At 40.9% G+C, this 288,358-nt stretch overlaps 2 protein-coding genes and 1 long non-coding RNA gene across 5 annotated transcripts; 2 read left to right on the forward strand and 1 right to left on the reverse strand.

Moving 5' to 3' along the window:
- Positions 1-445: 445 nt before the first annotated feature.
- Positions 446-34,514, reverse strand: LOC137162364 (uncharacterized). Of its 2 annotated transcripts, none has more exons than XR_010922354.1 (3): positions 34,388-34,514; positions 11,192-11,570; positions 446-870 (listed from the first exon to the last, which is right to left on the reverse strand). It is a non-coding gene; the product is annotated as an uncharacterized lncRNA (long non-coding RNA). The 2 variants fall into 2 exon arrangements; XR_010922355.1 differs by lacking the exon at positions 34,388-34,514 and adding an exon at positions 20,052-20,273.
- SOSTDC1 (sclerostin domain containing 1) lies at positions 10,150-14,188 on the forward strand. Its single transcript, XM_067562114.1, has 2 exons — positions 10,150-10,507; positions 12,890-14,188. Exons 1-2 carry the CDS (start codon positions 10,186-10,188, stop codon positions 13,303-13,305), a joined length of 738 nt encoding a protein of 245 aa, XP_067418215.1. The 5' UTR covers positions 10,150-10,185; the 3' UTR covers positions 13,306-14,188.
- Positions 34,067-219,206, forward strand: CRPPA (CDP-L-ribitol pyrophosphorylase A). 2 transcript variants are annotated; one of them, XM_067562113.1, is made up of 10 exons: positions 34,067-34,524; positions 45,577-45,856; positions 71,092-71,241; positions 103,252-103,356; positions 109,893-109,938; positions 126,496-126,593; positions 133,386-133,475; positions 134,331-134,384; positions 140,910-141,041; positions 215,202-219,206. In XM_067562113.1, exons 1-10 carry the CDS (start codon positions 34,331-34,333, stop codon positions 215,304-215,306), a joined length of 1,254 nt encoding a protein of 417 aa, XP_067418214.1. In that variant the 5' UTR covers positions 34,067-34,330; the 3' UTR covers positions 215,307-219,206. The 2 variants fall into 2 exon arrangements, with proteins under 2 accessions (XP_067418214.1, XP_067418213.1); XM_067562112.1 differs by having other exon boundaries at positions 134,331-134,423; positions 215,202-219,200.
- Positions 219,207-288,358: the final 69,152 nt, after the last annotated feature.

Below are 288,358 nucleotides of genomic sequence, written 5' to 3' on the forward strand. Positions count from 1 at the left end.
AATATTGCCATGTAAGGCATACTCTTTGCTATTGTTTTACATCACTGAGAACCTGATCCTAAACCCCTTGAAGTCTATGGAAAGGCTCCTATTGATTTCAATAGGCTTGGGATCAGATCCATAGGTACCAAAGTGGTGACTGTCTTAGAAAAAACACAGATAGATAGATTGTCGATTTATCCCATTGTGACATAAGGCATTTACCTTACATATTTCATCACTGAACACTAAAACATTCTAATGAACCTTTTTGACAATGTGGATTTTCCAGCATATAGAAAGAAAACCTACGTTCTCACATTCACATACTCCTTCTGTTCTGTGTACAGTATGTAAGCAACATGTTCATTCATGGTTGTTTATGCTTGTTGACTAGATGATGAACAATAATAAAATAATTAAGAACAAAAAAAGTAATTAAAATGCTCGAGTAAATTAATTCCAGTAGCTCATTTTAATATTTTAATACATCATGATGGTAATGACATGAATTACATGCTCGTCTGCTAAAAACAAAATAATTTGTTTTATGTGGATACTGAGGACATTTCTATTTGATGCTGTCCACTTCCTTTTCAGAAGGAGCAGAACACACATGTCTAATGGGGTTTCTAATTTCTATTACATAATCCATGTAAATTTCTAATACAATTCCAAATACATATTTCTAATACATAACCCATGTAAATACTGTACAGTGCATGTAAAAAGCAGATGCAAGTCTGTGTCAGAGACCAGGATGTGGGCAATCATGCCTGGTGGTTGGAGCAGGAGTCATGCTAGTGGTTAGAGCAGAAGTAAGTAGCCAGAAATCCCAGGGTCAGAGCTGGAGTCAGAAGTCTCTAGAGTGGAAGATCGGAGCTGGGATACCTGGAATGAAGCAAGGAAGGAGTTGGGTTTAGAACAAGGCAGGAGCAGGGGCTAACCCAGTCACGGGCAAATGCTTTTGAACAGCTGCTGCACTGCTATTGCTGATAATGCTGCTGAGTTTAAGAGCCAGTCTGCTGACTCTTCCAACCAATCAGGAAGGGTAGCCAATCAGGCAGCCCACTATAGGCCAGCAACGCTCATTAAGTTGCCCAAAGACAGGCTCTGCTGCACACCCTGATTCCACATAGTCTGGGTGTATGTCCAATGGGCACACTTAAAAAGTTCTTGTGGGTCTCTCAGAGATATTCCTTATTCTTAGAACAGGAATAATGCTAGACCTGGTGATATCTCAAGAAACGGAATGGCTTTTTTAGTGTGCTTGCCATGTGTGCCTTCAAGATAAATGGTATCTCAGAAATGATTATATGTAATAGTAAATACTGTGATGAGCATACTGTTGTAATCATATAGCTACTAAGATCCTTGATCTAACTAGGACCAGGGTTCCATAATCCCATCCCAGGTATTCACAGCCTTGCAAGTATCTCAGCTGCTTAGTTTGAGTAGATTTTTCCTCCGTAGTGTTAGTCTTCCATGAGGAAAATACACTAAAACAATGGGCTAGAAGGAAGGAATCTTCAGCCTCAACATAAACTTCAGGGCCGTAACATCCAGACAAATCACCTGAAACCAGTTACTGCAGTGTAAAGGTTTGGGGTCAGGGGAACTAGCAAACATGCCTCTTGCTCCCCTCCTTAGGAGGATCTGAGCCATGTGGACCAAACTCATTGGCGATGTCACACGTGCTGATGACATGCATACACGCCCTTCTCTATGTTCCTCTATGGAGGCCATCTCAGGTGCCACTGATCTTCTTTCTACCCTGCTGCATTATCTTGCGCTACGTTCTCCTGGGACAACCGAGCAATACAGTGGCTCTCCAGATGGGGTAAATGGTATGACAATTTACACCTAGCAAGGATCTTCCCCATAGTTTGTGCTGTGCTTGTACATGGCTCACCAGGGCAAGCCAGGAGATGTTTCATCCTATGACAAGAGCAAGAACATGATTTGTCATATTTGTGGTATGGTACAAAGCACATAGCCCACTGAAGCTTAGTAATTTCCCATTTGTTACAATGGTGCCTACATGGAAATGTAAGAAAGCAAGTGGAGGTACTCTGCAAGACTGTTTAGGACCCACATATCTGTTTGTTAATTTACAGTACATACACACACTCATTTGTTATGAAATAATTAAGCTACTTCTAGATATAAAGTAAAATGTTGTGCATAAGGAGAGCTGCTGTTATAACAGAGCTTGAGAGACTTGAAGATGGATGATCTTGTATTTAGCTGTGACACTCTGAGTAAGTTTTCCAGACCTCTAGAAGGGCTCTATGTAAGCTCAAAAGCTTGTCTCTCTCACCAACAGAAGTTAGTCCAATAAAAGATTTTACCTCACCTATCGTGTCTCTCTTTCATCCAAAATGTCTGGTGTGGTTGAGTGCCTCTCTCATTGAGTAAAAGAGATTAGGGGTTGGATGAAAGCAAGTTGATTGAGAGTAAATCCAGATAAGAATGAAATAAGGTTAATTGGACATGGGAGTGATGGGAAGAAATGGCGGAGATTATTTCAGCACCCTGGAGTGACAGATGTACATCCATTTTTACTCAGGTTCCCAATGTGGGAGTTTATTGGATCCCAGCTGTTCCAGGTTGTCTAAACAGCAAAGGTTGTCAAGAGTTCTCTTTCTCATTTGTGCTTGGCAAGTGGCTGCAAACTCTTCTTTAAAATGTGGTCCTCACCACATTAGCGATGCTTTCATCACTTATAGACTCTGCTGCATCTGAGACTAAAACCTTGTGGATAATGGAGCAACCTGCTTAGTAACAGTACTTCATGAAGAGAGCACATTACTTCAGTGGTCCACAATTTGCCCTGGCTGCCATTTCATTTTCAGGTGAATTTTAAGACATTGGTTTTGACCTATACATTCCTAAATGATTGGTGTACAGACTATTTGCAAAACTCTCTCTTTCAGACCATGTCTATTCTGGGACAATCAGGAAAGTTATGGTAAGCCAATGCACATAAAACAAAGTGCATTAATCCCCGTGTTGGATGCTCTCCTTCAGGAAAAAGTGGCTTTGGTTCACAGTAACTTAATTCTTTGAGGATTTTACTCAGAATCCCCTGACATAGCCACCCTTCCATTTAAACCAGGGGACTGGTAATTCCAGAGTTGAGGACCTTTCATTAAAAAGCCCTGAGACATTCCAGTCCATTTAAACCACCTTCCTAGAAAATTTGAGCTGGCCAGAAAGAGCTTGGTGAAAGAGCCTGAGAGAAAATGTATGTCTTGAAGCATGACCTGTGGTATAGGTTGGGGGAGTGCATTCCAGAGTTGAGGACGGTTCACTAGGAAGTGTCAGCTTTTTCTATTTAAACCAAGGGACTGGTAGCTTGGAAACTGCAGGTGATCACAATTGCCATGATATCATACAGTGAAGACTTGTCTACATGGAGGCTTGTTCTCCTCAGAGGATTAAGTTACAGCAAACTAAGGCCATTTTACTTCTAAATGAGAGCATCCACGTAGTTGTGGGGCTTAATGTGCTTTAACTTATGTGCACTGACTTCATACCTTTAGTTGATTCACCTTAACTTTCCTGCATGTCCTCATGTAGACAAGCCTTCACTGTATGATACTGTGGCAATTGTAATCAGCTGAGGTTTCCAAGCTACCAGTTTAAATGGAAATGTCAAGACTTTCTTAGTAAAAGGTCCTCAACTCTGGAGTGCACTTCTCCAACCTACCAGAAGGGAGAGTTCAATGGACTGGAATGTTCATAGATTTAGTAAAGTCAATTCTGAGTTTAGGGAGTTTTGAAGGGTCTTTTTGGTTTTGGACATTGGTCCAGTTACAGGAAGGTGTAAAGGAAAGAATGTTGAGTATGATGAGGGCTTTTAATTATTTGATAATGAACCATTGTGTATGTATTTCTTTGTTAACATTGTATACATGCACCCTGCATTTTGGATAGGTGCATTTTAATTAAACATAACAAAATTAATTTTGTATTAGGTTTTTTTCCCATGAGTCTGACTCTGTTCTGGCACACACATCATGGGCCAAATTGGTAACTAATTTCTGATTGCCCAATCCTTATTACTGATGATGATGCATGGGCCAGAAAGAACGCAACTAGACTTTCAGATCCAAGGCTATATTTGCAGTGCAGGTAATTAGGAAAATATAAAGCTTTTTTTTTTCACTTTTCTTTTTGTCAGCTGAGCAAATTTTACCTGCAAGTTACTGTAATGAATGAATGAATAAATAAATAAATACATACAGACCCTTACAATACCAGTTTTAGGCCCTCTCTCCAAATAGAATTCCAGTTTAAGAAGCTAGGGATTGCTACTGGCGGATTGTGTTGCCCCAGATTTGGCTTCAGAGAATTAAAAACGTATCATTTCCCAAGACCCAGATACTGAATTTGTCTCTGTATGTCTCCAGAGAAAGGCTTCTAAAAAGAAGAGATTATTATACCTGAATAAAAGTTAGTGCATTCTAAGACAAAGGATAGCAAATGTCTTGCTCTGGAACGCTGTAATTTTCAATTATATTACAATTATTAAAATTCTAGTTTGGGGACACTCCCTGCCTTCAGATACTTCCTTAACCTCAGTGGGAATAGTGCATATGTATCTGATTGAAGAATTTGGCCCTTAAGGTCCTGCATTCTTTGTGTGGACATCTTCCTTTCTTTAACAAAGGACACACGTGCACTAGCAGAGAAACACCAGGTAGTAACTTTTTTTTGGTTCTGATGTGGTAAAGTGGTTTCCCTGTAGGGATAAGGGGTGGGAGGAGGTGGAAGGAGGGAAGGATTTCATTCCAGATTCCTTGTAGGCCTTGTTTTTAAATTAAAACTATATTGCTGGATCAAAGAACAGGTTTGGCAAGTGCTTGTTTAGGAAACCCTACAACTATGCCAGATTTTCTTAGCTGATTTGTTGTAAAGTGTGTATTTCTTTAAATGCACTTCAAACAACCACTTAAATAATTAGAAATGCTAAATAATGTACTGAGACACAATTAATGAGATATTATATTAAGAGTTCAATTAATAACATGTAAACTAATAGGAATAGACTTTATAGTCCTCACTTAGTTTCTACCAGATCTTTCATCAGGACAAGTTCCATTGAACTTGATGGTAGTTTGTCTGATAAAAGAATGAGTAGGAAATTCAGGATTTGACCCTAGGTGTAAAATTTTCAGAAGCAACTAAATGACTCATTGAAAATCAATGGGACTTAGTCTCCTAAATATTTTTGAAAATGTTCTTAGGTGCTTTTGCAAATTTTACCCTAAATAAATGAAAAGTTATTCTGAATGTTGTGTAATTTCTCACTCATAAGATCTCTTACTATTTCTTCTATTTTTTCTTATGCATGCAGAAAGTATAGGAGATTGTATAATATGTTTTGAATTATGAGGATGTATAAAGTACATGATTGACTGAAAACAAGAACATTTCAACTCATCTTCAGTTATGGCTCCAAAAGCCCATTGTGATAGCTGAGGTAAAGGTGATAATCATAGTTCATGCAAGGAGCGCTTCATTGTTCAGTAAATGTTCCCAGGATTTCTAAATAAATAATTTCACTTTTACAGTCAACATTTAATGTCTTCTTCAGTAAAAGTGGTAAACTGATTCCTTAAGAATATGAACCTACAGCTAAAGCCTAACCTAATTTAGTCTACGTTATGTATAAAAGAAAATAGAATGAAATAAAATTCCATATGCAAAAATGTTAGGGAAAGCAAGGAAACATAAATCAGAACTTATTATTCATTCTCAGTAATGAAAATGTATGCTCCTGTTTTCTATTAAATCCTCAAAATGTTTGGAATAGATTAAATGTACCCAGGAAAATGAAAGTGCTATTTTATTTAGAAATGCCTCTTCAGTTTGATTTTTTGTTTTGCATCTCTGTTTTCTTTATAAGCTTTCAAACCATGCATACTTGTTGCACAACAACTCTTTTAAGTTCTCAACAGTTTTACATTTATTACAATTCTGTGTTGCTTTTGGACTAGTTCTCTTATCATGCTCCAAATCACATTTTATGCTGCTTTGAAGTACATTACTAATATGATTATTGCTTAACAGAAAATAGCATGATGTTCACTGCTGTTTTAAGGTGCAAACCTTTGTTTTGTTCAGTCACTTGTCTGAACTTTTATTTTAAAACAAGTTAAAGGTGTAATACAGTATTTTTTTTATTCATTCCTAATCATGTAGACAATTAGTGTATGTGTTCCTGGGTGTCTTCATTTCAACTCACACCTTTAATTATAAACATTGCTTTTCCTGTCAGTACAATAATTAGATGGGCTCTCTTCTACTGTGAACTTATTTTAAAATGCTTCCCAAGTTATCCTAAAAATTTGGGATTACTCATTACTTTTTAAATGTACATTCAATGTGACGGTTGCAAAGCGAGGGCTCTGGTCTACTCATTTATCCTTGTCTATGCATATCCACCTTTTCTCTGTGGATGTTCTGTGCTGCTAGACAGATACGTGCTCTACACCAAATTTTGCCCTTTTGACATCATCATAACACCTGGGACAAATGTGGAATAGGATCTCGACAGATATAAATGACCATAAAATCATATACTATCAAGGGAATTCTCTTTTATGAGGTTTACAAAATGTACACATTGTATTATTCTGCACACAGTGAGAAGAAAGAGTGAATATTTTTCTATCCCAGAAGGTGCAGAAATCAAGATTTAATGTGTGAATAACTATGACCACCCTTCTCTGGAAGAACATATATGTATGATGAATGATATTATCAGCAAATTGTGATATCATTTAGAAGTATGACTATTCAGATGCAGAAAGTAGTCAGGCAGTAAAAAGCATGTATCTGTAGGTTCCAACAGTGCTTTGATTTAATTACTTTGAGATTTATGTAATGTACCTATCACACGATCTATGGGCATATGTACAAACATTTAAAACAAACCACCTAATAGACTCACACCTTGCCCCAAGGTAAAGCTTTGTACTTTCCCCACAATTAGCCCTTTCAAGGAAAAGTCTGAGTAAATAGATGGGCCTTACATCATTCCCTGATGTCAATGGATTCAGGATCTGATGAACTAATGGGAGAAGTGGAGTCCAGAGCCAATGTCCCTCAACCTCACGTCCCCAGACATTCAAATCTGTGTGTCGTGGCAGATCTCAATTCTCACAACGGCACATGAAGAGGACTCAAAATAGATAGGGCTTTATAGATCAGTAGGAATATCTTGAATCCTACCTGGAGGGAAATAGGAAGCCAATATAGCCTTCAAAGATCTTCTGTAATAGACTTATGACCAACACTGTTAATTAAGCAGGGAGTAATGTTTTATATGAGCCATAGCTGCTGATTGGGAGAAGGGCAGACAGGGCAGGTCACAAAGGTCCTTCCGTCCTAACTTTATCTACATCCACATGAAAAAGAAATGGTCACAATCACCCGATCAAAGATGGCAAGAGATATTCAATTCTGGGACTCTATGAAGAGTTGGGCATCAAGCACCACCTCCAGACTGTGAACTTATTTTACAAAGTGGGAGCAAATCTCCTGATGTACCATCATCATTTCCATCTTGTCTTGACTAAGTTTCATAAAACTGAGTCTTATACATGCCGCTATCTCATTCAAGCAGTAAAAATGCAGAGAGACTGCATCCTCTGGGTGTGATGAAAGACAGATAATCATCCACATACTTACAACATTGTAACCCAAATTATCTAACCATCTCCTGGAAACCCTAAAATCCATGTTGAACAGGAGGGCTGAATGAATCAAATCCTGTGGAACAACACAGGAGAGAATTCTTGGGGCAATTTTTCATGAAATATTTTGAACATATGGTAAATCAAAGTGCAAAGATGGACTTAAAATAATAAAAAGAGAACAAACTATCTACAACCAACTGACACATGGGAGAGAAGGATATTGGGTGCTTTTCCCATCTCCACTAAGTTCAAGAGTGAACTGAACTACTGCTCCTTAAAGCTTTCAAGAGGCCAGTCTTAGGTCTGTCTTCATTAAGCCCAGAAGAAAGTTTTGGGCAATTCTAGGAGGTTTCATATAACGCAGTCTTGCGAGGTGCTGAGTGAGCACCCTCAGCTTCCATTGAAGTGAGCCGGAGTTGAGAGTGCCTACCACTTTACAGGATCACCCCATAGTCAATAGACAAAAAATTCCCAGCATTTCTCCTATAAAAAGGGTCATTATCAGAGAAAATAACCCCCCAATCAAAACAGTTCTCTGCCCAACCCAAGGAAGCACAATCTTCTTTCTAGAGAGAGGTGCCCTGTTCTCAGTACCAGGGATAACTGTATAATAATAACAACAGTACTTTAAAAAAATTGTATTGTAATGTTTGGGCCATACAAGTCCAGAAAATATATTATGGGAGAAGGGCGTGCGTCTCTGCATAATCTATAGCTGGGGAGAAAAATTAAGATAAAATTTATAAGACACAAAAAGTATATATTTGGTTTCCCACAATTACAGAAAAATTCTTTACTAATATTACTAATTTCATAATGTAAATACTTTCCTGAACAGCTTAATTAAAGGAAGGTGGATTTAATCATGTCTGTATTTTTGTGGGTGAATTTAATGTTCAGTAAAATAAGAAGCCTTGACTGAGACTAGTCATAATAGAGCAAAGTACTCATTAAGCTTCTTCACACATAGGTCTGCTAATAGACCTCTATTCTGCCTTGCAACATTCCTGTTATTCCAGAATTGGGTGGGTCTAGTCATAATACAGGCAGATACTAATCAAGCTTCCCCACAGACAGCTCTGCCAATACATCTCAATTCTGCCTTGCAACACTCCTGTTATTTCTCTGTCTCTCAGGCAGAGGCTGTCAGCTGAGTGGTGATTTTGGACCTGCTCCAGTTATTGAAGTCAATCAACGGTAAAGTTCACATTGATTTCAATGGTGCAGGATCAAGGTCTGGGAGATGTAGATAAATGTCCACTGGGGATTAGGATGAGATTAATTGTTTTGTGAGTTACTGAGGTTTTAAAACAGGTCTTTAAAGGTAATTCTTTGTGGCCCAGTTCTGCTCTCACTATAGTCAGCAGTGTCAAGCCAGAGTAACTCTATTGATTTCAATTGAGTTACACCAGTATAAGATAAGAATCTGACCATTAATGTGTTAACATTTTTTGTGATCTGACTTCCTGCAGGGCTTTTGTATTATTTCCCCCTAGAAAAAGTTTACTAGTAAAATATTGTAGGTTTTAAATATCAATATTTCTAGTTGTATTTATAGTATAATTCCAAATTCACCACTGATGTAAACAGGAATTGGTTTCATTGGAATTACCCCAGTTTATACTAGCAGTTGAGCTTGGTCCATAGCTTTGTGTTCAGAATTTTATGGAATATTGAATAAGTACAAGATACAAGCAAAAAATGCTATATGTCAAAATAAGGATTATTCTTTTCTCTGTAATAATTTATTATTACATGAAAAATATATTTGCATTTAAAAAAATGTTTTATTCTCCTAGGCAGTGCACTAAACTAAAAAAAAAGGTTAGTTTGATGACTAAGTATAATGCAGATCAATGAATATGGATGATTGTACTGAGAAGCCTGGAGGAAATGCTTATTACCAGTGGCGACACAGAACTACATGTAACTTTCTGCACCTGGAGAGGCGAATACTTCCCTATTACAAGTAGTTTCTCTAGCAATGTTCTATGTTGATCAAAACTGCATTATTTAAATCTATCTGGAGGGAACTTTACATTTTCCACAGTATATTTTTTGAAAAGTCTTAGTCTTAATAGCTAAAATGTGTGTAACTTGCATTTTTTCTCTGTAACATTTTCATTCTTTACATAACTGGCAAATTCTCCCAAAGGCACGTTCTAGGAGAGGGAACAGCAACTTTGTCTAAGAGAAGCAAGACAGACACCCAGTTCTACATTTTGTTTCAGTCGCATCACACAAAAATCCCATACGTGCAGGGAACTTGGAATGTCAGAACAGAGGCTGCAATCTCTACCTCAGGCTGTCTGCTGCCATACAGTTCAGAGTTTTCTGACACCCTCAAAAGCCTCAACGAGGAATCCTGCAATTAGTGCAAGCTCCTCCTTTACTACAGTCGTCTTTTCTATTGGTAAAATGTCTTTGTAGGCTCATGTAGGGATCCCACCTCTTCTCTGTGTTTTCATTCTGAATCTATCCACAACTTTACACCTGCATGAGTGCCAAGCCTCCGTGGATATATAAGGGAAACCTTCAAGAGGCATTTCAGAGTTACAGGGAAGAAGCTGAAGAAAAGGACTTCACCCAGCTCTGTCAGACAGAGCCGGAACCAACCATGATTCTCCCTGCCATTCACTTCTCTGGCTTTCTCCTAACCTGCGTCTTCATGAAAAGCTGTTTGGCTTTCAAGAACGATGCCACAGAGATCCTTTATACACATGTGGTTAAACCTGTTCCAGCGAACCCTAGCAGCAACAGCACACTGAATCAAGCCAGAAACGGAGGCAGGCATTACAGCACTGGATTAGATCGTAACAGTAAGTATTTTACTTGTAGCATTTCCCATCCCTGGCTACAGCTGTCGTATGATGGGTTTATTCCTAACCAACGTAACCAGACTTTTCATGTCCAGTTTGCAGAGAGAACATTGCATTTCTCAATGAGCGCATTTTCCCAGGTAGTGAGCCCTTGAGAGCTGATTTGAGGGGCAATTTGTATTTAACAAAAATCTGCTGGATTTGTTACTACCCAGAGCTACATGCTCAGCATGGTATTCTGGCTTTGCCTTAACAAGTTTAATTCCTGCAGGTTCCATCACCCTGATACGTTAAAGGAAAATTAAATCTAGGGAAGGAAACTCTGATCTGTCTTTCCTCCCTCTAAACACGCACGGATCAACTTCACTCTCAACTTGTATGGGCCATACCCTGATTAAGTGTCTCAGATCAAGTCATTTAATCTGGGAATTCAGGTGCTGCAGCAGAAAAGAGGAAGATAAAGAAAATAGGTAAAATGAGGACACTTTAAATGTGCTCGCTTTCTTAGCTCACTTGCTGTATGTAGTATGTCGGTGCAGCATCCTGTCTGGGCTATTTCAGAACTGTAACTCTGCTAGACACAAAGCTTTGATTTTGTTCCAGTGTTCTGTTTTTCACTTCCCGGTTGAGCACTTACCCGTTTAACTCCTCCAGCTAAAGTAAACAAACAGGTTCACAACCTACCTGTGATCTCTGCTCCAACGTGCTTTTTTTTTTCTTAAATACGATGCGATTTTCTCCTCCCTGCCGAATTTTACGTAGAAAGAGTCCGATAGATACACTGCGGATCTGGAAACCTTTTCCTGGCTTGATCCGTTCTCTCCCGTTCCCGCCTCATTAAGCTAAAATGAAAAACCGACCCACATTCATTGAGTACGAACAGCGTCATGGCTGGGAAGTACAGACAAAAACTGATGGCAATATCCTTCAGCAAAGCCAGGGCGTGTCAGCTTTTATGAATACGGGTGGTTTAACTGTACAGGAAATGTCTCGTCTTTCTGAGATTACTGGAGCAGCCTAGGTATTCATTGTCAATGAACTGTCACTGCGGAAAAAGCTGAACCTGTAGATACATAAAAAACAGAAGGCAAGACAAATCAAAGCGGTGATCAGCTGCTTCCAGGTGCATTCCAGAGCACAGCTGCAAGGGAGGTAGGCAAGCTTGATCATTCAGGCGAGTCAAGCAGTCCTTTTGTAAATCATCTATCCAGAACAGTCTTCAGATTCCTGTCCCCCCCGGACTGTGCACCTTGCAAGCCCCTGACTGGCAGAAGGGACAAGGAGAGGTTGTTATCTTAACTCAATGTCTCTGGTGAAAGTTTGATTTAAAAACCAAACAAAACCAGCAGCATCTTGTAACTCTGATAAAGGGGTGAGGCACCTTCAAACCCTTTTATTTGCACTCTAACATATTTTCCTAATGATTACTCCTATTTTAAAAGCATTGCGCAGGAGCCCTCTTGTAAATATGTGTACAATCTCCACTGTAAATTTCCTTGAGAAAGAGGGAGAGGCCAGCTAGTGAAGGATTGCATATTACCTTCATGTCTAATTGTAATTACTGAACTAAACAGTTGTGTTTATTGCAGTGTGCAGAGCTGCACATACAAGCAGGTACCAACATGTCTATATTAGCAGCTCTGCACCTTTATATGATGTCAATTTACCTACAGAATTAACTAACCTTCCTTCAGGATTTGCAATAATCCCTCTATTCCGTATAGGAAAGTATAAGGAATACTGCACATATTAAGAAGTTATCCTTAAGGCAAAATGACCAGTGAGCCTGGTTACAAATTTAAACATCATGTGCAGAACGTAATTTTCAAACACCTACCATTTTTCTTTGCTTTTCTTCAAAGCATTAGTGGAGACTAAAGCCATAGCTTCACTGGAGACTAAATCCACAGCAAGCACGAAGTTTTAAGATAAAATGATTCTCTATTTATTCAAATGCATTAAAATAATTTCCAAAATCCTCAAAACACTATTTTTCACACTAACGTCAAACACCAAAGATCCCAGAGCAAATTTCCACTAAGAATAAGCAAGAGACATTTCAGATCCAGGGCATTTTTTACCCTCCATATACCTGAACATGAAATTGCCTTCTCTACTGAGACTCTATAGCTCCTGCAGTGCTATGACATAAAATATCATTATTTGTATTGTGATAGCACCTGGAGGACTCCATTAGGGATCAAGGCCCTATTGTGCCAGGCACTGTATACATATACAATTAAAAGATCTTCCCCAAAAGCTTATAGTCTAAGCCTGTGTCACCCATTGCTATGCATACTGTGATCATTTGAAAATGACTTGAAGTCTGAAAATTGGTTTTCTTTATGCGTCTCAGTGTTCATTGTTCTGTACATTCTGCAGATCGCGTTCAAGTTGGCTGCCGGGAACTGAGATCCACCAAGTACATTTCAGATGGCCAGTGTACCAGCATAAATCCTTTGAAAGAGCTTGTGTGTGCTGGTGAATGCCTCCCTTTGCCAGTGCTCCCCAACTGGATTGGAGGAGGTTACGGAACCAAGTACTGGAGCAGAAGGAGTTCCCAAGAGTGGAGATGTGTCAATGACAAAACTCGCACCCAGAGGATCCAGCTCCAGTGTCAAGACGGAAGTACAAGAACCTACAAAATAACAGTAGTCACGGCCTGCAAATGCAAGAGATACACCAGGCAGCACAATGAATCCAGCCACAATTTTGAGGGAACCTCTCAGGCAAAGCCCACCCAGCATCACAAAGAGAGAAAAAGAGCCAGTAAATCCAGCAAGCACAGCTTGAGTTAGAAGTCAGACAACCCCTTTCCTCAAAACTGAACTCATCTGTAACCATCTGCTTTACAGATCTGACTGCTTAAAAGACAAATCTGCCATTGTTGTGTTCTAACTTGATGGCACATTGCTTTGACCAAACTCAGAGCGACATTCTGTGCATATAGACCTTTTCGGTGATTTTCCAAATGCTCCAGATAGGCAGTACCACAAGCCTTCTGACTTCACACAATGAAATCTTACATGTTTTTGAGGTGTGGAGGCAAAGAATTGTTCCAATGAACATTCACTTAAATTTTATTTTTTAGAAAGGTGCTTTGTTGTGAATTTTCACGGGAACAGTTGATTAGCAGACATCTGTTGCCTTTCAAATAATATTCTATAAACTTTTGACACATACGCTTAAAAGCAGCAATCAGTAACTGTTTTCAGTTTCATTCTAAGAAAACAATGCCTTGCATGCTGATCTTTCCCTTCTATCTCAATATACCAAAAATTAAAATATGCATGGCAGCAATTGAAAAGTAAAGCTGAATAAACTATTTATTTGTCACTGTAAATATTTAATGAGCTTTACATGTGATTCTTTTTTCAAAATGTTCATCTTATGTTTTATAGCTTTTTTCATGTATCAGAGTATTTTCCTATGATTTGTGACTGGATTAGAATATGCATTTTGTAGATTATGTAAAATAGATGTTTTAGCATTCTTGGTATATATATATCATTTTGAACATTAATAGTTTTGGGTTTTATTTTGCAAGTAACATTTTAAAAACTGTTTGGTACATCATAAGTTCTGTATTATTTTTGTTTAAAGTGTGCAATCGAAAGTAGATATGACTTCCTTTCAAATTCACCCGTTTCTTTTTTACAAAAATAAACTGCTATAAAGATGTATTGTCTTTGGGCTCTAATATGTAGGAAAATACATACATTTTGACCAATCATGACATGCAATTTAATAAAGTGGGATGGTTTACACTATATGATTTAAAGCAAGTGCCATAAAAAATCTGGCAGCAATATTTATCACAAAAATAACTTTTCAATGGATTCCTTTGGTTTGTAGAAGTCTTATGTGACTATCTAACAGCTGGTGCCTATTAGTGGTCCAAACCAGGTTGCTGTTTAACAATTCTCAATGTGTACATTGTAGAAAACAAATATATATTTGGGAGGTTTTACAAGCTAATAAAACCAACCCCAATTTATTTGTTTTTCCATTAATGATTATCAAGTTACAGACTTACAATAAAAATAATAATCAGTATAATCTTTCTTCTAGGCACAATTAGTCCTGGACATTATTCACTGAATGTTATTGTGAAATATGTAATAAGCAGTCAACTTTACAACAGAGACTGAGAATCATCTGTTGTTCATCATTCAGACTATATTAAGATTGAGATGATTTTCATCAATATTTGTACTCAATGGTTAATCTATAGTGGGGTAAATAGTAAGGGCTAGATTCCCCAATATGTTGCATCATTTTTAACTGGTATCATTTTACACCCTCTTAGCACTGGTGTAAATGGCTATCCAAGGAACAGGGCAATGAAAAATCTGGCCCTAATAAAGTGTGCTGTGCACAATTTCTCTTTGAACAGAATATTTCTATCAGTCTATCTACCTTACATTTTAAATTAAGAGGGCCCAAGGATATCATTGTGCCATCATTTTTTAAGCAGAACGCCTCCCTGATTATTAATGAGGTGCTCTTTTTAAAAATGCATGCCACAGAATGGCTCCCATGATCCCAAATTTTAATGACACATAGCAAAAATCTTTCTAATTACAGTTGCTTACCCTTAATCAAATGTTTTAAGAACACATTTGAAAGTGACATTATGTATGAGAAAATGTTCTTGTAGTTGTGCTTTTCTTCCTTTGGCATTATCACCTTAACTTTGGAAATGGAAAGAGAAAAGGTGACCATCCTATAGAACGTACACAGTTATATATTTAAGGAAAGATACATAAGTTAATAACTGTGACAGGGCCAGACCTAATGGCTACAGGAGAGTAGAGTAGAGTATCTATATTAGCCCCAGGATCAACAAATCCGTTCCCTGGGTGATCCAGCTGGGGCTACTCCAGGGCAATTAGACCAATTAGGCCAGCTGAGGCCAATCAAGGAGCTTGCCCCAGCAGTTAAAAGCCTCCCTGTCAGGCAGACAGAGGCAGCTGGAAGGGAGTTAAGAGAAGGAGTAGAGCTGCTACAGGGCTGGTAGCAAACACAGTTGCTACTACAACCCCCTAGGCATACTGCTCCCACCTAGGCATATTGCTGGTAGAAAGGGCATAACAGGCTGCCTCATCACAAAACCCAAATTGTTTTCTTTAAATTAACTTCAGTGATCATGAAAAAGCCAGACTGAGAAGCCTGGAGAATGAGGACCTGAATCTCATTTATACCAAAACCTCTGTACACCACTCTGGCAGCTTAAAGGATCTTTCATTTACATCCAATTTAAGGCCTCTTCATGCTACAAGGGGTTTTAGAGAAAATGGTTTTCCACAGAACACATATAGCCTGGCCAGCAGCATATCATGCTTCACGATGCCCTCCAGCTAAGGGGTCTCAACCTGATTAGGAGGGACCAGCTGTAGCATTAAAAGAGTAGTTCAGTCTCCATTCCAATTCAGTCTGTCTTCTTCGCCATGTCTACACAAGGATAATGACCCTTTGAAGACAGTGTTGTCAGTGCCTGATCTCTCTTGGATCCTACTCAATTGATGTTTAAAACATGGAAAAACCATACCCAGCACTGTTACTGAAAGTGTCTGGCATTATGTTCTATCAAGTTTCTATCACCCTTTTTGTAATGATGTTGAAAATAATTTTATTCTCGCCATATTAGCAGCTAAACTATCTTCAGCACCAGTTTAAAGGCGATATGGCGGTCTTGGGTCAACAGGACCAAAATATTAGTAGTGTTTTTTGTTATTGGACAGTTTCTGGTCATGTGGAGACTAGGAACTAACTAAGACCATCAACACATTTCACAGGGGCCACAATCACTACATGTGGCCAACACAAATTCTATTCCCTATTCCCTGATCAAATGAATTACCAATCCATTAAATGGAACAATGGTCTTGTGGTTGAAACTGGACTAGGATTCTAAAAATCTAGGTCCAATTCCTGGTTTTGTCACAGAATCTGGTGTGATTTAGATGGTCTAGACAGTACTTAGTCCTGCCATGAGTGCAGGGGACTGGACTAGATGACCTCTCAAGGTCCCTTCTAGCCCTACAATTCTATGACATAGGGCAATTCTGCCACTTTCATTCAGATTGAATAGTACTGTACTCATCACTTAAGTCAATGGGACTACTCAAGCAGTAAATTGCTACTCAACATGAGTGGAGGTGGGAAAATCTGGACCTTGATCTCTCACCTTCTGTAAACTGGGAATGTTGTATGACAAATCCATAAATACTCAGAAGGTGCTCACATCGATTGCAACTCCACAGATAGCTACATTGAATCGATGTCTTTAACATAATACAGAATTTATCTTCTCATTCTTTCATTTTTAGGAATAAGGCTGTTCCAAATTCCAACAAATGTATCCGTTTTTCACTTTAATCTTTAGACATTTAGGGCTTGTCTACGTGGCACGGCAATCCTCATTAGAAAGGTGTGAATTCTAAAGCACGATGTGTTGTGCATTAACTGGCCTGTGTAAACCCTGAACTTTTAGTTCACACAAGTAAGGTCTATATGGGTCAGTTAGTGTATGACATATTGGTGTAATTTAGAACTCACATTCCTCTAGTGAGCACTGCAGTGTCATGTAGACAAGCCCTCACTCAAGGTGACAGAGCATTGACGATTAAGATAATGAACTAACTTCAACAGTTGTATAAACTGGCACAACTCTTTTGAACTCAGTTGAAGTCTGGAGTTACAGAAGCCAATGGAAGTGTCTGAGTGAGTTTGACCCTAAAGTGGTGGAGTACAATGCCCATAGTAAAAAAAAGAAGGGAATGACGATCATGTCCTATTCTTAGCTTCCCTTTAATCACAGTGAGTTTTAGTTGCAAAAATAAAAGAGAAATTTAATAATGACTCTACTCTTAAGAATACGATTAGTCACTTTGTACCAGATCATCTGTTCTTGCAGTATAACGTGTTGGGGGCTTAGAGGGAGGGAAGATTCAGAAGAGAGAAATTTCTATGAGGATCCTTGCTGGAGAAATGTTGTTGGCCACCACCCCCATAAAAAGACAATGAGGTCCACCCTCAAATCTCAAGGGACCAGAGGGAGGCCCTGTGTATTAGCAGTGGCTCTGGCTCTGCAGAGCCTTCCCTGCTCCCTACACGGTATGTCCCTTAGCCATGACTGTTTACAAGGGAGTTCTGTGCAAAGAATAACCAGAGACCTGAGCTGTATTAACTTTTCTGTGGAATCACCATTCATTGGGCTATAGAGGGCAATGCGTGTTATTGCCACCCACCTCTAGGCTCCAGCCTCTCTGCATTTCCCTCTGACCTGTACATGCTCTACTCCTTCTCCTCATGCTGAACTTGAATCCACAGAGCCCTCTCCATCGGTTTTAGAGGCAGGGGAAACAATGATGCAGAGTCAGTTGACTTTACTCTTCCAAATGTGGAGATTCCCCTCACTGTGAGGATACAGCGGGTATGATTTGGGCCTCTGTGTTGATAATTAGCTCATGGAGCCATGCTGTTATAGTTAAATGAAATGAATACTAACATTCAAAAACAGAACTAAAATAATTTAATATATGATATATATTATATTAGGTAAGGTTCATTCAGCCTCTGTTGAAAAGCACAGAGCTTTAGGCCAGACTTTTACTTAGTTTTCAATTAAAATATTCATGTAAGCAGACAAAAGAAGCTTGTAAATATATTGAATAAATAAAATGTAGCGGTAGATTAGGTCATTGTTACATGAACAAATAGTGAATTTTCTTGTACAGAACGTATAGAAGCTGTCTATATAATATGCTCCTCAATGGGTGGGATGGTGAGGCCTGCGGCTTTTGAAAATAGTGCTTCTCTGTAGTTATTGTAACATCAGCCAACAGTGTAAAGTGATATCTTTTATCCCAATGCCTCCTTTTCAATGCGTAAATAAATATTTGTCTGTCCTCCTGATTGATGGACAACCAGTCACAAGACAAAGGAAGATATCTCCACGCTGACAAAATGTGGGTCCTCTGCAATTCAATGTCTAGAAAAAGCAAGTTTAGCTTTACATTTAAAATTTAGTTTTTAAAAAAAAAAAATAATAAAAAAGATAAGCCTGCATATTTGCATATTTTGAGAATTAAAGGTGAACAAGTTCAGTGATCATTATTTCATTACTTTCCTGTTGATGACAGTAGCCCACAGCAAAGGGGTAAATTGGTTTATAATGAATGAAAATCAATTTTCCACAGACAGATGTTGATTGTTTTGATAGCTACTCAGAGGAAAAGGAATATTGTGGAGTTGCAGAGGTGGGTTGGGGGTGTCATTAGAACATTCTGTTTTGGAGGTCAGAAGTGTATGGTTCTTATAAGACAAAGACTAGAAAGGCCTTTAAGAGGTTTATTTATTCACTTTTTAGTAAAAGTCACATACCCATAGTTTCTTCCTTACCAGCAGCCTTGAAATCAGAAGTGCCAAATCCAAGTTCAGTCATTTATTTGGAAATAAAGCAGTCTTTTGAATAATACCCTTGGAAATACCTACCAGATTTCTGTTAGTAAATCACTGTTGTCCTCCTAAACTTGACCTTTACAGCCTTCTTGAACAGGTATGGCATTAATTACAAAGGGACTGTTTAACACATTCCACTGTGGGATTCTTGTTGCTACAGTATTAACCTGGAGGTGTTCAGTGGAAAATTATAAGGAACCTTCAGTGCTGAAAAGCATTCTCTTCTCATGATGCATTTCCTTTCCCGTAGGCCAAGCAAGGGGCTTTGATTTTAATTTCATTGACATACATGTAAATATAGCTCCAGGTTAAAACTGAAATTTGTCTACAGATTTATGAGTCAAGCAGACATTCTGTCACTAGATTCGTTCATTTTATTTGCACATCACCCCACAACAAGAAACCTGCCTGAGCATCTTTCTGAAAGACATCCAACCTTTCAGATCATTTCACATCTGAGCTGTATACGTGGATTGTCTTGACACATTAGTCCCTCCCTCCCTGCTCTTACCGTTTTTGTAAGTTATATTGCCAACCACCTGGAAAATCTCTAGGCTAACGCCTTCTTCCAGACTTCCAATTACAAGTAATTATTCTACTTTCCATTCCTAATTAATGCTGGCCATACAATACAGCACAAATAATTACCTGAACTACTTCTAAATTTGTTCTTACCAAATTTCTGAGAGAGTCTGCATAAACATGTAAACATAAAACTCGTTTTTAAAAACACACTATAGTTGTCACACATATAAAACTGAAACAGGTAATGTTACACTGCATACATGTAACAATGGGTAAATATAATTTATGCCCTCTTTAAGGCTTCTTTAAATTGCCAGAGCAGTGTAACTGAGAATCAGTTCTATTGATTTCCATGGAGCTGTTTGTGGAATAAATCACTATACATATAGGCATCAAAATCTGCTTCTCTGTAAGAAAGGGTTATACCAGAATATTCTATAAAGTTGCTGCACTTACTAGGCATTAAGAAAGCCACTTGCTGTCACAATGTCACCAAAATCACTTATTAAGGAATAATATTACATAAAATAAAATTATAATTTTATGTTATTACCTTGTCTATATATTTTTTTCTTGTTCCATTTTGAATTCTTTTGCTGTTTCAGTAATCCTACAGTACCAGTATTATTGCCTTTCAAATAAACACACTTGTTTCTCCCATGGCTAAAGCACTTAGCTGTTTTGAGCCATACTGACTAAATCCCCCGGGTTTGTATTTTTCTGCATGGAGATATGTTCATCCTTCTTTTTGGGGGAGTGATTGAATAAATTATTTTTTTTTAATTATGGTAACTGAGACGAGAATTCATTATCTAGTTTAGCCTAAAAGCTCCACATTTGATTTATGTTAGTGAGAATGATTTGGGGGGCAGGTGTTAGGGAAATTACAAAGGTATATAATAAAAACATAAGCCAATTTATGCTATCCTATGCTAGGTAGGCAAAAAAGGGGCAAACTAGAGATTCACTGAAGTAGTTTTATGGATAGGAAACTGTGGAAAGTTGTAGGAAGAGGACTAAAGAGATTAAGCTATTTGTTGTGGTTTTTTTTCTGGACAAGATGAAGAAAGCCCCTGTTCAGACACTGAGGGCATTAAGCTGGGATGGAGAAATGCTCTGAACTATGGCAACTGTTTCTAAAATGGCAAAATGCATTGTTATTTGTTTTGGCAGGGCGAGGAATTACTTCTTTTCCCCCTTTTCTTCTCCCCCCTCGACCCTACGCTTATCTGTTACCTATAACTCCCCACATTTATACATAGTATTCCCTCATGTAACACACTTGGTTTAAAATTGTTTTAAATATTTATAAATATAAATGGACATGCTACAGACTCCAGGCAAACATTTCTGCTTTTGACCCTTGCACACACATTTTGCAAATTTTAGAGAGCAATTTGGTATAAATTGGATGGAGTCATAGGAAGTGATGAACGATTATATAGCGCCAGGGAACAGGTTGAATCTCTTCACTGTTTTCAGGTATTGTCATGTTTGATTTTAAGAGAAGTAGGATTTTTGTACGGAAAGTAATATTGCTTTGGAGTGTCAGCTGAATTTCATTGCAACAGTTTCAATCTTAACTCTTTATCAGTAATCTGTTATTTTTGTTTTGAAATAACAATAAAAGTTTAAAGCCTCTTCGAAATGCTACATTCTCAAATGCTGTGATTTCCAAGATTAGTGCAGCAACACACTCACATTTGGTGCTGTTGCTATTTCCATTGAGCAAGAATTTTCAGCTGCAGTCACAAATCTTAAGAACCAGTGTCTCATGAGAACAGGAGTTACTTTACCCACTGGATCAGTCTACCATCACAATTTAAGATGAAAATGACTCATATAACACTAACTCATTTCAAAGTGTACATACCATTAGGCACTTCCAATCACATGCACCAAAGGACTTCTTGCATTTCCAACACTGATGTGAGGATGTCACTTTCAGTATTTGGAACCACCAAATGTTCACTCTACAGAATTTTGAAAACAGGCATGCGGAGATATTTTGAACATTCTTGCATATAAATACCTGTTTTGAAGTTGGATTTTCAATCCACTTTTGTGCTCTCAAAGCACCTTCCGATGACTCATTATGACTTTCTTATATATGTACCAGCTGTTTGGTCAACAGATACTAGTGTTGGAGGAGCTTTAACAAGGTTTAAAGGCCATTTACATTAACACCACAGTGTTTTAAGTTTAAAAACTTGACTTGGGGCTAGATGTTTCTCCATTGGCATGTTGCAGAGGAGAGAGAGTGAAAATTATTCCAGGAGCGGCCCAAGCACAATACATGGAAGAGAGCAGGAGCTATACTGTATGTTCCTTCCCTTTTTTAAAACCATCAGAACTCCTTCACGTGAACACTAGGAAACTGGGGCCCCACTGGATTTTGAGTGCTGTGACCAGCGGATGGCAGAACCAGAGCACAGACAGTGGTATGCTCTCCTCAGGACCCTATGGATTTTCAGATGGAAATCCACACCGGAATTAATCCTGCTCCTAAGCCCATCTTCACAACTTCTAGCCCCATGCACCTTGACATGGAGGGCAATGAGCAGCCCAGCATGTACGCCAAGCATGGATTCCAACTCAGCCATGCTACATTGCTTTGGAGAAAACCAAGGAACCATTCAGATTTGATATATCCACAGATCTTCATGTTCCACCCTGTTGCAAAGACACACACCCCTGCCTCCTCCATATGGTCATACACCTCTCTCCCTAAGGGGAGAACGTAGCAGAAACTCTGCAAGTTCATACTCAGAGTTCTTAGAACCCACCGCACACCCAGGTTTTTCCCATGAGAGAATTTAGCCCATACTCTTCCACTGAGTGCTCTTTTTTTCCCAGCATTTTGTATCTGTACTCATAAATCTTGACACCCCATCCCACGGAAACAAAATGTGTTTGCAAGATCCTCTGCCAAGATTAGGGCAAGTGTTAATTATAACATTCCAGTTTTTATTTACTTAATCAAATAATTCTCTGGCTGTTCTTTACAAAAAAAGCCTTAATTATACAATCTATTGACATAGGTGTCTGGAATGTCCCTTAATATTTTCACATTTGTTAGGATTTTATCTATTCAGTTACTGCAGACATTCTCCTAACCTGACCACCTCCACATTTTTACAAGTGTCTGCTGATGACAAAACTTCCCTCTTCTTCCTTGACAGATGTCCCCCTCATTGGTTCTCCATTTGGACTCTTGTTCACTGAAGTGAAAAATTTACACATTCCTTTAACAAAAATGTACACATTTCTCCCCCCTAAACTTCCTGGCTAAACAGATTAAGAAGTTTCTAAATTGTATTGAAAAAAACTGGATATTGTATTCTCAAGTTGTTTAATGTTGCAAAAGTCAAAACTTAAATGGAAGCAGGAGTAGACACATAGATATGTCTGAAAAAATATTTTTAAAGTGCATAAAATGGAAGAGTAGGGGACTGGATAGCCCAGAAAACTGGTAACAGGGTACAGAGCATTTTTCCCTAAGTCACTGGTTTGATTCTAGCCAGATCAATAGTGAATACAAGTAATTATCTGATGCTCAGTGGGGTCTATGTTAAATAAATTCATAGGCCCAGATCCTGAAAGGTACTTAGGTTCCTAACTTCCACAGATTTCAATGGAAGTTAAGAGCCTAAATGCCTTCCAGGATTTGGGCCAGTCTTTGTACAACTGCTAGGGACAGGTAGCCACATTACACCACTGCAATTAGGAGAAACGGGTAACTTGTTGAAACCCTTGGCAGACAAGGGCTGAAAAGGATTGAACTCCCCCTTTCACCACTAGAGGTGGACCATCCAGAAAGGGCTGAAACCCAGTGGTTGGGTAGAGCACAGCTGCTGTCTATGCTGTATCTATCAGTCTTTAGGATTGTCATTGTGGCACTTTGTTAGTTCTAAAATAATATTTTTAAAAGATAAAAAGGTTCACAAATCAATGATGTACAAGGCAGGCATGATGCCAATGCACTTTGCCCAATACTCCTGTTAAAAGGGTTACAGTGTAAAAGAAAAAAAGCATTTTACACCTTTTGTGTAAAGCATCTATGACTGATGAATACAGCCTCAATTTGCTTCTGCTTGTAATCTTCACCTGATGCCATTTTAGATCCCTGACAATTTAGTTTTGACCAGAATGTTTGTTGGGTAGTAATTTTATACATCAATGTAATCTCTTCTCTGTCTCTTGGCCAATCAAGTGTGGCCATGAAGCTCAGATGAACATTTCTGGCACTCTAAGGATGAGTAAGGAACACTATTAATATAACAAGAGACACAGAAGCAATATTGTCAGTGTAATAATAAATACTAATATTTCCCACTTCTATGGGGTCTTTCATCCAACAATCTACAATATTTTACAGATTGAGTCCCACAATGACTTTATAGGTTAGGTAATTAACAGCATCCTCAATCATAAGCATTTTGGTACTTCTGTGAAGAGATGACTCACAGGACGTTATGGTGCCATGCATAAAAGCAAACTTTTATTAACTACAGAAAAAGAAGGCAAACAAGAATTAGAGCTTTCAAAATCCCGAGTACATCCAAAATCTCTGACTTCAGCTCCTGAAATTTAACTGGAACCGTGTCTCTTCATTGTCCTATGTCAGTGCAGTTCATGGCTCAAGTGACACTTGTCGGACCAGTGCTAGAGATCATTTATATAGCACTGTTATTCCAAGAGAATGGTTATTGTTGTGCCTGTGACTCTATAAATGCATCTTCACTGGACTGGCTGTTACCTCCCAAATCCTGCCAGCCTTCTTCAGGAGTCTGGCTGATTGCTCTTAACAAACCCATTCTCTCTGTGGATGAATTTAGGGAAAGGCAATCCCTATTGTTTTCTCATCAGAGGTGGTTGCTCATGAGCTGAAAGGAGAATTGGAAAAGATTTAAATTTAAAACAGGCTTTCTCCTTTTATCAAGAGACAACAGGGCCAGATCCTAAAGAATGGCTGTTTGGAACCTGATTCTGTTTGTGGGGTAGAGCTATGGTGGTGGCTCAAAGCTACATATAGGGATCCCTTATCTTGTAGCTACTGGTCCAATTCTAAGAAGCAATTCAGGGAAACCTTAAGGCTGCTCTAAATCAACGCAAGAGCCCCCAAAAAGCATAGGGGCTGCAAAAAGTATAATGTATAGCCAAGTGTGCCAGCTCTACACCATTTCAGCTAGCTTTGAACTTGTTTTGCGCTGTTGGAATGGATGTACTGGGACCAAGGATCTGGCCAGTTTGACTCTTCTCCCATCTTTAACTGAGCTGTAATCACACTACAGCATGCAGTCATCAATTTAACCCCATAATGAGGGACAAACACCAAAATCATTTCCCAGAACATCAGGGAAAGGCGTGGGAAGACAGAATGTTGCAATTATTTAAAAGAAAGGAAAGACAGGGAGTGGGAAATAAATGTAGTTCCCATAAATAACATGCATACAGATGTGTGCACAAACAAAAGAAAAGTCTTAGTACAAAGAAAAGGGACTAGAAGCTGAAGAAGACTATCCCCAGTGCCATGAAGGGGGGAAAGAATGGAGCTTTTATCCTCCTCTTCCAGAAGGGCTTCTCTAAAAGCTCCACAAAAAATAAAAACAAGGTGAAGGTGAGAGACCTTCTCTTCGCCATGAAGATTCCCTAAGAGCTCTTCCTTGCCAAACCCAATGTTACCAAATACAGGGAAGGAAATATTATCTAAAAAGGACAGATCAATCCCCATGTGACAGACTACAAAACTGAGGAAGAGAGAGAGAGAGGATTTTGCAAGATTTCTTTGAGATCTGCTCTGCACAGAAGAGAAGGATCATCAGGACACCTTAAAAATGATTATCTATCTTTCGTAACTGTTGTCCTGTGAGATGTGTTGCTCCTGTCCATTCCAAGTAGGTGTATGTGTACCACGTGCAGTTGTCAGAAGGTTTTTCCCCTAGCAGTACTCGTTGGGTCGGTGCAGGTGTTCTCTGGAGTCGCGTCTTCATGGCACCATATATAGGGCCCTGCCAACTCGCCACCTCTTTGGTTCCTTCTTGCTGGCTGGCTCCAACAGAAGGGAAGGTGGGTGGGTCTTGGAATGGACATGAGCAACACATCTCAAAGGAAAACAATTATGAAAAGGCAGGTTACCGTTTTTTCTTCTTCGAGTGCTTGCTCATGTTGATTCCAAGCAGATGACTCCCAAGCTGACCATAGAAGGAGAGGTTGGAACTCACAGAATCGCTGATTGAAGCACAGCCCTGCCGAATGCTGCATCGTCCCTGGGTTGTTTGGTGATGGCATAATGCGAGGTGAACATGTGGATCGATGACCATATTGCAGCCCTGTAGATCTCCTGCATATGGACAAGCATTAGGAACGCTGATGAGGAGGTCTGCGCCCTCATGGAGTGCGCTGTCAGTGCCGGGGCTGGCACCTTTGCTAGGTCACAGCTAGTCCTAATGCAGGGCGTGATCCACAAGGAAATCTTCTGGGACGACACTGGGAAACCCTTCATCCTGCCCGCTACTGCAACAAGGAGTTGGTTTGATTTAAGAAATGGTCTTGTCCTTTTGATGTAGAAAGCTAGTGCCTGCCTGATATCCAGGGAATGAAGTTTTCGTTCCCTGCTATTGGCATGCAGCTTAGGGAAGAATAGAGGAGAAAGATGTCCTGGCTCATTTGAAACTGGGATACCACCTTAGAGAGGAAGGCCAGATGTGGTCACAACTGGACCTTGTCCTTATGGAACACCGTGTACGGAGGTTTGGATGTCATGGCTTTGAGCTCAGACACCCTCCTAGCTGAGGTTATTGCAATCAGGAATGCCATCTTCCATGAGAGGTAGAGGAGCAAACATGTTGCTAAGGGATCAAAAGGAGGCCCCATTAGCCTGGATAACACCACGTTAAGGTCCCATGCCAATACTGGACAGCAAACTTGGGGGTGTAGCCTATTCAAGTCCTTGAGAAAATGGGTCACCATCAGATTAGCAAAGACTGATCAACCATCCACCCCAGGATGGAACACAGAGATTGCCACTAGATGCACCTTTATGGATGGTACTGCCAGACCTAGCTGCTTCAAGTGCAGCAGATAGTCCAAAATGAAGGGTAACACTGCTTGCGTTGGAGGGATGCCCTTCTGCATTGCCCAAATGGAAAACCTCTTCCACTTGGCCAAGCATGTAGCTCTGGTGGATGATTTACTGCTGCTGAGGACCACCTTTCTGACAGGCCCTGAGCATGCGGACTCCGTGGGATTTAACCATGAAGCTTCCACACTGTGAGGTAGAGAGACTCGAGGGCTGGATGTTGGAGGCTGTGTGATTAGGTCTGGCACCAAAGGCAGGATGATTGGAGTGACTACCGACAGTTCCAGTAGCGTCATATACCAATGCTGTCGGGGCCAGGCTGGGTCTGTCAGTATGACAGACACTCTATCCCTCCTGATCTTGAGTAGGACATAGTGAACAAGCAGGAAAGGCGGGAAGGTGGACCTTCCAAGGAAGGAGGAACGCATCCGCAATCAATCCTGGGCTATGGTTCAGGAATAAACAAAACTGTTGACACTTCCTGTTGAGTCTTGTTGCGAACAGATCAACTTGCGGAACTCCCCACTGCTGGAAGATGCTGTTCACAACATCTGGGTGAATTGACCACTTGTGGCAGCAGAAGGATCTGCTGAGATGGTCCCCCAGCTTGTTCTGGGATCCAGGGAGGTAAGATGCCTCTAGGTGTATGGAGTGACCTATGCAGAAATCCCACTGCTTCAGGGCTTCTTGACCCTGTCTGTTTATATAAAACATTGCTGTTGTATTGTCCATCTGATATGCATCTGCCTTGTAGATGGAACTGGAAGGTTTGGCACACTAGACAAACTGCTTTCAGCTCCCTGCTCTTGATGTGCAGCAACAACTCTGCTTGAGACCAGAGGCCTTGAGTCCTGAGGGTTTCTAAATGCGCTCTCCACTCCAGTGCTGACTAGACACAATGACGGCTGGAGTCTGGAAAAGGGCACTCCCACGCATACCGACTGAGGCTTGAGCCACCAAGGAAGAGACTTGACGACCTGAGGAGGAAGTGAAACTACCCTGTCTAATTTGTTTCTGCGTGGCTGGTACGCTGATGTCAGCCAAGCCTGGAGAGGTCTGAGCCGTAGCCTTGCATGGTGGACCATATACATGCAAAAGGCCACGTGATCTAGGAGCTTCAAGCAGCTCGGTGCTGTCGTGGTGGGAAAGTGTCTGAAGTCCTCTATGATGGAGCAAATGATTTGGAAGTGAGATTCTGGCAGAAGTGTCCAGGCCCGAACCGAGTCTTGGACTGCTCCTATAAAAGCTATTTTTTGGGTAGGGGACAAGGTTGACTTGGGTACATTTAGCTGCAGACCCAGTCTATTGAAGGTTGACATGTGCCTCTACCTGCTCCCTGGAGTGGCCCTTGACAAGCCAGTCATCTAGATACAGGAACACTTGGACCTGTTGTCTCCTCAGGAAGGCAGCGACAACTGCCAAAGACTTGGTGAACACTTCAGGGGCTGCTGATAGGCTGAAGGGGAGCACCGTAAATTGATAGAATGTGGTTTATTACGAACCTGAGGACCTTCTGTGGGATGGGACTATTTATATATGAAAATAAATGTCCTTCAAGTCGAGGGTGGCATTCAGTTTCTCCATGAAACTGTTGAGGTTTTGCAGGTCGAGAATGGGTCTGAGACCCCGTTTAGGATTAACAAATATTGGGAGTAAAACCCCTTTTCCCATAGTTCCTGAGGAACCTTCTACTGCTCCAGCTCTTAGGAGCCTTTGCACCTCCTGCAAAAGAAGTTGCTCATGAGAGGGGTCCCTGAAGAGGGATTGGAGGGAGAAGAGGAACAGAACTGGAGAGAATACCCCAATTCTATCCTGTGCAGCACTCATCTGTCCAAGGTTATCTGAGCCCATGCATGACAGAAATGGGACAGACAGTTCAGGAAGAGGGAGAAGGATCTGGTCTGGTATGCCAGCCTCAGGCACCCTCTAAATCAGGGGTGGCCAACCCGCAGCTCTTTGCTTCTCTGAATGCAGCTCGTGAAATTGACAAGCAGCCAGGCAGGAGAAAGTGAAATTGACAATCTGCCCCCGAAATTGACTGATCAGTGGCAATTGTCTGCTGCCACCAAAATTGATCGATTACTGCAAATTGTCCCCAGAGGGTAAGAGAGGAGGGGAGGTTGTCAATTGAGAAGTGAAATTGACAAGCTGCCGCGGAAAATGAGGGATCAGCGCAAATTGTCGGTGGAGGGTAAGGAAAATGTGGCTCTTAGCGTTATCAACAGCTATTTCTTGACTCTTTGTCTCTGACTGGTTGTCCACCCATGCTCTAAATGCTTGCTTGGAGCCGGAGAACTGCCTCGCCAAGCACTGGTTGGCAGCGGCTGAGGTATCCTACACCTGTTATTTCTGCCCCGCTTCCTAGAATAGTCCTGCCTAGGCTCCACAGGATAAAACTGCTGAGCAGAATGTGCCTTAAAATGCTTCCTTTGGGTGGATCGTATATGAAGCCTGAAGGATTTCGGTGTTGCCCTTGAATCCTTCAGGCTGTAGAGTTCAGAGTCCATGTGCTCTGAAAACAACCCTGAACCTTCAAATAGCAAGTCCTGAATTGTTTGCTGGACCTCTGGGGGGAGGCCCCACACCTGCAGCTAAGAGCTCCTTATCACGGCAACTGCAGCTGACATAGTTCGTGTGGTCAAGTCTGCCACATCCAGGGCAGCATGCAACAAGGTTCTTGCCAGTGCCTTGTCTTCTTCCACAACTGCTCTCAATTCCGATCTGGAGATGGCCAGGAGCAGCTCTTTGAACCTTGACTTCATCTCCCATGAATTAAAATTATATTGGCTCAATATTGCTTGTTGGTTGTGATGCAAAGCTGGAGCCCCCAGGTGGGGTACACCTTCCTACCAAAGAGATCCAGCTTCGAGTCCTTGGACTTGGGTGTTGGGCCTTGCAGTCCCCGCTTCTCTTTCTTGTTTACTACTGTTACCACTAGTGACCCTGGCTGTGGATGGGTAAAGAGGAACTCATGCCACCCTGGAAGAGCCCTCTGGTGCTAAGATATCCACCATATGATCCACTGACTCCTTCACTTCCTTTGCTTGGAGTGCTAGGTTATGGGCCACTCTTTGCAATAGATCCTGGTGAGCCCTGATGTCCACTGGGGGTGGCACGGTCTAAGTCCCTGCCACCACCTCATTGGGGGAGGATTGATGAGGATGTCCTGGGTGGTACGGGGCCTTCCTGACCCTCCGAGTCACAGGTTTCACCCTGTGTCAGGTTGACATGCTTGGTGCTGAACCCCGCATCATACTCTGTGCCAGCCTTGGGGTTGATCTCGACGTCTCCCTTGGTGCCGGGCAGTGTCAAGTGTTCCTTGTGTGGCTGGGGAGCCTGTTCATCAGAGGCAACTGAATAAAAAGGCTTACAGTAAGACCCCTGGGCCTGGTGGTATGCCCATGGAGTCCAAAAGGGCCATTGTGTGGGCATCTGCCATTGCATTGGTGTGTTCAGAACACCCCTCTTCAGCTGTCAAGTGGCCAGGAGACTAAACAAGCAGGACACAGTCCTATTCATAACCATCCATGTACTGCACTTGTAACACTGCCAGAGGTGGAAGGCCAAAGGCGGCTTCACACCACCTTTGTGGTTCCATTATCCTAAAACCAATGAGGGAGAGAACAGGATCCTGTGGCTAGGGAGCAAGCCTGGCACTTAGGAAATCCATGTTCATTTTCCTGCCACAGCCTTCTTGTGTGACCTTGGCCAAGTCACTCAGTCTTTCTGGGCCTCATCTGGGTTCCCCATGTCTAAAATGGGGATTTTTAAATTCTTTCCTACCTCAGAGGAGTGCTGAGAAGACAAAAGAATTACAGATAATGAGATGTTCAGGTATTACTTAAGTACCTAAGATAGACAGGGGCCAGTCTGGTTCAAGTGCAACATAAAGCAACCTCAGGGCATTGGTTGGCTGGATCGGAAAATCTGGGCCTAAATATAAAGTGTATTAATAGCTGACATGCCAACTTTTAAGTCAGAGTTAAAGTTGCCTTAGCTATTTCTTTTCCTGCAAGATGCAACCTCATCCATCTGAAATTATGATAAAGTTGGGGCATGAGCTGCAAAATAAAAGCAAATGATTTAGTGGTTACATCATTTAGCATGTATTTCTTTAGTTCCAGTAGGATTTTAAGGAAAACACTGGGGTTTGTAGCCCTCATGGAAGAACTGAGTTTTCAGGAGGGAAGTGGAGGAGGAAAGAGTGGAGGCATGGTGGACTGCATTGGGGAAGAGATTCTAGGCATAGTGTACTGCATGGAAAAAGAGAGAGAAACAAAAGGGAAAGAAGAACACACGGGAACAATTAGTCCTGTGGTTTGGATAATCAAAGGGATTGAAGGGAGAGTGCAAAAAACCCACCAAACCCAGAGAGCAGAGGGGTATGCAGGAGCAATGAAGGGAGGAAAAGGAGCTTTAGTTTGCTACAAAGAACAAGGAAAACTAGTGAAAAGATCAGAAGAGCATATGGACATGATGGCATGGTGGGCGAGAGACTCTTTTTACAATTGCTTTGTTCCCTCTTCAGTCTGTCCAAAATGCAAGAGTCACAAAGTCAGAGAGAGAGACTGCTGTAGATAATTAGGGCATAGGTGAGGGTTTTGGTAGTGGAAACAAAAAGAATGGATGCATTTGAGGATTCTTCAGAAAAAAAGATCAGCAGATTTACAAGTACAGCACTGATGGAGGGAGAGGAGAGAATAAAGTAAAAAAAAAAAGTGGCCTACAAGCTTTAGGGTCAGAGAGGATAGTGAGTTGGCTATTTTAATAAAAAGAAGAGGAAAAATGAGGACTTTGGGTTTTTGTCAGCTTGAGTTGGCAGCTGACCTCCAGGAAGAGATGTTGGACAGACAGTCAGAAACACTAATCTACATGTAGGGTGGAAAGTCAGGCTGGAAAGGTAGATATGAAAGTCACAGCATAAAGACAGCAAACAAAGCTGTTGGACCTACTGAAGTCACTCAGGAATAAAATGTAGAGGAAGAAGACACAACACAAAGGGACTCTTACAGAAAGTGGGAGAAGGCAAGATATATTCAAAAGACAAAGAACCAGGTGAGCATAATATCTGAATCCAATGAGGAAGGAAGTTTCTGAAAAGAGGAAGTAAAATCAACAGTTCTGAAAACAGTGAACAGATTGAGAAGTATGAAAATACCAAAGAGATCTCGAGACTTACCTAGAAAGAGGGCATTCCTATTCCTAGCAAGAAAATTTATTTTCAGGGCTTTTTGGTGTCAAGGTGTGACTATCAGTTCCACAGACTCTGGAGCAATCTGAGTTTCTTGTACCACATTCCTCACATTCTTATACTCTTCTTCCTCACACCCAGTTTAGCCTGTTTTGTAATTGTATGTAACAATCCCAACAGCCCTCTTTGTATCCTGTAGTTGGTTGTCAGTGTGTTCTTCTCTTAAGACTGTTCCACAAGCAAAGACCACAGTCTCTCATTTCTTCTTTAAAATCTCTTCCTTAGTTTCCCAACACTTCTTCCTGTTGTCTTCCATTGCTTGGCACCTGTTGGTGTGGTTTCTGTTCACTGCCCTAGCTGTGGGAGCCTCTCTGCATTTTAGGGTCCTCTGTCCTCATTATGGCTACTGGTTCACTGTGGTTTTGTACCTGTGGTTTCCTAAGACCTTCCTGGCTCCATTGTTACCAGACTCTTCTGCTTGTTAGAACTGTTCTCATTTTTATCTTACGGAAACATTAGTGCTATACACATTTTCTGCCTGCCACCTTATCCTGTCTGTGCATTCTTGTAAGTGCACTCTACTCTTTTCAGGGGTGGAGAAAATTTGGTTGAATGTTACTGATGAACATCTCTATTTTTTAATGAATCTATAGAGCAGCCTCATTTCAACACAGCACCTTTGTTGAGCTTCCCTTCACTTGTGGCCAGAGGTCACACAGGCTGCTCAGAGGAGAAACTGACTCAATTTGCAGTTTACCTAGTGCCATCAACAGAAGCCTAGGAGGCTCCTACAAAACCAGAAATTGGTCGGGGGTTCTTAAAAACAAAAACAAAAATCAGACTCAAGGGCTCCAAAGTCTCTGGGTCACTGTAGGGCACACCATAAATAAGAATTGTTTAGGAAAAAATCACCATAAAAAGCTTACAATCATAGCCTCTCTTTGCAATGAAATGTACTCAAAACTTTAAAATGAAGCCAAATATTAGCACTGACATTTAAAGCCACCCAGACTGCAGGGTAAGTGAGTGAGTGAAGAAAATATGTACATTAATTTATACCACATTTTGTCTATTATTTAGATGCAACTTTTATATGTGGCCCAGCTTCCCTTTACGTCATTCATTTTTCCTCACGTACCCTTATGGAAGCCAGAACATGTTCCTATAAATTCATAAGAACAAACTGTATCAACTACTGTATGTAACACTGCATATCATAACATGAACCAATACATCTGAACTTCTTCCATTTGATGGTTGCTATTTTAACATTTCTCTTTTGGGATCAAATGAACCAACACTTTTGTGGACTAGACAAAAAGGGGTACTAAAAAGTGGTATTGTTTCTCCCACTGTAGTAAGTCTCCGTTCACATTAGGATGCAGTGCTGCCAACTTCAGTCTGTTCTCCCAGGGCTTGATCCTTCTCCTATTGAAGTCAGTGGTAAGACTCCCATTGGCTTGAATGGGCCACAACTGAAAAAAAACATATTGGGGACTAATGGCTGACTTTCCAGTTAGCAGGGCAGTTTTAAGTCCTTCCTTCTTCTCCATTTATGCAGGGAAATTTGGATCTAAAATGACAGGCCTCAAAGACCCAGGTTTCACCTTTTAACAAACAGTAAATTACTTATCTCATAAATGCTGAATCACACACCGAAGGTATAAGAGTGTATCAAATAAAGAAACCCCACCTTTTACCATGTGAATGCTGTGAAGACTATGGTTAAAAAGTGCGTGAAGATGAGGAAAGGTCCTAAGCACTGGGGCATGCTTTTCTAGGGCACCTGTCATCCCCGCAGGCTAGTACCAGCTACCCGGGGCTAGTTCTCCACTCCCTTCTACTTGTGGGCTATGTATCCTGCTCCCCAGCTGCAAAACCAGGGCTGGCAGCCTGCAGGCGCTAGGCACTGCTGGCAAATTGTCCTCCTCTGGCCCTAGCCCAGTGCTGTGGGGCTACACCAGCCCTGGGGCTGGGCTACGTTACACGCAGGCCCAGGCCCGCACAGATCTCCCAGGCTAGGGAGCTGCAAGGAGCTGCTCTGGGACGGGGTGGGCAGCGGTGCGGGCGCTGGGGCCACGCCGCCAGCCCCTCCCTGCCAGCTTCACCCCACAGGCCACACGTGAGGACTGTGGAGAGGGAGACCGACCGCAGGCGGGCTGCGCACGCGCACTGCGGAAACCATCCCGGCCGTTCCCCGCCCCCCAGCAGGAATTTAAAGGGCCAGCAGCGCCCCCAGCCTCCCTCCCAGACAGTCCCTCCTGCCCGGCTCATTGCGGGGGCAGCGGCGGGAGTGACGCGCCTGATGCGGTGTATCTAAGTGTGAGGGCAGCGAGCGCCCCCTCAGGCTGGGCGAGGCGCAGCAGGGCCAGTCCCCGACTCCCGGTGGAGGGGGGCAGGGCGCGCGGCGCGAGGGGGAGTCTCGGGTTCGCGCCGGCCGGACATTCAAGGGGCGCTAAGCGAGGCGGGCCGGCGAGGGAACCGGCCGCGCGCCCTGCTGCGCGCGACAAGGGCCCGTCCCCGAGCGCCCCGACCGGGATCGCGCGGTGCCCCGCGGTCCATGGAGCTCGGTAGCGGAGGCACCAGCGCTAGGCCCGCCGCGGAGCCAGGGAGTCACCTGAGCGCCGGCCTCTCGGTGGCCGCGGTGCTGCCGGCGGGCGGCAGAGGGGAGCGGCTGGGGGGCGCCACCCCGAAGCAGTTCTGCACCCTGCTGGGCAGGCCGCTCATCAGCTACACGGTGCGGGCGCTGGAGAGGTAACGACTCATGCAAGCAGCTCAGGCCCGCCCCGCCTCCCCCCCCCCTTCCTCTTCCTCCTCCTCCTCCCTACCCACGGCCCGCCTACAGCCTCACCTACCCCCCCCAGGACACAGCCTAGCCGCAACCTCCTCTCTCCCGCCCTCCTCACTGCTCAGACACCTGCCTGTCGCACGCTGCCCTGCGCAGCCTCGGGGTTCTGTCCCTTTCGCCCCCAGAGCCCAGCTGCCACCCTCTTTCCCTGGGGTTTCTGCCGCCTCCTGCCTCATCGCCTGCTGAGTCCCCTCTCGCCCCACCCCTGCAGCTCTTGCAAGCCCAGCTCATTTGTTGCTTCCTTGTGTAATCCCCTCTCTGCTGGGCTTTTCTGTCCTCTGCTTCATATCTCTCGAGCCGATGTCACTTGTTGCATGCCCGCTCCCAAATATACTTGTTTGCAAGCAAAATTGGGACCCCACCCCCCATCTGTACTCCGAACCCTAACCAGTTGTATTTCTGCTCCTGAAAAACCCCCATGGGTTTTACTGAGGATTGGAGCAGGCAAGTGCAGCTCCTGATGCGGTGAGCATGGGCTGTGTTCACTTACATGATGGCTGAATTTGGCCCTGTGTCTACACATGTATAGGCCGGGGTGGCCAAACTTACTGACCCTCTGAGCCTCATGCAACAATCTTCAGAAGTCTGAGAGCCGGGGCGTGCCTGCTGGGCTTCAGCCCTGAGCCCCAACCGGCAGGGCTCACGGAGGTGAAGCTCCGAGCCCTGGCAGGTGTGCCTTGTGGGCCTGAAGCCCTGAGACTCGCCTCTCTGCTGGGCAGAAGCCTCTTCTAGCTCTACCATCCCACTGCTCTTTATCCCTGTCTGGTAGGCGGAGAATGGAGGTGGGAGGGAAAGGAAGGGAAGCATAGGTGCTCCGCAAGCTGTCCTTTAATTGTAAAAGAGCTGCATGCAGCTTGTGAGCAATGGGTTGGGCACCCCTGGTATAGGCTATTGTTAGTATTACACACTTGGGAAGAGCAAGTATTTCTCTCTGATATAAAAATATTTATATATCAATCATACCCACTTAAACCAAACAAGCCACTTCTGACTGTTCATAATTTGCTTCTCCTGATTTTACATTGCTACCCATAGCCAAAGCTTTTGGCAGTGAAGATGAGGTTAATGCTGATTGACATTTCTGAGGGGGAAATGCAGTGCTCTTTATCAGACATCACTGCAGTCCTCCTTTATGCCCGCCCCTGGCACCACACAGACTGTAATACCCTGCCTTAATAGAAAACATGAACTGTCTTGTGGATTTAATTAGAGTACAGTTGTTGAATTGGAAGCTGATAGCTAACATAATGCAAGGCTGCATCTTGGCTCCTCTTTGTTTATACTGAAGCACAGAATTTAAGTATTGGGATACATCAGCAGTTAATATTTTCTCCATTTTACAAGGGTGCTGGATTTTAGGAACATGACTGTCTGTGGATGGTTAATAAATCTTTAATTTATTAATGTTAACATAATACACAGATCTGGACCTTGGGTAATTTAAAATGTGGGAAGCAGGAGCTTACATTTTTCATGGTGAGGTATATAAAAACAGACCTTCAGGTTTTTGGTGGGAGGGGAGGTATTTGGATAAGATGTGGGAAATTTACAGAAGATCAAAATTGGGATTGTTTCCCAACCTAGCAGTAAACACAGCTTTCCTGTAGGTCAGTACTTTTTGAAAAGGAAAGCATATCACTTGTTTTCCCTATTTAACGTTCAACAACAGCCAGCCACAAAACAAATCACAAAAGTTAACTAAACAAAACCTCTAATCCAGCAGTTGTCACAGCTCATCTCTTCTGTCTCTGTAATATCTGCCAAATGAGAGTCAGCAAAGAAAAAGAACAGTAATCTGTATATCTATTCAGTAGTTATGTTAGAGACATGGAAAAGACAGTGAAATGAGGAATAGGAAGGAAATATTTTAAGGAAAATAAAATACTAGTCTGAAAAATCTTGATTTTGCTGCCAGAATTCTTGGCCAAGCAACAATGTTATTACATATACTGTCCCAAAGCTTCCCCTTCTTCCCCTCTCCCACTGCAAAAATACAGATATTAACCCTACGGTTGATCTAGGAGCAGGACCTGAACTAGACTGTGACTCTGAGTCAATCTAGCGCTTCCTCTTTGCTCCAAGCAGTAAGTAAACTGTGCCAGTCTTTTCTCTAGTGCGCGTTACTTCCGCCTCTGCACATAGTCAGGAATGCTGGCTGCTATATCTGGGGAAGGATGAGGAGAGGAGCAAGAAAAGGGAAACAGACTTCTCCACCCAGCTGTGCAGGAGAGGAAATCACCAGGCTCTAGTGATATGAGTAGCCTGCCTAGAAGTCTAAGCAGCTCCGTTGTTTAAACTTCTTTCCCTGCATGTGTGTACTAGCATTCTCATAACTGAGCCTAGAGAGAGTAAAATAATCAATTTACAGTTTGTTAGTGATAAACCTGGGAAAAGCAGAATCCCTGTATAACATTTTCCCCTGTCATCATCTAGTTAGCTGCTCTAATAACTTGCTTCTAGGTGAATGTTACATTAACCAGACATAAATTCCCCCACTCTGCCTCCTCTACTTCTGAAATGATAACATATATTCACTGGGAAGATAAGCAACTTTCTGTTCTTCTAAGTTTTGAGTGAAGATTTTCAAAAATAAATACTGTTTTTTGGGTACCTCAGTTTTTGGATGTCTACCTTGAGACACCTAAAATGTCTTGATTTTTTTCAGAGAATAGGTGTTCAGCACTTCTGAAAATCAGGCCCTTTATATGGTGTCTCAGTTTGGGCATCAGAAGTCACTAATCAGTTTTGAAAGCTTTGACCTTGATTCTCATGTACATCGTGTGGTGTTTCATCAAAGACTTGAAAGAAAGGTATCTGCTGTATTTTATTTGACAGGGTTGGGGGGACAAAACATCTTAAAATATTTTCTGAAAGCATCTAGGGCCCAATTCTTTTCTGATGTAAATTCAATTTTACCTGGGTGGAACTTGATTCAGTGTCTTCTACATTAAAGTAAAGATACCTTTTCTATTTTAGCCACTGCTTTAGAGATTTTTTTCCCCCAGTAAGTCTAAGATAACGGAATATTTCATTAACCTGCCTTAACTCTTTATGGCATTCTTGATCATATCAACCACTTCATAAATCTCAAATATCGGCTATAAATTATCCAAAAATAAAATTGCACACTTTTTTCTCATTTGATTTACATCACCCGTTATGAGATTCCAGAATTCAATATTCAAAGTATACAAAAAAAAGCACTTTCCTTGAAAAGACTTTGCAATGACCCAAGACCTTTTGGTTCCGATAGGCTCCAATGTGTCTTGTCTTCTGGTATATGCCTAGTGGCAGGGGTCAGACTATCCAAGTCTAAAGAAAGGGGGGAATATACTCTCCCATACATTTTCAGTCTTGTAGAAAAACCTCTGTTGTCAAAGTTTGGAAGCTGAACTCCAGCTAGCTACTCAGGTGTGTGTTAAAGGGATTCCTTTTTTCAAGAATCTGCTACAATAAATTCATTTTGAGGCTTGTCGGTTATGTACTTCACATATCACATTCTGGCTTCCCGTAATGTATTCTATTTGACTTGAAATCTCACGTGCCAAATTCCATTGGCAGACTTGTGTGTGGGTATTAGATAAGACTCTTTCAGAAGAGGTAGATTTTGAGTGAACATCTGTGTTTTTTAAACAACATGAGGGGCCAAATTGTTACCCTGATGTTATCCATACTTTACTTTGCCAGTATAGCCCCACTGATTTCATTGCAGTTATGTGTGGCGTAAGGTGTTAGTACTGCTCAATGTGAATAAGGGCAACTGACTCTAGCTCTGAGTTAAGCCTCATGACAGTCTTAAGGTTAAATGCTGCTATTGTCCCTATTTTCTAGATGAGTAAATGGAGATACACTGCAGGTAAGTGACTTGCCATAGGTCTCATAGCAAGCTAATGAAAAAAGCTGAGGAATAAAGCCCAGAAGCCCTAACCCCTAGCTTCATATATACTCTCATGTGTAGACCTCCCTGCTTTCCTGCACTCGGGTAGTTTCCAGAGAACACTTGTCATGGTTCAGAACAACTGCACCTGTATTCCTCCTCCCTGGTCAAGCAAGGGAACCCATTTCTAGGCTTCAGTCTCTCCCCAGCACCTCTTTTGGGTGGATACCCACATCTCCATCTTTCCTGACTGGGTTTTTGGAGGCTGCACAGTTTCCTGCCTTACTGTGAGTGCCTCAGCAAGTCAGACTGCCTAAGCAGGCCTGCCTTGCTTTTCTTCTCAGAGGCTATAACCAATGTAGTTGCCACACAGCTCTTTCTAAGCAAGCAAGTTTATTTTTAAGGTAAAACCATTACAGAGAAAACATTAAGAATAGTAGTAGAATCTACACTCATGCTAATAAGCTTACTGAAAATCACCCCAACTCTAACAAGGGCTCCGGTAGGTGGCCTGTCCCTCAAGCCCTTCTTAAGGAGTGGGGCACCTCTTTGGACAGAGGGTTCTGTCTATTATTTGCTGAATCAGAAAGAAGGCCTTGTGTCAATTTAAATTCAGGTTATTTATCCTAAAGTCCTTCCTTTGTTGGTCGGCAGAATCCTGTTTAAACCACTCTATAAGTCCCTCAAAGTGGTGGTATCTGTGCAGAGGTGTTATAACCTGAGTGGGTTTGCCTAATCAGCCCCAACTGTTGTTAGCTCCTGGAGGGCTGTAGTCACCTACTGTAATCTGCCAGAGAATAGGTAGGCTACCTAGCAGGTGGAACAGGACCTAGCCTGGTGGTTGTGGTAGTTTGGGTAGTGGCAGGCAAAGATCCAGGGTTCAGGCTCCAGTCTGAGGGGGAAGCCAGAGTCACAGTCGAGGGGCCAAGCCAAAGATCACAACTGGAGTCAAGCCAAAGGGTAAGCCAGAGTCAGGAGCAATGGTCTCAAGTTGCAGTTGGGGAGGTCTAGGTTGGACATTAGGAAAAAGTTTTTCACTAGGAGGGTGGTGAAGTACTGGAATGGGTTACCTAGGGAGGTGGTGGAATCTCCATCTTTAGAGATTTCTAAGCTGAGGCTTGACAAAACCCTGGCTGGGATGATATAGCTGAGGTTAGTCCTGCTTTGAGCAGGGGGTTGGACTAGATGACCTCTGAGGTCCCTTCCAACTCTAATATTCTATGATTCTGTGGTCAGAGATGTAGCCGGGGGGTCAGAGCCAGAAGTCACGTCTAAGCCAGAGTCATAGGCCTTGTCTACACTTGAAAAATAAGTCAACATATTTGTTGACTTTCAGCCACTGTTATAGGTGGCTCATGTCCACACTGCTCTCCTGGGGTCAGTGGAGTGTGTCCTCACCAGGAGCACTTCCACCGACCTAAGGGGCAGTGTGGGGGGAGCTGAGAGACAGGCTCCTTGTGGGCTACCCCCACTCCTGGTCCCAGCCGGGAGCCAGGGTAGCGCGCAGGGACCTCTCCGCACCCCCACCCCTAGGAGCCATGCAGCCTGGTGTCCTGCCTGGTCATGGCTGTGAGCTGAGAGCAGGCTCAAGTAGCCCATTTCTGGGCTTGCCAGGCAGCAGGCACCTGTGGTGTGCTCGAGTCCCAGGCTCTCAGCCAGGCTGCAGCTACCTGTGTCCCAGCTCAGAGCTGGGGGGACAGCTGCTGCCATGCGTCCCTGGCTCGCAGCTGGAGTAGCAGCTGGTGCACATCCTGGGCTTGCAGTGGAATGGCAGCAGCCCACGCCTCAGCTCAGAGTTGGGTGGCAGCAAGTCCACACCCCGGCTTGCAGCCAGGGGGCAGCCTCTTGCAGCTTGCTTGCACCTTGGTTCACAGCCGGAGCCGGTGGCAGCCACTAGCAGCTTGCCAACATCCCGGGCTCCCAGAGGGGCAGCAGCAGCCTTCCGCACTCCAGCTCAGAGCTTGGTGGCTGTCACTCTTGTCCCTCCTGGTCCCAGTTCTCAGCCAGAGCGAGCAGCCTACTGGGTTCTGACTCACAGCTGGGAGCAGGTTATCATCCCCCTGACTTGTCAATTTCACTGCTCTAGGGAAGCAGTGAAATTGATAAGCATGAGTGCCCCTCCACTGGTCTAAGGGGACACAGTGTCTACACTGACACTGTGTTGCCCTAGCTCTGCGGACAAAAGCCCGACGGCTCTTGTAGAGGTGGTTTTATTTTGTCGGAAAAACAGGCAGTTTTGTTGGCGGGGAGGTGACTGTAGTGTGTACACTAGCACTGTTTTGTCGACAAAAGCTGACTTTTGTCGACAAAACTCTCTAGTGTAGACCAGGTCATAGTCAACCAAGAGTCTGATCCAGGAGTCAGAAACCAGAATTGAGCAGATACAAGCTGGAGCAGGAGTAAGGCTTGGGGCAAGGACGGAAGCAGGAAACAGCAGGATAAGCACAGCTGCAGGCATGATACATATTGAGAAGTTACTAGGGTAGTGCTGCTGCAGCTCAAATAGCAGGCTGGTGGCTCCCCTGCCCAATCAGAAAGTGCAGCTCCTTGGTGGGGGTTTATTTGGCCCATCTAAGCTTGCTGGGTTGCCTAGTGATCAGGCTGAGAGCCAGCTGTGCCCCTGACACCCTCTCCCATGAAATTACAAACAATCCCTGGCCCACAGTGATACACAAACTTAATACAGTAAAATCTTAAAGATATTGCAGGAAATTGCCATATTTGTCACAATACTGACCATCTTTATTAGGATGTGTCATTTCATCCAGTGTTTGTTCAGGTTTCTTGTGGTAAAATCCTCATGATATCCAAGCAACTTTAACAGAGAGAGGCTTCCTCTGGAATCACTCTTTCTAGCGGAGATGTTTTTATGTTGAGTTCAGGCTAGTGTCAGATTCTATGATTTAGCATTGTTTGAAGACTTGATTTATTTTGACACCAACGCACCTCTTCCTTATTTCTGAAGAAAAGGGGAACCTAGATGAATTCTTCAGTTAAACAGAAACATGTTCACCCTGCAAGTAGCAATATGGAGAGAAAAATCTAAACATCAGGTTAATACCACTAATGCAGCAGTTTTGTTTATGGTGAATTTAGCAGAAGAGTTTTTTGGTGGTTTACAACTTATTGAAGAATTGAAGAACTTTTCATATAGCCAAGTGAAGACTTGGGAAATTACTGGTCCAATATGTTGGGCCAAATTATCAACTGATATAAGTGGGAGTAGCTCCATTGAGATTGAGTGGAATTTTGCTGATTTCCACCAGCTGTGGATGTGGCTTGCTGTAGCTGTAGGAATTACTGAACTGCACTAAGAGGGGACCAGCAGGACAATCCTTCCCTCAAATCCTCTGCATTTCAGTGATTTCAGTTTTTGAGGTGGTTTCACTATGATCAGAATGGAAAACCTATTATTTTGATCTCTTGTTCAGTCAACTAGAAGTTGTTTTCCAAACTAGAATTGAAGTCTATACTATCTGGGGATTATCCAGTTCTGGGGTGTGTGTGTAAATATATATATGGCAAACTATAAAGCATTTTGGGATGCATTTCTCAGAGCAAATCTATTTTGCAATTACTGCATTGTTCAGATAGATTCTTTTCCATATTATGTGTGATTAGACCAGTCTGAAACTTCTGCTTAATTTTTTTTTATAGTTGCAAAAGGGAAAGTATGGTATGACATTTTAAAACTAATTTTTCAAGATGATTTTGACTTTAAAAAAAAAAAAAAGGTGAAGTTTACCATCAAAAGATAGGAGTTGAACAGTTTCAGGAAAGAATTAATCTCTCTGCTGCTAGATTCTGTCTACTGACATTCCGCATAGTTTCACTAAATCATTTTGAAATGTGTCAATAATCAGATCCTCAACAGTCAGTGCAGCTGTGTGATGTGGAATTCCCGTTAATGAGAAATCTGCAATGTACTGAAACAATATTATATTAATGTTTTTCATCATTCTTATAAATCACTTTGATGTAGGGCTATTTTATGCATGAGAGCATGGACTCTTGCCTTTTTAATCACTCTGGGTCACCTATGCTTTTATAGGACTAGATTGTGTCTTTAAGAGACAGCCCTAAGTAGATCCACACCAGCCCAGCATTAATTCAAGAAGGTCTCAAGAAGTCTTTGATCTCAGTGGAGAGAGGTGCACTCAGCCTTTTACAGGGTTTGTACAGACCTAGGGTGGAGGTGTGACTTCTTCCTGTCACTTTGTTGTGGATTGCACCAGTGGAGGCCTTGAACCCTGCCTGCCACACCCTCCATGCAATGGCTGATCATAGTCTGCCCCCATATTGTCTCTACCATTATCAAAAGTATCATAGAAATGTAGGGCTGGAAGGGGCCTTGAGAGGCCATCAGGTTCAGTCCCCTGCGCTGTGGCAGGACCAAGTAAACCTAGGCCTTCCATGAGAGGTGTTTGTCCAACCTGTTTTTAAACACTTCCTCCCACCGTATAATGGGGATTCCACAGCCTCCTTGGAAGCCTGTTCCAGAGCTTAACTACCTTTGTAGTTAGAAAGTTTTCCCTAATATTTACTCTAAATCTCCCTGGCTGCAGATTAAGACCCTTACTTCTTGTCCTACCTTCAGTGGACGTGGCGAACAATTGATTACAGTCCTCTTTACAGCAGCTCTTAACATATTTGAACACTGTTTTCAGATCCTCCCTCAGACTAAACATAACCAGTTTTTTAACCTTTCCATATGGGCCAGGTTTTCTAAACCTTTTTCATTTTTTGTTACTCTCCTCTGGATTCTCTCCAGTTTGTTCACATCTTTTCCTAAAGTGTAGCATCCAGACTAGGACACAGTACTCCAGCTGAGTAGAACAAGACAATAATCCCCTGTGTTTTACATACAGCATTCCTGTTAATATACCCCAGTATGTTGTTAGTCTTTTTTGCAGCTGCATCACATTGTTGACTCATATTCAATTGGTGATCTGTATTAAGTGCATGAAAATTTTCAGGTGGTATTATGATCACAACCGCCTCCCCTCCCCGCCCACCTTTTTTTTTTTTTTTTTCTTTCCAGGTCACTTTAAGCACTGAGTCTAAGGGTTGTTCTATATACCACACTCGCCTACTGAGGAATAAACCAGACCACTGTGTGCTTTGCCTCTGCCTCCAGTGAATCCCTTCCATCCAAAGGGTGGGGTGGATGGTATAAAGTAAGCTGCGCTAGTGTGTATTTCTTATAATAAGAGAATCCTCACTGTCAGTCTGAGCAAAGGGAGCTTAGGCAGTGCCAAGGATCTTGTCTGATTTTTCAGAACAAAACCCTTATGCTATTACAATGTTAAAATTACACAATTGAAAGAATCAGGTATGTCAAAATACATGTTCCAAACCATGTATTTTGTTTGTTGTGTTGAGTATGCTCAAACACAACAGCAAATGTTGTTTGTGTTGAGTATGCTCAAATTCATCAGGAGGGAGCAGTAGAAAAGAGCCTGGACAGCTGTCTTGGCCACTGCTCTCTCTGCTGCCTCAAATTCCCTGTGGCCCCATCCAGTGCATGGTTTCAGGAGGGCTATTTTTTATGTTTGCCTACTTTTGAGTAAGGAGAGTGCCTGAGGGAATTCCTCCTGAGGCATCATAAGGGCTTGAGAGGGTTATTCTGCTTTGGACCTAGGTATTCCATAGAGGACCTAAATTCTTTGCTCCTGTTCTTTTTTTTTTTTTTAAACGTGATGCCTTTATTGGGTGATGATTAGAGTGAGTGTCTTATTTTTATATGTTTAGAATTAGGTTCAAGAATAGAGCTATAGTTTAATTTTGTTTTGAAAACACACCATTCTTTTGCGTCTTAGCTTATTGTGTAGGTTCCAGATGGGTATTGTGGATAAGTAAGTTATGTGCCTTTTATAATCATTCCACAGTTGGCTAGATTCTTATATTTTTTCCACTTTTTAAAAATAATTGTTGTGCAAGAACATGCAGAAACTAAATGTGATATACTGATTTTATTTAGAGTCATTTTTAGTTACTGCCTACATAGAGTTTAGGAAACAAACCTGCAGATGAACTTGGATTGTGCTTTTAAATATTTTGAAATACAGTATATGAACATGATCTTTATTCTCTGGTGCATATGTAAAACATAACCAAGATATAAATAATGTTACTTCAATCAGCACTTCAACCAGTGTATTTGTTTAATCTAATCTAGTTAGCACTGTGATGGCCACAGAGAAGAACCTATTTTGGGGTCTGTATATTTAGCAAGCCTCTCCAAGGTGTACTTAAAGAATGGTGCTATCAAGAACTATCAGATTATTGTCTTCATGGTCAAAACAACTTTGTGGGACTTGAATGTTTTTACATTTTGCCATGAAAGTAGCTTTATAAAAGGTAAATATATATGCAGAATGCCATTATTTCCAGACCACTGGTTCAGTAGTATATTATATAAATGTAACATCTAGCGTCTACCACCATTGTTTGACTCGCATAGCAGCCTCCATATTATTGTCCATCCCTACCTTGACAGGAATTCATTTTCCAGCATCTGTCCAGGGCCTTGGTGCTGCCTGATTCTCATTCAGTTGTATGTATTCTGACACACCGTGGAACTTGGAAGAGTCCAAAACTCAGTGTATCAAATTATCTGAGGTTGAGGTTAAGAACAGCAAAACTCTTAACTGTTGGTTAGAGCGCGCACACATGTGAAAGAGAAGTGACAGATCATTGGGACACAATGTGATTGGACTCTATTAGTTAAGGTGGGTTGACAAGATTGCTGGCTGGTATATTTGAAGTCTTACTCCCCAGACCTGCAAATTGTTTTGTCTGGGTAGATCTGTGCACAGAATCCCAGTGCCTTCATTGAGGCTGCATGTGGATGTAGGGCTGAACCGATGCTTTGTTTCTTTTTTTCAGGATCAGAGCCTTAAAGTAGGAAACTGATATAGCAACTTTAAAATGTTGAGGTGCTTCATTATACTAGTATTTTTACCAATAACTAAGTTTCTTATTAGAAGAATTTATTATTTTTAATCCTAATGCAAGTGCTCCAAGTTTTATTTAAGAATACATGCAAAGAATATTTATGCTTCTCTACAATTTCTTGCAGAATAAGCTGGATATCAGATATTGTTGTGGTGGTGACTCTAGAGAACATTGAAACAATGAAGTCTATCGTGGAAAAATATGGCCACAAACAAATTACGGTTGTAGAAGGTGGAGTGAGTCGCCATCGGTCAATTTTCAATGGACTGAAAATCTTTCCAGAGAGCAAGCTTTCCAGCTGTCCACTCCAAAAACCAGAAGTAGTGATTATCCACGATGCTGTGAGGCCCTTTGTTGAGGAAGATATTCTTCTTAAAGTGGTTTTGGCTGCTAAAGAACATGGGGTATGTACAACACAGAAACTGAATTCTGTAAAGCTCTTGTATGGTATGAAGTAAAATGGGAACTGTATTATACCTCAACATAGTACCATACATTTATAGTGGAACAAATATAGGACCCAGTCATGTAAGAAGGTCAGCTTGGGTGGACCTGCTTATGCTATAACGGCTTTATTTATTTACAGAATGATGTATAACTAGGATATGGAATTAATCTGCAACTTGTAAGATAAGAAGTTACCAGCTTGATGAGAATTTACTGTGTATGCTTGATCCTGCTGGCCTTTTGTATACAAAATTCTGTTGACTGATGTCTAGATACTCTGGTGATGCATACTTTATAGATATCTAGAAGAGAGAATAATATGTTTGTGACATAACAAAAAGCTTTGGTATTATATTATATTTTTCCCTTTTATCCTTCATAGCCAATTCCTTAAAGTAAGCAGCAAAAGTATTTTCCTATTACATTACATGACATTACATTGATTTCCTTAAAATCCTTAAACGTTGGTAAATTGTGCAGAATTACATATAAATCTTGTAGATCAGTGTTTGCTGTTTTGTGTGGATACAACAAAATTGTGATCTTATGCTGATGATGGGAATAATTAAGCAATAAATGGCAGAGAGGCCCGATAACAGTTAATGATCAGCTGCAAACCCTAAACCCAGCTGGTCATTAACTGCCAGGAAATGCCGGTTTTGGAGGTTATTTCTGTTTTCCTTTATAAAATAGGTTTTTGTGTTTGTGACTGTTGTCCTGAGCTTCGTCTGATGCTGCTCCTACAATATTTGTTTGCAGTACCTGTGCTTTCCTAGTCATTAATGATTGGTACAAACAGGATATTTCTGAATGCTCTGTTAGGATTTATAGAAGACTGCTTATAAATACCGGTTAAATAAAATTAAAACTTGACAGTTACTTTGAACTTAAACTGATGCATTTACAAAGCATGAAGGATATGACCTGTAATTAGGTAAGTGATGTCAATGAAATCTATTGGTGACTATGCCTGGGAGTAAATGAGCAGGGACTTAGCCCTGTATTTTTAAAGAAACTCCTGACATTATTATTCAGAACTCATATATTAAAACTTATATTCAGTGATGCATCTGAAAAATATTAATATTCTATTCTTTCTAAGTTCTACCTGTGAACATATTTTATTATCACTCTTCTTTAAACATGGTGTGGTGGGCCAGGGTCCTCTCAAGTCCCCTCCAGACCCCACTTCAGGTTTTTATGCTGTCTTTCTTTCCTCCCTCCCTCCCCCCAGCAGACTCCCCAAGGAGTTCTTGGAGCAAACAAACAGAAGAAGAGTTTTTGTCCCTTATGGGAGAGGGGAGTCTGTGGGGAAAATAAAGAGAGGTAAGGGTGGCCTGAAACTCAGGCAGTTTTCCTGGGTCTATCCTTTGGGCTTAATCTAAATGGGGGCCTACCTTCAGACTCTTCTCCTGTGGTATACTGTTCTGAGGCTGGGTCTTTCAGCTTCAGGAGCAGAGAGGCTTGGTGCTGTCTCCCTCTCAGCAAATCTGTCTAAGATAGGGTATCCTATTCCTGTTCATCACCCTTTCTTGTGGCAGGCTTTCCCTTTTAAGCACCCCTTTTTTAAACTCTGCAGGTGCACCTCACTGGTACTAAACAGGCCCAGAAGGAGTTTGTTAGTCTCCTCTCTGTCAATGTAAGGGTGTGTTCCTTCACACATGACAATGACTTGTTTCACTTACGTACCATATACTTTAATATGGGATTACTAGCATATTGTAATCTTCTGAATTAATTGATTTTTACATGGTCTGTGGAGTAAGTGTCACACTTGGGGAAAATCAAAACTCATTTTTACATACCTCTATATTTAACCACTGTGGATCATTGTTTTCTTCTTTTGATCACTGATTCTGAGAGCTATTGAGTGATTTCAACTGCCATTGATTGGCAAATGTTGAGGTTGTTCAGCACTTAGCAGGATCAGGCCTTTTTTCTTTACCAAATTAAGGCTCTAGTCTTGCAATTTATTGCACTTCAGTAGGGCCCAAATTCATGGTCCATTCTTGTCAATTTCATGGCCATAAGATTTGAGAATTAGTCAGTTTCACAGGTGTTGTAATAGTGGGGATTGTATGAGTGAGTGGGTGGGTGGTGGTGGTGCAAATCTGTTGTAGAGGGGTTGCGGGATTGCCACCCTCACTTCTGTGCTGCTTTCAGAGCTGGGCTCTGAAGGCAGCAGCCGAAGAGCTTCCTGCAGCCAAATGAGGCTTCTGGAGGTGCAGATGGGTCAGATCTTCCCCATGCCGCTGGGAGCACCCCAGCCAGGAGCTCCTGGCTGCTCATCCCAGCCAGTGGCAGATTAATGAATTACAGGGCCCATGTCGGGGCCCTGGCCAATTTGCGCACACCCACCCTGGAAAAATGGGTGCCCCAAACTATGGCAGGAGATGCAGGGGTGAAAGCCCAGGAGCCTGGGCACCCCGAGCCTTGGCAGGAGCTGTAGGGATGGAAGCCCTGAACCAGGGTGCCCTGAGCCCTGGCAGCAGCTGCAGTGGTGGAAGCCTCGAGCTGGGGTGCTCCGAGCCTCGGTAGGAGCCGTGGGGACTGAAGTCCTTGCAGAACCATGGAACAGGAGTCCAGTGCTGGGGCGCCCCGAGCCCTGGCTGGAGCCATGGGGATGGAAATCCTGAGGCCCTGCAGAAGCCACAGAGTGGAAACCCTGAGCCCGACTCCCGGCTGGGCTGGGGAGCAGGACAGGACTTGCTCTTCCTCTGCCTCACTGCTCTCAGGAGGAGATCAGACCCACCTCCAAGTACCTTCCCCGGCTGCAGGAAGCTCCAGGATTGCTCACTTCTTTGCACTGCCTCCAGAATTGGGCCTGATCTCCTCACGGAGAGCGACTGTGCAGGGGAAGAGAAAGTCCTCTCCCTTCGCAGCCCAGCCAGGACTAGCAGCTAGGAGCCCCCAGCAGGGGCACTCCCAGCAGCACATGTGATATAGCTTTCATGGGGAGGGTCTTATTTCACGGTGTGATATGTTTTTCATGGCTGTGTAATTGGTAGGGCCTTACACATGGGTAGACTGCTGTACCCTGGTGGAGCCTCACTGACCTCGCTGAGGTGCCATGTGGGTGCAGCAGTCCATCCTTGCACAATAGATTGCAAGATCATGGCCTAAAATTTTAAATATTTGTGTATTGTGTAGGCAAAAATATGTCTTTGTATTGGAGTTGAGGAGAATAAATATCAATAACTTAAGGGTTTTGAATAAAAATACAGTTGTTACAAGAACATAATAATTTTTAAAAATCAAATCACTTATCTAAGAAATTCAGAGTTTAGATTAAACTAAGCAGAAACCCAAATGTTTAAATCCTACACTACCCAAATTTTGCATGAGACAGAATAGAAATTTTGTAATGATGCTTATGAAAATCATACATTCTATAATTCATCATTTTCTTTAGCCTTATTACTTTCCCTTTCTTCCTCTATTGCTGGGATCAAGTACCATGACCACAGGGAAACATGTACTTCATGAGTTAGGTGCATGTGATATTTTTGATACTTATGCCCAGCTTGGGAAGTTGTAAAGAATTTATTGCTACCAGCCTTCCCCATTCAGGTGGCTGAAGATGAAACTGTCTCATGTTCAACCTGTTCTCTGCAGGGAACATTACAGGAGAAGTGTTATAAGAATGGCCATACTAGGTCAGATCAATGGTAATCTGGGGTGACAGTGGCGATGCGAGCCAAGAGGTTCCACGAATGGCGGTACCAGGAGGACAAAGCACCCCAGTCCCAGCTGTTCGATTTAATCCACCTGACTCAGAAGTGGCTATGCCCTGAGACCCACAGCACTGAGAAGATGGTGGAACTCCTAGTGGTAGACCGGTACATGAGGAGGTTACCATCAGGCCTCTGTGCGTGGGTGGGTCAGACTGACCCCTCTATCTATGACGAACTTGTCACCCTGGTGGAGAGACAGGTGGCTGCCCGTGAATTGTCCTTGACTCCCCGGGAGAGGACAGGGCAGGCCCAGAGGCCGGGCCCCAACCCCAGTTCTGGGACGATCGGGAGATCCAAGAGGATGGGACCCGAATGCCGAGTCATTGAGGACCGGCCCGAGGATCGAAGGGGAATGGGGAACACGGGGTGAGGACGGGGGTGGCCGACCAAATAGCTCAGGACAGAAGGGGGCTACTAACCGGTCATACCGGTGTTATGGATGCGGGGAACGGCCACATAGCAGCCCAGTGCCCCAATGGGGACGAACCCATGCAGTGCAATCTAGGAGGTCACGGAGGGTGCTGCAGTCTCATTGGCCTGGTAGGGGTGGTAGAGGCCCCCCATGGGTATACCAGGCCGGTAAGAATGAATGGCATCAAAACCATTGCCCTGGTAGATTCGGTGAGCGCGGTCACACTGGTCTCCGGGAAGTTAGTGGGGCGAGACCAGATGACCCGGGCCAAGCACACGGGGATAACCTGCATGCACGGGACTGTGAATTTCTACCCTTCAGTCCCCGTGAAGATTGAGATCCAGGGGAATGTTACCCGGGTGACAGCAGGGGTGGTCCCTAAGCTCCCCTACCCGGTCTTGATTGGGAGAGATTTCCCTGGGTTCAAGAACCTACTCCCCGCAGTAGAGCCTAGGGTGGAGGGCAGACCCCTGACGGAGTCCGAGGCACAGGCAGCCAGCCCTGCCCCTGCTTTTGCCGAATTTGCTCCCGAAGTATTTGCACCCCCCCGGGAGACCCCGGAAATTGCAGCGGGAAAGAAGGGCGGCTAAAAGCCTAGGGACACGAATACTGGCTGGGACCCAGAAAGCTGCCCTGGCTAATAGGTGAACCCGTTCAGCAGACCAGGAGACTGCCCAAACTAGCGAGGACCCAGAGGCAGGTCCCAGTGCCAGCCAGAGTGGCCCCGGGGGTGAAGGTGAGGTTGGGCCCCTAGAGGAGGGCCAGTTGGGGCCCCTGCAGGAAAATTTTGGGCAAGACCAGGCCAACGACCCACTATATGTGAATGTGAGGGAGGAGGTAGTGGAAATAGATGGCGTGCCCGTGGAGGGCCGGAGCAAGGGCCCAGGGCCGTACTATATCCTGAGACGCGACCTGCTGTACCGGGTGACACAGATACAGGAGGAGGAGGTGGAGCAGCTCTTGGTGCCACGAAAACATATTGGAGTATTGGAGCTGGCCCAAAGTCATTTATTCAGGGGGCACTTAGGAGTAGATAAGACCCTTGACCGAATTCTGAGAAGGTTTTAGTGGCCAGGAATACGGGCGGAGGTCCAAAGATACTGCCTCTTCTGCCCGGAGTGCCAATTACACAGCCCCCGGCCTCATCTGCGAGCCCCATTAGTGCCCCTACCCATCATTGAAGTTCCTTTCGAGAGAATAGCTATGGACCTGGTGGGACCACTAGAACGATCAGCGCGGGGCCATCTAAATGTGCTCGTCATTTTGGACTATGCCACCCGGTACCCTGAAGCCATTCCATTAAGGAGCCCCACCTCCAAAGCAATTGCAAAGGAACTACTCCAGGTCTTCGCTAGGGTGGGCATCCCCAAGGAAATCTTGACAGACCAAGGGACCCCCTTTATGTCCAGATTAATGAAAGACCTTTGTACCCTGCTCCGCATCCAGGCCCTGCGGACCTCAGTATATCATCCGCAAACGGATGGCCTGGTCGAGAGGTTTAATCGCACCCTCAAGAGCATGATAAGAAAGGTAGTGGCACAGGACGGGAAGGGATTGGGATGCCCTATTACCCTACCTGATGTTTGCAATACGGGAGGTCCCTCAGGCATCCACTGGGTTCTCTCCCTTTGAGCTATTATATGGTCGCCATCCGCGGGGTATATTGGATATAGCCAAAGAAGGCTGGGAGGAGCAGCTCAACTCAGGAAGAAACGTCATCGAGCACGTGGCAAAGCTGCGAGAGCGAATAGCCCGGGTAACTCCCATCGTGCGGGATCACCTGGAGAAGGCCCAGGAGACCCAGCGGACCTACTATAACCGACGGGCCAAGGCACGGAGGTTTTGGCCAGGGGACCGAGTGATGGTGCTGTTGCCAACAGCAGAGAGCAAGCTCCTGGCTAGTTGGCAAGGTCCATATGAGATCGAAGAAGCAGTCGGAGACCTGAACCATAAGGTGAGACAGCCAGACTGCCGGAAGCCGGTACAGCTGTACCATATTAACCTACTGAAGCCCTGGCGGGACCATGAAGCATGCCTGGTCGCCCGAGAAGCGACCCCCCAGACAGATGCTCCACGGGGGAGGTTAGAATATCCCCTGAATTAACCCCCGAACAGCGGACAGAAGCTATCGACGTGATCCAGCGGAACCAGGACGTGTTCTCCAAGCAGCTAGGTCAGACAACGGTGGTCCACCATCACATCATCATTGACCCTGGGGTGCGGGTAACGAGAAAACCATACCGGATCCCAGAGGCCAAGAGGGAAGAGATTAGGAAGGAGGTAAGAAGGATGTTGGAGCTCGGGGTGATTGAAGAGTCCCACAGCCAGTGGTCCAGCTCAATAGTCCTAGTCCCCAAACCCGACGGTACCCTGCGCTTCTGCAATGACTTCAGAAAGCTGAACGAAGTATCTAAATTCGATGCCTACCCAATCCCCCCTATCGATGAGCTAGTATATCAGTTGGGGAAGGCCCGCTACCTGACCACCCTGGACTTGATAAAGGGCTACTGGCAGATCCCCCTAGCCAAAGATGCCAGAGAGAAGACCGCCTTCTCCACGCCCGACGGCCTATTTCAATATACCGTCCTCCCCTTCGGACTCCACGGGGCCCACGCAACCTTTCAGAGGTTGATGGACCACCTACTGCGACCCCACACCAAGTATGCGGCTGCCTATCTGGACGATGTGGTCATCCATAGCCCTGACTGGGAAATGCACCTGGGGAAAGTGGAAGCGGTGCTCGACTCCCTCCAGAAAGCTGGCCTCACCGCAAACCCGCCTAAGTGCGCGATAGGACTGGCTGAGGCCAAATACCTGGGCTACGTGGTAGGGAGAGGCCTGGTAAAGCCCCAGTGGGGCAAGGTGGAAGCCATCCGGGCCTGGCCCCGACCGGTCTGCAAGAAATAGGTCAGAGCATTCTTAGGGATCGTGGGGTATTATAGGAGGTTTATTTCCCACTTTGACAGTAGATAACCACTCTAGATCACCAATTTGCTACCACTTTGGTCTTGCTCATGTAATCATCTGTTTCTCTTGTCTGACATAGTCTTCCTTTTCTAATGTATATCTATTTATAAGTTGCTCCTTGGCTGTCCAGTGTCTTCCTTGTTGCTCCAAATAAGGAAGACACTGAAGAGCAGCTGTTTTAGCTCATTACTTTCATGTACTTGACTTCTCTGTGTTTCTAAAAATATGCCTCCTGACCAGGAATAGACAATAAAACAGCTACATTCTCTACTGGCATAACTTCACGGAACTCAGTTGAGTTATGTCAGCAGAGAATTTGACCCAAGAAGCTCTTGGCTTCCATTGCTACCTGTCAGCGTAGGAGCATCTATGGACCTTCACCTCAGGACCTTCAGATTGTGTAACTGGAGCCTTGGTAATAGAAGCTGGCAACCTCCCATAATTGAGAGGGGAAGTTATCTTCATCTAACAGCTACATAGCATTTTGAGGAAATCAATGGACAGCCAAGGACCTTCCATCTTAAAACTGACACTTGCAGTTTCAGAATATCAGAGAGAAGTTACCCTCTCTTATTCTCCTCCTGTAATCATGTTCTTACCATATCTACAGGAGAGTCAGCTGCTCAGTGTTTCATTACACAGTGCAATTATTTCTTCTTACATTATATGTAAAAGCGTTTCCTATACAAAATCTGGCAGAAATGTTACATTAAATCACTAATGTAATAAGGATAATACTATACTGTTGTTCATCTGCATACCATATAGATAGCGTAATTGTATGAAGGTTTTATGTTCTTAAAATGGCAATTGATCAAATAGGCTATTGCATTCCTTTATTCTACTTGTCAGACAAATAAATTACTTTATTACATTTGCTAATCAGTTTGTTATTTGCCTGTAGGATTCAAAATGTGCAACTTATCCAAAACTAATAAATTATACTGTAATAAATTAATTCTCGGAAACAATCCCCTTATTATGTAGCTTTGCAACCAATTGAATTCATTTGTTTTTTTGGGGCAATTTATAAGTAAAATTATACGTTTCTAGAAATAAATTCTTCATCACCAGTAAAATCTGGGGATGGTGGAAGCTGAAGAAGGCAGCAATCCAAAGCCCCTAGCAATATCTCGTTGCCAACATTTTAAACAATATCCCCCAAAAGAATGTTTACAATTAAAATAAAAGAAAAAATCTGTCAGTTCTATTATTGGAAAAATTATATTATAGTGAGATAAAGAGTCTTTCTGTCCCTCTTCCTGTAGTTAAATTTGCAACCACATTTGATTATAAACCTGATTTTCATCCCTTCTCTAACTCAAAGTAAAAGCTTCATTCTCAAAATTGGAAGGGGGACTCTAGTTAATTTAATGAATAGTTGTAGTTTTCAGTAGTCTTCAAAGAAAAAATCCTTATGTTCATAATTAACAAGTCTGAAGCTAAGATGAATGTGTCAGAGAACAAATTGAATCAATTGGAGGAAAAATGTACGCTGAGGCATGAATTTTCAGCAACAGCCAGTGTGATGCACTGAAGAAATTTAGGATTTGGGGGAAAAAATTATATGCTTAATAAAATGCTTGCTATATATACAGGCAGTGTAGAAAATTGCATCTCAGTACCTCATTGGATGGTATTGGTGTAGGGAGCCTACTTTCACATCATTCAAGGAGCCCAGGGGTGTGGTAACTTCTACTGCATACATTGTAAGGGCTTCCAAGGCTTACTGAAATCAATGGAAAGACTCTGACTTAACCTCAGTGGGCTTTCTTTCGGTCCCTACGTGCAAAGAGATTCATCCTTGCAGCTCTTGATGTCCTGCAGGATAAGAGCAATGCTTCTGAGCATCTCCTAAGTTGCTGTGGAGCGACCTCTTCCCTTTCTCCTCTTGTGGAACTTCAGATGTGCCCAGGAGAGGAGCTCAACTGCTGTGCACGTGGGGAAGTACAGAGGACCAGAGCTTCTCTCTGAACTCCTTGCAGCCTGTTGCTATTTGACAATTTATGGGCCTCTCTCTGTTTTTATTGACCTATCTGGTAAAATACTCAGCTAATGATGTATTAGGCAAGTAGTGGTAAAATTGTTGGGCAATATTTTTGACTTTTTTTTCTGCTTTTCAGTCAGCCTTCGAAGAAGTTATATCCTTTTAGCATTTATTAAATGGAAAGTAGATTAACTGTGTGTTACAATTTCATTCCCTATCCTCTTGTGCCCCCCACCCCCAAAATAAAAACACAAAACTGTTTGATTCTTTTAAATTGAAGGGCATGTGGCCTTTGGGAAAAAGTAGAATGGCCTCAGAGACAGTTTGCACTCCTGACTAGTAGGTTTAGTCTTTGGAGTAATGGTGTCAGGTAAATTGTCGAAGCCCTGCACTTAGGCATGTGTTCAATGCATGTGGGATGGTTCCTTCCTTGCTGCCCCCTTGCTCCTGGGGGCAGTAATCTGCTCTTAGCCCATACCAGTAGGAGATTACTACTTCACTGAGTTGGCTCATCTGTGTTTGCCAGAGTATATGGGGGATGGAGTTAAGGCCCTGGCTTTTCTCCTCTACTTCCTGTTTGCATGGCTGGGGAAATACTGTGGTGCACTGCCTCTCCTTACTCCCCAACACCTGGTGTGGAGGCCATGTAGGGACATAATAGGGTCTTGCACACCTACATGGCTGCATAGGTCATACCAGTGTGTAGTAATTGCTGTCAGTTATTTAGTTTGTGATGGTGACCACTTAAAATAGTAGTTCATGATGGCTTTACTATACTTCTGGATACAGTGTGTGTTCAGTGTGTGGAACAAGGATGATAAGATGATTTGTAAATTTGTCTGCTGTATTCTGTCTTGTGGAAGGGAAGATTTATGGCTTCTTCTAGTACCATTAAAGGAGACTCCAGGGACCAGCTGAAAGCTTCTCTGAAGTTTGTCATTTTACCAACAGGTGCAACTCCATTGTTCAAGAGTTTCAGCTTTAGGGCTTGATCTCGCTTTCTGATCTACATTGCACCTTATTCTATCTCATAAAAATGAGCTGCTGTGTTTGTACAAAAAATTAGTAGCTCATTTCCCGAAAGTCAAGCTAATAGATTTCATGTACAGTAGTAGAGGGCAGAATCAAGCCTTTCCTCTGTTTTTATACTTAGTGTATATAAGGGAGATCTGAGTAGGCATTAGTATGGGCCTGGTGAAGGAGGTCACTCCAATTCCACGTGCATAGAGTATGCACACAGGACTCAAACAGTGTGTGTTGATGCAGCAGATTTAGGAGAAAGAAGCTGGAAGCAATGAGAATCTGCAAAGAGCAGAGACAAAAAGCCCAAAGGGTACGAGAAGAGATTGTGAAACGTCAGAAGGGAAAGACAGCTGATGTGATTCACAGAGCTGCTTAAAAAAGTTAGACTCACTTCTGTTCCAAGCCATTGATTAGGATGAGAATCATGGGGAGGCAATGGAGAGTTCACAATAAGGAAATTCAAATTTTTGTAGAGGTGAAGAAGTGCTTTTGTTTTTCCCCTATTTTATATAATCTGGGCTTTTGGAAACTCTTTGTTTTCAAACAGATGCCTCTAAACTGCAAATAGGTGCGACACTAGGTTGAGAACAGATCTGAAGATGTGAAATAATAAGAGTAGAAAGCTGTTCCCAAGAGAAAAGAGAACATTCCATGACAGGGCAGGAATCCTTGTGTATTAAATGGGTTGTTGAGGGGTTATTATGATGTCTTCTAAAATTAGATTTTGTGCTAATTGCTAAGCACCATCCGCTCACTTGGATGAATAACATGAAAGATAGAAAATGCCCAAATTACTAGGTGATATTTAGCATTCCAGCCATATCATTCCCTTTGGTTGTTTGATTCTCCTGTGCCTGTGCTGGTATCCTCAGGCAGTCTTTTGATACTGCTCATTTGAAAAATTGCAGCCTCCCCATGGTTTTGACACTCACTCCTACCTTTCTCTGCCTTTTTTGAATGCAGACTTCCATTTTCTTTGAAAACCCTTTGTCACAGAGGCAGCTCACCAGACTGCTGCAAGATGAACCAGCCATTGACTCCCTCGGTTTTCAGCCTCTGGCATCTGAACATAGCCTAGGCCTTGGCCCTGTGTTGGGGTTCCTAGCAACACTCTGAGTGCAGATCCTCCATGTAGCATCTTGTACTGATAGTTGCAGCCATGCAGTTGTATGCCCAGCCCCTGGAGCCAATGCTGACACTTCTCCCTCTGCACCCCCAATGCCGAGTCGCTTAAACACCCCATTTCCCAGAACTACGCCCAAAAGTGTTAGCCTTTTGATTTACCTCTTCGAGGGGCCCCATGGGGGGTGTGGTATATAACAAGCGTATAGCACACGCTTTGCACAATGTTCTAACGCTATTGCTCTTTACTTAGTCAGATGAGAAATACATAGATCTATACAAAAAATAACAAACCCTACATGCATTTCCCTACCTCAGTTTCCTTGCCACTCGAGAGCAATTTTTTGGGCTGGGATCAGAGTCTTTGTGGGATGCAAGATCCTGTCCCTGCCCCTGCAGCTGCATGGTTTCTCTTCTGAAAACATGAAGCTGCTCTTCTTAGGTCAGCTTACTTCCTCTGACCACATGGCCAATCTGTCCTCTTCCTCTCTGCTGACCGAACTTTCTGGGTGACTCTCTGTGAGTCCTTTTATAACCTTTTGCTTTGGTCTTCTTTCTCTTTGTCCATGCTTTCCACTTCACTCTCCTCTCCAGCTTGCTCTTAAGATAGGAGGAGGAGTGGAGAGCATGGACAAAGAGACAGATGAAAAGGAAAAGGTTATAAATGGACTCTCAGAAAGACACTCAAAGTTCTCCTAGCTGGAGTAAACCCCTTTAGCATATCTATTGTCAGGTCAAAGCACAGTTGTTAAAGTTAAGTACTCCCCATTGTCCTCAGCCTGATGTGTACCTGTTGCAGGTCCTGCCAGCAATGATGGATTCCACATTTACATAAGGCATTTAGTGATAGCAATTTCCATAGTAACAACTTCATAATATCAAGTAGAATTTATAAACTGTACAGACAGTTCCCCACTTTCCTCCCCCAAATTTTTACACCCTTAGTAGTTTTCTCAGATTTAGAATAAATCATAGCAGTATTTACAGGCATTTTACAGAGAGATAATAGGAAATATTAGTTTTTATTCTTATGCATTTGATATATAACTATGTAAAGGAAGAAAGTTAAGGAAACCCAGATGACCTCAATCCAGGATCAACAGTTTCTGCTAGTCTTCTAGATTCCCAGCCTGTCAGAACTAATTTGGGCTCTAACATCTCTTGATGTAGGTGTGCTTTCCCCAATTACTCAGTTCAATATGATGCACTGATAAAGGTGACCTCATTAGAAGAGTCATGGTGTCATAAATTTACATTACATTTGTTTAAGCCTTCTTGTCCTTTTTAAGTCCATTCAATATACAACATGGTGTCAGCTCGTTAGTATTGGATCAAAGTATATATTACGTTTCTGATTAAACAGCCTTTCTTCTGAAGTTCGGAATAAACATAATTATAACTTCTTCCTTCCTGGTGTTGGTTTAAGATTAACATATGTCTAGTTTCAGTGAGTTCTACCATTGTCCTTACTCAGCTGGGTAAACAGACTTCAAGGAAATTAAAGAAATTTCAGCATACAAACCATTCGTCCACTATTCAAAACTCTTTCACATGTTCTAATGGACTCTCTTTATCTGACTAAAGAGTATATTTAGTATCTTTTTCAGAGCATTAATTAATGGAACATCAATTAATGTTTCAAACCTCGTTTCTCACCAGTTTTTAAGCCATGTACCTAACAATCTAGTCCCTGGGTTCCAGATTAATAGATAAAAGTGGTCAATATACATACATCAGGTAAAACTATGATTGGACATGCCATATTGTTTCATCAAATTCCAAAATTAGCAGTGGGTCTTCCAGTCATTAATGTGAATAATTGATATTCTGCTTTACATTCTCAACATAAGTTTCAGTTAGAAACTCACAGACTTAACAGAAGCCAATTAAGCTATTTTCTTCTGTTTTTAAAAGAAAAATAAAGTTTGTGGCTCCTTTAATCTTTATTAAAGGCAAATCCTGAATGAACCTGTTGTGCAGGCCAAGTGGCCAGCTTGTGCACTGGATTTCTGTGCAGGGAAAGGAGCTTTGTGTAGAGCTCGGCAAAAATTTTCAGCCAACACACTTTTTTTTTGCCAAAAAATGCAGATTCAGCAACATTGAAATGTTTTGCTAATTCATGTTGGTTTCATTGAACTGTTAATGTCTGGGGGAGAGGGAGGGAGAGAGCAAAAATCATTTCCAGGAAAAAGTCAGAATATTTCATTTTGACATTTTTGAAACAAAAGGTTTTAGAATTTTTAAATTCAAAATGACTCTTTGTTTCAAAAAGTTTCTTCAATTTTATTTAAAAAATTGAAAAAATTAAATGCTTGAAACTGAAGTGAAACATTTCATTTTGAGTTGAATTTACATTTACATTTAGTTTAACCTGGAACAATTAAAAAAAATTAATTAACCATTAAAAAATTTTTTTTGGAACTGCCAGCAAACCAAAAAATCTAGTTATTTTCACAGCTCTAATTTTCTGTTCCACAGCAGCTACTTCAGTCTTAAGGTTGTCATAGCCCTACAAATGCAGCAGCATGTGCATTTCACGGAGGAAAATAGCTAGGAGAGTTTGTGCAGTCAGATCTTCTACCCAGACCCCATTCCCTAACCTCACCTGTACACTGGGATGCAAGGAGCCCCAATGGCATAAGAACAAGGATCCCCTTAATAGGGCCTCCACATGATGCTCTTCTATCTTTCTGCAGTGGAACCGTACCATAGGTCATGGTCCTGTGTCTGCAGAGGAAGTAGGATGTAGCCCTTAACAACTGGGTAGAATTTGGGGACAGTAGCATTAAGAAAAAGGGCTTAATAAGAAAAGCATAAAATATGATACAGTGAGACCTAAATCTTAAATTACTGTAAATCAGCATTGAATTTGCTGTGTGTAATAAAGTGATTAGAGGAGTTGTTCCAAAGCTAGTTATAGAACTCTGTTTCATTAATACAGTCTCCATTTCAAGTTCACAAATGCAGAAGGTTTAAAAAGAATATTCCATTAAATATGTGAAATATTTTAATCTCATAATTACCAGTGGTTGGTTTAGCTTTGAAGATGCTATTCTATAAGTTTGGAGTAAGCAGTCGTTCACTGAAGACAGCTCTGCTAACCAGAATAATAATTACTGTATGTGGCTGAAGCATGTTAATTACTACAGATATAATTAGTTTTAGTGCAGATGTCTGAATAGAAGTGCATGTTTTTACCTGTGGCATGCACAGATCTACAGGTATTGCTTTCATTTCTGTTTTTGAAAGTATATGTGGCTATGAATTCCCGCCATTGCAAGCCATTTGATTTGTGTAAAAGAATATTTTCCATGTATTAACATGTGGAAACAGTTTGATAGATTAGGATGAGAAGAAATTAATCATAGTGACTTTGAGCAGTTTCAGTTGGCTCATATCCAGAGCTAATTTAGGCTAAAGCCCAAAGAGACAGAAGTATTTGATAATTTGCAAATAATCTTTCACCTAATCAAAAATTCCACCACAGCTTTGTAAATTGTTGGATATATATCTGGCCTGACTACATTCATGTATGTTATTAGTCTGAGCTGTTTATTTGAACAGCAAATTTAAGTGACGCTTACATTCACTAAAATAAAGTCACTTGTATTTCTACTAAATTCAATTTTTTTAAATTTAGAGGACATACTGGGCCAAATTCATCCTCAACACAATTCCATTGATGTTAGTGGTATTGCACTACTAATGTATTTGTCTTGTTGTGTCTGACTGTGCTAACTGATTTCATTATAAAGCTTCAAAGAAATTATTTCATTTTATGTGATTTAAATATACTTTTAAATTTAGGTCTGTATTTTTGAAGATGGAAAGATTATTTCTTTTTTAAGGCAATGTAATGCAAGATTTTCAGAGCTCTGTTTCCATGCTGCAGTGCTTGTCAAAGCACAGTATAACTTTCTGATTTAAAAAATCAATGTGTTATAAAAATGTTAAAATTAAGATATGTTAACACTAAGAAATATATGGATGATTAAAATTTTCCTATTGTTAAATTGTCATTCGTAATCTTGATGTATATGAATCTGAGATCAGATCTACTCTTGTGTATTAAAAATCTGAAATTCTCATCTATTAACATAGATTCTTCTTTGAGTGCTGGTCCCTATGTGGATTCCAAACGAAGTATGTACATGTGCGCCATGCACTGGAGCCAGAACTGTTCGTAGTAGTGTCTGTCGACCCGCATGTGTGTTGTGTGTCGGCCACGTAGTGTGTCTGAGGTCTTATGAAGCTGCGCGGGTTGACGTCTCTCTAGTTCACTCTTATCGCTGCATGGCCAGAGTTGGAATCCCTCTTCCTCCCCGTTCAGAAGTTTCTTCTAGCATCATTGTATGTAGTTTTTCAAAATTTGTTAGGAATTAGTTTTTTGTTACTTCACCTTGTGCGTGGCATCCTGTCCGCCAAAGGGGACTATGCCCTGTGCTTCATGCCTGTGCTCCTTCTCTGTGAGCGACGAGCACCCACGTTGCCTTTGTTGTCTGGGTGAAGCTTACAGCATCTCCTACTGCTCCATCTGCCACGGACCTGGGAGGCTCAAGAGCTTTGGCGATGCGCCTGTGTATGCACGCGACTGTGGCACTGGTGGGACAACCGGAGCGACCAGCCTCACTATCAGTGAGTGCTTCTCTGGCTCCTTCCAATGGCTCTGGACCATTGGCTCTGGTACCACCATTGGTATTGGCAGCACCAGTGAAGCCCCACCGTGCTCAAAAGAAGCACACTCAGGGGCACAAGACCGACTCCCCGAGAGGGACCAACTATAAATGCAGCATTGCTTCCCCGAGCTGTGTGATGATCCTGCTGCTCCACTGCCCAAGAAATCTCAGCTGGAGCACAAGACAAAACATCCTCGAGACCAACCAGCATCATCTTTGGCCTCAGTCACAGGGCCACTGCCTTTGTCCCAGCTCTGTCTACACCGCTGGGACAGTCTGGCATCTCATGCCCGGTTCTGCGCACACCTGGCCGCTTGTCTCCTCTCATGCCTATGGTCGAACTACTTCTACCATATGCTGGTTCCCCACTGTGTCCCAGATCACCAGGGACTGTGTAGTCTCCATCACCAGTGGATTAGCTGCTACCACTTGGCCACCATCCTGCTCTGCTACTCTTCACACTGTTGGTCCAGCAGGTTGGGATATCATCACATAACTGCTCTGCGCTGCTGGCCCTGTCATTCTGACATCACTGGCCTTCCCGGACCAACCCTCCGTTTTCGAGTGGTCCTCAGAGCAGGACTCGGCCTTTTCACTGGTGTGCTCTTACAGTCCAGAGTCATAACACCTGCCCTACACATTGGCGTATGGACCTCCTGCTGAGGCATGGTACCCTTGAGGGCCACTGGTACCAGTGGATCCATATGCTTGGTCCTACTGGCTGCCACTGCCTCATCATCAGCCTTCGCCCATTTATACTGCTCCTCGCTTTGTCTATGAGGAACCCCAGGACACCACCACATCTCTGGCACTGTCAGCACCATCAGAACCACCTATCCTGATGGGAGCCTCTTCATCCCCTGATGAGGTGCTCATCCCGCCTTCTCTTTTATTTCTGGATGATCATGGTCAGTACCATAAGCTACTCTGCCACATGGCGGGGGTCCTCAACCTCTTGGCTGAAGATGTGAAGGACTCCCAGGACGAGTTCCTGGATATTCTCCAACCAGCTGGGCTTTCACACAGTACTCTTCTCATCCATAGTGTGCTCCTTCAACTGGCTTAGGCTGTCTGGCATGCCCCAGTGTTATGTGTGCCTACACCTAAGTGGGCAGAACGGTGCTATTTCGTCCCTGCCTTCCTGTCTACTCACCCATCACCCAATTCTTTAGTGGTTCAAGTGGCAACTGAGCATGCCAGACAGCAACACTTCAAGACCACCCCTCTGGATCGAGCGGCCAAGAAACTTGACTTCATCGGGCGCAAAGTCTGTATGTCAGCAGGCCTGCAATTCCACACTGCCCGTTACAAAATAAGACTTCCTATCATACAATAAACAAGCAGAATTTCAGGCTTCCCTCCTGGAGGATAAACTCAGCCTACCTAAGTCTCTGATTGAGAAGGGCAAATTGGTAGACCCTCCAAGCTGTGGTGGATGCAGCAGATACTGTTCCATTCTTTTGCCTTGGGAGTAGTGCTGTGCAGGGACTCCTGGCTTCAGAATTCGGGTTACCCGAATGAGGTCCAGACCACTCTTGAGGACCTCCCATTTGATGACCAGAAGCTTTTTAGCGACAAGATTGACAAGAGTCTTCATTTGCTCAAGGACTCTCATGCCACTCTGCAGCCCTGGGTCTTTACACTCTGGCCCCAACTTGCCGCCAGCACCAGGCCTCTTTCCGCCCCTGCTATCCTACTTGCTCTGCCTACCAAGTTTATCCTCCACGCTAGCAGAACCAGTCCTGCTGCTGCCAGTTCTCTCAACGGCCTTGATACCTGGCCGCTACCACCTCTGCTGCCTCCTCATTCCTGCAGTGCCCTTCCAAACACCCATTTTAATTCCTCCCTCAAGAACCACAAACCTTCCTCCACTTCTGCAGTCTCTCTGGTTATCTTCGGGGGCCGTCTTACTCCATTTGCTGGCAATTGGAGCAAGATTCCCACTGATTGCTAAATGTTGAACATCATACACAGGGGGAACCTCATAGAGTTCCTCTCCTTCCCTCCTTGTCACCCTCTCTGTGGGGGCCCTGAGGATCCATTTTAACAGGATCTCCTCCAAGAGGAAGCTCATGCCCTTCTCCAGAAAAGTGCAATAGAACGCGTCCCACACCATTACCATGACAGTGAATTCTACTCCTCTTATTTTCTCATCCCGAAGAAAGGGGGTGGCCTGAGCCCCATTTTAGACTTCCAGGCTCTGAACCACTTCATCTGCAAGTTCTGCTTCCACATGGTCACTCTCCTCCAGATTATCTCATGGAGTTTGGTTCATGGCTCTTGATATGAAGGATGCATACTTCTATGTGGACATACACCCTGTCCATCACAAATTCCTTTGCTTCGTGGTGGAGCATTCATACTATCAATTCCAGTTCTCACTTTAGGAATAGCTACCACTCCCCACATTTTCACTAAAGTCGTTGCGGCCTAAATGAGACACCTTGGCCACTTGTTGTTTCCATACGTGGATGTCTGGCTCCTGGTTGCCTCATCCAGAGAATGTCTCCTGGTCATCTGGAGGGTCACATGGCCCAGGGCACCTGGTCCCCCAGAGAGTCCAGGATGCACATCAACATCGTAGAAATGCCAGCCAGATGCCTTGCTTGCCAGGCGTTCTTGCCTCTAATCCACTCCCGTCATGTACAACTTCTCTCTAACAATATGACGGTTGTTGTCTATATGAACAAACAGAGCATCTCATGCCTCACGTCTCACCAGTTCCAGAGGTGAATGGCTTCCATGCAGAGGGCCCAGGCTCTGGCCCTTTGCGTGGAAACCATTGACCTCTGGAACTGGTGTCTCAGACACAGGATTACATTCCATGCAGTCCATCTTTCAGGCACCGACAACATCCTTGTGGATGATCTCAGTTATTTCTTTCACAACAGCCACTAGTGGGGGCTCCATGACCCCACTTTCCACTCCATCTTCCGCCAGTGGGGCACGCCAAGCTGGGGCCTCTTCATGACTGCGACCAACCACAAACTTTCCCATTTCTGTTCTAGAGGCACTCTGGGGCAACATGCTGCTTCTTTGCTGCTCAGTGGGATTCCGTTACGCCTTCCCACCCATATTGCTCCTCCCACAGATCCTCCGCAAGGTGCGGTGGGACCGAGCGGTCCTTATCCTTATTGCTCCCTTTTGGCCTCGCCAATTCTGGTTCACCAAACTTTCATCTCTCTGCTTGCCCTCCTGTCCATCTCCCCTCTCTCCTGAATCTCCTCACACAGGCACATAGTCAGCTTCCAACCTAGAGATGCTTCATCTTATGGTCTGTTACTTAGATAGAGCTCGTGCACAGACAATGTGTGCTCCATAGTGGTGCGTGACGGTCTCTCACATAGCAGATGTCTATCCACTAGGGCATACTGCCAAGCCATGTGGAGACACTTCATTGAATGGGCGTCCCATCACCACCCTTCCCCCCCGCCCCGACTCAGTTTTCATCCCGCCATCCTCGATTACTTTCTCCACCTTTGACTTTTGGGCTTTGCCCACTCCTCCATCCGAGTCCATCTAGCGGCACTCAGTGCCTTCCTCCCACCAATTAATGGTTTCCTCTGCCTTTAGCCATCCAAGCACTGCTCGTATCCTCTGTGGTCTCCTCAACACCTTCCCATCAGTCCAGAAACCCACCCCTCTCTGGAATTTCAACCTTGTCCTCATGACCCTCACTAAGTTGCCCTTTGAACCCTTGGTCACTTGCTCCCTCACCCACTTCTCCATGAAGGTGATCTTTTGGGTGGCCATCACTTCTGCTCAACGGGTTAGTGAACTTTTGGCAGCCATGATGGCTGGACCTGCCTTTTACGGTCTTCCCCAAGGACATGGTCTCCATATGACTTCATCCAAAATTACTCCTTAAGGTGATCTCTCCATTCCACCTTAACTAATCCATTCACCTTCCAACCTTCTACTTGCAACTGCACACCTCACCCAGAGAGTGCATGCTACATTCCCTCAATGTCTGCTGTGTGCTAGTCTTCTGTCTACAATGCACCTGCACTTTCCAAGCCTTGCCCAAACTCTTTCTCTCCACTGCGGAACACTGCTGAGGCCACACGTTTTCCTCCCACTGCCTCTCCAAGTGGATCTCCCAATGCATTGCAGAGTGTTACTCCCTTTCCCGAGTCTCTCCACCACCTGGCATCACTACCCACTCCACGCAGGCGCAAGCCGCCATGTTCACCCTTTTTTGTACAAGTCCTGTGGCAGGACATTTGTCGGGCAGCCACGTGGTCCTCCATCCATAATTTCACAGCTGACTATGCCAGAGCCCCGTCAGTGTTGATAGTGGGCCGTCAACAGCAGCAGATGTGGTAGTTGTCTGCGCAGTTCTACAGACTCTCTCTCCTACTGAGACCTTGCTCCCACCGCCACTGTGTACTGCTTACTACGCTACTCATTTTTGGAATCCACATAGAGACTAGCATTCGAAGAAGAAATGGAGGTTACTTATTGTAACTGGAGGTTCTTGTAGGTGTGTGGTCCCTGTCTGGATTCCAATCCGGCCCCCCCATTCCCTCTGCTCCAGGCGCTATGCTTGTTGGTAAGAGGGACCTGGAGGGGCGTCGACCCACACAGCTTCATAAGACCTCGGATGCCCCATGTAGCCTACGCATGATGCACACATGGGTCGATGGATGCTACTACAAACAGTTCCGTCTCCGGCACATAGCATGCTGGTGCACCGCAAATTTGGAATATAGATAGGGGCTACACATCTTGAAGAACCTCCAGTTACAGTAAGTAACCGCTATTTAATAGATTTATAGATTCCAAGGTCAAAAGGGATCTTCTGTATAACACAGACCCCAAAGTAATTCCTAGAGCATTTCTTTTGGCAAAACATCCAATCTGGATTTTAAAATTATCAGTGATAGAGACTCCACCACAGTCCTTGGTAAATTGTTCTCATGGTTAATTACCTTCACTGTCAAAAATGTACAGCTTATTTCCCGTCTGAATTTGTCTAGCTTCAACTTCTGGCCATTGGATTGTGTTATACCTTTTTCTGCTAGATTGAAAAGCCTAATATTAAATATTAAAACATGATTAAAATATGTATAAGATACGCTTTGGGTTGGTAGATCTAGCTGAGGAAGATTCAAGGTGGAAGGAGAATGAGTGCCAGGAGATATGAAGCTAGGTAGCAGAGCAGAAACAATTGCTAGGAGGAGAGAAGGGGTGTCAGAATAGAGAAGCAGAAGAATCTTCACTTTAGGGTCTGATGTTGCATAGCCTGCGAGTCTTCTATCTAAGGTCCCAATATAACAAGCTGGTTTGTATTTCAGTGGGACTCTGCATGGACAGCTGTTGGGCCTGGATTAACCAATGTGCACTCAGTGCACTTGCATAGGATACCAATCTCAGGAGGACGTCTGACTACTGGCAAAAAATCCAAAAAACCTGAGTGGTGCTGTGGCCCCTAGCACCATGTTGCAATGCCACTCACTCAGATTTGATCCATCTGCCCCCTATGAGGATAGAGGGGCAGCTGGGCCAAACCTGAGCAATGCAGGGCCATGTGAGTGCAGGGTGTGCGACAGGAGAAAGAGGAGGTGAGCAGCCAGGATTGGGAGGAGCCACCCTAGCTCTGGATGGGAGTGAAGAACTGAGCTGGTGTGGGAGGGGCAGTTTGCCAGTGAGTGGCCAGAAAGGTCATGGGGAGTGGAGAGAGGGACTGGGACAAGCTGTTTTTTGGTTTTTATTGATACAAATCAACTCAACTAGAAAATAATACTCGACTAATAATAAATAAAAATGTGTATGACTAACGACCTCAAAGCTCAGACTCTGCCTTCATTAAAACCCAAGAAAGTAAGTGAGTGTTGCACAGTGTTCTACAAGCTAACGAATTCAGGTTCTGTTGGATCCAAAGGGATAATGAGTTTGTGTTAATGACCCTGCACAGAAAACATGCTGGCACAAGATCTCCCTCAGTTTACCTATCCTATCCTACCCATCTAATCTTTCTTTTTCTTTCTGTGCTCTTGGCCAGACCTTCCACCTAAGCAGCCAGGCCAAATACCTGCAAATTGGTAACCTAACTAACAAATCAGAGGTGCTGATATGCTTTCTGCCTAGTTGCTTTCTTCACTACTTCAATATTACATCAGTCTTGCATAGTCTAAGCCTTAAACAGGTCACAATCGCAGCCAAATGGTGGGTGAATTGCTCCACTGCATCTTCTGGATCAGACAAGATAGAGATGTGAAGCTGGATGTCATCAGTGTATCTTTTACAGCCTCTCCTAATAGTTTCACACATACGTTGATCAGGATGTGTGATCATGAAGGAGCTCTTAAAGCAGCTGAACAATTGCCCAAACTACCTCTGGGATCTCTGGCAAAGAAAAGAAAAGAGCCTTGAGTGACTCCCCCACATCATTTTATGGATCAAAATATGTCCACAATGTATTTTGATTAACAATATCATGGGCAATTGACAGACAGAAGATCCAGCCCATTATCATCTTTCATCTCCAAAAGGAGATTCTGAGCTAACATTGCTGTTTCTGTAACATACTCAGATCTGAAATTCAGTCAGCTGGGATCAAGACATTTGTTGAATTGCCGCACTGCAACCTTCTTCATCATCTTTCCCCCAAAACAGAGGATAAACACATTTGTAATTAGCAAGACAGTCTTCCTGAGCAGAAACTTCATAATGGATTCCTTAAGGACAATAAGCAGCCTGTTCTCCTGAAGGCAAATGTTGATAGTTTCCATGAAGTGCAGGGCCAGTGCTTCTTAATTGAGCTTCAGCCAGGAGGAACATAGGTCCAGTTCACAGATTACCTTGAGAGCTTCTAGAACTGCAGTGAGTGCTGCCAGCTGAAATTCAAGCAATAAAGACTTAGGATATGTCTTCTTGAGTTAATGATTTTCTCTTTGCTAACATGAAGGGAGTCTAGATCTGAGCAATTTATATCCACATAAGAACTTGAAAATTCCTTGCAAGGAATAACACTTGGGTCTGTAGCTGAGCGAAAACAATCTGAATCAACTAGACTGTCCTCCACCTACAGCAGTTCCACTTTAGGGACATAGAGAATGCAATGGTGGTTGTGGTTTACTATTGAATTACTTTGGGGAAGGTCTATGGCTTCTGTTGTGCTGGAGATCAGACTAGATAATCACAGTGGTCCCTTTTGGTTTTATGCTCAACAATTATAGATTGACAGATACAGACACTAAATATGAATTTATACTGTGTACTAAACAGTTGTTAAAATAGTGTTTCAAAGTGCTTTTAAGAATAGTTTTAATTTTTTATAGAATTGTCTTTTTTTAATATGTGTCTAATTTGTGAGATCTGATTGTGTCAACTACATTGCATTACATTGGTCTGTTTCTGTGATGCAGCTGTGAAAAAGGCAAATGCAATCCCAGGATGTGTTAGTCAAGGTATTTCCAGTAGGGATAGGGAAGTATTAATGCCATTGTCCAAAGCATTGGTAAGACCTTGTCTGGAATACTACGTACAATTCTGCTCATCCATGTTCAAGAAAAATGAATCCAAAATGGAGCAGATGTAGAGAAGAGCTGCTAGGATGATCAGGGGAATGGAGAATCAATCTTATGAGAGGAAACTAAAAGAACTTGGCTTGTTTAGCCTAGCAAAATGAAATCTGAGAAAGGATGTGATTGCTCTGTATAAATGCCTTGGAAGGTGGAGGGCAGAGAAGAACTATATAAGGTAAAGGACACCGTTGGCACAGGAACAAATAGGTATAAACTGGTGATGAACAAATGTAGGCTGGAAGTTAGAACAAAGTTTTTAGTCTCAGAGGAGTAAGGTTCTGGAATGGCCTTCCTATAGGAGTAGTGGGCACATCAACCTAACTGGTCAAGATAGAGCTTGATATGTTTATGAACAGGATTATATAATGGGGTTGCCCACACTAGCAGGGGACTAGATTCAGTGACCTACGAGGTCCCTTACATTCTAACCATAGGGACATAGGACTGGAACCTGGCATGATTGACAAGAGATTATAACAAAATAGTGCATGAGCCTGGGAAATTTTATTTGATAAAATGTTTTTTCTGATATTACTGTTTCAAAAAAACTTGTATTAGACATTTAAATAGACTTAACTAATGATGAAAAAGCTATGGGTGTGCATATGACTTTCTCACCATAACCTTTTAACTTTTTAGGTTTTTTTTTTATGTAGCCAATTAAAACATGACAAAACAAATAACATCATCCAAATGCCCAGCAGCCGGGATATAGGAATAATGATCCAGGGCCCTGGAATCAGAAATTAGAGATGGAAAAGACCCAGTATTGTAGATCATTAGTCCATCTACCCCAACAGGATTTTTCCCTGCAGTATATCTGCTAAAACTTTATTCTTTAGTTGATTTGATAGCCTACTAATTAATTGTCAAAGAATGAAAATTGCTAATTTATTGACACATTCTGCTCTGGGATGTGAGAAAATGGTTTTCTTTATGCTCCAGGCAGAACTTTATGTGGGTCCTGTCCTGTCCTGTCCTCCCTATTCTCAAGAAGAAGAGAAGCTCTTCACTTTAAGAAAATTGTTCAGATCCTTTTTCTGTCATTTGGATCCTATGGCTCTGCTCTTTCCCTTGACCTGCCACTTGTGATATCATGCACAGAGACAGGGAGATCATCAGGCAGAGCATGGCCTCTTGAGCACAGCAACTTCACCTCAGTTATGTGTCTTCACTCCATGCACATAAAAGGGTGAACTAAGTAACTACATTTCTTCATGATAACTCATAAAAGACTCGATTTATTGACTAAATTTTGTCTAACTATGCTTACAGTACTTGCTGTCTCCTCCCTGCTTTATTACTTGGTGGTTTGTGGGAAGAGGGGCAAACCAGCAGTCTTAATTGATTTCTGCTAAGATAAACAAAAATCTGTCAGAATGTGCTTTGGTGTCATATTTGAGGTAAGGTTCTAGCTGAAGTAAATGGGAGAGATTCTAGTGTAACCAAGGGCAGATTTTAGTAATGGAAGGTCAAGGAGATTAAGACTAATATCACTATCATTTCAGTAATAGGTTACTCTAACCCTGCATAGGAAAACAGCACCAGTTCTGACTTGAAGTCACTGGGAATGGGGGGTGCTCAGTATGCCTCAAGAAGTGCTTAACACCTGGCAGCTCTGGGCCCCAGAGTGTGTATATAGAGGTTAATATGTTAAATTTGTTTTGTCTTGTTCTCCATGCAGAAATTAGTTAAGATAAACACCCAACTATATATTTAAGATTTTTTTTTTTGTTCCCTAGGCAGCAGGAGCAATCCGTCCTCTTGTTTCTACTGTTGTTGCTTCTTCTGCAGACGGTTGTTTAGACCATTCACTAGAACGTGCCAGATACAGAGCAAGTGAAATGCCTCAGGCTTTCCTATTTGATATAATCTATCAAGCATATCATCAGGTAAGAATTTGGGCTTTTCAAAACAGAAGCTCACTTTTCCCCCCTCAATGTATGTTAAAGAAAAATAATTCACCTTGTTTGGTTTTTCTGAAAATTATAGGTTAATAGAAGTTTAATCTATCTCATATTATATGAGATTGCATGTAAATCATTTCACTGCAGTCTCCTAATGATGATGATTCGTATAATTTTGATCATCTGTTCGATTTATACTGTTATCAAACTGCCAAATACAAATGTGATTCCTGGGTTTTAGATGACAAAGAAAATCATTAACTATGCCTAATGGTACATGACGAAATATATATATTATTTATTATGAGCCATATTCTCTGCTGGTGCAATTCCATTATAGTCAATGGAATTATACCAGAGAGAGAATTTAGCCATTCATATATTTTACCAATGCATCTTTTTTTCTTTGAGCATTAAAGTATCCATTACTGCCAGTTGTCAGTGGAGGGTAAGAGAGAAGGGTAGCTTGTCAGTTGAGAAGTGAAACTGACAAGCTGCCGCTGAAAATGTGGGATCTGCGTGAATTTTCGGCGGAGGGTAAGGAAAATGAGGCTCTTAGCATTATCAATAGCTATAGCTCTTTGTCTCTGGTTGGCCACCCCTGATTTAGAGTTTAGCTCCTGATGCAACAAAGTACTTAAGCTAATGAGCTAACATGCATAAAGTTAAGTATCTTAATGAATCAGAGCAGCAAATGGTGGGACCTTGCGGGAGGAATCCTGTGTGTGTGTGTAGTATAATAATGGACAGTGGGATATGCTAAAATATTGGAAAATATTAATTTTGCAAATATAAATTAATTTATGTGAAAGTATAAAATATTCCATGCATCATAGTAAATGATCAGATTCACTGGATACATGATACACATGTGAACACAATCTCAGTTTTAACTTTCCATTAATTAAATGTATTGCATTAACATCATCTTTATTGAATAGAAAAATTTTGGGTAGGGGATTCTAATAAAACCTTAACTGTTTCACCATTATCCACTTTGATGTTTGCTTTCATTGGCCTCACCCTAAACTCATAGTTTACTGGACGTACTCCAGATTCTAATCTCCAGACCTCACTTCCTCTTCACACATCAACTTGTGGGAGTTTCCTGTCCTCCAGGGATCTCCAGGGTCAGTGCCTGGGAACATGTAATTTCTTCACTTGCCCCTTGGCAGGAATTCTTTCAGTGCACTAGTGTGTAAAGCATGGTACCCCACGGTTGGAAAGCTGACTCTATTACAAATCCTTTGCAAGAATAACAACCTGTGTTGTGAAATATTTTGAGTCTTAAATCAAGCTTACCCCCTATATCATCATCTCCCATTTGCCTACTATGGATGAAATAAAGTATTTATTCCACATGAAATCTACATGAAAAAGAAGTTATCATTGCACGGGTAAACTCTCAAAATTCAGGAGATGTCATTTTCCTCCTCAGGTGTATCTATTGTGACTGGTTTTAATTACATAGCTATATACTATTTCTCAAAAAATACAGTGAAATATTATACTATTTTCTAGGGTTTGGTTGTGGCTACCCCTTGTGCAGGTAGACTAGAGAGCGGGGAAGGGTGTAAAGGAGCTTTGCTGTCCCTCCACTATGTTGTTCAGTGGCCAGCCATATTTGCAATCCCCATGTTCCTCTGAGTTGGGGGGGATACTTCCACCTAGAGTGTGCACTTTTTTCCCCTTCCAGGAACTAAACTCCACAAGGGGGCATTGAGGAACTAGGGCTATGGCCCTTTCTCCCCACCCTTTGCATTGGCTATATGCTGTTCATCTGAAGGGATGATGCAACATGCATTCATGCACTATGCTTTGGAGCTCTGGAAAGGATTACACTTCACTAAAGCTTCTTAGATATTTCTGGTTGCAGGTCATGGTGGTTGTTGTTTATTTGTACTGCGGTAACACCTAAAGGTCCCGGTCAAGGATCAGGGCCCTATTTGTGTTAGGTTCTGTACAAACACATAACAAAAAGATGGCTGCTATCCTGAAGACTTTACAGTCTAACTGTAGAAGAGCCTTTTGTAGGGAATTGGGGTGGAGAAAAGATAGCTAAAAGTGCTTTACAAACCTTAACTAATCTTCACAAAAGCCGCATAAAGAACATAGGTAGCATTACACCATTTTACAGATGGAGAAAAAGAAATAGAGAGAAGTTAAATGTCTTGTCCAAGATCACACAGCAGATTAGATGGCAAAGCTGGGAAAGGAGTCCAGTTCTTCTGACTTGGTTGTGATCTGAGCGCTACTCTGTGTAGTGACCTTTGAGACCCTTAAGGGAAAAAAATAGCTGTCAAATAGGCCTTCTTTGGAAAGAGGTGTTCAATTTGAATTTTTGCTTCAAATATGTAGTCTTTTCCTTAGGGTGGAGGGTAGTATGTGAGTGTCCCTTTCTGCCACCTCCTCAAAAGCATTAGTTGAAATGAATAGATAGATTTAGGGAGTCTTCCAATAGATAATCCCCAAATTTCCAATAGATAATCTTTTTGGTGGAGGTCTATGAATGTCCCAGTTAATGTGTCAGTATCAAACTCGTGTTACTTAAATTCTCCACAAATAAAAACTGGTTTAAATGCCAGCTCTTTAACCTCACAAGTTTTTCATGTATGGTGATTTCTGCCACCCTCTCTTTCTGGGCTTGGCACCACTTGGTGAAGGATAGGCTGCAGTTTTCACTCTTTTGCTATTTCTGGGTCTAGTGCGTGTGAGCCTATAGGGGAATAACATTAGCAATATTAAGAGGTGTAAGGACTCTATTCCTTTGCAAACTATAAATCGTTCCCATAGAATTTTTTCTTTGTCTTGCTTCATTTAAAATAGTGACTGATTTTCAGAGAAATGTAAGATGGTGAACTAGAGAGGGTATAATGAGTGCCAGAGAGGTTTGGGTTTATAATGTCATCTTCATATTACGTACATTACAATAAATTCTCATCCGGTGCCAAAAGCACAGGAGGAAACTTTGAAGTTGTGGTTCAGGCAGGTGATTTAGTTGGATTTTTAGTTTGATACCTAGAACAAGCTAGATGTCACATACCTAGTCCAACACAGAAAGCTGTTGGATACGTTATGATTTAATTTGGACACCTTATGCTTCCTTGCACAGCAGCTGTTAATTTCCAGTTTATTACTTTCTGTAATAATTTTGTGGTATGCCTCTCAATTTTATCATTCAAAAACTGTATATCTCTCTTCCATGTCCTCTTTTAATCATCGCTAAAGACTATAAAACTACTTTTTCATTTTTCCTCATAACTAGGCCATCTGATCAATGAAAGTGTTTTTGTTTTTAAAAACTTATTTTATGTTTAGAATTAAATTTTCTGGGGTTAAGGGTTTCTAATAAAAGTTGGTCATTTTATGTGGCCTTTCATAATTTGCCCAACATACTAAAATTACTTAAAATACATTTCTTTTGATATGCATCATATTTAAATCTTCAATGCTTTATGCTACTTTATACAATAACTGCACTATTTTAAAAAAATATATACCAATACTTCAGGGAATCTGTTGATGTCCGTAGTGTAAGCAGTTTTTTATAGCTTTGCCAAGTGTTAGCTATTTGGTCTGAAATTTTCCATGTTAGCTCTCTGCTTCAGGGTGAGTTTATTTTGCAAAGTTTCAGCAAAAATGGCCATTTCTGAAAACAAGGGTAGAGGAAAATAGGCATGTTTTACTTGTTTAAAAAAATTCCATCTGCTTTATTGAAATGTTCTAATGTCACCATACCTTAGAGCAGGAACTAGAAATTTTTCAGGGAGGTACCTTTTGTTGCGCTAATGAAAATCCATTGAGATTTGGCTAAATTAGAAGCCTCTTAGTATCACCATGTGCATGTAGTCAGAGGAGCTTTTTGCTCCAGCCCTAGTGTGTCCACTGCACTGGGTATGCTTGCAGGTCTCACTCAGCTTTCTGCATGATACAGAGTTAGAGTTCTAGATGGGGCAGGGATACAATGACTTCCTTCCCCCCCATGGAAGTACACTACCCCGATGGACTAGATCATAGGTTCTCGTGCCCTTTCCATATTTCTACGTATTCTTTAGTTACAGGATCACATACTTTTTTTTTTTTTTTTTTCCCCGTGCACTTGGAGGTCAGTGACTTGAGGCAGAAAATTAAAAGAAGAGAAAGAACTTGCTTTTGTGTTTACAGCACTGGACAGACTCAGGATCAGCTGGGTTCAATTCTTTGCTCTGCCATAGACTTCCTATGTGGTGTCGGGTAAGAGACTGTATTGTAATGCATACATGTGAGGGATCTGAACTAATGTTGCACAGGCAACCTTAACTCTGACATTTCCTAACTTATTAGGTTAAAATAAATGGAATTCCTGTTTTTAGGAACAGATGTTTATTCTATCCGTATCAGCCCCCAGGGTAATCAGAAAACTAGAAGTGTTAATTATAAATCCACCCTTTCCAAGAATAGCCAAAGAAGTCTCATTTCTTATACCAGACTTGTTCTTTTTTGCCTAAGGTAGTTTAAGGTTTCCGTTGAGATTTTTAAATTAAACTTGGAGCCTATATCCAAAGAATCCTCCTGAAGTCTGAAAAAAGACAGGGTACATCATTTAGTGAAAGTTAGGCATTCCCTAGAGCAATATCTAAGAGGAATTAGAGTATCATGAAGTCAAGCAGACTATCTGTTTCCTTTCATCAGAATATGCTAGGGCTGATTTTTATACAGACCTGATCCTAACAGATTGTGCAATGCATAGAAGCCCTTTGTATTAGTAATAATACAAAATACCATGTTATGTCATGTCACAGTAGTGTAACAAAGTAGCACATCCTTATGTAGAAAAGGCTGAAGTATATATTTCAGTACTGTATGTCGTGTCAAGGTTAGGTGTTTAGAGCCTTCCTTTGCTGGCAAGTTGATAGCTAAGAACAGAAATGGAATGGGAGAGCCTGAACAGAGGCTAGAGAGGACATTGCAATAGGACATTGGGGGAAGACAGAGCTAACTGCCAGTTGACCAGTACTGGCAAGCTGAGGGTCTTCTAAGAGGCGGGAAGAATATGCAGCTGATGGGAGCAGCAGACTTCAAAGGGCTGTAGTGCAAGAACATTGCAATGTTTTGTGTATAGAGAAGCCTCTGCTCTCCATTAAAGGGGAGTAATGGAGGTTAAATAATGTGTTCCGTTTTTGAGGAGACAATTTCTATTTGAAAATCCACATTTCCTTCTGAACAGGTTTATCTGTTTTACAAGTAACTGTAGCAATGGGGAATGGCCTCCCTCTGAGACAGTCAGGGAGGGACAGCCACTCAGTCCCAGGAGGGCGAAGCCAGAGAAGCCATGCCTGCGCTGCCAGAAGCAGAGGGCCGGGGCTTAGACAGGAACAAGAAGTATAAAGGGTGGGCCTTCCGGCTCAGTTGGGAGAGGGTGGCTGCGGGAGAAGGACATCTCTCCCTTGGTGTTGAGGCCTCAGCCTGACCGCTGCCCTGAGGAGAGGCTGCCAACGGGCTGGAGCCCCAAGGACCAACCGGAGCTGCCTGAGCCCTGCGAACCAGAGGAGATACCTGGACCCTGCAACCTGGAGGAATTGCCAAAGCTACCTACCTGCTGCAAACCAGAGGAGATACCAGGGCCTTGTGACCTAGAGGAGCTGCCATCCACCGGTGACCTCGAGGAGCTGCTGGACCTGCTGCCGGTCAACGATGTCAAGGGGCCGTGAAACCTACCCTTAGCTGAGTACCCCGAAGACTCAGAGCCAGATACTGCAGGGAAAGAAGTGGGGGGCGGGAGGGAGAGGAAGGAGCCCAGGGAAGCTAGACTACAGTCCGGCTGTGTTGTGGCCTGCCACCAAGTCAGTGAGTTTTGGCTGGAGCCCCACTGACTCAGTGGTGGGACCCAGTGGAGTTGGGTGGGCCTGCATCCCCTTTCCTCCCTTACCACCCCAACCCTGGGGTGATTGCCCCTTGGCCTGTGCGGCCGCCTTGGCCTTAGAGTGGTCACTTGCCCTGCCTAGGGCTATAGACTATTTACTTTGCCTGCTCGCCCTGCCGGAGGACCTGGGGCCTATACACAGTTTGCCTGCCCCACCCTGCTTGAGGGCTGGGGCTGCAGACACAGACAGTGAAGAGCTAATTCCCAATATAAAGTTTGTCCACACAGGTGTGACCGCAAGGGGGTGTGGCCTCCTTCTGAGACAGACAGAGAGGGACAGGCCACCTCCTCTACATAATCCTTATTATATACTATACCTGAAAGAGCTTAAAGTAAAAACTACTTCTCTATTTTTTGGTGTTTATACTTAGTGCATTTGACTCTACTTCATGTATAGTCAGTTTGACTGTTTTGTTGATGATGAGCCTTCCCTTGGCACTGCAAAGGGTATTTAACAGTGATCACAACAGCCAAGCTGAAACAGAACAGCCAAGAGGCAGGAGAATGCACTGAGAAGGGATTAGCCCTGAGCCTGTTTAGGAGTGTTGCGCTCAAGCTTGCCCACACAATCCTTGTAAAAAGCACTAGAGAGCAAAACCAATATCCAGGATTTAGGCTTAGGGAGGTCAGGTTGTGTTTCCTCTTTTGGGGAGGCGTCTCAAGTGATGCTGAATTAATGCATCTCCTGTTAATACCCCTCCTCCGGCCAGCACAACCCAGTATTTTGGTCCTTTGCAAGCACACCTGATTGAGGGGAGTTGGCAAAACCTCCTGCCTGCATAGAGGAAGACCTCTAATTATAATTATACAAAATAATATAATGTCAGAAAGAATCATGCAGACACTTAAATGCCATAATATTGAGAGGCAGATGTTCTTTTGGAACAGAGGAACCATTACAAGGGTGTCCACAGAATTTGGGGATGGGATGGAGAGAAGAGAAATTCTACAAACTGTTCAACTGGTGCTCTAACTCAAATATTCTCTTCAAAGACTAACAGTTTGCTTGTCTAGCAGATCTCTGGGGATTATGCAGGGAAGGGTTGGCTGGAAATACAAAAGGAAATTGGCTATTGCTAGATTCACTGTAGTAGTAATTCATAGATCTTCCTTTTCAGCATATAAAGGAGTACAGGGAGTTACCTATGTGGAATTTGTAAACTTCTAAAGTACATATTGAAGGTGTCATGCTAGCTGGATTGGGAGGGGACATTTATTATATTTTTTAACATCAATATGTCAGAATCATAGTAATTCATGTGAGATATGCCATGTCATGTACCGTTAGAAAGGCTGTAATGTACTAAGTAAGATGATAATGTTTATGTTCATGTGTTATGTGTGCAATGGAGGTTATGGATATGTTTTTATCTGTATTTTATATTGTACTTTGTTTCTGGGCGACACCCCAGATGGGATGGCTGCAGCACTAGCCTGCTTAATGGCCCATTAAGGAAATTCACAGGTACAATGGGCCCAGGGATATACCTGATGAGTCACCAGTCACTCATGGGACACTGGACTTCATCTTATTCCTGTAAATTTCCACAAGCAGCATGGCAATGGTCAAAGGACATAAAAGGCAGCTGCACCCCATTCATTTGTCTTCAGTCTTCAGTCTCCAGCTTACCTCTGGATCAACTCATCTACAACTGAACTGAAGCTGTGAAACAAAGGACTGAGAGCCATCCAGGTACTGGATATATACCAGAGGGATTGTACAAGCCTGCAAACTCCACAATTCTATTAGAAACCTGATGTATATGGACTTTCAAATCAATTGTATGTGTCTGATTGCTTTAATCCTTTAACATTTCTCTTATAGTTTTTTCTTTTTATAATAAGCTTTTAATTTTATTTACTAAAGCAGTGTTTCTCAATTGGTGTTCCGCGGAACCCCTGTTAGGGTTCCTCGAGAAAGTGACATTGCGCCGCCGAGAGCAGCTGTTCTCCGCGCCGCCGAAAAAGGGAAGATGTCCCGGATTTTTTGGCGGAGGGTATCGAGTATGAGTGTAATTTCCCCGCGGAGCCTAAAGGGTTCCGCGGGGAAATTTAATTGAGAAACGCTGACCTAGTTGTTTATATATAATTTGCTTATTTCAACATTTTTTTTGGCCCCATATGTAAAAATACTGTTAAGAGTTTGGGGGGTTCCGCAATTATTTATCGAGTTCAAAAGGGTTCCGTGGCCAAATTTAATTGAGAAACACTGTTCTAAAGGATTGGCTGGCAGCGTGGTACTTTGAGTAAGATCTAAACTTGTATTTATCTGGTACTGTGGCTGACCCTTTGGGGTCAGGAGAAACCTTTTTGGTAAAGAGCATAGAGTTTTAAATAACAGGTCTCTTTACTGGACCTAGTGGCTGATTGGGAGCCAGGGACTGAAATGCAGTAAAGGGGGCTGTGTATATTTTTGTTTTGGCTTCTTGATAACCAGTGTGGGGAATCAGAATCACTGTTTGTGGCTGGTTGGGAAGCCTGACTTCAGTGTCACCCACCAGTGCTGGGAGAATCTGCTCTTTTGCAGCCTGCCCTGATCTTGGCATTTTCAGGTGGCTACCCTAGGCACAGACAGGTCACAGAAGGAGAGTAGCATCATTAAGGTTTTTCTCCTTAAGCCTATATGAAGCATTTTAGTATCCTCTGTATTGGGAAGTGAAGTCAGCTCCAGCAGTTGATTAATATTTTGACATAGGTCAGGCAAGTCCTTTCAGGCAAAATATCTACATTGATTCTGGAACTTTATGTGGGTGCAGTCTTTGCTGAAGAAATCAATGGCTGTCAAATTAACATGGCTTGCAACAATTGAGAATTAAGTGAACAGTAGCAAAACTAATTGTTAATTAAGACCTTTGTACTCAGGACTTAAATCCCCAAAGGCCCATAACATTTAGGGTAATACTATCAGTGGGAGCTGAAGTAAATGGGAATATATTTAATCATGACTGGAGGGAAGCACTGATGGCACAGACATAATAAGGTTTGGTTTTGTTTTTTAATGTTGCTGTCTGAAAGGGAGGTAATAACATCCTGTCTTGGTCAGTAAGGAGGTGGAGTGTGACAGAATTGAGATTGTGGATAATGAGGAAACTCACTTCACTATATGTAGACATTTTGTAATTCCTTGTGGCCTTTCTGAAGAACCTTGGACTTCTGACATTCTCCTTGTCACCTGAAGTTGTGGCTGTGGAGTAGTTAGGTATTATAACATGTCAGACTGTTGCAGATAATGATTCAGAGACTTGGCATAAATGACAGACTAACAAGGCCAGGCTATACTGCTTTATCATGAGAAGCAGTTATTGGTTTTCCTCTTAGTCTTTTTCTGTTTGTTTTTGTTGTTGCTTTTTCCATAGGAATGGTGTAACTAAACTAGAAAAAGCAAGCTAAGAAAAATTCTGGAAAGGGTATGTGGGAGCTCAGAAGTCAATCCTGCTCACTCTTTTGGTGAGACTGTGGGGCTAAATATTGTCTTCAGATTTGCATTTCAAACATTCTATAGCACCATTGGTCACTCATGCCTATTCAAATGTGATCCATCGGCCTGGAGGTTGATGTCCATTCAGACAAAAAGGCTATTTAAATCTTTTCTTGAGATCCTTTGGCTATGAATTGATTGTGTGGAGTATAGTTGTTTGTAAAAGCACTGAAAATAAATCACCGTCCTTTGAACCACATTAAGTCACACATTAAGGTGAAGTAGATGGACAGATCTAACCATAGTCCATAATGAGTCATGATTCAAAATCTTTGATTTGGACAGATATTTATAGCAAACATATTACCTTCATAAGAATGACCTGCTACAGTAAGGGTGTCAGCCAGCCTCTAGGAATCTTTCTCATATGTAACTGAGAGTCACTATATGCTGTGTTACAGCTTAGAGTATAGATACACTTTTAGCTGGAGGTTTAAATTCCAGCTCAAGTAGTCATACCTGCGTTAGCTCTGATTGACCCACACATAAAAACAGAGTATAGCCATGGCGTCATGAGCAGTGGGAAGGACTAGCTGCTTTGAGTACATACCTAGCATCTTGGATGGGTACATACTGTGGTAGCTAGGCCCTTTGGCCGCTTGTGCTGCTTCAGCCATACATTATTTTTAGTGTTCTGTCTTAGTCAGAGCTAGTGTGGAATTTATACCTTTGGCTCAAAGTTTAGATGATAGTTACACTTTTCTATCCTGCCTCTTCTCAATTCTATTATGGAGCACAATGACAGTGCATCAAAAATTACTAATGAATTGGTCAGGAGCTGGGTAAAATGAACAGCAGTCAACTAATATTTGTAGAAATTTACTCAATATAGTAGTACAAGACAACCAAATAACAAACAGGGCAATGTTAGATTCTTTCTAACATGTAGACCTAGATGTAGACTACTTCCACCTGCTTACAAAATATAATCAGTAATTATACTATTGTGTTTGAAAAACTTAATTTTATTTTTATTGCTGCACTTATATTTGTGTTAACTTGAAAAGCAGCCAGAAACATTTCTGAAGCATCCCAGAGTGTTATTTGTGTGTATAAGACCTTCTTCCTCTTATGTTAATAAAGTGCTGGATTTTAATCCTTGCTCTCTCAAAGGTGTTTTTAGAATAGGGAAGGTACGCATCCTCTCTCTAAAACAGAAACATAGTAAAAAGCATGGTTCACTTCAGTTTGCAAAAGTATCCAGCATCACTGGCTCTTCTACAAACATGAGAATCTGTATAGATTATAACATTTAGTGGCATGATAATGTAAAGTTGGGATGTGAATAGTTGGGCAATTTTGAATTTTGCTATGTTTAATTTAAGCATAAAACCAATCTGACAGAGTGGGAGAAAATTCTGATCAGTTCATAGATTCTAAGATCAGAAGGGACCATTGTAATCATCTAGTTTGATCTCTTGAATAACATTAACTAAATATTTCTTTGCCACGAGGAACTTATAGACTGAAATTGTCACACTTTACCCTGTTTGTTATTAAATCTCTTCCCCATTTAGGCACTTGCAGACTGTGATCAAGTCTTAACCTTTTCTTAGATAAATCTAAACAGACTGAGTTTCTTTAGTCTCTCACTGTAAAGCAGATTTTCAGACCTTGAATAATTCTTGTATCTCTATTCTAAACTTTTCCAATTTGTCAACATCCTTTTTAAAGAGTGGGCACCAGAACTGCACACAGTATTCCATTATCATTACTGTCATGTACACTGGTGATAGCACATACCTATTTCTACTTGATATTCCTTTGCTTCTGTAGCCAAAGATTGCATTTGCTGTCTTAGCCACTGCATTGCACTGGGAGCTCATGTTCAGCTGATTATTCAACATGCGTCTCAAGTTCTTCTGAGATCAGTAGTAGTTTGTACTGAGTTCTATTTTACCAGGACCAGCTGATGGGTAACTACTTTTCCTCTTATGTAAAGCAGAAGACCACCTACTCGTTATAGCCAAATCCAGATTTGATACCAACCAGTTTGCATCCTGACTTTCATTAGGCCAGTCAGTCAGGGCTCAGAGGAATCTTTCTCCAGTCTGCAGCCACACTGAGCTTCCCTGCTTAGTGGTGCCCACTACCACCCATTGCTATGTTAGATTGCTCCAGCCACTCAGCATCATCTGGCAGACTTTTATCAGCAAAGTCATACTAATTTATTTTCCTCTCCCAGTACAACAATAATTTGGACTGGGAAGACATAGAAGTTGAACCATGGAGCCCTAGGGATTTTCCCTGGAGACTGATGTAACAAGCTTAGGGAGTGTGGCATTGAATGACAGAGCTGTGTGTGTCTATGGTTATGTCTACACTGGCACATATACTCTGTTACTTGATCATGTACATACTCCTTCATGTTTCATATAGCTGTACCGAGTGTCTGCATATGCTGTGCTGGACAAGGTGTAATGCTATGTATCCATGTCTGCACTGCCACTGTTGTTACACAACATTAGCATTTCAGGGGCAATATCCTAAAATTCAGTGAATCATAGGGAGATACTGTAGTAACTGCTTTGCTGTGTGTTGTTGTTACTGTCCCCTGCCTTCACACATTTGCTAATGGCAATTCCTGCTCACGTTTCCCTCCTGCCAAACTGGGTGGAAGACATGTAGCAATTGGATGATGATCTGGTTCTGCTCCCACTCCTTATTGTGGGACAAATGTTGATACAGTGGAGTAGGCAATCAGCAATATGCTGGATGGAATTTGGGATGAATTTGCTGACACGCCGAAGATGGGTGACCTTCAGGGTGAATGACCTTTCGTTCATCTCCCATAGTATGGAGATATTCTGTTGCCATGATATGCCCATTGGTGGACCATCATTTCTGGTGCAGGAGAACCAGCACGATGTGGGGTTTGGAAGCCTGGGATGACCATCAGTGGCTTCAGAAATTCCAAATGAGGAGATAGTCTTTCATGGGGCTGTGTGAGGAGCTTGCACCAAACCTCCATCACCAGAACACTTGATTCAGGGAAGCCAATCTGCTGCAGAAGCAGGTGGCTATTGGCCTCTGGAAACTGGCAACACCAGGCAACTATTTGGAAACCACTTTGGTGTTGGAAAGTCTACTGCTGTGGTTGTGTTTGTGCAGGTTTATGAGGCAGTTAACACTGTGGTGCATTCACAGGTGGTTGCCATAAGAAAAGTTCCAGAAATAATAACTGGATTTTAGAGGATGGGTTTTTTAATTGTGCAGGGCCATTGATGGCACCCACATCCCAGTACTTTGCCTGCCAAAAGGAGCAAGAGGGTATGTGAACTGAAAACATTACTATATACTCCTTCTGTAAGGCTTTGTTTACAACAGAAACAGATTCATGAACGCCAGTTTTGGAAACAGTGGAAAGGTTCATGAAGCCAGGGTGCTCATGAAATCGGGATTGTGCTTGAATGGGGAAGAAGAGACTTTATTCCCAAGAAACGATGTCTGTGCCAACTGTTATTTTGGGGGACCCCACATAAGCCCATTCATAACTTGGCTCATGGACCCACACCCCGACATCAGTGGACAGGGAAAAGGGGAATTTAGTTACAAACTCAGTAGATGCAGAATGGTCATGGAGTGCACATTGGGCGGTCTGAAATCTCATTGCTGGCTGCACAGCTATTTGGATGCTGGAGTGGCGAACGCAATGTCTATAATTGTTGTCTGCTGCACAGTACGTAATGTTTGTGAGGATACAGGGAGTGCTTCCATGTCAGATGGATTCAGGACAAGTCTGAGGTTTATAAACTCTGTGCAGGGAGCTGGATACCACTGATGGACGCACTGATCCTGTTTCCCAATGGGCAAGGGAAATCAGGAATGCTGTATGTGCATGCATCTTGGAATAGCAGGGAGGCAGAGGATGGCATCTGTCTGTGCCAGGAGACACCTACACACCTTGTGCAGCTTCTGGAAAAGCACATTGGGGAACATAGGTACTATACTTTGGGGGCTTTCTAAGTTGTGTGGGTTTTGTTCTTCTGTAGCCAAAGATCATTAGTTGTGACAATTCACACATTACAGACAGTTATAACAAGGCACCTCCACTGGGTTATCACCTTAGTTTTGGAGGATGGCAGTCCAGTTGTAATGCAGTTATTTGTGCAATGCTTTTGTCTTAACTGTTCACATTTGTTAATAATGCTCTGTCACCGGGAGCACTCGATCTTTCTTAATGACTTTATCAACTTCTGCTTGGCGAGGAGTGCAGCCTTTTTTTAAAACCATTCTTTCTCTGCGGTGCTAACTGCATTTAGCGATCATTATGGAACACTAATGCCAAAGCTGAAACCGGTCAAGGTTTGTGGAGTGGTGGGCAGGAACAGCTGTATAATCACAGGTGCCTGTGTTGTTACTTGAATTGTGTGTTTGTTTTTCTGCATGTGAACCAAGCCATAAAAACATTTATCTACCTATTTTCTGTGTTGTGAGTTTTGCTGCTTTTAGAACTAGCAGTGCTTTCTGTAAACATGTAACACTAAATGCACTTTCGCCATCTCTCCCATTTATCCTTGGGATTTAGGATATTCTTAACTTGGGTGTGATTTGCGGGTGTGGGACAGATAGAAAAGTGTTTGTAGCATGATGGCATCAGACAGTTACTATTCTGATTTGTGTGCTTTGAATTGTGGGGCCAAATCCCAAAGCTGAAAACATCTTTTGTTCATCAATTTAGGATGGAGGGTCCACCCACAAGTCAAGGAAATGATAAAACGTATTAGAAGTACTATATGGAACATGAAATGTTTTTAGATGGAAATCTAAACCAACAAAACATAATATGATTCTATGAACAACAGTCAAATGTTAGTGCCTCTGAACCCTACCTTACCCCACACCCTGAAAAGCAGGGAATGACAGGAGAAAATTGTTGTTGGGAACAAATGGGTACGTCTTGTATAAGATTTAGGGGGTGGATAATGGGTTTCAGAGGGGATCAGGGGGATCCTTCTGGATGCTCAGGGGGATCCTTCTTTAGGGAGTTTCAGGTGCCGGTGGAGGATGTGGTCCCAGAAGTCCTGCAGACTCCTCCTGGTTACTTGTGGAGGTTTGCATGTTTCTGCCTCAGCACCACTGAGGGTGGCAGCTAGAGGAAGAGGAAAAGGAGGAGGTTACCAGTTTGGAATTTTTCTTTAAAGGCTTTTGAGAACATAACAGTTTCAAGGTACCAGAATGGAAATGTGTTGGCTTTCCAGTCCTTGGGGGGAGATCTGGCAATATAGGTCACAGAACTATTTCTGTTAATGACCACCTCTCCCCCACATATTGCTGAATGGAGGGGTTTGGTAAACTATGAAGATGGAACAAGCAGATTTTCATTGCTGTTGAACTTCAAGATGCAGCTGGGTCTGCTACAGCAGGAAATTCATGAGAGATGCTTACAGGACTGGGGGCAATTTGACTGGAAACTGACTGTTTTCTCAGCTAGGACATGGAGTTCCCTGCCATTGTACCTTCCTAGCAATGGCATAATGGACATGGAAAGAGAGACACACCACAACTTTATTTCATCACCTGAAATTTCAGATTAGCATCACAAGCCCTCTCCACTGACACACATTGTGTTTATCCAACTGCCAGACCAGATCCTTCTCCCACCCCTATTTCTCTCAGCTTAGGCAGCATGGTTCAGTGCAAGGAGAGGTCAGACAGGGACAGTGACCATTTTAAATCATCCAGAGGAGAAAGGACTGACTTTTCTTTAGACAATCAGTGTTTTCTTCCTGAGCCTAACCCCCACTCCATTCCAACCTAACCCGTTCTGCTTGGGTCCTGTTTGTAAGGGGTTGGAGAGATTGCAGTAAAAGGATGGGAGAAGCAATGAAACTGTGTAATCATCCCAGGTACAAAAGACAGCTGTTACTAACTTTAGACAAACAACTGTAAGTTTTCTATAACTGTCCCATCCCCAACCAGGACCTTTCTAAACCCTCCCCTTCCCTTCCTCTGATCCACATAGCCCGGGGCCATCTGTGCCTGCATGGCTGAGAAATGTACAGACACAGGGGCACAATGATGGTCTCTTTTATAGCTTCTGCCAAACGCATAATAGTGGTTCATCAGAAATCAATCACATCATTGATTTATAGCCATGTCTTGCTCGGGAGTCATGTAAGTGTTGAAGTGGAGCGAAGGCTTGCAATGTAGTACCAGAGCAAGAGGGAATATTAGAGGGAAGAGTTGGGGTCCATTGAAACCTACCAGCCTGGCATTCTGCTTCTTGCCACAGCTCAGGGTCCTCCTTGGTTCATTGCGGGGGGCTTCCTCAACTGGATTCGCTAAGTAGCAGTGCAGAGTCACATGATCCTCATCCACCAAGTCTTCCAGGGCATTCTGCATGGTCCCTGCTCCCTCCTTGCCCTGACTCTTAGCGGCATTCTTTTGGACAATCATGCTGGTAGGGTTGAGGAGGGGGTCATGAGCCACTTCAGGCTCTTTACTCCTTGACAGCACCTGGTTCATCTTGTTGTAGAAGAGACATGTACAACAAGCCCTCCTGACTGTTGGAGTCTTTTGTCCTTCTATATAAGAGCCTCAAGTGCTTGATGGGTTCCCGGCACTGGGCCAGACTCCGCTGCATGCCTGCTTTAGTCTCCATGAAATATCCCATTAGAGCTGGTTTCTGCTGCTCCATGTGAAATCATGGAGGGCAATGTACTTCAACTATACACTCGTCAGTGCCCAGGTCAGCGAGTCAAACAGCTGCTCTCAGAGGAGGATACATGCAGCTGAAAGGAGAGACTGGCGGGATAGGGATCTTTATATATTGGGTAAGGGTCAAGCAGAAAAGTGTTCAGGGCATTGGGTGGAAGGGGGAAGGACTATTGAAACTTGAGACCTGGTACATGCACCTTACGCATGCCCCCACTACACTGGCATGGTTATGGGGCTCAAGATGTGTACTTACTCACACCCCTTAGGTGTGCTAATTTAGGTGTGCCCTGTGTTTGCCTTCAGACATATGCTTCTGGAGTTTAGATGTGGACAATGGGGGATTCTGGCACAGCCACATGCATGGACACATGTATAGTCACTAGCATAGCTGTAAGATTAGTTTGAGAGAAGTAGCAGAAAAACAAGGACACCGAACAAAGAAAGCTCCAGACACAACCAGGGAAGCCAGGTTACTCTGATCTTGAGGGGGGAAAAAAGCTGAGAGAGAAAACTGTTGGGTATAGTGCTGGCTGAAAGAGGCTTGGAACTGTGAGCAAAGAAACTATATCACGTTGTTTGATTATGTTGAGGGAAATAAGACTTTGTACATTCTTTGTAAATACACAGGACTGTATAAAAGTGACTGTCTCCAATCTTTCCTTCAAATGGAAACAACCCACTAGACCCTGAAAATTGTTTACTCGCTCCAATCAAAAAGGGGTAACAGTATAAAAGGTCTTGAAGATTCATTTACTGGAACCTTATCTTTTTTGTAAGTTACAATGTCTATTTATTTTATTTAGAACGAATCAGTAAAACACGAAATAACATGAGGTTTGGCAACACTATGCATAGCTCATTCAGTTTTGGAAGTTTAACTCTGTTATAAGTTTGGGAAATACTCAAACTGGCTGGCCCAGGAAAAGAATGAAGCTAAAAGGGCAAGGGAGCAGAGCTGTTTAATTGATCTTCATTGATTAAGGAGTTATCCCTCAGTCTGCTCAGATGGAATGAACCACAGAAAATAATTATTCTGTAATAAGTTCTCTTTTTTGCAGCCTGTGTGAAGAACAGGAAAATAGATATTTCTATACTAGAGGTTCATCTAATCTTGCATTCTGTCCTTGACGTTAGTCTGTAACAATTGCTGCAGAGGGAGATGAAAGAACTATCATAATGCTAATTAAGGTATAACCTGCCCATACAGGAAGTATCATCCTATCCCTCATCAGTGAATTTGTTGGCTTATGCTCTGAAGCACAATGATGTATATCTCTAATGCAGGTTTTTACCTTCTCTAATTTAACTGTATATGTTCTCAGTATCCATATGTTTCTGAATCCTGCTAAGCTCTTGGACTCAGTGATATCTTGTTCCGTAAGCTAATTATGCTTTGCATTTTTTTTTAAAAAAATACAATGCTCCAGTTTCTAGTAGGAAGCTATCCACATCACAAAATCACCACTAGAGTTGACACTAATTGGTATCTTTGGCAGCCTCAATAGAGAGATCATGAACTGAACAGGTATATAAGCTGAATTACATATCTGTTTTAGTGCTACTGTCACAGGAGTCTGTTGCTCCTCCATTTGAGCACCGAGCTTGTGCAGTGCCACTTTAGAAATGTAGGTGATGAGTTTGATCCTAACTTCAGACAAAGTTACTTCAGAGAATAGTTTGTCTGAAGTGGGCATTAATGTCCTCACTTTCCTATTTGTCTGTTTTGCCCATCTTTTGCTGTTCTGGCTTCCCCCGTTTATTTTTGTAATTTGTTGCTGGCTGAATCTGTCATTGCTAGCTGTGCTTCCAGTATTTTTGCAATGTTATTATCAGCAGCACTGCTTTTCCTGACAGTGTGATAATGAACATGGAAATAAATTATTAAAATTAAAGATCTAAACAAAACACATGAGATTTGGCAAGAACCTGAGTGTTTGCATTGGTTTTTTAAAACTTAATATGTTTTTGACACTGAATATCTGTCTCTGGTTATAATTGTCTCTAGCACATCAACAGTGGAAACTTGGTTTTCAAGGGACAATAACAAAAATCATAACCTAAAGCCTTACCTGTAGCTAATTGGTTTTGCAGCTAAAAATGCAAGATTTATTCATATCCGTGCAGAAAGGACCCGGGGAAACTTGATTTTAGGTGTTAAAGAAGGTATCTGTTGTGATTCTTGATGATGTGTTTGGTAATTCTGTAGTCAATTATTAGTGTAAAAAAGTACCACAGAGCTAGACAGGATAGACAGATGCATAGGGAAGCAGCTCTGAAGCAAGAATACTTTTAAAAATTAACACATCTCAAAGACCTTAAATATCCTATTTCAAGGATAAACTGCTGAGAATTTCTGACACTGTAAATGTAATAATAGACTTACTTTACTAGTTACCCATGAAATGTGATCTCACAGACACATTCAGAATTAGTGATAGTGGCCAACAGGGTTAGTGGCTATTAACACAACAGTAAGAATAAACTCAAAGCTTTTCTCCCTTTAATTGTTAAAAGGGATATATATATTGGAAACAACTTCATGGTTTTCAGCAAATAACAGGTAGAGAAGGAAGATGGTAAGGTGTCATTGCAGCTGCCATTATTGAGAAACCCAATTTCCTAGTTTTTATATTAGGGAATCATAGTAAAACTATTTTTTTAGGCTACAACACTCATTTGTGCCATGTTTTCAAACCAACCCGAAGAAAAAAAATGTATAAGATAACTCCAAAGTTGGTGTAGTGTAATTTACCAATTTAAATGCTAAGCTCTGGATCCTACTCAGCCCATTATACCTTATTCAGACATTTTTGTAAGTTGGTGTAAATAATGTCAGCAACCTTGTGATACTACAATACCATTCTTTGTCTCATCTTTCAAAACACATCTCAGTAGGCTTCCAGAGTACTGTAATAGGGTGGACTCCATATAATTGTTGCAGACATGATTTCATTTAACTTGGTTATATGGATTAAGTGGAATTTGAAAATTGCTTAAATTTGTACTAGCATGGGGACCAGACTTTAATGTTCTGCAGTGAAATCTATTGCAAACCAGCTGGGAATGAATGACCACAAAATAGTTGGTAAGTCTCAAAACACAATAAAGAACATGCAGCTTTTAGCGAACTTCAGTCTGTTCACTACTGCTGAGGTTTGTATCTTGACATAGCATACAATAAAATACAAATATCCAATTCTCAAAATAGGATGTAGGTCATCTTCAAACCATTCTGAAAACTCCAGCTATACACATTTTACTTTCCTGATTATCCAACAGCTCAAAAGCATCTTTAAATAACTCTTCTTGTTTGTTTTTGATGCAAACCCATCTGGTTTCTTTCTGTTGTGGATGTGTTTGGCGCCAGAGTTCACAGCTGTGTTTCCATCACCTCAAATCTCTGTTACAAAATTTAAACTCTGCCAATAATTTCATTGAGCTTGGTATCCATGACGATTATGACCAACTGTACTGTGTCAGGCAGTATGTGAAAGGTCTTTATCAAACTGAAACTACATTATCTATCTGGACAGCCTAATCTTTTTGAGGTTCTGGCCATTCAGGGCAAGAAACATGGAGGAATTAAGATAATGGTGTTTGGGATGCGTGGGTCACTGAGAATTTTGTTTACTAATGTCCCGCTTTTATGAATCATAGACATTTCCTGCTCTGGCCTGAATCTCATTATCTGAATTTCTCAAAGAAGTAGCAAAGGCTGAGGATGGGAATGACTGACGGGATGGATCACTTGATGATTACCTGTTCTGTTCATTCCCTCTGAAGCACCTGGCATTGGCCACAGTTGAAAGACAGGATACTGTGCTAGCTGGACCATTGGTCTGATCCTATATAGCCTTCCTTATATTCTAAAGCTTCCAAAAGCAGCACACTAAAAATAGACTTAAACATTCACTTATATACAGCCCTACTAAAAGGAATCTGAGCAGCCGTTGAATTGATACCTTCCTTTTGTTTCACTTTTCTTCACCTGGTATCAGTGCATCATCTCCAGAGACTTCCAAAGGAGTCTATTATGAAAAACAAAACAAAAACCCTGTTTTTAGATTTAAGCAATTATGGGTAGTGAATAGAGTGGTAAATGTCATGGAGTACAAGTGTTAGTGCGATACATATTTAATTATTACTATAATTCTGTCATATTTCATATACTGAATTCAGCCATACCATGAAGATGGTTTATCCCATTGATTTAAATTCCCCCCATAATTAATACACTACTTAAAATACAATTAAAATTAATTTTATTTTTAAGCTAGTGAGTTCAAAGATGCACCTTTGTCAAACTTCATCTATTCTCAGACAATTGGAAGTTTTACTTCTTTCTGGTCTGTGATTGTATATTGGAGAGTGAAAGCAAGACAAGATTATGACTATCAACAGATGGCTCAGGCAGTGGTGCTATAAGAAGGGCTTTGGGATGCTTGACCACTGGGAGGCATTCGTGGACTGTTCTCATGAGATGGATTCCACTTGAATAGGGATTGTAATACACTTCTGGGATGGAAGTTGGCACAACTGATTAAAAGAGCATTAAACTAGGAATTTGGGGAGATGGTTCGGAGATGCTCATGTAATCTCCATGCTTGATTCGAATATTGAGCAGGAGGAAAATCAAGTAAAGAGGACATAGTAATGGAGAAGGGAACAAAAGAGTGTAGGAAAATGGACAACAAGAGGAATGAGAGTGCCAATACCACTGGCAGTAACAGGTAGGCAATACTGACAGTAAAATGACTATACCTAATCAGGCAAGGAATATGGATGAAGTGAAGCAGAAAAAACTAAGATGACTGTATACCAATGCAAGAAGCCTGGGTAACAAAATAGAGGAACTAGAACTACTGGTGGAGGAAGTGAAACTAGAAATTATAGGGATAATGGAAACCCTGGTGGAATAGTTGTCATGACTGGAGTACAGATATTGATGGATATATGCTGTTCAGGAAAGACAGAAATACAAGTTGTTGATTCTGGACACTTTATGATCAGTGTGGATACCAGTGACACAGTATGCCTGATTTGCAGATCAATAAGATTTAATGTGCAAGGTTTTCTATAAATATACTAGTTAGATACAAAGCCTAAAATTAACTACAATATATCATACTCACTACGCCTGGAGAGCTAAGCAGTTATGCAGAAGGCTGTATACAGGAACAGCTTTCTTCAGGGGCCCCACCAGGGAGTAAGTGGATCCTCTGGTCCAACCGGCAGCACCTCCTGCGGAGTCAGGTGTTGATGGAGCGCCCCCATTTGTCTAAATAATGACTACTTACATCCTTCCATAAACAACCTTCGCCTAATTATCTCTCTCATTATCATATATGCTAATTACCTACATTGGGTTTCCATCCTTAACTACATTACATTCTTACCATGATAATTGGGGTCTTCAAAACAACATCTGGTGATAGGAGGGGCGGAGAAGAAATATGCTCCTTGGCAATAAAACAATGTACCCCAGATGTTCAAGGATAACTTGTTGTTCCCATCACCATTATCTATGTGCAGCTGCAAGCATATGGTATCTGTATTTTGTCTTCTGTGCCTTGCTATGCAGAAACTGAGACATCTATAAGGTTATTCAGTCTCTGCCAACTGGAAGATGTCATGCTACAGGGGTCAGAGTAGCCAAGCAAGCAACTGAAGGTTTGCTAGGCCTGTAGGACAGTGGTCAAACAATTCAAATTGCACTGGGCCTTCAACAGTGGTAGGGTTGTATTGTATATTAATACTGTAAAGAAATAAGTGATTGAATGGATAAAACAGAATCTATTTGGGTCAAATTCATTTTGGGGAAGAATAGTTACAGAGGCTCCAGTGGGATAGTGCCTGGGATCTGCTACAGATCCCAGGATCTGATTTCGATGTAGAGAGAGACCTTTTAAATATTTTTAATGAAATAAATACTGCTGGGAATTGTGTGATAATGGGAGACTTTAATTTCCCAGTGTAGATTGGAGGACAAGTGCTACTAATAATGGTAAGGCCTAATATTCCTGGATATGATTTCTTCATCAGATAGTCACCGGACTGACAAGTGATTTAGGGTTGGTAAGTAGCAAGGACCTAGTAAAAGAACTAGTTGTAGAGGACAACCTTGGTTAGAATGATCATGAGCTAATTCGGTTTAAACTAAATGGAAGGATAAACAAAAATAGATCTGCAACTAGGTCCCTTGATTTCAAAAGGGCAAACTTAAAAAAATTAAGGGAATTAGGCAAGTGGACTGGATTGAAGAATTACAGCATCTGAATGTGGAGGAGACTGGGAATTACTTTGTCAAACTCCCAGAAACTATCTGCAAACTCTGTCTGGGAGAGTTGCAGACCAAATTAGATGACAAGCATCTCAAACTGGTTATTAAGAGAAAACAGCCTACAAGGGATAGATCAGCAAGGAAAGCTTGGAGGGCAGAATGTATAGGGATAAAGTGAGAACTGCCAAAAGCCAAGCAGAGCTGGAGCTTGCAAAGGAAATTACTACCAATAGTAAAAGGTTCTTTAACCATATAAATAAAAAGAATGCCAGGAAAGAAAAATGGGACTGCTAAAGATTAAAGATGGGGTGGAGATAAAAAATCTAGGTATGGACCATCACCATCCTAAACAAATATTTTGTCTCAGTTTTCAATAAGGGTAATGAGAATCTTACAGGTAAGTGGCAGGGTGGCTAATGGGAACATGGATATGGCCAATAACAAGGTGTTTAATGAGTCTTTAAACTCGAAGGTTGTATCTTGTGACTGGAGAATTGCAAATATAGTATCTATATTTAAGAAAGGAAAAAGTGATCTGGGAAATGATAGGCCTGTTAGCTTGACCTCAGTTATAATCAAAGTCTTAAAAAAAAAATCTCGAAAGAGAAAATAATTAAAGACATAGAGAACAGTAAATAGGATAAGATGCAACATGGTTTTATGAAAGATAGATCATGTTAGACCAACCTGATCTCTTTCCTGAGAAGATAACCAATTTTCTAGACAATGGAAATTCAGTAGATCTAATCTACTTGGATTTCAGTAAAACACTTGATACAGTTCCACATGGGAAATTATTGATATACATTACAAGAGGTAGCCAGGAACCAAAGGACTCTTACACACCATTTTTTTGTCAGAGGGCTGTTCTACATTGAGAATTTACATTGACCTAGTTGTGTCTCTGAGGGTGTGGAAAAAATCTACACCCTTGAGAGACGTGGCTATGCTGACTTAACCCCCAGTATAGACAGTGCTAGGTTGATGGGAGAATTCCTCAGTCAGCCTACATACTGCCTCTCAGGGAGATGGATTAACTACAACAATGGGAGAACCCTTCCTGTTGCTATAGTGAATGTCTATAATGAAGCAGCTGCGCCACTGTAGCACTTTAAGCGTAAACATACTCTTGCCTACTGAGGAAATACAAAACTATTGTGAGTTACATTATAGCATCCTTACGCATATCTTCTCTAGCCAGCCTAATATACTTTAAAGAAACTCACAGCAGACATGTTATCTTTTTTCCTTTCCTAAATTGAACAAGAGAGAAAAGGAAGGGGAGGGATCTAAAATAATAAAATATAATTTTATTCTCTCTGTTGCCCCATAAAATTCTCAATTTCATACTCTCTGCTTATAGTGCTTAAATGTCAGTACTGAGGTAAATGAGTATAAATAGTTCGGGTTCAGCCCTCTGCCCACTGCTGTGTTAGTGTTCTGGTTTGGTTTTCCTCTTCTAAATTGCTCTCCGCCAAATTCACTGTGTAATATACCCTATTTTAATTACTCAGAGCTTGGAAGAGAAAAACTCTTTCCTATGTATCTTTCCCTGGGTTCTGATGTGAACTCTTATTTTTAAATAATATCTTGATAGTTATTCTGGGGCAGTTGCAGCTATATCTTAGGGCTTGTCTACACTACAGGTTATGTCGGTATAATTTAAGTTGCTCATGGGTGTGAATAATCCACTGCCGAGTGACGTAAGTTACACTAACCTAAGCCTGGTGTGGACAGCGCTGTGTTGGTGGGAGAGCTTTTCCCACCAATTTTGCTGACAGGAGACCTCTCTCTCTCTCCCATTGGTCTAGAGCATCTTCACTAGACACACTATAGCGGCGCAGCTGCATTGGTGCAGCTCTGCTGCTGTAGCACTTCTAGTGTAGACTAGCCCCGAGTGGCACCCTAAGTCAAAATTTAGAACCATTTGCATTAGCTTTATGTTCCTACATTCCTAACTTCTCTACATTGAGCCTAGCACCTTTGCGCAATGCCCACCAAATTCAAGGAATAATTTTATAGTGATATTTGTGTTAAATCTGTGTAGGAAACCTGCTAGATTCTCGGCCCTAGGTCTGGACACTTTTCACTACCTCAGTAATACAAATAGAACATAATCTAGCCACTTGGGACTTCCCCTGCAATGCTGTCTCCTATGCCACCCTCACCCCTTACAGTTCTGTGCTGGGAGATGAAGGGTGCAGCGTTCTAACACAGTTCTGAGGTGGTTCATGGTCCTTTAGGGAGTGTAGAGCAGTCTAAGGGCTGCTTAATGGCCAGGACAGCTTGAGATTCAGGGAATCATGGACATCATGGGTGGCACAGAATGGGAAGGAGGTGAACATCCCGCAGTGCTGAAGGAACTGGTCCAAGACTATTTAGAAGAATTGGACGTACACAAGTCCATGGGGCCGGATGCAATGCACCCGAGGGTGCTGAGGGAGTTGGCTGAGGTGATTTCAGAGCCATTGGCTATTATCTTTGAAAGCTCGTGGCAACAGGGGGAGGTCCCTGAGGAGTGGAAAAAAGCAAATATACTGCCCATCTTCAAAAAAGGGAGGAAAGAGGATCCAGGGAACTACAGACTGGTCAGCCTTACTATAAACCCTGGAAAAATCATGGAGCAGGTCCTCAAGGAATCCATTTTAAGGCACTTGGAAGAGAGGAAGGTGATCAGGAACAGTCAACACGGATTCACCAAGGGAAAGTCATGCCTGACCAACCTGATTGCTTTCTATGATGAGGTGACTGGCTCTGTGGATGTAGGGAAGGCAGTGGATATGATATACCTTGACTTTAGCAAAGCTTTTGATACTATCTCTCACAGTATTCTTATCAGCAAGTTAAAGAAGTATGGGTTGGATGAATGGACTATAAAATGGATCGAGAACTGGCTAGAGCATAGGGCTCAACGAGTAGTGATCAATGGCTCCATGTTTAGCTGGCAACCGGTCACAAGCGGAGTTCCCCAGGGGTCGGTCCTGGGGCCGGTTTTGTTCAACATCTTCATTAATGATCTGGAAGATGGGGTAGATTGCACCCTCAGCAAGTTTGCGAATGACACGAAGCTAGGGGGAGTGGTAGATACTCTGGAAGGTAGGGATAGGATACAGAAGGACCTAAACAAACTGGAGGATTGGGCCAAAAGATTGGAGGATTGGGCACAGCTATGGACTGGGGACCGACGAGCTAGGCAGCAGTTCTGCAGAAAAGGACCTGGGGGTTACAGTGGATAAGAAGCTGGATATGAGTCAGCAGTGTGCCCTGGTCGTCAAGAAGGCTAATAGCATATTGGGCTGTATTGTTTAATCTGCAAAAGAGAAGAATGAGGGGGGATTTGATAGCAGCCTTTAACTACCTGAAAGGGGGTTCCAGGTAGATGGGGCTAGGCTGTTCTCGGTGGTGGCAGATGACAGAACAAGGAGCAACGGCCTCAAGTTGCAGTGGGGGGAGGTCTAGGTTGGACATTAGGAAAAAGTTTTTCACTAGGAGGGTGGTGAAGCAGTGGAATGGGTTACCTAGGGAGGTGGTGGAATCTCCATCTTTAGAGGTTTTTAAGCTACGGCTTGACAAAGCCCTGGCTGGGATGATCTAGCTGAGGTTAGTCCTGCTTTGAGCAGGGGGTTGGACTAGATGAGCTCTGAGGTCCCTTCCAACTCTAATATTCTATGATTCTATGATCAGTGCTGAGTGTGGCTGCTTTGAGAGGATGAGAGGGAAGGGTGTTTTGGGCGTGTCCTTTCAAACTGATAGAAAAGTGAATGAAATTCCATCCACTTGTCCTCATCTGAAAACTTGTGACTATAACATGGAGCCTTGTTACTATAGGGTTCTGTATGTGTGTAAAAATGGGAACAAATAGATGGGAGATGCACAGATCTGTAAGGGATGTGGAAAATCTCAGTTAATCCCCTCACCCTCCACCTTCCCACACTTCAAAAGACCAAATGTAAAATTTATTTGAATGAAAATGCCCATTCTTCCACTGCTAGCTATCCAACTCTACATCCTTGTGAAGTTTACTATTAAAATGATATTCAATTTGAGTGATTGCTCATATCCATTCCCATATAGGTGAGTGCGCACCCCGTGCACTGGTTCCCAGAACTTTTTTGCCCTTAGCAAGCCCCGTAGGGCCAGCTACGGCGCCCCCTGGAGTGCCGCGCTTGTGCCGCGGTATATCAGGCGCCAGTCCCTTCTTTCTGCCTGTGATGGTTGTTGGAACGTTTGTCTCTTGCTAACAGCAAGTAGCTTCCCCATTCTTCATTGTTAGTTGTTATTAGTTTATAGTTGTTAAGTACAGACAGTTTAGTTTGAATAGTTAAGTGTTAGAGATAGCCCTCAGGGGCTTAAGGTTGGGCCATGCCTGGCTCAGCCGATTTTGTGCCGCTTGCAGCAAGGCTTTCCCAGTGAGTGACCTTCACGACTGCTGCCTCCGTTGTCTTGGGGAGCAGTGCCAAAAGGACAAATGCAAAATTTGCAAGGCCTTCAAGCTGCAGACCCAGAAGGAAAGGGACGCCCACTTGAAGGCCATCCTGATGGAGTCCACGCTTCGACTGGACCCCGAACCAGCGCAATCCCCGGCGGCACTGAGCGTCTCCTCGGTGTGGAGCGCTCCACCAGCACCGACTCCGGCACTGAAACATACGGTGACGAAGAAGAAGAAGCGGCCTGAGGCCGCGCATATGGACTCCTCACTGCGACCGGTACAGCAGGAAGCAGCACAGGAGATGCCCCCGTCACGTGCTGTGGAGAGTACTCCGCCACGGGCATCTCCTCGCAGGGAGCCTCCCCTAACTCCTGGGGGTGGGGGAGCGCCCCTGCAAGGGCTGTCAATGCCGGAGACGTGGGCATGCCCACACCTCCAACTCCCCCTCGGCTGAGGGTGCAGGGACTGGTGTCTCGGGGTAAATCCGCTCTGGGTTGCCCCAGTGGGTGGTCGAGGCAGGAGTCCAGGTCTCCCCCCAGACGGTCACGGAGGGTAGAGAGTGCAGGCTCCCCGCCCAGCTCCGACTCAGAGTCGTCAGGCTCCTCAGCATCGTGGCACCGTGGGCGGTCCCGAGGCTCAAGCGCGAGGCGACGCCGCTACAGTTCCGCCTTGCGTGGGGATCACACCTCAGGATCTCGTACCCCGGCACCAAGGCCAGCACGGGCACCAGTCTCGATCCCCGACAGGTAGCCCGGCGTGGATCCCAGGGGTCAAAGAGGCCCGACACGCTCAGCGCCGGTCCTGATCCCCGGCACGCAACCCGGCACTGAGCCCAGCGACAGAGGAGGCTTGACGGCACCGGTCCCAACCCCGGACCTGCAGTCCGCCGTGGCTCCCGTCACCTGGAGAGACCAAACGAGCTCGGCACTGGTCCAGATCCCCGGCTCGCAGCCCGGCGCAGATCCCGGTACTGAAAGACTCGGCACCGACAGCGCCTCTCGCACCTCGCCATTGCTCGGGATTTTCGGAGCCAGGGCGGACAAGTCACGGCCGGCACCGCTCCCGATCCCCTAGAGGCAAGCGCCAGTACAAGATCTTGGTGCGCAGGCGGAGATCATGCTCCAGCTCCTTCAGTCGCTCGTCCCCCCACCGGCACCGCAGGTATTGGCACTGATGCTCCTTTTCATCGTCTCGGAGCAGGTCGTCGACCTGGGCGAGCAGGGGCCTCAAGTCTTGTCGGCACCGCTCCAGCGGCTCAGGGTCCCACACCCACCAGGACACTTCCCAGGGACCGGCACTGGTTTGGCCTCAAGGACCATGGCAGTGGCCATACTGGGGACCATGGGGGGCTCAGATGGGCCAGGGTACGTTTCGGTCCGGTCATCAGTGATTGAACCAGCACCCCCTCCTCCGAGCCAGCTGGGCAAGGGCTATTCCTCGGAGGAGGAATCGGACCCTCAGGAGTGTCCATCCACGGAGCCCCTCCCTCAGTCCTCCTCATCCTCCCCTGACGATGTGGCCGCCAGGGACTGTAGGGTGCTCGTTCCTGACCTTAAAGCATACCAGGAACTGCTTAAGAGGGTGGCAAGCAACTTGAACCTAGAGCTCAAGGAGCTCTCTGAGGAGGAAGACCCCCTCTTTGGTGTGTCAGGGTCAGCAGGGCCATTCAGAGTTGCCCTGCCAGTGCACGAGAGGGTCTTGAAGCTGGCCAAGGCCCTCTGGCAAACCCTGGCCTCAGTCGCCCCTATGTCCAAGAGCGCCGAGAGGAAATATTACGTTCCCGCGGAGGGGTTCGACTTCCTATACAACTACCCTGCTCCGGGGTCGCTCGTGGTTGATGCTGCCAACCAACGAGACAGGCAGGGGGCCCAGGCCAAAATCCCCAAAAATAAAGATAAGAAAAGGTTGGACCCTTTCGGCTGCAAGATCTACTCTACGGGGGCCCTGCAGCTGAGGATCGCTAATCACCAGGCGCTCCTTGGCCATTATAATGTGAACCTCTGGTCCTCCTTGCAGAGGTTCGCACAGGCATTGCCCCAGGACCAGGTGGCGGATTTTGCCATGGTCATCGAGGAGGGTGCTGCAGTGGCAGGGGCGGCCCTACAGTCAACCAGCGACGCAGCAGACGCCGCTAGCAGAGCAATGGCGTCGGGCATCATGATGCGGTGGTGTGCTTGGCTGCAGTCTTTGCGGCTGTCACAAGAAGTCCAGCAATCCATCCAGGACCTACCATTTGATTGCGCTGGCCTCTTCTCTGAAAGGACAGATGACAAACTGCACGCCCTCAAAGACTCCAGGGCTACATTGAAGTCGCTAGGGTTTTACACCGCGCAGGCCTCGAGGCGTCAGTCTCGGCCGCAAGCCCAGCACCAGCCTCAACCTGCCCCTAGGCCGCCTCCCAGACCCGCTCAACCCCAGAGTGGCCAGGACAGATATAGGCTGCCTAACCGCTGTGACCGCCAGAGATCCTCGGCGGGCCCCCAACAAGGCCCAACCAAGGGAAATAATAACAAGCAGCAGTTTTGATGGTGTGCCCGAGGGTGGCACTCTTCCCATCCCACTGAATCTGACCCTACCGTTTACCCACGGGCTCAGGCCGTACTACACCGAGTGGCAAAACATCACCTCAGACTGCTGGGTTCTCGGTGTAGTCTGCAGGGGCTACGCCCTCCAATTTACGGCCTTCCCCCCGGACTCTCCCCCTACCTCGTCCCTCTTCAGGGACCCCTCTCATGAGCAACTCCTCATACAGGAGGTGAATTCTCTCCTCTGCCTGGGAGCTGTGGAAGAGGTTCCTCCACGGGAAAGGGGAAAGGGTTTTTACTCATGTTACTTCCTCATTCCCAAGGCAAAGGGGGGCCTGAGGCCCATATTAGAGCTCCGCAGGGGGGAGCACGCTCTTTGGCCCTTTGCCAGGCCATTCGACTTTGGGACCTTGCGGTGAAGCACGACTTCCACATATCTGCCTCTGTCCTCCTGGGGGTCAGGAACAACGAGGCGGACCACCTCAGCAGGTCGTTTCTACCCCATCACGACTGGTGGTGACTTCCATTTTCCTCAAGTGGGGTGTTCCCCAACTGGACCTGTTCACGTCGTCCTGGAACAGGAAGTGCCCAAAGTGAGCTGGGCTCCATCTCCCACGCGTTCCTTATAGATTGGATGGGGACCCTCATGTACGCATTTCCCCCCATTCTGCTGCTACCCAGAGTCCTTTTGAAGATCAAGAGGGACAAAGCGGATATCATTCTGATCGCCCCAGCCTGGCCGAGACAGCATTGGTTCAGCATGTTGCTGGACCTGTCCATCGCCACGCCGATGCCGCTCCCGAGGCATTACGACCTGCTCTCCCAGGACCAGGGTCGCCTTCTGCACCCGGATCTGGACTCCCTCCACCTGACGGCATGGAGGCTCTCTGGCTGGCAGAGGGAGAGAGAGCCTGCTCGGTGCAGGTCTAACAGGTTCTGCTGGGTAGCAGAAAACCTTCCACTCAGGTGGTGCACCGGGTCAAGTGGAAGTGCTTTACCTGTTGGGCAGAATCCCGGGGTATCCCACCAAGCTGTTCGCCCATACAGGTGATTTTGGAGTAACTGCTCCACCTGAAGCTGCAGGGTCTAGCTCTGGCTTTCCTGAAGGTTCACCTGGTGGCCATCTCGGCTTTTCACCAGCCGATAGAAGGAAGATCACTATTCTCGCACCCCATGTCAGTCAGGTTCCTTAAAGGGGTGGAGAGGCTGTGTCTGCAGGTCCGTGACCCGGTGCCTCCCTGGGATTTGAACCTGGTCCTCGCCGCTCTGACGGGACCTCCCTTGGAACCGATGGCTACATGCCCGCTGCTCATCCTCTCGTGGAAGGTAGCCTTCCTGGTGGCTATTACATCGGCTAGGAGGGTCTCCGAGATATGATCTTTGACCTTGGAGCCCCCCTACACCGTCTTTTATAAAGACAAAGTGTGGCTGAGACCCCACGCGGCTTTCCTGCCCAAGGTGGTTTCCCAGTTTCATTATAACCAGGATATCTTCCTCCCCGTGTTTTTCCTAAACCCCACGGTTCAGAGGAGGAGCGGAGATGGCACTCGCTGGACGTGCGACGAGCCCTGGCCTACTACATTGAGCGGACGCGGCCGTTCCGGAAGTTAACACAGCTGTTTGTGGCAGTGGCGGACCAGACGAAAGGGTTCATCTGTTTCCACCCAGCGCATCTCGGCCTGGATCACCGCCTGCATCAGGTGCTGCTATGAGCGGGCGAAGGTACCACTTCCAGGGGCTGTTTCAGTGCACTCCACCAGAGTCCAGGCCTCATCTGCGGCCTTCCTGGAGAGAGTGCCCCTGCAGGACATCAGCAAAGCAGCTACCTGGTCGTCGGTTCACACATTTACGTCCCACTATGCCATCATGCAGCAGGCGAGAGAGGACGCGGCCTTCGGCAGGGCCGTATTGATGAGAGTAGCTCGACGCTGACACCTACCCACCTCCAAGGTATGGCTATTTAATCACCTATGTGGGAATGGATATGAGCAATCATTCGAAGTAGAAAACAGGGTTACTTACCAGTAACTGTTGTTCTTCGAGATGTGTTGCTCATATCCATTCCACACCCACCCTCCATCCCCGCTGTCGGAGTCGGCAGAAAGAAGGGACTGAGGGCCCTCAGGGCTGGCGGCGCCTGATATACCGCGGCATTAGCGCGGCACTCCAGGGAGTGCCGGAGCCGGCCCTACGGGGCTTGCTAAGGGCAAAAAAGTTCTGGGAACCAGTGCACAGGGTGCGCACTCACCTATATAGGAATAGATATGAGCAACACATCTCGAAGAACAACAGTTACTGGTAAGTAACCCTGTTTTTCCATAATTCCCTTTAGAAGTCAAGGCCTCATCTGCAATTTTTCATACCTTTAACTTTTCATCATATAAATTCAGTACATAATTGTGAGGCAAAATGTCTGATGCTAGACAGAAAATTTATTTTTCTTTTACTATTTTAGGATTAAGTAGTTTATCTGGACTCATGAAAGTTTGTAGATTACTAGAATCTGGCATAATGTGAACAGGCTTCCCAGCAGGGCTTTGCCAAAATACCTCAGTCCTAACATACACAACCATTAAGATGCCAGTGCTGTGGATAAGATTGTAAGGACATAAAATGTGGTTAAATTAGAAAAAAAGTATTTTGTCATTTAGAATGTTAATACAGTAATTATACTCTTAAATATAATTAAAAAAATATTGTTCTTGTTCTTAATTGCTACAGTGTAGTGATTATGATCTGGATTATGGGACAGAATGTTTGCACTTGGCTCTGAAATACTGTAAAACAAATGTCAAACTTATTGAAGGATCACCTGACCTCTGGAAGGTAAGAGCAATATTGATTTTTTTTAAATAAAAACACGACGCTAGCTAAAATATCAGATAATTACAAAATATTAAAATTCCTTAAAATGTTACAGTAATTATGCCTTTGTTCTACAAGTTTAAAAATTCTAAAAACTTGGGAATGGTTGGAGGGGTAATGTATAAATATAAAGATTGGAGATATTTAAATAAATAATTCTTACACAATTAAGAGTTGAAGAAAGAAGCTATTCCTGTATGTTTAGTTCTTCATGTAGACTGTCAGTACGTATTCACACTCTTGAGGTCTGTTGGCTTGGAACTCTTTGGAAAGTTCTGAATATTGTGGGCTCCATGGAGTTCACCTCAAGCTTTGCAACATTCCATGAGAGGCCATATTAAGGGGTGTGATTCCCCACGTGCATTCTTGGGTCCTTTTAATTTTTCAGAGTCTTAAGTAGCCTTCACAAGAGTGGGGGTGGATGCTGGTGAGTGTGCATTTGTACCAACAAGGTACTTCGAAGATTTTCATTTAACATGGGTTGCTTCTTTCTGCTTACAGTATTGCCTGTACAGATATCCATTCTTAGGAAACTGATAGGCAGAAACAACGTTCTAAAGAGATGGTTTTGAGGAAGAAACTTGGGGCCTGATCCAGTGCCCACTAAACTCAGTGGAGAGATGCCCATTGTCTTCAGTGGGTACTAGATCAGGCCATAGCTGAACAGTGATAGGAACTGCTCTGCTGAACTAGGCATCAGTTTGGAAACAGTATAAAGAGAGTAAAGCTAGATAATGGTGTGGACTGAGTTCCAGGTAGCAGTTCTGCATATTTATTTGGATCTATAGATGGAATAAAAGGGTATCTGTCCCAAACTCTAGGTGCTCTTAACAGCTTTTTTTAAAATGTAGCAGCCCTATGATATATAGTAGTAACTAATTAATCAGTACAGCAAGATGAGGAAAAAGTATTCCAACCCCTTAAATACTGCCCCCCAAACAACATCTTCATCCATAAAAACCCCAATAAAAAGACAAGCCTTGCTGCGATCACTGAAGGTCAACACATTTGAGCTATTTCAGATCATGTGAGGAACAAGTTCCAATGCTAATAGGGTATTTTGGATAACTCCTTGAGAGCAGCTTCCATTCTTTCATATCAAAGGGATTCCAGTTTGACTGCATCAGTCGATAACTACCTTGGCAGTGTAACATAGGGAGAGAGAGACTCTCTCTCACAAATCTCAGGCTATTTAAGGCTTTATAGGTAAATACAAACTCCTTAAACTCAAGCAGAAATCCAACAGGCAACCATTGTGGACCATGGAGCACCAATATAATATGTTAACAACAAGATACCCTGCTTAAACCTGGGCTCTGTCACTTTATGAATAGACTTAAGATGGAGCTCCAAGTACCCCATTATAGTTTAGTCTTAAAGTCACTAAGAAATGATTGACAAAAGCAAGGTACACATGTGAGAGAGAAACCTTTGCTACCACAAAATACTAAAAAAAGCAATAGATTTATGATCAATTAGGAGTCCTCAGATATTTTTTTTTCGATTTTTTTTTTTAAATAAGTTTAGTTAGTATTTATAGATAAGTTGGGTTTGGTGTTCCCCATTGGAGGGGCTTCGATGCCCTATATGACTCTTCTAGGCTTCCTGGCTTTGACTTCATTTGGACTGGGGGCAACTTCCCTAAGCACCCTATGCATTTATGGTGCTAAAATGAGAGGTCACTCACAGTACTCATAATATGATCCTTCCTCTCCTTTCATACATGCTTTGACCAGCAGTGAGATGGTTAATAATACTGACCTTTAAATCATTATTATTGGGCATTTGAGTTAATATCTCCTTGAGTTGAAGAGGAGCAAATCACACCTTTTGGTGCTATTGTTTTAGGCTCCCTACAAATATCACTGATTTGATGACACATGGATCACTTTTTTTGGAGGTTTCTTTGCAACCATAAAGGTTAAAGATTTAATTAAAAAAAAAATTTTTTTTGAGACCCTGGAGAACAAGATGACATCTTAAATGAGGTGGTGGCATGGTATACCTGTGCTTCTGAGTCACCAACTTGAGCCCTGTGTAATTTATAGGGATCTTTTAACATCCAAGTTGATTGACTTGTTAGAAACCACTCTACAGACTTAATAGAGATAGATACCCTGTTGTCAATGATTCTTATGTTGTTGTTTTCTGATTTTCACCAAAATCATCTTCATAGTAAAGGTAATTATTACTTTGGATATTTTTTTGATCATCCTGTATCCTTTTGTTTAAGTTTGCCCATTTTCTTTTAGCATCTCAGTTATTTTTCTCCTGCCCTAATATCTGGGTGACAACAGTCTGGGCTTTAGTGGACAGTGTATCAAGCATGCCCTGCATTGCATTCAGCAAGATCTGAAACTTCTTTGATTGAGAACTTTTCAAACACTTATTTTATTGTGGAATCTACTGCTTACCATGTCTGATGATGACTGTAGATTCCTTGCTATGGGCAAGATTGGTGTGAATTCAGATGCCCAAGACTGTGTCCTTGCAATTTAAAGATGTATCATTATTGGTTTTCGGTGTGAATCTTTACTTCTCTCTTCAAGACTTTACTTTTCTCAGAGTAGCTGTTCTATTTTTGTATCATGCAGTTTTTCAGCAGTCGTTATTATTTTAGAATTTGTAAGTACATTGCTGGGTCTGGAACCAGTTCAAAATACATCATCCGTCTTGCGCAATAAATTTCCACCCAACATTTCAACCCAATGTTATTTCTAATAAGACAGTAGCAAATCTTAGATGAAAAAGATGATTTGTTGAACCTTCGGCACTACTTGTACAACTCTACCATTCTTAAAGCACAAACTTTCCTAATCAATTAATGGCAAAATTTAAAACATTTCTTGTGCATTGACTGCATAAAGCAAAAATACTAAAATAATTTTTAGGGAGTATATATTTTTTCAGAAGCACAAAATCTCTATCATCTATTTTCTTATTAATCCTCCCTATGGAACAGATTTTGCTAAATTTACTCGCATTAAACAGTACCTTATTCCTTGAATAATCTCTCTGGTTTCAGTGGGGTTACTTGTAAAATAAGGTACTACTACTGACTGTGAACAAGAGTGACAGAATGTGGCCCTGAATGTTTATTCAATGCTTTTTGTAAAATTTTCAGAAATCACTAATGCCCCTCGCAGAGGAGTTGAAGTCTTCAGGCTCAATCCTGCATTTTGCTCATCATCTTCCAGAATTGTCCTCAGCTATATATTAAGCTCTACATTATCCTGTTATATGCAGTGACTGTCTAATATACTGGCTTTTCTGTGAGGCTTTTTGGTGCTGTGATGAGTTATATTACACATACCAAGAACTGATATATCTCCAGAGGGATCAACATTGGTCTTCTTACTTCCAACACAGGAAGAAAGATTCCCCCTAATGAAGGAGAGCTGAAACAATAATGATGCTTCAAAGGGTTCTTGAACTTTCAGAGTATCTGGAATAGAATGTCTGCCACCTATTATCCCTTATATGACGGAAAAGAGTTTTTAAAATAATTAAAAATGTAACTTATTCTAGTCCGGTAACTTGCATTCATTTTGGACTTGGTTCTTATTTCATAATGTCATTTACCACTTTGAACAAAACACTGCAAAACAGTTTAGAGCAGGTGCATGACTTAATTTTTTTTCTTTTATGCAGCAATATGCACCCCAGTGAAATAATTGCATAGTACTTTGGCCCCAGCCCATCTAACTTGAGATTTCCAGCTTCATTTTGCCTTCTGTTTCTGGGTTACTATATCTCATTACCTTAGTTCAGTCAATTTTTTTATTACCTTTATTATAATTCAGATTCCACCCAAACATGATAAAAAAATTAATTAATTACATGTGGCAAAACGCTGAAACCCAGCAATGCTGAGAGAGACTCTGTCTCTGGGCTCCCAACACTTATTTTGTAGTCGTTTCCGGGTCCTTAGTAAACCTCAATCTGTCAACTGATATTCATTCAGAACACCTTTCTTTTGTCCATAATCTTCAGTGTCTATGTTTGGATTCTATCTGAGAGAAATTGCTCTTTTTCCATTCTTAATTCTTGGTATGGTCTTCTTTTTTTCTAAGCCATTTGTAGAAGTGTGGGCCAACCTTAGGGTACTCACCCAAAGGCGGCTACATTAAACAGATGATAAAATATAGAGCCGCTAACAGAGGGAGGTCCATTAGTAAGCCATCTCTTCCATTCCACCTCTTGAGATCAGGATGACTATGAATCTAAAAACCCTGTCTTAGGAAGCTTCCTTATTTGATGTTGCCTCAGAGCTGTTCTGCCATCTTGGCACCACCTTTTAATTATTTGGAATGCTGTCTACATCCCATTAAGTGTGGCTTAACCTGAAGAAATCAGAGAAAAGGTGATATTTACATGCATATAGTACTATTCCTTTTAATTACTTCTGGTCGTTCCACCTGACTTAGCTATATCATGATTGCTTATGTTTAATACATACTCTTAGCAACTTTTTCAAATGTGGGCACTGCCTTTTTGCTTTGTTCTATCAATGCTTTATATATTAATTTTATTTTCAAAGTTTATGATATATTCATTTTTGGAGTGAGACTCATTCACAAAGCTGAAAACAATGATGAGCCAAATCAGCAGAGAGGAAGAGTTTAATCAGAAAAACATGAATGATATTGGGAATTGTTTAAGAACACTTTACTAGATGCCCAAAAGGTCACAAACTCACAATCAGGGAAGACGACCATGCTTGTTTAAAAACAGACCTTGCTTAAAGGGCAAGAGAAGGCAGCTATAAAAAATTATGTGTATATAAAACCAATGGAAGAAAGGGAACGTTGATAGTAATTCATATAAATCAGAAGCTAGGAATTGTAAAATATTGATAAGGGGAGTAAAGGATATAAGGAGTAATATATGGACAGCAGAGCTAAGGACAAGAAGGAGGAGTTTTAAAAATATATTAAGAACACAAAGAATCTTAGCAGTGACGTTTGTCTATTATATGGAAATGATAGAATTATCAATAATAATGCAGAGAAGGCAAAAATGTTCAATAAATATTTCTGTTCTGTATTTGGTAAAAAGCCAAATGATGTATACATATCAGATGATGATGACATACTTTTTATTCTAACAGCAACAGAGGATACTAATCTGCAGCTACTATAGCTAGACATTTTAAAATCACATCTGGATAATTTGCATCCAAAAGTTTTAACAGAGCTGGCTGAGAAGTTCTCTGGAGCGTTAATAATGATTTTACAATAGGTGTTGGAACACTGCAGAAGTCCCAAAGAACTGGAAGAAAGCACATATTGTGCCTTTTGTTAAAGGGTAAATGGGATAACCTTGGTAACTATAGATTAATTAGCCTGACATCCATCCTGGACAAAATAACAGAATGCCTGATACAGGACTCAATTAATACAGTGTTAAAGTAGGTTAATATAATGAATGGCAATCAACATGGGTTTATGGGAAATATCACTTTCATTGAATCATAGAAATGTAGCACTGGAATAGACCTCGAGTGGTGATCAAGTCTAGTCCCCTGCAGTGAAGAAGGACCAAGTAAACCTAAACCATACCTGACAGGTGTTTATCTAACCTGTTCTTAAAAACCTCCAATGACAGAGATTCCACAACCTCCCTTGATAACCTATTCCAGTACTTAACTATCCTTCTAATTAGAATGCTTTTCCTAATGTCTAACCTAAATCTCCATTGCTGCAGATTAAGCCCATTATTTCTTTTCTTACCTCCAGTGCACATGGAAAACAATTGATCACCATCCTCTTTATAACAGTCCTTAGCATACTTGAAGGCTGTTATCAGGTTGCCCCTCAGTCTTCTTTTCTCAAGACTAAACATGCCCAGTTTTTTTAACCTTTCCTGATAGGTTAAGTTTTTTAAACCTTTATTATCTTTGTTGCTGTCCTCTAGACTCTCTCTAATTTGTCCACATCTTTCCTAAAACGTGGTGCCCAGAATTGGACAAGGGATTGCAGTTGAAGCCTCACCAGTGCTGAGTAGAGCAGGACAATAACTTCCCATGTCTTACATGACACTAATGTTAATATACCCCAGAATTATATTAGCTTTTTGCACGCTGCATCATATTGTTGGCTCTTAGTCAGTTTGTGATCCTCTATAACTTCCTGGTCATTTTCAGCAGTACAATCGTCTAGTGTAGATTATGAAAATCTCTGTATGAAACAGTCATGAAATACCTTGAGCATAACCTGCTTGATGTGGCTCCCTAAAGAGTTACAAAATATGATAGTTTTAAATTAGCTCTAAACAGATCTAAATATTAATAATTAAGTGTGATTCTATAGCATCTCTTGTGATTTTTGTAACTTTTGTTCTCACATTTGCTAGTGGTATTTACTATAATTAAGAAATTGACAATATCATTTGTTTATGGTACTTCAAATGTAAAGAATTGCCTTCAGGGCACTATTTTATTGGTATTACATTCCTTCCTGCTCTGTTAAGTCTAATGAGGTTTATCTGTCCTTTAGGTGACCTACAAGCGGGATCTGTATGCTGCTGAATCAATTATTAAGGGTATGTGTTTGTCCTTATGACTGTCGGCTCATATATTTCCCAAATCAAACCCAGAATTTAGCATGATGCTGTTTTAAATGCCATCAACAGAAGATTTATGACTCGAAGAAACAATAACCATACAATTGCTTTGATCAGTTCTTTCAAAAATAGCAACTTTATTTATTATTTTATTATTATATTTATAATGTTATGTACATATTACTCATATTTTTGAAGATTAAAGAATATTTAGACTATAAAGAATATGTGGAATATTAGAAAAAATATTGGTGACTTTAGAGGTGAAAATGTAAAAATATATGGCTCTTTATTATACTAACAAGATGGTTCATTTATAATGTTTTATATTGAGTAGACACAAACGAAGGTCAGTTTAAAATTTATACAGTTTTGGCACATTTTTGTATATTTAGTGCTTTATATGTACAAATTTATTCCAAAACATGATTAGTATTGCAAACTGCCCTGCTTGACTCTTCTATGATTGTTGTATTTTTTTTCTGTCCTATCATTAATATTTAAAGGGAAAAAATCAGGTAAGATTTAATGTGAAATCCAGATTTTTGTAAAAACATTTGTTTACATTTTTATTGTTTTTGAAAAACAAGGAACAAGGAATGTCTGGTTTGTGGGTACAGTATTGCTGCACTGTATTAGTGTGTGAGAACTTGAAAGTGAAATTAACTAGAATTTGTGACCTGGTAAAATCAGGAAGAAAGGTCAGACAAAATAATTAGACAACAATACTGCTTTTAATTCCTGTATTTGGTATGTAGACATTATATTTATAATATAGCTTATGCTATAAATTCAAAGATAGAAAATAATATAAATATGAGGTGTCCAAGCTAACAGAAATGCAAAAATTAATCAGATGGTATAATATTAAAAGTAAATTTAGATTTTTTTCCCCCCAGTTTGAATAATATAGGTCATAATCCCACAAACCCTTATGCACATGCTTAACTTTAAGCATATGGTAGTTACACTGATTTCAGTGGGAGGTCTCACATGCTTGCAGTTAAGAACAGTGTGTTTGCAGGATAAAGGCCGTAAACGAGGCCAGTAAACTGGTAACAGGACAACAATTAAGGATTATATAATCAGTGGTCAGATCCTTCACTGGCTTAAGGTGTCCGTGCTAATTTATGCCATCTGAAAATCTGGCCACAGACAGATCCTGCAAGACCTCCATGAGAGGAATTCACATTAAAATCAACGGTGTTTATAGTGCAGGGTTTGTGATTTTTACCTTACAGTGTCCCGTTCATGTTTGTTTTGATACTGAATTTATAAACATCCATTTAACAAAGCAGCATTGTACTTTTTGTCGCTCAAACTTGTTGAGCCCACCCAAGGCTGCTCTGCGTGCTCAGACTGACGTAAATTATTAAAGTGGTTAGAAATGCCAAGAGTAACATAGCTGAACTAGATTTACATAAACAATACAAACAGTCCAAAACCATACTTAGTTTAATATGCTGACCATATCTTTGCTAAAGGATCAATATTTAGTTTTTAAAAACTCACCATATCCGTGTCTCTCTATTATGTTTTTCTCATTTTCCACTCCTACTGCACCATTTCACCCTTACCTACCCAATCTATGTCAAATATATAATGGCAGTTTACCCAATAACTGTTGCCTTAAATTATATCCATCTTCATTTTTACTGCCTTTAACATAATTTTGAAGTGGACTATACTTCATTTTTGGCACCATGTTGTACCGCATCAACGGGACCATTTATATGACTTAGGGCTGCTTGTTTGAATGAGGGTTTTCAGGATCTTATATGTTTTTGTATGTTTCAAAGTTTATTAAATAAAGTTAAAAAAATAACCCTTTTGAATGATAAAAGAATGGCAGTAATTTTATTTCAGCAACTTTTATGGTGTTTTATGATTTGTGGGTAAAGTATATTTAATAATTTTGGGTTAAGTCATGGCTTTACCACAAACCAAGAGTAAGAAGCAGCACACTGTTGAACAGCCCAAAAGGAGACTATGTAGGAGACTACGGTTTCTCCACTGCTCTATGAGGGAACAAAGTGTAACTGATCTATACCCAGTGCAACGCTCACCATCTGACACACTGGTGCAGCTATGCTGCCATGCACATCAGGGAAGAGAGCCTCTCCAGAACCTAGTTCCCTTCTCCTGCTGCTAGTCATGATACAGGTTGTCAGTTCCTCAGGGATCCCCCGGGAAGCAAATTTTAGGGGAAAAGGAGTCTAAGAGAGCTGGCTGTATTTTAAAGAAACCTTATTGAGGGTGCAGGAACAAACCATCCCAATGTGTAGAAAAAATAGAAAATATGGTAGGCGAATAGCTTGGCTTTACAGAGAAATATTCGGTGAGCTTAAACACAAAAAAGAAGCTTACAAGAAGTGGAGGCTTGGACAGATGACGGGAGGAGTATAAAAATATTGCTTAAGCAGGCAGGGGTGAAATCAAGAGGACCAAAGCACAGTTTGAGTTGTAGCTGTCAAGGGACGTGAAAGGTAACAAGAAGGGTTTCTACAGGTATGTTAGCAACAACAAGATCAGGGACAGTGTGGGCCCCTTACTGAATGGGAGAGGCAACCTAGTGGTAGATGATGTGGAAAAAGCTGAAGTATTCAGTGCTTTTTTTGCCTCTGTCTTCACAAACAAGGTCAGCTCCCAGACTACTGCACTGGGCAGCATAGTATGGGGAGGAGGTGAGCAGCCCTCAATAGTGAAAGAACAGGTTCAGGACTATTTAGAAAAGCTGGACATACACAAGTCCGTGGGGCCAGATGTTAAACTTGCAAAAGAAAAGAAAACCCAGTAGGATCTTATTCAGGGGGATGAGACAATACGCTGCATTTATTGTGAATACAGAAGTTTTAAAAAGCAATTGCCTGCACACACACTCACACAGATGTTCTGCAGGTGGGGTATAATTACCAGCCTATGAGTTGCTTGAGCCAGCCCACTGGCCAGGTGGGCTGAACATGAGGATGGACACAGGCTCTGTCGGTCGCGAATCTGATGCTCCTAGATGTTTGCAGAATGAACCCAAAGTCTCCATGTCTTCACCCTGTTTTTATAGAGATTCATTCCCATACAGATTTATGGGTTTTGCTGTGTTATACTGCTTTTGCATTTTGGTGGGATTATTAATTACTCATTTGTTGCAAGCATGACTTTTTTTGTGTTGTTTATTACACTTTTTTGTTTTTATTTTTGGGCTGGAGTTTTTTGGACTTGGGGTTATTTTGATTTGCAGTCTTTGGCTATTTGGATTGTAAAAGTTGTTACAACGAAGGGTATGTCTACACTGCAGAGTGAAGTCGACTTACTTAGTCAACTTTCAGCCGCCAATTTTTAGAACTTGCTGGATCGTGTCCACACCACGCTCCTTGCACCGGGCTCATGTGTCCACACTCGCCACGATTGTGTTGGCAGTCAAAGCAGTGCATTGTGGGTGGCTATCCCACACTGCAACTAGCCGCAGTGGCTGTTGGAACGAGATTCATCGTCCCATGATGCAGTGCTCCTTCACCCTCCCTTCTTCCCCCAAACAAACAGGAAACCGATTTTCGCGCTGTTTGTTTATGCCGTGTGCTCACCATTCCTGCGGAGACATTGAGCCAGTTCAACTCTGCACTATTATGGTGAGCGTCACAAATACATCTCGGCTTATCACGGAGTATTTTCAAAGAAGACTGAGAACCCGAGGCACGGGCAACCCTATGTTACCGAGGCTGCCCTGCTACAAGCCATCGAGCGGAACAATTCCCGATTGTTGCAGGCCGTAATGCATTATCTGCAGTCAGGGTAACGCCGGTTCTGGTCCCGGGAAACAAGCACAGACTGGTGGGACCACATCATTATGCAGCTGTGGGATGATGACCAGTGGCTGCAAAACTTCCCTATGTGAAAGGCCACTTTCCTTGAACTTTGCTCAGAGCTGGCTCCGTCCCTGAAGCGCGTGAATACTCGCTTGTGACAAGCTCTGATGGTGGAGAAGCGAGTGGCCATCACTGTGTGGAAGCTGGCAACCCCCGACTGTTACCGCTTGATTGGGAATCACTTTGGAGTCAGTAAATCTACAATCTGCCATGATTCAAGTGTTCAAGGCCATTAATAGACTTCTGCTACGAAGGCTAATGACTTTGGGAAATGTGCAGGACATAGTGGACGGGTTTTCCGTGATGTGGGTTCCCAAACTGTGGGGAGGCCATCGATGGCACACACATCCCTATCTTAGCTCCTGCCCACCTCTCTACCGAGTACATAAACCGCAAGGGATACTCCTGCAGGCCCTTGTAGATCACAAGGGTCATTTTACAGACATCTATGTGGGGTGGTCTGGAAAGGTGCATGATGAGCGTGTATTTCGGAACTCGGGGCAGTTCTCTAACATGCAGGCGGTCACTTTTTTCCCAGACCAAAAAATTAACATCGGGGGTGTTGAAATGCCAATGGTAACCCTGAGGGATCCTGCTTACCCCTTGCTCCCTTGGCTAATGAAGCTGTACACCGAGCACCTTGGCAGCGACAAGGAGCATTTTAATAACTGGCTAAGCAGTTGCAAAATGGTTGTTGTATGTGCATTTGGGCATTTAAAGGCCAGATGGAGAAGTCTCCTTACTAGGCTGGACATGAGTGAAAAGAACATCCCCTCAGTGATATCTGCATGCTATGTTCTTCATAATGTGTGTGAAGTGAAAGGGGAAAGGCTCCCCCAGGTTGGGCTGTGGAGGCAGAAAGACTGGCTGCCAGTTATGAGCAGTCAGATGCCAGCAATACGCTGAGAGCTAACCATAGAGCGCTTTGCATTAGGGAGGCATTGAAAACCAGGTTCTGCAATGAGATGCAGTAATGATTTCTGTTCGTGTATGTTATGTGCCTTTGCTTTAAATCCTCCCTACCATATACGTCAGTACCCTCCAAATCCCTCCCAAGCAAGATATGATTTAATAAAGAAACATGCGTTGAAACTATGCAAACTTTCATTTATGAACATTCAAGTTGGTGGGGGCGGGGGCGCTGGTGTTCACTCACAGTCTCAAACGGTAGTGTGGTTGCTTGCAGGCCAGTTGTTAGCGGGGCCGCCGCTGCTTTCTGCTCGCCTCTACCGGGGTAGGGTGCACCACATACTGCAGCCTGGCCATTCTCTTCCGAGACTGCTTGGGGGAGGGCAGCAAAGCCATAGGCTGAGGAACGTTATGAAGGGGCTGCAGTTGGACTCTGTCCGGCCTCTGCTCCTCCTGAAGTTCCACAAGCCACTGGAGCATGTCTGCTTGGTCAAGCATGATTCGCAGCATCTCCTACATGATACTGTGATCATGCTCCTGCATCGCTCTTCATCTCTCCATGTCCATGTTCTGGGATAAGGTCATCCGCTATGTTCGGAGCTCTGTCTCTGTGGCCGCGGAGGCGTTCATGAGCTCGCCAAACATGTCATCCCTTGGGGTTTTTTTTGCTTTTCCTAATCTGCGATAGTCTTTCCGCAGCAGTTCGAGTGGGCTGGGCCAAGGCTAAGCTGTCTACAGAACGAAAAGAAATGCACAACGGTGCCATTGTTAGGATACCCAGGGAAATGAAAGAAATGCAACAATGTATAAAAAACTCCCCTTGCTGTGCACAAGGGTAAGACAGACTCTCATTCCATTCCACACATCCCAGAAGGGTCGGCTCGCTGTGCCATTGCAGAGATGGTAAGCCAGGGGCACTTTACTCTGCTTTAGAGAGGATTAAAAAAGCTCATTTCAAATGCCCTGTGTGAGTGGGGTGCCTGGGCCCCACGGTTTAATTAAGATGACCATTTCATCACGAGGTGGCCACTGGGGATCTGGGGACAGCGCAGGGGGGTTAATGGTGGTGTCTGAAACCATAGCCAAATAATTAAAGTGACTTTACTGGGGCAATACAATGGGGAATAAACATGCGCCGTCTTCCCTAGGTGACCATGAGCGATATCAGTCTCCTGAGGGTAAGGCACGAGGAAAGGGAAGATTTGCTGCATGCAGCGGGGTACCAGCCTGGCCCTTATGCTGCTATGCTGTGTTCCGCTATGTTTCCAGCTGCCTTGATTGCAGCGTGGCGCAACAAAGTATCCTGCCGGGGAGGAAGGAACAAGGCTGCCCTGCCCCGAAATCTTTTGCAAAGGATAACAGATTACATACATGAAAGTTTCCTTGAGATATCAACTGATGATTCTCGGAGCACATGTCTGCACATAAATAATCTGTTCTGGGAGTAGCCGCCCAAGACAGTATACTAAACCCCTGAAATCCTCTTTCCTTCCTCCCACCCACCCTTAAAGAAGAACTTAACTGCTAAGAAGAAAAAAAAAAAAAAACCTCACCAATTGTGCCTTCCTCTGGGGAACTACAGACCAGTCAGCCTTACTTCAGTCCCTGGAAAAATCATGGAGCCAGGTCTTCAAGGAATCCATTTTGAAGCACTTGGAGAAGAGAAAAGTGATCAAGAACAGTCAGCATGGATTCACCCAAGGGCAAGTCGTGTCTGACCAATCAGATTGCCTTCTATGATGAGATGACTGGCTCTGTGGATGTGGGGAAAATGATGGACGTGATATATATACCTTGACTTTAGCAAAGCTTTTGATACAGTCTCCCATAGTATTTTTTCAGCAAGTTACAGAAGTATGGGTTGTATGAATAGACTATAAAGTGGATAGAAAGCTGGCTAGATCATCGGCCTCAGTGAGTAGTGATCAATGACTTGATGTCTATTTAGCAGCTGATATCCAAGAGTCGGTTCTGGGGCTGGTTTTGTTCAACATATTCATTAATGATCTGGATGATGGAGTGGATTGCACCGTCAGCAAGTTCATAGATGACACTAAGTTGGGGGGAGTGGTAGATACCCTGGAAGATAGGGATAGGATACAGAGTGACCTAGACAAATTGGAGGATTGGGCCAAAAGAAATCTGATGAGGTTCAACAAAGACAAGTGAAGAGTCTTGCACTTAGTATGGAAGAATCCCATGCACAGCTACAGATTAGGGAGTGACTGGCTAGGCAGCAGTTTTGCAGAAAAGGACCTGGGGGTAACAGTGGATAAAAAGCTGAGTATGAGTTAGCAGTGTGCCCTGATTGCCAGGAAGGCTAATAGCATATTGGGCTGCATTAGTAGGAGCAGATCGCGGGAAGTGATTATTCCCCTCTATTCGACACTGGTGAGGCCACCTCTGCAGTATTGTGTCCAGTTTTTGGGAAGCCCCCCCCCCCCCCCCACACACACACACACACACACACACACACACAAGAAGGATGTGGACAAATTAGAGAGAGTCCAGTGGAGGGCAATGAAAATGAGTAGGGGCCTGGGACACATGACTTAAGAGGAGAGGCTGAGGGAACTGGGCTTGTTTAATCTGCGGAAGAGAAGAGTGAGGGAGGATTTGATAGCAGCCTTCAACTACCAGAACGGGGGGTCCAAAGAGGATGAAGCTAGGTGGTTCTCAGTGGTGGCAGATGACAGAACACAGACCAATGGTCTCAAGTTGCAGTGGGTCTAGGTCTAGGTTCGATATTAGGAAAATCTTTTTCACAAGGAGGGTGGTGAAGTACTGGACTGGGTTACCTAGGGAGGTTGTGGAATCTCCATCCTTAGAGGTTTTTAAGTCCCAACTTGACACAGTCATGGTTGGGATGATTTAGTTGGGGTTGGTCCTGCTTTGAGTAGGATATTGAACTAGATCATGTCCTGAGGTCCCTTCCAACCCTAATCTTCTATGATTCTATGCTGCCTCCTTAATCCTTTGGACCACTGTGAAAAACAGGCCATTGATTTGGCCCTTTCTTTCTCACTGATTATTACTGTGAAAGCCAGTGGAGCTTATAGTCTTCCTAAACATTTTTTTCTAGTATTCATTTTTATAATTTTTATGTAAACTACATGTATGCACAATAAATACTATATTATACTATGCTATAAATAAAAGCCTATATAAACCTTAGCCTCTAGTCCACTCTTCCTCATTGATCATTATTTTCCATTTTCCTGTATTGTGTATATTTGTGTTTTCTTTAATTTAAGACATATATCTATCTCATAGGTTGTGAAAACATGAATGGTTATTGTTTATAAATAAGATCCACATAAAGTAGTTTTCATCCATAACTGTTTGTGTAGGAAATGAGGATAAAGTATCTTCAAATGTAAAGGGCATCCCTGTGGTCTGGTTAGTTTCACTTGTAATTGGAGTAGGTGTGCTATAAATTCTCTCATATATATATATATATCATTCATATTATTCCATTGTATTCTCACTTTTCCCTTGTTTTCACTGAAGACAACATAAAGCATCCTCTCCAGCTATCAACGTTAATAGAATGTTTGTAAAATCTGAATTAAAAGGGAGGCATGCACTGTGGTGACCCAGGGGAATTCCTTACTAGCCGTATAAATATGTAATGTTCTGTTGCTATAGTAACATACAATATGTTTGTGTTAGATACCAGAGTGTCAATAAAATTAATGTTACTGATGTCTATTGTCTGTACAAAATACTTTAAAACATTACTTGATCTCTTGAGATCCCTTCTAACCCTGCATTTCTATGATTAGTTTAACTTCTTAAGCTTCAGACCTATACTGTGCTTCATTACAGTGTAATCACAAAGGTCAGGGAGAGAGGACATAGGAAACTTATTTTCTCTGTGCAAACAATAGACTAGGATGCCTTCATAGCTACCAAGACTGCCATAATATATTTGGCTAAGGCCTTATACCATGCCATTTAATACAGTTCTGAGTGCCATACAAGTGGGCACAGCTAGTACTTCCAATAAGATGTGGTCTGCAGTTTCAGGGGTATTTTCAGTATTCTCTGTTCCCTTCCCTGTTCATATTAAAATATCTGGGTCAGATCTTCAGCAGGTCTAAATCACTGTAACTTGATTGAAGTGAGTGGAGCTATGCTGATTTACACCAGTTGAGCATCAGCCCACTGTGTATGCCACTTTTATGGCAAGTCTGTATGGCAAGTTAGTGCACAGCAAGTAAACCTACAGCTTTCTATCTTACAGAACACTAACTAGCCATGAGGACCCTGCTACCACACACTAGAAGTTCCGTAGTGCACTTTGACCTATTGCTGTCACAGATGTCATCCTTGACTCTTAGACAATGCTAACACTTTTCTTTTAACCCAGTTAGACAGTCAGGAAATCCATTTAAGTCATGATAAAGGTGTACGTTCTGATGAGAAAAATTTGGAGAAGGCTTCACTTTCTGATTACAGATGGTATCTTTTTGCCTTGAGTTATGATCTTGGATAAGCAAATCTTTGAAGAGTTTATTTTTTATGAGCCAAAATGTCAGATTTATACTTATGGCTGTGTACAGCTTGGCTAAGGAATAGTTTTCCTTCTACTACACTTTTCCTGTGATGGTCTCCTGGACTTTCTGGTCAATGACTTATTTTGTTATTTTATTTACTTACAGGATACTCTTGCATTTTTATGATTTTCCTTTGATTAATTGCCTAATTGTAATTTAATATAATTAAATAAAAGGAAAATTGTTGTAAAATTGTCTACTTAGCTGTAGAATGGTGTGTGAAAGAAGTCACAATTCATCATCTGACGATAATTAGGTGACTATTCCTTAGTCATCCATGTTATAAATGTAATTCTACCTTTGCAAGAAAAGCTAACAAGTCCCAAATGCTTCAGAAGAGCACAACTAGATTTTCAGCTCCTGGCTTAAATGAGACTTGATGATAGACAAATTCCAGCCCACTAAACTGAACTCTGATGTAGGTAAGGAAAACACAAATGTAGCATTCATATTCGGAGCAGTGCAGTGAAACATATAAATAGCTTCATGAGTCACTGTCTTCTGAAACTGTTTGCTTAAAACATACTTATTTATTTTCTCACTTCCTTAAGTCACAAAACCCCAGCATCATTCACTTTATAAACAGTAACATTAATACTTTTCTTTAGTTCAGCAGGTATAAACTTGCAGTGTATGCAGACAAGGTGGCACATGTCTTTTTTTTTTTTTTTTTTAATAATCTGTAAGTAAGGAAACCTCATCTTACAGTCAGACTGACTCATTTAGAAATGAGATCTGGATAATACAAAATATCCTGAAAAAATCTCCATTAGGACTGCTGCCCCTAGGGTAAGTATCTTTGAACTCTAGTTCAAACATGTAAACTTTAAAAGTAGCTTCTCAACAAGAATTTTATAATTTAGAGCCTAAATTCTTTTTTAATAAGCAGAGCCCTGCTTCTGTAACTACTTTTGCATGCATGCTTATCAATGTACACGTGCATATTGGGCATTTTGCATGCACAATTGGCTGGATAGATACCTGCTTATCTTGTGTGTGTGTGTGTGTGTGTGTGTGTGTACAAATCCCAGTTTTGGAGGCATGTACAAATGTACTGACATTCAGCCTCAGTTTATGAAAATCAGCAACTAAGTATTGTATTCCATATTACATGGAGAGCACATGTGAAAGGTACTAAAAAAACACTTCTGTGAGTTCTGTGTGAATCAAAGGACATATGTAGATGATGCTGGATTTTCGGTCAGGGCTAAGAAGTCAGGTCAGACCCTAAGGATGCATTGTGGTGACATTAACCAATGGCAGATCTCCACTATGTGGCAATGGATGCCTATAATAATCATTGCTGAATGGAAGCAGCCTCTTCTGTCTCTGCCACCACAAATATTGCTTTATATACTAATTATAGTATGGACAGTGTTGCGTTTGACTGTTTTTGTGTGCATAGGGTTTTGTGTTAAATTGAGCAGTCATAGGTTTAGTTTGGTTTGTTGTGTTCCAAGAAGAACTATGGAGCTTTGAAGAGAGTTTATACCCACGGACTGGACACCTAATGGCAGTCATTTCCTCCTCCCCCCCTCCCCCCCTTGTCTGCATAGATAGAAACCCTTCTTCCATGAGAAAGTAATACCTTGGAAATTCTGTAGGGTGAACCATACCAAATTTCCAGAGTAGTTTAGCCACTCTTGTTTGCTTTTCTGTGGTAAGGGACATTAGAACCCTAGACTTGTTGAAACCACAGCATGGACATTCTGTTGAATTTGTTGTAGATTTGAGAGTAGAACACAGGTCAATAACAATATGTGCTTGTAGAGGGCAAGCATGTAAATGATGGCTTGAGGGGGCCATGCCATGTGTGTGTGAATGTGAGAGAGAAGACTGCTGTTGCAGTTAAAAAGGTAATTTTCTAGGATCTTGATAAGGTATTAATCTCCATTCAGGTAATAAAGCCAAACAAATCTTTGTAGGTTTGTTTGTTTGTAGGTTTGCTAGAATGTAACTAGTTTTTACCAACTTTATCTTTATACTTGTCTTACCCATTGCTCCAATGAGAGAGTGCCATGGATATGTATATATATCTTTAATTTAAAAGATTGGGTATGATTCTAGAGAGGAGACCATGAAAGATGTCTCAGAATAATTTGATCTGAAGCATTCTATGAGTTACAGTACCTCAGCACAGAGGGATCAGGTTAAGAATGAAGTTTCAGTTTTAACCTAGATTTTTTTGCTTTTGTAGATTTCTTGCCTTCATAGTTAATTTAATTTTTCCCTCCTTTTTAGTTTTTCAGACTTCAAATACCTCAGTCTGCAGGCTATAATTTCCATAATTTTTTTCACACTTTCTTAACACTTCACAAGATATTCTTTCAAGTTCCTGAAAGCATCATTTTTTAGTGAAAACAGAGATTACATATATTTTCACAGCAAGTTTAAAAATAAATCTGTATGAATTCTATGTGCCCCGAAGTTAATTGAACGCTTAATGATCTTAAATGCCTAATATGCTGCATTACATACTGTTCCAGCATGAACTATGAATTCTCTTAATGTTGGCAGTGAAACCAGGAAGTTTGCAGGTCAGATTTCTCAGGATTTGGGTAATACAAACAAAAGCCACTGTTAATTCATAACCCTGTAATGACACTTTTGCAGGGAAGGGGAAATTGTCATTCTTGATGTGTGTAAACACTCCTGTATAAATGCAGGTGTATTTCTGTGAATTCTTATTTTACTGACAGTTGCTGTTAGAAGAATGTGGGAACGGAACTGCCATTTGTTTTTGTGAATCATAATTTGTATAATTTTTGTTACTTCTTTATTCAGTTCCATCCCTAATAAATTGTAGACAGATGACTTATAGTGCTGCAAATTTCTTTTCTTTGCAATTATAAGGATACCTTTTTTTATTGTACTTTGTATCTGTCACAGTTCAGAGCAGCTGCACCTATATTGCTTCTCACCGGTTCATCAAGGACACGGATTTTCAGGCTTCCATTTCCCAGCCATTACCTCTTTTGGGCAGAGACCTGTGACTCTCTCCCTTCTGACCCTGGTTTTTCCTGCCTACACTGTGATATCCCCAGCAAGGAAGAAGCTGGCCTTTTAGGCAGTCTGGACTTAGTTTTCTCTCCAGAGGCTGTGCCCAGTGCACTGTCCACAGTTATAAATTACCACACCTCTTCATAAGCAAGCACATTTATTCTTAAGGTGAAAGTGTTATAGACAAAATATATTAAAAACAATAAAAGAACCTACATGCATGCCAAAAAGCTTACCAGAAGTCACCCCAACTCCAATCTCAGGCTCTGTTAGGTGTCAATCCTTCAAAATGCACAACTGGGTTTTTCCTGTGGTTATAAGTTCATAACTATCTCAGAGTCAGACCAGTCAGGAATAGTTCAGTCTTTCCTTTATACAGCTGGGGCCTTTGATCTGGGCCTCTTGTAATAGGTGATCAGCAGACAAAGGCCCACTCCTCAGGATGTAGCTTGAAAAGACTGAGCTTTTGTATAACCAGAGGTGGGGAATTTGTATTCTCCTCTCCCTAGGTATTCCCCAGTAAAACCCAACAGTTTTTGCTCCAAAAGTCCATTGTTGTCTAGCACATTGTTCAATATAGTCCTTTGAACCCTCAGGTCTGCATCTCTCACATCTTCCCCCTCAAGAGGTTACATACAATCCAGGCCTACAATAATACATAAACCATTCATTTAATACAGTGGACCCCAAAGATATATAAAAACTTAATTCAATAAGGTCTCCCAAGGATATAGCAGGAAATTGCTATATCCATCTCAATAGCAATGATAAACCTTTAGTTGGAAGTGAGAATGCCTTACAAAATGCAAATGATACTAAGGCAAAATTGAGGACAATATGAAACTTACATTTAATAAGTGCTCCTGTGAGTGAAAAAGAAAAGAATGCCACAACGAATTGTTAAGACCGGTACAGAAGACAGTCCCACGCATGTAACATGTTGGTTTAATTGGCAAATGCCTAAGAAAACACCCAGTGACAGAAACGATCAGGACCGTTGCTTGTATGAAGCACAACAAAATTTGTTGGTGGCAAGACTCAGAAAATGGTTTGGAGTGACCTCTGGGCTGCCTTCTGATATAAACAAAGGAGTCTTACTATGTTGGAGAGAGAGGTTAAATACACCAGAGCAAGTCTCGAGTAAAGATTTTTTTTGTTTTGTTTTTTAAACTTTACTCAAACAAACTCCCTGCTTTACTGATTTAGGGACCTCAGGATTTGGCCCAATAGATTTAGGCAGTGTGGAGAGCTTTAGCTGTGGTTATGGAATGGACAGAGCCTTTCTGATAGGACTATAAGTTAAACAGGAAGCAGCACTTGGAGGTTTAACCCCACCACAGCTAAAGTTTTCTCTGTGTTCAGAGACAAAGGTGGGGGGAGACAAGGATAGATGGGAGACCAGCAAGGTGTTCCAGAGAGATAATAAGGAGTGTCATGGGAGCAGAGGGAAGGGAAAGCCAACGCAGGGGAAAGGTGGAGAGAGAGATAATATAATAGTAAGCAGGAAAAGGGAAGACAAGACAGCACAATTGTCAAGTGAAGGGGAAGATAGGGCATGCTGGAGGGGAGAGGACAAGCAGGGAAGAAGCAATGAAGTTGCGAGTCAGGAGGCATCGTTAGTGATACAGTAAGATTGTATGCAGATTCCCTTAATGTATAGAGATACATATCATCAAACCAATTAACTTTGTTTATCATCAAGTTTTCCAAACAATCCATTTACCTCTGCTTTAGATGTTTCTGTAGAATCTAATTGTCCAAACTTTATTTTTCTTCTTGATGTCATATTTTTAAAATGATTTCAGTATCCCATCTGTGTTTGAATCATCATTAATTTCATTACTCTCCTCACTTACAGACTTTCTCTCTCTCACTACTCCCCCACCTGCTAATTTTTATAAATTCACTTATTAGTCCTTTTTACTGTTTTACATAGCATTAAGATGTTTTACTCTTCTGTATTAACATTAACCTGCAAATCTTAATTGTCTTTTTGTATTCTTCTCCCCTTACCTCTTAGAGTACAGGGGATATGAGATTTTGGGGGGCAGGAAATGGGGAGTTGACTTTTTAAACTGAGATCTTTGAGCAGTCCCGTGTGGAGTTGCGTTGGATGCTACTTATTTGCTGACTCCTCTTTCTGAAAAATTGTCTGTTGTGTCTTAGTTCTGCTGCCTTTTAGGTTTCTTAGGCCTTCTTCCACATGTGGATTTTCATAATTGCCCTAAACTTACCTTACTCACTAAAATACTTAGTCCCTCAAAACTTCATTTTTTAAAATCTACTGTCTTTTAATTGCTCCATTACGTACATATATCTTGTACTGCTGCATTCCTTTTTACTATTCTAAATTCAAGTGGCTCATCATTTCTGGTTCTAAGCTTCCCAATCATTTTCCAACAGTTCCTCTCTGCTGGTAAGAAGTAAATCCAGAATGGCTTTTCCTGTAATTGCAACTGATACTTTTTACATTATAAAATTATTCTTTATTATGTAGAAGACAGCTTTGATGCATGTTTGTCTTCACTTTTTCCCCAACAAATCTATAGGAATATAATAAGGTGGTATACCGTGATTTCCAGTCACCTCAGAATTGGGCCATATGTTTTTCACTCTCACTTTCATCCGGTTCTGTGGTTTGTAAGCATATGCTCATTGTTACTTCTGATTTATTTTTCTTTCTTTGTAGCCTAATACGAAAAACTTCATCTCCATTCTCTTCACTGTCAAATTGTACTTTGCTGGCATTGTAAATGCTGTGACATATTGCACCATCCTTCCACTTCTTATTTAAAGCTTTTTGGCAATTAATTCTATTTTAATGTTTATAAAAAAAATTGCTTGAAAATTATCACAAGTCTCTGTTTTCATTTTCCAAGAACACAACTCTATAGTAATAAGCAGCTTTTTTATTTATTTTTGTTCTGTATTTGTATTTACTACAGAGGTGCTTGATCGTATGTCATAGAGAAGGAGTGGAAGTTTTCTTAGACCATGTTAGACATCTGAATGAATGTATCACTTAGTGTTTAAATATTTAAAATCTTTCCATATGTAGCCAGTATATATTTTTATATTCAGTGTTGTTTTTATGAGGATTCTGGACATATTTTTATAATTTCTTTTAAATTCCTCAATATTAATTTATTTTTTGTTTGTTTATTTTTGTCCTTGAAGAGTGCTACAGATCTGTTTTCAGTATAATTATACTGCACGTTTATAGTCTTTTAGTTGCTTGTAGCATGGGCATCCAGAAGACAATACAAACCGTACATTTCAGTATGCATATTAATTGAGCATCTAAAGGACAGAAGACTGCATTAAAAAAAGAAGACATGGATTAAAAATCACAACAACAACAAACAAGCTACCAGGAAAAATCTTGATGAATCTTAAAATTAGAGACAGAATTCAAGCTTTGAAGTGTTGGTATTATGGAACTGACTGGGCACTAACTACATTATTATTATTGTTAATTTTGTTACTCTCTCCTAAACCAATGTGGTTAGTAATGAGTTCCCCATTGTAAGGTTGTTGTCCCATAATCAGATTGGTTGCAAGCTCTGACCTGATTCTATAACTTGCTCCATGTGGGTAGATCCCTGTGCCCATACCCCCATTGATTTCAATAGAGCTCCATGTGAGCAAATACCCACATGGAGCTGGTTGATTAGTTCAGGCCTTAATTTATCTGGCTGCATCTTTGTCACATTAATTTCTTGACTATTTTGTAATATACCTTTTGTAGCACTGCTAATAATGTATTTAGTGTGCAGCTGGAAGTTGTGGAGTGGGTAGGAGGGAGGGGAATTAAATTAGTGTGAAATCAGTATATCAGGAAATTATTATATTCCCTTGATATACATTAAATGTAAGTGTGTTGGTTCATTCAAAGCCTGTTGCAGTGAATTAGGAGTCTTTCTACTGATTTCAGCAAGCTTGTGATCAGGCCCTGTGTTTTGAGATTTTTACAAAATTCTGGAGAAGTGTAGGAAATAGGGAAGAAACTGCTAATTTGATTTTTGAATTTATGTTAATTGTGCTGATTTCCTTTGGTGTAAGGCCTCTTTAGATTAGATTTTCAGCTGTTGAAAAAGCTATATTAAAAAACAGCTGAAGAAATTGAAAATAGAGTTCGGCAGTTTAATAATTTTGTTTGATATATTCTTTATATGAAGCATTCAGTTCTTGTTTTCCCTTGATCACAGATAACCTATCACAACAAGTTTGTGTTATCACTGAGATGAAAGAAGATGCTGTGCAATTAGGTTTTCTCCTTCATGAAACTCTGAAAAGCCAAGTAAAAGTAAGTACTAGTATACAATATATGTGTTAGTAATATTATTAATATCCTGTTTCTGGTTGCCACCAACTTTTAAGGAACTGGACTAAATTTTCACCATAGTGAAATACATCTAAAATACTGCTCCATAGCAGGGATAAGGGAGAGACAAGAGACAACATGGGGGAAATCAAATCAATATTTTAGATGTTTGTATACTGATGCGGGAAGTACGGGGAATAAGCTGGAATAACTAGAAATGGTAGTTGTTAAACACAATTGTGACATCGTTGGTATTACGGAGGGGTAATACACATGACTGGAATTTTGGTATTGAAGGGTACAGCTTGCTCAGGAAGGACAGGCAGGGAAAAAAGGGGGGGGGTGTAGTCTTCTATATCAAAAATGTATATCCAACTGGAGAATTGTGTCCAGTTCTGGGCCCCACATTTCAGGAAAGATATGGAGAAATTGGAGAAACTCCAGAAAGGAGCAACAAAAACATGAAACGGTGTAGAAAACATGAGCTGTGAGGGAAGATTGAAAAAATTGAGTTTATTTAGTCCGGAGAAGAGAAGACTGAGGCAGGAACATAAGTTTTCAAGTACATAAAAGGTTATTCCAAGGAGGAGGGAGAAAAATTGTTCTCTTTAACCTCTGAGGATAGGACAGATGCAATGGGCTTAAATTGCAGCAAGGGCAGTTGTGGAAGCTCTGTCACTGGAATAGGTTGGGCAGACATCTATCAGGGATGGTCTAAGATAACGTTTGATCCTTCCTTGAGTTCAGAGGCCTGGACTAAAAGACCTCTCGAGGGTCCTTCCGGTCATATGATTCTATGATTTTGTGATTCTATTGTCTTGCTTAGCCACTTTCATCCCTAAGTCCTTTACAGAATCATTGCATTCCAGTATACAGTTTCCCATCCATAGGGTTGGTCTGTATTATTTGTTCATAGATATATGACCTTGTATTTGTCCATGTTGAACTACATGTTGTTTAATCATGCCCAGCATACCAAGCATTCAGATTGTCTGTAACTGACCTGTCCTTATCTACCCTCTAAAGCAGGATTGATACTTGCTTATCATCGTTGACATTGTGGTATGGTCTATGCTACAGTGTTAGGTTGACATAAGGGAATTTATGTCGACCTAATTATGTCAGTGTATACACTACTGCCTGGCTCCCACTGTTGTAAGTGCCCTACTATACCGACATAATAACTCCATCTCCATGAGAGGCAGAGCCCAGCTTGGGCTCTCAGCCCCCCATATTGCCCCTCTTAAGTTGATGGAAGCAATCCTGGTGAGGACGAACACCACTGACAGAAGAAGGGCAGTGTGGACATGAACCACTGCATTAATTACTGCTGTTGCTGTAAGAGTATGTCTACAATGCAAAGTAAAGTCGATTTAATTTCAGTCAACATTCACCTGCCAAACTAATGAAGTCGGATGAGCTTGATCACACCACGTGCATTCTGTCGGGGGATTGTGTCCCTACCAGCCACGCTTGTATCAATACGCAAAGCAGTGTACCGTGGATAGCTATCCCACAGTGCAACTAGCCACAAGGGCCTTTGGGAAGGTCTTTGTTCTCCCACGATGCAACAGTCTCTCTACCCACCTCCCTTTTTGTCCTAAACAAACAGATGGACAGTTTTTCGCACCATTTTTCGAAACCCTTCAGTCTCTGCTGTGCGTATGCCATTGCTGGAGAGGCATGGAGCCCGCTCAGTTCTGCACTATCATTCTGAGCATCACAAACACCTCACGACTTATTCTGCAGTCTCCAAAGCTGAGACAGGAGCCACAGCATGATAAATTGTGATGTTATTTAAGCCACCCTGCTACAAGACATAGAATGAAACAATTCCCTGTTGCTGCTGACTGTCATGCAGCAGCTGCACTTGGTGGAGTTTCTGGTCCCGGGAAACAAGCATTGACTGGTGGGATCACATCATTATGAAGGATTAGGATGACTAGCAGTGGCTGCAGAACTTTCAGATGCGTAATGCCACTTTCCTGGAACTTTGTGCAGAGCTGTCCCCAGCCCTGAAGCACATGAATACTTGTTTGAGACCTTCTCTGACAGAGGAGAAGTGAGTGGCCATCACTCTGTGGAAACTAGCAATGCCAGACTGCTACTGGTCAGTTGGGAATCAATTTGGACTCGGAAAATCCACCGTGGGAGCTGCTGTGATGCAAATGTGAAGGGCCATTAATAGACTTCTTCTAAGAAGGGTAGTGACTTTGGGAAACATGCAGGACATAGTGGATGGGTTTGCTGCAATTTGGGTACCAAACTATGGTGCAGTGATAGATGGAACGCATATGGCTATCTTAGCACTGGACCACCTTCCCACCGAGTACATAAACCAAAAGGGATACTTTTCCATTGTGTTGCAGGCCCTTGTGGATCACAGGGGACTCTTCACTGACATCAGTGTCGGTTTGTGCATCTTTAGGAACTCATGTGTGTTCAAAAAGATGCAAGCAGGGACCTTCTTCCTTGACCAAAAAATAATTATTGATGATGTTGAAATGCCAATAGTGATCCTGGGAGATCCTTCCTACCCTTTGCTCCCCTGGCTAATGAAGCTGTACACTGGGCAGCTAGACAGCAATAAGGAGCAGTTCAATTATAGTCTCAGCAGGTGCAGAATGGTGGTGGAATGTGCCTTTGGATGTTTAAAGGCTTGCTGGCGCAGTTTGCTCGCTAGGTTAGACCTGAGTGAAAGCAACATCCCAATAATTATCTCTGTCTGCTGTGTGCTCCATAATGTCTGTGAGACAAAGTATTAGAAGTTCCCGTTGGGTTTGGGTCATAGAGGCAGATAAGCGGGCCACAAATTTTGAACAGCCAGATACCAATGCTACAGTGAGAGCCCTCTGAGGAGCTCTGTGCCTCAGGGAAGCATTGAAAACCTGTTTTTTGTAATGAGACACAGTAATAGGTATCATTTACCTGTGCTATGCCTTCTGATCCCATCCCCCATTCTTGCAGCACTGTCCCTGCACCTCCTCTTCCCTCACCACCCATCCCCATGCTTTTTATAAAGAGTAATACATTTCAAAGAAGTAATATTTTATTGATCATCCTTAACAGTGGAGGGAAAGGAAAATAAGTTCATAGTTGGCAAGCCATTGTCATGGTGCTGGGAGGGAATACAAAACCATGGTTGTCTATGCAAACAGCAAAGACCCCACATTTCCAGATCTTACAGAGGCCATTGCCTGTTCCTGCTCCCCTCAATCGGTGTCGAATGGAGCACTTACTGCACCCTGTTCAATCTCCTCCTGGAATGCTTGGGGGTGTGGTCTTGGATAGAGTGTGCTTGTTGCTGATAGTTGTGCAGGGGCTGCAGAGGGAGTCTATCCTACCGCTGCTCTTCCTGAAGCTCAACCAGATGCCTCAATATGTCTGATTGATCCCTCATTATATGCAGCATCTTGTCCTGTGTTGCATGCTCATGCCCTTGGGCTGCTTTCCTATTCTCTGTGTCCATGTTCAGTTTGTCAGACAATGAAATCCTCCAGGCTCTTAGCGCTGTGTCAGCAGCCAGCGAGGCGTTCATTATCTCATTGAACATGTCATCCCGAGTCCTTTTTTTCGCCTTCTAATCTGCGACAGCCGCTCAGCAGGAGGGGAGCACTGTGTATGCTGTACAAGTCCACAATTCCCCAAGCAACAGGATTGTTTGGCTCCGATTACCTTCCCAAAAATCAGTTTTGTAAGATGTGGTCCTAAGGGTTTGGAGGAATGGGGGGGAAATGTCCCTGGAGAAAATATATGGGCACCTGTTCCTGGATCCCTAACACCCAGAACAACCTCATGTTGAGGAACTTGCGGTGGAAGGACCCAAGAAACCATCCGTGGCAGGGGAATATCACGCACTGTGTATTTCGGGAAGGTATTGTAAACTTACGCCATCTTTCCTTGGTGACCATGTGTGATATCAGTTTCCTGAGGGTAACACAGGCAGAAATGGAGGATTTGCTGCAAGTATCTGGGTACAGCCCTGGTCCTTATGTTGCTATGTTGTATTCCAAGATGATGCCTGCACATTTAATAATGTGAGTAATAGAGTGGCAGCAGAAAGTGTCCTATCGCTGTGGAAGAAATAAGGCTGCTTTCCCCAGAAACCTTCTGCAAAGGATTGCAGAGTACCTACATGAAAGTTTCCTGAAGATATCCGTGGAGGATTCTCAGGCCATCCCTGTGCACATAAACAGTCTTTTCCAGAGGCAACCCTATGCTTAAATACTTAAGAATGAGGAAGGAAGCCCATCCTCAACACCCCACACAGTAATTTTTTTTCACTTTAACCTGAAACTGGACTGGGGATGTAACCCCAGAAATGCGATTGGCAGTACATACTCAGTAGATGTGCCTTCCCCGGCATCTTGGTCAGTCACACTTTCCCACGTCCAACTGGGCTGCTCCGAGGCAACAAAGAACTCCTGGCTTTTAGGGAGAATGGATATCCCACTTGCCTACCCCCCATTCTCCTCATCCTCCTCTTTTTCATCCACAGACTCATCGTCATTCATCCTGGACTCAGATTTCCCTGAGGTATCTACACTGTGTCGGGGGGCAGTGGTAGGGTCACTGCCGAGAATCGCATGCAGCTGCTCGTAAAAGCGGCATGTTTTTGGTGACAAGCCAGAATGCTTGTTTGCCTCCCTTATTTTCTAATATGCCTGCCTCAGCTCTTTGATTTTAAGGCAGCACTGATGCACGTCCCTGTTGTGCCCCTTCTCCAACATGCCACACAATATTTTTTTGTAGATATTCAGATTTCTTTTGCTGGATCAGAGCTGAGCCAGAACAGACTGTCTCCCCACAAACCAATAAGATCCAAGACCTCAGGTCGACTCCAGGCTGGAGCACGTTTGGGACATGCAGACGCCACAATCAGTTCTGCTGGCAAGCTCTCTCCGTGCTGACCAAAAAGGAAATGGGAATTCAAAATGTCCCGGGGCTTGAGGGACAGTGCAGCAGAGTTCAAATGTCCAGAGTGGTCACGAGCATTGTGGGATACCTCCTGGAGGCCAATGATGTTGATTTACTCAACGTTCCGCCTACACTGCCACTGATTTGACCCATCCCATTCAACTTCAGCGCTATGTCTCTCGTGGAGGTGGTTTTATTAAGTCAAAGTTTCTAGCAATTTAGGTCTTTATTAAGCTGCATTCCGTCGACCTAGCTTCACAGTGTAGGTCAGGCCTAAGTTGACTTAATATAGGTCGACATAAGTTTTTAGTGTAGACTTGCCCTATGTCTCCTATAGTATGAATGCCCAGTATTTCTCCAGGAGTATTAGTACGATCAGGCAAAAAGCCTAGAATGCAGTAGAATGGAACCAAAGAGTGATAATGGTCTGACTTACAGCTTTCAAAATTTTACACTAAATGTACTAGATACTGCAGATTATAAGGAAAAGATATAGGGAGCCCCAGATCTGCTTTGTGGATTGCATGAGAAATAGAAACACCAACATTAATGCTGTAATCATTCCATGGGGCACGGCATTTTGTAATAAGGTGTGGTCTTTTCCAGAAAATATACAGAGTTCAGATGATCAGCACTCCAGAATATGTGGTGTACTAAAAAAACTGACAACAAATACAACAAAGAACTTCTAGTGGGATGTGGTGCAGTATTTAAAAAAAAATAAATTGATAAGTTAACCTCTTTTGAGTTTATTGCAGTGGCAGTTTGTTTTTTTAAATTTAAAGAAAATATTGAAAGATAACTGTATAACTTGTTTAAAATGATCTACGTTATAAATTATTTGCCAAATAGGAAGCCAAAAAAAATCAGGTTCTCTCCCAATCTGACCTGGGGGAAAATTCCTTCACAGCACGGGTCACTGGTCACTTGCAATTTTGAAATAGTGTGAATGGTGGATTCTCTGTCACTTGAAGTCTTTAAACCATGGGTTGAGGACTTCAATAACTCAGCCAGCAATCAGGGGTCTATTACAGGAGTGGGTGGGTGAGATTCAGTGGTCTGCAACGTACAGGAGGTCAGACTAGATGATCATGATGGTCCCTTCTGATGTTAAAGTCTATGAGTAAGTTTCCAGGCAAAATAAAAAGCATGAAGCTTTTTCCAACTGGCCTTTTATTTATTCCAAATTAATGTCATATGTTAGTGAACATTTTCCCCTCTGATATGTAATTTGAAGCTTTACTTTAAGATAAAGCAAGTTGAAGTTGATATTGATGAGAACAGTTCTTAACAAATACTATGCAAAAGTCCTTATTTATTAGCTGTAATACAATTAGAGACTCTTAAAGTATTTATTGAAAAAATGGTTCTCAGAAGAAATTCAAAGTTTTCATTATTGTATATAGAAACTTGAAAGGGTCCTCGACCCTAAAAACAACCATTCCATCCCTCCGTTTGTCCATTGGAAATAGTGGAACTTGCCATTCCAAAGCTGAAGCTGACAGGGGCTGGAAGCAGGGCATTCTCAGTAGCAGGCCTATATCTCTAGAATTGCTCTTTGCGGCAATATCATTTAAATGTGAACCTGAGCACGATGATAAAGATACATCTTTTTGTCCAGGTTTTTTCAATGGATACACTGTCCTGGCTTTTAGCTTTCTCACCAGATCTGGTTCTGCTCTGTCCCTTAAAGCTGAAAGAAGTGTTTTTGAGCCATGTATTTGGAATGTTAATTGTGAATTTTAAGCCAGGCAAAATGCTCACATACCAGCACAGTGGTAAGGGCTTTAAAAGAGTGAGTGGTAATGCTGTTCTGAGTTTGAATAGTGACGCAATGTCTGTCTGTTTTTTCATCAGGTTAAAGGTATATCAGTGTTTCTATGCAAAAATGATAATCATCTACAGAACATCTTTTTAGGACAATGCTACAATTTTATTTGCATAAATGTAAGTATTATGGAGAAATATGCTAATAATGTACTTCACATTTAAGATATTTATTATTTTTTTAAATAAATCAGTAACCCACAATAAGTTTTTGTGGGTAATATGTTTTGAATAATAGTAAAATCAATATTGCCACATGGGAATCCCACTCCTGGGGTTTGTATTTCTAGTGTGTGACAGGCCAGGACCTCCCTTATATCTCAAGAGTTATAGACCTTTTGAGACACTTGTAGTTGAAATATGAGCCCTCCCTATCCCTATTCTTGCACTCACTCCAACCACAAATACCTTGTAAACCAGCCAGTGAGTTATTGCATAGGAGGGATAAAGAGTTCCTAGAAATAGCCATTTGAAACAAATAAACTGAAAAGAATCATAGGGTTGATAGTGTATTTATTTGATTTTTGTTGTACTATCTCAAAAACAGAATATTCAGACTGAAGTTATCACTGGTATACAATTTGAGACTCCCTTTGATGCATGCTTCCACAGAGATTGTAGTCCACTGAGATTGACTCAATGTGACTGGTTTGGAATATTGTTGTGGCCATAAAACTCAGCATCCATCACATGGTCTGTGCTGGTACCTACTGGCTCTGATACACCCATTCCACCAAACCTGTGGCTAGGATTCAGTACTGGAGAGGGAAGGGTTTAAATTGAACCATGTCGAGATTCCAGTTTTGTCACTTATATTCCTGTATATGGCTATAATTTCAACAATCCAAAGCATAATGAGAGGTATATTAAGGGTGTGTTTCCCTTTCCAGTGGATAAAAGAATATTTCACTGCACTTTGTGAATTAGGCTTTGCTTTATTTTCTTTTGATAACTTTAACATTTGCTTTCATTTAGGCTAAAAAATCTGACTTTCAAGAAACCCAGCATTTTGTGGATATAATTGAAAATGCAAGTATTTCTGTCTTACATCCAGTTGTTCTCATTTCGGTAGGTTAACTTCTATAAGCTTAATGTAATAAACTCTAATCAAATTTAAAATGGTTTTCTTAGAATCTCTATAATTTATAAAATATTTCATGTGACACACCCTTGGATTTTAAATATATTTAAATGGTGAACTGTAAATGAGATTATAAAAAGTCATTGCACTTCAGCAATATATACTTAATGCTGCCAGGAGCTAAGCTGAAGTAGACAAAAGGCACAGTATTAGTTGAAAATTTACTTTATTTTCTTTAAGGTTTCATGGTGTCTAGTTATAATTGAATTTTTAGCAGCCACTGCTTTATTATGCCCTATTCATTCTGGTGATAATGCAGATTGCATAGAGCTCTGTAAGAGTGTGGAGCCAGCCAACTGGGTGTCGGGTAAATATAATTTTTAATTATGTTGTGTGGTTTTATCAAAGTTTTAAAATTATGATCATTTTCTACCACATGTATTAACAAGGAAATTTGAAAAATTGTACAATATAATTTTAAAATGTCATTTACCTACCTGGATCTCATAAGACTTAATTAGATTCAGCTATGGGTAAACTTCCATTAAGTATCAATATTTCTAAGTGTATATATTATCATTCTGTATGTGGCTTAAATTCTGGTTGCATGGGGCATTTGCTTCTGCTGCTGACGATATCTTCATAGTTTGGGCTCAATGCTACTACTGCACCTAGGAACGCAGAGGGATTCAGATCCACACAAATGTGAGACAAGAAATTTTTCAGTTCTGAACTGAGCAGCTTTGCAAGCTTCTGCTTCTGCTGAACAGCTGTGCATAGTTCTCTGTACTAATTTTCTGCCTTGCTGACAGAATGGAGAAAGGGCAGTTACCAGTGCTACCTAGTCCCAAGGATTATGCTCGTCTATTGTACTTAAAGCTTTTGGTAGAAATAATGCATCACGACTGTTACTTTAAATATTCTTTGAATAAGATTCTGGCCAACATATAGGTTGATGTTATACATGAAGCCACTGGTAGTAGAATCTCAGCTAGTCTGAGAGGATTGCACCGTCTAAGGGCAAGGCTAGCAATCAAGAACTCCTGAGTTCTAGTCTCAGCCCTGACAGTAACTTGCTCTGTACTCATGACAAGTCACTTATTCTCTGTCTCACTTTCCTCATGTATAAAATAGAAAAAAAAAATTCCTGTTTACCAACTAATCCAGGTGTTGTGAAGATTCATAAGTTAATGTTTATAAAACACTTTGCAAATGAAAAACATACCACAAGTACTACATCCTTATCTGACCCAAGTGTTCACTGCACACACTGGGCTGGTGCGAATGCTGATCCCTGGCACCTGAGAATTTAGTTCTTATTTGCAGTTCTGTTACCTGCTTATGTACATTTATGAGGAAATTCAGTACGGACCTTCATGTGTACCAACCTCTCAAGTTTTAGGTGGGCTACCTCTATATGCCTATAAGAATTAGAGAAAATCCAGATCTCTCACTCCTTCACTCAATATTTAGGCACCTCCATAGAAGACTTGTCTTTCTTGCCAACTTTTCAGATGTGTGGTAACACAAAATACACTTCCTCTGGGGCAGAATATTTTGTACATTATCCCTTGAAAATCACTTTAATCACTTTCTCTACATATAATGAAAATCACTTTAATCACTTTCTCTACATATAAAACCCAAGGAGGAGCATGATGAGTGAATCTTTATAAAATTATCAGTCGGCCAGATAATGCTATAACTTTAAAATCTTTTGCATCAGATATCATGGATGTTGTCTGTTATAGGATGAGTATTAAATTCTTTCTTGTCTGGGGTGTAAAATGAAAGAGCTAAGGATTGATAATAGCAATAAGAAAACATACCAGACTCATGTCATTATTTCAAGAAAAATATATGAGAACATAAATTCCTTACAAGAACTCACTAAGGAAACTTCTCTCAGGGTTCTGCCCTCAAACGATAAAGATCCTGACATCTACCTCAGGTGCAGCACCATCTTTGCAGCAGCCCTGTTTCTCTGCTCTGCCTCCCAATCCCTAATTGTGTTAAACTGTTAATACCTTCTAAGAAGAATAAGATACATTGAATATGTTTTGTTTAGCAGTATATGTGTTTTTACAGGATCTGATTCATCTGTCAAATTATTCTCCCAGTGCATTCTAAATATCCATGGCCTAGATAGCCCAGGAATATCTTTAATAACAGATACACAAAGTTGCCTCTGTACGAAATATATTTTTGATACATACAAAGTCTCTTTTAAAAGTCCAGCAGTGCCCTAAGAATAAATAGACCTTGTGCTAAACTAAAAAAAAAAAATTTGTCTAGAATTCTTATTGCTAACTATTCATATTCTGGATTTACGGAGTGTCCACATTATTTTCCACAAACAGAAAATGGAAAGGGGTCTGAAAAATATGTTTTAAATGAATAAAGAGTTAGCTAAACAAATCATTGTCTCATATTAATCACTGGGAACTATTTATGTCCTTTAAACTTCCGATGCCTAAAATTCACTACAGATGGTATAGCTGGGGGATAGAAATTTCTTTCATCAGTCTTCAATTAAACTCAGTGTTGGGTGTACTCCTAAATAATGGCAAGTATAGTGGAATTCTTCTCAGTTTGATATTTTTATTTTTTTAAATAAATAAATGTGACATACAGAGTCTGAATGAATTGTTGGAAAAATATTCTGTATGACACTGTTCTTTTGATGTAAAAGTGGACACTTACATTTCCCAGATAAATAAATCTCAAAACTTAAGGTATTATGAGGATGTTGGTATATTTGGTCATTATGTTTTTTTTAGAAACTGGTTGACTGCTAAACATTTCCCTTAATGAGTCCAGAAGTAAACCTATTCCTTGCTTTGGAGCAGTGTTTCTCAACCTGGGGGTTTAGAGGGGTCGCAAGTGCAGAGCTGGTATTGGGGGTGGCAAGAAAGGCAATTGCCTGGAGCCACAGGGGCGCCATGAAACTAAGTTACATGCCTCAGCCCCGTGGGGGTGGGACTCAGGCTTCAGGGGTACAGTAGTTTGGAAAGGTTAAGAACCACTGCTTTGGAGCCAGAAAGGGGGTGAAGAGAAACAGCAGACTTCCTCTAATCTAACGTAGAAAGACCTGTATTAAGTATTTTTCCCTCAGCTCTGACCAGCTTTTTATTTCCTTTTTGTGTACGTAGAAAGTTCTCACACACTCTGCACTTATTTCAGAACATCTTTTGTGACATTTAAAAAAGAATCAGATCACTGAGAAAATCTGTTTTATATGACTTTGCTATTTTTCCCCCAGTGTTTTAACTTTTTTGTTGTAAATGTAATGAGTCAGATTCTGTGGTGCATTGCAGCTGCTTTGCAGCAAACCACCAATTTAACCAGTGAGGGGATGATCACTCCAGTATCAGGGTGATCGTTCAGTGGCATACAGCCAGCACAGGGACTCCTACATCACTTGTCCTCCTTACTGATATGGTAGCAGGGTGTGGCCAGGCTGTCACTATATCACCCTGGTACCCTGACTACATTTTTGGCCCATTGGATACTTTTTTGTAACCAGCATATAAGTGAACACTAAGTGGCCTGCTATACCCCAGTACAATAGGGAAGAGAAGGGTGGGGTTAGAGTAGGAATAGGGGAGCACAGAGGTGAATTTTACACCATTTTTTGCACCTCTTGTACATCAAACATGAACTCTCTACTGAACAGCTAGACCCCAGCTTTGTACCCAATATCTCTGTTGCCACACTGACACAGCTGCTCTAAACACTGTATAAACTTGCAGGTATGTGTTTCACTGGATAAATGTACTGTGCTTAAATCTGTTATAATGTGTTAGTATATTCCTTCATTTTCACTACTAATGCAGTATAGCCTTTGCCAGTATTAAATGCTGTGGTTAAGATTGCTATTTTAACTCAATTTTCACTCTCACAACTTTCTTTTTTGGGAGGTGGGAGAGGAGTGGGGGACTTCAGGGCTAAAATGTCCAATACTTGCTCTTAGTTCAAAGGTAAGTTTGAGGAAAATCTCTTCAGAATCTTATGAATTTTGTGATTGTGAATAAAATATATAGCTTTTGACTACACATTTTATCTTGACCGGAGTCTCTCAAAAAAAAGCAGAAGTTTTAAAAATTGCTTGTAAATTGTCATTAATTGTCATGCCTCAGTTAAATTTTGAAAAGAATTGATTTATATTTAACAAAGTTATGAATAGTTTGAAAATTGCATTCTTAGCATGCACAGCAAAACATTGTATACTGCTACACATTTCCACAAATCTATACTGCGCATGCATGCAGAGTTTGGAAAGTGTGCATTTTAAAAAACATGTTAAGAGGTAGTTACCACAGACTGTTAGCTTGCTTGTTCCAGTCAGGACAGCAAGTTGAGAGCTGCAGGCAGGTACACGGGGAGCTGCAATAGTTTTCAGATGCACAAATTATTAAGGCCACCTGTCCTCTTCCAGCATCCCTGGTTGGTTGGCCCTGACAAAAAGGGTATGACATGGATATTCTTATTAAACCAGACATGTTCCATGCAAAAATACACAATTTACCTAGAAAACCTATAGAAAAGTCCTATAGAATTTAATAAAGTATGTCCTGCTGTAGAATTTTATAGGATGGCTCAAAAACCTATAGAGAAAATATATTTTTCTATTAAGTGCAGTAGGTTATTAGAGTAATTTCTATAGAACCATACACGTTTCATTCCTGTTACATTCTATGGAATTTCTACAAAAGAGAAGATGTGTAGAAAACTGGCACTAACTGTATTTCAGCCTCCAGCACTGATCTTCCTTTCTGATAAAATGCCATTAAGCTAACAATACGGCAGCTTTCTGCTTCATTATTTCATATTCTAAGTTTTCTATGGAATATAAATAAAAATTTGTGCATTAGTCATGGTTTGATTTTTTTCCATTACAATTGTGAACTCAGCCACTTTAAACTAGGCAGCATCGCTTGATGGATAGCACACTGGACTGGGACTCAGGAGACCTGGGTTCTATTCCTGGCTCTGCCACTGCCTGTTGGGTAACCTTGGGCAACTTGCTTCACCTCCCTGTACTTCAGTTTCTCCATATGTAAAATGGAGGTAATGGTACTGACTTCCTTTGAATAGCTCTTTGAGATCTACTGATGAAAAAAATGCTATATAAGAGCTAGGTACTATTATAATCAGTAGTAGCATTTTCTATTCCTAATCGTCTGGTTAAATGTATAGTAGAATATATTCCTGTTTATGTTGTAAAATGTATATAATAAAACATACGAGATGTGAAATGTCATGAAGATAGTATTAGTGATAGAATCTTAACTAATGATTTCATGATTTGATAATATTCTGTAGACGTGCAGTCCCAGTGTCACATTAGCAAAGTTTTTTCATTTAATATACATTGACATAATCTTCAACAATCAAGCCCTTTCCCTAATGGCATGTGGAGGATGTTGCATCCTATTTCAAAATAATATTCTTAAGAATTTTTTTCCCGTTAGTGTAGGATATCTTCTAGTTGTGAGTTTCCTGCTTTTTTAAAAATGCAAATTACTTTAGCTTTTCATAAACATGTCATGTTGATAGACATTGATATAGACATATAATATATTTTTAGGCGGTAATGAAGGTTCTATAAGGTTTGAAGTAGAGCAGAAGAAAGGCACCAAGTGTTGACAAGTCATGGTGCTCACTAGCTCTTGCCTCTATCAGGAAGGTGAGGCAGGACTGGTAATTACGAAACTCAATCTCAAATCAAACTATTTTTAAAACACAAAATCCCACTTAATTTTTCTGTAAATTAACTTTTTTTATTTTGTGTTTTATGAGATTCTTCAACTAACCAGTAGCATAGCTATGTCATCCTATTAAAAACATTGTTTGAAGAAATGTCCATCTTAAATCTTGCTTTTTTTTGTGCTTAGTAGAAACTTTCTGAAGAGGTAAATATCAAAATTGTTAGATTGTTGTTGATCTTGAGTGACAGTTTGAGAAGTAGTTACTTCTCTTTACAATGCTGAAGTGCAAGGCAGTACAGAATGCAATTTACAAATGCTATGTCCCAGACAGAGAAGAGACACAACAAATATCCTTAATAATGTGATTCCATGTTGAAAAACTAAAAGACGTTAAAGGAAAACATCTGTACTCTTCTCTAATTTCTTCAGATGAGAGTTCAATCTGTAAATACATTGATACTAAACAATTGCATGAAAGATGGATTAGAGATTAGAGGTGATTTTTTTTAAATTAATGTAGAGAGAACATAACGTTCTGCTCACTTCTAGCATACTGGTTTCCCTAGATTTTGAAAAGAAATGGTTTTCCTCTTATTAAATATTTAAGTCATGGAATATGACATTAATACAAGTTTATAGAAGAAATCCTTTGCCATTTTATATTTTTGTGTTTATTTAACAATTTAAAAAAATCTGGAGAGCCAACGGAATGTATTTTGCAATATAATCTAGTAATGGTTTGCTTTTTACATCCCTTTGCAGGTCCATTTGAATGTTTCAGAAAATATGGCTTTCAGCAGTGGAATGGAAGAGCTTGCTGGGATAAAGGAATTTGCAAGGGAAGTGAAAAAGAAAAATATTTTGGTTTATGGTCTTCTCATTCATTACAATAAGGTATGTAATTCTCTTTATACCTGCAAATTATCTACTTTTGTAATGATATGATTAATGATGAGAATCTTCAGTCTTCCAAGAATTCTTCAAAAAAATCAAAGGGAAATAAATATGACAAGGTAAAGTTTTGTTGAAAAGCTTCTTGCCTGTTCATGTTCAATATTCAGTAGAGGCTTTGGTTACAGGCAAAAATGTAAGTGATTTGATTGGAAAGAAAAAATGGTAAATTAAAAAAAAAAGTGAACATTTGAGCCCTTCTTTTCCTGTTGTTCACTTTTAAAACTTGGCATTTGCAGCTTTTTAAGATGGAAAATATTAGAAATATTTGTAATCAAAATTGATTTTTCAAGTGTTTTCTGTCCTCCTCTCTCTCTCTCCCCCCCCCATCAAAACAAAGTTTGGTATTCAGGTAGCAAAAAAGGGCATGGCAAATAACTGATGAAATAAACAGTATCTATATCTCCAGTAGCAGTAGATTGCCAAGGCTGGAGGCCAAATGAGTTAGCACTACAGCATCTTTTTATTTAGAAAAGCTATTTAAATTAACCTTTTTGTTTGGGGATATGTTCTTCTTACAAAAAATAGTAGGCTACTTTGCCATTGGTGCATATATAGTTTTCATTGATTGTGCAGACAGCTTTATAGCTTCATAGAGCCACTAGTGAAGAGAGGCAAGTTAAATATTTAACTGAAGTTTTATAGAAGTGGAATAAATATAATTTTTTACTGAATTTCTTTAATATAATAGTTATTTAGAGTTACATGTGGCTGATTAATCCCAGCTATAATTCATACAATTTTAGCCTTTTTTCCAAAAGTGCTGAGGTCTCAAAAATCCCTTTGATTTTAATGAGACTTATGGATAATAGTACCTTTGAAAATGAGGTCACTTATATTTAAAGACTTATTAATGTTATTATAGGAATATTATTGTTAATGAATGTTGTTATAAATAACTGAGTTCTCCTTCTAATCACTTCTATTACTAACCCCTGTGTAGAGGGATGTATTTAATTCATAAGACTATTTTCAGATGTATATAGTCTTTGTAAGATGAAACTTAAAATTCAAAGTCTCAGATGAAGGTCAAAAGTTATTCTTAAATCAAATTTAGGGTGAAAAATCAAGATGGTTGTTATTAAATTATACAACCACAATAAAATAATTTAGTGGTTTCAGACTGTTTTTGCACCGAGGGCTTCATAATTACTTAGATTTTCAAAATGTAATATGACAAAGTACCTTTATATAGGTTGGAAGATAAAAATTAAATCGCTTTAATTATTTTGCTTAGAAAGTAACTACTGTGCATTACTTTTTTAACTGAAAAATGGAGGATATATAGTAGACTGTCAAAGATTAAATCCTGTCTTTTGAAGTGTGTGCGCAATGATTCATGTATTTTAAACCAGCTATGTTATTTGCGCATCCAAGACTTTGAATGCTAGGTTTCGGCTTTGAATGATTTTTTTTCCAGAAATTATAAGCTTCCCTAGCATTCATTCTGTACATGAAAGCTATAATGGCAAGATAGATCTGTAAGAGCTTTTCTGTGTACTGGTTCTGTAATTCACAAGATGAAAAGCATTTATATAGACTTACTGAAACAGATCCAGAAAGATCTCACATCACTAATCTTCATATAAGAATCTGTGTTTACATAATAAAACTTAATATCTCTGTTGATCTGTTACTGGTTATAACACAAGGGAATTTTAAAATAATGTAACTTACAGTTACATGAGTGACTATAATGGATCCTATAGAGCCAAAACAATGCAGTAAATCTTCATTTTAAGAAGTTTACAAATTACAGTGTGTAATGTTCTAGCTTTTACAGTCTTATAGTGTGTTGTGGCACTTCCTAAACCTTTTCCTGCCTCATTAACCTATTTTTAACCTGTTTATTAACTGTGTGGGGTGGTAATATGGTTGAATATGATTCTTAAAATTTTAAATTATGGTGTGAATTACCAAGATACATTTGTTACATTTCAGCCATTTGGGTTGTGTATCTCTCTGGTCTGTGCATGTGTTAGATAGCCCCTTCTGTGCCAAATCCACAGAATATGCAAGTATGTGTCAGCTGTCATCTTGAGAGCCTGCCCTTTTAGCACAAGCTGTAAGATATATACTTTTAGCTCTGGTCTTTGGTTCAATCCTTGGTGTTAGCCCACATGGCTGCTGTCACATTTGCAGGTGTCCCACATTGGCATGTTTTGAAGGTTGAAAGGTATGCTTCATGCTGTCAGAAATGGAGGAACTAGAGGAAGTAGGTGCAGAATAAGCACTTGCTGGTGTAATACAGGTGTACACACTCTGTTGTTGCGGCTGCTTCTGGCAGCATCCACTTTCCAGAAGATCAGAGAGTTTCAGGAAGTGAATGCTGACAAATTCCTCCAGTGAGGTTTCCTCCCAGCTGTCTGCATATGTCATCACTAATAAACATGGAGTGTTGCTGTTGGTGTGCTGACTTTCAGTAACTTTTAACAGTGATAAAACATTATAGACAAAGAATTACTAAGGCACATGACCTCAGCACTGTGAAGACAGAATAACTTTCCAAAGGTATGAATGTGTGACAGTCAGATGTGCTGATCTCTTGATATAAAAGCATATTAGGTTACTGTTAAGGTTTTGTATTAGAACTCAGGCTTGATAAAGTTGGGATCTGTGTTTCTTTTTGGTATCTGTTGGAGATAGAAGTGAAATGCTTATGGAGCACCAAAGTGCATTATTGATGGTATATAATAAGAAGGTGGAAAAGAATACACAAATCTTTTGCCTTAATGTCCTATTTCCATTCTTATAAGGTTTTGGATGGATGGAGTGTATTCTGCAGCCATTAAGTGTAGTGTTTTTTTGCTAATTATAAAGGGATGCTGAGAAATTTTTTTTGATTTACTAAAGAGTTATATTTTTATGGACAAAAGGTTTCCAGGGTTACTCAGAAAAAGTGAAGCAAAAATAAAGGCCTCTATCCCCAGTACAAATTATCTGTACTATATACAGTAAATATTGTGTCAGTCATTCAAGAAGAGCATGTGCTTAGCTGTAAACAAAGTCTGACCACTATCAAAATAACTATGCATGAAATTCTAAAATAAAAATATTGATTCAAAGGTTGGATTCATTTAGCAACAGCTCTTGTTTGTGTTCTGAGTAACTAAATGGAATTTATTCTTTCACTACTTACCAAACACATATTTTCCAAGACACAATCTTGCAGAACATGTGCAAACACAAATGAAATCTTGTTTACTGAAGTCCACCAATATAATGTTAAATACAACCTTTTTTTTCTTTTAACAAAAAAATGAGGGTTTTTTTAAATTGTACTGTTAATTAGTAATTTTCTTCATTTTATACTTAGGGTCAAATATTTCCCACCTGCAGAAAAGTACATGAGAGCAAGAAAAGGAGGTAGTGAGACGATTACACTGGTCTGAGCTTGTGGAGGTAGCATTAGGGGAATTTGCAGGCTCATGGAGTAGGGCAGGGACCCAAGGAATTGTAAACAAACTCGGCAGAACTTGGGGAGATGTATGGAGAGGCAACTCTTCACATTTCCTCACAGAGGAACACAGTTCCCTGTGGAGTCTCTTTTCTGCAGCCCAGTGTCTCCCACAAGTCTGGACATCTGGGTTGCTCCCTCTACTCTGCAGCTCACAGAAGGGATCAGAGATTTGGTATTGCACAGCCTGGTCACACACCCTTTGCTTCTGCTTGCCCCCTTCTCTGCCTCTATGGCAGTGGTCAGTTGGCAGTTACACTGTTCCTCCTTCTTTCAGTTCTACCCTTATTTTTGCCCCCTTTTTTGGGGCAGTGGTGATCAGTTTCTCTATTTCAGGCTTCTTTCTTCTTCCCTGGAGTAGTCTAAGCAGCCTGATGGTTCAATCCACCCGGAGCCTCTGCTGCAGCATCTCTCTGCCGGCTTCTCTGCCCTGTACAGGCATGGAAGACTAGCCAAGAAAACACAGTCTCAAATCCAAGAGGTTCTCTATTTGTCAGGCAATGTTCCCAGGCTCAGCAATTGGTGAGGAGTGCCCTGCCTGCACCCAGCCAGCTGACATTAACTGCTTTATGTATCAGGGCTATGAGTTGGACAGGCAGGTGGGATCATGTAGTCACCAAAGCAGCCATGGCTCCAACTTGGAAAAAATGGACCAGGAAGAATAGATCAGGGAAAAGCTCTAAAGACAGGGACTCCAGCCCGCCAACTCAGGGGGTAAGTCCCTCGGGACCCTGAAGAACAAAGTGGAGAGATTGTGCGACCACAAATCCCTTAGAGTGGGTCCTGAGTGCTCTGGGAAAAGATGCAGGTCTCTTAAATAGCCCCCAATCCTTCCCTATTTGAACAGGAGGGATCTGGTAATGAGTCCCTGCCATAAGAATGGGACCCAGCAGAGGAGGAATCGGAGAGAGAACTTTTCAGAGGGCTTTAGGTTCTACAGAAGGCAAACGGCCTCACCAAAGCCACAACAGAGCTCTTACGTCCGCAACGCAGGTAAAAAGAGCAAAGAAATAAAAAAAAGGGGAAAGAAAAAGTGCAGAAAATCTTGGAGATATGAGTCCCTCTTTCTTCTCCTTCTCCCTCTCCTCCACTGACTTCAGTGGATCTGGCAGATGCTTATCTCCATATTCCCAGTTGACATTCCTCCCATAGACTTCTAAGACTTGTGTGTGACGGTAAGCATTATCAGTACCAAATGCTGCCATATGGCCTGTTCTTTGTTTGCTCAGTCTTTACAAAGGTATTGGTGGTGATCAGAGCCAAGCTAATGTCACAGTGTACCACTTTCCCTCTTCCTAGCCAACAGTGCCATACCAGGCCGCAGTGCACAGAGCTATGACTCGAACATTGAATCTTCTGCAGGCTCACAGCTTCACCATCAAGGTCAAGAAAAGTTCCTTGATTCTTATCACCAGAAAAACACACCTGAGAGTAGACACCAACACCTTGATAGCAAAGTTCTATCTATCACTAGAAAGGTTCCAGAAAGTCCAGGATCTTTTCCCTGTGCTCTGGAGCTGACCGAGGCCTACCAGAGTGCTGTTTCTTCAACTGCTAGGCCTCCTGTTGTCATGTATAGGGATCACTTCATGGGTGCAATCACACATCATGGGTCTTCAAGCCTGTATCCTAAAGGTGTGGGACCACTTCCTGGATTGCATGAAAGATCTTGTGCAGGTCCTGACACAAGTGCTTAGCTTCCTAAAATGGTGGTCAGCCCAAGGCAATGGCTGTAGGGACATGCTGTATGCCTTCCAGCCCTCTAATTCTCACGGCTGAGGAGAGCCTGGGAAGCTGGGGAGAGCACTTGGGGACCCAAACAGTTGAAGACCTCTGGAGCACAAATGAAAGGGCTCACAGCCTAAGCCTTCTAGAGCTGAGAGTGGTTATGCGGCTTTGTGATGGTTTCAGAGGGGACCCATGTCCTGGTTCAGTCAGACAACATGACTGTGGTCACATATATGAACAACCAAGGCAGATAAAGGAGTCCAGCGCTATATGCCAAAACAATGGAAATAACAAAGTGGCCAGAGCAGTTTCTCCTTTCCCACAGAACTATCCGCATAAAAGGAGAGTTTCCCCAAAAAGGCTTACAAGGTATTAGAGGTCCCTGTTCTAAAAGTGATCCATGCACATTCCACAAGATCCATAGCAATGTTGTGGGCAGAACAAGCAAGTACAACCGCTTTGGAAATATGCAAGAGGCCACTTGGTCAACAGTTAACATTTTCATTAAGCACTATAAGGTTGGATTTTCTGTCATCTTGCAGATGCCTTCTTTGTCAGGAAGATGCTGCAGGCAGCGGCTAAGATATAATATTGCCCTTTGAGCAGTTCTTTCAAAGTGTGTGTGGGGGGGTTATTTAACAGCAAGCAGGAGCAAAGAGAGTATGGCTAGGGCATGTGACACCAAATCTTTGACCTACCTCCATGAGCTGCAGAGTGAAGGGCAGCAGCTCAGCCATCAAGAATTATGGGAGATAGAGCTACCAGAAAGGAAATTATCAGTAGGAAATCTTCCATTCTGTGCTTGTTTGAGGCACAGTATTTACTGTGAGAGACCCAGTATTTATGGTAATACTGCTACCACAAGTTATGGAAACAAGGGTGTCATGTAAGATATTTTTAATATAACTTAGAAAGAGAGAATAATAAAATGGAAAAATTATCCTTAATGGAAATCTGGTAAATGCTTCATGCCTCCACATGAGACATCCAAGTTTGATTCTTAAGCTTGCTCTTGTTCTCGTAGCTGGCATTGGGTGTCAGGGTTGCAGATGTGTATTGTGTATTGTGCTCTTGAGCTGTGCATCCTGAGCCATTCCCCAGGCAGAGAGCTGGTTTCTTGATTCATTTCAAGTAACGTAACTTCAGTGCACCTAGCAAATGGTTACAGATCAGCCCTCATTCTATTTCACTTGCATCCGTTTAAGAAAAAGGTCATAGCTCTGGAACATTATTCAAATGAACAATATTAATTCCAGATTTACTAAAATAAAGGTAAAACTTTAGGACTTGATTCAAAAAAGCACGTAAGTATGGGTTTAAATCCCATTGCTTTTAAAGTTGCTTAAAGGGAGCATTGGACTTGTGTTGCCATCTCCCACAATTTTTTTTCCCCACTGGTGACAAGATTTTAGCCAGGGCTGGAACCAGTCTTGCTATGATGTGAGAAGTCCTAACCTTCTCATGAATTTCAGTCCTACCTTGGGGAAAACAATCTCTGATTGGGTGCTTTTCTCCCTCCCCTCCTGTGGATGTCAGGATCCCAACAAAGGCAGTTGGGACCAAGGGTCAGAGCAGGGGCAAACCTGAGGCTGGGAGTAGTGGAGGAGTGCTTAATCAGGTTCCAGGTCAAGGTCGATACCAAGAGTGAAAGTCCCAGTCAGGCTTCAGGGTCTGAGTTAGGAGGCAAAACCTGGATCAACTTGAAGTCAAAGCCAGGAGTTCAGGAGCAGGCATGATCATGGCAGCTATAGGAGATCCACACACTTGCCTGGACACTCCTTGGAATGAGTACAAGCTGATTACTGTTGCCACTGGGTGGTAACATCCCTGGCAGTTCTGCAGGCCTGAGTTCTAGATCTGGGGGGGCCTTACAGAGGAAGAACAGCCAATCAGAGCTGCTGCAGGAATGATACTCTGTTCCCTCCTCTCAGTAGCCAACACCATTCTCAGAGAAGGAGGAGGGAACTAAAGAGCCCAGCAGCTCGGATGGCTCAGGTTTCCTCTCCTCCTATGAACTAAAAGACAGCTCATCCCATCTTCCCTCTCCCTCCTTGCAACATCCAGTCTGGGATGGGGCAAAGGAAGAACCTTTGGAACTGCAGGAGGAGCAGAGGTGAGGGTGGGAGGACAGAACTAATGTGGGAGCTGTGGGGACAGGATTGATTTGATAGGCAGCTGTGGGGACGAGAGCTCTTGCAGTAAGGACCATAGTCACCTTATATGTATTTGGAAGAGTTGGTGACACTAATTGTCACATACGCACACACACAGAGGGATGGGGGTGATGAGTTCAAAAATAAAGACAGGCCAAACTACACAACATTCTTTTTAAAAATAAACCTTATAATTTCAGGGCCACTCTCATTATGTTCTGGGTCTGACTCATGATTTTTTTTGGCAATTCTAGATCTCAGTCTTGCACTAATGAGTACTGCTGAGTGTCATGAGAGGGTGCATAGCTAAATGTCTGTACTCCTGTAGAATAATAGAAATTAATAAGAACTGGCTTTAAAGCAGCTTGTTGATCACCCAGTTAAGTGTTGTTCCCTTTCCCTTCTGGGTATTAATTAGGGCATCTGTCTAGAATTCTCTCTCTGTCTCCACATCAGTAATCTTTATACAACAGACAATAAATTAGCTAGTTTATTACAACTGTGGAATCTTAATAAGGGGACACAGATGCTCAGATGAAGCATCCCACAAACAAGCTTTCCAGTGTAGTTGTGAATTGCCAATCTAAATAAGATGAGCTGTTGAGAGAAATAATTGGTAACCTTTTAGGTTTTCACTAAATAATTATCCATTTTTTTGGTCTTGGAAAGGTCAGAGAATTGTTCAATTTGTCTCCCCTATTAGGGTTTCTAGTAGTTTAACAAGATGCATAGAAAATGATGAGATTACTATTTTATGTCTTTATAGATAACCTTTTTAGAATTGTTTCAACTATCAAACTTTTAATTGCCAATTCAGAATTCTCCCACCCCCTTGTCAGCCAAAACAATAAAAGCAAATAGACTTGTCTAAAAATAATGTCCTGACTAATGTCCAGTTGCTAAACTTGCTATCTTACTCATGGAGGTTGAACTAGTTTATGCTACCTAGATTTTTTTTATAGTGTGCATTGTTCTGAATCTTGGATTTTTAGAGAAGGAAATGTGGAAAAAATGCTTTTGAGAGCTGTAATACTAGGATAAATAGAAAAAAGGAAAATACACAGCACATAAAGATGGTAAGCTGCAAAAATGTGTTTGTTGTAATTATGTTTGATAGTTTAATGAGATAGGAAATAAACATTGAATTGGAACAGTTTGTGAAAGCAAATACTGGGAGTATCAAATCTGAGCTGTTTCCTCTTCAAATCTGTAACTAGTTACTCTGAAACATGTTCAATATACTAAAAAGTTTTAATATTAGACTATTACCTCTTAATAACAGAAATATATAGACATTTAAAATAACAGAGACTCAGCATAAAAATCACCTGTTGCAAACAAATTATTCTTACCTATATTGTTCTTTGCATTTCCTCTTAGTGTGAATAATGAAATCTAGTGATGTCAGTCTCACTTGTTTCACTTCAGATTGTTGGTACTTCAGTGTTTGGCTTAAATCATAATTTGTGCTCCTTCAATACTGGAGATAAATGGGTACCAGCTCAGGAAGATTTAAAAAATCAGTTCATTTTAAACCCAAATTGATTTTTTTTTTTCTTGCTGAAACAGAAAACTGAAAAAAACTTCATTCAGGTTGAACAAAACATTTTGTTTTGACAGTTCAAATCAACATCTGTGAAATGAACTTTCGTTTCAAAACAAAATATTAATGTGGTTCATTTAGAGAATATAAAAACAAAACGTTTTGACATTTAAAAAAAAAAAATTCTGCCACAATTATTTGCTGAATTTGACTTGAATTTGCAAATAGTTTCAGTGCTCCAAAAAGTGTATTTTTCAGCTAATTTGCTATTTGCCGAAAACATATCACTCAGCTATACCACTAGTATATTTTTATCCTCATCTATAGAGGATGTATAGTAGTGCCTGCCATATTCTGGTTTTATTACTTCATATATAGAGAAGAAAAATATTAAAATTACTACCTGTGTTTAGTAGGCAATTTATAATGTTAATAACATAGCTATTATATTATATAATATTAAAAAAGACGTTTACTACATCATGGATGAACTGCCTTAAAATTAAATGCAAAATATGAATGAAATTCTGCAGATAATCGTTTGCTAATTTTAACTCAAAGCACCATTTTAGAACTAAGTTATAAACAGAAAAATAATGGAAATGCTGATACAACCTGAACTACTGTGGTATAAGTGCACCATTATAAATGACCAATATATGATCTTAGAGTGTCTTTCTCTGACATTGTCTTCTCTATCACATAAATAGATTTTTTTTAAATTTAGTTGAATGGCAATGGTATGTTCGATAATGTCTGGGATTTTAAACCTCAGATTTAGCAATTTCTTGTTTGTTTGAAGGGCTGTCAGCCTGAAACACAAAGGTCATAGTTTCTTAGACCCCTGATATTTCCATCTAAACTGTTTATTTCCTATTATACATGTAAGAAAAAGAACATTTGCATTTAGCTAAAATTACCATACTTTTCATGGCATAGAACTATATAGCTCAACATTTTCAAAAGAGTCAATTTGTGTGCTATCTGAGTACAGATACTATTACCACAATAAAAAGTTTCATCATATTATGTAAAATAAAAAAATCTGTAGTTTAGATGGTTGTAATATATTTATGGATTCTATTTCTTCTGGGAAAAAACCTTCAGATGTGCTACTGCATTATTCATGTCAAATATAGCTACATATAAAACTGACAAAATAAAAATATTTGTCTGTTTTAAGGAATGTAATCTGTATGATTAAGGTACCTAAATTGATTATGATTTTTTAAAGTATGTAGCAGACATAACACATACATCTTGAGTATTTATTTGTAGAAAAATGGGGGTCCTATTTTTAACATACCTAAATTAAAAAACCATATTTTTTGAGCAATAATGAGCTTTTGTTAGTTCTTTTTTCCCTAAACCAATATTTACAGGTAAATTATTTGGCTGTGGTAGATTGTGGGTTTTTTTAACCAATAAATAGCATATACATGGAATCAAATCCTTATGTATACAATATACATATTTCTTTGTTATTTATATCTTTATCTAAATATGTACTGTAAGTGGGAAGAATCCTCAATTTTGGGTAATGTACTTTTTAATTTTTATTGGTTATATTTTATATTTATATATTTTTATTTATTGATTGATGAAATCTGTCTTATTCTGGCATAAAATTGTCTTAAAGCCACCTTAGCTCCAACTTTTCCCTAGTTGCAAGTTCTGTGCTGCCTTTAAAAGAGGAACCCAGAATCTCACTCTTTATATAATATAATATTTGTCAGTTTTGGAATAACCTTTGTGTTGCAATGAACAAAAAGAATAGTCTGAAATTTTTGTCTCTAAATTTCCACATTCCTTTCTCTTCCATCTTCTTGATTAATTTTAAGAGTTCATGTACACTTCAGGCAGGTCTGGGTGTCTAGTATGTTTGCAGTACCTAAAAGTCTAACTCTGACTATATAGTGCATCATCATCAGTTTGCCTAGACAGCAAAGGTCCGTTGCGACAATCCTCTACTAACGGCTTTGTTCCATTTGCATCTGATGCTAGCAGATGAGTCATCGCCAATTTGTTGCAACCAGGTTAGCCAGGGATGACCGAGTAATTTCTTCCAGTTTAGGGGTGGCTGATGACCAGAGCATATGTTCAGGGCACACTTAATCGCTCTGTGGGCTGGCTGTCCATGCGAGCCACGTGTCCAAATAGTGAGGACTGATGACGGCAGATGATGTATTTGATGCTGGGGAGTTCAGTCCTGGAAGCATATAGTGCCTTTGCTATTAATTGCAATATTGTCCATAATTACACTTAAATATTTAAAAATCCATATATGTGCATAAATGTTAAGAATAACTGGAAATTCTAAATTAGCTTTATGTTAATACTTTACGACCTTCCTCATCACCTACTTTTTCTCATTTAAATGAGAAATGTTTTTTATTGGAACTACTGCTGTTTTTTAATTTGAATTTTGAGAGGAAGAGTAAACCTCACTAATCCAGCTCCCATTCAGTTTCTCATGTTTTGAAAGGGAGAGAGGTATTTCTTGAATATTATACTGAAATTTTCCTTGGAATGTAAGACGAGGCACGTTTCCTTTTCATGCAGTACAATTATTTAGCTATTTTATACTAATACATACTGTTTTTATATCTCCAGTTGATGAAGAATATCTTTTTTATACAAAAAATAACATTATTATTCAACCCTTACTAGGTTTAATGTTTTGGACTAACCAGCAGCTAGAAACTGTTAGGGCAGAGCAGTAATTAATTGTTTTGACTCTTACTGGCTTAGATGATGTCTAACTAAGATAGGGGGTGTGGTAGATACACAGTGACTTAGACAAATTGGAGGATTGGGCCAAAAGAAATCTGATGAGGTTCGACAAGGACAAGTGCACAGTCCTCCACTTAGGATAGGCTAGGCAACAGTTCTGCAGAAAAGGACCTGGGGGGTTACAGTGGATAAGAAGCTGGATATGAGTCAGCAGTGTGCCCTGGTTGCCAAGAAGGCTAATAGCATATTGGGCTGCATTAGTAGGAGTATTGCCAACAGATCGAGGGAAGTGATTATTCCCCTCTATTCGGCATTGGTGAGGCCGCATTTGGAGTATTGTGTCCAGTATTGGGCCCCCCCCCCACTACAAAAAGGATGTGGACAAGTTGGAGAGAGTCCAAGGAAGGGCAACAAAAATGATTTGGGGGCTGGAGCACAAGACTTATGAGGAGAGAGTGAGGGAACTAGAGAAGAATGAGGGGGAATTTGATACAACCTTTAACTACCTGAAAGGGGGTTTCAGGGAGGATGGAGGTAGGCTGTTCTCAATGGTAGTAGATGACAGAACAAGGAGAAGTGGTCTCAAGTTGCAGTGGGGGAGGTCTAGGTTGGATATTAGGAAAACGTTTTTCACTAGGTGGGTGGTGAAGCACTGGAATGGGTTACCTAGGGAGATGGTGGAATCTCCATCTTTAGAGGTTTTTAAGCTACGGCTTGACAAAGCCCTGGCTGAGATGATTTAGTTGGGGTTGGCCCTGCTTTGAGCAGGGGGTTGGACTAGATGACCTCCTGAGGTCCCTTCAAACTCTATGATTCTAATGGCGGGAACATGTTCTGTGTTCCTACTGATCCCAAGTCCCTTGACACTTCTTTTGGCTCTGGTCTAAATTTTTTTTGTAGCACCTTCTGATGGCTGGGTGCTGTGATCTATTCAATATTCAAAATATTGTGTGATGCACAACAGTTGAGTTTGGGTTCAGCATTACAGAATAGGATGCTTATAATACATGGAAATGCATTCTTCTGATGTTGTATGAATCTAGAGGATATAGGATTATCACATATAAAATATGTATTGCTTTATTTGTATCAAAGACTATTTATTTTTAAATTATTTCAGTATTTAGACACTTCTATATACATTTTATAGAAGAAAAGGACATTGGTTAGTATATTTCAATTGCATTTCAATATGAACAAATTTCCTTAAGGTATTTCCTTCCAGATGCCTGGATAAAAAAAAATGGAAAAACTTCATAGTCATTTATAGAATTTTCAACATTCATAGTCTGAACTATTTATATTGATTTTAAAGTATTCTTATAAACTGATATTTACTTTGGCCACTTTTACCCATCCTTTTAAATAATGTTTACTATATATTCTTTGCAATGTAATTTCCCACCAGTTCAGAAAAGTCATACTTTTTAGTATTAAGAGGCGCAGACTCATTACTTTGCAATGTGCAAAATAAATACACTTGATTTATAACTGTGACTGTGTTTTGATCTTTGAGGTTTCCACCAAGCAGGATATCTTTTTTTTTTTTTTTTTAAACATAAATTGTTTACATTTGAGTTTGATTCAACCTGTGTGGTACTGGCAACAGCATGTATATTCATTTTTTTGGCAAAGCTTCTGCTTTTGACTTTGTTGTTTATTCAGTGTTTCCATGCATATGCATATGCCTGCACAGTATCTCATACGCAATCATTCAAACTCCAATTTGCAGTGCTAATGTTTTTCAGCCCAGGTGCTGAATTATGCAGGCAATACTTTTTAGTAAAATGTCTTAGTCTGAGAGAGACAGTACACATGCTGTTTACACATCTTGCATCAGTCTTTTAAATATATTTTATGAGCCTAGTACAGCTAAATCTGACTTCCATGTTCACTCATTCCCTGGCCTTTGCAGTAGCAAGAGGCTTCTCCCAATTCTGAGAAACAATTTAACATTCACTGTGTGGCCAAAGATTGCTAAATTAGGCATTCTTTCCCGCTTTCTTCCTAATCAGAGCGTCTGTGGCCCTGATTCTCCTCTCGTTCACACTGGTTTTGCACCAGTGTAACTCATTTCCTTCAGTTAAATTACTGCTTGTTTATACCACTGTAAGTGACAAGATAGGCTGGAAAGTCAGAGGAATTGACTGAGTGGACTCTTTTCTGGGAAGCTGAAATCAGCCAGCCAGAGAAGCAACTGACACACCTCACAATCAAAGATTTACAAGCTGTAGATTAATATCCCTCTTTATTCTTTTTCAGTCACCATTTCATCTCCTAAATGCTGCTGAAAAAGTTAGGCTACACTCTTGTATGAAGGTCAGAAACTGAGGTTCCAATCAGGCAAATATCTCATTGACTTAAATTTAGCATGTAAAAATCCTCAAAACAAATATAATACATTTATAAAAATCAAATATATATTTTTAGGTGAAAGCAACCCTTTTATTTTTGTGTAAAGATTAACAATCATCTTTATTTTAAAAATTGACCAAAGGTAGAAACAGAAAACATCAACAGTCACACTTGTCATGGGTTTTATTAGAAGACAGAGTTACAGTATCTCAGCAACAACAAACAGGAGCTCAGTCTCCAAAGTGTAAGCTTTTTGAAATTTCACTTCCTGAATAATTAGGGTCTAACTTGCATCTCTACGAAAGACAAGATCATTTTCTCTACCCTACCCTCCACTTCCCCCCACACCACACACCCACTCATGTTCATCCTCAATTTAACCCTCCTAACCCCAATCCTTCATTCTCAAGGGTCTCTATCCCTGGGCCAGATTCGTCTATTCTGATTCTGGAAATAGTGCAATTGAAATCAATTGAGCTACTCACAAAGTAAGGTACTACTCAGAATCTGGCCTAGATAAAGTGACCTTAGAGTTGTCTAGATCTAGGTTTTATTGTATTGTATTTATATATATATATATATTTTACGTCCATTTCTCTTGTATTTGCCATAGATTCTTCTCAGTTTGTCTTGTGTGTGAATGCTTTATCTTGCTGTTACTTGCCGATTTGTCCACTGAATTATGATATTACTATTACAGTCCTCTGAGTGAACTTATGTCGTAGAAACTTAATATGGAGTACCTGAAACACTTTCTTGAGTGTAGAAGTCGATGCCATGGCCAAAGGGAAGATGAGGCCATGTCTGCCTTTTTCTATCTAAACCCTGAGCGCCTCCCACTTTAGATCCCACTGACGGAAAAGAAGGGGAAATTAAATCCAACTGTTAGAGATGAATTAGTTCCTTGAGCAACTGCCTCTGGTCAGACCAGAATTGGTTGTGGGCCACATTGCTGGCAGGGGAATTAGGACCTGAAGATCTTTTCTCATTCTGCTGATGTGGATGTGTGAGAGAAATTTAATTCAAAGACTTTTCTTCCTCCTTTCCCACACTGCGTGAGTGCCCAGTTACATAAATCACCATGTGGCATAACTTTAGGAGGTTTAAAGCTTTGTTTTTGCAAATTATGACAAAATCAGGTGGAACATGATGTGACAAATCAAAGTGGAATGAACTCCATTGGTTCTGATTTGCATGAAAAATGGTGAATCTAAGTCCATCGGGGTTATGTCCTGGGTCCTTGTCCCAAGCCGGGGAGTCCCAAGGCAGCTGCTGTATCCTAGCCTCCACTCAGTGTCTGCTGAAACCTAGTGGGCCCAGAAGCTAGTAGGACTAGAGCCTCAGTCCAGGCACCACCCAGAGGACCCTTGATTGGAGGATTGCCCGGCTCCATTAATTGGTCCAATCATGCTATTTAAGCCAGCCAGAGGCACAGGAAGTTTGTCTGAGAAATAAGGTGAATTCCTATTGTGTCTGCATTGGACCCTGCTTATTCCTGCCACCTGCACCCAACCATGTTCCTGACTCCTGCTCCACTCCTGGCTTCTGCTTCACTCCTGCCTTCGCTCCTCTCCCCACCATGCTCTTGCTCTGTGCTTGATCCTTGCCTCTCCTCCAGTTTCTGCCCTTATACCTCATCTCTAATCATCAGTTATCAGTTCTGGCTCTGACTCTGGGCTCTAATTTCTAATCCTGACTCTGGTTTGACCCTTGGCTCTGACATGTGATATCTGACCTTGGCTCTGACCCTCAGCTTTGCTTCCTAGTTCTGACTCTGGAATGATCTCTGGCTCTGCTAATTGTCAGTTGACTCTGTTGTTAACTCTTGGCTTCGTTCCCCAACCTGGATGCCTGCTATGCCCACTAGACCTGACTCCTGCTCTGACTACTAGGCCAGACCACCTGTGTCCTAGTCCATAACAGTAGGATTCTTTTTGGAGTTTGTCACTATCTCTTCTCAGTTGCCTGAAAGGTCATTATGAGACTGCACCACTGTATCTGTATGCATTTAAAAAAGCTTCCACTTTTTATAAATTAAATATTAATTTCTACAGGGTGGTAGCCATTTTCAAATAGTAGACAAGATAATGATGACAACTAATATTTGTTCTTTTTAATGAAAAGAGCGAATATACAGTCTTCCTGTTTGTAGAGCTATTGTGCTGCATAATCTTAAATGGAGAGAGTAAAAATGAATATGTGTGTCACAGTGCAAACAAAATAAGTAATGAGATTTTAGTATGTCTTACATAAACAGAGAATGGTGCTTGAAAAGGACAGATGGAAATTCCTCATTTCCTATGTTTGCATTGCTACAGTACCTACACTAGTCTGGATTAGTTTGCTAATGTGAAATGCGAATAAAAGACCGTTTATGCCAAGAAGAAAAAGAAAACTGTAAAGAGTAGGAATAAATGGTCAGTTTTCGCAATGGGGAGAGGTCAAGAGTGGGATCCCCTAAGGATTTGTAATGGACCCTGTGCTGTTCGACACATTCATAAATAATCTAAGGGGGTAAAGAGTGAGGTGACGAAGTGTGGAGATAATACTAAATTACTCAAGATGATTAAGTCCAAAACTGACTGAAGAGTTACAAAGGGATCTCACAAAACTGGGTGAGTGGGCAACAAAATGGCAGATGAATTTCAGTGTTGATAAACGCAAAGTAATGCACATTGGAAAACATAATCCCAACTGTATATACAAAATGATGGGGCCTAAATTAACTGTTACCACTCAAGACAGAGATCTTGGAGTCTTCGTAGATAGTTTTCTGAAAACATCCACTCAATGTGCAGTGTCAGTCAAAAAAGCCAGCAATATTAGGAACCATTAGGAAAGGGATCAATAATAAGGCAGAACACATTGTAATACAACTACATATACCCATGGTATACCCAGACCTCGAATATTGCCATGCAGTTCTGGTCGTTCCATCTCCAAAAAGATGCATTAGAATTGGAAAACATACAGAGAAGGGCAACAAAAATGATTAGGGGTACGGAACAGCAACTTCCATATGAGGAGAGATTAAAGAGACTGGGATTGCTCATTTTAGAAAAGAGACAACTAAAAAGGGATATGATAGTGGTCTATATAATCATGAATGGTGTGGAGAAGGTGAATAGGGAAGTGTCTACATTATAATCATGTCGCTGCAGCTGTACCGCTATAGAGGTTGTAGTGTAGACATACTTAAATCTCGCTGAAGGTCAATGGGACTTAAGCTCTTAAGGGCCTGTCATATTTGAAAATGAGACATAGACTCCTTTGAAAATGTTACTTATAGTGTTTAACTATGTACTGTAAAGTTGGGATATGTCTACAATGCGAGCGCTGTGTCGGGCTCCACAGATCGATGCAGTGGGAACAATTGAGCAGGCAGTGGAGACCCGCATGATCGATCCCGGAACTGCTCTTGGCCACCGCAGTAAATCCACCTCCCTGAAAAGAGTAATGCTGCATCGACCAGAGGGCGTTTCCAGTCGATGCAACGCAGTGAAGATGCCACCGTAAGTGGAAGTTTAGTAAGTCAACGGGAGACACGCAAGTTTCAGTACGTAACTTACATATCTCCTCTTGACAATGCCAGCAGTGTAGACAAGGCCTCATATTAGTTTCCACATGTTTACTACCAATGAAAAGATATTGGTGACTGGTTTTATTTGGTGTGTAATCCCATCTTATCCAATGCAGTGACACCTCTCGAGCTGAAGAGAGTGATGCAGGTAGCGACAGTTACTCTTCTTGTCCTGCAAGGGAGATCAGTGACTCCTATTTCTCTCCTCAAAGGGTCACTGAGCCCTGGTCTACTTAGACTTATGTGGTATAACTGTGTGAGTGTGGAAAAGTTGACCTAACCCCAAGTGTACAGTGTACTGCCTCTCAGGGAACTGGAGTACCTACATCAGAGATGCTCTCCTGTTGGTGGAAGTAATCTTCACTAAGCACCACAGCGATGCTATAAGTGTAGACAAGCCCACAGTGAAAGTACTCAAGAAGAGAACATGAGGGTCCCATTTATCCAGAACCTTCTATTATCCAGTTTCCATATGGTGAGGAGGAAACAACTGACCTTGCACATTAGGCACCCCCATCTGCCCCACTGCCCTTGGTACATGTACTGATATGTGTGAGAGAGACAAGAGGAGAGGCATAGTACTCAAGAAGAAGCTTCATCAACATTTGGATTAAGAGGGATGAAGGTTTTGTTTTTAAGAAGACTTACATTCATGAGTTTGAACCTTGACTTTTGGATGTTGCTATTTGTCACCACTCTCCATTGCTTTCTTCCAGAAATAGAGTCTGTGATCTGATTATCCTCCCACTTAAGTTGGTCTTTCAGTTGCCAAAATTCACCTTTTTCCCTTCTGGTACTTGTTACGGAGTGGGGGTGGAGGTTCTGGTTTCAAAATCTAATGCAAATGTTCGTATGCTGGAGTTTGCAACCAATCTACTCCTCCCATATTGCTATATGGGAAGGTGGTCCCAGCTAGATGGGAGGGAGGGTTCTGGTCTGAATAAAGAGGTTCTGATATGAAAAAAATTGAGAACCCTTAGAAGGTTGGGGAGATTTCCAGCAGCTAGGTTAATGGTTCTCAATTTTTTCATATCAGAACCTTTTATTCAGACCAGAACCCTCTCTCCCATTTAGCTGGGACCTCTTTCCCATTTAGTAGTATGGGAGGAGCAGGTTGGTTGCAACCTTCAGCTTTAGAACTTGTGCCTTAAACCGTGAAACTTGACCTGATCCTTTTCCTGACTGCCAGTAACCTTCCTGCAATCTTTGGACATATTCTCCTATCAGAGTTGTTTTTGGCTGTCAGAATGCTCATTTTTCAGAGTCAGCATGCTTCAAGAAAAATAAAACCAGTTTAGATTCTGGTTCACTGTATAAAACTATAATTTGACCCATCTTAATATAAGGAGCAGAGACTTGGCCACTCACAAGAATTAAGTATTCTCTCCACCACAGAAATATAGATGTTGCGATGGTCCAATGGTTGGACACTCGGTGATAGGAAACAAAATGAGGTTGTAAGGGGCATAATGTGAGTTGCTCCAGCTGATGACAAGTTGAAAGATAGCTGTATCATTACGATGTTTCTTGCAATTATTGTGGATGGAAGATGAGCAAGGGGGAGACCAAAGACTTGGTACCACAAAGAGACCAATGTGGATAACACTTGCTCATCTTCCATCCACAACATTATATGATCATGAGTTTTGGAAGAAGGCTATAAACATTGCCCACCCTTAATAGGGAAGTGGCGAAAAAGATCATAAAGAATTACAGATTCAGTTGCAGCATAAATCATTCTACTTGTATTATATCTTGTACATACTAAAGCAGTGCAGAGGTTTGTAATTGTAATTGCTGTAGTAGATTAATTACCATCATGTGCAAGTTAGAAACAAATAAACTCTTTAATTTTACTGAAAATAACTGAAATTTCAATGGAGATAACTATAACTCTGATGAATACGCTTAAGTAATTACAGCCAATACAATTGATGATATGAAGGTATTTTGTCTATTGAGACTAAATATAAATGCTCAGTTGCTTTCAATTTTAAATATTTTGGGGACTTCAGTGGTTTAAAAGGTGTATTGTTTTAAAGACTGAACCAGTTTAAGAACCTCTAAACATCAAACATCCATTAAGGTTAAGAATGTGCCTACATCCAGTGGAGAAAGGATTCTAAAATATCTCCTGAAAAATTAACTGCTTCAATGCCTTCTGTTGCAAGCCTGTGCCTCTTAAAGGCATCTTTGCTGTTTGCCCTGAGATGCCTTGAAATAGTCTTTTTCAAGAGGGGGACATACAAGTCCTTCTTCATTAAAGGCACTCCAAATGGTGATTTAAAAATATTTCCATTTCTCCTTTGAGAGACTTAATATGAATTTTATAATCAATTAAAGAATTGCTGCTATTTAAACTACTTCTGTTGCTCCCCACATCCCTATCACAGTGAAATAACATTACAAGTGTATGTTTTGATGAAATGACATTTAAATTAAATACGTTACATGGAGTTAATGTGAAGCTCTCATTCTGAATCTCCTTGTTTCCTAATTCTGGAAGGAGAAGATGATTTCTGATTAGTGCAGAAGATTTCAGAATGTATTGATTGATTGCTTGGGAGTTTCTAGAGTTTAGTAAACACGTTTGCTATGTCAAAGCCTTACTTATTGAAACTCATGACAAAACTAATTTGAATCACTTGTTACTTTGTGATCAAATATTAAATGTTTGTGTAAATGCTGTAGTTAAACATTTCTTGACCTCAGAATTTGATGGTTGAATCAGTGGTAACTGATATTGGTATATCATGGGAAAAGGAGAAAATTATATAGCTTAATTGATGCCTTCTGTAATAGCTAGAAAACAATATTTTATCTGCAGATATTGCATCTTACACGTATCTCTATAAATTTGAAATGATGTAATGCTTGTATTTGTTTAACCTAGTGATGGAAAAGAGTGCATTCCAATAACTAGAAATCATTCAGCCACTATTAATTAGTTTCTAGATGTCATTGAAAAACAGGCCTGATGACTGTGTGGCATTTCTTCCTCTTCCTCAGCTCTGTAGGGGACGGGTTGAGGCATTCTGAAGGACAAGTAGCATCTGTTCTTAAAAAATAATCCCACCTGCGGACACAACCTTATTATTATTGTGAGAATTTTAAATAGATTTTGTCTTATTAGAGCCTGACCTTTGTATATTTATAGAATAGTCAGATTTTGATATTTCTGTGCAGGACAAAGTCAGTCTTTAATAACCTCTTTCCTTATACACTGAGTTACAAAAGTCAGAGATGGAAAAACTTTAATAAGTCATCCATTTCATTTCCTTCCTAATGAAGGATTGTTCCTTAACATACATTTTGTTGTGTTTTTATTACTTCAGTTGCAGTTATAATTTTCTAATCAATCTTGCATAGCTGATATATCTTTGATACTATACTACTCCTGAAAGGCACTTTCTTCTCTTTTGAACAGTATTATTTCTCTGAATTTCAGTTTTATTTTTTGGTAGAAGTTTATTCAATTAACTTTGAGTATTTTTCTTCCTTTATCAGTTTTCATTCCTAATTAGGTCTCTTTCACCTCCTATCCAGCAAATATATTTTTGTCTTAATAAGTATTTCAACACAATAAGAGACTTACCGGCACCTGGAATGGTGCCTAATAAGGTGTGTAATTTAATTGGCTGCTTGTTCCTTTTTCAGTGTGACATGAGCAGACACTTCAGTTCAGATACAGAAACTTGCAAAAATGTTTGATTCCTACTAGCGAGTGTCCCATTTTCCCTACAGTCCTCTGCCCCAACCATACCCATGATACTAGCTCATAATGTTAGGAATGTTCTTCATGCTGTTCCCAGAATACCAAGTTCATTCCTCCAGATGTTCCTTATGCACATGTTCATTGCATCTGTGCACCATTCTGTGGTCAGCACATTCTGCACGTATAGTGGGAAATACAAAATAGAGGGAGTACTGCTGGAGCAGACCTGGAAGTATAGGGGCTACATCAGCACAGCTGAAGCACATCTGGTGAAGATGCTCTATGCAGACAGAAGAGAGCTCTCCCATCAGCATAATTACTCCATCTCCGCGAGAATCGGAAGTTATGTCCGCGGGAGAACGTCTCTTGATGACATAGCGCCAGTGTGGACAGCGTTTAGTTCGTTGTAACTTGCATCGCTCGGGGTTGGCTTTTTCATACCCCTGAGTGATATAAAGTCTATTGACTTAAGCAGTAGTGTAGATCTGCTGTAGGAGTAGCTTGAATAACTCTCCCATATCACGGGCAGAGATAGAAAGGTCAGATGTGGATTCAGAGCAGCATTGTGTCTAAGGAAAAAGTACCAGAGCACAGTTCCAACCCCATAATCATGCTTTTCAAAGAAGTTATACCAGTGTTCAAAACTTGACCTAGGTACCAGAAGATATGTGAAGAAAATGTGCTCAAGGAAGTTAACAAAAGTGCTTATATACTGGGGATTTGATATAGCATAGTACATAGACTGGTGTTAATCAGCCTAGGCTAGTACAAAACTACGATGACTCTCCAAACATGCTCATTTTATGATGATTATGATGATGATCATTGTTATTATTACTACAGGTATTTATAGTACAGTGCAAGCAGATGGAGGTCTAACCCTGCTCTGAATAGAATCTGTACACATTGTATTTAGTTCAGAGTTATGGCCTTCCTGGGATTTGGCTTTATTGGTAACTCAAATAATGACAAGGATAAATGTACACCTTAAATTTTCCCTTTAAACTTAGCTTTTCCTAGTCATTTCCTGAAAAGACTATTCTTTCTTAGGCCAAAGAGCAACTGCTTCTCTTATAGAGGGGTGGACTTTAAACCACAGCTTCCACAATGAAATAGCAGAAATCAACCAGCAGTTCCAGAACCTGCCAATGAGGTGAGTAAACAGAAGAGCATTGTGAACCCATTACAGGTTCCTGTAACTATAGTATCTGGACAAATCTTGTATAGTTTACATGGAGATACTGGTGATCTTAATAACAGAGGTCTTAAACACTGTGCTCTCTTGCCATTAACAACTTTTAGCTTGGAGTTTAATCATTTGAGATGGTCTGAGAATAGAAACGTATCTTTGCAACTTTTTCTAAAAGTGGTTCGATTTGTGCTTAAGTGTATTTCTGTAGGATATCAATTCCAGAGTCCCTGTGATAAAGAATGTCCCACTTTCTACCCACATTAAGATCATATGCCACAATGGATTTTTATCATGATTATAGTTATTTAAAAGTGACAGAAAATATTAACTATCATGGGGCTGACTCAGAATTTGCAAGATAAAGATGGCACAGGTGGATAGATTTGACAGAATGTAATATTATGTTCCTTCATTAGTTGCTGAAGATATTTTTGCCTACTAGTAAGATTAGGTTCTACTGCCCAAAAGCCCCAGAAGACCTTCATAGATACTTGTGAAGCTGTAATTCACCACAACAAATCAATAAACTATATCTTTGGAAGACAGAATAGAAAATATATTACATCATCATCATCATCGGTTCGCCTAGACAGGAAAAGTCCGTTGCAACAATCCTCTATGGCTCTACCAAAGGCTTTGTTCCTTTCGCATCTGATGCTAACAGATGAGCCATTGCCGATTTGTTGCAACTAGGTTAGCCGTGGGTGACTTGGAAATCTCTTCCAATTTAGGGGTGGCTGATGACCAGAGTGTATGTTGAGGGCGTACTTAATCACTCTGTGGGCTGGAATGGAGCTGTCCATGCGAGCCACGTGTCCAAATAGTGAGGACCGACGATGGCAGATGATTTCTTTGATGCTGGGGAGTTGAGTTCTGGAAGCAACTTCACTGTTTCTGACAAAGTTGTTTACGTGTAATAGTTGCCTTTGACAGCACATGTGTAATGCCTTCAGACGCCAGATATCATCTTTAAGTAGAGTCCAATTTTCACAGATGTACAGAAGAATGAGCATGATACATGACAGGTAAAGCCAAACTTTGGTGCTGTCAGACAGTTTTTGCTGGTGCCAAGCCTTTGGGAAGGATTTCATTGCAGAGGCTGCAAGTCCTATCCTCCACATGATGTGAGGCTGGCACCATCCACTAGAAGGCTGGTTGCAGCCCAAGTAAATGAATTATTTGCCAGGTGCACCATTATCAATACCCAGATTTTGGATCTTGGTCTTTGCCCAGAATATCTGTAGGCCAAGTGCCGCAGACTCTTGTTGGAAGCTTGCAAGCAATGACTGAAGTTCGACGTGAATTCATCCAGCAGGGCAACGTCATCAGCGTAGTACAAGTCCGAAAGACATCCAGCACCTAACTGGATGCCATTGTGTCGCACGACTCATTCTAAGATCCAGTCGATTGCTCAACAGAACAGTGCTGGTGCAAGTATGCATTCTTGATGGACACCTGAGGTAGTGCTGACCCATTCAGTATAGCCACTTCCAATCCTTATCCTGACTCTAGTTCCAGTGTGGAGGTCCTTTATGAGGTTGAGGATAAGTGATGGAACATCTATCCCTTTCAATGCCTTTCAATGCACAGTGCATTTCGGTCGACAAAGTGGAATGCTGCCTTCAGGTCCATGTAAGCAACATGGAGTGGACAATTGAACTCACTGGCATTAAGACTGCTGTCCGAGCTGCACAGAATTGCGTCCGTTGTTGACCGATCAGCTGTGAACTTGGATTGTTCAGGGTAGTATTTGCCTGAGAGCAGTGGTAGAAGTCTAGCTAACAACACATGAGAAAATACCTTGCCCGGTACTGACAGCAAAGTTATAGGACGATAACTACTGTACTCAGCTCGTGTGCCCTTGCCCTTATAGAGTGCCAATATTATGCCCTCCTTCCATTCAGCAGATTCATCCAGATCCTGAGAAATAACTTGTGTAAAGAGCTGCTCACTGGCTCGATGGCGCATTTCAGTAGCTCCGGTGGAATAAGGTCGCAACCTGCTGCACAATCGTATCGGAGCTTCTTAATTGCAGCTCGTACCTCGTCTTGTGTCGGTGCATCCACTGATACTACAGGGTCATCGACTGCAGTAGCTGAGACATCTTCAAGATTGTGGTTGTATGTGGCCTCCGGGTAATTCAGGGTGCTGGAGAAGTGCTCGCTTCATCGCTTAAGTATCTCTTCTTGACTGGAGCATATGGTATATTACAGACGGGTATTAAAGTGATACTACACATAAGAAAGGAATGTTCTCATCTGTGTAGCTTCAGGCAGATGACAGAATTTTCTGTAGTATGCAATGTGCTTCTGTTCAATAGCTACCTGGGTGGCTTTTTTATTGACTTAGCAGATATTTGTGTTTTGCCTTGTGTTTTTTTCATGATTGCTGAGCAGAATCCAGTTATTTTATTATTATTTAATACTCTTTAAAGGCAAGATTATAATCTCTCCCACTGCAGCCACACATGGAAGAAGGGGACCTAATCTCATGCAACTGTCTACCTTAATAGAGTCCAGGTGTAGAGGGAGAATAGGCTTTATGGAACAACTACCACCCTATGTGAGCAGGAAGACAGGAAGAGGTTGGAGAGGGACAGTGTGTGAATGGAGCTTTTTTCCCTCCCCTGTAGCTTCTTTCCCACAAATGCAGTGGCCAGCTGAACTGACATAAGGCAGGAAGTAAGATGCAGCCTGTAATAATCAGCATTACCTTATTGAGTCACAAATTTATCCCTGGGCTCCTCCTGTGGCAGCAAAGCTACCACTTCTTATACAGTATTAGACATAAAGGATGAAACTCAGCCCCTCTGCAGTCAATTGGAGTTTTGCCATTGACCTCAATTCGGCCAAAGTCCACATCTAGCCTTATTATAGATGAAGCTGTTAGCGTCACCTTGCCTGACACTTTCCTGTTTTCAGTAGCTTATGACTTTGCCAGACTTTAGCTTTGTGGACTAGAATTTGTGATGTGAGGTGCCTGCCTCAGGTTGAAGTTTTTTGGAAAGTTTCAGAAAAGAAAGATCAACCATTCCAAGAACAAGATTGGGGGAAAATACATTGTTTTTGCCCAGGAGAAAATAAATGCTTTACAAGTTGTCTTTTTCTGTCCCTATGAATATTCACCCAAATTTGGCCAAGTCAGGAGCATCTTAAAAATCACAGTTCATACATGCTCAGTAGAGACTTGGTAGAGTTTGTCACTGCGGTTATAGCATCCAGAGATTCTGTCTTCAGTGAGCATGCTTTGCCCTCTAACAGCTCTGATGTGTGACCAGATTGTGTGTGTCATTCCTGCAAAGCAACTGAACTAACTCCAGCACAGTTTTTGAGGGGCTTAGCAGGACTTACCCTGCAATTACTCCTCCTAACTGCTGGTGGCCACTGTGACACCAGGCACAGGAACTGAATGCAGAGAGTCTGGCTCTCCTGTAATTCAGTGTACCCCCGTGAGTGCCCAAGAAGCATGGAAGAGAAAATAGCAACCTGATTTGAATTCAGGAGCGGTAAGTAATGGAGAGTGCTGGTTAGGTGTTATAGGAGATGGAGAGGGCAAAAGCCAGCTTTGGAGGGGACTGGATAAGTGCACAGGACAACCGCTTCATTGAGAGCATAGGATGGACAGTGCTCGGGATGAATCAGGGCCATATAATGAAGGAAGTCATTGTCTGTAAGATCTCTGCGTCATTTGTTGTAGAAGTTGGAAGGTGCGTAGTTAATGAAGAAGGGGGTTGCAGGAAGAGGGGAAACCGTTTCATGGTTCAGAGTCTTGAATGTTTCCCTAGAGAACTGGATTTTATTCCTGCCTCTGCCAGAGTTCCTATGTGATGCTGGGCAAGTCACTTAAATCAGAATGTTCACATTTGCCACTAATGGCATGTTCCTCATTTTCTGGGTGCCAAGTATGAGACACCTGGAGACTTTTTTGCAGGAGCGTTGAGCACTCACAACTTCAACTGATCTGAAGAAGAGCTCTTTGTAAGCTCGAATGCCTGTTTCTCTGACCAACAGAGGTTGGTCCAATAAAAGATATTACCACCTTGTCTCTCTAACTGCAACTGAAGTCAGTTATAGTTGTTCTTTGGACAGATAAAAGTTCTATAAAAATGCTAAGGTCTTTGGAAAATCAGATTCTAGGTGTTTCCAGTTGCTGTCCAAAATTAGTGGACGCTTGACTATTTCGGCCTAAATCTCTGTGTGCCTCAGTTCCCCAGCTGTAAAATGTAAAACTTAATATCACTGGGTTGTTCTGTATTCAGTATTCTGTATTCAATAATTCTGTATTCAGTGCATGGTTTGGATTACAGGCCTGGGCCATACATTGAATGTGGACAAAAAGAAATAGTGAATAAACTACCCTTTCACTGAATGAATCCAGGATCTTGTGAAGGGGGAAAAAGGAGATGAATATGTATTTGAAGACTGTATCATAATGTAAGTGCAGAAGGGGGCTAAATAAAAGTTCCATGGGCAGTCTTAATTCTGACACTTCGTAACTTTTGAGTGTTAGGCTTTGAAAATGTAACATTCTTTAAAGTCGTTTTTTGGATTTAATCTGAATAAACAGTACTTCTCCATGCATGTTTGTAAGGCTTTAAAAAGAAACCTAAAGTGAAATGAATCATCATAATTCTAGAGGAATTTGCTCTAATCTGCTGACCATCCCCCATAGCTTTACCATTGAATGTGGGATAAATGGTCATATCTATATCCACATTGGGTCTCTGTGTCCAATTACCCAAGAATACGCTTGGAAGGATTGTATTTTTATGGGTAAATGTTGATTTCACCACACACACAGACATTGATAGAAAAATATTTCCATTGATGATAATCAAAATTTGCAGATAGGAAAAGTAAGGAAAAAGCTTCTTAAGAACTTATTAGAGTTTAAGGATATTTACTTTATTATTTTGGTATCTGATGCTTGCAGTTTGTTTTAACAGTTATAAAGCTTTAACTTTTTTAATGTCAACGTCTACGGTCATTAAATAATTGCCTAACCCCACCTTCATTGTCTGATCCTCCCCACATAATTTCCCTCAACTGTGAAAATATAAATAATTAAAAATAAAAATCTGAAAATAAACAGATATTATACTTTGAAATTATATATATATAGTTCTGGCCAGCCTATGTAGGTCCAACCTCACTGGCAGAATTTGGAAACTTTATCAACAGTCAGTTCATAAATATAGATGAAAACACCAGTCACATTTTTACCCTTCTTTTTGGAACATCTAAAGCATTTGAATTAAAATTTGATGATTAATTCCCATTTGGCAGTAGTAGAATCGGCCTCCTTTTTAATATTCACTTTAGGGATATAATGAGCAAAGTAAGATTAAAGACATGATTTTAAAATGAGATTTGAAGTTCTTCTTCGAGTGCTGGTCCCTATGTGGATTCCAAAAGTGGGTGTGCATGCGCGCCATGCGCCAAAGTCGGAACTGTTCATAGCAGTGTTCGTCGACTCGTATGCACATGGTGTGTCAGCCATGTGGTGCATCCGAGGTCTTATGAGGCTGCACGGGTCAACACCTCTCCAGTTCCCTCTTACTGCCGCATGGTCAGAGTCAGAACCCTCTTCCTCTCTCCATATTGATAGACTTTTAGCATTCTTTTATATAGTTTTACAACAGTTTTAATGTAGCTTTTAGTAGTTAGAAGTTAGCAGTTGTTTAGGGATTAATAGTGGTCGTCCTTTTACTCCATGCGGGGCATTCCACCCGCTTATTGGGACTATGCCCTGACAAGCTGACTTTAAAAGCTGTGCATCATGTCTGTGCTGCTTCTCTGTGAGTGATAAACAGCAGCGTTGTCTCTACTGTTTGGGCAAAGCCCACGTCGTTGCCCTGCTGCTCCATCTGTCACTCTTTCCCACATACGGACTTGTGAGGCTTGAGAGCTCTGACTCTAAAAACACTCAGGGAGGAAGCAATGTGCCTGCATGTGCACTTGGCTGGCACACCAGCAGATCCACCGAAGCATTCAATCTCACCACCAGGGAGTTCTTCATCGGCTCTGTCCGGCGGCATCCTGGGCTCTGGCAGTACTGTCAGAGCAGCACTGTGCTCATAAGAAGCACACGCGTGGACACAAGGGTGGCTCCTCAAGAGGGACAGCTTGAAACACAGCGTTGCCTCCCCAAGCCACGCCAGTCATCCCACAATGACTTGAATGCTCCTCCACTGAGGAAGTCACGGACTGAGCATAAGTTGAAGCACCGTCGAGACCACCCATCGTCATCCTCGACTTCTGCCGCAGAGCTACCGCTCTACCATGTACTCCATCTACACCGCTGGGACTGTCGGAAATCCTGCACTCAGTGCCACACACACCTGGCCACCTGTCTTCACTAACACCAATGGCTGAACTTCTTCTACCATATGCTAGTTCCCCACTGTGCCTTGGACCATCAGGCACCATACACCCTCTATTACTGGTAGGTGAGCTGCTTCTTCTAAGCCACTTCCCTGAGCCACTCCTCTTCGCACCGTTGGAACAATAAGTGAGCCTGCGCTTGAAAAGCTGCTATGCACTGCTCCAGCCATTCCAATGGGACCATTCCAATGGCCTTTTCACCGGCACACGCTTACAGCCCAGAGCAGCAACGCCTGCCCGGTCTGTACTGCTTCACCCTCAATTTATGAGGAACCCATTCCTCATGGTTACACTTCCCCAGATTCTCCTCTGTCTTGCCCCTGAGCCTGATTCGCGGCTCTCGGTATGAAAAACACCTATTTTCATGTTTTCCCATATTTTCATGCACATCACAAATTCCTTCGCTTCATGATAGCCACTCACACTACCAGTTCTGAGTTCTTCCATTCGGAATAGCCACCACTCCATGTATCCTCATCAAACTTTTTATGGTAGTGGCAGCCTATATGAGACATCTCGACCACTCATTCTCATATCAAAATGACTGGGAACATCTTCTGAACACCATCCGAACCCTGCGAAACCTCCTCACAAGTCTAGGGATCTGTTACCCGCAAACTCACTTTCATAGGAGCTTGGCTGAATTCCACCCCACTCACATCTCTGACAGTGCCAGTCTCTCCAAGACCATATGATGGCCCCCACCTCTGTCACCGCACATGCACACTTGCATGTGCGATGTCTTCAACTGTGGCTGCATACCATCTACAACCCAAAAATGGACCCACCTCCACAAATGGATACTTCTTTCCCACTTGGTTTTAACCTTGCTTGGTGGTGTGATTCGGCCAAGGTCATGGCAGCACCCCCTTCAGCCCTCTCACTCCCAGTACCACCCTCATGGCAGATGCTTCACTTGTAGGATGGGGCACTCATCTGGAGGGCCACACTGCCCAAGGACTATGGTCCACCAGAGAGGCCAGAATGCACATCAACATCCTGGAATTATGTGCAGTCTGCCTCGCATGTCAGACATTCCTTCCCTTCCTTTGATCCCGTCGTGCAAATTCTCTCAGAGCGTGCCATCATCTATATAAACAACCATGGTGGAGCCTGGTCTCCAACCCTCTTCGCAGAAGCTATTCATCTGTGGAACTGGTGCTTCAGGCATGACATAATGCTCCATGCGATCCGTCTTCCGGGCACTGCCAGTACCCTTGCGGATGCGTTCAGTTGTTCCTTCCACAACAACTATGAATGGGAGCTCCATGACCCCAGTTTCTGATCCATCTTTTGTCAGTGAGGCACGCCACACTTTGACCTCTTTACGACTCCTGCCAACTGCAAACTCCCCCTTTTTTTGTTCCAGAGGTGCTCTCGAACAATGGTCTCGGGGTGTGCTGCTCTCCTGAGTAGGTCACCCGACCTTCAGTACACCTTTCCACCCATGCCACTACTTCCACAGATTATCTGCGAAATACGAGACCGTGAAGTCCTCATTTTCATCACTCCCTTATGGCCTTGCCAGTATTGGTTCACCAACCTCCTTCATCTCTCAGTTTACTCGCTGATTCGCCTTCCCCCTCTCCTGAATCTCCTCATGTAGCAATACGGCTGGCTCGGCACCGCAACTTGGAACCACTTCACCTCACGGCTTGGTATTTGGATGGGGCTCATAAGTAGACAACAATGCTCAACACTAGTAAGCAACATCCTTTTGTATAGCAGGCGCCCATCTACTAGAGCATGTTACCAGGCGAAATGGAAACACTTTGTGGTGTGAGCAGCCCGTCTCTGTTACCTCCACTCCCTGAACTCAGTCTCTATCCCCACTATCCTCAACTCCCTTCTCCATCTTCGGCAGTCAGGCCTTGCCCACTCCTCCATCTGGGTCCATCTAGCAGCGCTTAGTGCCTTTCTCCTGCCAATTAATGGTTTTTCTGTTTTTAGCCACCCTATCTTGACCCGTTTCCTCCGTGGTCTCCTCAACAACTTCCTGTTGGACCAAACGCCACTCCCCGTCCAGAACTTGAACCTCATCCTCTTGACACTCACCAAGCCGCCCTTCGAACCACTGGCTAATTGCTCCCTCGCCCATCTCTCCATGAAAGTAATCTTCTTGGTGGCAATCACATCTTCCCAACGGGTTAGCAAGCTGGTGGCTATGATGGCTGACCCACCCTTCATGGTCTTCCATAAGTACAACGTATCCTTACGACTCCATCCCATGTTACCACCTAAAGTGCTCTCTCAGTTCCATCTTAACCAATCCATTTATCTACCAACCTTCAATCCATAACCACATGCCTCACAGAGAGAGCGGAGTCTACACTCCCTCAGCGTCCATCGCGTGTTGACTTTCTACTTCCAAAGCATGCGCGACTTCTGGATCTTGCCCAAGCTTTTTGTCACCATTGCAAACGTTGCAGGGGCTATGCCTTTTCCTCTCAGCAGCTTTCCAAGTGAATCCCATTGCATTGAGGAGTGTTACTCCCTTTCTCAAATTTCTTCACCGCCTGGCATCACTACATGGACGCAAGCAACCACATCCACCCTTTTTGTGGATGTTCCATGGCAGAACATTTGTGAAGCGGCCACATGGTCCTCTGTCCACACTTTCACCACTCACTATGCCATAGCCCCATTATCATCAGATGCAGCAATTGGCCATGCGGTCCTACAGACTCACTTCTGGCAAGCCTTGCTCCCACCTTCATGCTGGGTACTGCTCGCTAAGCTACCCACGTTTGGAATCCACATAGGGACCAGCACCCAAAGAAGAAATGGAGATTACTTACTGTAACTGAAACTGGAGGTTCTTCAGGAATTGTGGTCCCCATCTAGATTCCAGTCCTGCCCTCCTTCCCTTCTGCTGTGGGCTTTGTGCCTGTCGGTAAGAGGGACATGGAGAGGCGTCAACCCACGCAGCCTCAGAAGGCCTCGAACGCACCATGTGACTGACACATGAGGCGCACGCAGGTCAACGAACACCACTATGAACAGTTTCAGCTCCAGTGCATGGCGTACATGCACACCTATATTTGGAATCCAGATAGGGACCACACATCTCGAAGAATCTTCAATTACAGTAAGTAACTTCCATTTTCTTAGGATTTAGCTTTGTAGACTTGTTTGAATATATTCAGCCTAACTTACTGAAGCATTGTTTTACCTATATTTAAAATATTTGTAATCACTCTGGGTTTTTTTGCCAAAAAACTAGACTTCTCAACTGCTAGACTGTAAATGGTTGTTGATTTTTAATCCCTCAAGCATAAATATCATATTTCTTCATCATTCAGCAGTCTTTTTATTAATATAATTATAGTAAAAAGCATCAGGGCCTGACTTTATCCTGGCGATAATTATAAATGTATTGCCCAAGTTTTTAATTTTTATATCGACTCAAGACATTCCTATGCATGCTTGTTCATGCATATACACATAGAGGGTTATTGTGGACTTGGAATGCACATTTCACTGAAGAATTATGACACCTTTATGTTCTGTAAATGAATCCCCCTCACTTTTCAGCTGTGTTTATTCTGTACATAGTTACAATGTTTAAATATTAACAAATTAACAGTATCAATTAAAGGTGAACCACTTAATTGCCTCTTAGGAGCAACCACAAAATTGCTCTTTACTGCTTCTAGAGCCCATCGGGCTACTCAACTTGGGCTTCTAGAGATGTAATTTAAATTAGATTGTAATGAAGCCAGAGATCACTAGAGATTGGCAGATCACTCCAGGAAGACAAGATGTGATATTCCTCATGTAAGAAAACAAGGGGAGAAAGCATCAGAAAGGGGCTGTAAAGGGCAGCAACAAAAATTTTCTCACTGAAATTCACTTTTAAATCAAACTCACCTGATTCATAGATTATAGGGCCTCTCTCTCTCTACTATTTTCAGATATTGAAATGGTACTTGCTTTTCTCAAGCCATCAGCCACTTCACTTGAATTCTAGGAACTGTTAATTTTTGTTAATGAGATCTTGCATTCTCCTCCTCTGCAGGGGTCCCAATTAGTGGGGCTGGTGAGGCCCAAAAGCCCTGGCCCCCAAAAGATTTTGCACTTGCTCACAGCAGGATGGCCCACCCAATTAACACCCAGGCCCACCCAAATCTGATCCTGTGTGAATGCTCTTGAATGGGTGAGGTTTTGAGGCTAGACTTGGTCACATTATTGAGCAACCCCAGCGACCATGTTGTTTCTCCTCCCCAATCAGGCAGCAGCATTTATGGAGGGAGCTATGTAGTCCCACCTCCAACACCAGTAGTATCTCCCCTCCCGGCAGGTAATAGCAGAGGGGGAGCCCTCTCCCCATGTTGAAGGGGTTCTGCTGACAGGCTGGGGCAGTGAAAACAGAAGGGAGGCAGAGCAGGGACCTCAAAATACACTGATCCCTAACTAGACTCGGTATCATCCCCCCTTTCCCCGGGTTTACTCCTGTCTGCACCAGATACGGTGGAAGTGATCTGCTGTCGTGGGGGGGTCTCTGAAGAGACCATGTCCCTGCAAGGGGTGGGGTGTGTATGCTGTCTGGTGGGGGGTGCAGCAGAGAGCCTAGCTAGGTGTTTGTTTTTGTTTTTTTTGTATGTTTAAATTCTGATCTGAAAATTTTGCAACGTCCCCTCCCCTGAAATATATCTGAATTGGCATCACTGCTGCACTGATATTGTACACCTATTTGGTGCATCTCACATGCCCATGCTGTTTTTTACTCTTTCCAGCTTTTCCGTCCTTTAGTCCTGCTAGATTATCCTTCAGTTGAGCACACGAAATTGAGGGCAGTAAATAGCCTTTTGTAGTTACACATATGGTAAGAATTCAGCTTTACAAACAGGAATAATCTTTTGGATTATTGTTGCTCATATTCTTAGATTTATTTACGTTTTCACTATGGCCATTTTTACGTTCTTATTTAAGAAAATAAGAGTTCTCAAATGACAGATACTTAAATCTGAAAAGAAAATGACCGAGTCGGAGCAGTTATTTTGCACAGTATATACACGGTAATATGTTGTTTTCCCATGACTGATGGAGCCTCTCTATATAGACCCAGTTACAATGTGAGATGTTGATGGCAAAATAATTTGTGTCATTAGCCAAGGACCCATCATGATGCAATTATGTCAAGTTTGAAGACCAAAAATCTGCTGTGCTTTTAGAATGAGATGAAGCTTTTACAATGTGAGATGAACACAGCAAAATTGTTAAAATGCAGGAGCATAGAAAATTATTATACATCACAGCATTATGATGGGAGGTTTTCTTTCAGCATCATAATCTCAGTACAATTTACGTTTTTAAACCCTCAAAAAAACAAAACAAAAAACAAAAAAACACACCAAAACCCTAAACCCAGTTAAAATAACTTTAGGGTTCTGCTATAAATACATAGAGTAAGAAAATCCCCAGTTAAGGCTCCAGCAACTCTCCTAATTTACCTTTGTTGCATATACTTACAGCAAAATGTAGTATCTTCTTCTGAGACCATTTGATAGAGATTTTGGGCCATGTTTTCAGTTGTGCCCAGTTGAACTTGTCTGCTTCCAGATCATTTGTGGCTTTATGGGGCTGGATTGCTGCAAAGAAGCCATCTCCTTAAAATCATCAACCACCAATAATATTATGTAAGTTAGGTATACTTAACATAGAGTAAATAGTGCGTTGGCCCCCTCAACTCCGAATTTTCTTGCTTTCATGAGATGATATTAGAGCCCTAACATTATTGTAGTAAGTTGCCTGTATGTGTTTAATCTTATTAGAATCAGTGATCATAACATATTCCATTGCTACAACTGGAATGTATTGCCAATACATTTAATTCTTAGTATCAAGGACTTTAATGCAGTATAGTGTTGTTTTGGGTAAATATAAGTGTGACTTTCAGTACTAAGCAACAGTTAAATTTGTAAGTAATGCACTGTACTACATGATTGTGTGTCAGAATCAAGGGATGAAATCCTGACCCCTTTGAAGTCAGTTGGAGTTTTGCCTGTGACTTTCCAAGATTTCAGCATAAGTTTAGGTGTCTGCAATCACAATGCTTGATCGTGTAATTTTGCTATAAAATAATGGTGTATATAATGTGAAAATATCCTCTGGATACAATTATTCAAGATTTTCCCCCTAACTCTTATTATTGGTATTGCTGTATTCTAATTATAATACTATAAGTAACATTGTTGGCATAGTAATTACCATATTTGTTCAATCCTTAGCATCATTATTCCCTAATGTGTCTGGACTCCTTGAATGAAGGAATTTATAACAGACCACATAGAAAGATATGTTAAAGGTAAAATAGGAAGTTTCAGCTGAGTCCACTTGGAATAATAACTACATAATATTATGACAATTAATAGAAATCCTGTAACTCATGCTGTACTAAATCTCCTTAGGAAAAAGAAGTATGACTATACCAAAAAGCTTTGAATATGTTAAAAACGACTAGTGAACTGTAACCAGTATTTCATTGTTTACCAGGAAATATAAAGTGATTGTTATTTTAAAAGAAAGAAATTATATTGTCTTTCTTGCCATTGTATTGTAAATTGACAGCCTCTTACTGAATCATTCTTTATCAACATGTTTTTAAAATGTAATTAAATTTCATGATGAAATGTTCAACTTACGTGATAAGAAATAACACATCCATCTCAAATATCAACTCTTTTTTTGGTTTGTATGTAATATGTAAAATAACGACGCTTGTGCAGTATTTTTATCCTTTACCAGACTTCTTGGCAGTTTTATGGTAAAATTGACAGTGATGAGAAACCTTTATTTTAAGTGTCAATCTTCAACATTTTCATAGTTGTGCTCTATATATATTATTCCTTTTGTCTGTTGTGTTTTGTAATACAGCTCTTCATTCAGTGTCAGCTTCTGAAACATTTTGATTTTGTGATGATGCACATTTCATAGTCTCAAAAGCTATTAAGAATTTATGTCCTCCAGCTTTCATGAGTGTTAAGTCTATCCAATTTTGGTATGAAAGACAGCTTTGATATTTCTCAAACATTCTAATTTGTACTCCATACAACTATATTTCAGCCAGCAATAAATTAATAAGGACTTTTTCTGAATTTTGCATCTTTAGTAGCAGATGGATGCACTAGCCAATTTGTTTTAAGCAAAAAGAGCATAATATGAGACCATATAATGATAACTGGGAAAGATTTTTGTCAACCATTTTACTCTACATGGATTTCAGACATATGATAAATTATATCATGGAACTCATGTCTCTTCACCAATTTAGCACTATATTGTATTGATTAACAGAGAGGTAGTCTCTTAGTTTATAGGAACTGCTTGATATTACAGGAAATTGAGGAAGATGCTGCACTGAATTTTCCTACCAGTCAGTGGAATTCACCATTTCACAAAAGCAGGCTGTCACTGGCAAATCCCTGCTGCCCCCCTCATGTTCAGGAACTAGCCTTGGATTTTGTCTTCACTGCAGTATTAGTTTGAGTAATCTACACTTGAGCTAACACCTCTCAAAGTAGTTCAAATAAGAGCAGTCACACTGCAAAACACTGAACAGCACAGTGTTTGTAGTAGTAGCCCAGAATATCTGATTACTCCGATTATTGCCCTAAGTGGCTCCATCCCCTGAGGGGCCAACTAGCTCACATTTAAATAGTCAGTTAACTAGAGTTGGAGACTTGTGTACACTGGGATGGGGTTAAGGGCAACAGTTGAGTTATAACTCGAGCTAACATTGCAGAGAAAGGACAAAGATAGCCATATTTCTGTGCAACCTACACCTCAAAAGATGTCTGTCATCTTCTACCTTTTAGCAGTTGCTAGGAGTTCTGTCTTCTGGGCTGTCTAATTTAATTTATTAGAGATGCTGCCTTATCAAATCTTTTTTTCATTCACTGATTTGTGTGTGTCTTCATTGTCATGTGCCTTGGTATTTACCTTAGCAAACTATTCTTGCTTATGGTGTTGATGATGCTACATCTAAAGATCCTTGAAATTGCTGCCTTTTCCCCCTTTACTTACATCCTTTCACCTTTAAATATTTGCATTTGGTACCATTTTTCCTGTGCCATTCAAATATCTTTTTGCCTTCTCAGGTTTGAATATATTTTTATATTATTTGATTATTAAAATTACTACTAGATAACTTTAAAATTATTTGACTCAAATGTAAAATTTAATCTAAGTGAAAACAGTTTAAAACAGTTTGCATATAATGCCTTTCAGTTAATTTGTTCCCTGGCAAATTCGATAAAATCCTTTTTGAATCAAATTATTTGTAATATAAATAATGAGCATATTTGGTAATTTAAACCACTGATGACAGAAAGTTGTCAGGTAATAAGGAAAGTCACACTACTGAATGACAGAGAAGACTAGAGAGCCCAAGCAAGTTCTACTACTCAGATATTGTTAGATGAGAGGAAGTACTATATACTAGGAAATCTGTGATATATATCATGGTGATCAGATAGAGTAGCATGGCTTGTAGCACAGAACTAGGAGTTTACTATTCCTAATTTAATCATGATGCCACCAGTGTCTCCTTGAGCAGATCATTTAAACTTTGTTTCAGTTTCCCCATTTGTAAATATGTAATTATAATATCTATCTATTATAATATCTATATACCTCACAGGTTTTTGTAACAACTAACTGAATTGGAAAATAACAACTAACTGAATTGGAAAATAAAGGGAAATTCAAGCTGAATGTTTGGAAAAACTTCCTAGTACTCAAGGCTGGTCTTCATGCCTTCCGCTGCTGCTAACTTCCACCTTTCAGGGAGGTGGAGTAATTGAGTCAACCGGAGAGTGCTCTCCAATTGACTGAACGGGTCTGTATAGACCCGTTCAGTCAATAGATGCTGCTACTTTGATCCCTGCCGCCACGGCAGTTTAGACATATGAGCAGTTAGTTTTTGGAAACAGTCTTGCAAAAGAATTGTTGGAAGCTCCAACTAGATTAAATGTAGCACTAAAATACATTTTTGATAACAGTCCTCCATTGGCAGGGGCAGACTTGACTGCCTAATTGCCCTTTTCACCTCCCAGTTCTTTGATACCGTGGAGATGAAAAAGCACTGTGTAAGTGCTAAGTATTATTATTAGTGTTATTTTGTTAATAAATGGATAGGCAGATCACTTTTCTTTTTATCAAAGTGATGGGAATGCATTTGATTAACATAAGAAGGCATTTTATCACAGTATGCATGAGATGATAAAAGCCCAGTTTGCTGTTAAATAGCAACAATCTGCTTACAACATCGTACAATCTCATTTTTAATTGTAATACTCAGGTTCTTTTTTTTTTTTTTTTTTGGTTTAACTTTTTTGTACACAGACCCTGTGATGGTTACCAAGGTAACAGACTTGTCGCTTGTTATTTTAAGACCACTTCTAAACATAATCTGAAAATAACGTACTTCATCAGCCATTCTCAAACAACTGCTCGGTAAATGCCATTTAAATATTGCTGCAGTCTCTCAAGATGAAAGTTGTTGCTGTAGCCTCATTACACTTAGTCATTATGCATTGGCAAGGACATTTAGCTATGTCATTCTCTACTGACTGTACCAACCTGGTTGAACATAACATGTACCGCCATTATGATAGCATTGTTCAGAAACTTAACGAACTTGTAGCTGCTCCTATGAATTTGGGGCATTGGAGCTGGTTCCACTCTCACTTACACCAATGTAAACTTAGTTTATATTAGGGTAAGTTTTCCACATATTTCTGTGAGGAGTCCCCTGTCTGGAATCTGGTTTGCTGCTGCCCTTGGCTCTGACTCAGGAAACGCCATTCCTTGCTGTTGCTAGGACAACAAGATTAAAAGAAAGCATGGGACCTTATTTGATCAGAGTATATCTCAGAATGAATTGGGCAACTTTAGAATTTTGGTATGTTTTGGTATGGTACCATAGGATTAGTTTACCATATAAAAATTAATTGAAATAACATTCACAGTCTCCACAGACTCTGATTGGCATTGTAGACAATACCAAATATTCAAAAGGAAATTCTTTCCAGGTCCTCTTTCATCATCAGGGCTTGTGATACAAATGGCCAACACCAATTTTTGTAGTTTTTCATACAAAGTCACAAAAATTGGTGCTGGGTATTAGAACATCTATGCACATTTATGACAAGTGCCCTGCTGTTTAGAACAGTGAGGCTACAAATGCAATGAGTATAATAATGCAGTGGGCTGAACCATTAAACAGTTGTACAATGGGAATAGAATGTAAGTCACACCTATTAGAGAATGGCTATACTGTGCAATGTCTTGCTGTATTAGTGTTCTGTCCTCAGTGCTGCAATAAGCAGCAGTTATGATCAGGGAAATACTGGCCAGTCAACAGTTGTGAAAAGTTGTGCTGTGATTACCATGATATACTGGAGGAGTAAAAGGAACAGGACACGAATGATTAAGGTAGAAATTTATAAAGTATGTTTATAAATGTTAAAATTAAACGAAGGGGGAAAACAGAGACCACAGAGTCCGGCCTGATAAATAAAGGTATATATATACCTAGTCTCCACTGCATATGTCAGGGCACACGGTCTCTGTTTAATAAATTTAAAGGGTATATGGAGTTCATATAAAAGTGAATAAACAGGAACCTTCCATAATTATTGTTTGAAAATAGACAGATTCTGCTGATAAGCCCAGGATTTCCTCAGCTAGTTATTTGCTCTAGTAATAAGCATGCACATGTTGTTACTTACATCATTCTGCAGGTGGTAGAAGACATAAGCACTATCTAGTAAATGAGAATATTCTCTGTTGATTTTGTATTAGAAGCAATAAAATTTTGATATTGTAACTGGAAGAACAAAAATATAAAAAGTAGTATATAATAGATTGATTCAGGAAATTTACCTGAAGCATAATTCCTTTCAAAATATAGATCTATATTTCATTTGTGTCAAATTAAGAATTTTGATTTTAGTTTGCATTTTTTCAGTCATACAATAAATCAGCATGAAACCTTGTCCTATGAAGGAAAAATGAAAATAGCTTTGTATATTAATTAATATAGTATATAGCTTGATATGAAAAAGATACTGTTACTCCATAGTACTTTTATACTAACTGCTAAATGACTGGAATCATGTATATAATTCAGAACTTAAACAGGAAAAAATTTTCAGCAATACTGTTATTGTTAAAATCAGTAGCTAATTATTAGTCTTGTAAGGATTGGTCATTAAAAAAATAATTTTAGACTTTTGGGCAAAATGTCCCATCTGACACACAATGGAATATAGCATAGCAGTGGCTTTCAAACTGGTCCATGAAGCACAAGTGGTCCACTGAATTAAACTTTTTAAAAATCAAGCAGTATGAGATTGGGGGATGGGAAGGAGATGCTCCACAAAAGGCTCTTTATATTGAAAGTGGTTCAGATATTGAAACATGGGGAACCACTGTAGAACAGCATGTAAAGTGTATGATGGACTTAGAAGCTGCAGAACAACTGGAGTTTCCCTCCTTCAATTCTTAACATTTATATTGTGTGGGGGCATGTGGGATTTGAATGACAGAATTGAGGCAAAGTGGAAGTGTCCTTTTGAGTAAAGATGCTTTGTTGAGGGATTTGGGTAGGGATTGAGCAAGAACACATTTGTTCACTAACAATATTGTCTTTCTTTCATTGAGTGGGTGAAACAGGTGGGGCTTGTGACCAAAATATACATATGTGGTTACAACTAATACAACAGAAACTTTGTTCAGAGTTCTATTGTTTATTATGTTAAAATGAACTTTCAGATAAATATGTCTGGTAGTTTCCAGGTGTACAACATACAGTGTGTCATTCATTTACTCCTTCACTGTTTACCTTGCATGAATTAAGTAACCCTGTCTTCCAGTTAAATGGCATTTTTGTGATGTGCTGTGTAATATGATACAGTTTGTCCTCTGCATATTCAATCTAAGTATTTAACAAGTGAAAATATGACATGTGAAAAAGTCTCTAGTCAAAGCTGAAATTTTATTACATCCTTTCAATTAAGGCATGAACATTCTTTAGGAACAACAGGAGCGAATGAAAGTTAGATGCTGTGCAGCCGTTTCTTCAAGAATATAATAAATTAAGGCTACTTTTGAATCTATAAATAAACATAAATATATAGGGAAATTAAAGGCCAACAAGAGACTATGGGCCTGATCCATAGCAGTGGAAAGTCTAACAGGAGGGGTGCAGCTGCACAAGTTTCCTGCAGTGTCTTTTCCATTCTCAGAGCCAGAGATGGCAGCAACGTGGGCAGGGCTAGCTGGGAAGTGGGTGGCCTAAGACACATAGGATTTGCACTGATTTCGTTGAGTGTCCACTGTGGATTGAGAGGAAGTGTGGACCTATAAGTAGGAGTTGGGAGAGAACTATGAACTATGGAAACAATGAAAAAGCTTATTAATGGTAAGAATACCTACTTTACAGTTAGAAGAGTCAAATGTAGTCTCCTATTCTGAAGCCTTAAAATGTACTAGAGAATCCATCCTGCTGCAGAATAATGTAGTAGAATCCAAGCTGTCATATTAAAAAACGTTTCTAGCCATTGAGGTTGTAAATAAAAATTTCCAAATGCAAACTGAATGTAAATCTATGCAGTGTTGTCTTCCTGCATTTGCAAACCAATAGCTTGAATCAATAGGTCTTAGATGTAGGGACTGCTCCATCCTGCAGCTCCGCATCTCCCACTGTTTTGATACTTATGATTACCCTCTTGTCTGCAGCTTATGAAGGTGGTTCAAAACTGCAGCATAGCCTGTGCTAGCCTCAGCCCCTTCTGCTTGCTGCCCAGAACATCTGCCTCCGTGGCAGCAGTCAAGTGCCGGCTCACTTCACTCCCATCCTTTTCTTTTAGATGTTATTTTTAGTTATTTTGGAGGGTGTTAATGTGTTTTTATTTGTTTTCAAGCCTTCTCACCTTCTCTGGTCTGGCATATAAGCAGCATGCAGCAGTTCCTCCCTGTCAAGCTCCTCTACCCCCTTCCAGGCAGCCGTGCAAACACTGGGCAAAATCCAAAATGTGCTCTGTGTCTGAGGATGCTTTCTCAGACTCAGCAGAAGGTAAAAAATTCCCAGCCAGTTGACCCTGTCTCTGCTTGGGCATGGGGCTTTAAATCAGATGTGGATGTTGGGGCCCTTTTTCTAAGAAGCTACAACTCCACCAAGGAAAAACCTGACTAGGAGACCCAGAGCAGAACATGGAGAGACTCTGAGGATCAGGAGGACTTCATACAGCTACGCAGGGGGAAAGTCCTTGGTAACAAAGGACCGTAAAGATAAGACTCTTTCTGCGCTCCTTGTCCCCTCACAAGTCCTAAAGTGGATTCTAGAACCCCAGGGGAGAAAAGCAGGGCTCCTACACAGCTCCCCTTCCTCGGATCATGAATTGGGGGATTCTCATGATACTGGGGGACAAATCCTGCAAAACCCAAAGAATTCAAGTCCCAAAAAGGCAAAAGCAAGCGTGTCCTTCACAAGGCAGTGATTACTATTGTTAATAAACAAATGAGGGGAAATGAGGGGAAAATCTACATTGTCTTTTCCCCCAATGGAGTGTTTTCTGGAGATTATCACCTTCACAGAGACTCTCTGGCAGTGCTCTGTACCATTCTTACTGCCACTTCCCCCACCCTGTCTGGACATGAAGAAAAGCCTGTGTCACCTGTGCAGCCCTGCATCAGGCAATGGGAAATGTGTCAGCCTGACTTACAGCCCAAGGACCCTTGTTCTGCCAGAGAAAGGGGCTCAAATTTCCAGCAGCAGCAGAATGGGAATTGTGCCTTCAGCCATACACCTTGCTCCGCCAGGAAAAGGATCTCAGACCCTGAAAGGCAGAGAGGGTCTCTCTCTCTCCACCCCTCTTCTGCTCTGCAGGCTGGCTCCACATTAAAGCCTTGAACACATGACTTCAGGCAGCTTGTGACCAGAACAGAAGCACATGAAGATTCCACTTCTCGTGAAACTGCACCATCATGGGATTACAGAGGAGTAAATCAATTTTCCTGTCCCATTTTCAAAATGATCCTGATTTCCTTAGTAAAGTTCCAAGTGGTACTAAGTCGCTCCTACAATATTTACTTGAGTGCTCTCCAGCCTGGGGGGCAGGCAAGTATCTGTTCAGGCTCTCAGGAAGAGCTAACAAACTATTTTCACAGTCAAGGTATGTGTACCAGTACCCAATCAATCATGTACTGCCTTCTCCCTGTAAACAGCCAAGGGAAGACGTACCATGTATGCAAAAAAGAAAACAAAACAAACAAAAAATACCCAACAACAACCCACAAACCCTACAGAACTTTTCCAAGATGGGATGTCAGTCATTGGCCTGCAAAGAACTTATGAATAAAATATCTTCCTTTTTGAGCATTATTCTGACATGTTTCCCTTTATTGCCTTCGAGGACACCCGGCAAAACCAACTGTTAAACTAAAATGTTTATACACACACACATAAAGCAATTCTATAAATTTTGGGAATCTATCATTGATACACAAGTGAAAGACATAGTCATACCTTTAGAAAGGGAGTTCCTTCTAGAAGACCCCATTGACTATAAGAGTGATAACATGCTACATAGCAGTTTCAAAGCCTCACCCATAGCTGTTCAGACCAAAGGCTTTTCATATATTTAGTAGGAAAGCCTAGTTCATGGTAAACTTCTTCTAGGAGTATGATCCTTACTTGGAGTGAGATGTCTCAGATACTGTTTTTTTTTATGGAATACACTGCTGTTATTTTCATTGGATGTTCAAGAAATAGTCGTGGATGGGTTAATGAGACTACCAAGATCAGATGAGTAAGGACAGTTTCAGTGAACAATGAAGATCAAAGGGACTTGTTCAAATGCTTTGCTTCTTGGAAGCAAATCAGTTTTTATTGGCCCTTAAAAATAGATAAAAATGTGTGCTTTTGCAGACTGATATATCTCCACTAAACCAGCCTCTGTAGCAAACCAAAGCAAAAACTCTCTGAGGAATCTACCTAATTTAACTCTTCTCTATATTTCATTCATTTGAATAGAAAATACAACTAAGATGTCAAATCTATTATTGGAAAGATTTTATTTTTTCCCTAGACCGCTCAGGTTATTCACAACTGTACAATATTTGTTCTCTGCTGAGAACCACACTAGCTGCTGCAAAGTTGTTTGAATATACTACTGTTCACATAATAACCAATAAAAAAGTGAAAATGATAGGTGCATATAGATTCCATAAATAGATTGCATAAACAATCTATTTTCACTCAAGCAATACCTTCACCTTTTCTTTTAAAAATGCACAGAAAGAGTTCCATGCCCACTAAATGGTACAGAAGTATGCAACTTAATAAAAAGAAATGGAATTGAACAAAAAAGGGAAGTCTCTGAAATATTTCAGATCATGTAATTTTTCCAGTTTAATTACATAGCATGCATTTTCTCTTTGAGCAACATTACAACTTCCATCTTATCCAAATTACATGGATATTCTGTATCCCCACACATTCTCCTTGTCAACTATTTAACTGGCTTAAAGATGTATCTATTTATTGCTGTGGGCTTTCTCAACATATAGAATCCAGTTCTTTATTTTCTGTCCTATCTTAAATTACCAGCCACAGGCTTTGTCTGCACTATGTAGACTGTGCCAATATAGCTGTATCAGCCTAGTGTACGCAGCCTATACCAACCGAGGAGTTTTTCTTTTGCTATATTAATACCACCTCCCTGAATTGTTAGCCACTTCAACAGAAGTGCTCTTCCATCGACATAGCTGTATCTGCACTGGGAGTTTTGTTGTCATAGCTATGTCGGTCAGGGCTGTGTTTTTGCACAGCCCAGACTGACATAGCTATGCCAATACAACTTTTAAGTGTAGACCAACCTTCAGTTATCAATTCATATTTTTAATGGATCTTTACTTTGCTATTGCAAAGGATGAAATGGAGTTCCCCATTTTAGGCTCAGGAAGGCACTCAGTTGAAGGTATAACAATACTGTAGAATCCCCCTAAGAAAAAGAATGTACAGGCCCTATGGTCGATGTAATAGATAGAATAGATGTATCTGGGCAAAGTGGCAGCAGAAACGTCAGAAATAGGGAGTTAGTCCTGTATACTTTTGTCAGCTGACTTTTGAATTCTCTTGAGTACATTTTAGTTTTCACTTTATATGCTGTTCTTTCATTAGCTAGTCTTGTAATGGACAGATGGCATGTGAGACTTGTCATGTTGGTTGTCTATTTTAATTCATAACATGGAACATATAGTGCTTTTTAATTTACCCTGTAAACAGCTTGTGGTATTAAAACCTCACCTGAAGACCCAAATATTTCACAGTGTAACTAGAAGCAAAAATTCTCCATTTAAAAGTAGCTACCACAATTACAACCATTAATACAGGGACAAAGACAGACATGCAACATAAAAGAAAAACAGAGGAAACAAAGAAAAAGCAGGAACAGCTAGGTGGTCAGTCAGCAATTAGAGAACTCAGTGTCTGGTCACTCTCCATTTTTTCTTCTCTCCCTACCTTTTAGCCATTCATGTAAGCCATGCCTCTGTATATATCATAAGTTGAAAAGGTTAGACACTGCTGCTCTGAGAGCATTATTTCAAAAAGGTCCAAAGGGTCAGTACTCTGGGGCAGATTTCCTGAACCATTTGATCCATCTGTGCAGTTCAAGTAGGGCAAAGGGAACAGAAACCATCCACTTGTTCCCTGTTTGGGTTCCTATGGTGTGAGGGACTCCTTAGTGGGCATGGCACAAGCAGAGATGGCTCCTTGGCCTTCTTCTCCACATCCTCCTGGCTTAGGGGGCAAGGACGGGGAGTGGCTTGAGAGTACTGCAGTAAGGTTATTTCTACCTGATGTGTGGTCAGTAGGGGAGTGTTGCCAGCTGGTGAAAATTAGAGCAGCCCTCAGGTTGTTTTAACCTCGTCTGAGTCAAAAAATCAGGGAATCATGTCTAGTAGTTGGTTCTCAGCTGCTTCTCTCTTTCCCTCCTTCCTGATTTTGAGCTATTTAGATCCATTCAGGTCCACACAAAGGATGTGTGATAATAATTTAACATGGCTGGCATGTCCCTGTCAACATAACAGTCCTTGTGAGCTGCGGATGCTTTATGGAAACAGTTCTGTGTATGATATATGCCATATATTTTTCATCTCAAGTTCTTTATTCCAAAGGACTTGTACAGGGGCTTTGTTCCTATCTATAACATTACAGTTGTTTGCTGATAAATGAGCAATTAGGAATATAGGTACAAGTACGAAGGTGCTGTGGCCTTCCTGGGAGCCTGGGCCCGAGGAAGGGTCACGACGTCCCTGCTGGGCAGAATAGGGCCCTACAGGCCAAACTGCCTGGAAACAGAGGCGTAGAGCCAAGGCAGGAAAAGGAGCTATAAAAGACAGGCCTAGCAGCTCAGTAAGGAGGAAGCTGCTGCTGGAGGCAGACATGTCTTCCCAGAGGCTGCCCTCCAGTGACGATACAGAGAAGTTTCCAGACCGCTGGTCGACGGTGAGGGGTTTGTGTGTGTGCGCCACTCACTGTCTACCCCAGTGACCCTGAGGGAGACTGCTACCTGCAGGTACCTGGGGACAGGGTGGGAGGAAGTGGCCCAGGGACAGCTGACTATCAGCGTATTACAGTTGGATCCCCGCTGACTCAGTGGCAAATGGCTTTGTCACTGATAGGGCCGTGGGCTGGGATGCATTGGAGTCAGGTGGGCCTGCGTCTCCCTCCCCACTTCCCTAACCACCTGGGAGTGCTTGACATCTTCTGAGCTTGGCGAACAGAGGATACCGAGCTCTACACGCCCTGCCTGCCTGCAAGACTGGGGGCTCCAGACTAATTTTCCTTCCCGCCCACTGGAGGGCCGGGGGCTATTGACTGCCTCATCAGCCCTGCCTGGCTTGCGCGCCAGGGACTGTGAACTGCTTGCGTGCCCCGCCCTACCTGAGGGCTGGGGGCAATCGATTACTTTGCTAGCCCCGCCTGTGGGAAGGCCAGGAGCAATGGACTGCTTGCCTGCCCCGCCCTGCCTGAGGGCCGGGGGCAATAGATTGCTTGACCACACTGCCTGTTGGAAGGCTGGGGCTACAGACCCTGTATCAGCCCTGCCTTACAGGAGGGCTACAGACTGGAGAGAAAGCCTGCCCCACTGGGGGCCGGGGCTAAAGACTTGTAAACAGGCACTGTCTATTCCCCTAGGGGAAGATGCTGTGGCCTTCCTCGGAGCCTGGGCCCAAGGAAGGGTCGCAACGCCCCAGCCGGACCGTGCCACCGACCTACAGTACAGAATACACTTCAGGAGCAAATGAACCCTTCTGAAATAATGATCTTCTTTGCATACCAAGATACTTAGTACTAAAAAGTAGCCTATATACAAATTATAAAGTATTTGCTGATTATACATACACACACATGCATGCACGCGTATCCCTGGCAGTCAGTAGTTGTATTTTACTGTCTGGTAATAGTTATATATATCCTGTGACGGAATAGTTTCCCACTATAACTTTCAACTACTGTCAGGATAGATAAAAGTATGAAAGAAAACTGCTTAATGACAAGCCAGTCGAATTTCTTTCTTTTTAATGTTTCCCACAGACTCTGCGGATAATTCAGATCCATAATTAAACTGGTTTCTACAGTTCACTAGTTCAGACTATACAAATTCTGTTGTTCTGGCCTCACTAGATATGATCTCATAACCCGGAGTGGCATAGGAGTTAAGACAGGCAAAAAAAAAAGTACCCTCATTTTGTAGAAGCAGTGAGTGAGCAGAGTAGACCATTCATAAAAATAAACACATTTTGGATAGGTACATGGATACTCATTCCTCCCTTTGATGAACCATGTTTGGAGACAGAATATAGATTGCTTTACTGGGGAGCTGAAGATATGAGTTCTAAACACTATAAAGAGTGTTTTTAAATGTCATAATAGAATGATAAATGCAAACACTTGAGAAATGACACTCATACTTCAGAAAAAAATTGATCATTATTTTCATAGTCAAGTCTTAAAAAAGCATGGAAATAATTTTTCATGATAGGTTAGCAACTGAAGTCAGAAATGTTTGTGGTTTTTAACATGGAAAGTAATTTGTCTCAACATGATTGACTGGGGCATTGCAAGGCTTTTGCAATCTGTATAAGTTGTTACACTTTGCGTTCAAAATTACAAACTTCAGTGCTGTGACCTCAAATAGGAATAAACATAAGTGACATTGTTTTAATTGATTTTATTTTACCTGATGAAGAAAACAGGTTGTGTTTTCATCTAGATAATTATCTACTCCTTGGGTAAAAGGAGGAACCAAATCCAGAACAGACTTTAGTCTCACAAATAACACTTCATATATTGTAATTACAAAGCATGAAGTTCAGCACACAGTTTACATAATAAAACCTCACCTAAACATAAGGAATTAAAGGATTATTCTGATGGATGTGTTCATATAGAGGTCATATATTTTGACCCTTTTGATATGAACTCACATGATATGTCACCCTTTTGACATGAATTAACACTATTTTAATGTGTTATTTTGACCTCTTTAAAATCCTAGTTTCAGGTTTTTAATTTTGAGTTGCTCAGAACACACATATACACACACAAAAGCCTGTTGGAAATAATGTTACAAGCATAAAGTTAACCTGAATACCCAAAAAATTCAGAGGTACGGCTAAAGTATCATCTTTAAACACTCAATGAAAACATAGATATTGCAGCACATATCAGATATTGGAGGAATCTCACAATACCTAAGCTTTGTAATATTGGTTAAGAAACCTTAACATCTTTTTCGTTGGTTTCTCTCCAAATTGTGTTTTTGTTTTTCCAGCAGGTTTAGAACGGGAACTGATCTGATAGACTGCCACTATCATTATAAAATATTTTCACAGTTCTGTATAAAATGAGTGTTCTGGGACAGACTACTAATTATATTATTCCAAAATACATGATGCCTAGTAAATACATGGACCTGTTTCCCATGTTTTTATGCTTATTTTGGATTTTATAATGGCAATACAATCCTGACACTTCAGTTCAAGACTCATAGCACTTAGGTGGTTAAACTCACTAGGTTTTAGCCTCATGCCTTATAATTCTACTTGAGGCAAGTCATAATTGCCTTGAAATACACTGTTTGTCAAGACTTATGATGGCTTAAATATTATCTGTTGTGTAAATATGAATGTAAGCACTTAAAATGTATATTGACACAGTAGATGGTGGTAACCTCCGTGGCCAACACTGTGTATTAAGTGCATATACCAGGGCTTTCAAAATTATAGATCATGGATGCGGTTGTCTGACGGCTCCCTCAGAACCATTATCAAGTAAATCCATATTAAGGGATTGTTGCTTTTGATTGACTTGGCTCTGAAGTGCTGAATGTTTGCAGATTCAGAATATGGGTTACACAGTATTGTTGACTCCCCCTTATACTTATCCCATGACAATAATAGCTGTAAAAACAAAGGTTCTTATAAAAACTGTTTAAAATACTTAGTTTCCAAAAAGAGTTCCAATGAGAGGGAGTGTATTTTATTTAACTAACAATGCTTAAGAAAAGAGGAATTTGCCTTTGAAGCTACAATTGTTTTAGTAAATGTCTCTCTGCAATTAAACAGTGACATTTTCTTTTTGTTTTGTTTGTGTTTTGGTGTCTGAAAATATTTTTCATTTGTCTTTATTTTAAGGATAATGACAATGTTATTTATATTGTTCCTAATTGAAGTTTATGATCCATTAATGTAAACGTCAGACTTTTATCAAGGCAGTGGAACCACATTTTTATTTTTAATTGTGTTTAAATAAAATGATTCATGCCGGAATCTGCACTGTTGGATTGTGGGACTGGTCATAAAACAACTCCAAAACAATGTTTGTTTGTGTGTTTCAGCAATAGAGAAATCCAAAGTTGTCTGACCAATTTTTAGACATTATGATTTTGTATTTATATGGGGAAATAAGTAATTAAAAAGATTGCCATCTTTGAAAATATTATAACATAACAGCTGGAAATCTCACTGTCAGATTAGCTAGTATCCTTGGTGATACACTGGGTAAGCACTGCCAATAAGAATTACTTCATTTGCTGTTTGAAGGCCATGATTCTACTTATTAAAAAAAAAAAAATCTGAATCTGGAAAATTTGTGGTTCAGCTTTTTTGAAGGAAAACAAGAATTAAAACTCTAGCAGTTATGAAGGAGACACCAGATGTGGTCCTCTGGGAAGAACATTGCTAACAGATTTTTAAGAAGGCTGGGAAAGGGTGAGGCCTTAGTCTCGGAAAACTTCCAAAACCTTCAGGGAATGGAAGAAAGCAAATATTTTTACAATACAAGTTTAATTTGTGTAATGTCATGCATATACTTCGTATGAAAAAATGCTTTTCAGAGTTCAGTAATGAAATTACAGTCATAAATAACATAGGAAGAGAGAAATAAGTGAGGCATAGGCAAGAAATAAAAGTTACTTTTTCAGTTGAGGTTTGAACTGAGATGGAGAGTAAAGGCAGAAGACTACAGAAAGTGTTTTGCATCAATAGTAATCAGACTGTTGAAGAACAAGGCATGTGGAAACCATTCATAGATGAGCAGGGAGGGGAACAGAGAGAGACAGTGTGTTCACAAGTCCCACCTATAGATGTGAGCTAGTCCATGGTGAATTTAAAATAAAAGGTGGTGTGTATTTTGAAATTGGATCTTGAAGGGAATGGACACCATAACAGTGAATTGATTGATGATGGGTGTGATGTGGTCCCACTTCTTTGTACATATGAGAAGGCATTTAGTAGCATTGTGCACATGCTAAAGAGTAAGCCAGAGATGACCTGTACCTGCTGATACTGGGGGGGGCAGAATGAGAGCAGGGGCTTCAGTACATGTTTCTGAACATGTTAAGTACAAGCCAAGCAGCAACTCTGGAGGGACACGTGACCCCCCTATGCATTGTGTCTAGAGTAACTCTTGAGGAGAACGTAGAAAAGGGAACCTCAATAGTCAAGGTACAAGGAGAAGATATGTGTCATGCTGGGAGACCAGGTGTCAGGTCATGCCAAGGCCCTAGGCCTCTGACAAATGCATAGCTGGAAACCAGTTTAATTCACCTCTGTGTTGGTATTGTTAAAAGAGATATTAGAGTTATAAGAATGTGTTAGTGTTTAGACTTTATTAAATGCTTGTAAGTTGCAGCATGCATTAATCTCATTTATAATATCTGTATCATATCTTATAAGGTAATATTTAAGTATTTTCTCTGTAACTATAAATGGGTTTGTATGAAACTGGAAATTGCCACAATCAGGAGAAAAGCATTACCAAGTGTAAAATACTAGTTCACCGCAAGATGTGTCATCTCCCCAACAAAAGGCCTATAGATATCAAAGAAGCCATTGTGGAACACGAGTGGACAAAAAACTTTCCTGATTGCTTCCCCCATGCCCAGGAAGAGGGTACATTCACAAGCCCTCATCCCATCACAGTTTGAACTCTGAAGGAAGGGAATAAAAATTCCTGACCAAAAAGAAAATTATCACTATGGTGCTTGGAATTCATAGAGGACAATATTTCTAAGCATAAGCAAGATCCGCAAACTGCTTGTTTTGGGTTAGCCCTAAGGGACATATAGAGCGTGTATGTTTTAACAGTCATTAAGACCTTTGGTACCTGAGACTGTAACTCATTTGTGTGTGTGTTTACCTGCTTTAACCTTATAAATAATTCTTATTTCTTTTTACTAGTTAATAAACCTTTAGTTAGTTAAGACTGACTACAAGCATTGTCTTTGGCTTGAGATTTGAGGTACAATTGACCTAGGGTAAGTGACTGGTGCTTTGGGACTGGGAGTTACCTGGATATTGTTATGATTCATGGTGTAAGGGACCATCTATCCCATAGGAAGGCTTGCCTACATGGCAAGTTAGAGTGGAGTTCCCAAGGGGACTATCTGTGACAGCATATTAAAGCTGTTATAGTGCTTGAGGAGTTCACATTTGGTACTTAGTTGGTGAAATCTAAGTATAGCACTCACAATCACTTTGGGGATGGTACCCTGTTTTTTGACAGTCTGCCCTGAGGTTAACACTAATGATCGTGAGCCAGCCTAGACAGTTCGACAGTATGACTGAGGATAACTGCCAGTGCTACAGTGAAGGCTGTGGCATGTACATAGCAGTGTTGTAGACATAGTAATAATTATTGGATAGGCAGCAGATTTACAGAACTAGGAGGAGAGTTGAGGGTAAAAAGATGAGGTCAAGATTACGGACATAGATTACGGACATAGGGGAGTGAAGTTTATTGGAGACAAAGGAGAGGTCTTAGTTAGAAAGGGAGTTTGTGGAAATGAAGTTGTACTCCAGATTGTTCTTTTTGCCCACAGGAAGCTTTTCTGTTTTTGAGGTATGGCTGAAAAGCATAGAGACAAACTACAAATTCACATTATTAATACAGGCTGAAAGGGTGGATAACGTACAGTCATTAGACTGTCAAAAGTTATATGCATTTAAAAGTAATTGTGAAAGTGGAAGCTAAAGTTAGAAAAAAGTTGAGTGAGAGTAAATATCAAAGAAGAGGTAAGAACAACCCTTTAAACTTTAGCACAAGGAGAGTCTTTCTTAGCCATCACCTACATCCATAGTTAGACACCTAAATAAATAAGCGGAAACTTCTGTTGCTGTGAAAATCAGACCAAAAGCCAGCAAAATTATTACCATTAAATGCCCAATTACAACTGTGTGAAATTTCTCAAATAGTTTATTTGCTGAAAAATAGTTTCAGTTGACCCGAAAGTATTTGCAAATTTGACATGAATTCACTGAGTAGTTTTGGCCAAATTTTTTGTTTATGGGAGAAGGCGGGGGGGGGGGGGATTTAGGCACTGTTTACACAATGTCTCCCTTTCAGCTGTTGACCCACTGGTTAGGGCATTCACCTGTGATGTAGGAGACCCAAGTTTATTCCCCCCCCCTTTCTTAATGTGGAGCAAAGATTTGAAAATGGATCTCTTCAAGTGCAGGAGAGTACTATAGCCACTAGGCTATGGGATATTGTGATGTGGGTCTTTCTCAATTTCTCCTGCTGAAACTATTCCACTGGGTATAAAAAATAGTCTATGGTCCAGGGACATGAACATGGATCTCCCATCTCCCAGGGAGTGCCCTGACCACTTGAGTATGGAAGTATTCTTACTTGCTTTCTCTGGCTCATTGATTATTCACCACTTCCTCCTCTCTGTGTGAATCTAGCCCTTCATTTCCTTTGCTTTTTTGTTTAAAAAGTGCCTGGAAACAAATCAAAGTGGTTCATTTTAGATTGAATGAAATATTCCATTTGGCCCGAAACAAAATGTGTTGTCTTTTTTGATTGCTGATATTTTTCAGATTTTTTGGAACAGGTCAAATCATTTTTGTTTTCATTTTTCTGAATTGCCAGTGAACTAAAAAAATCAGTTATTCACCCAACTGTAATTGTAACACAGTTTGTATTAAAAGGTACCAATTCTGAATTTCAACAACTTAAACTTCTTCTACAGTTTTAAAAATTTTGTCTCATTTCTATGACATAAAAATGGTCAGGAAATGGGAAAATACTGGATTTTGCTTACTTTTTCATTTTTGACAGTTATAGCCAGCAAATAAACTCAAGAAATACATTGAGTCTTATAAATTATTCATGAGGCTATTTGCAATTTTATGTTCAGTTCATCTTTATTTTTAAGAAACATCCAAAATATGTAGTGAGTGAGTTAGCCAGTATTTATTTAGGGTCCCACTTACTCCTGGCACCACACTTAAGTAACTGGACATTGTGTGGGAAACTTGATGAAAGGGGAGAGGAATATAAGGGGGGAAGTCACCCCCACCAACCTACAGGCAGGCTGTAGGTCAATAATGCAGCTTCTTCCTGGCAACTCTTCCAGTTTATGGATTAGAATATTGGCCACTTTTATGGCCAGAGTTAGGGCCATTGGATCTGCATAAGAATAGCTCCAGTAGCCTTTGAGGCCGGTGTGGAGCATCCTGCCACAGTTCATAAAGGTGGTAGAGATGCCCACAGAGAATCTGAGCAAATGCCCATTCAAGTCAGTGGAAGTCTTTGGTGCCTATTGATTTCAAATGACATTGGATCAGGCCAAATACTAGTGTGGCTTAAGTGCTGTGAGACACTCAGCATGTGAGTGAATTTCACTGTTATAATAGAACATATTTTAGTCATAATGATGGGAAATGTGTTTTGATTTTTCTAAGAATCATTTCCTTATTTGAATTCCTATTACAGGAAAGTACTAGGAAAAATTGAATTGGTCTTTGGGGACAAGCACATTTAAAGCTGCAAGTATCCATAGGAAAGTGACTGGGGTTTTGAAACTATTTTGAAAGGAGACTGTGGTAAATAATAATTAAAGACTATGCAGCATAGAAACTTCCAAGGGGTAGGCATTTTTGCTGCTGTTATTATACAGCTTAACATACTGTATAACATACCTGAAAGTGTAGGTTAATATTGAGTACTAACGTTAACAAAGACTTGTAGATGCCTTGATAGGTCATGAACTACTCATCTGTTTTCATTTTCATTAAAATACTGTAATTATTGTAGTTAATTTGTCAGTTGTGTAGTTAATTTATCTTGAAACTGTTAATGCTAATTAGTTTTTGTTCCTTTAATTTGTATAATTGGTTCTTCATTTCCCTTTTCCTTAATTTATCATTGAAAAAAGTATTTTTTAAAAAGTCCTGGTTATTTTACAAGTATTTTACCTTTTGAATTTAATTTCAATTTGAGTGTGGGTGTTTGTATAGGAACAGACTACTGTGTTAATTGGTTTGGATTGATATTAGCTGGCAGAAAGACATGAACTACTCATCTTGGCAAACTATACATTTTATTTAAGAGAACATCAGTGACATCCTTATTTATCTGACTGAACTAACACCGTCTAGAAGAGAACTAAAATGTAAAATAAGTATAATAAGTTTATTCTCAAAAGGGAGCTTTTGACCCTTTATGTTTAAGGATATCGGAAGTGCTATTTTTAATCATTTAATTTGCAAGCACCTATTATACCATGGCTATTGTATATTTGTTTGCATAACATCTATGCTGATGTTCAAGTGAGAGATATGGTACCATATGGAAACGTGGACTGCCAACCTCTAATACTGTATCTTGGAACATTGAAAAGGGATCCGGGAGTATTATGTAACAATCACTTTTCTGTTAAGGTCACTATACAGTAGGGTTACAATAGAATCTCTTTTTTTCCACTCAACTACAAGGAGTCGCACTGGGAGCAGCACTGGGTTTCCCTGAGATCTTGTTCATTTATTTTGTTTGAGAGTCTGACATCATCCAGTGATTCCTCAATGAGACCTATTTCTCATTTTGCAAATGCTCCTATTCATATCCCTTGGAGAGGTGTCCCTCAAACCCGTCTTTTAAGGTGGACCTTTTTAGTTGCCGTGACATCACCATATGTGTGAGAGAACTGAACTTTGTTATATATATGTACCTTGACTCTTCAGTTCTTTAGTGAAAATGTGGACTTCCTTCTCTTGCCAGAATTCATCAGGAAGAAGAACATGGAATTCATCAACAAACCTGTTATTCTCGCCACTCTTTCTAGAGGGTTAAGCATATATTGAAGTTCTATTTATCTTGTTTACAAGAGCTCAGAAACATTATGCAATTGATCTGTTTTGAAGGATGCCACAAAAAACATTATTGCCAGATAAGTAAAGGATTGTGTCTTACTCATCTACCTATGAGAAGTGAATGCCTGCATTTATATATGATCAAATGTCATTCTGCCAAAGGGGTCATGGCTCCCTAGGCCATGCGAGCTGAGTCCTCCACTTCCAGAGTGTGCAAGGCAGCAATGTAGTCATTCCCCACCTGCAGGTTCATAATGCACTATCGTTTGGATCTGTCTACATTGGTGGATGCCTTCTCTGATCACAGGGTTATTCAAGCCTCACAGTAAAGTATGGCTTCTTCCTGCTAACAACATCCAATGCACATCTTGAGATGTAAGCTCTTTTGGGCGGGGATTGTCTACATCAGTTTGTATACTACCTACCACAATGGGGCCCTGAGCACAATCAGAGCCCCTCAGCGCTACCATAATATTAATAATTTTAAAAACTAACATCCTACTGGTATAGGAGAGACGTAGACACAGGAAAATTACTCACTGTTCATTCCTTTAATTGTAATTCTCCCTTCTTTCATTTGATATCCCCCTCCTCTTTCCCCTTGTGGAGAGGTACCGCCACATATCTTTACATCTCTTTATCCCATTTCTCTACTCATGAACTTCTTCATTACTCTCCAGGAAAAATGTGAAAACTTCCAAAGTAGGCCACCCTGAGGCCCTACGTACAGCTCTTGACTTTGCTTTTATTGTCTTGATTCTTTTGCCTACTTTCCAGTAGGTGGAGCCATAATACTGTATGTCCTTGACTGTTCCTGTTGGTAGGATGGGAGGGAAGGGCTGTATGACAAAGTGTGAGATGCAACAGAAACACTAACCTAAACCAAATCTGATATATGTCTTTTTAATTTTTCTCTCTTCCCTTCTTTGCCAGCTAACGTGATGGTATTGGAGACTACAAATGTGGGTCAGATATTTTATCTTAGTATACTGATAACTGGAGCTTATTTCTTCATACCTTTTCAAAAATTAATAGAAATATATAATGCTTTATACCTTGATATCATTAATCTGGGATTTGAATGATAAAATAATGAATAAGACAGAGTCTGTCTGGGCAAAAATCACATTGGGGAAGAAAGCTATTAGAGTTTTCCCTGGGATAGTGCTTAGGGTCTACAGATGACCGGGATCTGATTTGGATATGGATAGAGACTTCCTTAATGTTTTTAATGAAGTAAATACTACTGGGAACTGTGTGGTTAAGAGAGACTTTAACTTCCCAGATATAGACTGGAAGACTAGTGCTAGTAATTAAAATAGGACCCAGATTTTCCTGGATATGATAGCTGACCGATTCCTTCACCAAATAGTTGCTGAACCAACAAGAGGGGATGCCATTTTAGATTTGGTATTGTTGAATAGTGAGGACCTCATAGAAGAACTGGTTGTAGGGGACAACCTGAGTTTGAGTGACCATGAGGTAATTCAGTTCAAACTAAATGGAAGGATAAACAAAAATAGATCTGTGACTAGGATCTTTGATTTCAAAAGGCTAACGTAAAAAAATTAAGGGAATTAGTTAGGGAAGTGGACTGGACTGAAGAACTCATGGATTAAAGACAGAGGAGGCTTGGAATTACTTCAGGTCAAAGTTGCAGAAACTATCTGAGGCCTGCATCCCAAGGAAGGGGAAAAATTCATAGGCAAGAGTTGTAGACCAAGCTGGAGGAGCAAGCATCTCAGACAGGTGATTAAGAGAAAGCAGAAAGCCTACAAGGAGTGGAAGATGGGAGGGATGAGCAATTAAAGCTATCTCGTGGAGGTCAGAACATGTAGGGATAACGAGAAATGCCAAAATCCAAGCAGAGTTGGACCTTACAAAGGAAATTAAAACCAATAGTAAAAGGTTCTATAGCTGTATAAATGGGAAGAAAACAAAGAAATAAGTGGGAGAGCTAAGCACTGAGAATGGGATGGAGATTAAGGATAATCTATGTATGGCCCAATATCTAAACAAATACTTTGCCGCAGTTTTTAATGAGGCTAATGAAGAGCTTAGGGATAGTGACTGGGGGCTATGGAGGTAGAAATTACCACATCTGAGGTAGAAACAAATTCAAACTGCTTAATGGGACTGAATGGGGCCTGGATAATCTCCATCCAAGAATATTAAAGGAACTGGCATGTGAAATTGCAAGCCCATTAGCAAGGATTTTTAATGAATCTGTAAACTCAGGAGTTGTACCATATGACTGGAGAATTGCTAATATTGTTCCTATTTTTAAGAAAGGGGGAAAAAGTGATCTGGGTAATTTACAGGCCTGTTAATTTGACCTCAGTAGTATGCAAGGTCTTGGAAAAAATTTTGAAAGAGAAAGTAATTAAAGACATGGAGGTTAACGGTAATTGGGACAAAATACAATATGGCTTTACAAAAGGTAGATCATGCCAGACCAACCTGATATCTTTTTTAAGAAGATAACAGATTTTTTAGACAAAGGAAATGCAGTGGATCTAATTTATCTAGATTTTAGTAAGGCATTTGATATGGTTCCACATGGGGAATTATTAGTTAAATTGGAAAAGATGGGGATTAATATGAAAAATGGAAGGTGGATAAGGAACGGGCTAAAGGGGAGACTACAACGGGTCATACTGAAAGGTGAACTGTCAGGCTGGAAGGAAGTTACCAGTGGAGTTCCTCAGGAATCAGTCTTGGGACCAATCTTATTTAACCTTTTTATTACTGACCTTGGCACAGAAAGTGGGAGCATGCTAAGAAGTTTGCAGATGACACAAAGTTGGGAGATATTTCTAATACAGAGAAAGACTGGGATATCATACAACAAGATCTGGATGACTTTGTAAACTGGAGTAATAGAAATAGAATGAAATTTACTAGTTGGTCAGACCTCATCTGAAATACTGGGTACAGTTCTCTTCTTCCACGTTTAAGAAATATGAATTCAAACTGGAACAGGTGCAGAGAAAGGCTACTAGGATGATCCGAGAAATGGAAAAGGTGCCTTATGAGAGAAAACTCAAAGAGCTTGGCTTGTTTAGCTTAACCAAAAGAAGGCTGAAGGGAGATATGATTGCTTTCTATAAATACATCAGAGGGATAAATACCAGGGTGGAAGAGGAGTTATTTAAGTTCAGCACCAATGTGAACACAAGAACTGGAATATAGAATGGATATAAATTGGCCATCAGGAAGTTTAGACTTGAAATTAGGCAAAGGTTTGTAACCATCAGAGGAGTGAAGTTCTGGAACAGCCTTCCAAGGGGAGCAATGGGGGCAAGAAACCTAGCTGGGTTCAAGACTGAGCTTGATAAGTTTATGGAGGAAATGGTATGATGGGACAGTCTAATTTGGCAATTGACTGATCTTTAATTACTAGCGGTAAATATCCCCAATGGCCTGTGATGGGATGTTAGATGGGGTGGGTTCTGAGTTACTACAGAGAATTCTTTCTGGGTGTCTGGCTGGTGAGTCTTGCCCACATGCCCAGAGTTTAGCTGATTGCCATATTTGGGGTCAGGAAGGAATTTTCCTCCAGGGCAGATTAGCATGGACCCTGGGGGGTTTTCACCTTCCTCTGCAGCATGGGGCATGGGTCACTTGCTGCTGGATTCTCTGTACCTTGAAGTCTTTAAATCATTATTTGAGGACTTCAGTAACTCTTAGGTTAGGGGTCTATTACAGAAGTAGGTGGGTGAAGTTCTGTGGCCTGCGTTATGCAGGAGGTCAGACTAGATGATTGTAATGGTCCCTTCTGACTTTATAGTCTATGAGATGAAAGTTACTTGGCCAGATGTTTCATTTTAAATATTAAGGTGCAATTTACCTAGCGTAAGTCAAAGTAGTTCCATTGACTTCAAAATGCAATTGAAGTATGAATGATTTATGGCTTGTTCTCCAGGCTGCCCTTTTGTCATTAGAGTCTGATGGTGCAAGGTGCAGAAAACTTACTTGAAAGGTGCTAAATGCACTCAAATCCCATTGAAGCCATTTGTGTAGGGCATCTTGCAGCACCAAACCCTTAACAATGAGCTTCTGTGGATATGTCTGCACTGCACCTGTGAGTGAGCCTCCCAACCCAGATAGACAAATTCACACTGGCTTCACTTGAGCAAAAGGAATAATGTGGACATTGTGGCTTTGCCGAAGATTCAGGCTAGCCACCCAAGCTCAGACCCAGGAAGTTGGGTGGGCTTGAGAACTCGAGCCACAGCATCTATCGCTATTTTTAGCTCATTAGCTTAAGCCCCACTGGTGCAAGTCTGTCCACCCGTGCTGGGAGGCTTGCTTCCAGATGCACTGTAGAATATACCCTATGCTGCTACTGCTCATGTCTCGTTGTTTTGTGCACACAAGTACACAGCAGACTTTGGGCTGCTCCAAAACTTGATCTTGACATCATGAGAGAGCAATCAACACCACAGGAAATTAGAGTATATACTGCAGTGTGCAGAAAGCATGTGCACATAACTAAGGACTTGGGAACATACCCAATCTCAGTTATACCAGTTTAATACCAGAGTAACTTTGTTGATGGTATTTACATGATGGTAATTTCGTTACTTTAGTTTACCCTGAGGTAGCTGAGATTAGAATCTGGCCTCTAACCTACTAAACTGGTACTGTTGCCCAGAAAGATTAGGCACCACAGCAAAAGGCAACATAAACAATAGCCCAGAGGATGCACACACATGTAGTTTGTCACTCAGAGTCCGTTGTGTTCAGTTCATTATTCTCCTCTATAGGAGAATTTTTTTCATTTTGTTTTCTTACATGCTGTACAGCATTTCCTGTGAACCATCTTAAACAAATTACCTATAATCAAGGGGAATGTTTCCCATCAATTAAGTAATTATTGCAACCTTATGCTAGTATTTCAAATTACTCACAGCCTATAGGAGTTGTATTTAATGAAGATTTTAATGACTGATCAGAAATAAATAAATTAAAATGAATGCAAGTTTTTTGTTTTCTTTTCCTTTCTACTTTTAGAGGGGAAGGAGTTCTGTTTTAACATTTAGATGATTCTTTATGAAATCAGTACATTCAGGAAACCAAAGAAGTGTGCATTAGGCTGAGGGAATGGAAAAAATGCTAACATTTCCTCTGCACTGTTTTTCAGTGCCTCACAGGAGATTTTAATGCATTGCTTACTCTCAGCAAAGACCTTTCCATTTTCTTACAATAACAATAATTAAATGTTGCTCCGCTTTTCTGCATATTGCGGATAATATGAAGATCACAAAACAAATGTCCATCATTTTTCAATATAAATAGATCTTGTACCTTTATATGCCAAAGTCTATCGTCCATAACAACTAAAGCATTTTGTGTTCTGTACTTTTTGTTTTAGCAACTTGATTCTATGTGTTTGTAGTCCATTATGGTCACATTTTCTTGAAACTGACAACAACCTACATTTTCAGTGTTTGTTTGAAAATAAAAATGAAAAATAAATTAATACAATATAACTTTTTTCTATTATAATCAACATAAATTGAAGAAACCGCCTTTCAGTCACAGATTATAAAGCCAAAAAGGACCATGTGATATCCAGTCTGTCCTCCCTTATTTAGGTATACTCCTATATTAAGACCATGACTCCCAAGTAATTCAAAGGGGTGAATACAATTCTACTCCATTTATATTAGAAGACCACTGCAGTATTCATCTTTTAGATGTTTCATATTTTGGCATTTTTGCACACATTCTGCAAGTTACGGTTTTCTTAGAAATTGGTCTAAAAATTAAATTTTTGTATTTAAATAGCATTTTCTAATTACAAGTCTTTATAAAGATCCTTCTACAATAGATAACATAAGAACAAGAGATTGGTGAGATTAGAAGTTTGGTTGATAATGGTAATAGTGTTGATGTTATATACTTAGACATCTGTAATGCATTCGACTTGATACCACACAACATTTTGATTAAAAAACTAGACTGATATAAAGTTAACATGGCTCACATTGAATGGATTAAAAACTGGCTTAACTGATAGTCTCAAAATGTAACCATAAATGGGAAGTCATCATTTTGTGAGTCTATTTTCAGTGGGAGTCCTACAGGGATCAATTCTTGGCCCTACTGTATTGAACAATTTTATCAATGACCTGAAAGAAAATATAAATCATCTCTGATTTTTTGCGTGCAGATGATGTGAAAAGTGGGGGAATGGTAAATAATGAAAAGGTCAGAGGACAGATCTGGATTGCTTGGTAAACTGGGTGTAAGTGAACAATATGCATTTTAATATGGCTAAATGTAATTGTATACAGTTAGGAACAAAGAATGTAGGCCATGCTTACAGAATTGGGGCTCTATCGTGGAAGCTCAGTGACTTTGAAAAAGATTTGGGGGTCATGGTGGATTATCAGATGAACATAGCCCCCAGTGTGATGCTATGGCCAAAAGAGCTAGTGGGATCTGGGATACATAAACGGGAATCTTGAATAGGAGTAGAGAGATTATTTTATTTCTGTATTTGGCACTGGTGTGACCCTGCTGGAATACTGTGTCTAGTTCTGGTGCCCACAATTCAAGAGTGTTGATAAATTGGAGATGGTTCAGAGAAAAGCCATGAAAATGATTAAAGTGTTAGAAAACATGCCTTATAGTGATAGACTAAAGGAGCTCAATCTGTTTTGCTTAACAAAGAGAAGGCGAAGGGGTGACTTGATTTCAGCCTATATTACTTACGTGGGAACAAATATTTAATAATGGGCTCTTCACTCTAGCAGGTATACTATGATCCAATGGGTGAAAGCTGAAAGTAGACAAATTCAGACTGGAAATAAATGATAAATTTTTATCTGTGAGAGTAATTAACCATTGGAACAATTTACCAAGGGTTGTGGTGGATTCTCTCTTACTGACAATTTTTAAATTAAGATTGGATGTTTTTTTCCAAAAAAATATGCTCAAGGAATTATTTTGAGGAAGTTCTGTGGCCAGGAGATCAGACTAGATGATCACGATGGTCCCTTCGGGCATTAGAATCTAAGAACAATATCTGCTTAAGAAGTGTGAGTTCGTAGATGTCTGTTCACTCCTTGTATATTAGTCATTTGTTACGATAGGGTGCATTTGACTACCATACATAATAGCATCTTTGTGTGTTCTCGCTCAGTAGCAGAAATAATTGTTTAGAAAAAGCTGAAAGATGATGAATATGAAATGAAATTATGTATTAGAAAACACATACTGGCTGGTTTGGTTACTTAGAAAAGATTCCCAATTGATTTTAAACAGTGTGGGAATCAATATCCTCCTGTGCACTAGAAAATAAGTAGGAATATTTCTTTCTCTCATTCCCAGGATTTTTAATAATTGTCCCCTTGATATTCCCCCAAATCTCTTTGTTACTTAGCTGGAGTGGGGGCAAAGAGGAGATATGTTTTATTATATAGTAGTCTACTTGGGTACCAAAATATAAGTTTTGTTCATCTTTTTGGAAAAACTGTCTGAGAAAAACAATGTTAGAATACCTCTGTTGCCTCTACCTTTTCTTCTTTTTCTGGTAATCTCTCTCTCTCTTCCCCCTCTTCCCCCCCTTCCCACTTTCTTCTTCCTATGTTCTGCTGGCACCGTCTTTCTGTCTAGTAGGGACCGCTACAGTCATCAAAGAATGCTGATCTCTTATGTACTTTACATGTGGTTTTAACTGTAAAGGGAAACTGCCTAGGATTGTGTTAAGCAGATTTCACTGTGCTGCTAGCTTCATGTGTCAAGAACTTCCTTACATGAGCCATACAGTAACTCAGGCTTCTGATGGGGCCAGTTGTACTGTAGTAGTCTGTAAATGATTTGGATGATTGGGGTGTTTATGTGTAGTAAAGAGGCCAGGAATGAGTAGCAGGTTTCTCTGAATGCATGTGTGTGGTGGGTCTGCTGGGCATTCCCAGCTTCCTGGCCTCCCAAAAACATAACACCCCAGCCATTGAAATCATTTACAGACTATCACAGAAGGTCCTCCACACTTACATGCAGAAGGAAACACTACCATCCACTGCTCTGTGGGAGACCTGTATTGAAATCCCATGTGAATTTGTCAATGCCTCTGGGCCTGGCCCAACACCCACTGAAGTCAGTGGAAAGATTAATTGATTTCTGCTGGCTTTGTCCCAGGCTCGGATTTTAAAGACTTTGAGCACTGTTGAGATAACATTCATACCTCCTGGGGAGAATATAGTGATTCTGCTGTGCTTCAAATTTATATCTTTTTTTTCAACCCTCGTCTTGTCTATTTTGATAGTAAAATCCTTGTCCCTAAAAAGCTTACAATATGGTTTCACAATTCATAGCCTGATTTGGGGTGCGGCCTGTATGCATTACTATAACTCTTTAAATAAATAATAATTAATAATACACCACCCTTAGTAGGCGATATCCTATATTAAGAATCTTCCTTGCATACAATATTCTTCCACCTTTATTAGACAACCACTTCTGTTAAATAACTGATTTTTGCCAATCCTTTTGTACTAGTCACATACAGGTGGGAGAATTGGCTACCAGTTCAAGCACATGGTAACTTTATTGGACTCAGGAAGAGGAATTGACAGTAGCTTCTGTTATCACTGCTAATACAGTAGGTGAAGCCAGGGTACGTAGAGCTAAGGAGAGTAAATGGGGGAACAAAACCCCCAAACTCTCCTGACTCTCAGTCCCTGTGTCTTAATCACAAAGAGTGTATGTTATGAGAATCTGCTTTATAAGACACTCCTTTGTTGTTGTTGTTGTTGTGGAAGGTGTGTTTCATTTTCTTTGTCATAGAACTGTTTTTTTAAGTAATTACTATAACAACATTTTTACAAAAACCATAGAGACATGAAGAGAATGAGAGCAGAGAAGTCACATAGACCTTGCCAGAATAAGCAGTATTGAAGCTTTGGGTTTGCACAATATATTCTCTTGTACTACCATCAGTTTTAGAAGAGTCCAAGAATCAGTAAATGGAATTATTGTCCTAAATGTTTTTATTTTCTGCTACAACTTTGTAAACATTCATTAATTTCAAAAGTTGATGGCTTTCCAATTACTCATGAAAGACAATACCTGTATGCACTCTACTTAGTGTAAAAATAAGTATAAGTTATGATATAGTGAATAAAGATATAATGTTCGTGTGGAAGTGAAGAAGAACTGGGCTGTCTCTTAAGCAGTGCTGAAAGTTCATTGCCTGCAGTCTGTCTCCTGTGTACTATTTGTGTTGTCATCCAACTACATCTTACTTTATATTTGAATTCAGTGCTATGTTAATTTGTTGTGTATTACTTGAAAGGAAAACTAAAAATGTTCAGCAAAATAATTTTCTTTTCTCTCTAAGATATCTGTTTAAATATCTTTTTATTGGGGTAAACAATTACACTGGTATTATGTCTGAAATGTCATTTATCAGTAGGTTCTTTAGCAAGTGGCTTGAATAAAAATGTCGCATGGAAGCATTTTAAGGAGAGGGAGGCCATCAGATTAGATTATACTGCTGCATTTTACATAGAGCACCTGATTATAATATTCAAATATATTTTGCTGAATATTTTAAACAGGAAAAAGCCGCTTCATAGATCTCCCATAGTGAATTTTTCATTCTAAGTTTGTATATTTGAGATTAGAATGAAGTATGTCATTGTATGAATACCTACTATCAAAACATTACTTGTTTAACAAAGCCATCTTATTTTAATCTAGAAAAGAAATAAAAATATGACCAAGGAGGCATTTGGGACTAGATTCTGTACTGAGTTTTTCAGTGGGTACTGTCTAGAAGTTGCTTCCCAGATGAGTGTGGCATCAGTGATGGTTTTAAGCCATCTTTGTGCCTTCCCACTTCTGGGCTATTCTGGGAGTTGGTGTGGTCCCTAGCATAAGTTAAAACAGCCCCATGGGGTGGCCTCCTTGCTGCTGCCAATAAGTTACTCTGCAGCTCATAACTGCCAAAATGCTTAGAGTTTTGGCCACTCCCCCTTCCTGCCTCTGACACGCCCCTAAAGCCCACCTTGCAACAGGGGTTAATGGGGATGAAGCATAAGGACATCCCTATGCTGCTCCTATGCTCTGGGAATACCCACAGGTCCCTATCCATCTTCTTTACAACCCTTTACTGTAGGAGCAGTGGGCTCATAATTTGTCCCCTTGTCCTTAAGATGGCAAGTATGCCAAATACAGCATAGGAGTTTCTTGCTTCTGTGTGTTGCATCGTCACTCTATTATACCACAAGGTTTTGAATAATAGGGTTTCCGTGGACAAGTTTATCTTAAAAAAGTGCACGTGTGATTGTTTTCTCTGTGTTCTTGTCACGTATTCCTCAGGCAAAAACACTAATGTAGTTTTATGCATTCATTCTGCTTCCATTGTTTTATTTTATTTGTGTTATGATAGCATCTAGGGACCCAGTCATTTATCAGGATGCCATTAAACTAGACAAACACATAACAAAGACACAGTCCCTGCCGCAAATCACCTACAATTTTCATTGACGATCTGCCTTTCATAAGCCAAAGTTCTTAGAGAAGAGCACCAGTACCTACTTCACATGGGTACATACTAATACTGACGCTCACTTCAATTAGTACAGTCTCGTTTCTGGGCTAGGAGCTTATCTCTTCAAGTTTCCCATCAACCTTATAACCAATGGTAGCACCGCAGTTCTATTTACATTTTGAAAAAATGTATTCATTAGAAAGTGAATTGATGATATGTTACAGTTAAAAGAGTGCAAAATAAATGCACAACAATTTTATTCTGTCATATTAAAAGGTTTGTGGTTTTCAGAGGTAGGGAAGATACCTTCACAAGTATTTTTCACTAGCGATAGTAGGCTTAGTCCTCAGTCTTATGGATGTCAGATAAATTTCTCAAACTATGCTTTAAGTTAAACTAGTTAATATTCAGTTGCAATATATGCATATCAAGGAATGTTCCAGCTGAAAAAAGTCCTAAACATGTTAAAGTATGGGAATGAACAATTAAGAGAATGTCAGTAAATTTTCTAATATCCTCCCAGTTTCTTAAATAAATGAACAGAGGTGAAATATCTCATTGCACATTCCAAACACTGTTTTAACTCTGCCCATGTAACTCTTCCCAGCCTCATCCTGTAGACAGGAAAACCTCTTAAACCTAACAACTCTGCATCATGCACATTATGAATGTCAGTGACCATCATTATATGATACTGCTGTGTCTGGAATTTTTTACTATCAATAGTGGACAGAAAGTGGATATTTTATTTTGGAATCAAAGTTTTGTTATATGGATTAATGATGTATAAAGTTGGTAATGTTTCTAAGTATTTTCTTTTTCAATGCACTTAAAATGAAATGGTAAAAATTTTGTTCTTTGTATATAAATGTACTTTATTTCAACAATAAAAAAAAGCCTTTTATTAATGGCCAAAAAAAGGGTTTTTACAAAAGACTCACTTAACTCAACTGGATGAAATGAGTAGACAGTGGATAAGACAAGGTTTTTGGGTCATGCCAGATGAGCCTGGGGAAAGTTAATCATGTTAATCCGTAAAGATATTTCTGCCTATGAATCAGACCTTCAAGGTTTCTGTTAAGTAAAAGAACTAGTCTTGTTTAATCTATAAGCATCAAGTGAGTAGGATACTACAGTACATTTTGTCCTCTGAATATACTGAACAGTGGGTGGGCTATAATGTAAGATAACTGTTGAGGGCTTCATATAAGATCTCTTTGAGCATTCTGTTCTTACATCCTGTTCTGTACCATAGTTTACATTGTGTCTAAGCTTCTCAAGCAACAAGACATGTGAAGACCTGGCTCTACTTGATTATTTGGCTTTCTGCAACCAGTAATGAAATTTTTGAAAGATTTAGTAGTATACCACAAAATACAAAGGATGTTTGGAGGCCTGTATGTAGGGTCAGATTAGATAGATCCTGGCATCCTTACTGAGGCATCCGTGTATGCACTACCCGTTTTATTCATCACTAATTCCAAGAATGACACTGCAGGGTCAGAAACATGGGATTTTTCAAGGTATACCTGTGGGATGTCATATCTTCACTTACTGGCTCCTCTCTAAATTAGAAGGGCTCTTACATTTTTCATTTTTTTATAGTTTAAATCCTAGTTTGTGTTCTGTGCTGTTCAATGATAGAATCCAAATTAACTGTAGTCGCTTAGGAAAATGTTAGGTATCATTATGGCTCAATGAAAATATCAGCACACTAAACAGCAAAGAAATCTGGTCTGAAAAGCAAAGAAATCAGGCTACATTCAGAAAAAGATAGAGCAGAACACTGAAAATATGGTTACCAAAGTTAACCACTGTCACTATAAAAAAATAACAGCAGAAATAGAAAAGGCCCAAGGAAGAACAACAGAATGGATTATTCAGATATCACACTACTGATTCTTAGCATGCAAGCGAGTTTTGACTTTTGGAAAGACATGCTATGGTGTTAATTAGTTTTGAACTATTTGAGTTTATGTGTAGAGACAGCTTTAGGAAAGTGGGTGCTGTGCAAGCCGTAAGAGAGTTTGTCTGTCTTGGGCTCTGATTAGAGTCTGTTCTTGAGGCAGAGTTGCTTCCTGGGAACCAGGCATTTGGTGTCAGTCTGAGATTCCTGGAAGAAGGTATTGTCCTGCTGCTGTTTGACCATTTCATTCCAGGACTGGTATAGGTGTGTAAACAAAGCAAGTTATATTAGAATATATGCAGACTTATCACTGATTTCTCCTCCGCAGTGAGGCCAAGCCAGGTCCCAGGCATCTGCTGCTGTGCAACATGGGTGTTGCTGGCGCCAGAATGGTCACTGGCATCAGAATCAGGGACAACAATATGAATATTGTTAGCTAAGATAAATATTTATAAGGGCCATCAACCCTTGTGCTGCAGGACATAAGCCAACTATCAACTGCCTAGAGTTAAGAATAAATTCTGCATATTAATGATACAGCATACTTTTTCAAAATAGGAGTATTACATATTCTTGTAAAGTATCTGCTGCTGGTCACTGTCAAAGACAAGATACCAGTCTAGATGGAATGATGGTTGAATCTAGTATGTCAGCTCATATGTTCGTATAATTCTCAAAGATAGATTTTAAAAGGAAATGGTTAGGCTAAACTTATTAAAAAGGAACCAACAGATTTCTTTAACTATGTTACAAGTAACAGCTTAAGTTATTAAGAGTGGAAGAATTTTAAAAATCAGTATTACTTTTAATTATTTCTGCTGTTTATATTTTGTATTTCTTTTCTTCCTGGACAAAGAAAAATATACTACTCAGTTTCTAATCACGCTATCTTTTCCGCTTCCTCTACACAGCACACTGCTGCAGTGTGTAGGTTGTAAATAACCCCCGAAGATTTTGTTTTTCAAATCTTTCCCTTGGAATTTTAAAATAATCATTAAAACCTTTCAGTTTGGCTTTAGGTTTGGTAAAAGCTTTTATTAAAACTAATTTTTCAGTCAAATTGGACCTCACAATGTCACTTTAAGTCCCATGCTTTAAAATAGTGGAAGCTAAATTTCCCCTCTCACTTCCTTTCATGTTCAAAAACTAAAATAATTTATTACAACAAAGGAATGTATATAGAATCCACCAACCAACAGAGGATGTAGAAAGATTTATTAGGAGAAACATTAAGATCATTCCTGGCCAGGTGCATTTTTTTTCCTTCTTAAAAGAAAAAAAAGAAGAGTACATAGCTTTGACCAAATTCAAGTATGGCTGGAAGTCCATTTAGAAAACATAATGTCTGTAACTGTTAAGCACTTCTGCACATTGCAGCCATAAACTAAACAAAAATGGAGACATGAGGTTGCTGCTGCTGAATTACAAGAAATGTGTTACTAAATCTTGAAAACAATTAAAGTGTTTGGCTATGTGGCCCTCTGGGCCTGATTCCCCATTCCTTGCTCCTTGTGCAGTCATTTACACCTGTGCACAGTGGGGGAAAAAACAGAATGGCATCTTCTGACACCCACTTTGCACAGGTGTGTAAATATCTACACGAGATGAAAGACAATGGAAACCAGGCACCATGAGTTCAATTCTGCACTCCCTTGTTTATCTGCCCTATGCTAATTGTGTGAGTAAGAAGTACAGGATTTAACCATAGGTGAACGTTAAACATCTATATTCTAAATGCCTGTGATTGTTATTTTTAACTCAGAGAATTTTGCAGGCTACTAGTAAATAACTTTGACTAATTCTCCTAGGTATCAAAAATATCTAAAATGATTTCCATACTTTAGAGCAAAATTCTAGTCTGACCCAATCATCCATATTTCCAAACTAATGACTAAAGGGTCACATGTAAACTGCATTATGCATCTCAGATAAGCAGAAGATAAATTGACTTATCTGGGATGTGCTCTGGTTCTGTAGCTTTTCCATATGCCTCTAGGATGCAAATAGGGACTTAGACTCATAGATTATTAGAGTTGGAAGGGACCTCAGGAGGTCATCTAGTGCAACCCCCTGCTCAAAGCAGGACTAACCTCAGCTAAATTATCTCAGCCAGGGCTTTGTCAAGCCACAGCTTAAAAACCTCTAAAGATGGAGATTCCACCACCTCCCTAGGTAATCCATTCTAGTGCTTCACCACCCTCCTAGTGAAAAACTTTTTCCTAATATCCAACCTACATCTCCTGCACTGCAACTTGAGACCATTGCTCCTTGTTCTGTCATCTACTACCATTGAGAACAGCCTCGCTCCATCCTCCCTGGAACCCCCTTTCAGGTAGTTAAAGGTGGCTATCAAATCCCCTCTCATTCTTCTCTTTTGCAGATTAAACAGACTTAGTTCCCTCAGTCTCTCATAAGTCAGCCCCCTAATCATTTTTGTTGTCCTCCGCTGGAGTCTCTACAACTTGTCCACATCGTTTTTGTAATGGGAGACCCAAAACTGGACACCATACTCCAAATGCGGCCTCATCAATGCCGAATAGAGGGGACTAATCACTTCCCTCGATCTGTTGGCAATGCTCCTACAAATGCAGCCCAATATGCTATTAGCCTTCTTGGCAACCAGGGCACACTGCTGACTCATATCCAGCTTCTTATCCACTGTAACCCCCAGGTCCTTTTCCGCAGAACTGTTGCCTAGCCCGTCGGTCCCTAGTCTGTAGCTGTGCATGGGATTCTTCCATCCTAAGTGGAGGACTCTGCACTTGTCCTTGTTGAACCTCATCAGATTTCTTTTGGCCCAATCCTCCAATTTGTCTAGGTCACTCTGTGTCCTATACCTACCTTCCAGGGTATCTACCACTCCACCTAGCTTAGTGTCATCTGCAAACTTGCTGAGGGTGAAATCTACCCTATTCTCCAGATCATTAATGAAGATGTTGAACAAAACCGGCCCCAGGACCGACCCCTGGGGCACTCCACTTGTGACCAGCTGCCAGCTAGACATGGAGCCATTGATCACTACCCATTGAGCCTGATGATCTAGCCAGTTTTCTATCCATTTTATAGACCATTCATCCAACTTATACTTCTTTAACTTGCTGAGAAGGATACTGTGGGAGACTGTATCAAAAGGTTTGCTAAAGTCAAGGTATATCACGTCCACCGCTTTCCCCATGTCCACAGAGCCAGTCACCTCTTCATAGAAGGCAATCAGATTGGTCAGTCATGACTTGCTTTTGGTGAATCAATGTTGACTGTTCCTGATCACTTTCCTCTCTTCCAAGTGCCTTAAAATGGATTCCTTGAGGACCTGCTTCATGATTTTTCCAGGGATTGAGGTGAGGCTGACCGGTCTGTAGTTCCCCGACCCTCTTTCCTTTCTTGAAGATGGGCACTATATTTGCAATAATTTCCAATCATCAGGGACCTCCCCCAACTGCCATGAGCTTTGAAAGATAATAGCCAATGGCTCTCAAGTCACATCAGCCAACTCCCTCAGCACCCTCAGATGCATTGCATCTGGCCCCATGGACTTGTGTATGTCCAATCTTTCTAAATAGTCCTGGACCTGTTCCTTCAGCACTGAGGGATGTTCACCTCCTCCCCATTCTGTGCTGGCCAGTACAATAGCCTAGGAGCTGACCTTGTCTGTGAAGACAGAGGGGAAAAGGCATTGAGTACCTCAGCTTTCTCCGCATCCTCTGTCACTAGTTTGCCTCCCCCATTCTATAAGGGGCCCCCCACTTTCCTTAATCTTCCTCTTGTTGGTAACATAACTGTAGAAATCCTTCTTGTCCTCTTTCACGTCCCTTGCTAGCTGCAATTCCAGTTGCACTTTGGCCTTTCTGATTTCATTCCTGCATGTTCGAGCAGTATTTTTGTAATCCTCTCTAGTCATCTGACCAAGCTTCCACTTCCTGTAAGCTTCTTTTTTGTGTTTAAGCTCACCAAAGACTTCTTTGTTAAGCTAAGCTGGGCACCTACCATATTTGCTATTCTTTCTGACTTCTGTAGAGCTCACAACATTCACTCACATGTCCAAGTGCTCAACCCACAACACAAATGATAATGACTGCATCATCACAGACAGAGCTTAAATTCTGCCGGAGCTGTGCTCCGGTAAATATTTCCAAACCTCTGCAAGGCAGAAGCCCAGAGCCCTGGCGTCGCACAGAACAAAAGCCCTTAGCCCCACCACTCCGCTGCAGGGCAGAAGTCCTGATTTCCATCCCCTCCAGCCCAGCAGCTGAAATCTGGAGCCCCTAGCCCTCTCACTCCCACCTTAGAGCTTTTACAGCATGTTGGGGGGGACGTGTGGGGGTTTCAGGAAATAATCTATAAGAGTTTAAAACCTGATCACTGAGATATTCACACCTCATCGAGGTGCCAATGTGCAACAGAACAGCTCTGCTTTTATTCCCTTATCTTAAAACTACAACCCCTGGCCCCGTTCTCTAACATCACTCCTCTCCTTAAACCTTCTCTTCCAGTTCTTCCAACTTCCCTCTCTGCCCTGCTTCTCATCATTTTCTTAAAAATGAACATAAGACAGTGAAAGCTTTTCTACTGCCCTCCTGTCCAATATCCATTTTCCCTTCACTCCCATTGAGATTTTGAGGTCTTTTACTCTTCACCTCTAACTCCTGTACTTGTAAACACATTCTGCCTCTCCCCATGTAGTAGCCCCTCTCCTTAAACAGCCAGCACTTGACTCTGTCTTCACCTTTACCACATTTTCCTCTATCCATTTACTAAGGTTTCTTGAATATGCCATCTAAAGTCATTGGCTCAGCATCTTCTTTTCTGATTCCTCTTGGGAAATTTGGCTTTTGTTCCACTGTTTCATGAATATCACTCCCACCAGTAGTCAACATTGCTGACTGCATCTACTGACATCTACTTAGTGTGCAGGTGGAAATACTATTTGTCCATACCGATTTGTCTTTTTATCTGCATATAATTAGGAAGATTTGGAAGCCCTTTGAAAAACTGATCTCCACTGCCTGTTAAGGAGCTTCGTATTGTACTACACTGCAAGTTATGTTGTATCATTTGTGATATAGCAAGGGCAGAGGGCAATAGGAGGGTGCTCGACAGGAGATCTGGAAGGCTCAGAATGCTTAGGGCTCTATTCCCTGCAGACTAGCTAGAAGTTATGAGGGGGCAGACAGAGCACGAGCTGGAGGAGTTGGAGTGCCGTGCTGCATGCAGAGTTGTGTGAAGGAGCAGAAAGGTGTGCAGAGGGTGTGGAGGAGCAGAAAGGAGTGCTGGGAAAGGTACTGGGCTCAAGAAGCCAGAAGGACAGGGGGAAATTAGCCCAGGGGAAAAGACTGCAACTGTGAGTACAGTGCCAGCAACACATAGCTGCTACTCATAGGACCCCTGGGCTGGGACACAGAGGAGCAGGCGGGCCTGGGTCCCTACCCCCCTCACTGGGGAGATGGGGTAACTGGTGATGCCCTGGCCCACCATGAGAGGCAAAAGCACGAGACCCACTAGGGTGAAGCTGGCTGTTTGCCACACATTCTTTGTTTGTCTTTATACTTGCCTATCAAGAAGAGATTAATTTCTTTGATTATTTGAACAAAGATAGGCTCAAATCACTAAAGTCCCAATGCTTAAATCTCATTGAAGTTGCATGTTTAAGTGCTTTGCTGAATAGGACTGGAATTTAAGTACGTGCTTAAATGCTTTGTTTAATGTGGACCTAAATTTGGATCCTGATTTCCCAAACCGTAAAGTACGGGGGTGTTAAGATTCTTGGTTTTGCTTCTGTCTTTTGGGAATCCGCTTACAGAATTGGGACCTGGATTCAGTTTTCAAACACATGTTGGGAAGAGGGAGTCTGTCTGGAAACAAGGTTTCATTTTGGGTCATCTCTTGATTGAAGCTATCTCATTTCATTACAATTAAAATACATTCCATTTCCATTTGTTTCCATTCTATTTCTGTCTACAAATGTTTTTTATGGTATACTGTATAGATTGGAAAACTGACATTAGTATGACATATTCTTTTATTAAAAATCAACATTTTTGGAAAGTTTTTGTGCTGGTAAATGCAACACATTTTGAATTTTTATCAGAAGTCATAAGGTGATTGTGCATATTTTAAAATGGGTGTTAAGTGAGATTAACTTTTTTCATAATTGCTCACAAGATGTTCCTTTTTCTTTCAGGACAATCCAAAGCTTCAGGAGACAATAAATTCTGCTGCTGCCATTATCTCTGCATTGATAAAGGACAGAAACCCTGAGCTGATTGGCCAGCTGTTGGTAGCATAAATAAATAAATAATTTGTAGCTATCAAAAGTATTTCTTTTTTCATCATGTATTTACCAATGTTCTTGAAACATTTTATTCTATGACAAAAAACACTGGATTTAAAAATTTTGCTATTATGATCTTTTATCATAAAATGTAAGTTTGACCTTTTGTTGATTTGCAAATGTAAATGAAATAGAAGGTGTTGAGGTACACCAGGTATTATACTTTGAAGTGTTATATTGAAGCATTATATGTGAGGTGCTAATCATTTCAAAAAGTACACACTGGATGGTGCTATTTATTCCTTTCATGTCCAAAGCTCTCAATCTAGGCACAAATTTCTCTTCAACCAGATAACATATATGATCTTAAAACACAGCTCTTTATATGAAAATGATTGAGGGGTCGATCCTGCACTTACTATTGGGTTTAGCATTTGATATAAGACATAGTCCCTTTGACTTTAATGAAAGTACCTTGGTAGTGTTTTCAGGACCCCATTCTCATTCCTCATATGAATGAATGAATGAAGGCTACATTTTAAAAATACATTTGTACATACCAAATGAGATGTAATCGCCTTCCTGGGCGTGCAGAATTAGGAATTCATTGTGGTGGGAATTAACTATTTTTAAACCTTGAAAGGTTATCCATTCTGTTGGTAGTGGAGAAATAAGACAGAAGGAAGTCTCTCTTTCTTCTTAAGTAATTGAGCTGCTGCTTTACTTTTCATCTCTCTCTGAATTTCTGTTTGATATATGTGTTTGTTACACCACCAGCTGAAAAATAGTATTATAACTGCTAATGCATGGAGGATTTTGACATTTAAATGAAGATAGTTTAGAGAGAAGGGTAGAATGGGAAGTGTTCTCTATCTGTGTTGAATATTTTCAAGTGTTCCACCAACTTAAAATGTACATTTCTCTTGTGCCTCTGGCAGCATATAACCCACTGAAGTCTTCTTGGTTTTTTTGGAACTTTCCCCAATTTCTGAATAGGTCAGGGTACATTCTTAGGGACTCTTGTTGACTTCACTGTAATTGGAACAGGGACTTGGCTGCCCCATATGTGCTCCCATAAACTTCCCACCATCTCCAGCCTTAGAGATGGCTCCTATTCCAAGGGGAAATTTCCCCTTGAAACCAACCATGTAATGCATTATGCAGATGTCCTGTCACTGCAGGGTTGAAGTCTGTCGCATGGCAGTTGGGCCTTGTATACTGCTGGAGAATACACTGTTATACATGCACTGCACCCCTGAGGTCATAGAAGGGGGAATATTGTTCCCTGACTACCAGCAATATTAGGAATTTTTTCAAGAGCCTCAGCCAGAAAAAGGAGATAGGAGACTTCACTGAGTCAAATATTTTCCTGTCCCAATGGCATTCAGGAGGGAAGAGTGATGATCTCCCTTACCTATTAGGCAAACCACACAAAATTCTGTGAAGAAGGGTGCCCCCAACTTTGATAAAAAAAAGAACCCTCCCAAACATCCATCATGAACTGTCGGGTGTCTCCCTTCTCCAGTGTGACACCTCAAGAGATCTCCAACACCGTAGTTTCCAAAAAATAAAACAATCCCTGTCTGCTACCCTTCCTCCTCCTCTCCCTGCTGTGCCAGGTAAGGACCTTTATGCAATCCTAAGGCTGCAATAAATTCAATGGCCTAAATGGCCCGCTGAGTGGAAGTGGGTTTGGTCGAGAAGAGGATGCAATGGAAGGTGGATGTTAAAGTCAGTCTTCATGTTTCAGAGAAAAACTGCATGCTTCTTTCTGCTCACTTGCTATATGTGTGCTCCTGGTCATAGAGCATGGGTTGATGGTGCTTTTATTTTGCCTTTTCTGTAAACCTGGTCCAAGAGAAAATTGTCCTAGTGTGCAGTTTCCAAGCACAGTTTTCTGAGTCATAGGCATGCCAGAATGCCGCCTCAGGTGCGTTAAATAAGGTCTTAAAATAATATGAATCTATTTTGGGTTTGCTTTGCTAATGGGTACTTTGAAACACTGGATGAACTACACATGTCTCTGCTTTAAAATCTTGCTAAGAAACTGATGCTGATCCCAAATTTTCCTCCTGTACAAGGTACAACTGCCTGCTTTTCATCCAGGACACACATTTTCATTCAGTACAGAAATCTGCATAAAACAGCTACAACGTTCTCATGCAATCAGTACAATCTGTTTCCTCCTTTGCTCCTCTTCCCTCTCTATAATTATTACAGATGAATCATTTGTCCTCCTTTGACATTGTACAAATATATTTGTCAGCACCATACATACCTAGAGAATGCATATGTGGTCTAGTCAGACAAATGACGAACTCAAGACCTTACATTATTTGCATTCACTTATGAATAAGCTTTTCAAATTCGCTTTTGTCTGACACTAATAGGTTGAGTTTGATGCAGTAATTCATCTCTCAAGCTTGCAAAAGATGTGATGCAAGTTATTGGTTGGATTGAAAACACCTAGATTACTAGTGTCTTCTTTCTTATTTTGCTGCTTCTTCACTTTAAGATGTAGAAAGGCTCTAACACAAAATATAGGATGTGTTTCCCCAGGACTAACAAGCAAGCAAAGAAAAAGAATCCTTTATGTTTTACATCTACACTAATTATAGCCAGTGTGTTTAAATTCAAGCACTAGAGGAAGCAAACTGATTCATAATTATAAAATAATTTTCAATTATGTCAATTTCACTTTTATTCAGTTGTAATTTTTACTTATTTATTTTAAACAGGTTTTGATGCAATAAACTGCTATAATGAAAAATGATTTTCTGCAAGCTATTTGAGAGCAGAAATTGGAAAGAAAATACACAATGTAAATTAATTTTCAGGTCCTCAGTATAGATTTAATTTTATTTCAACTAAAATGCAGGATAAAATAACAGGTTTCCCTGGTGTTATTAATATAATATTATTGCTGTCTCTTTTTAAACAATCTATAAATAGCCAGTGAACTAGCACGGTGAAAGTAAAAATTACAAAAGCAAAGTTATTGAAACAGACTGCAAAATAGTGAGCTTCTGTAAAAGTAAATGAAAAAGAGTAGAATTAATGCTATTGAGTGTCCAAACCAAATCTAAGTGGCGTTTTCATGAATATTAATATCTAAAGTATTAATAAAAATGTATGGTGGAATTAAGAAACTGGTTGATTGTTTATCTACACACAGCAGCTCACGAAGAGTTATACAAATGAAAAACCTGGCATATATATACCCACACACACACACACACATGGAGTTTGATTTTAACTAGTGAATCAGTCACAACCCATGTTGCTTTGAACATCTAGACAGAGAACATATACTTATAAAGACCCAGAATCAGCCACTCTTACTCACCTTAGTCCTCAAGTAATCATCAATGATCTTTCTTGGGTAAAATGCTTGGGTAAAATTACACGAATGAAAAGCACAGAAGACAACGTAATAAAGAAACTTCCAGTTAGGGGACAAAATCCTACCCTATTGCAATCATTGGCAAAAACTCCCATTTTGCCCTCGGGGGCCAGGATTTTACCCATGAAGTTTGCAGCTGACCTCTCACTATAATGGTCTGAACAACAAAATCCTGCATTCAAAAAACTTTAAGCTTTGAGGATGTTAAGCGCTACATCCACACGAACATATACTTTTTAGGTGCTTATCTAAACAGATGCTTCAAAACCCATTTGAGGTCACCGTTGCTAGTGCTCTCCTATTGTATGTCACCTCTTACTGTAAATTGTTTTTTTAAAAACAAGTGATTTGAATAATTCAGATGTCATATTTTATCTGTGATTAAGGGTATTTTATCTGTTTGAATTAAAGTGGAAAGTGCTGAATCTAGATGGACTAAACAGAAATCTAAATGAATGAATTCAATTGATTGATAAAACTTCCAGTAAATTAAGTAGAGCCAGAATTTGGCTCAATGAAAGGGATAGACAGTTGGGAAAAGAAATTTGTTGTGCAGATTCATGTAGCAGTTCAGAATGATTTTGTTTGCTCATACTGTAAAAGACACCTACCTGATTATTCTATGCTCCTTTTGACAATGAAATCACTACCCCTAATCCCATCTAATTTTTTTATAATGTATTATTGGGATCTTTCCAACTCGGGAATTCATATACATGGTTCACTAAATGAAAGATTTTCTGTGTGACTTAGTAGTGAAAGAATGCTATTCAAAGGCATTTCCTCTTCTTTGTTTCAAGGATCACTTGTTAAAGCCATGATTAACTCTTTGACTGTTCACTTAAACTTGGAGAGATGCCGAGACTTGTAAAAAGAATAGAATATTTAAGTGCCCCCCTTGGGGCAATTAGTTATGAAATCCTAAGATGTTGATATTTGCTGTGATGCAAAAGACTCCACTATAAATCTGTTATTTAGATACCAATCTTGTTGCAGTAGCTAGACAGATGAGGAATGAGATACTCCAAAACAAAACTTGATTCTGTTTTCCTTGTTACTGGACCATTCATTTGATCACTCAGGTTTTTTGCAGTTCCTGATAAGTCCACATTATGACATATTGTAGCTTTATCTTTTTTTAAATAAAACCACTTGCTCTTGCAACTGCACCCACTTAGGTGCAAGTCAGTAAGGTCCTTATGCATAGATATCTGTGCTGAGAATATTGAAGGCTGTTACTCCATCTTTAGAGCTGTAACGTATTATTATTTTTATTACCCTATCCCCTCTTCAGACCATTTGTTTTGTCTTTCAGACTGTTAGCTCTTTGGAGCTGGGACTGCCATTTACTTTAGATTTGTACAATGCCTCACACAATAGGGCCTCAACCTTGTTGGCTTCTAGGCACTATCACAATATGAATGTTAATGCTAATTAATAATAATAACTTCAGTAAATTGAGTGGGGTCTGAAAAATGCAATTTCTGTACCAGTCCCTGTTTTGCAAATACATTTACGGCCGAGGAGACAGTTTGATTACATATACCAGCCTGAGGAAGCATGGCATCTCTTGATGCATTTATCCCCACACGAATTAAACCTTACAACACAACTTCATCTTCTGCACCATCTGTCACATACTCTCGGTATCAGAATGCTTCACAGAGTTAAATAACACTGTTACAAGGAGAAATAAAAGCAGACGGAGAGAGAAATGAAGAGCCATATACAGGAGCAAAAGGCTATGCGAGAGAGATACAGGAAAGCTCCTCCAGATGGCAGGAGCTGCAGAGAAGGTACTTGGATGCTAATTCAGGTCAAATGTTTACAGTATAAATCTTAGCTTAATATGTGTGTGATTATGGGAAGTCACCTGCATCTGGCTCAGTAGAACCATGGGCTGCAGCTGTGGAAGGTATATTTCCCCTTTCCTGGTAGTTCATTTCATTTCTCTGTGTAGTGAGGCAGAGTGGCCTCCCTCTGAGCTTGATGGGGAGGGACAACTACAACCCTTCTGGTGAACAGAGCCAAGACAGCCCTGTTCCCCACACAGGAAGCAGAGGGGCGGGAAGGGAAGTATAAGAGACTGGCCCTCCAGTTCAGCTGGGCCAGAGTCAGAATGGCTCTAGCCTGCTGCAGGGCTCCGAACCAACTACCGAGCAGTGGAGTGCCCTGTCCCCGGAGGAGACTGAATGTGAAAGTGCTGCTGGGACTGCCATCTGTTGCTTACCCAAAGGAGACATAAGGACTCTCAGAACTATGGTGGGAAAGCCCAGGGAAACCAGACATTAGCCCGGTTGTGCTGTCGAAATACAAGTCAGCTGGGACCTGGTGGAGTAGAGTGGACCTGGATCCCCCTACCTTCCTCTGCCGCTGACCCCACTCCTGGCCTGAAGGCCTGTGCCTTTTGTGTTTGCTGTTTGCCCTAGCCAGAAGGCTGGGCTAAAGACAGCTCCTTACCCTGCCCAGAGCGTAATAGCCCCAGACTATGTAAATGGCTTTCTGTCCGTCCAACCTAGGAGGCTCTGGGCTAAAGACTTCTTCTCGCTCTGCCTCGCCCAGAGGGCCAGAACCCTAGTCTACTACTTGACTGCTGTGTGACAGTGAGGCACAGCGGCCTCTCTCTGAGTTTGATGGGGAGGGACAATCACAGGCCACTACACTCCCTTAATTGCTTGTCCCTTCTTTACATCACTGCATCTCTTCCTCTTGCATGGCATGTCCTCTTACCCTCTGTTTTATATAATCGTATCCCCTCTCTCTCTAAGTCTTGAATCTTATCTTTCTTTCCCCCTTTTCCCCTCCTTCTGCCTTCTCCCTCTGTCTCTGTTACCTCTTCTGTCTCACCCTATTTGTCAATATCCTTTTCCTCCCAACCCACCATGCTTGAAGGAGACCGACCCCTTTCCCCTCTCTAAAGCCGGGCTATGCGCTGGCACAAGAATGCCTTCCTCGCCTGCCTGTGTTAAGAACTAAGGCATTCACTGTGCACTTCACAGCTGTGGCATATCTGTGCACTTCTCAGCTGGGCTTGAAAGCAGCTGTCACTTCCATTGGTAGCTGAGCACAGATAAGCAGTAGCTGCCTGAAGGGACAGAGTTCCTTCATGGATAGTTGCTAAGAGCCCCACAGTTAACTGAGTGAACCTCAAGCTCCCTGTCATGTAGCAGCTGATCTCCTTTCCGGTCAGACAGGCCAAAATAGCCAAACTTGGGTGAATGAAATTAGGCAAATAAGCAGCCAGATTGCATGAGACAGAAAGAACCCAGCTTGGCTCTTAGAATTCAGGAAGAGCTTTCATGGCTCTGGCGACTGGAGAAATGTTCATGTATTAACAGCAGATTTGATTGGAGTCACCGAGAGACAATACATGGGAACACTGCAATGCCGTTTTAATCCCTTTTTCAGAGCAAAATCAATTTAGGCCCTGATTCTTATCCCACTGAAATCAATGGAAAGATCATCTGCTTCCAGTGTCCTTAGGTATGTATTGCATCTACTCTCTTCTGCCATGTTCTATTCACATTACATGTAACCACACTGCTTAGTTGAAACTGGTTTTAATTGTTACATTCTGATGTGTGTGTTTATGCAGCACCCAAGTAATTTACCACTTGTTGGGGAGTATGCTTATAAATAATATTGTTTTTGATGCAGACTTTCAGAATGGCTTCTGTGTGCAAGTAAAGAAGTAGCGAATTCATGTACGTTTATTGAACTCCAAGCTCTTGGCTACCAGGTACAGCATTCATAACATATGCATTGAAATCACCCAGTGTACACTGAAATGCAAGTTTTCTATGAAAATGATCTTTCTAAAAATGCTCAGAGACTGAACTGTGTTCTAATACTGCAGGGGAGAGGAAGAAATGGGAGCAAGGAAAATGTCTGTAAACCATTTTGGGCGTGGTTGTTTAACACTAGATCAAAGCAGTCCTAGAATGATGGGTATTTAAACAAAAGCTTCGTTATGCCTTGATTGCACAACACAAAAGCCACTTTACCTCTCATTGTTTAAAAAACATCATCCTTCCTTGTTTAATCCCACTTATTTAACGTGTACCTTTGTGTAGGCAGCCACACAGAAACTGAAGGTGCAGGGTTTGTTCAAAACTTCACACTACTGGAGCCCGATTACTTCTTGCTCCAAGGAAGACAAATTACAGTGGCAGCAAAGCACCACCTTGTGGTGTTGGCTTATACATTTCTAGCAAAAAATCCTTTCTAAAGTTGATTGGAAGGCAAATACCACTCATGAGTAGCTTGGGCGGGTAGTGATCCCTCACTAGGGCAACCCTCTTTGGCAAAGATTTTAAATCATCACCTTGATCTCAAACATCACTGATTCCCAATCTCTTTCCCAGCAACACAATGCTGTGACAGTGGTGATTGCTGAGAAATGGGGTTCCTGTTTGAACAATGTGGCCAAGACTGAAAAAATACAGAAAGTATTAGGCTCCAGAGCTGTCGATCCAGCATCATTCACAGTGACTAAAATGTAAAAAGGAAAAGTACAATCATTATTGCCAACTGTAGTTTACAGAGGCTGCTGGAAAATATGCTCAGAAATATTATTAGCCCATTGGGTAGTGACAAGCTGCCAGACATACTCATCAAACAGTCCATGTGGGTGGGCAATGTAAATACAATACCTATTGGCTAGGATACAATGGATTATCCTTACTGACATTTATAGTCTTTGAGCCAGTTTCTCAGGGTTTCATTCAGACTTTTTTCAGTTTCTGGCAGTACAGACCCCCCAAGTTTCATTTGTTTCAGGCTTGAACAAACCTTCAAAACTTGGCCAAAGTTTTGCATGATTGTGGGTTGAAATCATAGAGTTCTGCACAGTTTTCATCCAATACCTTAAATAACCCTCAATTCATGCAAAAAGTTGCCTGGGCTTGATTGAAACTGAGCCTGAGTTCTCTAAAATGAGCAACCGAGAACCTTAGCCGTGGCACTACATGCAGTCAATGGGATTCCAGGCTATTCAATACAAGAAGTTGGTGATTTTCAAACTGATGTTAAATGAGAAATCAATTAATGTCAGTTGATATTAAATTAGCACAATTGTATTCAATTGGTGAAAAAGAATTTGGTCTATAGGGGGGAGAAACCTCCAGAAGGATGAACTTGCCACAAAGTGAGATATTTATTAGACTTGACTCTATGCAACTAAATACATTTGAATTTTATACCATGATTATCATTAAGAAATGACCTTTACGAATGTCATTGTGTAAATCTGGTGCTTTGTGTTCTTTGGGGTCATATTTTTCTTGTTTGTTTTTTCCCCCCAAGAAAACACTGAAAACCAGATTGGATATTGTTCCTTAGAGGATCACTCACAACTAACATATAGAATGTTAGGCAGACAGTACAGAAGAAATCAGGCTTATTTAAACTTCATTGTAGAAGCTGCCACACTTGAAAGAATATTTTATAAGTAAGACATATAACTGTTCAGTAGCTCTTTCATGCCCTCTGCAGTTACACTCTATATTTTGTAATGTGCAATCGAATTAAGATCTGTGTTTTTCCTGCTAATGCAGTTTAACTAAGGTAAATACCAGGGCATTAGAGGAGTAAATGCTGTTGGAAAGTGTCATTTTGTTGCCTTGTGGCTAGGTTGTGGCTTCTATTACTCACACCCACCACTGGCAAGTAATGCTGTAGAGCAGAATAAGTTTGTATTGTACATAGTCTAATCCCTCGGGATAGTTCAGAGCACTGAAATACAATTGCATTATTGCACATACTGTTTGATGGCATGGACTAATTTTTCTCAAGTTTGCGCGTCACTGTACACACAATCATCTGTGTACTAGTTAAAATTTGCATGTAGTAGTCATAGTTGAATGAAAATTGCGGATCTTGTATATAGACGACTGTCCAAACTGCTTTAAAATAAATAGGACTATGGATAGAACTGCTATTATAATTGCATTTGATTAATTATCAATTTTTAAAATGTCATATTCAATTATTGATGCTCATATTTACACAAATAAAAGTATCATCTAAATTAATAATCTAAATTAGTATAATTTAAATTGCTTGTGTCTGAATTAAGAGGATGTTCTTTAATCATTCCTTTTAACAGTTAAACAAGGCATAGATTTAAAAGTAAGAATGGTCCCTTGGAAGTAGAATAATAAATGATAATAATGGGAATATGAAAATGATTGCAAGCCCTAATCCAGCAAAGATTAGTGTATATCTCACTAGAAGCATGTGAGTAGTCCCTTGTTTGCTGGATTGGACTTTAAACTGTAAGAGTTTGGAAATAGATTTTTCAATATGTTTGTACAACGCTAGAGATGGTAGCAGAATGGCAGATCAGGCCAGAAAGGAGGTTCTAGGTATGTGGGACCGCATAGAAGAAGGAGAGGGTCTTAAGGGTAAGGCCCTGCCATTCAAAGGAAGTTGGGCATCTAAGCCATATCAGTCAGCATTTCTCAAAAACTTAGAAGGAATACCTCTGCCTTACTCATAATATCCCAGTGGTTACAGCTTTCACCTGGGATGTGGGAGACCCACGTTCAAATCCCCACTTTACCTGATTTGCCCTCTTCCACCTCCTAGGAGAGTGCCCTCACACAACAGTTCCCAACCTGGGGGGGGGCGGGACCCCCTTGGGGAGTGCCAAAGATTACAGGGGGTCCATGAGGCTTTAGCAATATTGAGGTCATTTAGCCCCCTGAGCTCTGTGCCAGCGGGGTGCAGCCCCTCCAAGCCAGCCAGAGCGGAGGAGCAGCCTTGAGCTCCATGCTGGCCAAAGCGGAGGAACAGCCCCCCCCAGCCCCGCACCGGCTGGGCATCTGGCCAGAGAGGCTCAGCCTGCAGCCCCAACCAGTGGGGGCCTGGAGCAGCCCCGGCTAACCTGCCAGGGCCGGGGGGGCTGCATGGGTCATTCAGTGGTGGCTGTGCCAGGGAAGGCTTAGCTTCTTACTCAGGTAATTTATTATTATTATTTATGTAATTTAGTGTTGTTATTATCATTATATGTGTTTATAGGGGTTATATATATTTATGGCGCTGAGGGGGCAGGTGTTTTACATCGTGTCCTAACCGCTGCCCTAACAAATGGGCTATAGGGTATTCTGGGGCTGTGTCGATCTCCCCTGTTGGAACTGTGCCGCTGTGTATAAATAATTAAACATTCATTAGACCAGAGACAGTGGGAATGACTTTGTGGTCTGATAGTTAGAGGCACAGTCCTGGTGGTGAGAAACCGGGATTCAAGTCCCTGCTCCAAATCAGGCAGGGTGGGGATTTGAACCTGGGGCTCCCACAGCTGGGTGAGTACGCTACTCACTGGGCTGTCACAAAGGTTGTCTCTTGGAGGGATTAGGCAGGCTCAGAGCAGGCCTCTCAGATAGGATGAGGAATGCTTAGTTTGTAAATCCTACCAGAGCTTAGACATGAGCTAGACACTGAGCTGCTCCATGATATTAGGATATGGGGGCCGGTGTCCACACCCACTGGCAGAAATGTAGGCACCAATGGGACTTTGGTGATGGAAACGTAGGTACTTGGGAAATGAAGGCACCAACAGGGTGAGGCAGCAGCTAAGGGGAATTTTGGGAATGCCAGGGCTGCCTAAATGTTGGATTGAGGTGCCTAAAATGGCAGTTAAGTTCCTAAGCCCCTTTCTGAATGTAGCCCTTAGTGGAACCAGGGGGGAGGAAATAGGTCAGGAGATTCTGGAGCTGATCACGAGTTGGCTGGAAGGAAGGTGATTTCAGAAAACAGGCACCCAGAACATGGAGGATTCTGCTGCTGGGAACAGTGTGGGTGGGAGTCACTGAAGCAGGAAACCGCCTGGAAAGAGGGAACATTTGGTGCTGTGAAGAGGCGGCGAGCGAGAGAGACTGAGGGAGGGAGAATGTATGTGAAGGAGGGATTATAATATCTTTTTCTTTGTTAAAATTCCAGTGGGTGCTTGTTTGTTTTTTTTTAAACATTCGTGCCCAGCCTCGCTCAGTTTAACCATTTAAAAGAAAATAAAAGGCTAAGGATAAAGAATCTCTAAAACGAATGCATTTCCAATCCTGTTTCGGATTCCCACTTGTCCAGCAGAGGGAGTAGAACATTATAAATGATGTATGCTGAACGGACACTTGCTTGGAAACAGGAATCTACTCAGCTAACAGCCTCACACTTCAGAAGATGTTTTTATAGAAGACGTGCCTTTTACTCACCACTTGTATCTCTAGTACACATTTTCTCACGTTATTGAATCATTTAGCAACACGATCACGTTGTCCCATATGTGCATGAGAAAAGTTAGTTAATGAGATGTAATCTAGAGAGCAAGAAACACATAGAATTGAATAAATTATGGTTATAGTAAAACTGATGGTGTGGCGGGGAAAACTAAAGCATGGCTATTGCCTATCCGAATGCAGAATCTGGGGCTCCAGTGTAGGGACCCGACTCTAAAAATTGGACCTACTATGTTGTTATAGCAGCAGCATTCCTAATGGAAGGGTTTAGCTGGCAACAGGATCTACATTTGATACGGTAGCTGTCTTCAATTCAAAGTCTGTAGGAACAAGGCCATTCACTGTTCAGCCAATTTTTCATCAGATGGCTATTTTGAACTGTAGTTTATGGTAATACTATGTAAACAAGGCGTATAATCATAGGTTAGTGGCTAGATAGAGGGCCAGCAGGGATTGTTGCTATATATTTATATCATAGTTTCTGGGCCTTATTACCTGGTCCTCACTTTTCTCTTTTTGCCACTCAAGCAGCACAAAAGGAGGCAGAAACGTGCTGCATCTGCCCTGCTGGGGACTCACTTGACATAGGGCAGTGCTTTGCAATGTGGAGCCAGGGTAGGCTCCTGCACCCATTCCTACTGCAGTTTCCAAATTCTGCCAGGGCCAGCCAGAGAATTATGGAACTCTAACAGAGCCCTGGAAGGTCTCTCCACACCCTGCTGTTCCAGTCAGATACTGAGCATACCCACACACGCACACATATGTACGTGTGTGTGCATATACATGTGGTTTATAAGTAATTGAACCATTAAATTATCACTGTTGCCCTTATTCTTCCACACTCTTGTCCTTTATTGTTCATTACACCCATTGTAGTATCTTGTCTTAAACTGGACTGTCAGCAGTATAAAAAAACAATATAGTAAGTAATAAATAGTGCCTCCTTCAGATTCAGCGGGAACCCAATTTTCATAAGTATTTTCTTAATCATATCAAAATCCCTCATTTTGTCGGTGATCTTGATGCCCAATTTAGATGCCCACATGTATAAATGTTATGTATGTTTAGGTAGGTAATGCTGAAAATGCTTTTATTCTATCAGATTATAGGTAAATAGAAATATAAATCTTGATAAAAAGTAGAGAGGCTTCTGTTCTCTACCCATTTCTCAAGACACTTAATATTGTTCAGACAATTTTCTCAGATTTCACACATTTTATCCAGATAGTCGCGTGCTTTCCAGTTATTGTGGTCTTTCTGAGACATTGAGATTAAAGTTTTACATGGTTGACTGTTAGAATTGGTGCAAACAAGCACATAATAAAATATTTAATTATCAATTGCACTTAAGTGACAGTTTTCATATGATGACCCCACGGTACTTTGCAAACATTCATTAATGGTGACAACAACCCTGAGAATTAGCTGAGGACAGTTATCCCCATTTTTCAGACAGACCAAAAAAAGAAAAGAAAAAGCTGATATTCTTAAACATCCATTTGGCTTCAGGTAAATGAGGTAAAGGAGCACCAGCAAGCTTATTTAATCGGTTGGCATCTATTTTCCATGTATACTATGGAAGATCTCATTCTGGTTTTGAACTGTTGTAACTGCATTGTCTTAGGTTCCTGAGACCTTTAAAGGGCAGCATTAAAAAAATCAGTTTTTAATCCCAGCTACTCCAGGGAATAATTAGAGTGATTGTGTCGAACACCATGTAATTACTCCAGGTTCAACTGGTGTAGAAGGGCAAAGCAAGCATGTAATTTTTGTGCTTACTGTTTACTGAAAGAGCAAACTGTTGCTAAGTTCTGACTCCTTCTAAATTCCCAGTGAGCAAAACTCCTGATAAAAGACTACACTATTCTATGGTGTGAAATTGCTCCAGAGACACAGAGAACAAGCAACGGTATATCTCACTAATGTCTGTTAAAGTTGTTGTAGGATGGTGTGCTTCTGAACTGGAACAGGAGTGAGAATTTGCCTTATGTACAAGAGCTGTTGATTTCAAAATAGGGTAGCACAAGAAGGGATGACAGTTATCAGTGCAACATGGGAAAGACTCAGAGGCTGTTCTGATCCCATTCACCATCCAAATGCTCTTGCTCTAGGATTTCTAGTACATATCACAAGGAGGAAAATGGAGTGCGAGTTCCAAAAGGTATGAGTTGGTAGGACTTATGACCCATCAAGAATAGAAAGTGGAGAACCCACTATCAGTGCTTCCTCCCCCACTTATTGACAAGAGCATCTGTATCTTCCTCTACCCATATCAACTGGTCATATTACAAAACTTTCAGCCTTGCATGCTTCCTGTTGGTTTTCCCTCACTCCTGGTTCCTTTTGTCATACTAGTTGTGAAGTTTCCCTGCACCTCTCACTTGAGAGGCACATGGTTAGGTGTCCTCATGGCCTGGTGCTTTCTTGCCTGGCCAGCTGCAAATCTATCTCCTCTTCTCCCTCCATCAACAGATCTACCTTTCCCCCATCAACACTCTTCTCCCTCCTTGACTTATTTCTATGGCCTTCTTTGAACCCCAGTAGTAATAGCGTACCCGGTCTCCTCTCCTTCCCAGCTCAACACCATCTGTATTACCTGCAATTTCCTCTCTCTCTCCTCTGACATGCCATGGGCATTTCTTTTCTTTTTTTGTGTATTTCCCTCCACCATCTGTCAGGTGCAGCTTACAACATCCACACAAGCAAGCTGAAGTTCTGTGCGGGGAGAGAAGCATATGGAAAGCTCTCGGTATCACAGAGAGTTCTGAGTCCCTGGGCTACTTCTGTGTTCCCTGAGAAACATTCTGCCCTTCAGCCTATTTTAAAGATAAATTAGTAAAAGCTGGTAGAACCAAAGGCATATCGGAATCTGCAGCCTGATCTTTGTTAAATGTATATATGTGCTTACATCTCTCTCTCTCTCTCTCTCTCTCTCATACTGATTTGAAAAAAAAATCTGTTAACTTATTCTTTAAAATGTTAACAGTTAGAACCCAGTTTCAGGTGAGCAATAAAAAGATGCAGCTTCCCCAGACCTGTTCAAAACAATAACAATAGCCTAAGTCTCGTTAAGCCAGATGTTGACGCACAAAAGAGCAGAGGGGATGGTTCAGAGACACAAGAACAAACGTGAAGAGTCCAGAATCTGGAAGGTCATGGAGACTGAACTTTCTTAAAGCAGAGGTCACTCCGGGTTAAGACTGAATCACACTGCCGAGCAACGTGGAGAAGTTTGCTGTACTGGTTCCTTTGCTGTATATTTTCTTTGGGCAGATAAACAGAAATCTTCACTCCCCAGATCTGTTAAGCTATTATCTTTTACAGTACTACATTTGATGAGCAGTTAAGAAACCTATTTAGGCTTTCCTTCTTTCTCCTGCCACCTCCTTTTCTAAAGCTCTCTGCAGCCTGGGCCTGTCTCTATTAGCACATCTACTTGGGGAGGCAGCAGCGTTTACTGGGCTGACTAAGAGTCAAGAGACATGGATTTTGTTCCCGGCTCAGCCATTAACTTGCCTTGTCACTAAACTCTCTCTATGTCAGTTTTCCCATTTGTGAAATGAAGGTAACATTTAATTAACCAATTTGCCAAGACGCTGTTAGTTTAGAGATGAGAAGCACTCCCAGGGCTAACTATTTAATTATCATTACATGGATTATAAAAGAAACAGAAAATTAAAGTAATTCCATTACATATAACCCTAATACTCACCGAATCCAAATACCTATTCAACCCAAGGAAAAGACACCCCTTGACTTCAATGGGCATTCAATCAGGTCTGTGGATGGAAGCTGATTTCTAACTGTGAGACTATTTAGCATTAAACGGCTGACCTGGATCTCTCTGTATAAGGGATTCCTTGATTTTCATTTGCTTTGCGTTTTTTTCAACACTGAAAAAATTAGTATCAAGTAGTGTTGTAGCATAGTGTTGGGGAGTGACATAATTAGCATGCCTTGTCCCGACTGTGATTTGTTAAATCAGGGAATCCAGATAAGAACATTTCTATCCTCATTAATAACATGTTTTAACACCCCCCTTTTCATTTTAAAACCGTCCCTGACTCTCTGTGTTAGGCTCTGACAGGACTTGGAGATGGATATTACGAACAGACTCCACTGTGGGTGCTGAGTGTGTGCAACTTCAGAGTCTCCATGGCAGCAGAAACCAAGCATGTGCCAACTAACACGAGGGCTCAGGAATAAGGAAACGAGTATTCTCGCAGCGGTAGAAATATGGGCTACCCTACCCAACATGGAACAGGTGAGAGGGATGAGCATAGGCAGGAATGCAAGCATGAGAACTGGAAAACAATGAAAACCATCAACAGAAGCAGGTTTAGTTCAAGAGGGGAGCTGAGTCAGTTCTTTATCTGAACGGCTTTGTTCATCCCTGGTTATTATCCAGATACAATATTATTAACAAAATGCCAATTCAGACAAAGATTGAAAACTTTCTGTCCAGAGTTTCTCAGAGAGCATTTGTTCCTCACATTAGCCAGCTATTTATTAGATCCAATTCACCTATTGAATGGACTATCAAAGGAGACCCCATCATTCTCAGCTAATGAAGGAGACCATTAGTCCACTAGTATGAATCTGTAGTTCAATCCAGTCTTATCTTGGGCCTGATCTAAAGCCCAAAAATCCCATTGCCTTCAGTGGTTTTTGGATCAAGCCCCTTATCAATTCATCCGGAGGAGAGTGCATCAAAAAGTCCCAGTTATTAAAAACTTTATAGAAAGTTCCGAGGAATGGGAATTGTTTTAGAGAGTCATGATCTAGTGGCTCAAGCACAGGAGTTGGATCAGCAATTTCCTGAGTTCTTATCCGAGCTTTAATATTGACTCGTTTATTTGGCTTAGGGCAAATTCATCAGCAAGGATTTTTTGGTCCAGGGTGAGTGAGAGAGAATCAAAAAGCTTCAGTTTTTGATCCAAAAATGGACCTTTTGTCACAGTATCATTTTATGAAAAGATTTGAAGATTTTGGTTTTGTTCCAATGGGGAATGAAAACAAATTCCAAAACCTTGAAAGTTGCCGTGAAACATAATGGGCAGCCTCCAGAGAGCTGTAATTATTACTTATCTGAATACCTACCAGACAGGGCTGTTATAAATCTCATTCAGGTAATCTCTTCAAAGTGCTTTGAACATGTACATCACTCTAGAAGCCTATGTATTATTATTTCAATCAGTGCACCTTTTACGGCAATTCAGAATTTGCAAAATTCAAGGTCAATTTCAAAGCTCAATGAGGCCATATTTATATTAGGATACAAGCTGATTCAAGGGTATGTTTATTATCACCACCACCACCAATTATTACTATTATTTTAGTAGCACTCAACAATGGTAGGTACTTTCCAAAAGCAGGGGCACACGAAACCCTTCCTCAGAATGTGGTGGGATTTGTACCTGTCCGAACAAACGGTCTCCGGTTAAAGATACTTTAGAAAGCTTAAAACGATAATTAAAATAAAGAGCTGTGTTTATCTAGAGCTGACTTGTGGTTTTTGCTGCTTTACTGCTACTCTGAACAATAAGAGAGATTAATTGAATTAAACTGTTGATATCAATGTTATGTTTTTGTTTATAAAACTAGCTATTCGCTTTGTCCCTTCTGTGTCTAGTACATAACAGTAGCACGCCAGTTCACAAAAGTAGGTTGCTTTACATTATTTTATACGCAACACCATAAAGTAACCTTATTCTTCTGCACAGACTCTTTAGCATGACCTGTGGACTACATGAGATTATGATGTTTATTGGTGATAATAGCCAAAACTGAGACACAGCTGTTAATTTCTCTTGGTACTTTGTACATTGGTTGGCACCCACTGGTGTGGTTTGATTAAGGAATCTGTATTTTGCCTGGCATATATATTGCACAGTACTCTTCAGTTGTCTTTTTATAATTTACTACAAAGCATCTCCTGCTGCTGCTTAAAATAAAACACAAAGCACCAGATCTTCAGATGATGCACTCAGCATAGCTCCACTGGGTTCAGTGGACCTAGGCTAGTTTACATACGCTGAGGATTGGGCCCCAAGATATTTTTTTGCAGTTCAATGCCTGAGACAGTTTTTTACATAATAGCAGAATTTACAACAAAATGATGAGTCGCCTCATCTATAGCCAATGAGATTTCACTTGGCTAAAGGATAGGGAGTGCAATTGTTTCACCTCTCATTCTCCTTAGTTATCTTGCCTTCCCCTCAGTCTGACAGCAGAGACATTTACAGCCATCAAACATCGTCTGCCAGACCTAGGTGTTATGGACCATGCCTCCAGGGATCATAACATATGGTATTTTAGGACAGGACACAGTTCATTTCAGAGCAATTCGAATAAGCAGATTTCTTTTCTTTATTACACCATTGCATTTGGCGGCAATCCACCAGAGGCAGATTCGCTTTTCTCAAAGGAATGATCTGCCCACTCTGTCCATTTAACAGGACGTTCAGCTCAGAAAATCCAGTCGCTGATCACACATGTGGAGCAGATGTGCGAGCATGCGTAGCAAAATAAAAAATAAAAAATCCCAGCAGTGGACTGGGGGAAATGTAGCATAACTACTGAAAAACAGGGACACAAATGCTCTGATTCTGACATGGTGGTTATAGTTGCTTGTAAGGGGGCATTCTTCTTATTAATCCTTCTTAGGGGGAAAGAAGCATATGCTTCCTTTATTATTTTTCTTTTTGTAGGTGGTGGAATGTATTCATGTTACACTAATACCGCTTCTTTGTTCATTTTCACAGACTTCTCTTTACAATGATATAATTCTAACTATTTTGAGCAGACTGCCTTGGGGCCCTACCTCTCAGGAACTGAGTGCTGGAAAACTTCCACTGGAAAAGACCCCACCCATTTAAATGAGAGGATATCAGAAGTATACAGCCTTTTATCCATGCCCCACAGAGTTGCAAGTAAAGGGAGAGCTCTAGCTGCTTTTCTAATGGTGAATAAGGGTTACTTGGGGAAATCTGACTTCCTGTTTTTACATGGACAGCTACATTGTTGCATAACCAGTTAATTTTGGTTAGGTCAATAGAGCAAGTTTAGTTATTGTAACTTTCCTTATTCGCTCAAGCTGTACAGAAAAAAGAGAAATTACTAGGAAATCAGAACTGTGTACAACAGCTGAAATTTTCATCCTTATTAAACGGATAGATTCAATACTCCTTATTAAATATATCCTCTCTTTTCATACATTTAATAATTTGGGGGAAATGTTTGCTGTATTATGGTATTTGTACTGGAAAATGCTAACGCTTTAATATATCAAAATGTAGTGAATAACAATAGTATATGTGAAATTTAAAAAATAAAAACACAGAGCACTTGCGGAAGTGAGACAACCCCTCAGCTAATCGTAAAATTCCTCTCAGCCTCAGGCTAGCAGAGCTCACAAGAATGAATTTCAGACCATCATCATCTATGGGTATGCAAACATGTTTATTAACAGGAAGTGCTATCAAACACACAGCCCTTCATTTATGGTTCTCATTATAAGAACAGCCACTGGTGGCAATTCAAAATATTAATTAATTACAGAATGGAATGTATTAGAAACTAAGTATGGTTCTTTCTATTTGTGACATTCCTAATTTTCTTTAAATCAAGCTCTTCTTACAGTTTATTTTGTGTTTCAGTTCAGTGATTAGATATAACCGTTTCCTCCAATTCATGTGGTATTGTAAATTATGCTGGATTTCAAAATCTTGGTTTTGGTTAATGCATCAAAGGACATATGGCCCTATTTCCTCCAGTTTCTCATAATATACATGTACCCAGCTGTCTGTTGTTATATAACTTCAGATAAAGCAACCAGATCATTTCTGTATTTTGGGTACAGCAATACTATAGTGGGAGAAACCCACTAGTATTGTTATATGGATGGGTGTTTTTATTCATAGCCTTGCTCTTAATAAACATCCCAAAGAAAAATATTCAACAGCAGCAGGCAGTAATAAAGAGGCAGAAAATGGCAAAACCACAGTACTGAAGGAAGCCTATGTGAAAACACTGGTTGTGTCTTCCTGGTTACAGAAAACAAATAGAACTGTTCAAAGTGCTTGCCAGTAAGGGCCTGCCAAATAAAATATTGTTTTATGAAGTCAGGAAAAAACTAATTTTAAAGGTTATTGTAGGTTATTTGTGGTCACGTCTTGAGTGCATAAAACATGATGTCATCTTGAACCCTTTGCTATTTTAATTTTAATTCTGTAGGTCTTTGCCTGAGATGCTATCTCAATCATTGCAGAACTTTAAAAGGTGGTGTTATTATTAAATACATGCAAAAGCCTGTCCTACAAAATGAATAGAAAAACACTCTAAGCCAACAAAATGCAAGAACACATATCAGATCAGCCTTACTGCTGCAATATATTCAAGCTATGAGATAATTCTGGAGAATGGATCACCACACTAATAGTAAACTTAGATCAGAAGGTTGCAAAGAAGTTTTCCTAGTTCTGCATACGTAAAGTTTATAATATGTTATGATTCTCTTGGATTATGTGTCGTACTAACACTACACAAAGTATCCTATATAATGTCTGCTTAACTGCACTAGTTAAACAATATTGTGAATTTGATAATCATTATCATTGGGGAAACCTGTCAGCATATGTTACTTGCCTGCCTCTGATCTTCAGTGGTATAGGCTTGTCCAGCTTATCTGAAAAAGTAATACCAGCACCAATTGTAATGTCTCTAGATGAAAGTGGGGAGGCAGGTTAAGGAGGCTTTTGATTAGACAAAAGAAAGCCTTTTCCCTTTACTGTCATCGTCTGTCTCAAAGCTAAAGTTGTTCCTATTTTTCTTTCTTAAATTGTAAGTTCTTCCACATATGGAGCACGTCTTCATATGTATTTGAAGAGCAGCTAGCACAACAGGATCTTGATCCTAATTGCAGCCTCTGGGCTAATTAATAATAAAAAATAATTCCCTTATCTAATATTGTTTCCATAAATATCATGGGCTGCTATTTTAGGGCCTGATCCAAAGCCGATTGAAATCATGGGAAAAACTCTTTTTGACTTCTTCAAGCTTTACATCAAGTCCTTAATCAGCCCACTGAGAGATTTCCATCCAACACTAAATTGGACCTGTTGGTCATTTCACATTCATCTGCAGTTACCCTTCCTAGTATGGTCAAAAGGAGCCTGAATACATAGAACAGACTGCCTGCAAGAGGGAGTACCTAGTCAGCCTAGGCATTCGGCTCTCAAAAATCTATCTGTGACATGCTGAAATGTAACTGAGCAGCTCAGGCTTATGCCCTGTCTTTCTACAAAGGACATAAAGCTGAGAGGTTGATACCCCTGAGATGAATTATGCTATACTTAAGTTATCCAGGAAAATCATTGTTTCAACACAGGGCAACAACACATGCTTTGGAAAAATATGTGCACAGCTTTTAAAATGATATTCCACAAGTTCTGTTTTCACCTGGTATCGGCTATCTGTTTGCTTTACATCACTAGAGCACTTAAAGAATGACCTTTGAGTATATTTGTCTTCCACACAAGCTTTCTCTCATAGTCCCTTCATATTATTAGATAATGTATTCATATATCTACAATACATAGCCAAAGATTTTCTCCAACTTTTAATTAGAATTATGGCTTTGCTAACTGTAGCACACCAAGCGATCTTGTCTTGCAAAAGTCTTGATTTGGTGAACAGTGCTCAATGAAATGCCAACAACAACTGTGTTATGTTGTTCCAGCAGCTACGCCTTTGAAAATCCCCCAGTGCTCAAGGATCGACAGGAAATATCATTGCTTAGTCTTCTTATATCCTGCTTCCAGATACTCCCTTTGCTTCTGGCTTCAGAGTCACAATTCTTTTTTCTGCAAGTTGGAGTCAACCATTGCAAAACCATCTCCCTCTCTGTCTTAGGCAAGGCAAAAATAATGAACTCATCACTGTGTAATATCCTGAAACCAGCTTGGACAAACCAATAGATATCCTTCTCAGAGTAAAGCTTTCTGTCATAGTGGCTTCAAGACTTGAATCATTTAAAGGAGAGCTTTATGTCTGATATTCACTGGACTGTAATAACAACAGATGCAAGTCTGTCTGGTGGTAGAGTACATGGGAATGTTCGCTGAGTTATGGCTTCACATAAATATTCTAGAACTAAAAGAATGGGTCTGTTTGCCTTCCAGAAGCTTCTGTTAAAATCATGAGGCTCTTCCATATCCCTTTTTTTATTGAAGAGTGGTCTAGAAGAATGTATACTGTTCTACCAAATTCTATCTAGGACTTGGTTTTCCTTAAGACACTATCATTTCCCTGAGGTGTCATGATATACTGTTGGTCAACATCATTCATCTGTCCAAACAGTTCTTTTGGGTTCTAGTTAGACTTACTCACACCCCTACTAAGTAGATGACTCACACCTGGATACTATACTTCCACAGGCTGTTAAAGCATGGGCACTCATTCCTTTGCAGATGTAGCTTCTGGTCCAACTATTCTAGTCCCTGTTCTTAAGAAATAGTGCCTCTCTTTAATTCCGATCTCATCTAATGAGAGACTGCCCTTGCTTGTCAGGAGACTAAACAGTGGGTAAGACCCCCCCTGAGCTGCACCTCCGAGAGAGGCAGCACTGAACTCACAGCACAGTGGCAGGGGAGCTAATGCAGTTTTAATCCACTTTTGTATCCTCCCAATCTGGAGATGCTTCAAGGACTGAAGAAACATCCAGATTAATTTACACAGCCTGATTAATGGTAGCCTGCGCTATGGGACACAACACTACCCAGAATTTTCACAATGATGTGTGTTGTGGCCCTTCCCTGGTATATACCTTATGCCTGGGCTTGTAAGACGTTCCTTGGAAGGACAGTCTGGAGCTGTCTCTGCAGTGCCTGCACAGGGGACTCCTCCCCTAGTCAGCTCTGGAGCTTTCAGAGCTCCTTTACACTGCTCTGGCCTTTATACCCATAAAAAGCGGCTGGAGCAGGTGTGAGAATCTCACCTAACATTTGTTTCTTGTAAATGGTTTTTTTTTTTTTTTTAAATCTGTATTTTTTTAAATCTGTAATACTCTACCATTCGTTGTCTTTCTTTTTTATTGCCAGTTGGCATCCTGATGTTATTTCCTTGCTGTATTGTCATACTTACAGTTTCTATTAATGTCTTATCGGTTGGACTTTCTGGATAAAAGATTTTCACTATAACTAAACTTGACTAAGGCTCTCATTCCTGTTATAAATTTCATTCCACCCAGGTGTCTCCCACCTCCCCGCTTGTAAATATTTCTCTTTATAGTAAGAGCTGTGGGATTCATGTTGGGGAAGCCAATGGAGACCTTGAGACCATTTGTGTTGGTGCTCAACAGTTCTGCTGTTTCCTTGCTTACTCAAGCCTGTTCCAATGTGATGTGAACAAAATCCCATTCAAGTAGAGATTGACATCATCCATTGAAGAAATAGCATTTACAGTAATAAAATTGTCTAATCCACTGATTTTTCCCCTGATACCAATATCTAGAATATAGCAGTGGTATGTCATGCTGAGTGGGCCTTCTGAGCAACCATATTTATACGCTCTTTAAAGGAACTGGTTTCAGGTCACCATCCAATTCCATCAGCTGAACCATTTGCTCTGTCTCTAGGGACATTCCAGTCACCTGATCTGTCACGTTTCAAGTATGATCCCAGCAGCATTAGACAACAGTACATTCCCAGCAAGCACAGCAACACGTTTCTGCCCCTACTTCTTCCTTCCAGCAGGCAAGCAAGATTAATGCTTTTCTCTATTCACCTTACAAATAGAGAAGGCTTATGGACAGAAATATATATATATATATTATGGACAGAAATATGGTCCTTTCTCGGCTTATGGGGCCCCCCCTTTGAGCCCATGGATACATGCCCTTTACTGCTGCTGTCATGGAAGGTGGCCTTCCTGGTGGCCATTACCTCGGCAAAGAGGGTCTCTGAGATTAGGGCGCTGACTTTGGAGCCCCATTATACTGTGTTTTATAAAGACAAGGTTCAGTTGAGGCTGCACCTGGCCTTCCTGCCTAAGGTGGTTTCCCAATTTCATTATAACCAAGACATTTTTCTCCCTATGTTTTTTCCCAAATCACATGGTTCGGAGGAGGAGAAGAGGTGGCACATGCTAGACGTCAGATAGGTGTTGGCATTCTACATCGAACACATGAGACCATTCTGGAGATCTACACAACTCTTCATCATGGTGGCTGATTGGCTGAAAGGCCTACCTATTTCTGCCCAGCACATCTCATCGTGGATAACTTCTTGCATCAAGTTCTGCTATGAGCAAGTGAAGGTGCCTTTTCCGGGGATGATTACAGCCCATTCAGCCAGAGCTGAAGCTTCATCTACAGCCTTTCTAGTGAGAGTGCCTGTGCAAGACATCTGCAGGGCTACCACCTGGTCATCTGTGTACACCTTCACGTCCCACTATGCCATTGTCCAGCAGGTGCGGGATGACGCGGGATTCGGCAGAGCTGTGCTGCAGGCAGCTCATCCGTAACTCCGGCCCACCTTCAAGGTATTACTTGTGACTCACCTACAATGGAATGGACATGAGCAACACATCTCGAAGAACAACAGTTACAAGGTAAGTAACCGTCTTTTCTTCTTCGAGTGCTTGCTCATGTCCATTCTTGAAGAATGCAATGGATGAGGAGATCGATCTTGTGGAGTGCATGTGAATAGTGTCTGTAGGGGTCATACTGTGAAGTTGGTAACATTGTTTAATGTAGTTTGAGACCCACCTGGAGAGTCTCTGGGCTGATATTGCTGAGCCTTTGGATCTTTCCTCATCAGAGAGGAAAAGCCTACGGGACTTCCTGAAAACCTTCATCCTATCCAGGTAGAAGGCTAATGCTCTCCTGACATCTAGATTGCGTAATATAGCCTCCCTGTTGTCTCAGTGAAGCTTGGGGTAGATGGTTGGAAGGTGAATCAGTTGGTTCATGTGAAATGGGAGATTATCTTAAGAATGAATTTTGGATGTTGCCTGAGTGTAACCTTGTCCTGAAAGAATACCATGTAGGAAGGATGTGCCATCAGAGCTGCTATTTCTCCTATTTTCCTAGCCGAGGTGATTGCTATCAGGAAGGCTCTTTTAATTGAGAAGTATGTAAGGTGGTCATGGGTTCAAAGGGAATCCTGGTTAGTCCTTTCAATACCAGGTTTAGGTCTCACATGGGTAAGGATCTCACATTGGTTGGGTGTGATAGCATTGATTATCACTCTACTGGCTGGCAGAAGGCTGCTATGGCCACTAAGTGTCCAGGAGTTTGTGGTGGGGGTCCTTGACTACTTCTAGTGGTATCTGAAGAGTGTCTGCAACTATTTTTGCTAGGTCCTGGAAGAGGTGAAAGTCATGAGCCAGAGATGAGGGGGGAGGCATGATGGCCTCATCTGGGGAGGAGGAGAAGGATGTAATCCTCAGGATCACCTCTTCCTCAACCCTGGCTTCCCATTTCTCCACAATTTCTTCTGGAGGTTCTGAAGCTCTGGATGCCATGCCTGCAGGGGTGTGTCTCAAGGATTCTTGGTGGGGCTAGAAGACCGAGAGGCATGGGGGCAATATGCAGCACAAGTATCCCAGTATGGCCATTGAGACAGTGGTGGCATAAAGGTGTGATGGTGCCCAGGGTTGACCATACTACCATACCAAGATGGTGGTGGTGGGGCCATTTGAGGGTATGCTCGGGGACCCTATTCATATTGGACATGATAGGGAGCTTGAGGGGAGCATTGTGATACCTCCACCTCTGTTTCACTGTCTGAGTCCACACTAGAGAGCAGGGGAGTGTGGCAGGGCAGCAGGGAAAACTCCCATGCCAGACAAAGACTTGGTACCGAGAAGAGGAGACTCCAGTATGTTGGATATATGGAGGTCCCTTGAGTACCAGAGTTCTGGTGGTACCGACCGACTTGATGCCACTGGCAGTACCGGGGAGGATAGAGATCTTGCCCACATCGACCACTCAGGTGCTGAATGGGGCTTTGATGGTGGTACCGATGGAGTATCGTGTACTGGCAGCATCTTGTTAGTGGCATCTTGCTCTTGTCCTTGTCCCTCGGTGTCATTGACTCAGTGCCTGTGCCCATCAGGTCCATAGGCATGTCAACAGCATCCGTCACGGTAGATCTTCATTAGCCCTGGGTATTGGGCTGGGATTGTCTCAATGCCGATGGTATCGAGGATACTGAGTGTGCTGGAGACTGTTTACAGCTAGCTTGGAGCGCACTGTGGGGACTTCCTGCTCTCTTTTTCAATGACTTATCAGAGGGGTCAGTGGCTAGTTTCTTTAGATGTTGAGGGCTGTGGGAAAGACTCACGTTTGCCAGGTGACTTTTGGCACTGGTCCAGAGAGGGTTGGCAGGCTGCCTCCATGAGGATGATTTTCTGTCTCAGCTCCCTGTCCCTGCGAGACCTTTGTCTGAGTTGCTGGCAGAGACCACACTTGCGTCGAATGTGGCCTTCTCCAAGGCAGCGTATGCATTGGGAGTGCTTGTCTGCAGCATGGATAGCCTCTTTGCAGGAGAGGCACTTCTTGAAGCCTGGTGACCCAGGCATTGGGGGAAGGGTCCCCAATGAGGAAAAGCAGGGGGGAAAGGTTTTTTGTTTTTTAAATATTTTTAGAAAGAAAAATAAGAAAGAAGAAGAAAACTACAATTGCAAGTAAGTACTAGCAGACTAATTAGCTAAAGAAATGTGAAACAAAAGCAATGGTTGTAATGCACAGCAAATTGCTCTGTCTCTAGCCAGGGACAGTTGAGAAAGAACTGAGCGGGGGTTAACCTGCGCATGCTACCTAGCATTGTGGCAAGGCAAAGGGAGGGGGACGGTGCATGTACAGGTCTAATGGACACTGCTATCGAAACTCTCTGATCGACAATGCAGGGACACAAGCACACCTACAGTGGAGCACCCACAGGGACACTACTCGAAAAAGAAATGTCCTTATAAAGTGAACAGCTTTGTAAGTCATTAAATCTCCTTCCCTGGATGGAGCAGAATATTTGTTCTCTCTATGGCATGATTTAGGGAGGTACAAGTGAAGAAGAAATGCTGCAAGGCTAAAAGAGAAAGCCAATAGAGATGGGAAATATGGGTTAGCTACTTCCAATATGAATTTAGAGAGCCCTCTTCTTTCTTTCTAGCTTCCTCTGGGTAGTGTTCATACTGCAGGGGGAGTTTGAGTTCTGCTCTCCCCCAAAATAAGACAGTGTGCAATATAAATGCAGTTACGTGAAAACCACAGAAACAGAGGATTAAAGAATTCTTTACCTGCCTCTAAGGAAAGTTAGAACCCCTTGAAAGGAATCTAATGGCTTGATCTTGTAAGATGCTAAGCACTGTGGCCCCAGTTCAGCACAGTATTGAGGCACATGAGTACTACCATCAAATCTATTTATCTATTCAAATGTGACCCTGCTAATCGTTAATGGATTTTTTCCCTTCAATGCGCTGCTTGGGTAGGGAAGTATTTTCTCAATTTACAGATGGGGGACTGAGACAGAGAGTAAGTGGCTTGCCCAAGGTCACACAGGAAGCTTGTGGCAGAGCTGGGAATGGAACAGAGGTCTTCCAGTCCCAATGCAGTATCCTATGCATTAAATCATGCTTTCGCCCTGTGTGCTGCAATGCTTTGGTGGATCAGGGCTAGAACTTGGAGGAGTGAGCTTAAAGCATGGAACAAAAGGGAGACGCAACCAGATACACTGATTGTAAAAGCCTGTTGACGATACCCACTACTTGTTAGCCACATCAGAAACTGGTTATAACTCTGCAAAAGAATCACAAAAGGGTTAGCACTGGAGGCACCCTAGAGCTCTCAATTTGTAGGACTAACCATAAGGCTACAGATATCTGTCAAATTTGGTATGATTTGAATCAGGTGAAATGGCATATTGGGATCTACGTTCATCATAAATAGCTGCACTGTGGTTATATTCTCAAGTGCATGATAATGTAGGTCCTATGAGGATTAACTGACACTTTGGGAAAATAACAACACTGAAAGCTATGGTGTATTGAACAGTGTATTAAAATTACAAGCTCTCACTTTAAGTGTAAGGAGTTTCTTGGTCTTGCTTGTAGGCTAGGGGGCTTTGTGGGGAAGTATGCAAATTGCTGCAACCTGGTCATTAGCAGTCATTCTGCAAAGAGACAGCCTAGAGCAAGGTGGAGTAAGTTGCACCTTTCTGCTTTGTCACTCTCTGTTTTGGGCTCCTTATATGTTAGGGTTCTGGAGTCTAAGAAATAAAGTAGTGTTACACTGCAAACTTCTGGAAAAAGTATTTTATGACTTTATCTAACTGCTCTATATATAGTACATTGTGAACACAACAAGAGCCATGACTAGGAACATCCTGTGAGAAAGCAGTGGGGTCTTAAACTGAATTATACTGTGGACCACAACTTAATACAGAGATTGTTTTGTGGGCCATCTCTCCTGCCATTCATAAGCACACAAACTACCTCTCCTCCCCTTTGCAATTGTATAGCATCCCTCTGGCAACTGCAACAATTGCTGCTATGACAAAGTATTTATTTTTAGCTGTTTTGAGTAGCTAGAAGCAGAGTTGGCTCCATGTGACCAGCCAAGTCTCCTGGTACCATCAGTGAAGTTTGTGAGGGCCAGGTGTAAGCAACCAGCATGGGAATGTTAGCCAATGACTTTTGAGTTCTACTCTGGGCCAAAAGCATAGCACTGAAGTAGGCCAAAGGAGACCTAGGTTTAGTACCTAGCTCAACCAGACTTTCTGTGTGATCTTGGGTAAATCACTTAGTCTACCCTGTGCCTCAGTTCCCCATGGCAATCCTACTTCCGTGCTTCACTAAGGTGATGTGAGGATTAAAAATCCATTTTGAATGCACGGTTGTGACAGAGTGCAGGGAGTTAACAGCTCGAGCCTGCACTCTGATATGAATTAGCTCCCGCAGAGAGGGCTGACTGCCGAATGAAATGTAATTAGCTGATCAGTATAGCAGGCTGGGTGAGCTAAAGGGTTAATTAGCCCATCAGCTGAAGACTGATTAAAAAGGCACAGGAAGGGAGAGGGCTAGTTGAGCTCAGAGACAGAGCAAGGAAGACCTCTTCTCCTTGTTGGCCCTGGCAGAAGGGCTGAGGCTACAGGAGATGTGAATAGTGTTGCTGCATGGACTGGTAAAGGTGTTGGTGGAGGGAACATAAATAAACAGTCTGGTGTGCTCACAGTAGAGTCTGAGCAGCTTTCTGTAATGCTAAAAGGTGGGAATGGAATATGCCCTGCTACACCGGGGTCAGACCCTATGCAATGAGCATTATATACACACGTAGAAAGAGTAGAACTGATTTCCTCTGTGACCTTGAATGATTCACTTAATTTCCCAGCCTCAGCTGTACCATGGTGTTAATACTGTAATATATACCTACCACATAGTGATGCTGTTAGGACTAACATTTACATCGTGCTTTGAAGAGGCACACTGATATCTCACTAAGTAAGAGTGAGTGACAACTTAAGACCCATACATCATTTTATGATCTCGCGTGTCCAGCTATAAAATAACTCTGAAGGAAAACAACAGGGGACAAATACATCCCTGATGTAATTCCATAACATCAGGGGAGTAACACTAAAGGTGAATTTGTCCTAATATATAAATGGGTTCAAGGATATTAAAAGATAGTGTTTAAAAACTATTCAGTAATTAAGAGTATTTTACTGCAATTTATTTGGATAAATTAAAGCAAGTACTTCATTTGTATGCAAACAAGTTTTATTATATTTTTAACTTGCTTATTGTGTTTTGAATTTTTGTTTGTCTTTTTTACTGGCACAGGATGAGTAACAAAAAGGAAACTTAGTGTTAATATTAAAACAGGATTCAATGAGTTTGCTGCAAGAGGCTGGCCCTTTGTTTACTGCATCACCTGTCCTTAAGCTTGTATTAGTAGCAGAAAAATGTTCTGTGACTCTGTACAGATATGAATTTGTGTTTGGAAGGACATACATTGTTTGGAAAATTAGATTAAGAAGTTAGTGGTGGGGACTTGATGACACAAAAGCCTTTTCTTCTCTACATCACCAGTTCAGATGAACAGCAGCCAAAAGTCTGAATGCAGTAAGGTGGTGGAATATGTCCAGTTCCTATTCCACATTACAAAAATTGCCATCACAGTTAGCATTAATGTGCTGTGGAAGCAGAGATGCTGAACACTGAGTGAGTAAGCACAATGAAATCTCACCAAAAAAGAAGAAAATCCATTTGTCAATGGATGAGTTGAATAATATAAAAGTATTTTGCTTTTAATTTTATAGCAGCCAAAATTGTACGGGGCACTTGTCAGAACACTAAAAAAAACAAATCTCTTCCCCAAATTGCTCATAATCTAATATCGAATGTGATACAGTAATGGGGTAATGCCAAAAATGCAATGAAATGGGAAGGGGGAGACAAGGGTTGCTACACTAATAAGATTGTGATAATTCAGCAAAACTGACCATGTAGCATATTGAATCATTTTAAATGGTTGAAATAGGTTTTAATTGAGTTGTTCTGTTGCAAACATGAGTTGGCTTCAGTGTCTTTCCCAAAAAGCCAAACATTTTTTGCTGCTTTTGTTCAGCTACCTGGTTTACTATCTTATCATTTCTTGGTCTCATATGACAGGTTAAAAAATCCACCAGTTAGGGCAAAGATTGTGAATAACGGGGTCAGGCAATGTGGCAGTAACATAGCACTAGAGCTTCAAAAATACATTCAAACTACAGGTGTAGTTCTGTTAAAAACACTGGATTTTATAGACTGTATTTCTTGGCGTCTGATTCTGCTTTAGAATTGATCCACTGTGATAGGGTTGCAGACTCTTGGTTTTAGTTAACATTGCGCTGGGCTCCCTGGTTGTCTCATCTAAAAGTCTCTGGAAATAAGCAACCCATTTAAAGTCTTTTCCTTGTATTGCATCATTGGTATCCCAACATAGATGCTGCAGTGTTGAATAGATCTTATTTGAAGGTATATATCTGTCACAGCATGTGCTTTAAATGAATGGTGTTAAATCCTAGGACATGACATGGTCTTTGAGTGGCTTTGTAGGAAGTCTTCATCATCTTTGTTTCTGTTTGACTTGACTGAATACCTAGGCAGAACGTGGGCAAATGAGGTTTGCTGTACTTGCAGGGCATGACAATATGTTGTGATTTACAAGAATTTGACTTAGTGAAAATCACACGTTTAAGTCATCCAGAGAGCATCCAATTTGGTTACATGCATTATATAACACTATGCTTATAAACTGTACACACTATAAATAGATGGCCAATACTGGTCCCCACCATGGGTCATCAATGGGGATTGAATTCTGGACTTCCAGCACTAAAAGGAAAGGCCTCTAACATTTGAGCTCAAGGAGCAATTCTGTTAGCTGGTAGCAGTAGTAGGTACTTCCCTTATTATTTAGCTGAGTCATTAGAGGGGAACACACAATACACACACTGAGCCCAGTGGGTTACATATGCAAGGGGTTATTACAATGGGATTTAGCTGATCAACAATCCTGAAGTGTGTAACAGGAAGTGTTTTAAGAGAGAACATTATTAAAAAGGAAAGATTGTATATTTGTGTGTGTGTGTGTGTGTGTGTCTTGGTATTCAGAGGCATGTAGCAAAACTTCTTATATTGAGATATGAGAGAACCAAACACATCTGACAGGCTCAAACAGTGAACAACTAAGAGAAAATTTGCCTTCCTTTCTGTCCTCCTCTTAGATATATTAAAATAATTTCTTGTATCAAATCTTTTCCTGACAGGAACTGAATCCTCCCTTATTTCCCCTCCGTGAGAGTGCTGGATATCTTTCTTATAGTATCCTATTTAGGGGCAGCTATGAAGTATCTATATTAATATTCTCTAGTTGTCAGCAACAAACCCATTTTCAACTAGCAGTGAAAGACTGGACTTAATTTTTCTAACCTCTCCTACATGATTGGGAACTGACTGCAGCTGAAAGTAGTTCAAAGCAGTAAGACTGTATTGTCAGTCATTGCAGACGATGTCGGGAAACAAAATTGTCAGCCAAAAGAAAATGGCTGGTAAATTTTTGGCTATTACTTCCATCATGAGAGCTCAGTCAGTTTTCTGGCAACAGAGAAAGCGGAACTTGCTGTTCCCTGACACTGAAACAACTGTTGTACAGAGATAGGTGTTTCTTAGTCTGACTCCTGACTCCCTTGTGTGGATGTGTAACTATGGAAGCTTTGTGTTCTGCTGGAGGTGTAAATGTAGGAGTTGATGAAAGAGGAGCAGGTATATTTTTTGCTGCTGTCTGTCTATTTCCTCCTTGTGCATGCTTTTGCTATTTGAGTGTAATTCAGAAAGTGTGAGGCTAGTGCTTCCCATTTAGAGTAGATGACTGGATCTCATGTAAGTGATTCCACATGCTGGTTGACAAATGGCCTTTATGTTTACCCCTTACTATGCTAACCCTACAAATCAAACACACAAGGCCTTTTTTTTTTCTTTCTTTTTTGACCTATCACTTTAAACTCAATTTAACTGTTTTAGCTGCAGTTTAAAACAAATAGTTCCACAATCTGATGAAGACTTCTTACTTTTGGTGCCAGGAAAGGATGCGTCATAAAAACAATCTGTTCATGTACTTCACTGTTGCTTGTTTGATGGATGTCCTTCGCCATGTATATCTGCCGGGGGTTGCTGCTGGTTATGGTCATATTTGGTTCAGATTGAGTTATATATTTTTTTTGTTTTTCTTTAGCAGAGCAGAGGGGTAAGTTTTGCCTCATTGTCTCAGTACTTGAGGCATTATCTGTAGATGACACTTCCAGTTTCTATGGGAGGAATTTGATGGAGAGAGATAGAAAACCACCGAAACAATACGGATTCCAAAGACATACATGCTCACTTACTGTAAGCTACATGTCTGGATGTCTTTCTAAAATTCTGGGAATTAACACTGGTGGAATCTATCACCCCACTGTATTCTTCAAAGAGCAAGCATAAAATAATACTGAAGAAAATGTTAATTTGATAGTCTCTTACATAGAGATGGGCCAAACATTGTGAAATATGTTCTCATATTTCACTCTGCTTATCAGGCATATGCACCACATCTCACAGAGAGGTTGAGCAAGTAAGTGTAACAGAAGCACTGAATGGTGTAGTAGTGCAAGAAGGGAGGCATCAATTGTGGTTGACGAGTTTTGAACTTAATCAAGGGTTGAATCACTGCTTTAAGTATGAAGCATAAAGTGTCTCCTCCCCAAAAAGATCTGGTCTGGTGGTCCCTTCTGGCCTTCCCCTAATAGAGTTTGCCTATGCTGCAGTCAGAAGTGTGATTGCAGTGCACGTAGATGTTCCCTAGCTAGCTTTGGTCTTGCTTGAATAACAATAGCAGGTGAATCCATGGCAGCACCGGAGACAACGTGGGCTGGACAAGCCCACCAGACACCTTGGGTACGTACTTGAGCAGCTAGCCCATGCATCTGTCTGTGCTGCTGTGGCTTCGTTACTATTGTTGATTGAACTAATTAGATCAAAACTAGCTCAGGTTTGTCTACCTGTGGGGCAGTCACAACTCTGGGTGCAGTGTGGGCATGCCATAGCTCTGCAACATCCTTCAGCTAAGTTTAGTGTGCAGGTGCTGGGTGGTAGTGGTGGCGGCCTGTGATATGATGGAGGTCACTTCTGCCTTAAACTGACTCGATGTCAATTAATTCAGGTAGCAAACAGCTGTCATGACATTTTCAGGCAGGCCCATTGACAGCAATTCCGGGCCCCAGGGCAGAACAATCCCATTCCCCCTCTTCCACCCACGGCCCTGCCCACAGTCCAACCCCACTCCACCCCGGGCCCCACTTGCTCATCCCACTTGCTGCTGAGCCCCTCCCCCCACTCGGTCTTAGTCCCCCTCCTCTCTTCCACACTCCCCCTTCCCCCAGGTGGTGAGCGACAGCTGGAGAGGAGCAGGGGGGGAAGGGATGCAATGAGTAGCGGCAGGGGAGTAAGCGAGGGAAGGGAGGAGGGATGCAAACGGCGAGCGATGGCAGGGGGGAAGGAGCGATGTAGTGAGTGTAGGGGGACTGGGCAATTGCCACCTTTGTGCCCCTCCCCCATTGATGGGCCTGTTTTTAAGTAATTACAGAGTTAATTGCTTAAGTGCTCATTGATTGGAATAGGTGGTGATTACTTCAACAGCAACACCTATTTTTAAAAAAACGGTCTCCGAAACATGATTTCTCAACCTTTCAATAGCTTTTCATCGTGTTGCTGTGATGTTATATTGGAGGTACAAATTCGTGCAGTTTTCCTTGGTGTGTTTTTTTTTACTGTTTGGTATCCATTTTGTTACATGCTTACGATGTGACTCAGTCCAGTACAAATAGTCATGGACTTCTGTCCATTGAATGTTCTCAAATCTTGGCTTTATAACAAATAAACGTATCTAGCAGGAGGATTGGCCAGCCTACAGAAAACACTTGAGGGATTGTGAGTGTGGGTTGGGCTAATCTGAATCATAAAATCCCCTTAACCTGCTTAGCGTTATACCTGATTCAAGAGACAGTTTAATGGATGATCCACAGCAGTGCATTGAATTTTTTTAGCCCTGAGAATTACTCCGTGCAGCCACAGAACAGAGTCTAGGTTTGGTAACCCAAATACAAAATCCTTTTCTTTTTTTTAGTACCAAACATTGCTTCTTGACAAGAGGGTCCTTTTCCCAGCTGCTGAAGGGTTGTTTGTCTTTTGTTACGATATTCAGGCTCTCAGAGTCTCTTAGGCTCACACTGGTATAAAACAGATGTAACTTATTTGAAGTCAAAAGTAAAACTGGTCTAAGTGAGAAGAGAATAACACTCATAGAACTGAAGAACTGGAAGAAGGCTTTTCTTGTCTGGAGTGCTTTGATAACAGCTCTTTTCTGTCTGTCATTTCTCTCTCATTTAAATATTTTTGTGACATCTTTTTTCCCCTGAAACAGTCTCAACCGTCATCTCTGCCTCCTTTGAAAGACTGGGGTTGTACCTAGGTGGAAGGATTTCAGGACAGTCCCTGAAAATGATGAAACTCTCCAGTTTCATTCCTCAGTAACTGCAGGATGGGAAGTCTTACAGGTTTCAGAAAGGAAGGTGCATGGGATGCAGCATGCCACAGTGTTTAATGCTGCATGAGGGAGGCCACTGGCAAACTGATAGAGCCCTGCACAGATACAAAATTTGTATCCACATCCGATTTGCAAATATGGTCTGCTGATATAAAGCGGATATCCACGGATTTGCAGGGCTCTAGATATAAAATTTGGATCCGCACCCATCTGCAATCTGCAAACATGGTCCGTGGATATTCACCGATTTTTAGGGCTCTACAAATTGGGATTTGCTTAAACTGGTAAATCCACCATTGAATCTGCCATTGCATTGCCAAGGAGGCTGAAATAAATTATATGTATTGAATTGGGCCCCTAGTGTTTAAATGTGCACTAAACTAGAATATGCCCAGGAAAGAGGAAAATTGAATTACACATGGACATCCTAAACATAAAGGATATATACTGCAATGTGAAATGGGCTAGACTAAGCCTGATCACTTCAGTACTTTCCATGCTGCCTGGAATACTTATTAAACATGCATTACATGTGGATATTTTTGTCACAACCCATTTTATGACAGCTGTCTTCATGTTGGGAAATTTACATATAAAAATATATTTTTGAAAAGCTTTCATGCAACTGATCACAAAGCAGCTAAGGACTTAAGAGCTGAGATGCCAGTTCCTAGGGACGTGCTGCAGTATGCCAAATATCCATGCAATAACAAGCACTTGGTTATTATTGGGTTAATAAGCACTGCTCCGGAAAGTACCAAAAATGCATATAATTGTTTAAAAAATATCACAGGGATATTTGAACATTTCCAATGCGTCAAAGCAAAAATAACTTTGTGTCCTTTTAGGTGATTGTTTTCAGGATATTGGTCTTGCTAGAGTGACGAACACATCCATTATTGTAATTATAATTTAGTGATAATTGCTCTGTAGAATTCCAGCATCTTATTACTATAAGTGAGAGCTCATTGTAAAAGTCAGCATCCTAAATCTCTGGGGAAATGACTGCTTGCTATATTTATAATTTCCAGACTTGTTTCATTCACTTTGGAGTGGTTTATACCTGCACTGAGTAAGTTAAAGACCATTTCTCAACTGATTAAAATGAAGCACTGTCATTGAAATGTCAGACCAGCTGTGTAATTAACATGGAAAATATGTCTGAACCATATTACTTAAGAGAGATTACTTCCTTGCATGATTTTATAAACAGTTGTAGGCATAACGCCAAAACGTAAAAGCAAATTGTGCTTTATAAAAGTCTATTTGATTCCCCTTCAAATTAAAAATAAACTTATCTCCCAAACCAGTACATACTTTCCCAGTAGACATCAGCCTTCTACAGTCAGTATGAGAATGAATTCATAGGTTCTGAAAATACTCTTTCTTTGTACATCATGACTCTTGCAGACAAATATAAAATCTGATTCTGCTACTTACAAAAATGTATATCAGAGACAACAGGTTACAAAGAGGTCACCTAAAGAGACCTGTATTTCTTGATACCGTTTTGTTTCCCAGTATTTCATCAATTTATTTGTTGAAAGAAAAGAAAATGATTATGGATTATGTTATTGCTGGAGAGCCTGAAATGGTTTTTGGAATATTGGCCTAAAGCCTCAGTTGGTAAAAATCAGCATAGCCCCCAAATTAGCCCTATACATAAAGAAAAGGAAGGGAGAGAAATATTAGCCACTTTAAAATAAGGGAAAAGAAAGAGCTGCTGACTGAGGAAGAAGAATGGGAAGAGGGAGAGGAGAAGGACTCCTTGGGGACTGATCCAAAGCCCATTGAAGTGGAAATATTCATTAAACTTAAGTGGGTTTTGAATCAAGACCTCGGTCCCCACCCTTTACACACAATATCCAATCTAGCGTCTCATAGACTCTAAGGGCAGAAAGGACCAGTATGACCTCCTGCACAAAGCAGGCCACAGAACCTCACCCATCCAGTCCTGTAATAGACCCGTGACCTATGACTGAGTTATTAAAGTCCTCAAATCATGGTTTAAAGACTTTAAGGTACAGAGAATCCACCAGCAAGTGAGTTGTGCCACATGCTGCAGAGGAAGGTGAAAAACCCCCAGAGACTTTGCCAATCTGCCTTGGGGGGAAATTCCTTCCTAACCCCAAATATGGTGATCAGTTAAACCCTGAGCATGTGGGCAAGAGTCACCAGCCAGACACCCAAGAAAGAATTCTCTGTAATAACTCAGAACCCACCCCATGTAACATCTTTTCAAAGGCCATTGGCATATCTACCACCAGTAGTCAAAGATCAGTCAATTGCCAAATTAGGCTGTCCCTTCTATTAATTTATCACGCTCAGTTTTGAAGCCATCTAGTTTTTTTGCCTCTACTGCACTGCTTGGAAGGCTATTCCAGAATTTCACTCCTTGGGTGGTTAGAAACCTTCATCTAATTTCAAGTCTAAACTTCCTGATGGCCAGTTTATATCCATTAGTTCTTGTGTCCACATTGGCACTGAATTTAAATAATTCCTCTCCCTCCCTGGTATTTATCCCGCTGATGTATTTATAGAGAGCAATCATATCTCCCCTCAGCCTTCTTTTGGTTAGGCCAAACAAACCAAGCTCTTTGAGTCTCCTCTCATAAGGCAGGTTTTCCATTCCTTGGATCATCCTAGTAGCCTTCTCTGCACCTGTTCCAGTTTGAGTACATCTTTCTTAAACATGGGGGACCAGAACTGTACACAGTATTTCAGATGAGGTCTCACCAGCACCTTGTGTAACGGTACTAACACCTCCTCATCTCTATTGGAAATACCTCATCTGATGCATACAAGAACGGCATTAGCTTTTTTCATGGCCACATCACGTTGGCGGCTCATAGTCATCCTGTGATCAACCAATACACCCAGGTCCTTCTCCTCCTCTGTCACTTCCAACTGATGTGTCCCCAGCTTATAGCAGAAATTCTTATTAGTCCCTAAATGCATGACCTTGCACTTTCCACTATTAAATTTCATCCTATATCTATTACTCCAGTTTACAAGGTCATCCAGATCTTCCTGTACGATATCCTGATCCTTCTCTGTATTGGCAATGTCTCCCAACTTTGTGTCATTCCCAAACTTTATTAGCACATTCCCACTTTTAGTGTCAGTCCGCTTTGGTGCAAAAAAATTGACCACCTGCGTATGACCAAGTCTCAACATATTGGAATGTGGGCCAGACTTCTGATACTCTGATGGTACAGACGGTTTATATGGCTTAACCATTATATTGAAGATTCTTGGAGTATACAGGGAAATTCCTGAGTAATATCTGGAATATGTTTAGGGTTCTTTTTCAAGGAAAAGGAGGCACAGCAGGGGCTCATCTACATATCTGCAATCTTCAGCTGCTGGACAGAGGCTACTCTAGGAGCTGAAATCATTCTCTGTGGCTAGCTCAAGACAGAAAAGCCACAAACATGGGATAAAGCCCCTTCTCTGCCCGTGTTCACTGAATGCAGTTTAGCCAGACTGGAGGAGCCAGCCTTGGGTTTGGCCGTTAACAGGAGTAAAATTGTAAATACTTTTTGTATGTGCGCTCTCTCTACGGCACCTCCATATTTTATGTTGATTAATTTTTCATTTGAAGATCATGAAAATAAAAGATTAAGCCACCATGTAGTTATCTTCAAGAAACTATAAAAGAAACATGCAAAATACTTGGAGACTGGGTTGGGTCTCATGAGGTTCCATCTAGTGTAGCTAGAATTTTAATTTTAGCTTATGAGTTCTATGTACAGAACTTCCTCAGAATATTACCATGTCCATCAGAATTCATTTGTTGTTCTCAAGGCCTGGCGTAACTTTTTCTATTCTGGTGAATTTATTGTCTGTGACCGTATTCTCCTCTTTCCCCACCAGATCCTCTTTTGGCTTTTTTGTTTTCCTTTTTTTCTTTTTTGCCATCTAAAAAGAGCTGATTTCTGGGCCATTGGTTTTGTTTTTATTTAAATATTGGTTTAGGCCAAGATTTTCAAAAGTGAACAGCGATTTTTGGATACTTTGGTTTTTGGATGTTGTGACAGTGTGGGGGCAGCAGCACCTGTACCAGCACTCTGATTATTGGATCACCAATTAAATCACTGCAGAGGAAACTTGAGGGGCAAAGCTGTGCCTAACTGTTAGATTGGGGATGGCTGGCAGAGGTTACAAAGCTAATTAATCCATTAGCCCGGAAAGTAGAAAAGGCACAGGAGGAAGTGCAGGGCTTAGAGAGGAAGGCTAACAAAGCCAGAACCAGGAAATCTCTCTGGGCAGAGAGATTGCTTCTCTTTCATCAGCAAAAGACTGAGGAGAAATTGAAACTGTAAATAACTGTGATGTATAGATCAGTGAGGGGATGGGAAGAGTAAATGTAAATAAATGGCAGGGGGCTTGTCTGGGATTATAGCTGCCACAAGAATTTGGGAACCTGGACTATGGAGGTGGCCCTGCAGTACCTGGTGAAACAGCAAGATGACTCTGCCAAGTTTCCAACACCCACACCACCTGGACTGGCAGGTGTTGCTTGCCTGGCAGGCGGTGCAACAAAAGAGCCTGCTGAACTTCTTCTGACAGCAAGCAAATATGCAGCAGCTGTTACCCTTCCCCACCACAAGATCCTTTGTAGTAATTGGTCACAAGGACTGGGCCTTTGTAAAATGGGTCCTATGGATGACCCCGAAGCATTCCTGGGCACCTTCAAGAGGGTGGCTATGGATGTAGGTTTTGTACAGGGAAACCTGGGAACTGCAGCTAGCCCCCTATTTGACTGGTGAAGTGCAAGTAGCCTATATGGCTCTAAAGGGTCACTAAAAAAGCAAAAAACTATGAGGAGATTAAGGTGGTCATCCTGGATTGGGTGACTCTGCCCACTGAAAAGTGTGGACAGACGTTCTGAGCCATGAGATGGAGTGGGAGTTTGCAGCCTCAGGCATTTGCCCAAAAGCTGACAGATTGGGCCAACCAATGGCAGAGACTAGACAACCAAATTGGGAGAGATTATGAACACTTTGACTTTGAAGCAGTTCTTCCAGAGCCTCCCCAAGAACATATGGATATGGGTCAGGCAGCATCAGCCAGGTAACTTAAATGCAGCAGTTAAACTGACAGAGGAGTTCACATAGGTGGACCTTGCCAAGAAAGAAGGCTGACCATTTAGGGTATTGAATTAGGGAAGAAGTTGGGGGATCCCAGCTGTGGGAAGGACATAGAGAAGAGGAGGAAAGATCCCAGAGGGGCTCCAACAGAGACATCTATCCTTACCTGGTACCATGGCAGGGACACGTAAAAAGAGGCTGCCCTTATATGGAGTACAATTTTGCTGAATTCTGCAGTTGGGCCAGGACTTGTGGGCAGGGGGATTGAAAGGAAATTGTCTACCATTTCTGTGATGGTGGGGAGGAAGTGTCAAATGGGCCTGGTCAACATGGCCTCAGTTTGCTCCCTGGTACAGTGGGAGTTGGTAAAATCCCACTGAATGATTTCAGGAGCAATTTTGAAATTAGTGTGTGTCTATGAGGATAAAAAGCACTGCCCTATGGCAGAGGTATCGCTGGAGATCCAGGGGAGGTTCACTTGAGGTCTCTCAGGTAAAATGAGTGGATAGGTTATCCTACCCCATTGTCTTGGGCACCAACTAGAGGCCCTTCCCACTGGGAAAACAAACTGGGATTGGAGGGGCCTCAGTTGAAGAAAAAGAGGAAATGAAGGGACAAACCAGAGGTAGATGCCTCTTGATAAGAAAGACACAAGCCAAGTTGAAAAGTAGGAAAAGAGCATTCCCCAAGGAACTGAGTGGGGGAGTAAGGAAAACAAGGTAGAAGATTTGGATACTAGTAGATAAGAAAATCCAAGCTTAAATAGAAGGGAAGAGGCTGAGTGGGGAAGGGAAGGAAATTGAGGATAATCTGAATTTGTTAATGGGGGTTGGGTGGCTGTCAGAACTGCCTCCTCCCTACCCCACCCACACCAGCACACCAAGGGGAAAAAGCTCATGCACAGATCATAGGAATAGGAGAACCAGGCATGCCAAGTGATCAGGAGCATGGGCAAAGACCATCAGTCCCACTGCAAGACAGGAGTGGGAGTAGGGAAAGTGGCCCCTCTGGGTACCAAGGGTGTGAGGACCTATAGTCTGAAACAGAATTGTGAGGACCACCTCTATGCAGATGGAGAACGGGTGGCCCCTATAAGGAGGCCCCAGATTATCACCCTGGAAACAGAGAGAACTGCACAAGGAAGAACCTCCCATAAGAGAGGGAAAGCATGGGATAAGAAAAATTTTGTCCAGTAAGGGTGGGAAGTGTGTGTGTGACCAAGTGCTGGCCAACAGCAGCACCTATTAAATTGCACTGGAGTAAAGCTGAGGGGCGAAGCTGTGTCTAATTGATAGATTGGGGATGGGCTGGAAGAAGTTACAAGGCTAATTAACCTATTAGGCCAGAAAGTAGAAAAGGCACAGGAAGGAAGTGCTCAGGAGACAGTAACTAGTGGTGCTGTGGCTTGAAGTGGTTTCTATGCTATACAGGTTTTACAGTTTTGTTCAAAGGCTTTTAGCATCCCTGCTGTTAAAGATTGTTCCATCCCCGCTGCAGGGGAGAGGGAGAGTGGCTAGCTTTTGAGAGTCAGAGCCAGGTGAAGTCTCTGAGGAGTGAGATACCTTCTGTCTTCCCCCTTCTTGGTTAGGTGAGCTAAGGCGTGTATGCTATTGTAAATACAGAGCTGCACAAGTTTGTACAAGTGATGGGGAGAACGGTGTATAAATCACAAGGTTTTTGACTAGAAGGTCTGAGTGGCTTGCGATTAGAAAAGAGAGAGAACCAGGATAATGCCTGAGACATTTTAATCTCTGAAAATCAGACTCTCTTCAGGTGTTACAAGCTGAGCTTCCAAAAACTGAAGTATCCAAAATCATTTGTCACTTTTGAAATTCTTGGAGTTGGTTTATACAGTGACAGGTATTTTTTTTTGGAGATGAAGGCTACAGATATAGTAACAAACTTTCTTGTAATGGTTTTAGTTAGGGATGGGTTCAAATGGCAAAATTTGCATTCGTACTTTAACCAACTGGGGATTTCTGGGTGTGGGATTTAGGTCCTGTCTGTATTACAAATACAGAGTGTATTTGCAAAACGTGGATCTGGATCAAGGTTTGGATTTCAAGCACCTTCAAAATTCAGGGTGTTCTGTACAGGTATTCTGGCATAGGCTTATCTCCATTTTGTTTTTTGTACACAAAATGACTTCCTACGTGTAAGAGAAATATATTAAAAAATGTGCAACTTCCCTCTTATGTGCAGAAACCAATTTCAGGGCTCAATCCTCCAAATAGTTACTCATTCACTGAATTCTCTTTCATGGGCTCCACATGTGAATAGTGGTACACATGGGAGTAACCATTTGTAGGATCTGGCCTTTACAACATAATACACTGGTGACAAGTTAAAAAATAGGTGTAACATTTATCTAGCCAGGTGGAGGTTGCTATGAAAGAGACAGTCTAGATGCAAACTATTGTCACACACTTTTGAAAAAGTGTTTTTTCAATCCCTGTTTACCAGGGCAGCTCATGTTCTCTTTTCCAAAAGATAGACAGGTTGTGAATGTATGTTAACAAATTCAAAAGTTACAAATGAATTTTACAGTCCGCAGTGCTGGTCAGTCTCACCTCGTGAATCCACAAGTGTCTATGAATTTGAAGCATTGTTGAGGGATGATCTCATCTCCCAGCTTTCCATATTCTCCAGTTTTGTTTTCCCTTGCAGCTCATTCTGTGCGCTCAGAACTAGAGCGCCAAACTTCCCAAAGAAGGGTGAATTATTGTTGCTTCCCCTTCTCTTTTCTTCCTTTATATTTGCTGATTGTGTTTTATCTCAATTTGGGGCAGTAGTTTCTCTCCAGGGATAGTCATTATTTCTTGTGGTTTTTACGGGCTTTATATGGCCTCAGAAGTAGAATTTTTACAATTCCACACGTCTCTGCTTTCAAAAATGATAAAATGAAAGCTCCAACTTCACAAGTACAGCTTCAAATTAGGCTTTAATTGCTGGCTTAGGAAAAGGGCTGCAAGTGTCTAGCCAGTCAAAATGTCGTGAATTGCAGAGGTCGGGCATGCACTTTACTACCTTTTCTTCCATAGTATAGAGTGTATAAGGCTCTAATGGTAGGAGACATTCCTATGAACCAAATTGTATCAGATGCATAAAATGGTCCAATATGTGTCCATTTTCATTCAAGGGATGTACAGATAATGAGAAGTACAGCTCCTCCCCTTCATTACTACTGTCTTTTTGCTATGAGCATTTCAGTCTCCTTGGATCTCCTGCATTATTATCCATATTTATAAAGTGACCTTAGAGACTCAGGTGAAATGGCTTTTTCTAGTCTCTTCAATATTTTTGTTTTTGAATTTAGTGCTCATGAAAAGCACAGGCCATACTGCACTGGACAGTGAAGCACAGGAAACTTTAGTTCTGGCATTTACCTTTTGAGTATTTGACTTTGCAACCTTAGTAATGTTTTTTTAGTAGGTTTTTGGTGCACAATTTCCTAGATTAAAAAAAAAAAAAAAGGCAAATTAAAAAAACCCAGAAATTCATCATGTGGCATCACAGTGACACTCACATGGGTTGTCAGCCAGGTTGGAATCTTTACATCCACAGCCAAGACCTCTGCCACTTGAACTAATGGAGTGTCTTATACCCAGGCTAGATTGTCATTCTCTGTGTGGACCAACATGAGAAGGAGATAGGACACTTTGCCAGTTGGTTTCACTGATATTTGCTGACAGCAGAGGACTCAAGTGACTCTTCTGCTCATTCCTGAAAGTGTGACCCCTTCTGCCCCATCCTCTACAACCTGTACTTATCCCACTCCTATCTCTTCCCCACTCATGGCTCCTTGTCCCAGTCTCATTTTGGTTGTTGGGTTTCATGTGCAGGTGCTAGGTGACATTGGTTGCCTGTGATATACAGGCGGTAGGACTAGATGATCTAGAGGTTGCTTCTGGCCTTAAACTCTGACTCCTTGACCATCCAGTTGCAGTCTTTCCCACCAAATGTTAGCCCCAATCAGTCCTCCCCCACCCCACCTCAGTCCCAGTCCTAGTATCCTTCACCTGTCCCAATCTCACCCCCACGTCCCAATCTCACCCCCACGTCCCATTCTCTGCTGCTGTCAGACTCCTTGTTTCAGTCGAATTCCTCCACCCTGCCCCCCACCCCAGGTCTGCTCTTGTCCTTTCTGCAGTTGTATTATGTAGTTTCCTCCTAAATACTGCCTGGGCCCAGCGAGTATGAGTGTGGGTGGGGTGAGGTGGGCGTATCACTGAGAAGACAGAACATAGTGTCCTTGCTTCCAGTTCAGGCGCCTTCACCCCAGACTGGAGCATGCCTCATGAGGATAGAATATTCAGGGAATTTAGCTGCTAAAATCAGAATCTCTACTGAGCCATGTGCAAGCTGATTTTTTTTTTTTTTAAGTCTTATAATTTGTGCAAATTTTCATGAGGGCAGCAATAGGCAGATCCCTGATGCAAAGTCCGACCCCTTGCAACATGTCAAGTCCCTGCTTCAAAGCACACTGGTGCTAGAGCTTTTTCAAAGAAAGGTCACAAGAATTTTTTAACATGGACAGAACAATGTATTTTTTCCCTAGCTTCGTTCTCCGAAACAGCTACACTGTTTGACTGAAATTTTCCAAAAACATTCTGCCTGAGGAAACACCCGAGAAGGAAAAATTTCAGCCCAAACAGATACAATTTGGCAAAGCTGCAAGCAACTGAAAACATGAGTTTGATAATGGAAAGTGTTGGGTCATCTTCATAATAAGCAGTACTACCAGACGCACCTATTACCTATATGGAGAGGTCAAAGGTGAAATGTTATGACAATATTACATCATAGAATAAATGGACTTCTCTAAACCAAACCTCAGCCTTTTGAGGCTTGTTTCCATGACATTCCTCTTTTGACGTCTCTACTGATACCGCCCAAAAGGGGACCAACTGTTATGATGATTGTGACACACACACATCTATACAATGGAACTTGCTTTATTTTTTAATCTGCTCAGTCACTTAATTCACGCATTCAAATGATCTGTGAAGATGGCTGCAAAAAGTAGTTCATTGGAGTTTGGAAAGAAATGATCTCAAAATAGTAAAGCAAAACAGTTAAAGGGAACAGATTATCTAGAATTTTTTGTTATCTGAATGCAATAATGATACTTAAAATAATCATAATTTGGGTTCAATTATACCACCACAGAAATATAAAAACTGAATTTGTGAATTTTGTACTAAACTCTCCTCTCCTCCATGCTGGTGTAAATCTGGCGAGGTTAAGGGAGTTAATTTGGATTTGCACTACTATATATGAGATCTTAAATCATATTTTTTTCACTCTAAATAAATCATAAAAAGTGAGGTTTATTTATTTTACAAATAACTTGAGCTAAGAGAGGTGTGGGGCAATACTGTTCCTTTTGCAAGATAATTAATTAGACAGGTTTGGGCTGCTATTATCAGAGCCTTTGTTGTGACACACTGCTAAAACAATTCCCAAATTATTTTAACATCTAGATGCTGCAGAGGAAAGTTTATATGAGACAGACTTCTGCAAGCAGTTGCTCTTTGGTTGGAAGGTCTGGTTAAGGAGCCCTTGATGCATGTGCTCCCTTTCCTTCTTCCCTCCCCTTTGTCTGGATCTGATGAGATCGAAAACCAAGGTGGGTATCTTGTGTTCTTGCAATGATGACTAATGATGTGTCTTGGTCCAAGTAGTGTGTGTGTGGGGGTGGGCCGGTGGAAAGATTTCACCTAGCTTCTCTCAATCTGGGACCCTATATACAAGGCCTCGTTTAATTAGAATTCCTCAGCTCACCTCCTTTGTGCTGTAGAGCTAACTAGACTCCCACAAATGGGACTATACAGAGGCTGCCTCAAAGAAGAACAAAGAGTTACTAGTATCTGTGCTTCTTCAAGAGTGTTGCCTCTGCATTTTCACACTACCTGTCTGCCCTACTCTTTTCCTTGGAGTTCAACTCTCTTTAGCACCTGGGGATAGAGTAGAAAGTTCTGAAGGTCCATTGCTGTGAATAGGTCCTTGATTGGTCTCAATGGGCACTGGCTTATTAGAAGGTTCCCAAAAGTCATCCGTGTTAGGGAAGTGAGATGGAGAGGTATGAGATGGTAACACAAGTGACAACATACAATGGGAAAACCCACAGTACTGCTGAGTAACTCTTCTTTCTTCATTTGCCATATGAGTTCTTCTTGCCCATCACCGTACCTTTCTTTCTACTAAGGCCCAGTTGTGGGGTGCAATGTGTGGTAAAGACCCAAAATGAGAGAGACCAACAATTAATCATGTATGAAATTTAAAATGCTGAGAGACTCCTTCCTTTAGTGCAAATAACACTTTCTGTAACCCCCGTTTCATGATTCTGTATTTCTGATGTAAATAATTTTCCACCATAAGCGTGAAGGGACACTAACTTTGTGTGGAACTTTGGGACTTAAATGAGTGACATCCTTAGAAAAGAGGGATGGCTGAGCGGTCTGGTCATTACTGTTGTCTATGGACTTTCCTCAAGAAAGAAATAGAAGCACAGCTGGTGTGTTTGACTTTTGTTTTCAAATCCAGTGGAGTGTTTGGCCTTACTGTTGCTTTCTACAGCCAGGAAAAAATAAAGGTGCTTCTATTGTCTTTCTGTAAGGCAATGGTGCCATTCATTGGTTGGTTTAGGTAACAGCAGGTGCACATTCCTTGGCATGTAGGAATATCCCAGAAGACTTATTTCAGGTTCTGTTTTGAATTTGAAGTGAAAGTTTCAAGACTGATTATTGCATCTCCTTTTTTAGAAGTACTTTTAAATCTGGTCTTGTGGAAAATAATGTTTTGTGTTAGAAAAACATGGATAATATATTTGTTTCTACAAATCAAATGTGTGACAGAGCAATATGAAAACACTTTGTAAGTCTGAGTGCAACACATATAAATTTCACTGCCTTTATTTTCCCTCCTGTGTGTGTCTGCAGATGACATGGCTGTATACAATTGTTCCATCACCTCGCAATAAAATGGAACTTGCAAATGCATGCCAATTTGTAGAGGCACATGGAGGAAAACACTTGGATTTTCTGTTGACAGTGATTAAAGGACCATGCTAAATTTCTTTTGTTTATCTGCTCAGGGTTCTCTTAATTGGACTATGCTGTGGAAGGTCTGATATACCTCATGCTAGGGACCAAATTCTGATCTCAATTGGAATGGTGTACATATGGATTAACTCCATTAAGGTAAATGGAGTTACTCCAGATTTACAGCAGCATAATAGAGACAGAGCTCTATTGCCTTAGGTGTTCATATGTACTGTATGAGAGCTATGACTTAAACAAAAATAATGTTAAACAGTCTAGCAGGTAAATAATTCTTCCTCTTGATCAAAACTGCCTGCTTTTAAAAAAAAATTGTTTACATCAGTGGAATTGAACTGAAGAGGCCATAGTCATGTGACCTTTCGGGAGGTTAAATTCATGGAAGCTAGTAAATGGTAGTTGAGCAGGGTGAAGAGGGAGTTTGCCAAAGGGAGTGGTAGGACTGGGAGGTCTGGGTCAGGTCTGTTTTGATGGGTTCACATTGGGTCCTTCAGCTTTCTGCAGTGTGGGTGGTAACTTTGAATTCCCCTGAGCAGTTCCTGTTGGAGCCATCTTTTGACAGATGAATTTAATTTTGAGTCTAGCCAGTTTTATTTTATTTTATTTTTTTTTGTTCTAAGAGTGTCCACGTTTTCCTGTTGTTCCTTCATTCACATAGATGAGTATCAAAGATCTTCCTTTGATAGCTCGCCTCTGTATCTTCTTTACAATTTGTATAGAAGAAAAGTGCTTATAATAAGAGGAGGTGTTAGAGGTGGATTTGTACAAAAATGTGTGGATTTCCCTGATCTTTATTAGAATAGTGTTTTGATACAGCTTAGAATCCCAACAGCCTTTGTGTGGCAATTTAGAGAGAACATTTCCATGTTCTCGGATGCTTGGTTGGTGGATCTTGGTCACATGCTCAGGGTGTAAGTCAGGGGATCCCAAATGTTTCACCTGCATGACCCCATTTTGAAATTTACTGTTTCCTCTGACTCCTAAGCAGCAAAAAAGCAACATAGTGACCAAGGAATTTCCACATGAAGTATGATGTTTAATGCCCTTTAATGTGACACATGGGCTTGTGCGTTGTGACACAGCTTCTCAAAAGTCTATAGTAGAAATGTAACATCAACAGTAGATTGATACCAAGTAGTAGAAATGTAACATCAACAGTAGATTGATACCAAGTAGTAGAAATGTAACATCAACAGTAGATTGATACCAAGTAGTAGAAATGTAACATCAACAGTAGATTGATACCAAGACCTGGTGGACAAAAGTGTGCTGAATCCAGTTTCACACAAGTATGTGCTTGCAAATGGCACCATCAGTTTCAAGACTTGTGTTTAGAGTTCCAGATATTTATTCTTTACAATGAATCAGAACTCTGGGAGAGAAAGTTAGGCATATGTTCCTTGCAAGAATTGATTGCAGGAACTTTCAATGAGCTTTTTGATTTCTGCTGCTGGCCAATCCATGGCATCAGGCTTGCACTTAAAGGGATTTTGCACCCAATCATACTTTGTCATGTCCACATTGCGGGAGGGGAGTAGGGAAGAAGGATGCAAACTGTTCCTCCATCTGGTTGAGATCACCTGTGTGGGAGGCTGAATAACTTCTTTGTCAGCCAGGAATTTGCAAAGCTGTGGAAAGGATTCAGTTTGTCTTCAGTAGATCATTCTTTCAGAAAATAATTTTTCTTCATGAAGCCTATGATTTGATCACTCTGCTGAAGAATGTGGGTGTTCTTTCCTTGCAGACTTGTATTCATTTCCCCAAATATGTCTGTGACTTTGGCAAGAAGGCATAGCTTCCTTTGGTCCATAGCATAGGCATGCAGCTTGTCTCCGAGTTCAAAAGATCATCCCAGAACGTTTTCCTCTCGAGTTTCAGTGTGGAACCACAACACATCAAGATTGGACCCCATTTCTTCACATGGTTTTGCAAACAGACCTATATGAAGAGGGTGTCTTGATGTAGTGTGCAATAGATGAGACCCGCTGCAAAACTTCAACCTAGCTCAGAGCTTTAGATACTAGCTGTTCTCTGTGAATAATGCAGTGGGTGCATACATTGGATGGAACAACTTTCTTTATCAAGGCACGCAGACCTGCTTTATGGCCTTCCGTTGATGGAGCTCCATCTGTGTAAAAACCCACCCTGTGTTCACACTTTATATTTTGGTCTTGCATGTAGCCATGTAGAACATTGAACATTCCTTGTCCTGTCTCATGTTCAGGAAGAATTGCATCCTCCCATGTATATTTCACGAAAGTCAAGAAATGTGCATCGTGCTCCTGAGTGCTCATATCAGGTTGAAAAGCAAAAGCATCCATGTTGTTCAGATGCTCCATCAGTGTGTTTTCCTGATCTGCTGCTATCACTTCGAGACTTCACTTCACTGTGTTGTTGGAGAGTTTCATGTGTTTCAGCCTGTCTGCCTCAATTTCATCACGATTCTGTTCACCATATTGATTGCAGCTGGCAAAATCAAAATCTCTCTAATTGTATGAGGCTTCTTGGCCTGTGCAATGTGGTAACTCGCCTCAAATGATGCCTTTTGAGCTTGGTCAGAGACGGATATGGCTCTCTTGAATTGCAATTGTTGATGCTAAAGTCCATCTTTCTGGTGCTGGTTTTCCTCTGTGTTCCTTGTGAAGGGTTTCCAAGTGTCATTGAAGCTTATTAGGCTTCATGCTTTTGTTAGACAACACCATATGACATAGGCCAAAACGCTGCTTTCTTTAGTTCTTGACCAAAATGCTGGTGAAGCCACAATCAAAGAGAGTCTTGTCATATTTGTGAGCACATTTCTTGGACCCTTGGGTTTTTTCATAACTGCAATGCTAGACTAACTGTTGGAGGTTGAAGAAGACACAAGTTGAAAGAATTCATTGTTAAGCAAGTGAGGCCAGGACTTAGGAAGGCACTGTGTGGCGATGCTAGGGCAGCACAGAGACAGTGATTTACAGTGATTCTTTAAGTACCAAGAATGTCATAAAAGAAGTTATGGGCTCTGCTTTAAGGGACTCACAAGCCACTACAGATTTCCATCTCAGAAAAGACTATCAGAGACTACTAACAGCTTGAGCAAAGAGGATCCTCTGTGGATGAGACTGCTGCCCACAGAGAAGGATCTTCTTCATTCAAGCCCTTCAGCTAGATGCTTACACGGTTGGGTGGTGCAAATGGCCAAACTGGTGTCCACACCACTTCCAGACAGCCAATGTGTCCAGACTTGCTCCACAAATGCATGAGGATAGCATGACCGTGACTCCAAGTCATCCAAAGTACTTTATAAACTAAGTAGCATATACTGGTAGTTGCTATTCATTTTATAAGGTTAAAAAGACAATCTGTGTGTACTTAGCAATAAGTGTAGGATTAAAGACTATTGATTTCTACGAGTATCCAGCACGTGCACCTGAGAACAGAATTTGGCCCATAGCTTCAATGTTACAACATAAATATTAGTTTTAAACTGATAACAGAAAATGTTGGCTCCTGCTCTGCTGTTGGCACATGCTAGTTTTGTCTCCTGAGGGCTATAATATTTTACTCTAATTCAGGTTTTTAGCCCACTAGGTCAATCAAATTTAGTGCAAAAATGCCTACTTGAGCTGGACTCTACACCTCCAACTCAAGTGTAGACAAACTCTGCCTCTAAAGTCAGAAGGGTCATCCCTTCTGACCTTAAAGTCTATGAGGTTATTTGGGCTCAATACAGAGGTAACTGGATTTAGTGGCCAGATATGCAGGAGGTCAGACTACATGATCTGGTGGTCCCTTCTGATCGTAGAGGCAGAGTTTTTACATCTACACTTGAGTTGGAGGTGTAAATTCCAGGTCAGGTAGGCATTTATGTGCTGACTTTGATCAGACTAGTGGGCGAAAAGTAGAAGTGGCAGTGCAAGCAGCAGGATGGGCTAACCACTACAAATATGATCCTGTCCAGGACCCTAGGTGCATTCTCAGGCAGCTAGCCTGTGTCATTGTGGCTACTCTGCTAGTTTTAGCTCTGTCTAACTTAGCATGCCTGCATCTATCCGAGCCAGAAATGAAACCTCCAACTTGAGTGTAGATGTATCCTATGACTCCTCACTGAGCATCACTAAGAGCTTGCCAAGATGCTAAAACAAAACAAAAAAATTGACAGAGGAAATGAGGGAGTTCTTAGTTGTGACTGGTCAGATAAGTCTCTCAAGGAGTTATTTCTGTTTCCTGATTGAATGATTGTGCAGGGACTTCTAGCACAATTAGTTGCATGTGTGAATTTATAACATTTTCCAAGAATAGTCACATATATATTCAGGCACAAGAGAGATCCAAGCCAAAATAGGGAGGCACACATGTGTGCGTGTACGTCCATTGTGAATGTGAAGTAGGTTGTGGGATCTCCCCTGGGAAACTTCAAAATAGTATGTATCATTTCCTGAATTTTAGACTATTTTAAAAACATTTAAACCCAAAAGTTTTCTGACAAAAAGGTGAGGCTACATGGGATTTATTGTGAAAACTGAACTAGAATATTTTGTCAGTGATAAAGTATGTTCCTGAGATTTTTCAGAGGGGCGAAGAGTGGAAAAGAAACATTAATCAGAGGGAAAACAAATCATGAAAAAGGAGGGTGGGGGAAAATGGACCAGTAGCCAAAAAAGGAAGTAGAAAAAGCAAGTGAAGATAGAGAGAGAGCAGAGCAAAAAACCAGAAGAGGTCAAGTTAAATATTTTAAATTATTTTATGGCTTGCCAAATTGTTACAAAAAACATGCACGGTACAGAATGTTTGACTTTATATGTTGGATGTATGTGTTATATATGTGTTATAATAATTTGTTTTAGGATGAGAGGTACTTGGAAGACCTGGCAGTGAATCAGAGATGGGCTGGGCACCCAGTGTTCCTGTCAAAGGTGGTCCTGAGGGTACTTACATCTGGGTCTTGGCTCAGGCAGTAATAGCAGTGCCAGATGTGAAGTTCAGATCCAGATCCAATCTCCACCCAGACATTAGGCACTGGGAATTTGGGGTTTGTTTCAGGCCTGACTCTAGATTCTGCAATGATGGAGGGGATGGTTTGTCACCATACCAAAACGAGCTAGCAATTCCACGTCTAAGCAAAATCATGAACTTGTCCCAAATAGAAATTCTCCGTTGATCAAGTCATCTCTTAACTTTCTCTTGGATAAACTAACTAGATCAAGCTTCTTAAATTTCTCACTCCAAGGTACATGTTGCACAACTCAGATCATTCTGTAGCTCTTTTCTGAACCCTTTCTAAAACTTTATGGTTTTACAGTGACTGTTTCTTTTTTAACACAATTTTTTCTCTTCCTTGTGAAGTGACCCCGTCAGCCTGCCCCCCCCCCCACCACACACAAAAAGATGTGGAATGACTAGCTATAGAAGGGAAAGAGTGAAACTGACTATACACAAAGTACTGTGAAATGTATGTTGGTAGTCCAACGCTGAAGATGTTCTTTTTAACAGTAATATTTGTGCTAACAAAAGATGTTTCCATTTTCATTTTAAAGACAAGCTGCAACTGTACAGGAAAGTGAGAAAACGGTTTTAAATACAAGGAAAAAGGGAATGAAATCCTCTTAAATTCATTTGGGCTCTTGCAGGTCCATCCTGGCATGGAAACAGAACAGTTTGACACACAAGCAGCATGCTTGTGGGACTAAAATGATCTCTAACGCTTTCCTGAGAGAAAAGTCACTTGTAGGACAAATGATAAAGGGACAAAATCAACTTAAAATCAATTTTCTGTCTGAATTGTTTTCACTAATAGATTTTTGTTATACTAATATAATCCGATTGTTTCTCTAGTTATTTTTAGTCATAGCAAAAGTGTTGGGACAATAACAAAGCTTGCTTCATTTCGCCCCCCAACCTCCCCCACCCAAATCCACCAAATTAGATTTTAAGGGTTTAGTTGGTGGTGAGAATTTCTTTTAAACAGTTGCAAACAGATGTAGAAGGAATTTCCTGACATTTCTATGCCTAGATTAAAGATCCCATTGAAATATTTTGGTGCCCTGGCCAACATTTTCTACTCTGTTTAACAGTAATATTTATGTTGTAACATTGACACCATGGGCCAAATTCTGTTCTCAGGTGCATATGCTGGATACTCATAGAAATCAATAGTCTTTTAATCATGCACCTATTGTTAAGTACACAGTGGTGTTTTTTTAACCTTGTACAATGGAGAGCTCTACCAGTATATATTTAACTGTTTATAAAATACTTTGGGTGATTTGGAGTGGAAAAGAAGTTGTATCAACCCAAAGCTTATTCTGTATCTTACTGATTGTGCAGATATATGTATTCATTATTATTTGACTTATATGCAAAAGCAACTCATTTTGTTTTGCTACTTTGACAACTTTGATAAGCTCCATATTTACAGTACAACAAATCAATAAATAATGAATTTTATATATAAAAAATAACATTAAAATCCCTTATTTGTAACTCAGTGAATTTTTTTTTTTAAAAAGTTTTTTGTTGGCAGAGCTTTGCTTTTGATCTGGGAGTTAAAAAAAACAAACCATGGTACCGCAGATGAAAGGAGTTAGAAAATTCCATATCATAATGCAGTTAGATCAGTAATTCATGGAGCAGGTAATTCACAATGACTTGCCGGTCCTTTGATTGCACAGGGTTTATGGCTATTAGCAGTTTCTCCTTTCAAATTTGTATGCTTCCATACTTCCTTTCTGACCTCTTTTTCATCATTTATGGTCCAATTTGGTAGTGAAAAAACGTAACTGCTGCTCTAGTGCGTGGCTGTCATTCAAACCCCAATGCGTTACTGAGCAGTCTGACATTTGTGACTATGGAAAAAAAAAAACATTAAGCAGGTGTACAGAACACTAACCAGGTGCCTTAAACAATGCTTTATGAGATTCACAACTTGCCTCTCGGCTATAAACCTGATTCAGTCTCAATTTAACAATATAGATTTCATTTTAATATTTTACACTCAATATCAGCCACAATGATTATCATATTAGATCTCATTTGAACAAACTGAGGATGAAAGTTTTATGAGAGAATAGCCTGGAGTTTAAAGGTGTTATTTGAAGTTAGCAATTATCACTGCTAAAGTTTAAACTAGGTACGCTGCTGTAAATCAGTATGATTAGCTGAGATTCTGGCCCTAAAGATTTTTCTAGCAGAAATAAAAGGATGCAAAACTAAAACAAGCTGGAATAAATACTTGTTTCTGCTTAATCACTTCATAACTTAGTCATCTGCTGTACAGGTGTGAATATATTGTACTTTCTTTCCATCACATTTACCAGGTTTTTGTAAATTGATGCTGTTGCTTTAGAACAGTGGAGAGATTAGTACAGCTGACCAAATAATATTATGTAAATGGGTTAAATGAAGTTATTGATTGTCTTATAAAGATTAATATAATGTTCAAGTTACCTCATAACTGCCATCTACTAAAAGAGGATTTTTAATATAAAAGAAATAGGAATAGTGATTCTGAGCCTTTTACAATGAATGTGCTAATTTAAAATAACACTTCTGTATATAGTATGCTTGTTCTGTTTTGTGTAATGTATTTTGGTCTTGATGGAATGCCTTTTGTTTTGGATGATTTCTTAGCCCTTACAATGGGAAAAATCTATAGCTAATGAGATGGAGGGAATGCCATTTTGAGAGTTTCAGTGTTAATATGTTTTTCATAGTTATAGGAGAATGTGCAGATATTTGGATTGTGATTATAGTCATATTTTCAGGTCTTGTTAGTTGGGGGAATATTTAGAAATATGGGCACTAGGACTGGTCACGTAATAAACTCTGATGGGCAAAGTAATGAGAAAGAGGAACAGTATGACAAAAGCGGGCAGAAAAGGGCAGACCTGTGTTTATTTTATTAAATTGTGGACTTGTTTGCTTCATGAGACACTTGTGGCAGAGGGCTTCAGGCAGGGCCCAAGCATAATTTTTTCGGGCTCAGTACAAACTTGTAACACAGGCTCCCTCCCACACACATACCACAATCCCTCATCCCATACATACAATCTCATGCACCATGAAATTTTTTTCCTCGTGGTAATGGGGGTTGCAGCCTGGGCCGGGCCTCCGGGCCCTGGTACAGTGTACCCTTTCCCTCCCCTATGTGGGGGTCCTGGCTACAGGGGACCCTGTATGAGCAGAGCACTGCAAATTCAGAGCAAAAGCAGCAGTCACTGAAAATGTTCAGAAAGTGTGCAATGACAGTAGCATCACAAGAGAAGGCAGAAAGGAGAACATAAAGATCTGCCTTGCCCTTACTGTGCCTGACTGGAAGCCCACAGAAGTCAATGGGAAGAGACTCCCTTTCATTCATTCAGCTTTGAATCAGGTCCAATATGAGTGTCCCTATCCTTCATGAAATGGCATGGAGATGTAGACAGGCCTGCGCGGGCATCGTAGAACCTGAGAAATCTCAGAACTCTTCTGGGTATATTTGGGTCTGGTATGATTTTTATCTCCCCTATACCCCACCGCCCCGCCCTGCCACTGTAGCATACTGTTCACACTTGAGCTATTATTTTGATAAGAAAAGAGAGTCTGTACGGTTTTGTGTTGCTAAAAATCCATCTTTCACTCTTCAAGCACGGATAACTCCTATTCCCTATTAAGGAATTTGGATAATGTAATCCAATACACATTTCTTGTACTAAGAAGAATTATAATGAGCTATCATTAGAGGGCATTCAAAATATTACACACATTACATTTTCTGCACTAGCACTGCAGCCTGCAGCAGAAATTGATGGTTTCTCTCTCATGCCAAAACAAAAAGCAATGAAAATCTTATTTATAAAAAGGACTTGAATTTGTGATGGCTGGGTTTTTTGGGGTTGGAAGAGAACAGAGATCTCCCTCCTGCTCCCCTAAACTTTCCAGGGGCCAGAATAGTGAAGTACTACCAGCCAACACCCCCAAACACATCAAACAATGTCTGTAAAATATCTGTCACATCCAGTGTCATGATTAAGGCAATGATTCAGCAAGGTTCTTAAGCAAGTGCCTAGTTCTAACCCATTGGCTTACTTAGAGTACACTGACAGTGGTTGAGGAGATAAAATGCAGGAGATAAAAAGACGGCCTACAATTATTTTTCTGAGTGGCCCCTGCACATTACCTCTGAGGTTAGACACCCTCATTCTGCAATCCCATTATTATCAAAACATCCTATCATGTGGCAGCTTTAAACAAGGGATTTTAAAGAAAATGTGAGGTCTCCTAAGCAAGAAACTGGGCAATGATGTTCTTATGTCCTGGATTGCTATAAGAGAACTGGTTTGAAAATTGTAAGGATATTTCATGAAAGATTTTAAAAGAAACAACAAAAAATGTTTTGTTCAATTTTTTTTTATTTCGGCCACAAATCTAACCAAAATAAATGAAAAGATTTGTTTAATTTAATTTTAAAATACAAATTTAATTTTGTTTTGGTTTTTTGAAGATTGAAAAGTTTTGGTTTCAGATTTAAGATTTTGAGGTGCTTTTTCATCTTTCTCTCCCTTTAACTTTTTTGTTTGGAAAAAGGTACAGAAAATTTTGGGGGGAAATACAAAAAAAAAAAAATCTTAAATTTTATTTTTGTTTTGAATGTATATTTCTATTATAATATAAAAATCAAAATGACTTGCGGTGACCTGACTTGGACTTTATCAAAATGAAAGATTTGAATAATTTTTCTTTGAAAACTTTGACTAAATCGATACATTCATGTGAGTTGTTTTGATTTCAGCAAATCAGCATTTTCTGATAGAAAACTGTTTAGTCAGAAGTGTAGGAGCAGCTCTACTCTTTTCCTTTTGACTCCATCCAACTTCTTAAACAGCTGTCTTTTCCCCCTGTATTAAATTCTCAGCTTGAACTACTCCAGTTTTGTCTCGTTCCTTCTCTCATTTCTCCTTGCAATATCTTTCTCCCACTGAATACCATATGCCTCTTTATGTTCTGAGAGCTCTTGTTGGGCTAGCCACCCACATAACTTGGTTCTCGGGACTTGTCTGAATGTTTTGGAAAATTAGCTCAGCCTCTTCAGTACACCGATCCTCATCTTGTATAAGTCAATGCAAGGCCCATTTTCCATTTACAGTGCTGCAGCCAGTCTATTAGTAACTTAAGAGACTAATGAATCCCATGATGTTGTGTGGTCTCCTCTTGGCATTCCTTTTCCAGTGAAGGGTCAGTCAGCTCACTGACCGCTATTATTAGATGTTAAAACTCTGAGCTCTTTAAGGCAGGGACATTTCTTATGTGTTTGTATGGTGCTTAGCATAATGGAGCCCCACTCATGATTGGGTCTTTTAAGCAATACTACAATATAAATAATAAATTAGAGGAGGCTCTAGTTTCCTTCGCTCCTTGCTGTACCCTGTTCTATAAGGCCATTGAGTTTAACCGTGACCTACTGGAACTGAAGCAGTAGATAAACAGACTAGATAGATGGCTAGAGGCCCCTGTGAATTCTGATCATTTTCTTTACAAGATATGCACCAAAAAGTTGTGAATGAAGAACTGTCCAAATGAACTCTCCTAGGTAGTGGACGGTGATTAATCCAGACTGCCCTGCCCTGTTAGGAACTCCATTTGATTGATGTTATTAATTTAATACACTCTCCAGGAATGAGAGATGATCTCTTAGGGGGGGAAAAATTGATGAACTTTCAACTCTAGTGACCTGTATACATCAGTTTATAGTTGTGTACATATTCAGGGCTATCTTCACAAGAGAAGGCTACATATGGCCTCCAAGTTACTCTGGTGTTAAATTAGCATAATGCAGGTTGTCTCTTACATCATTAAAAAATGAAACCTAGGATTCTTTCTCTTAGTTCAGTGTCAGCCTTTGTCTGGCATAGCAGATTTTTATTGGCATGAATTTTTTAATTTGAATCTAAACTTTCTAGACCCACTTTTCTGCATTAGGTCAGAATTTGCTCTAATTGAAATGACAAGAAGGCAAATTCTGACCTGACTTAAATCCACTGGTACCCAGTTGTCTGGGTGTTTCAAGTGGCCATTTGATATGACATTTTAATAGTAACATTGGCTATAACTCTATTGTACAATGAAAATCAAGGTAGAAACAAAGCGCTATCTTTTAAGGTCAGAAAACATTTTATGCTTGGATTAAAAGAGTGATTATACGTTCTTGATCGGTATAATTTAAATTTTGTTCAAAACCTTTTCTTTAGCTTAGACTCAAAAACATCTCCTACATCTCCGTTTCAATAAAAACAATAAAATGGAAGAACTAAACTTCCACCTAGCATATTTGGCTGCTACTAGCAGATAGTTGGATTTAAAATGTTTCGGCAGAAAACCAATAATTTGGTTTACAGATAACAATGTTGTCCAGTTTCCTGTACATTTTTACAAGTGGAAAAATGGCATGACGTAAACCGCTTATTAGCCTTCCACCCATTTTTGTCTCTTTCAGACACTTCATGTATGGATCTTTCCACAGTCCATTAAAAAGCATCTTGGCCATTTACCTAACTAGCCACAGGACATCTGTTATAAAATATTACAAACATGCCAGCATTCGACCTTCCTGGAGGGAAGAGGACAGGAAGCTTAGGTTTGAAATGAAGCATTTCCAATGTTTTATGATATTTTATATAGGTGCCAGACAGTGACGACATATCTACCATGTGTGTCCCATCCCTATATGACTGTACCTTCACTGCCTAGTGGAAATGCCGCAGAAGGGTGATTGATCTTCACTTTTACCAGCGCTGTAGTAAAGCAAAGGTAACAAATGGTGTCATTGCTGACGCTGGTGAAAAAATATTTGTAGTCATGGTTGTGATTGGAGCCAAATTCCAAGGCACTGAACTGGAACCTAAAGAGAACCCAAACTTTTCCACGTTCATACCATGTTTGTTTATTTTAATGTGACTGAGTAGGTTTTTTTTTATTATTTAGCTGCAACCTGAATGCTTGACAGTCCTGAGGGTTTACAGGAAAACAAAAATAGGAACAACTCATCACTGACTTTTAAGTACAATTATTCAAAACAACTATGTTTGCTGCAGATCTCATGTAACTGCAGCCTTTGCTCATACTTTCACATTCACTAGTATAACTTTCTCAAGGTCCTTGATATAGATGTGTGTTAATGTGAACGTGAATTAAATGGCCAGGTAAAGGATTTTTCACATGCCTTGTGTAAATATAGATGCAGTACTGCAGACATATAATGCTGAAAAATCAAATTGGCTTGTAATGTGCTTACTCTAAGCTGCATACTCCAAGTCAAATCCTGAACACACTGAAATCAGTGCCAGACCTCTGATTGACTTCAGTGGGATCAGAATTTGGGCCAAAGGTAATGGAGGTGTATTTTTATCCTTAAATAACTGGTGTGTGGCGGGAGCTGTAATGTGACCTCACAGTACTTGCCCTTACATAATGAACCAGTGGATACAGTATTTTTTTTCACTTCCACTTCTCAACCACTGGACAAAAATATTGCAGTGTGCCCTTAAACACCTGGCAAATGCAGCTTCTGAACTAGGGCTGGCTGAAAAACAACAATTCTCTTTCACGACAACTTCACGGTTTTGAAATTTTTCATTCCAACATGGAACAAAAATGAGACCTTTCCAAATTTTTCAAAAATTCCAGGACACTTGCCTGGAATATGGGAGACCCAAGATCTCTTATTCTTGTTTAATCAGAAATTCTATTGTGGTCCTGAGAAACCTTCACAATGACATTTTCGTACAAACCAAACATTTCTGCAAAACACTTAATTTGATTTGTGGGGAAGGGGAATTGGTCCAAAAATATTTGACCAGCTCTACTTAGAAGTCGCTGCATTACAGTTTTGGGTAAAACAAACCTACATACAGGATCTAGTTTTCAAAATTATTGAGCATTCCCCAACTCCAATAAAAGTCAATAAGACCTGCAGTAGCTCCTTGACTTTGATAACTATGAACATCATGCAAAATAGATTCTTTGGGAAGAATGGAGCTATACAGTATACAAATGTTGTTACATTTTTATTAATAATGCTAAATCACAATGAAGTTCCTACTGAAGAAAACAGATGGAGCGTCAGATAGTTTTCCACGAAATAGTGCAAATTGTAAAATAAAGCTTTAGTTAAGCACTTTTAGGTCATCTGAACTTTATAAGAAAAGCCGCCTCAAACCATCTTTTTAATAATACTACAAAATGTTGTGTTAAAAACCAACATAAACACCAAAAAATGTTAGTTGAGGATCTGATTTTTTTAACCTCAAAAGCAAAAACGTTTCAACCTACATTCATAAAAGAAATAGTGATTGAATCTTAACTCAAGTGAAGTCAGTGATTACTGGCATAAAGGAAAGAAATATATACAGAAATATATATATTACAATAAGGCTATATTTCACACAGTTATCAATTTATAAGAGTTAGATTAAACCAGGATCTTTTCTTGTGTTTATCGACAGCATTAAAAAAACAACAGCCAGTAAGTGAACCTGGAATACCACAAACCAATCAATAAAGTTTAAAAGCTCCAGTGAATCTAACCCATAACAGGTCCTTGTTTGAGGAATATGCTCAAGAAACACATGTGCCTTTAAGAGGTCTTGAAAGAATTTACACCCATGGACCATTACCATTTCCAAACACCCTGCAGCTTTACCAGCACAACATGTGCTGACTGTATATCACTATGACCCTTTCACTAAAGCTCTTTTGACTGGAGTGCTTTTAATACCCACTTTCTCAGCTGAGCTCAGGAGTGATTTGTTTTACATGCCACTTTAATCCTTTCCACATTTTCTTGATGAGGCAACCACAATTCCACTTGTGAGGTGTTTCTAAAACATAGTTATAGGAATAAAGCAGCAGGATCCCAGACTTGACAACTTCCCTCCAGGCAGCTGACAAACTGGGCTATCATGACTGGGGTTAGCTTTTTAAAACTAGCATTTGTGCCCAGCTGTCAGGGTGGGCTGGTCTCGGTGGCTAGTAGGAGGCCCAGTTATTGTTGGCAATTCAGTCACAATTAAAACCCTGCAGGGATTTCAGAGATTTAATGTCCAATGAATTCTGATGAAGATTAATAAAATCAAATTCTTATTTTATATGATTAAGATGAAATGCACGAGAGAGAAGCAGAACTGAAAATATAAATAGCAGCTCAGTAAAATCCAAGAAGCTTACGCCTCACACCTTCATGACTGTAGGAAAAGAGCTTTTTATAAATGGGCAATTAGTGTTCAGTGCACTGGCTTTTATTATGTGGTAATTTTACAGTTTTCACTTTAAAGACAGACACAAAAAATCAAAGACCATGAATTTCTGTTGTATGCATTTATGAGCTTTCTGTATTTATAATGTTAGCTTAATGGTACCGAGGTAGGGTTCTGAAAATTTATTGTTGTCAACATGTCTAACAGAGTGGCCCAACCAATTATAAAACTGTTTTTACATGTCAGCACTGTGCTCATTTTATTAACAAGTTAATATTATACTAAATTTTTTTTGTGTTAATCTAACTGTACAAGCAGCTGGAGGATTAAAATTATGTTTCTATCCAATTCTAATTTATTGCTCTTCCCCGGAAAATTTTACTTGTAAGCTCAATAGTCTGAACTGAGCTATAAATTTAAGCAAGGCAAGTCTCATGTATAACTTAGTGTAGAATGCAATACAATTTCATTCAGAAATTACAAGCATAAACCATCTTCACAGAAAGTAATATAAAGAGAATGGAAAAAATTGCTGACTTATCAAGGCTTTTCTTTTTTGTTAGAGGATTTTATTATCATCCATTCACCTACTCAACATGAAGTCAAGAGAGAGTGCACCTCATTAGAGAAACATCAGAATGCAGCCACTTATATTGTTATGACAAGTGGCACCATTTGGTGCTATTAGAGTCTTCCAAGTTCGTATTCTTAGTGTGTAAACTAATGTTTGGTTTTGGAAGGATGTGCTGTTGTTTAGTTTTGGCTATGCAACATTTTGAGTGTTGACAGGAGAATTTGCTGTGTACCTTGGTCTCAGTAGAGTCAATACCTGAAGCAGAATTGCACCCTGGGATCTAGGTACTGGTGTTGATCTGAGATTCCTGAAAAAGATTGCCTTCATGCTGTCTGACCCCCATTGTTCTGGGACTGGTGTTCATGTCTAAGTAAAATGAATTACAATCAGAATATAGTCAGATTTCCTGTAACTGATTGCTTTTGCACTCAGAAATTTATCTGCAAGGGCCCAGAGATCTGCTATTAGTCAGCAGAGGGGCAAAAATGCTTTGTAAATCAATTGTTTTTCAAATTACAGTCTAGAACACTTATTGGTCTGATTTTTCTTTTCACCTGCATATTCCATTCAAGTCAGTGGAAACTGGGGTGGCTCAGCACCTCTAAAAATCAGACCTTTATAACCTGATCCAATGCCCATTGAAGTCGGTGGGAGTTTTTCCCTTGGCTTTGGTGGGCACTAGATCAAGCCCTTAACTACATCATTTTACTACATTCTCCCTCCGCCTCCCCCCCATTAGTTGCTTGTAAGCTGGAGGAGTAGTTTAGCAGAAAAGAAACTAACAAGTGCTTTTCCTCAGATTTATTCTTGAAGGTTTAAATGTGATGTTTCCAGTAAGAAAAGGAAATAGTTTAGCGTAAACAGAAAAAGCAGCGAGGACTATGAAGTGTGGGTGTAGCACCATCTATTCCTAAAGACATGCTTTAAGCTTTTTTTCTACCAAGCAGCCCTCTTCTTATCTACCTTTTCCTAAACACCTGTGCAAGTCAAGGAGAAGCTGAACTGCAGTGAACACCCTGTTCACCAGAGAACAGAAAATGAAGGAACTTTGAAACCATTTTAAAAACCTTCAGGGCAAAATTGCAGCTGCCCCAATGCAGGTGTGATGTGGAGGTAAGAGGGCAGGGAACTACTATACTCACACAGATGTATACATGCACCCAGAGCTCGTGCGCTAGTACAGTTGGTGGCCAGAATGTGATTGTTCTATATGGGTGAAATTCACTGTTCTGTAGAGGGCCAGCAAAAGGCCCAGTCGCCACTCAAGCCCTACATAAACCCTTTTCCTAGAACTTAAATAGCACCGAGACTTTCTGCTAGCTCTCTGAGTGCAAGGAGGATGCTGGTTAGTGTGGGCAACAATGCTCAACACCCTACAGAGGGCATGGCCATCTACCATCGCAGCATTAGTAGGGCCCTGCTATCTGTGTGCTTGCTAAGTGCCATGAGGAGAGAGCACACTGTTTATGCCCCCCCCCCCTTTTTTTAAAGGCTTGATCCTGCTCCATTTGAAATAAATGGAAATTTTACTGTTGATTTCAGTGGCAGCAGGAGCAGAAGAAGGTCCCCAGCAAAGACCTTAAATGGGTCTTAAACACAAGCTTAAGGTTATGCACCTGCCTATGTACGTTGATGAACAGGGATGGACTTAAGCATGTGCTTAGATGCTTTGCTGAATCAGGGCCTCAAAGGGTAGAAAGACCACTGGTGAATGTGCTGATTTTTGAGTCCTCTAGATTTGCCTCACTATAGATGCTCTACTCCCATGAAGCCTCTGGCTTATGAAGCCAAAATTTTGCTCTAACTTTCTGTTTATTAAAAAACAAAACAAAAACTTCACACACATAGCAGGAAAAGAAATTGATGGGTCCTTCCCATTAAAGTGATTTATAATAGCCTATATTGTGATAAGACCACTTACTTTATATCATAGAAAATGAGTCACAGAAAAGAGTGGACTTGTAAATATCATACAGCCAAATAGCTTTCCAAGCCCCCCAGTCAAGATTGTATGATACAAAGGAAAAATATGATTCCTTTAGCAAAAAACTTCCTGCAGCTTTTAGCATTTTTTATCCAAAAGAACTGAAACATTTTAGAAAAGAATTTCTCTATAAAGAAAATAGAAACATTTTCAGCTGATGCTGTGTGGAAACTACTATTTACTACAGGCACTTATTGTATCTTTATATTATTTTCAGAAGCCATTTAAAAAAGTTTTCTAATTGTTTGTATCCGAGGGTAGAGATTTGTATTTTAAATAAGACAATAGAACGATCTTTTAATTCATTAACAGAATTCAGATAGCTTTTGGCCACTTTTATGCTCCCATACTTGTGGAATTGTTTTACACCCTAGTGCAGAATCAACTCAGCTGCATCTTGTGTTAGTATTTAGCTTGATCCACAAAAATTGCCTACTTCATTTTTTTGCCTTTAGGCAATTTTTCAATCTTAGCTAAACCAAGTCCATAATATAGGCCTGCTGGCCAACATTCCAGGTAAATGAATAGCTTTTAAAGAAAAATTATGCTGTTTTTCAAAAGCTTGACATTTTTAAAATACAAGTCCAGAAAAATTGAAACCTTCAGTAATATTTCCATGCCTATATGTTTCAAGCAGCAAATGTTACACAAATGAATACATCTGGGATTATTTTCAAACAGTTATTTCCCACTAGGGAAAATATTTCGAAATAAGGCTCAATTTTTGTGCTGAAACTACAAAGAGGCCAGCCATCTTGATGCTTTTCCAGATTTTTTAATGGTTTTCCTGATATTGTATGGTGACTTTACTGCTCTGTTTTGTATGGCCTTATATTCACCAATAGTAAGCATTTATGTTGGTCTTATTTCAGTGTTCAAATCTGTTTTGTGGCATTTATGGCCTGAAGCTAATAAGGACATACAGTATTTTCCTATAAAACATTAGGGGAAAAAAATCTTTTACCAGGAAAATAAAAGGGAATGTTTTTTTCAAAATTAAAAATGTGGCCTAATTAAAGACAGGGACAGTCCTTTTTCTAAACTCAGAGTGGACAGACTCTGTTGTAGAAGTAAACATCTGTTTCCTGTTATCAGATACCTGATCAAAACTCCATTTAACTCAATGTGTATCTTTCAGTTGACTTCAATAGGCTTTGGGTTGGGCTCCAAAGGATAGGTTTGGTTTTATGTATGTATAAAAATAATAATTAGCTTTTATACAGTGCTTTTCATACACAGATCTTTGTGATTTACAGAGCAGTGAAGTGACTTGCCCAAATGCAAATGCAAATAGTACCCAGGTCTCTTGAGTCCCAGATCGGTAGGCCACATTGCCTCCATGCAAACAGTGTTTTCTACTTAAAACCTAGGATTATTTTAAACATTTTTATTTAGATTTAAAATGATTAAAAAGGCACCTATCCAAAGCTCTAGGTACCCCAACACCTTCACTAACTATACAATGAAATCCAAACAGTACTGAAGTGATCATTCCAACAGGACCCTCAGCCAGCCTGACACTTACATAAACTCACTTCCCATCCCCCCAGCCCTCTCCAAAAACCCTCTGGAACCTTTTCTGCAGCATCCCCAGGAGGTCAAGTTCCAGAGTCTCAGTCCTCCGAGAATGCCTTGCCAGCCACTCCCTTCCTTTTATAGTCAGGAGGATCTGGCTTGGGCACCTCTGCTTTACTGCAGCTGTGGTGGTCATGAGGACTGAGGTGGTCACCACATCTGACTTTATTAGCACTTCCTGGTGTGTTTCCTAGTCTAAATGTTTCAAATTAATTGCACTTGTTTTTCAACAAAATCCAACACTGTTGGTCCCACACTCTACAGTAACACTGCTGCTGTTACTAGAGAACATTGTAGCATTTTTTCATTTTAAAGTTGTTTTGTTTATAAAAAAAAAAAAAAGAGAGAGAGAGAGAAAAGAGAAAAAAAAAAAACCCATACAAGATTGTATTTCTGAGAGTTGCACTAGACATTGTTAGCCAGTAGTTAATAATCACCTATTTCTGCTATCCACTCCTACTTTCAGAGGCGGCTTAGTAATGTTTAGGCACTAACTACCACCCATTAATTCATAACTGTATAGATGCAAGGTAATGAATGTGCCAGTTGCTTTCATGATCTCATGGGTGCAGAACTCAAGTAGACAAGAGAATATGACCAGAACCCCAAAAGTTTCATTCCTTTATTGATTACCCAGTCTCCTTTTACTTTACTTTACTTTACTTTTTACTTTACATTACTTTACTTTACATGGTGTCATTTCTTCCTTCAGCTCTCAGAAATCTATTGACTTTCCAGATAACCAATTCTGTTACTTAAATGATGCATGTGAATTGTGCTGGCCCTCTGTAAAAGCATGAATGTCACCTTTGCAGAACTGTTAGGAAGGAGTAACAGAGGATGAGGACTTAAAGCTGTTCTCTGGGACTTGATCAGGCATATTTGTCAATTAGTAGTGCTAGTAACTGAAGTTACTAGAAGACATTATAAATAAATATTAGTGGCCATTCTGGATAAGGATGCACACAATTCTCATTTTTATGGTCTGATCCAACTCATTTAAGTCTGAGTCCTTCTATTGACTTAACTGGGAATTGGATCATACCCTTAATGAAAGGGAGGTGCCATGTGGTCTGCTAAGAGCAGAATTTGTACCTAGAAGTGGGAGGAAGAACTCTGCACTGAGCCTGGTGAATTACAGCTGTGCTTACAAAGAATACTAAAATATTCTACAATAAATGTACTTTTACTGTGGTTTCCATAAGAGTAATTACCTTTAAGTTTGTGATTGGGTAACCTAGTAGAAAGTGGTGATGGCTGAATAAGACAGAAGCTGTGATAAAGGCAACCAGAATCCCAGGGTGTAAGTATCTGGTATTATTTGACTGATATTGTTGGTATAGTTTCTTCTAGGCTTGGAATGGATTTTAAAAATAGTTGGCAAGATTCTCAGTTGGTGTAACTCTATTGATTTCAAAGGAATGACACCAATTTATACCTGCTGAAATTCTGGCCCAATGAACCTTACCCAATGTCAGACTATCATGTGTTGTTCCCAAGGAATTCCTGCAAATTCTGCTTAGCTAAACCAGTTTCATGGTTACGAGATTGATACACATTGAGCACCACCTTCTGATTATTTCTTCAGGGAGCCACTTTATTTGGCAGCTATATATCCTTTTCCCCAATCACTCATTGTCAAAAGCTCAACCAAAAGACTGCTTGGGTGAAAGGGCAGAATTCAAAGGAATACACGAGGAATGTTCAAAGGGAGTGAGATCACAATTCCAGAGGCAGAAGATAACTTGTGATTTCATGCTTATGGGAAACAATAGAAAAACTCTGTGACGAAGATGCAAATAGTTCTTTGCAGTGCTGAAAGACCGGTTAGGGCTTATCTATATCCCCAGTTCATATTACTTTGCTTTGTCAGTGTCAAGCCAAGCTGTCATGTCTCCTGTCTTCTAGTCCAAACAAACAAAAAACATTCCAATTTCTTTTACTGTGGCTTTTTTTCTTTTTAAATCAGCTCCCAGAAATGGAACAACTTTTAATTTTTCAGAGTATTTTACTCTCCCTGATTCCACTTTGAAAAATGGGTTATGATTATCTCTTGTTATATGATATGATGTGGTTGGAATTGACAGAGCTAAGCAGTCACTTTCTCCCTAGGCAAACTGATGCCTAGGTATTTCTATGGTCTCTGAATTAAGTCAAACGAAATCTGTGTCAAACCATCTGATGACCAATAGTTGCCCGCAGATTAAACTTTAAACAGCAATTTTTCAGCAAGTTATAAAAGTGCAGCTTCTTAATAAAAGCTTAATATACTTTTAAAGAACAGCACTCTTACAGACAAACTGTCTTTTTAATAGTTCAAGCAGAATACATCAAGTGTACAGTGGCATTTTGACCTCCTATTCTACTACGTTGATACATCAAGGTATAAATGTTAAATCTATATCAGTCCCTTGATAAAATAGAAATACAGCAATTGTAACTGAATGCTTTCAATACATCCTGCTTTGAAAATATCTTGGCTTCATATTGATATATTTTCATAAAATAAAGGCTTTTATGTGGCAGCAGGAGACCATTACCTTGGGGTGATGTTCTTTTCCATTGACATTGTCTCTTAATTATATCACTCTGAGCTCATCACTAGTACAGGATCATGGGTTCGTGGTTTTTATAGCCCAGTCTACATATTGCTTCAGCATCTAATCCGAAGGAGGTGTTATATGCTTTGAGGTTTCTGCTTCCTTTTTAAAAAATACTTTGGAACTCATGACTGCTTAAAAAGGTATCAACAAAGGTGCCTGTCTTTTTTCTTTGAAGTCATTTTTTCTGTGAAAATCCATCACTGACAAAAAGGTTTCAAAAGAATAAATTGTGCTTATTTTACGACGTTCTAAAACAGCAGGGTTCAATGCTGGGCCAGCTGCCAGCCAGTGAACAGCACCCATACTTTCATGTTCAGCAGCCAGACACAGCTACAAGTTATTCTTGAGCTTGACTGTATCACTCTGGACAACAGAGAGATTTTAGAGTTTGAATCATTTGAAGGAGTGCTAATAAAAAGGCATTTTATACATGCACCACAAATGTAATGAATTTCCGAATGGGAAAGGTGACTTTGCAATGAGATCTTAATGGACATGTTAGTTGTTTGAAATTCTTTGCCAAAAGAGACTTTTCTATAGTGAATGAATTGACTCTGGGATAAGACTGGGGCTCTCATTCATTGTGTGCTATCCCAAATGTCAACGCAGAGAAATGTGGCCGCTCTCTTTGTGCACTGAGGGTGAAATTCATCCTTTTGCAGAAGGCCAGCTCATGGACTGTCCTCCACTGAAAGTCTCACTTAAGCTTTCAAAAGTGCTTTGAAGTTGAAGACACAGCTCTTGACTTTGACCTATATATTCAATGAGAAGTCAGTGCAGAGAGCGGGCACTTGGGTGAAATGCCTTTACTGGCCTGTCTTTGTTCTGAACCAAATAGAGATTTAGAAGTCAGATCCCATTGCAGCTGGAAAGTTACCTGCTCAGCTTTATGGATTTTCTTTCTGGTCTTTTCTTTTTAATCTTAGAGTGCCACCTGGTCTTCCATTTTTCATCTCCCTCTCTTCATTTTGAGGACTTTGAGGCTAGATCTTCTCCTCCTGTTCCCCTCATTTTGTGTTGCTCAGGTGGTGTGACGTGCTGGATTAACTGACCAATTGAGAATTAATTCTCCCTCTTCAGAGAACCTTTTGGATGGTGTAAAATGACATAAACAGCTCCTGCTCCAACTGATCCTCCTCCCATGGCACGTGGGGTCAGTCAAAAGCATGTGGGAATGGAAAGGAGGAGGGATGGAATTTGCCTGAACTCTGCCAATTTTAACTAGTGTATCTCAGGCACCACAACCAGCTGGCATAAATTAGAGTAGCCCAGAACCCCCTAAACGTATCTAATTTATGACAGGGCTCCAGCTGACACTGAGCAATCAGGAAACCAGGTAACTCTAACTGGCTCCCCCTCACCTGTTCTGAATGGATCTTGGCACAGGAGATAAAACCCCGCTGTGTACAGATCAAAGGGGTTTGATAAACTGCCAAAAATAGTAACCTATAGGTAAAACGTGCTCCATTTACAGCAATCATTTGAAAATTTCCTGCTACTACAGAAATGCAGATTATGATGACTTACTGTCCAGTACTACAAAATATTGAGATGCTTTTTCAATGAGTTCTATTGCATATGCTGCAGAAAGACTGGGGAGAGCTCCTCTTCTTTATTCTATGTGCAATCTCATGAAGTATATCTTTCAGATATTTTGCAATTTTAGCACCAGAGAAAAATAGCATCACCTGCACCATCATTTCAGCTCTTAAACCTGTATGAAAAGCAATGAACTTGCTCTTCTGACATAAAAACACTATGGTATTATTTAGTCTATCAATTTATTTTACTTCTCAGTCTACTGTTATTGCGTCATGTATGCAATGTGTTTTGCCTGCTCTTTTGGTAACTTTTATCTCATGTGTAGTGATAGGTTTGTCTACAGGGTATTACTCAGTCACTAGGTGTCTCTGTTATATAGACAGGGTGTGATATTTGATAAATAAGAGAGACAAAGCTGGGAATCAAGGAGTGTAGAAGTAATGTTATTTGTGTCTAGCTGTAGTGTTTTCTGTTTAGAAAACACCTAAACACCTCCCATATAAGAGAAAATGCTTTTTACTAATACTTTTTCAAACAAACAGAATGAGAAACAAGTTGGTGGGGTTGATGGTAGGACAGAGGAGTGAACTCCAGAAAGTAAAAAGTAAAAGTTAGCTAATCTGTGGATTCAAAGGCCTTATAAGTGTCTGCTTCAGAAACAGTATATTTGAGGAGAATAAACTTACAAAAGAGCCCACCAAGGTGGCAGAGATATACAGCAAGCACATGTGATGGAGAACAGAACTAGTTACACTAATCATTAGCCCTTACAAATAGTGTTTATGTTCTTTGTTGTGCTGGGAGAAAACAGAAAGGACTCACTTTATCTTACAAGAAAACATCCATTTTGTTAGAACATTGGTTATGGTTCAGATGACAGGAAGAACATCATGAGTGTCTCTTCAAGAAGGCATATCAAACAGGAACCAATCCCTGCCAATTCCTGGTTCCACTTTCCTGCTTCCTTTCTCTAGGGCATGGATAGTCAACTGTGGGCCCAACCTGAACTGCCAAACGCATTTGAACAAACTGTGAAATCTTTTTTACTATTGTCATTGTTGTTGTCATTGCAGTGTGAAAAATATTTCCCTGGAGTCTGGACCTTGACTATACCTTGACCAAGAAATTCAGATCTTGACAAAAAAATAACTGACTACCCCTGCTCTAGGCATTCGAATTTCCAATCAATAAACCTATACCAATGGATTATTCTATCACTTGATACCATATTCCTCTCAATTCACTCCTCTGCTTCCTGTTGATTTCTCCATGATCAAAGCCCACTGTATAGTCCAGAAGTTCAAAATACGATAGACCAAATTCAAACTTAACATATAAAGATCTAGGATACAGTTCCCCCTAGTCTACAGCACTTTTAAGAATATTTTTTCCTCCTCTAGTATTCGAAGACTGGCTAGTAAAAATCAGCTCTTTCACTGTCTCCATGAACCCAGTTCCAAACATCATACATGTGTTTTTCCACATATACAGTACATGGAGCTACTAATTAACCAGAAAAATACCATCAGCTAAAAACTTTCAATAAGAAAGTAGCTGCATTTTATGGGGAAAAGCAGACTTGGAATAACAGAAAAGGAAAGCCTTCTATCTCTACTTTTTTCTACCTCTTGTCAGTTATGGAGTAATTTTTCTTTCAGCATGTAGGTTGCATGCATCTAAGTGCTCCATTACATTTGCAAACTGAAGAGATTACACTGAAGTTCATTTTGATTAGTTTAAATGTGATAACCACAGCAATGACCTTGAATTTCCATGTTCTGGTCCAAGATTCATTGTCTGAGTGATGATTTTCTCTTAAAACAATTTCTATTTGAACGGTTAGCCTGTCCTCTATACTGATGTTTGTTAATACATTCAATATGGTATTTATAGCAGCACCAACCGGAAAATAAAATAATCTTGCTTCAGTGGTTTATCGATTGCAACTTGCAGCCAGTTTTCAATATGGTTAAAAGAATAAAAGGACTGGTTCCCAGAGGTAAAAGACCTGGGATTTTGGTGTCGGGCCTTATGGCCCTCGCAGGCTGATGTCCCTACCCTTCTGCACCTTCAGTTCCCTTCACAAGGAGGACAGTGCTAGGATTCAAAACAAACTGGGTTTTGGGGGTAGGCCACCCATTAAGGATTACATGGTAAGGAGTCCTGTAACCTGCATGCTGGACCCATCTAAATGCCTGGTATAGGAAAGCATGGATGATGGGTAGGTAGCACCCCTTCCAGTGTTAAAGTTTTAATAAGTATTGCAGTCTGTGCCTGCCACTTAAAATCCATCTGTGTCTGTCCTCATCTCACTGTATGTCTGTATCAATGACTGTTGTGACAAGTGAATATAGAAAACCAGAAACATCTTCCCCCTCTACTCCAATATATTTCTAAAACATGTTTAATTCTTGCTTACGTGCACATTTTATTATGAATACTCCTTTGTTAACGTCAAAAAATGGCCTGTCACATTTTAGGGAAATCTTTGTTATTGCCAGGTAATATCCATGTATTACACCTATATCAATGTGAGTCCTCTATAATTTATATTTAGGGCACAAGATAATCTCTGACTGAGAGGAAAGGAGGAAATTTTCCTTCCATAAAGGTTAGTAAATAACTACCCACTTTAGGGTTTCTTGTACCTTCCTGTGAAACACCTGGTATGTGTCACTGTTTGGACACAGGATTCTGGACTATATTGACCACTGTTCTGATCTGGTATTATTTCCATCTATGATATTATATTTTAAAAGTGCATACTTCTCACCATGTACATAATTACACAAATAAATACAACATCCACAGTTTACTGTAGTTATATCTTCTAACCAGCTGCCACAATCACATACTTTCAGATTAGTTCATAATCTTTTTTTTTGGTCTGCTTAGAAAGAAAGTGAGGAATGATGATAGGATGAAGGTCAGTGTCCTAGTGCTCGAGCTGCACTGTACTATGTATGGATTTTATAAAATGAGATATTAGTGGTACTAGCAGAATTTTTCCAGCCAAAATTTCATAGCTGAGGTAGTTAATAGATTACAAATGGATGGAAGAATATAATGCCCTGGAGCTGCAAGCTGTAGTTTAGTAGGTTAGATAGTTTGTGCCGGTGGAGGGTCCCTAAGATGCTCTGAATACCTGGATCATCTTTGTATTTCGTGAAGAACAATGTCCATTTCTGGTTTGTGTTTGTACTACTTTCTCCAGCAGAAACACTCATTCAGTCCAGCGATTTCTGTGATTTGATTACTTTGCAATAATAAGTAATACCCTCACCAAATGCTAACCTGTGGTGAAGTTTATTTAGGGAACTGACACTGACTTTTATTGCTGCTCTGGTTTGCGGTGTATTCAACATGAGATTGAAATCATTTAGAAAATCTAAAGGTTTGGATGTGGGGTTCTGTTTATTTTTTGCCTTTCATACCCTTTAAAGACTTTTTCACACAGCGTGTCCTTAGCCCTCTGGGGCCCATGCTACAGCTCAGGGTTGGGACAAAGGCAGCTGGCAGCAACCAAAACAGGCTGTGCACTGCTAAAGCACAACAGTCCAGGAAGATTTCTTTTATTCTTCAGATAAGATGTACCTTAATACAAAACCAAATCAGTTAAAGGGTAATTAACTACTTTTTAGTCTCTCTCTTTACCCCCTTTAACTACTATTGTCA

Source organism: Emydura macquarii, unplaced genomic scaffold (genome assembly GCF_026122565.2).
Source record: "Emydura macquarii macquarii isolate MOO-44397 ecotype Brisbane River unplaced genomic scaffold, CSIRO-AGI_Emac_v2 contig_2422, whole genome shotgun sequence".
Lineage (NCBI taxonomy): Eukaryota > Metazoa > Chordata > Testudines > Chelidae > Emydura > Emydura macquarii.

What these genes read in the sequence shown, in the direction of transcription:
- SOSTDC1 (XM_067562114.1), top strand. Translation starts at nt 10,186, where the DNA reads ATGAGTGCCAAGCCTCCGTGGATATATAAGGGAAACCTTCAAGAGGCA. An exon ending in CACTGGATTAGATCGTAACA is followed by an intron (nt 10,508 to 12,889) that starts GTAAGTATTTTA and finishes TACATTCTGCAG; the next exon opens with ATCGCGTTCAAGTTGGCTGC.
- CRPPA (XM_067562112.1), top strand. Translation starts at nt 34,331, where the DNA reads ATGGAGCTCGGTAGCGGAGGCACCAGCGCTAGGCCCGCCGCGGAGCCA. An exon ending in TGGCTGCTAAAGAACATGGG is followed by an intron (nt 45,857 to 71,091) that starts GTATGTACAACA and finishes TTTGTTCCCTAG; the next exon opens with GCAGCAGGAGCAATCCGTCC. An exon ending in GATCACCTGACCTCTGGAAG is followed by an intron (nt 103,357 to 109,892) that starts GTAAGAGCAATA and finishes TCTGTCCTTTAG; the next exon opens with GTGACCTACAAGCGGGATCT.